Genomic DNA, 288,358 nt, shown 5'->3' with positions numbered 1-288,358 from the left:
TGCTTCTGAGACTTTAGCATGCATAAGAATTTAGCAGGTTGTTAAAACACAGATTCCTACCCAGCCCCAGAGAATATGATTCAGTAGGACTGGTGTGGACCCCAAGGTTCTGCAGCTCTAACAAGCACCCAGTTGCTGATGCTACTGCTGCTGGTCTGGAAACCACTCTTGGAACAGCACCGTTCTATACTAATAGCCTATTCAGTGAAGGCTGAAATCCCACCTTTGGAGATCCCTTTCCTGGGGTAAAGAAATGTGCAAATAAAATATACTAACCCATGTTATCGACTAAAGCAACTAAAGCTGTATTATAAATTTAGGTTTCAACTCAATTAAGCAAACTTACTTTGCTGCCTTGTACTGCATCAGCTGTAGACATCAATCTTAACTTTAAGAAGTATTCAATCTATATATGTATATAAATAACAAGGCAAATTATAACAAGGCTGTGATATGACAAATACCAAAAATAAAGTACAAAAATCCTATGAGGATATCATTTTCAGGGGATATCAAAGTGAAGATAAGTAATCAGAAAATAGTCAAAGAATGCTTATAGAGAAAGCTTGCAAGATACTTTACAATTTGCCATAGAGCTTTCATATAATCTCATTTATCCCATAGAAAAGGCCTATGAGGTAAATATGACTTTATCTATTTTATAGATGAAGAAACAAAGGCTGAGAGCGCTAAAATAATTTGTCCAAGTTACATTAAAAACAAATGAGTAATATTTTAAGTGATTAAGCTAAGATGAAAGTCATCCCTGGATGAAGAAAGAGCTGGAGAAGAGAAAGGAAATTATGAGGGTCTGATAGTAACAAGAATATGAATAGTAAAAAAAAATGACATTATCTGCCCACTTAATAATGCCACGTACAGTACTAACAACTTAATACACATTACCTCATGTAATCCTAAAAAGGAATCCCATAAAATAAGTATTATTACTATCCCCATTTACCAAGGAGGAAAACTGAGGCACAGAGAGTTTAAGTAACATGTCCAAGGTCACACAGCTGATAAGTAGCTCTGCCAAAATTGGCACCCAGCTCTCTTAGTGTTTTAGTAGAGAGCAAGGGGTGTACTGGATGACTAGGAACTTTGATGCTACAGGTGAGGGGCAGATAAGATTAGAAAAGGGACTATCTACCTAAGAAGGGTTGAATTTGATATGGTAAGCAAAGGGGAGTTAATGAAAATTTTGTTTTGTTTTATTTTAAATATGAGAGTGAAAAGATCAGAAATGTGTTTCAGAATGATATCTCTGGAAACAGAGTCTAGGATGGTTTAGAGGGGGACAGAGAAGGCCAAATTAATCAGTTATGACTTCCAGGATTCACCTGAGAGCTGGAGCCAGAAGATTGTGACAAGCCCCAGGTAAGTATTGAATTGCAGGAAGGAGGAGAAAGGGCTCCAGAACTGAGATCTTGTTCAAGAGGACACACTGCAGAGAGGCATCATGACCAACCCTAAGGGTTGGGGACCTCAAGTAGACCTTAGAGAAGCCTAGAATCCTTGGGTTGGTGAGATACTTTACAATTTGCCATAGAGCATGCATATAATCTCATTTTGTCTTTAGAAGAAGCCTGTGAAATAGATATCACCTGCTCTACTTTGTTTTTCATTTTTTGTTTGTTTGGTTTTGTTTTGAGACAGGGTCTCATTCTGTCACTCAGGCTGGAGTGCGGTGGCATGATCACTGCTTACTGCAGCCTCTGCCTCCCAGGCTCAATCGATCCTCTCACCTCAGCCTCCTGAGTAGCTGGGACCACAAGTGCACACCACCACACTCGGCTAATTTTTGTATTTTTTGTAGAGACAGGGTTTCACCATGTTGCCCAGGCTAGTCTCAAACTCCTGGGCTCAAGTGATCTGCCCACCTCAGCCTCCCAAAGTGGTGAGATTAGAGGCGTCAGCCATCACGCCCCCCTGCCCCCCCACTACCCCATTTTGTAGATAAAGAAATGAAGGCTTGGAGGGTGAAAACAATTTGTCAAAGTTACAAAGCAAGGAAAGCTAGAGCCAAAGAATTAAGTTCAGAGTTTACATTACACTTTCCTGAAAGAAAAAATTGGACATGTTTCACACGTTGGCTGACAGCCCTGATGGTGGTTCCCTGTGGCAGCAGGTCATAGGGCCCTGACGGCAGTCAGTAAAAAGAGACTTCCAAGATCAAATAAGATGAGATTAAATTGGGTGGTTGTCACCTACAGAACTACTCAAAGCCTCCAATGTATGTAGGCATTGCAAAGCTATAAAAAAGGAGGCTGTAGTATACGTCATTTGCCAAAAAGAAAATATTGGCATATAAAAGCTTTACATTTTGCAGAATACATATTAACCATGCAGCATAATGTGCAACTACTCTGAACCCTTCCCTGAGGAAGTTATTCTCAGTAAGGTCATCATATGATTGCTTGCTGGATCAAGAAGTGAATCCATTGGATGCCTTCAGCACTTCCATGATTCTATATGTGAGGCCTGACACTGGCGCACATAATAAAGGCTTGTTGCTTTAGAAAAAGAAAAAAAGTATTCCTCACTATCTGAACTTGTTATACAAACTCTTGCTATCTGAACTCAGGAACCAAATAGATTTGGGAAAGCATAGAATACTTGTATATACTTCTCTCAAATGAGATACACATTTCTTAACTTCCTGGGGGGATGGGGAATATAAGGTAAACCTTTATGGAAATATGTTACTAAACACATAATAGGCTATGGTGAGTCAATTGCCTGACTGCACCATTCCTATCCTTCTTTACTCATCTGTTTGTTGGAGGGGACTGGAAACCTGCAAACTACATTTCCCAGACTCCATGGCCTGTTGGCCTCAGTTTAGGTTCTGCCAATGGGAAGGAATGAGGGGACATAGGAAGGTGGAAGGAAGGGAGAAGACATTTTTCTCCTGCTTCTGGTGGCATCTCTGACTCAGCAGATGGCCTTCTATTTTTCCAGCAGCTGTGATGATGGGCAATTGCTGGTGGCTGCCAGCCACTGGGTACTACAGTGACATTAGCAGATCTTGACATGATGGGCAGCTGCAGACTTCAGTGGCCTTTGGTGTTTTCAAGAGTGACAAGATTCCAAAAGCTGCAGCAGTGGATAATTTCAGTGACAAATATGCTCCTGAGCTCTGAAAACATCACCTCTTACCTTTTGTTCCTCCAGGCCTAGTAATGGTTCCTCCAGTCCCTAGGGTAACTTCTTGCAGTGGCTACTCTCTGTGGTACCTAACTTTCCCTTTTTGCTCCTTGCACTTTGCCAATTCTTTTGTAAACAATTTCCTATATCAAATTAGCTCTGAAATACCTAGACTAATTCTGTTTTCCTAACTGAGCACTGACTGATATACTCCCACAACTGAGTTTTCCCATGTTATTGCACTATTTCTCGAACTTTCCTATAGAAGCCCTTCTCAAGGTAGAGAAGGATGAATGTGATTTCTATTTTCCCCGCATCTGGCATCTGATGGTTTAGCCCAAAGCAGTTTCCAAAAGCTGGAAATATATTTTCAATCTTTTGTTTCATCTTAAAAAGTTTATTTTCATATAAAATAGACCTCATAGATGATTTTGCATGAAAGATGCATCAAGTTTATTCCGTGGTTTCGCTTACCCTGGCCTGTCATACACCTGCTGGTGTGAATATCTCAGTTTGAAAAGCAAAAAATCCACGTGCCATCTAAGACCCTCTTAGCAATAAGTCACCAAAGGACTGGCTCTTCTCTTTAGAGAGCAAACTCTGGAAGGCACCTTGGCAAAGTGGAAAATATATGGGCTCTGGAGCCAAACAGTCTGGGTTCCAATTCTAAGAGATATTTATTAGCTGTGTGACTAAAGGCCAATTTTTTTTAGCCTCTCTGAGCCTTGATTTCTTTGTCTATAAATTGAAGCTAGGAATCTCTACCATACCAGGTTGTTGTGAGGATTTGCTATAATATAGGAAAAACGCTTGGGACCTTCTAGACACTTAACAAATGATAAATTGCTACTGCAATTATCTGCTAATGCACATGGCAGCCTTTCCTGGTTGGCACCCAAGCTCCTCCTCTCTGTAGCTCTTGGGAACGAAAATGAAGCTAACAGCCCACTCCCATATTCATCAGCTAAAAGAAGACTTCATAGAAATTGATCATTGTTTCTCACCAGGAAGAGGACAGGACCCCTTGATCCAGTGACTTGCTTCTAGTCAGCCTTAATCTCCCCTAACAGGGAACTGTTTCATGAAGGGGGTCAATAGTGACACCTCTACAACCATTATCGTTTGTGCTGCCTCTCATTGTTTTCTTACATTCCAGAATGCCAAATAATGTCTGGAAACCTAGGCACAGCTTCTGCCCAGTAGCTCATAATATAAATATACTTTTCTATAATTGTAGGATGTGTACATCCGATGCTGAAACCACACTGGCTGTGCCACATTTGACTCCAGGCAAAAATTTAAATAAAATGGGCAGCCTGAGCTTCAAACATTTGGGAGATGGATATGCTTTGGGTTTGTTGAGAATTTTTGTCCTTTGTCTCTTGGTGAAATCTTCACTATTATTAGAAGCTGTAATAGTCATAAACAGCAATAACGCTGTCAAGAAATGCATGACTTCAAGATGCTGTATTTAAAGGACACTTACTTTGAAGTGCTTACATTTATGAGATAGAGAGTATGAGTCCTAACTCTTTGCATGGTCTCCTGTCATTCCTTCTCTCCTATTATGCCCATAGTTATCTCTTCATCACTAAAGGTTCACTGGGCCAGTATCAGTAGACCCTTTTTTAAATTTTAGATAAATGATACTAAACCAGAAGGAATTAGATCTTAGACCTTCAAGTTTTATTCTAAAGGATTGTGAAATAAGTGGTCAATTGGAGGAGGGAAAGGAGGGCTTGGTACACTTAAAAAATAGCAGGTACTTGCTTTGTAGAGCAAGATAATTTTTTATTTTATAAAAATTAATGAATTCTGTTTGCTTTAAAAATGTGATCAGCATACCTACATCAGCATTTCAGTAGTCCAATACTTCCATTTAATTGATTAATAATTTTAGTAAGTTTAGACACTTCAAAAGATGATCCATTTATTCATTCAAGGAATAAATATTTGTTGAGCACCTACTATGTGTCAGGCAGTGTAATAGGCAAAGACTGACATAATTCTTGCCATTGTGGAACTGAGAGTCTATTGGGGTAGGTAGACCTAATGGATTGAATAGTCGCCCCCCAAAAGATATGCACACTCAAAACTTATGAGTATAACTTTATTTGGAAAAGGGTCTTTGCAGATATAATTAAGGTAAATTTCTTGAAATGAGATCATCCTGAATGAGGGTGGGCCCTCAATCCAATAAGTGTCCTTATAGGAGACAGAAGAAAAAGACTAATTGACACAGGGGAAAAGACCACATGAAGACAAAAGCAGAGAATGCAGTGATGCTGCCACAAGCCAAGGAATACAAGGAGCCACCAGAAGCTGGAAGAGGCAAGGAAGGACATTTCCCTAGAGCCGTTGGAGGGAGCATGGCCTTGCTGACATCTTGATTCAGACCTCTGGCCTCCAGGATGGTGAGAGAATAAATTTATGTTGTTCTAAACCAAGTTTGTGATAATTTGTTACGGCAGCCCTAGGAAACTAGTACAGAAGATACGAGTCAAATACAAAATAAACGTAAAATTGCAATTGAGCTGAAAGCTATGATAGAGAGTTAAGTGATGTGACAAGAGCAAACACCACAGAGATCTGACCTACTCAGGAAGATCAGGGAATGATCTGAGGGATGAAGAGAAAAGGGGTGAGTTCTCTGGGCAGAGGGAACTTAGGACGTTGAAAGTCCCTGTGAAAGAAAACTGTATGGCTAGTACCAGGGACTGAATGAAGTATAGAGGTGAGAGAGGCAAGTTTCAAGATGACCTTGAGGTTTCAATATGAGGTTGGGCCAACTCACCTAGACTAGACCCCGTCAACCATTTTAAGGGTTTTGAACTATAATCTAAGATAAACAGAGAAGCAGGAATTCAAATATATTAAGTTCAGGGTATGATATGATGATATGTAATCCATATAGATAATTAAACAGTTGGTTTGAAAAGCTCCATAAAATAAGAATCATTAAAAATTATACATGAAGACCTTTACCATTTTATTCAAAATGTGCATCCATTCACCACTCTTTCCATGCAGATCCCAGACTTTGTGGTTTGTTGTTGTTGTTTGTTGTTTGTTTGTTTTGTTTTTGAGACAGAGTCTCACTCTGTCACCCAGGCTGGAGTGCAGTGGCACAATCTCGGCTTACTGCAACCTCCGCCTCCCAGGTTCAAGCGATTCTCATGCCTCAGCCTCCCGAGTAGCTGGGATTACAGGCACATACCACCTCACCCAGCTAATTTTTTGTATTTCTCCTAGAGACATGGTTTCACCATGTTGCCCAGGCTGGTCTCGAACTCCTGAGCTCAGGCAATCCACCCACTTCAGCCTCCCAAAGTGCTAGTATTACAGGCGTGAGCCATCGCACCTGGCCAACTTTGTGTTTTAAATGTGGGTTAGATGAATGTCTTTCCTTGGCCTGTTTCTCTCTATACGGTGTTTTCTACAATTTTCCATTTCAATTTTTTAAAGAAAGAATTAAATACATTTGCAAGCATTCTGAGTGCAGAATCCTCCTAGAGTTTTATTTTCTGAGATATTTTGCAGTTTTATCACTTATACCTAATTAAACAGCAATTTTTATAGCAACCTGCCTTTACTGAGTCTTCCGAAAGCATTCAATCTAATTTTTTTAGAAAAAAAAACCTCCCTCTCTGAAATATGAATGTGTTCATGTTTCATCAACTTATGTAATGGTTCATTAAATTATGTAATTATTTCAAAAAGTGACAAAAACAGGTTAGGGATTCTTAGTAAACACACAGCTTCACAGGTAGGGACAGAAATATGTGAGCATCCTGAAGAGTCATCTACTAACAATGAGCAGTCAGTATGCAGTGCGCATGGATTGTATATTTTACAGAGGGGATAAATGGAAAGCACTAGTAAATCCAGCAGGATGCCAGTTAAAAGAATAAAGCTGAATCTGAGTTTTAACAAGAAGGGATTTTTAGTAGTAGTAGTAGTAGTATCATTGTTATTACCATTATTATTTTCAGAGACAGAGTCTCACTCTGTCACCCAGGCTAGAATGCAGTGGCACAATCATAGCTCACTGTAATCTCAAACTCGGGCTCCAGCGATTCTCCTGCCTCAGCCTCCCAAGTAGCTGGGACTATAGGCACAGACCACCACATCCAGCTAATTTAGTTTAAATTTTTTGTAGAGTTGGGCTCTCACTATGTTGCCCAGACTGGGTAGAATGGATTTAATGTGGAAAAGAATGGATGATCGTAGACCAATGAGGCTAACCTAGTAGTTTATGTGAGATAAGATGGCTTGGATTACGATAGTTATGAATAATGGTAATGGAAAGATATGCCCAATTTGAGAGATATTTAGGAGGTGTCTTGGTTCATTCAGGCTGCTATGACAACCTACCATAGACTGGGTAGCTCATAAACAACAAACATTTATTTATTACAGTTCTGGAGGCTGAGGAGTCCAAGGCTCTGGAAAATTCGGTGTCTGCTGATGGCACACTTTCTCGTACATGGCGCCTTCTTGCTGCATCCTCACATGGTGAAAGGGGTGAAGGAGGCTCTCTCAGTCCTCTTTTATAGGGACACTAATCCCATTCATGAGGGCTCCACCCTCATGACCTCCTCACCTCTTCAAGGCCCCATCTTTTAATACTATCACATTGGAGATTAGGTTTCAACATAAGAATTTTTGGGGGGACACAAACATTCAGACCATGGCAGGAGTTAAAATTGGCAAGCTGGTGAATTGGATCTGGTGAAAGATACTGAAGGGTCAAAGGTGACCCCAAGTTTCTGGTTTGTGAAACTGGATAGATACTGATATATTTACTGAGTTGGGTTATGCAGGAATTGGAACAAGTTTGAGATAAGTTTGGGATATGTTGAATTTGAGGTACCATTAATCCAAAGGGGTCTAGAACTAAGAGGAGATGTCTGAGCTAAAGTTTAGCATTAAAATATGATTAATCTCACCTAACAATACATTAACAGTCATGACAACTTTCTTTCTTCCTTTTTAATCTTTTTTAGAGATGGAATCTCGCTCTGTCACCCAGGCTGGAGTGCAGTGGTGCACTCATAGCTCACTGCAGCCTTGAACCCCTGGGCTCAGGTGATCTTCCTGCCTCAGCCTCCCAAGTAGCTAGGACTACAAGCCTGGGCCACTATACCCAGCTAATTTTTTTTTTAATTTTTGTTGTAGAGACAGGGTCTTTCTATGTTACCTAAGCTGATGACAACTTTCAATCAGCAATAATTGTGCTTTGATTAAAATCTCATTAGCTGCAATATCACCTCTGCACAAAAATTGTCATGACAATTTTGCATTTACATGTATACCTTATAAGGTTATCCACTGCCAATATTTAACAGCCTAGGTGGAAACACACATGCATATACACCATTCCATAGGTAACAAAATTTCAAAAGAAAACCTGATTTGTTGATGAGAACACATGGACAAATAGAGGGGAAAAACACACACTGGGGCCTATCAGAGGGTGGAGGGTGGAGGGTGGGAAGAGGAAGAGGATCAGGAAAAGCAACTAATGGACACTAGGCTTAATACCTGGGTGATTAAACAGTCTGTACAACAAACCCCCGTGACACATGTTCACCCGTGTAACAAACCTGCACATCCTGCACCTGTACCCCTGAACTTAAAAGTTAAAAAAATTAAAAAACAATAACAGAAATAATTCGCAAATCACACACACACACAAAAAAACCTGATTTGTTGTGATTCTTGTCTTCCTCTCGTTAATTGTAATAGTAACATTTATTGAGTGTTTTCTATATGCCAGGCATTCTAAGTGCTCGCATGTATTTTAATTCTTTCAATCTTTATAAAGATTCTTTAAGATAGATATTGATATTATCATGTCCATTTCACAGATGAAGAGGGTGAGCCACAGACAGAATGAGTAACTGGTCTAGGATTGGCCATCCAATCAGTAGCAGAGATATGAGTCAAGCCAAAGTGGTCTGTGTCCAAATCCAGTGCCCATAACCACTACACCACACTGCCCCACAAAGGGAGGCATTCAACACCCACAAGGATTTCTAGACACAGGGCGTACTCCAAAATTCTGAAGTAGTCCCACTTGACCCAGCTCACCATCTGTAGTCATACAATTCCTCAGCCCCCAGGTTCCCGTGTTTTTAGAAAAATACATTCCCTAAAGTGGCAGCAATGATTGCTTCTTCAAATGTTTTTAAGTCTTTGTGCTGCTGGCTCAGATGGTTTTCTTGCTGGCACAGGAAAGCAATAAAGCCAATAAGGAAACTATGAAAAAGAAAGCTTCTCGAAAGAGATCTGAAATCATTTTTCAAAGTATGTAGAAGGGGGAAATGTTTGCAAAACAATAAGATCTGTCTGCAAAACTTTCCAAAAGCTTTAGCAATACCAGGCACTCGACATCTCCAAGAAATCCTTTAATCTCTGAGATAGTGAAGACGTCATAAGCATCAGTGCATTAATAACAAAGGACTTGTTTTTCTATTGAGCAGTTAAAACATATTTCTTTCCTGGGAAATATTTTCTAGATTTCATCATTCCTGGTCATAAATTATGTATTTTTAAATTGTTGTTACTCAGCTGATAGAGTCAGTTGGACAATTATTTTTACAGAGGCATAACTTGACAGTGATTTAATATCACAAACTTCACTGTACCTGCTCTAAGTTTGTCATTTGAAAATAAAATCATTTGAGAAAAGCGAATTCATCTTGCACAGAAAAACTATGATAAAATTGTACTGTCTTTCACACAGCCCTAGGTAAGGTTCCAAACTCATGTTTCTTTTATCTTATTGGTAAGTCCCCCTCAAATCAAAGTTGTCTTAATGCCTATTCCTTCTTTTTTTCTTTTTCTTTTTATCTATGGTCTCCCTCCACCTACCTTATCCATCTTATCTCCTACTCCTCCTTCTCTCCTATTCTCACTTCCTATCTTCCTAACTCGTAGTCTTTACCCTTCTCAATTCCGAAAAGAATTAAATCATGTACATGTATCATGTTTTCAAATTTTGCCATTGGTATATAGCAGGAGTTGGCAAACCACAGCCTGTTGACCAAATGTAGCCCTCTGCCTGTTGTTATAAAGTTTTGTTGGAACACAGGCAAACGTATTTGTTTTCATACCGTCTATGGCTGGTTTTTGTGGTACAAGAGCAGAGTTGAATAGTTGCAACTGAGACCCTATGGCCTGCAAAGCCTGAAATATTTACTATATGGACCTATACAGAAAAACTTTGCTGACCAAAGTATAGCCCTCAGACTCTAGGAGCCAGATTTCTGGGGTCTTTGGACATATCTCTCTAGGTCAGGGGCCTGGATCACAATTTGGCTACCTTGTGACCCTAGAAAGTCACTTACCATCTCTGTGCTCCAGTTCTCTCATTTGTAAAATCAGAACCCCCAAAAGTCATTTTTGCCCCTATTTCAGAAGGTCACAGTGATCACACATAAAATTACATTCTCAATATATGAATGGGGAAAGGTATTGAAACACTGTAACTTCAGATCCCAGGAAAATGGTTTTCCAGTGGGCATCGTCCTGAAAAGCATAAATGACCTGGGCAGCAAATAGACCTTCCACTTGAGATATTCCAATCTCAATATTTATCTTTAACTGCTCACTCACCTTCATACCCTCTCTTTCCAGATGTGAGAGTTCACTTGTGATAAAGAAGCACAAGGCCAGCTTCACATACTCCCTGCAGAAGGAAATCGGTGGCTGAGTCCACCCAGGGAGCTACTAGGCCCAGCACCAACATGAGACCCCATAGCTAGCTGCCAGAAGTTTGTGCTGGCCATGGCTGCTTGAAGTTTATTCTTTAGCTGCTGTTTTCTCAAGATGTTCCCAGGTTTCCACTTTTGGGCTGAGGCTGCCACCCTGCTTGTTATACTTCAATTTATGAAGCCTGGTGTTGTCATTCAAGCTGTTTAAGGACAACATTGTTTCTCCTCAAACTTACTTGGCAAAATGATCCCCTTGTGAAAACATGGATATGGTACTGAGAGCCTTTGTGGAGATCATGTACATACATGTTTGGGATTCTTTCTCAGCTCTTCAACAGAATATTGGAGAATAAACACCCTCTACAGCTATCACAAAATGGCAGTCATCAATATGGCATCATCTTCAGGTCTATAATAAGGAACAATTTGAGAATAGCCCAAATGGGCTCCCTTCCTATATTCCCTATTTGACTGAAGGCGTGAAAAGACTCAGGTGAAAATGTTAATGTCACTTAGAAGAGTGCAGGCTTTAACCTGTGACCACTCCAAATTCCCATCAGCTAGCAAAGTCCTGACAAATTTGATGTGGAGGAAAGAAATGAGAAAGTCCGGGAGTAAGGAACGTGGGAGAGAAGGGCATACCACATGCCTGCATAAAGGGTGTCACAAGGACACAGCTAACCCAGCAAGGGACTCCTGCGGAAGACTGCTGTCCACATCTAGCAGGAAGGTGCAAGTACCGGGTTCTTCAAGGCCTCCTAGCTCTTGCTGCTCAAGGCATGTGCATCACCTGGGAGCTTGTCAAAGATGTAGAATCTTAGGCCCTATCCCAGACCTTCTGTACTTTAATGAGATCCCCAGGTGATTCACACTTGCATTAGAGTTGAGAAGCGCTGCCCTAGGGCAGGCTCGAGAGTAAAAAAGGACTTGTGCCAGTTTTTAAGTTGTTGTCCAGTTACTAATTTATTCTCTCAGCTCCAAACCTGCTCTTCTATGCTCTGTTCTGTGACGCTGACGCTGGGGCTCCATAAAGCGCATATCTGCTTTGCCAGCTGCACCTTTGTCAGCTCTGCCAGCCAGATACCACCTCCCAGGAGTCCAGCCCCACAGGCCCCTCCTCTGAGCTCAGAGACTTCAGCACCAGCTGAGTGGTGCCCACCCTCACAGCTCTGAGTTTCAGCAGTATGGGGCCCCTCCTCTAAGTTTCTAGATTTTGATATTTCCAGCTTCTTCCTTTGTTCCCTCAGCCTCAGGGGTGCGGTTCCTGCACTTGCTACCTCTGAGGTACCTTCGAGTTCTCTTTTTGCCCTTTCAATTACCTAGTCAACAACAACTTTATACTTCGTTTTCATTAACAATGTCTTTCTATGAAAACCTCACTATTCTAATACCTGGTATGCCTTCTGTCTCCTGATTAGACCCCAAGGTAATCCACCAGAACTAGTCCAGGGACAGGCTGCTCCCATGGGGCGACCAGATGTCTTTCTATTGCACCCTCCTCACCACAGAGAAAGCCTAAAAAGAATAACACACCCCACGGCCCCCAAGGGGCCCCTTTTACCCCAGAGGATGTGCCAGCCGTGCTTAAGGGCCAAAGCTAAACCCAGACAGGAAACGTGGGCAGAGAAGAGGGCCAGAGAAAGAAGCCCCTGGGTTGCTGGCCCACATGCGGCTCAGAGCCCTCAGAAGCCCTGCTACTTTGCACTGCCGAACTTCCCCCAGCTCCTCTGTGCCACTACCTAGTCCCACTATGAGAGAAGGAGACTGGTGTTCAGCAAAAGGAATAGCTCCTTTCTTGGGTTGGAGTGGGGGTGCTGGGGAGCCTCCCCCCACAGCAGCAGATAATGCAAACAAGGAGTTGAAAAGAGAGGCTACACATTTTGCTAAAGCAGAGGTGAGTGGGGAAAAAAAGTGGGGGCTGGAATTTAAGCACATAGAAGCCCCCCACCCCACTCCCAACACAGAGACATACAGGAGTAGAAAGACATAGGGTGGTTCTCTGCAGTGTGTCATCTCACCAGGAAGTAACAGTCCCCTCCAAGGAAATGATGGATTCTGCCTGCTCTCCTCAGCTCTTCAGAAGCAAGAAGTTGTCAGGAATATTCAATTAAAAGGAAAGCCAAAACACCAAAACAAAACAAAAAAGAACCAGAGTGTTTAAGTTGCAAAACCCATTTGCAAAAAAAGGGCCTAACAATAATAAAGAAAAAATAAAGATTGATAGTAAACACCAAATGGAGCAAGAATTATGTAATTTGATGGAAACTAGCATAATGAAGAGAAATGGAATAAAACAAAATACAGATTTTCAAGGAAATCAGAACCAAATTAAGAGTTCTTAATTTCCTTGTGAGTTTTGAAACTACTTAAAAGTATTATTGCTATGAACCATCTCTCTATACATTATTTAGATAAAAGGAGAGAAGAGAGACCACTTCACATGTGTGACCCCTACTATGTGCCAGGGATTTGGGTTACAGTGCTGAATTTTAACATCAGTGAATTTTCCGTCATCTACCAGATAAAACTGCTATTACCGTCCCCACTTTAGGAAGAAAATGAAGCTCAGAGGTCCTGAGGCTTACTGGATATTTGGGTGCATGGACAAATGGAATTGGGCTGCAGACTCCATAAGCTGTCTTCCATACCAGGCAGCCTCCTCCCAACAATTTACTTGTGGGTTATTGAAGTCCTCCACTTTTTTTACAGTCTGCCCTGATTTATTGTTTCCTGCATGTTGATTAAAACATTCAGCTTTGCTGGATTTGATTATTTAAGTAGTCTCTTACATAACCCGACTTTGGTTCTACTATTTAAGTATGGAATTTCTAGCCACCGAGAATCTATAGTTCCTTGTTCATCATAAAGAAATCTTCATTTATGATCTCCTTTGCCGAGTATACCCTCAAGTTTTATCTGTACAATGGAGCTTATTGCCTGATAAAATTATGTGCAACCTCGGGATGGAAACCACAAAGTGTATTGTAACTGAATCATTAGGTAGCACACGCCTCATTTTTGAAAGCCTCTCTGTTCATGATGATGCTGTCTAAAGACACCACCAAGTCGTCGGTTCTTATTTTTTTTTGTCAGTTCTTATAAACAGACTTCACGTTTTGTTATACCAATCGTATGAATGTCAATTGTCCTCTGTAGCCGTGGTTCTCACACTTGAGCGTGCATCAGAATCCCCTGGAGGGCTTGTGAAAACAGATCACTGGACCTCACCCCCAGAGTTTCTGGGTCAGCAGGTCTGGGATGGAGCCCAAACATTTGTATTTCTAATCAGTTCCCCAGTGATGCTGATGCTGCAGGTCTAGAGACCATACTTTGAGAACCATAGCTCTATAGGAAGGCTATAGAAAATGAACTAGCCATCCCCACCTTTCTTCTTTAGTAATGAAACCCTGATTTTAATTCAGAGTGAAAATGCCTCTAGCTAAAAGATTCTATTTCTCAGCCTCTCTTGCAACTTGGTATGGCCACGTGACTAAGTTCCAGCCTGTGAGCTATAAACAAAAGTGTTGTGTGGGAACTCCAGGAAGGCTGCTTGAGGGAAGCTGAGTCACTGGGAAGAGGCCTGTGCTATGTAGCCCCTATGATGCCACCTCCTGGGATTTAGGCCCTCGTACAACCCCCTCCGCTTGAGTGTAGGCTGAATTTCTAATGGGAGAATCCAGCTGCCATGTCCTAAGGCAGCCCTGTGGAGGGGCCTACATAAGTGAGCTTGAAAGGGGACCTTGTAAGGCCTGCCAACAACTGCAGAAGTGAGCTCAGAAGTGGATCCTCCCCAGTTGAGCTAAAGATGACTGCAGCCCCTGCTGACACCTTGATTGCAGCCTGTAAGAGCGTAAGCCACGACCACACAGCTAAGCCACTCCCGATGATGAGCCACAGACGCTGTGAGATAGTGTTTATCATATCCAGCCCTCAAGTGTTGGGGTAATCTATTACACAGCAATACACCACTAATCCAGAACCCCTTGAACCTCCTCAGCTGTTTCATTCTGCTGGCCTTGTACCTGGGTACAGGAGTGAGAGCTGCACAAGCCTCTCTCCACCATAAGGACAGAACCCACAGGATAAGTATGGCAGAGTCAAATGGAGGCATCTGGGTCCTGTGGATGCCTGAAAGCCAACACAGGGCTGCACACTTCCTGACTCTCTTTACATGAGGGACAAATAGACTCCTCTCTTATTGAAGCTTAAAAAACAAACAAAAAAAAATACATGTATGCCTGGCTCTCTTCCTTTCATCAAGTCTCTAAAATAGCAATATAATTTTTAATAGACACTTAGCTCTTGCTATGTGCCAGACTGCGTCTAAATGCTTTACAGATATTAACCCACGAAATTGTCATCACAACCCTATTGTGAGTTCCACTTTGCAGATGAGTAACCTGGAGCTCAGAGAGGTTAAGTGACTTGCTGAAGGTCACCCAGCTAGGAAGTGGCAGAGCCAGGATTATCAACCCAGGCACTCTGGCTGCAAAGTCTGTGCTTTTAGCCATGAAGCCCTGTTGTGTTAACATTTACTAAGCACTTCCTGAGTGCCAAACATCATGCTAATTGCTTCACACTTTTTACAGATGATGAATCTGAAGCTCAGAGAGGGTTAAGTACCTTTCTCAAAACCACAGTCTAGAAGTGGCAAGTTGAAATTCAAATCTACATTTCTTTGCTTCTAGGGCCAGCACTCTTACTACTTGGGAAATGACGCTTCTATTCTGGGCTTCATTTGTCTTCAAGCATTCCCAGTGACTGCGTCATTTAGCCCAGCGCTCCCCAAACTTGGCTGTGCTTACAGATCACCCAGGGTTCTTGGTATATAGAGATTTTGACTCTATTTATCAAGTAGGTATGAGCCTTGGCCTGAGAATCTGCATTTCTCACACACCACCCACTGCCTCTCTTACCAGGTGACTGTAATGCTACTGGTTCAGGGACCACAATTTTCATATCGGGGATCCACTTCCCCCTAAACTTCAAGCCATATGGGAACATCACCTCTCTTGTGGTAGTGGTCCTCCTAAATTCAGGCCAGTCGGCTCATTCCCTCCTATCTCATGTGGACTTCCTGTCTCTTCTGACTGCAGGGGCTGTGTTTCTCCTGGAAGGATGGAGGAGACTGACATTCTCCTTAGCAAGGCTTGAACTTAAGTGGCTATAAAACAAGAGGGAACTGGAGGAGGTGGTCAATCAAGTTCTTCCCAGCTCTAAAAGTTTTTGATTTTGTGCACAATATGATTTTCTGCCACTTCCCACACCTTTGTACTTCTCTGATGAAGCAACAAAGTAACCTGAATTACCACATAATTAAATGCATCTAATTCGACACAGGGGAAATCAGTGTGTCCGACAGAGAAGCGAAGAGACTTGCCAGGTTGTAGAGCTAAGGGGCTGGCTAGCTGTGACCAGATGCTGGTGTTTCTCAGGCTTGACTAAGTCTCTGGGGGTCCAGTTAAAATACAGAGGCTGATCCAGGAGGTCTGGGGCGGCACCAGAAAGTCTGCATTTCTAAGCAGTTCTCAGGTAAAGCCGATGCTGCTGGCCCAGGGACCTCGCTTTGAAGGGCACAGGTCCAGGGTGCTTTTCCCACATTGCTGCTCTCCTCTCCAACTGGGCAACTGCAGCATCAGTAATGTAGCCCCCATGCACAGAAGAGGCAGGAAGAACAAAATGAGACAGGAAGGAATGAGTCGAGTGGCCCGAATCTAGGAGGACCACTACCACAAGAGAGGTGAGGTTCCCGTACGGCCCGAAGTTCAGGGGGAAGTGGTTAGAGTCCCTGCGAGGGCTGAGAACACAACAAAAGCAAGGAAGTACATACGCACAGACGCAACTTCCGGCTCTTGGGCAGAGCTTTTCTGGCATTTCTCTGACACAAGTGCCAGTCCCCCCACCCCCACCCCCAACCTCGCCAAGCTGATCTTGGCCCTGTAGGCACAAATCTGGGTGGCATCGGGAGTACAGGGGCCCAGCCTCAGGGGAAGCCCACAGGAGACAGCCTGACTTTCAGCACTGGTTCCTATGCATCTAGGAAACTTGTGACCTCGATTTAGTCTTGAGCAAATGCCCACTGTGTGCCTAGCACTGTGCTAGGTCCTCTGGGAGATACAAATAAAGTATAAAATATAGTCTCGGGCCCAGGAAGAAATATGGTCTTCCCTACATGCACACGTATGTTTATTGCAGCACCATTTACAATAGCAAAGACTTGGAACCAACCCAAATCCCCATCAATGGTAGACTGGGTAAGGAAAATGTGGCACATATACACCATGGAATACTATGCAGCCATAAAAAGGAATGAGATCATGTCCTTTGCAGGGACATGGATGAAGCTGGAAGCCATCATCCTCAGCAAACTAACACAAGAACAGAAAATCAAATACCACATGTTCTCACTCATAAGTGGGAGTTGAACATTGAGAACACATGAACACAGTGAGGGGAACAATACCCACCAGGGCCTGTTGGGGGTTGGGGGTGAGGGGAGGGAGCTTAGAGAACGGGTCAATAGATGCAGCAAACCACCATGACACATGTATACCTATGTAACAAACCTGCACGTTCTGCACGTGTATCCCTTTTCTTTTTTTAGAAGAAAAAAAAAAAAGAAATATGATCTTCCCCTGATGGCTCATGCCTGTAATCCCAGCACTTTGGGAGGCAGGTAGATCACTTGATGCCAGGAGTTCGAGACCAGCCTGGCCAACATGGCAAAACCCTGTCTCTACTAAAAATACCAAAATTGGCCCAGTGTGGTGGCAGGCACCTGTAATCCCAGCTACTCGGGAGGCTGCGGCAGGAGAATCGCTTGAGCCAGGAGGTGGAGGTTGCAGTGAGCCAAGATCACATCACTGCACTCCAGCCTGGGCAACAGAGTGAGAGTCCGTCTCAAAAGGAAAAAAAAAATACCACACACGCACACAAAAAGTATGGTCTCTACCCTCGAGGAATTTGTCATCTAGGTAGGGGAGCCAATGTGAAGCAAGCTGGGAATTTAAGAGAGCTCCTAACTTGGCAGTAAGGTACTGGATGTGCAGTGGGAAGTCTCAGATAAAGAAATGGATATGGGTCTGAGAAAGTCAGAAAAGGCTTCATGGAAGAGGTGATACCTGAGTCAGGGTCTTAGGTAGATGCAGTCAAGTACTAAAGTGGCCCGAATTCCTCCCTGTTCTCTGTATTTTCACTCTTTGCCATGAAACTTTGCAGTGCCCCATCCCCGGCCACTTTAATTCTGGACTCAGCCATGTAGCTTGCTGTGGACATTAGGATGTTAAAATTCTTCACAAAGCAGGGATCTGAAAAATTGCTTACATAGTTTCACTTGCCTTTTTATGCCTCAGTCACCACCAGGAAAATATGCCCAGGTGTATGCCCGGGCAAGCAGGGCACAGCCAATTCATCCCAGTTGTCCCAGCCAATAGCCAGCCAGACCCCAGACATAGGATCAAGCTCAGCCAAGGTCAGCAGAGCCACCTAACCAACTGCCCCAGGGGTGCAAGCACTGAGTTCTTATTGTTGTATGCCACGGAGGTTCTGTGGCTGTTTTTATGCAGCATTATTATGAAAACACGTAACTGATACAATAGGCAATGAGATTGGAAGAAAAGAACACTCAAACATTTCCTGCAGTGACTCCTCTAGAAAACTGGCTTTGTGTGGTATTAATTGCTACTTAAAACAAAGTTCCCCTGGTTAAATGCACTTGAGAACCACAGTAAATGAAGATAACAGATTTCTTGATGAAGGACTTCCCAGGGCCTTGACTGTGAAATTGTGCACCGTGAAACTCCAGGAGGCAGCATTCAGAATGCAACATGTCCCAAACATTTTTTGAAGTGTTCAGGGATATAGGACCTGTTAGTCTCAGCAAATCATGTGTCATTTCACAACTAGCAGATAAGTTGCCCCAGGACAGGAATATTGTCCTTCTTGTCTAGTGTTGTCTCTGGAGACCTAGGGCAATGCTTGCCACATGAGCACCCGGTAAATATGTGTGCAAGGAAGGCAGAGAGGGAAGGGAGAAGGGAGGTAGCACAGATGTGGTGTTTCTTGCCTCTGCTCTTCCATTTGTACCATTGCTTCTGTGAACCATAAATGTATTGGCTTTGTCTACCTGGTGAGCCCCAATTATCCTTCAAAACTCATCTTACAAGTCATCATTTCCCTGAAAACTTCTCTGACCTCCTCAAGCAAAGTTGGGTAATTCATTCACCATTATAGATACTGTAAGTACTGTTGCTTCTGTCCACATCCCCTGCAGTGCTGGGGGCTGCATTGTCGATTTCATCTTTCCTACCATGCTAAGTGTAAAGACCACCATACAGTAGGTGCTTAATGAGTATGCACTAGAAAGAGGCCAGGAGAGAGGGAGGGAGGAAAAAAGGAAAGAGATGGATGGGGAGGAAAGAGAGAATGAGGGAGGGTTGAAGGAAGAGGGAGAGAGGGAGGTAGAAATTAATAAAGCATACTCAGAGATCATGTTCATAATAGCAAATGGTTGGTAATGATAGGATTGGAGAGGTTTCCTGGGGATGGGGGACGGGTAGTGGAGAGACATGGATATAAGAAAATGAGTTTACCCTATATTCTGTAAGAAGCCACAAATTAAGCAAGGAGGTAGCATTAGATAAGCTTTCCTCTGCAAATTGTTTTCAGTCGACAGGTAAAATGCTACTATACTACGTATTCCAAGGTAACCTGAATACAATTTAAGTTATTTACTTAATAGAGGAGATCATATGTAGCAAAAAGAAAAAAAATTGCACAAGGCCTTCAACTGCCTTAAACTAACATAAAGATCTCTGGAGATGGAGTGGAAATGCTGCACTCAACTGGGGCCGGGTAACCAGAAATGGTCACTCATGAGACTGAACCATGTGTTTACATGGTAAATATTGAATCAAATCTGCCCTATGTTGCTAAACAGAGGGATGAGTCCCAAGAAGCATAATCTACAATCAGTGCAATAAAATGTTTTCTTTTTTTAAAGCCAGTAACAGTACAAATAAGTGTTTAATCAAGATTCATTTATCACTAGCCCTTATGAATGGAACATAAAGAGCTTGTCAAATTTACAAGTTCCATTCTCTGCCCTTCACATTTTCAAATAGATGCTGACAGTTTACTCACGACTGTCATACCTGCCGAAGTTGAAGGAATGATTTGTATTTTTCTGAAAGTGGCCGGGCATCATAGGTATCTTAAATGTTCTACACTAAATAAGAGAAAATCAGAATGTAACAAGTGTGTCTGTTTTATACACTTGTAGTCTAACTAATTCAAAGGTGGCTGAGAGCACTAAGCAAGCTAAATCTTATTTGTATTGACATTTTAATAAGAGGTGAAGATTCAATTCTGCCCAAATCTAAACAAGCCAAAAGAATTACAGAAGTAGGTCAATTATCCAGAAGCTTCCAAAAATATAAGAAACTTAGTGGGGCGAGGGGGAGGGACATGCACCTGCACTCGCGTGCATGCGTTAGGGTGGGTTGGGGAGGCAGGAGAGGTCAGAACAGATTTGAAGAGATTTCAGCATGTGGATATTCCAGAGCATCTGTTGCTGTCAATATATTGGGGTGGGGGTGACATTATTTAGGCACATCCAGGAATGGATGAGGTTAAGTAACAGATGTGTTACTTACCAATATAACCTGTATAGTCCATGTAAACTGTGGCTGAAAATATCTGAGGACACCCACATCCCATCAAAAAAATTTTGAATATAACTAGAACTTTTAAAAAGCTGATTGGATTGTTCTACGTTTATAAAAGAACTTAATGGCAGAAAAAGGATGCTCATATTGGGATCAAAAAAGAAGGCTCAGTCAGAAAGCAAGAATCAGCCAGTATCAGTGCAACCACCCAGGAGTGAAGGCACTGCACAGCCAAAATGGACACCCCACCCTGCTCAACAGGTCTACCCCTGTGGTAGGCTATAAAATGGCCCCCTAAATGATATCCACATTCGAATCCCTGGAACCTGTGAATGTTACCTTACGTGGCAAAATTGACTTTGCAGATGTGATTAAACTAAGGATCTTCAGATGGGGGATTTTCCTGTATTATCCAGGTGGGTCCTAAATTATGCCATCAAATGTATCCTTATAAGAAAGAGGCAGAAGGAGATTTGACATACACAGAGAAAGCAATGTGAAGATGGCAGCAGAGATTGGAGTGATGCAGCCACAACCCAAGGAATGTTGAGTAGCCATTAGAAGCTGGAAGAGACAACAAACAAGTTCTCCCCTAGAGCCTCCAAAGAGAGTGTAGCAACACCTTGATTTGGGCCCAGTGATACTGATTTAGGACTTCTGACCTCCAGACCTGTGAGAGAATACATTTCACTTGTTTTAAGCCACTCAATCTGTGGGAATTTGTTGCAGTGGTTACTGGGGACTAATACAACCCCCCTACCTCAGGATGAGTTCCTCAGGCAGTCAGAGCTTGAGGACACTAACCATTACACTCAACAAATGGCCTCTCATCCCTCCCCCTTGGCCCTTCATGCTCTGCTGTCCCAGCTCTGATTCCTTGCTCTCCTGTTAGCCTTCTGGATTATAATTTGGCTGTTTTTGCGGATTCAAAAGAGAGAGACTACACCAGTTTGTACCAGAAGGCACAAACTTTTTGGTCTGCTCAGCAGTGAGGTTTTCTATTGTGAATTCACTTTAGATTTAAGCATCAGTGTCCATGAGACTGGCTAGAAGAAGCCAACCTCTCAAACTTGGGTAGCCTGTGTCACACTAACAGAATCAATTTTCTGAAGCTGCAGTGTTGAAGTCTCAACATGCAAATTCATAACGATCTCTCCAACTTATGTAGCTTGGATGTTTGTTCCCCTCAAATATCATGTTGTATTGTAATCCCCAGTGTTGGAGGTCAGACCTAGTGGGAGGTTCTTGGATCATGGGGCTAGATTTCTCATGGATTGTTTAGCACCATCCTCTTGGTGCTGTGCTGATGATAGTAAGTGAGTTCTCAAGAGATCTGCTTGTTTAAAAGCGTGTGGCACCTCCCCCAAGCCCCTCCCTCTCTGCTCCTGCTCTAACTATGTGGCATGCCTGCTCCTGCTTCACCTTCTGCCATGAGTTAAAGCTCCCTGAGGCCTACCCAGAAGCCAAGCAGATGCCAGCACCATGCTTGTTCTGCCTGTAGAACCACGAGCCAATTAAACCTCTTTCCTTTACAAATTACCCAGTCTCTGGTATTTCTTTATAGAATTGTGAGGATGGCCTAACACACCAGCCTACTAAAACCCCAGACTGGGCACCCAGCCATCCTTCCTTGATAACATATCCAGCTCCTCCATCAAAATATAACTGTTGCCTGCATTGATTGAACTCATTTCAGGTACTTGTATTGGTGTGTCTTTTCTCCTCAATATATGTAAGAATATTATGATTAACACCATAAGACAGTGAGAAAAAAATAAAAATAAAAAAGAGCATTAAGAAAATAAGCCCTTGGTGTATTTGTCAAGACTCATTCAGTTGCAAGTGAAATAAACCCTGACTCAAATTATCTTATATACACAAACCAAAAGGAAATTTATTTCCCTTCATAACTGAGAGGTTCAAAGAGAAGGCTTCAGCTTCAGGCATGGCTGGATCCAGGGATCCAATAATATAACCAGGAATTTGTCCCTTTCTGTCCATCTCTCAATTCTGTCTTTCTCTTGTTGACTTTTAGTCTCTGTTAAGCCTTCCTCTCTGGGTAGCAGGAATATCCACTAGAAGTTCAACAGTTACCCTTATATCTAGCAATCACAGCAAAAAGGGGTTACCTCTTTAGTATTTGTTCCAGCAAAAATTCTTGGAGAAGCTCTAATTAGGGTTAGAGCTAGGGTTATAACTCCATCTAGGGTTATAGCTCCATCTTTGAGCCAATCACTGTTGCCAGGAAGCTTTGTGTTAAATTGTCTACATAGCCATTAACTTTTAAAATGTTTCAGTATGAGCCGCCTGCAGTGGCCCACTCCTCTAATCCCAGCACTTTGGGAGGCTGAGGCAGGCGGATCACTTGAGGCCAGGAGTTCGAGACCAGCCTGGCCAACATAGTGAAACCTGCCTCTACTAAAAATACAAGAATTAGCCTGGCGTGGTGGTGCACACCTCTAATCCCAGCTACTCAGGAGGCTGAAGCAGGAGAATTGCTTAAACCTGGGGAGGTGGAAGTTGCAGTGAGCTGAGATCATGCCACTGCACTCCAGCCTGAGTGACAGAACAAGACTCTGTCTCAAAAAAGAAAAGTTTTTGTGTGAACAATGTAAAATATGTATGTAAATCAAGTCTGATCTCCATCCTAGGTGGGATTAACATCTAAAATCCTCTAATCAGGAATCAACACCCCAGGGGTGATAATTAGCATGGAAGTACTTTTATCAGGAATCAGCACCTTCCCAATGTCCCAGCAGGAAAAAGGCAGCCCATTCAAATTAGGATAATTCAAAGAGGAGTGTGAATATGGGATACAGAAATCACAAAGGATAGTGAAGTACTCAAAAACTAGTAACAACAGGGCTGTTACTACTTATAGGCCCAAAGGGATGAGGGAAAGGAACAGTTACCAGAACCAGGCAGGAGAAAGTCACGTAGACAGTGCCACCTTGACAAGAACTTTGACCTTCGTGATTGTCAGTGCCAGTGGGGCAGCCCTGCGGGGATGGGGTTGAAGGAATAATTACCCTAACCCTACTCTCCTCCCCTGTCCAATCATCTGCTGGGCTCACCATTAGCCAAACGCAAGTAGAAGCCAGAGGGTAAGGGAGCCAGAGTGTAAGGGAGTCGGTCTAGAGACATGGGCCTCCCAGGTCAGAGAGCAAGGGAAGAAAGGCAAGCAGTTGCATCTAAACAGTCAAACAGAAAACATTCAGTAGCAAATGTGAGGATGTAGCACTTAAAATATATTATCAAAATTTACACCTAGAGTGTTTCCTAATTATTGATAATATAAAGAATGTTAGGAAAATTTTATAAGTGAAGTGAGTAATATTCAAAGTAGTAAATGATTAGGAAAAATGTAGAAGCCCACTCTCCCCCACTTTGCATGAGGACCAGGCAAGCCAGGCATTCTAATGGCACAGGCAGCACTTAAAGGCCAGAGCCCCACTTTCCTGCATCCCTCTACTTCAAGGAGAACCATGTCACCTGGTCCACTTACGGGCTGGCTCGTCCTACCATCAGAATATTGTGGCATCCACAAGAGACTCTCATGCGAGGTGTTCTTTCAAGTATCCAGGTAAGAATGAAACTTCCCAGAACTACAAAACATACTGAATGGTGTGTTTGGGGCCTGCTTGCTAATAAATACTCATGCATTTGGTCTAAGACTTGCTTTCACTGTAGGATGCTATCTGGGAATGGGGTTATGGGGAAAGGACACATGGCTTCCACCTGCTGCCAGCCACCAGAGGCTCCCAGCATCTGCCAAGAGAGGCCAACATTTGTTGAAAGGCCGGATGGAATCATGTGTCCAACACTGTGGCAAGGAGGAGAGATCATCTCCATCTAATCCATCTGGAATGGATTTTCTGTGAACAAAGTAAGTTCTTCCACAAGAAGAAGGTTGGGGAGGGAAGGACAGGATATTAGGTGGACAATAAATAAAGCTGACCCAGTTTACTACACTTTCATTTATGGATTTAACTTCCATGGTTCCGACCATTCCTGAGTCACCTCAAATACCCATGACATTCATACTTTTTAATTTTGCAAAGGCACGGAATTGCACTGCCTATGCCATAAAGCCAGAAAGCAGTGAAAATGTACTTAGCTAATAAATGAGCCTAGTGACCACCTGTCAACCACATCTCAGAATGGCTTTGTTCTTCTCTCCTGCATCTACATGGAAAGCTGGTGACAAAAGGCAAACTTTGTTCCTTAGTGAAAGCGTCCCTCTGATGGCAGCAACTATTAATGTTTGTGCTGGAAGTGAAGAAGCTGCAAGGTCTTTTATAAACAGACTACAAATACGCTATATTAAAATCATCATAAGTCTGAAAGGGCCACTCAAATATTTCAGTTTTACTTGACTGCATATTATGAGTGAGTCTAAATGTCATAATGTATTCAAGAAGGGCCTAGAACATACCTCATGAATGACATGGGCCTACTACATAAACAATATCTGCATAACATTCATGATCCAGGTTTCAGTTATCTATGCTTGCATAGCAAAGTATTCCAAAACTTAGCTTCTTAAAGCTACAAACAGCTTATTTAATCACAGTTCTGCAATCTGGCCTGGACTCAGCTAAGCAGTTCTGCTGGTCTGGCCAGCAATCACTCATGTGCCTGCATTCAGCTGGCAGGTTGGTTGGGGCCTAGGCTCAGCTGGGACACTGGGATGCTTGGGTCTCCCTGTCTCTCACATGGCCTCTTCATATGTTCTCTTCAACAGGACAGTCAAACTTTTTTTTTTTTTTTTGAGACAAAGTTTTGCTCTTGTTGCCCAGGCTGGAGTGCAATGGCCTGGTCTCGGCTCACTGCAACCTCTGCCTCCTAGGTTCGAGCAATTTTCCTGTCTCAGCCTCCCAAGTAGCTGGGATTACAGGTGCCCACCACCACGCCCGGCTAATTTTTGTATTTTTGGTAGAGACAAGGTTTCACCATGTTGGTCAGGCCGTTCTCGAACTCCTGACCTCAGGCAATCCGCCCACCTTGGCCTCCCAAAGTGCTGGGATTACAGGCACGAGCCACCGCGCCCGGCCTGTCAGACTTTTATATGGTGGTTCAGAGCTCCCAAGAGCACAAAAGCAGAAAGTAGCAGGTCTTCTTAAGGCTTAATCTTTGAACACACTCTACTAATTAAAGTGAGTCACAAGGCCAACCCAGGTTCAAGGGACAGCAACTACGCAAGGGCAGGGATATAAGGTGACATAATTCATCAAGGCTATGGATGTAATAGACTACCACAACTTCCCTCATACTCTAGTCCTAAGTGCTTTAGGCTATTCTTTCATTAAATAAATCCAGATGGATCCTCATTTTATAGATGATTAAAGTGAGGCTTACAAAGGTTAAGAAAGTATTCCAAAGTCATCTAGTTAGATTTGAATCCAAAGGCAGTGCTCAATCCGCTAACCACAGGATGTCTTACTAGCTTCAGAATATGCAATTAAATTCAGTTCCTGGGAAGGTTTTCATCAGGTGTTTCCATTTGGTGTTCCCGGGCAAAAGGGCAAAATATAAATGCCCTTTTATCTTTTCTTCTCACCTCTTTATCCTCTACCCCAATATCAGCATACTCTGCTTCCAGACTTCCAGCAACTCAGATTTCAAAGGGAAACTCGTCTGGTTTTTTCTAGGCACAAAATTAATGATACTCGCTTCCACATACAAAATGGCACCCACTTAATAGCTAAGACTGAGCTCAAGCACATCTACTCCTGGGCTTCCCTTGTCCCTGATTCCCCAGCCCTCCATTGCCCAAGGTGAAGGCTCGCAATACTCCTCAAAGGTGCTACTATATGCCACTCCCCACTCTGAGGTCCTTGAATCAGCTTTCAGCCCAGGTGGTAGCATCAAGGAGGTCTTTAGGCTGTAGACCCTGGGCCATTGAGCTGAAGGTGACAAGCCTAGACTGGCAGTCTCAAAGGAGGAGAGGGCACCTCAGGATATAGAGGCAGCAATCCATGTATGGGAGTCCTGAAAGCCACCAGGAAAAGGTTTTTTTATTATTGTTATTAATCGACATCCCCAAAAACTTACCAGAGGTTTAATCTATTCACAAATAGCTTTAAAACATTTTGACATAAAAAACTGACTTTAACAGCTATTCCTAGCAGTCTGGTACCAAGCCAGTACACTGAATGTTCAATTTCAGTTCCTGTTTTCCCTGCCCTGGGCACCAAGATGGTTTGGGAAGATAAAGAACAGAGAGAAAAGAGGGCCCACTTGAGTCACACTTGGGCACACTGTTCCTCACATTTCAGTAGTACCTCTGTACCCAAGGGTACACCTCCTACTATGACGCCACCACTCTCAAGCCCACAGTCTATGACCCAGAGCCTTACAGCCTTATAACCTCCTTGACATATACAACTCAGGCTGAAAGCTATTCGAGAACCTCAAGGTGGAAAGCAGCAGCATAGGAACCCTTTTGAGGAACACTGAGGATCTCCACCTTGGGCCCTAGAGGAGTGAAGAATGAGGGACAATGGAAGCCCACGTGTTGGTATGTTTCAACCCAGCCTAAGCTTTAAGTGGGTACCATTTTGTGTGTGCATGTGAGACAATTTGAAGATGAGAGGAAAATCTCATCTGCATCAGAACAAGAAAAGCACAAAAATTATACACCTCTGTAAATGTAATACTAATTACATCATTTAAGTGATCTGTTTACCTTTTAAGCTAAATCACCTTTCAGCATAATAGCAAATATGTACATATCATTAACATGTGTCCTGTTGATATGGTTTCAAGTTATAGTTGATTATGACAGTCATCCATGAGACTCTATGAGCAATATATGAAAATCAATCTTTTCACCTTATAATTATATCATGAATTTTCAGTCTGTAATTTGCTGCTCATAAAATATACTGTAGTCACAGCTTAAACAATTAAAGAAAATGTTAGCTATTACTCAAATCATAATATTGTTTTTTCTCTATTTAGTCACTTGTTAAAAATTCTATGATTTTCTATTTAAATAATCAATGATCTTTGGCTGTGGCACCATGAAATACCTTTTTTTTTTCTATCAGACACACTTTTAAATACATGGTGATATGGTTTGTCTGTGTCCCCATCCAAATCTCATCTTGAATTGTAGCTCCCATAATCCCCACGTCATGGGAGGGACCCAATGGGAGGTAATTGAATCATGGGAGCAAGTTTTTCTCATGCTGTTCTCATGACAGTGAATAAGTCTCATGAGATCTGATGGTTTTATAAAGGGAAGGTCCCCTGTATATGTGCTCTTGCCTGCTGCCATGTAAGACATGCCTTTGCTGTTCCTTCACCTTCTGCCATGATTGCGAGGCCTCCCCAGCCATATGAAACTATGAGTCCATTAAACTTCTTTTTATTTATAAATTACCCAGTCTCAGGTATTTCTTCATGGCAGTATGAAAATGCACTAATACATACGGTGTTTCTCTTCACTTATGCTTAGGCACATCTAATATCTTGTATTTCCTAGGACCAGGGCCATAGAAGGAAAATGTGGCAGAACATTTCACCTTTACCTTTCATCTATATATAATTTTTTAAATTTACCTGAGCTTTATTACTGGGCATTAGGAAAGCAGTATATGGAAGAAAGTGAAATCCCGGTTATCAAGGTGGTGGAGTACCCAGCTGCATAAGAATGACTTTTTTTCCAATTATTTTGGGCAGGGGCTATACATTACAAGATGCTAAGGGCCAAGGATGATAGGATTACTGGGTGAGATCTCAACAAGAAGGCAAGCATCTCCAAATTGAAACAAAGATTGCATGCACAGGTTTACCCTTCTATTTGCTTCCCATAGGGTACCTGCTACAAAATAACCTAAGCAAATTGGTGATTCACACATTTTAGGATTTTTTGGATGCATAGGGGTAGCCTTCAAGAGTTAGAAATAGGTGAGAACAATAGATCTCCTCTCCAACAACCTCACTAGCAGGTAGTGTACTATAATGAAAGCAAGTATCAGACCAAATTCTGACACTCATACAAATAGTCATGCAAAGAGACATCTAGACAGCCATCCAATCGGTTCTGGAAGTTCAATGTTCTATCTTGGTGACCCTTTAGCTGCTCCTACTATATCTTACATGAAAGGTTCACATGAGATAAATGTGCAATATTAACTGAAACTGTTGAATTTACCAAAACTTCTAGTCAGAATCAGGCAATCAAGTCCTCCAATAAATAGCTAAACAAGGGACCAGTCTGGAATCCTAAGCCTAGAGTGCCATTTTAAAGGTCTGTGGGTTATCAGTCTCACTGAATTCTTATACCCCTATTGTGCAAGGGCAGGACGTCCTAGACAATATTTCTAACAATACACACTTCTTGAATAACACTCATTTCACCAGTGAAAATCATTTCTAACATCCATTAGGCTAATTAATAAGTCCGTAATATTGAGCTGAGGATTGATATTTGAAGGCTTATAGTAGTTGCTTTGGGAATGTTGATTCCTGATTAGACTCTCTCAAGAGCTAATAGTCTCTGGAATGAATATCCTCAATTAGAGGACTTCAAATGTTAACTAACAGCCCCTAGGGCATAGATTAAACTAAATGCACAAATATATATCATGCTATCTTTGCTGAAGCATTTTAAAGTAAATTATACCACAGCAACCACACGCTATGAGATGTGATGTTGTTATGACAATAACAGAAGATGGGTTTTATGATTTTTGTTTGTTTAAATGTATAAGCTTTTGTCAAAATGAATGCCTTTGAGCTAGGCTTAGAACATGACATTTGGTAGAATTATCATATGATCCAGCAATTCCACTTCAGGGTATATCTCAAAAAAAAAAATGAAAGCAGTGTCTCTAAGAGATATTTGCACACCTATGTTCATAGAGGCATTATTTACAGTAGCTAAAATGTGGAAGCAACCCAAGTGTCCATCTGCAGACAAATGGATAAGCAAAATGTGTTATGTACATGCAAAAGAATATTATTCAACCTTTAAAAAGCAGGGAACTCTGACATGCTACAACATGGTTGAACCTTGAGGACCTTAAGCTAAATGAAACAAGTCAGTCACAAAAGGACAATTACTATGTGGTTCCACTTATATGAGGTACCTAGAATAGTCAAAATTATACAGACAGAAAGTAGAAGGGTAGTTGTCAGAGGCTGAGGGGAGGGAGAATAGGAAAGTGTTGTTTAATGAGTATGCAGTTTCACTCTTGCAAGATGAAAAGAGTTTGAAAATGGATGGTGATAATGGTTGCACAACATGAATGTACTTAATATCACTGAACTATACACTTAAAATGGTTAAGATAGTAAATTTTATGTTATGTGTATTTTTACCACAATAAAAAAACTTGAAGAAAAAAACCCATCTACTGCTCTCTTGATGTTTGTGATTCATCATGAGATGAATGCTATCTGGATTTCCGTCACTCTGTCATTACCCTGACACTCCAGGAGGAGTCTGCTGCTAAGGCAGGTGTTATGGTAGCAGTTCAGGTGTCTGCAAACAGCCCATGTGTTAGAAATGAGGACTTGAGTGAGGATGTGATGAGAGATGAGACCAGAAAGTGGAGCAGGGGCCCTTGCAAAGGCAAAGCAACTAGCATGGGACAAGCGAGACATCTAGGGATTAACATTTAAAGTGGCACTCACTCTCAAATGCCAACACTGCATTTGACAATCCTAAGAGTGAGTGTCTCCTTAGGTTTTGTACTCAAGGCAACTTGCTGGCCTCACCCTACTTCTATTCCTGCACTAGGGGCTTCATTTTCAAGGGCCCAATGAGATGGCTCACACCTGTAGTCTTAGCTACTCAGGAGGCTGAGGCAAAAGGATCACTTGATCCCAGGAGTTCAAGGCTGCAATGAGCTATGATCGTGCCACTGCCCTCCAGGCTGAGACACAGAGCTAGACTCTGTCTCAAAAACAAAACAAAAAAAAAGTAAGGAACTTGGATTACATCCGGATGGCAATGAGGAAGTGTGAAGGAGCCTAAGAAAAAGATTTAGGTTTTCAAAAGACTTGCCACTCTGTAGACAATTGATTGGAAGGAGGTAAGACTGGAGACAGGAAGATTAATTCAGACAAGAAATTAAGAAGGCCTGATCTAAAGCAGTCAGCTTGGGGCTGAAAAACAATAGATGCTTAAAGAGCTGTTCAAAAGGCAGGATTGGCAGTGTAGGGGGCTAATTCAGTCTGGTGGTGAGAAAGAAAGGAATGGTCAACATGATTTCTTTTCTCACTTGGGCAATTTGGTAACATAGTGATGCTATCACCAAGAAGGGATGTGGGAAGAATAGATACGAGGGGGAAACACCACATTTCATTTTAAGCATACAGTTTGAGGTGTATGTTTTATATCCAAGAATCTACCCCCAATAGGTAGTTGGATTTAAGAGTCTGGAGCTCAGAAGAAAAGGCTAGGCTAGAGGATAGATGTAGGAACCATCATAGAGGGATAATTTTTGAAGCCAAAAGTGTGACTAAATCTCCAAGAGCACTCACAGAGAAACATGGTCAGAGATAAGATTGTGGGCAGATCAACATCTAAAGCCTTGGTTCTTAACCAGGGGCGATTTAGCCCCCCAGGGGACATTAGACAATGTTTGAAGACATTTCTGATTCTTGCAATCTAGGGAGGAATGCTACTAGTAACTAATGGGTAGAAGCCAGGACTGCTGCTCAACATTCTACAGTGTACAGGATGGCTTCCCACCATAGAGAATTATCCTGCCCAAAGTATCAATAGTGCCAAGGATGACAAACCCTGGTCTGAGGATATCATGAGAGGCCTTGTCACTTGTCTCATTGAATTCTAAATACACTGTTTCTAACATCTATCTCTGATTATTTTTAAAATTGTAGTTACCATTTCAAAGTAAGAAATGAGATTATCTCTTCCTAGAGGAACACTCCTTATCCTTTTGTCTTCAGATTTGTCCAGAGAATGAGCTTTCTACTCCCCTTCCATTTTAATCTCTTGGTCTTCTCCAAAGGAAGAGGAGAGGTGAATATGAGTGGTGCTTGTCTAACCTGACAATATTTACCATTGGGGAGGAACACCTGCCTCCGATACGAGAACATAGCTCCACACTGCCTCTTTGAAAGCCTACATCATGGATTGGATAGGGAGACCAGGGCTTGCCTCTGCTTCCAGCTCCTATGATGTAAGCCCACCCAGCAGGGCTTTCTCATTACGCTCTCCCTCCAACTTGTTGGGACTCAGGAACATGGGCTTCTCTAGCTGTTGCCGACCTTTTCACTCCCTGTCTCCATAGAGAAGGAACACCAAGCAAGGTATCCTCATGGTGGGACACCTGTGTTATCTATTACACTCTATCCAAGCCATGACTAGGAAGGAGGCAGACCTCTGGTCTTCACAGCTGGCTGATTACTGAGCCATCTCTGCAGTCAGGTCCCCATGGGTATATCTGAATGTGTACCTACAAAGTATATACATTTGGGGTAAGAGGTAAGAAGCCTCAGGTAGATGCCACATTAGCCACACAATTCATCAGAAGCCTTACTTTTTTTTTTTTTTTTGAGATGGAGTCTTGCTCTGTCACCTAGGCTGGAGAGCGATGGCACGATCATGGCTCACTGAATCTCCCGCCTCCTGGGTTCAAGCGATTCTCTTGCCTCAGCCTCTCGAGTAGCTGAGACCACAGGTGTGCACCACCACACCCAGCTAATATTTTGTAATTTTAGTAGAGGTGGGGTTTCACCATGTTAGCCAGGATGATCTCGATCTCCTGACCTCATGATCCACCCGTCTCAGCCTCCCAAAGTGCTGGGATTACAGGCGTGACCCAACGCGCCCAGCCAGAAGCCTTACATTTTATCAGATTGTAGAAACTTTGGGGAGGGAGCCAAGATGGCCAATTAGAAGCAGCTGAGAAGTGAGGCACTCACGGAGAGGAACAAACGGGGCAAGTGAATACAGCACCTTCAACTGAAACATCCAGGTACTTGCACTGGGACTGATCAGGGAAACAACTTGACCCACAGAGGACAAAGAATAGCAAGGCGGGGCAACAGCCCACCTGGAAATGACACAGAGCCAAGGGAACCCCCACCCTCAGCCAAGGGAAATGGTGAGTGAATGTGCAACCCTGGGAAACCACACTTCTCCCACGAATCTTTGCAACCCTTGGATCAGGAGATCCCCTTTTGAGCCCACGCCACCAGGGCCTTGGGTTTGACACACAGAGCTGTGTGGAGTCTCAGCAGAGCAGCTGCTCAGGAACGCACAGAGACTCAGGAGCTTTACATACTCCAGCCCCGGGATCCCCAACAAAAGTGACTGCAACTCAGGCAAGGTGGGAGGTTCATACACACCCCTAGGAAGGGGGCTGAATCCAGGGTGCTGAGCAGTGTTGGTCTGCGGTCCCTACTTCCACTGTACCTCACAAGATAAGACTCACTGGCTTGGAATTCCAGCCAGCCACCAGCAACAGGGTGAAGCCTGCCTAAGACAGAATGGAGCCCCTAGGGCAAGAGGTGGGCCACCATCTCGGCTGTTTGGTCAACTCAGCTATTCCAGCCATTGGCTTCAGTGAGTCCAAATGGTCCCCACAAGGAAGGGTCCCCCCAGTGCAACACAACTGCTTTGCCAGAACGTGGCCAGACTGCTTCTTTAAGCAAGACCCTGATTTATTCCTCCTCACTGGGTGGGACTTCCCAGCTGAGGCCTCCAGCCACCCCTGCCCTTACAGACAGAGCTCTGATCTCTCCCTAGGACAGAGTGCCCAGGGGAGGAGTGGACTGCCACCTTAGTTGTTTAGATGCTGTTCCAGCCTCTGGGCTTTGGAGAGTCCAAGCTGACGGGGCAGAGGCAATTCCCCAGCACAGCACCACTGTTTTGCCAAGACATGGCCAGACTGCTTCTTTAAACAGGACCCAATCCATTCCCCCTTGCTGGGCAGGTCCTCCCAGCTGGGGCCTCCGGCAATCTCTGCCTGCATCCTACAGCCAACAGAGTTCCAATTTCTGCCTGGGACGGGGTGCCCAGGGGAGTGATGCAGGTCACCTCCTTTGCTGTTAGGGCTTCTCAGCTGGCCCAGCCTGCAGGCCTTGGAGAGCCCAAACTGATCGGGGGCTGAAGGGATCCCCAACACAGCACAGCTGCTCTACCAAAACACAGCCACACAGCTTCTTTAAGCGGGCTCCTGATCCCATTCCTCCTGACTGGGTGAGACCTCCCAACCGGGGTCTCCAGCCACCTCCTACAGATGCGTTCGGGCTGGCAACTGGTCAGTACCCCCTTGGAATGAAGCTCCCAGAAGAAGAGGCAGGCTGCCATCTTTGATGTTTCATAGCCTTCACTGGTGATACTTTCAGGTACTGGAAAAACCAAGGTGACTAGTCTGGAGAGGACCCAGCAGCCTTAGGGAAGAGAGGCCAGATTGTTGAAAGAAAAACAAACAAAAACCACACAAAACCCCAATCCAAAGGTCAGCAACCTCAAAGATCAAAGGTAGATAAGCCCACAGAGAAGAGAAAGAATCAACACAAAAACACTAAAAACTCAAAAAGCCAGAGTACCCCCTTTCCTCCAAATGACCGCAACACCTCTCCAGCAAGGGTTCAGAACTGGGCTGAGGCTGAAATGGCTGAAATGACAGAAGTACGCTTCAGAATGTGGATAACAATGAACTTCACTGAGCTAAAGTATAATAGCATGTTGTAACCCAATGCAAGGAAGCTAAGAATCATGATAAACAATGCAGGAACTGATGGCCAAAATAGCCAGTATAGAGAGGAACATAATCGACCTGATAGATCTGAAAAACACACTACAAGAACTTCACAATGCAATCACAAGTATTAATAGCAGAATAGACCAAGTGGAGGAAAGAATCTCAGAGCTTGAACACTGTCTTTCTGAAATAAGGTAGGCAAACAAGAAGAGATAAAAAAAATGAAAAGGAATGAACGAAACCTCTGAGAAATATGGGATTATGTAAAATGATTGAATCTATGACTGATTGGGGTATCTGAAAGAGACAGAGAGAATAGAACCAATCTGGAAAACATATTTAAGCATATCATCCAGGAGAACTTCCCAACCTAGCTAGACAGGCCAACATTCAAATTTAGGAAATGCAGAGAACCCCAGTAAGATACTCCACAAGAAGGCCATCCACAAGATACATAATCATCAGATTCTCCAAGGTCAAAATGAAAGTAAAAATGTTAAGGGCAGCCAGAGAGAAAGGCCAGGTCACCTACAAAAGGAAGCCCACAGACTAACTGCAGACCTCTCAGCAGAAACCCTACAAGCCAGAAGAGACTGGTGGCCAATATTCAACATTCTTAAAGAAAAAAAAATCCAACCCAGAATTTCATATTTGGGCAAACTAAGCTTTATAACCGAAGGAGAAATAAGATCCTTTTCAGACAAGCAAATGCTGAGGGAATTCATTACCACCAGACCTGCATTACAAGAGCTCCTGAAGGAAGCACTAACTATGGAAAGGAAAAACCATTACCAGCCACTATAAAAACACACTGAGGTACACAGACCAGTGACATTATGAGGCAAGCATATAAACAAGTCTGCAAAATAACTAGCTAGCATCATGGTGACAGAAACAAATCCATACATAACAATACTAACCTTAAATGTAAATGGGCCAAATGCCCCAATTAAAAGACACAGAGTGGCAAGCTGGGTAAGAACCAACACTCACAGTATGCTGTCTTCAAGAGACCCATCTCACATGCAAAGACACACAAAGGCTCAAAATAAAGGGATGGAGGAAAATTTACCAAGCAGATGGAAAACAGAAAAAAGTAGGGTTGCCATGCTAGTTTCTGACAAAACACACTTTAATCCAACAAAGATCAAAAAAGACAAAGAAGGACATTACATAATGGTAAAGGGTTCAATTCAACAAGAAGAACTGACTACCCTAAATACATATGCACCTAATACTGGAGCACCCAGATTCATAAAGCAAGTTTTTAGAAAACTTCAAAGAGACTTAGACTTAGACCCACACAATAATAGTGGGAGACTTTGACATCCCACTGACAATATTAGACAGATCATTGAGACAGAAAATTAACAAAGATATTCAGGACCTGAATATGCAGAAACTGGACCCCTTCCTTACACCTTATACAAAAATCAACTCAAGATGGATTGAAGACTCAAATGTACAACTCAAAACTATAAAAACCCTAGAAGAAAACCTAGGTAATACCATTCAGGACATAGGCACAGGCAAAGATTTCATGACAAAGACACCAAAAGCAATTGCAACAAAAGCAAAAATTGACAAATGGGATCTAATTAAACTAAAGAGCTTCTGCACAGCCAAAGCAACTATCAACAGAATAAACAGACAACCTACAGAATGGGAGAAAAATTTTGCAAACTATGCATCTGACAAAGGTCTAATATCCAGCACCCATAAGAAACTTAAACAAATTTACAAGAAAAAAACAACCCCATTAAAAAGCGGGCAAAGGACATGAACAGACACTTCTCAATAGAAGACATACATGCGGCCAACAGTCATATGAAAAAAAGCTCAACATCACTGATCATTAGAGAAATGCAAATCAAAACCACAATGAGATACCATCTCCCACCAGTCAGAAAGGCTATTACTAAAAAGTCAAAAAATAACAGATGCTGGTGAGGTTGTGGAGAAAAGAGAACACGTACACTGCTGGTGGCCGTGTAAATGAGTTCAACTATTGTGGAAAGCAGTGTGGCAATTCCTCAAAGGGCTAAAAACAGAACTACCATTTGACCCAGCAATCCCATTACTGAGTATATACCCAAAGGAAAATAAATCATTCTATCGTAAAGACACATGCACACATATGTTCACTGTGGCATTATTCACAATAGCAAAGACATGGAATCAACCTAAATGCCCATCAATAATAGACTGGATAAAGAAAATGTGGTACCTATACACCATGGAATACCATGCAGCCATAAGGACAAGATCATGTCCTTTGCAGGGACATGGATGGAGCTGGAGGCCATTATCCTCAGCAAACCAACGCAGGAACAGAAAACCAAATACCACATGTTCTTACTTATAAGTGGGAGCTAGTGATGAGAACACATGGACACATGGGGGGCAACAACACACACTAGGGCCTGTTGAAGGGTGGTGGGTGGGAGAAGCGAAAGCATCAGGAAGAATATCTAATGGATGCTGGGCTTAATACCTGGGTGCTGGGATGATCTGTGCAGCAAACCACCATGACACAAGTTTACCTATGTAACAAACCTACACATGTACCTCTGAACTTAAAAAAGTTGGGGAAAAAAAAAGAAACTTTGGACTGTACTATCTTAGACTATCTGCCTTATAAAATAGAGTCTGAGGCCAGGTGCAGTGGCTCACGTCTGTAATCCCAGCACTTTGGGAGGCCCAGGTGGGTGGATCACCTAAGATCAGGAGTTCAAGACCAGCCTGACCAACATAGTGAAACGCTATCTCTATAAAAATATAAAATTAGCCAGACGTGGTGGTTCACGCCTGCAATCCCAGCTACTTGGGAGGCTAAGGCAGGAGAATCGCTTGAACCCAGGAGGCAGAGGTTGCAGTGAGCAAAGATTACACCATTGCATTCCTGTCTGGGCAACAAGTGTGAAACTCTGTCTCAAAATAAATAAATAAATAAATAAATATAATAAAATAGAGCCTGAGTCAAGGCTTAAGTGCTAAGACTATCAAGATGTGCAATCCTAGGACAAGGACAGTGAAGGAACAGGGAAGTGAGGCAGAGAAAGATGAAAAGCAAATGTAAAGATGATGCATTCCTGAGCTAACACCGCTTCTCAAAGAGACACAGCCAGTCACTTAGCCATGCAATATACCTCTGGACAGGCGACCTGCAAAAAAAAAGTAAGGAAAGGTAAGGAAAGGAAAGGAAAGGAAGAAGGAAGGAAACAAAACAACACAACCTTGGTGTCTCAGAATAGTCCATGGAAGGGAGGTAGGGAGAGGGAATGTATCTGCTGATTAACCCCTGTCTGCTGTTTCCCATAGGTCAAAGTTCACCCTATGTGGACTTAACTCACCTGCACTTTCCTGTTGCATCACCTGGGTTCTCTGACAGTCACTGGGAAAACCAGATCCCACACTCTGAGGTTGTATTTGAGTTGGGAAATGGTGAGAGGAGCCAGGAGTCTGGGCTCCAGGCTCAAGAAAAAGACCACTTAGGCCTATACAGAGACGATTGCCATGGCAACAAAAATAACAGAAGGTCCAGGAGACAAATGAGGCTGAGAGAATCTGAAGAGGAGGATAAGATGGTCTGATACACAATGCACTTTCATATGTCATTTACTAAAACCCAGAGAGGAGGGGGAACTACGTTTCCATCCTTAAAAGCTTAGCATTTCTGTCATGATTTCTTAGAAAATGCAGGCTGGATTCTACTAGAAGGGACAAAGCATCTGGAGCAGATACTATTAGTTGCCTACTCTAAAATCCATCCTGCCCTTCTCTGTAATAAAACTTCCAACTCTTAGGGCAGCACATGGCCACCCAAAATTAAGGTTTAGTCAATGAGATATAAGCAGAGGTTGTATGGCAGCATCCAAAAAACCTATTTAAAAGATTAGATGGATTATTTCCCTTTCTCCACTTTAAAAAAAAATTCTGGAATGTAGATGCATTGACTGGAACTCTAGCCATCACTTTGGACCATGAGAAATAGGGCTGGTGGAATAATGAGCTAAAAACAACATGAGTCCTCAGTGACTTCGTGAAGCCACCATATCAGCCTTGTGATCTATGTTTTATTTACACAGAGAGAAAAGTAATCTTCCATATTTTATGCTTTTGTTATTTTGATTTCTAACACATCCAGCTGAACCTAGTCATTCTAATAATATCTTTTAGCATCTTGCTTGGGATCAAAATCAAATTTTGCAGTGATTCCACTTTCTTTACATTTTCGAAAATGGCAATGACATTTACATGTTTCCAGATTTCTGGGATATCCCTGCTTTCCATAATTCTTCAAAGATGTTTATTGATTTTTCAGCAATCTCTTTTACAATATTCATGTCAGGCTCGACTTTCAATTAATTCAGATTAATTGTTTATCAACATCCAATCTAATTAACTAGTTCACTTCCCTGATGCAATCTTTTCACTCATCCTACTTTACTCTCGCCTCTTACCATTGTTTTATTCTCCAGGTCAATTATTACATAGACAATAGGGTGAATTAAAGATGGCTAGAAATTATTTGTCACTCTCCCCTCAAAAGGTGGAGTTTATTTCCCCTCCCTTTGATTCAGGGATGGCTCCGTGGCTGCTTACCAACAGAATGCAGCAGAAATAGTACTGAGCCAATTCTTCGCCTACCCTGTAGAAGGACTGGGCAGCTTCCACTTTTGTTTCCTCTCTCTTCAAATAGTCACACTTAAGACACTCCCTTTTGGAAGCCATCTGCCATGTTAGTGAGCCATTGTGATGTCCAGCCCAGTTAAGCCCCTAGATGATTACAGCCCAGTCAATATCACATGAAGCAGAAGAATTACTCAGCTGAGTCCAGTCAACCCTGAAAATCATGAGAAATAATAAATGGTTATTATTTTGAAGCTACTAAATTTGGGGGTAGTTTGTTACACAGAAATAGATAATTTCTCTGCAGTAATAATTTTATAAATGATATAGTAGTTGGCAATTGAAGCAGAACTTTTTTAATGACAAAATTCCCAGAAATGCTAGTTATTTAAGGGAGGAAAAAACTTTATTGAGGATGTGCTATTTCATTATTTCATGCATTCATTCACTCACATTTATTATCTCTGCCAGGTATCTGTTAAGTGCTGAATTACCACAAGGCACATTTCTTGATCTTAAGGGGCTCACAGAGTAGTAGAATTTGAACTAAATGGGAGTAATTCAAATCATTTTACATATTTCTGGACTATTTTTTTGTAAGAGTCATATAGACTGAAAATTCCCCACACTGAATTTGACCAAAGAACACCTATTTCTGTCCATGTATTTCTCTGGAACAATTCTTGAAGGCCATTTCAGATAGAATCCACTGTAGTCAAGCCCTGAAATTCTGTGCTGCTGAGGGTTCAAAAGAGGTTCAAAACTGGCTTCCAAGAAATGCTATTGTCCTTGACCCAGAGCAATAGTGCTAGCTTCTGAGGGTGTGGTCAAAGCAGACGTCTTAACATTTCTGAGGGATTCAGCTTTTTTTCTTCCAATAACGATCAGTTTATATAATAAGGGCACAAGCCTCCCCATCTCCCATCCTACACCTTCCCACCTCAGAATAGGCAGTCTGAAACTGTCTCAGTGAGGAATTTAGGCTGCAGCTGGAGAGACTCAGTAAATCTTCACAGTTCTATAGAAACAGGGAGACAGGAAGGGAAAGAAACATTGCAGAAACTTCCAGGAGAATTATGTGAAGAAGTCCTGCCAGGACAATACAGCTGGGCAACATCTTGCCTTTCTTTTTTTCTATGGAAACTCTGCTCAAAACACACACACACACACACACACACATCATACACACAACAAAAACACACACTCACTAAGCAGAATTTGCCAGTTTTGCTAGCCAGGGTTAGTTTTGCAATCAGTGATAAACCTCAGCAGGACAAGCTTCTTCGCGACTATATTGGAGTAACTCAGGGCAACCAAAACAGATGGCCAAAATACTCTTCAGAATGCAAACACGGTTTCTGTTGCCAGGCCAAGTGGAACCCCCAGGAAGTAAGGTTTCACTTTTGGAGGTTCTTCTCCAAGAATGGAAAATGCGAATTTCACTATTGTTCGACTACACATCTTAGGAAACTTCCGTGTCAGTAGTTCTGGGTTAACTACCAGAAGAGGGATACCAAGATGTAAAGAACCCAGTCCTTGCCTTCTATACGAGAAAAGGTTATTCCCTTTCTGTGCCTCCTTAGCCCTTACATACTAAGTTCTCCTAACACTTCCTCAGAAGCGGTAGAAGGGGTAGACAGAAGCTTTCACCCTACACTCCCCTCCTCCATGAGACATTTCATGAACACAGACAGAAGTCTGACATCCATTCATCTTTCCTCAGGTGACAAAAATGTCAGTGAGCAAAAATGCCCCTCTCCTTCTCTGACTTTCTTGATCCAGCCGGCCTATGGGAGGAGCTCCTAGGCCTTGCAGTCTTTTCCCCATTATGAGCACACCAGGGCGGGACTTCCTTGCCTTGCAAAAGAGACCTTCCATTTTCTACTTTTCCCTTCCTTGACTTGGGCAATTAAAGCCCAAAACAGGAGACAGATTGATGTGGGCCTTAGTTCTGATGGGAGGCCCTCTTTCTTGCTTCTTTTATCACCATGAGAAGAACAGACCATGATTAAGCCAATAATTCAAGAAGGATGAGAGACATGTGAAGAAACCCTCAACTCAACCTACAGTTAGAGCTACCCAGCTGAGTCTAGCTGAAATCAGTAAAGCTGCCCCCAACAACCTGCAGACATGTGGAAACTTAAAGCTTATTATCATTTGCCACTGAGATTTTGTGGTTGGTTGCAACAATAGCTAGTTGATACAGAAACTGGTGATTACAGATAATTAAAAGGCTGAACTCTGGATTCCAATTGCTTGGGTTCAATGGCAAACTCTCCAAACCAAAAGCTGATAAACTCAAACAAGTTACTCTCACTCTGTGTGCTCTGTTTGTATATCAATAAACTGGGATAAGACTGTTTTCTTTCCTCAGAGGATTGTTGTGAAAACTAGATTTCTCAATACACTCAAAGTATGTGAAGCAATACCTGGCACACAGTAAACATTCAATAAATGTTTTCCGGCATTATTTTATCTAACAAAGCTGATGTTGTATTTTTGCACATGAATACAAATTTTTGAATCAACTTCCAAACTTCCAAACTTCTACCATTCTGCAGGGATTTTTATTGCGATTGCATTAAATCTATAGATCAGAGGGAATTGGCATCTTCATATTGAATCTTCCAATCCATAAATGTGCTATATCACTCCATTTATTTAGATCTTTAGTTTTTCTCAGCAATGTTGTCTAATGTTCAGCATTAAAATCTTGCGCATATTTTGTTACATTTGTACCTAAATATTTCACGTTTTTGACAATATTGTAAATGATATTGTTTATTTCAATTTCCAATTTTTTATTGTTAGGACCTAATTAAACTAAAGAGCTTCTGCATGGCAAGGAAAACTATCAACAAAATAAACAGACAACCTACAGAATGGGAGAAAATTTTTGCAAATTATGTATCTGACAAAAGTCTAATATCCAGCATCTATAAGGAACTTAAACAAATTTACAAGAAAAAAGCACACAACCTCATTAAAAAGCAGGCGAAGGACATAAACAGACACTTCTCAAAAGAAGACATACACGCGGCCAACAAACATGAAAAAAAAGCTCAACATCACTGATCATTAGAAAAATGCAAATCAGGCCGGGCGCGGTGGCTCACGCCTGTAATCCCAGCACTTTGGGAGGCCGAGGCGGGCGGATCACGAGGTCAGGAGATCGAGACCACTGTGAAACCCCGTCTCTACTAAAAAAAAAGAAAAATACAAAAAATTAGCCAGGCGCGGTGGCGGGCGCCTGTAGTCCCAGCTACTCCGGAGGCTGAGGCAGGAGAATGGCGTGAACCCGGGAGGCGGAGCTTGCAGTGAGCTGAGATCGCGCCACTGCACTCCAGCCAGGGTGACAGAGCGAGACTCTGTCTCAAAAAAAAAAAAAAAAAAAGAAAAATGCAAATCAAAACCACAATGAAATACCATCTCACACCAGTCAGAAAGACTATTATTAAAAAGTCAAAAGACAACAGATGCTGGTGAGGCTGCAGAGAAAAGGGAACACTTATACACTGCTGGTGGAAGTGTAAATTAGCTCAACCATTCTGGAAAGCAGTGTGGCAATTCCTCAAAGGGCTAAAAACAGAACTACCATTTGACCCAGCAACCCCATTACTGGGTGTATACCCAAAATAATATAAATTGTTCTACATAAAGACACATGCACACATATGTTCACTGTGGCACTATTCACAATAGCAAAGACATGGAATCAACCTAAATGCCCATCAATAATAGAATGGATAAAGAAAATGTGGTACCTATACACCATGGAATACTATACAGTCATTAAAAAAGAATGAGATCATGTCTTCTGCGGGAACATGGATGCAGCTGGAGGCCACCATCCTTAGCAAACTAACACAGGAACAAAAAACTGAATACCACATGTTCTCACTTGTAAGTGGGAGCTAAATTATGAGAACACATGGACACATAGAGGAGAAGAATGCACACTGGGGCCTACTTGAGGAAGGAGGGTAGAGGGTAAGAGGAGGGAGAGGAGCAGAAAAAATAATGAATGGGTACTAGGCTTAGTACCTGGTTGATGAAATATTCTGTGCAACAAACCCCCATGACACAAGTTTACCTATATAACAAACCTGCACATGTAGCCCTGAACTTAAATAAACGTTTTTTTAACAAATATTTTGCCAGGTGCAGTGGCTCATGCTTGTAATCCCAGCACTTTGGGAGGCCGAGGCAGGTGGATCACCCAAGGTTGGGAGTTCAAGACCAGCCTGACCAACATGGAGAAACCCCGTCTCTACTAAAAATACAAAATTAGCTGGGTGTGGTGGTGCATGCCTGTAATCCCAGGTATTCAGGAGGCTGAGGCAGGAGAATCACTTGAACCCAGGAGGCAGAGGTTGCAGTGAGCTGAGATCGTGCCATTGCACTCCAGCCTGGGCAACAAGAGTGAAACTCTGTCTCAAAAAAAAAAAAAAAAAAAAAATATATATATATATATATATATATATATATTCATTGCTAGGATAGTGTATTTTGATATTGTATCATGCAATCTTGCTAAACTCACTTACGAGTTTCAGTAGCTTTTTGGTAGATTCTTTTAAATTTTCTACCTAGACAATCATTTTGTCTGTTCACAGAAACAGTTTTATTTCTTCCTTTCCAATCTGTACGCCTTTATTTCTTTTTTCTTGCCTTCTTTTACTAGCTAGGACCTTCAGTGCAATGTTGAATAGAAATGGCCGACAAAATATATTTGTATCGTTCTTGATCCAAGGGAGGAAGCATAGCCTTTCGCCATTAAATTTAACTGTAGATTTGTCAGAGATGCCCCTTACCAGGTTGAGGAAATTCCCTTCTATTCCTAGTGTTCTGAGAGTTTTTATAAAAAATGAGTGTTGAATTTTGTCAAAAAAATTTGCAACAATCAAAATATTTTTCTTCTTAATCTGTTAATATGGCAAATTATATTGATTGAAACAACCTTGCATTCCTGAAATAAACCCCACTTCTTTGAGGTGTAGTATTTTCATAGGTTGCTGGATTTGATATGCTAACATTTTGTTTATTTGTTTGTTTGTTTTGAGATGGAGCCTCGCTCTGTTGCCCAGGCTGGAGTGCAGTGGCACTATCTTGGCTCACTGCAACCTCGGCCTCCCGGGTCAAGCAATTCTCCTGCCTCAGCCTCCTGAGTAGCTTGGATTACAGGTGCCTGCCACCACACCCAGCTACTTTTTTGTTTGTTTGTTTGTTTGTTTTGAGACGGAGTCTCGTTCTGTCGCCCAAGCTGGAGTGCAGTGGCGCGATCTCGGCTCACTGCAAGCTCAGCCTCCCGGGTTCACGCCATTCTCCTGCCTCAGCCTCCCGAGTAGCTGGGACTACAGGCGCCCGCCACCACACCCGGCTAATTTTTTGTATTTTTAGTAGAGGCAGGGTTTCACCGTGTTAGCCAGGCCGGTCTCAAACTCTTGACCTCAGGTGATCTGCCTGCCTTGGCCTCCCAAAGTCCTGGGATTACAGGTGTCAACCACCATGCCCAGCCTCATATGCTAATATTTTGTTCAGAATTTTTGCAACTGTGTTCATGAGGGATATTAGGCTACAGATTTCTTTTCTTGTTATGTCTTTGTGTGGTTTCAGTAACAGGGTAATGCTGACCTCATAAAGTAAATTGAGAAAATTTTACTCCTATTTGATGGAAGAGTTTGTATAGCAATGGTATTATTGTTTCCTTAAGTGTTTAGTAGAATTCACCAATAAAGTTTTTTTGGGTGGGGGAGAGGGAGGTTTTACACTGTGAAAGCAATTTATTTAATAGCTTTAAGGTGATCCTAATATTCATTTCTTCTTTTTTTTTTTTATAGATCAGAAGAATATATTTACAAACCATATATTCTACAGGAATGTGTAAAAAAAAATTCAAAATGCAATGGTATTTTTCTTCAAAATCCAATTACAAAATTGACGAAAGACCTGTTAAAGTATGCCCCCTGCAGAAAGACAAAATGACTCCCAGGAGTCTAACTGAGGTGCTCAAAGTTAAAATGGAACCAGGCAGCCGTAGCTGGGTGACAGAGCCTTCATGTACTCTGTGTTCTCAGAAAGATGTTATAAAAGTATCACAAGACCTCCTTTCCACAACCAAACCAAACCAGTTCCTGTTGTCAGTGCCAAAATAACTGTAGCCTGAGCACCGTTTCCCTGGACCCCTGACAGCCACTTACAAGAAATTTCTTTTTTTTTTTTTTTTTTTTTTTTTTTTTAGTATTTATTGATCATTCTTGAGTGTTTCTCGGAGAGGGGGATATGGCAGGGTCATAGGATAATAGTGGAGAGAAGGTCAGGAGATAAATACATGAACAAAGGTCTCTGGTTTTCCTAGGCAGAGGACCCTGCGGCCTTCTGCAGTGTTTGTGCCCCTGGGTACTTGAGATTAGGGAGTGGTGATGACTCTTAAAGAGCATGCTGCCTTCAAGCATCTGTTTAACAAAGCACATCTTGCACCGCCCTTAATCCATTTAACCCTGAGTTGACACAGCACATATTTCAGAGAGCACGGGGCTGGGGGAAAGGCCATAGATCAACAGCATCCCAAGGCAGAAGAACTTCTCCTAGTCAGAACAAAATGGAGTCTCCTATGCCCACCTCTTTCTACACAGACACAGCAACAATCTGATCTCTCCTTCCTTTCCCCACACTTCCCCCTCTTCTTTTCAACAAAACCGTCATCCTCCTCATGGCCCGCTCCCGATGGTCGCTGTCTCTTCGGAGCTGTTGGGTACACCTCCCAGACAGGGCGGCCGGGCAGAGGCGCTCCTCACTTTCCAGAGGAGGCCGCCGGGCAGAGGCGCTCCTCACTTCCCAGACGGGGCGGCCGGGCAGAGACGCTCCTCACCTCCCAGACGGGGCGGACGGGCAGAGGCGCTCCTCACTTCCTCCCAGACGGGGTGGCAGCCAGGCAGAGGCGCTCCTCACCTCCCAGACAGGGCGGCCGGGCAGAGGCGCTCTTCACTTCCCAGAGGGGGCGGCCGGGCAGAGGCGTTCCTCACTTCCCAGACCGGGCGGCCGGGCAGAGGCTCTCCTCACTTCCCAGACGGGGCGGCCGGGCAGAGACGCTCCTCACTTCCTCCCAGATGGGGTGGCGGCCAGGCAGAGGCGCTCCTCACCTCCCAGACAGGGCGGCCGGGCAGAGGTGCTCCTCACTTCCCACACTGGGCGGCCGGGCAGAGGCGCTCCTCACCTCCCAGACAGGGTGGCCAGGCAGAGGCGCTCCTCACTTCCCAGACAGGGCGGCCGGGCAGAGGCGCTCCTCACTTCCCAGACGGGGCGGCCGGGCAGAGGCGTTCCTCACTTCCCAGACGGTGTGGCGGCTGGGCAGAGGCGCTCCTCACTTCCCAGATGGGGCAGCCAGGCAGAGGCGCTCCTCACTTCCTCCCAGACGGGGTGGCGGCCAGGCAGAGGCACTCCTCACTTCCCAGACGGGGTGGCCGGGCAGAGGCGCTCCTCACTTCCCAGATGGGGCGGCCGGGCAGAGGTGCTCCTCACTTCCTCCCAGATGGGGTGGCGGCCAGGCAGAGGCGCTCCTCACCTCCCAGACGGGGCGGCCGGGCAGAGGTGCTCCTCATCTCCCAGACGGGGCAGCCGGGCAGAGGTGCTCCTCACTTCCTCCCAGACGGGGTGGCAGCCGGGCAGAGGCACTCCTCACCTCCCAGATGGGGCGGCCTGGCAGAGGCGCTCCTCACTTCCCAGACGGGGCGGCCGGGCAGAGGCGCTCCTCACTTCCCAGATGGGGCGGCCGGGCAGAGGTGCTCCTCACTTCCTCCCAGATGGGGTGGCGGCCAGGCAGAGGCGCTCCTCACCTCCCAGACGGGGCGGCCGGGCAGAGGTGCTCCTCATCTCCCAGACGGGGCAGCCGGGCAGAGGTGCTCCTCACTTCCTCCCAGACGAGGTGGCGGCCGGGCAGAGGCACTCCTCACCTCCCAGACGGGGCGGCTGGGCAGAGGCGCTCCTCACCTCCCAGACAGGGTGGCCAGGCAGAGGCGCTCCTCACTTCCCATATGGGGTGGCGGCCGGGCAGAGGCGCTCCTCCCTTCCCAGACGGGGCGGCCGGGCAGAGGCGCTCCTCACCTCCCAGACGGGGCGGCTGGGCAGAGGTGCTCCTCACTTCCTCCCAGACGGGGTGGCAGCCGGGCAGAGGCACTCACTCCTCACCTCCCAGACGGGGCGGCCGGGCAGAGGCGCTCCTCACTTCCCAGATGGGGCGGCCGGGCAGAGGCGCTCCTCACTTCCTCCCAGACGGGGTGGCGGCCGGGCAGAGGCACTACTCACCTCCCAGACCGGGCGGCCGGGCAGAGGCGCTCCTCACCTCCCAGACGGGGTGGCCGGGCAGAGGCGCTCCTCACATCCCAGACGATGGGCGGCCGGGCAGAGACGTTCCTCACTTCCTATACGGGATGGCGGCCGGGCAGAGGCGCTCCTCACTTCCCAGATGGGGCGGCTGGGCAGAGGGGCTCCTCACATCCCAGACGATGGGCGGCCAGGCAGAGACGCTCCTCACTTCCTAAACGGGGTGGCGGCGGGGCAGAGGCTGTAATCTTAGCACTTTAAGAGGCCAAGGCAGGAGGCTGGTAGGTGGAGGTTGTAGCCAGCCGAGATCACGCCACTGCACTCCAGCCTGAGCACCATTGAGCATTGAGTGAGCGAGACTCTGTCTGCAATCCCAGCACCTCGGGAGGCCGAGGCAGGCAGATCACTCGAGGCCAGGAGCTGGAGAACAGCCCGGTCAACACGGCGAAACCCCGTCTCCACCAAAAACACAAAAACCATTCAGGCGTGGTGGCGCGCACCTGCAATCCCAGGCACCTGGCAGGCTGAGGCAGGAGAGTCACAGGAGCCCGAGGCGGGGAGGTTGCAGCGAGCCGAGATCACGGCAGTACAGTCCAGCTTGGGCAACAGAGGGAGACCGAAAAAAGAAGGAGAGGGAGACCGAAGAAAGGGGAGAGGGAGAGGGAGAGGGAGAGGAGGGAGAGGAGGGAGAGGGAGAGGGAGAGGGAGAGGAGGGAGAGGGAGAGGAGGGAGAGGGAGAGGAGGGAGAGGGAGAGGAGGGAGAGGGAGAGGGAGAGGAGGGAGAGCTATTCATTTCTTCTTGAGTGAGCTTTTGATAATTTGTGCCTTTCAAAATTTTTTATCTAGTTTATAAAATTTATTGGCCTAAGGCTGTCCACAAAACAGTCTTGTGGCACCTATACACCATGGAATACTATGCAGTCATTTTAAAAAGAATGAGATCATGTCTTTTGTGGGAACATGGATGGAGCTGGAGGCCATTACCCTTAGCAACACAGGAAAAGAAAACCAAACACTGCATATTCTCACTTGTAATTGGATTGGTTCCAGGACCCCCACCCCCAATATCAAAATACTCAGATGCTCAAGTCCCCCAGTTGGCCCTGTGGAACTCTTACATATGAAAAGTCTGACTTTGGTGTCCACGAATTCTGCATTCGGTGATTACTATATTTTATACCCACAGTTGGTTGCATCTGTGGATGCAGAATTCATGGATACAGAGGGCCAACTGTATTCTTTTATTATCCCTTTAATGTCTATGTGATCTTTAGTGATGTCCTTTCTTTAATTTCTGATATTAGTAATTTGTATCTTCTCTTTTTTTCTTGATCAGTCTGGCTAGAAGTTTATAAATTTTATTGATCTTTTCAAGCCAACTTTTAGTTCCATTGATTGTCTCTATTTTTTTCTGTTTTCTGTTTCATTGATTTCTGCTATTATTATTATTATTTTGAGACAGGATCTCACTCTGTTGCCCAGGCTAGAGTGCAGTGGTGTGATCATAGCTCACTATAGCCTCGACCTCCTAAGCTCAAGTGATTCTCCCTCCTCAGCCTCTTGAGTAGCATGGTGTGTGCCACCATGCCCAGCTAATTTTTTTTTTTTTTTGTAGAGATGGGGTCTGCCTAGGCTGGTCTCAAACTCCTGGCCTCAAGCAATCCTCCCACTTTGGCCTCCCAAAGTGCTGAAATCACTCTTATTTTTATTATTTCCTTCATTCTCCTTGCTTTGGATTTAATTTGCTCTTCTTTTGCTAGTTTCTTAAGGTAGAAATTTGACCCACCGATTTGACAATCTCTTTAAAATTTCTAATGTAAGCATTCAATGCTATATATTTTCCTCTAGGCACTGTGTTACAAGCATCCCACAATTTTTGATACATTCAATTCCGAGTATTTTCTAATTTCCCTTGCAGTTTCTTCTTTGGCTAATGATGCTATTATTTAATTGCCACATGGATCCTGCATCTATTTCTCAGTTGGTTCACAATGCATATGACCAAGGAGTGTGTACTATTAGTATCCCCAACCCAATTACCCACCAGGATCTTACTGTTAATATGTGAGGTCAGATGCATGAAGGAAGTGCTAAAGACCAGTGGATCCTATAGACCTCGTGTATAACAATCACCTAAGTCATTTTTAAAAATACAGATTGATGAATTCTACCCTCAGAGATTCTAATTCAGTATATTTGAAGTGGGGATATAGAAATCTGCATTTAAAAAAAAACACTAATAATAATTCCCTAGGGGACCATGACGTTCGGCTAGATTTGATAACTCATGTTAAGGTATAGAAAAAGTGTTTTCAGTAGAACCTGGACTAGAGTGAGGCAAGATAAGCACCTGGGGTACAAAATTTAAGGAGACGCTCACTCTCGGGGTCTCAGGTGTACTTGTCCACACCTGAAAGTGAGTGCCACCTTAAATTTTGTGCCTTGGCAGCTCTCTTGCCTCACCCTAGTACCAGCCCTGGTTTTCAGCATGGGGTGGGTGGGGGGAGTGCACATGTATCAGGAATCCCTACTCAGCCTGATTCCCTGTCCCACTTAGCTCTGATGGTTGCTCTACAAACCATCCTAAAGTAACGCTAAGTAACTTGGTTGCCAACCTTGAATGAACCCTTTCTGCGGGTCCTACATTCCTAGCTAATCCCAGCACCACATTCTTATCTTTCGCCTCCTCTGTGACCACATCTCAGCCTTGTGTTATTATCTCCTAACCACTAAATACTGCCTTCTTCCCAGCTCTTTTCCCCAACTTGAGAATGAATTGCTTCCAAGTCTGTTTATATGCCAGTTTTTTAGGATTTGAAGGATTTCTATCTTAATTCTAAGGATAATGGAAAGTCATTAGGAAATCATTGAAGAGTTTTAAACAAGTATCGTAAATTCCACATCTCCAAAACTGAATTCTCCCACTAAACCTGCTCCTCCTTTTCTATTCCCAAAGTAAATAATACCACCATCTACCCAAACCAAAAATTGGAGGATCATTCTACACTCTCCTTTCTTTCAGCTTCAGTTTCCAGCCAGCCACCAAATCCTGTCGCTTCTACCTCCTAAGTATCTCCAGACCTATCCAACCCTGTCTATCCCCACAGCTTCCGCCTTAGTTCAAGCCATCCTCATTTCTTACCTGGAGGCAGTAACCTCCTAACTGGTCTTAGTACTTCCAACATCCATAGTGTGATAATTTATTGGGACAGTTGAGTAAAAAGGATAACCAAAAAGAATTAAAATTATGTAATTTTAGAAATGTTTACTTGATCAATAAATTGGCATTATTATATTGCAACAGGATAAAACTATAAAATAGTTCTATTCAGAAACATTTTTAAGTGAAATTGTTTCTAATAATAAAAGTTATGTATATCTATGCATATTAAGCCAAAAACTCTTAATCTATACTTATTCTGTGACCATTAAACACACACAAGCAGAAATCGTTCTCGGCACATATTGATATATACATATTGACATACTTTAATTGGTTTCTTCACCATATACATCTCTGAATAATATTTCATTCTATGGAAAGACCACATTTGGTTATCCATTCATCAATTGATGGACATAACGGTTGTTTCATATTTTGGTTATTATGAATAATGCTGCTATGAGCATTCATGTACAAGTTTTTACATGAACACATGTTTTCAATTCTCTTGGGTATATACCTAGGCGTGCAACTGATAGGTCAAATGGTAACTATGTTTAACTTTTTGAGGAGTTGCCAAACTACTTTTCATAGGGGCTGCACCATTTTACATTCCCACCACCAGTGTATGAGGGTTCCAATTTCTACACATCCTTGCCAATGCTTACTTTTCAGTTTTCGTTTGCTCATTTATTTTTTATTATAGCCATCCTAGTGGGTATAAAGTGGAATATCTGGAAGATATTCTCAAGTTATTTTTTATTGATATATAAATATATAAGCCCAAACATTTTCTTAGGTAGTGTCTTTTTTACTCCATTTGGAATACCTTTTTTGACAAATATTTTTATGAGACAAAACCGATTAAATAAATTATCCCTATGATCTTTTTACTGCTTTGCCCAACTCAGAGGCTGCTCAATTTCAATTTATTTCGGTACAAACTATAAATTTTTCCAATTAAAAATAGCAGCTTCATCAAAAGCCACTTCAGAGTTAAGATATTCTAACATTCAATTACGGAATTGTGAAACTAAATCTTATAAATCATTTGAACTCTCGTTATTTAATTTATTTGGTTTCCCTCTTGTTTTGAAGGGATAAATCTCAATGTCTTTCTGTTTGAAAGCTTTGTTCTCAATGATTTTACTTTTCTAAAATCTTCAAATGTGAGCTTTCTTTGAATACTTTGATTAAACATTTCCAAATGGCTTTGAGAAAACAATGAAATAAGATTTAGAGGACTCGTAAAACTGTTCAATGCCAATGTAGGACACTTAGATTGATTTGCAAAGTAGTTCTTCAAAGGCAAAACATTTCTAAAATCCACTTGATGATGCACGTACTGTCATGCTAAGTATTTTTAATTCAACATCAGTTTTGTCAAAAAATTTTTGTATTTCAGTTACTCTAACGTTGTACAAATAGAAATATTTGTAAATTTTGACAACTACAGCTTCTATTTTGATTGGTATAATATTGCAGCTTGTTCGTACATAATTATGAATTATGTATGTACCATGACTAATTCCAAGTATAGTTCACTTCCATAGATTTTTAAATTTTAGTAAGAACATTGTTTTGATCATGATGCTGTGCTGCACCAAAATTTGTGTTTTAACCATCATCCCCAAAACAAATCATTTCATCTTCAAATGTTGAACTTTTTGTTTTGTTTTGTTTTTTGGTTTTTTATTTCTTTTTTTTTTTTTTTTTTTTTTTTTTTTTTGAGACAGAGTTTCACTCTTGTTGCCCAGGCTGGAGTACAATGGCACGAACTCAGCTCACTGCAACCTCCGCCTCCTGGGTTCCAGTGATTCTCCTGCCTCAGCCTCCAGAGTAGCTGGGATTATAGACACACGCCACCACACCCAGCTAATTTTGTATTTTTAGTAGAGACACGGTTTCACCATGTTGGCCAGGCTGGTCTTGAACTCCTGACCTCAGATGATCGACCCATCTTGGCCTCCCAGAGTGTTGGGATTACAAGTGTGAGCCACCACGCCTGGCCCAAATGTTGAACTTTTAATATGAATTTACTATAGCATTTACAATAATAACAGATGTTTCACCTTTGATAGAATGAACCTCCAAAAGCTTGTTTTAGATCCATGAGTTGGATGAAAATATCAAATTATAATTAGAATGAACTGATTCTTTTTTCTTCGAAGCATCTGAAGACACTAATAGAAAACTGGTGTCATTTATCTGTGAACTTCATCTTCACATGGAGCTAACACATTGACAGCTATTGCTTGGCTTCTTTTTTTTTTTTTTTTTATCTTTGTATACTTTAAGTTCTGGGATACATGTGCAGAACGTGCAGGTTTGTTACATAGGTATACACGTGCCATGGTGGTTTGCTGCACCCATCAACCCATAATCTACATTAGGTATTTCTCCTAATGCTATCCCTCCCCTTTCCCCCCACCCCCCCGACAGGCCCAAGTATGTGATGTTCCCCTTTCTGTGTCCATGTGTTCTCATTGTTCAACTCCCACTCATGAGTGAGAACATGTGGTGTTTGGTTTTCTTTTCCTGTGTTAGTTTGCTGAGGATGATGGTTTCCAGCTTCATCCATGTCCCTGCAAAGGACATGAACTCATCCTTTTTTACGGCTGCATAGTATTCCATGGTGTATATGTGCCAAATTTTCTTTATCCAGTCTATCATTGATGGGCATTTGGGTTGGTTCCAAGTCTTTGCTATTGTAAACAGTGCTGCAATAAACATACGTGTGCATGTGTCTTTATAATAGAATGATTTATAATCCTTTGGGTATATACCCAGTAATGGGATTGTTGGGTCAAATGGTATTTCTAGTTCTAGATCCTTGAGGAATCACCACACTGTATTCAACAATGGTTGAACTAATTTACACTCCCACCAACAGTGTAAAAACATTCCTATTTCTCTACATCCTCTCCAGCATCTGTTTCCTGACTTTTTAATGATTGCCATTCTAATTGGCGTGAGATGGTAGCTCACTGTGGTTTTGATTTGCATTTCTCTAATGACCAATGATGATGAGCTTTTTCTTGTGCACAAGAAAAACCTGAAATAAAGTTCAGCCAGTAGAGCTAATGAAAATATATGCTGCATGAAGTGATTTGTACATACCCTTAGACAAGGACAAGGAGGACCCCTGCTGGGTCCCGAACTCTAGGGAGCCTTGCATATCACAGACACACATCAAAAAATAAGTACATTTAAAAACTGATGGGCAGTTCTGTCACTGAAGATCCAAAATTCAGTGCTGGTAGACTGTGAACCAACACCCTAAACGTCCACACTCAAGACATACTTTTCAAAGCTCGGGAATCTTTTTTCCACAACTCCTTCCCAGTGTTCTAGAAAGAAAAAGTAACTGCATCCAAATGCTGTTACTGAAATCAGAGACAGAAACAGTTTTAGAGTGCAAGGAGGAGGTGAGCAGTGGAGACGCTTATATAAGAGAAAAAGGAAATTAATTAACTTGTCAAATGTGTTTCCCCACAGATAGAGAGAATGCCATGGATTTACGCATGACCAAGTATCATTTTCCATTACTGCTGAGCACCTTGCTTTTCCTTTTGTTCCTCTTCTCAATTCCAGAGATACTAATGATTTCGTTTCTATTTGTAATATTTTCCAATATTAAACAGTTCATATTATTCTTAAATGTATGTGTCCGCATATACATACATTTATTTAGTTTTATATATTTATGTACAAGTATATGTAAATCTAGCTGTAACATGGATGAGGCATGCTTCAGGTTCTTTAAACTGACAACTAGATAGACATTGAACCTCAGAATTTTGAATGGTTTTATTTTTATAAAATTCCTTAATGTAGTTGGATTTTAATTTCAATTTCAAAGATTGAATAAAAAATTTCACCTTTATTTAATTTTGATTTTAAAATTTCATGATATGCATTATAACTTGCATGTTATCTTTTATTTTAATTGATAATTTTTAATATTTTCTAAGAAAAATATTTTTAAGAACATGAAAAGTCACTTTTTTTATATTTTAAATTAACTTTAATTTACACATTTGGATGAAAATGAATTCAAATTTTATACATGTTGAATGTAATTAGATTTTAGTTTTTAATCCTTTAGATTTTTACTGTCAATAGAATGCAAATTATATGAAAATCTTGAATATAAAAATATTAATGGTTTTGCTGAAATGAAGGAAAGAACACTAAATTTTATGGAATAAATGTATATTAATTTATGAATTACATATTACTTTACTTGTATTACTCATCTAAACTTTGCCAAGCCATCAAGACAACATTCAGATGTGTTCAATATTTGAGTTCAGTCATCTTTCAATTTTTGCCAACTCCATATAAAAACCATAGCTTTACACATTTTTAAAAATTTTTGTCATAATGAAGGTGTTTTTGTTAAGATAGGAGTATACAGCATATTTTATTTAACAGCTTGCTTGCTTGATTTATAACTTGTAAATATTTAAACCTAATGGAATGTAGGCTTTCATTTGTCCTCTTGCCCCAGGCCCACAAATGCCAGGGGCAGCCAGAACACACCATCTGCAGCTGCATGTGGTAAATCACCATCTCCAGGCAGTCTTCTCATGGTGACAACTACTTTTGAAGCAGATAATAATGCTCCTTCAGCAGCTTTGTGCCTTCTGTTTTCCATGTGGTCAGTGACATTTCTATGGCCTCCATGGCAGGTGATAAATGTCCACAAACACTTTGTGCAGATTATACACTCAACATCAATGTTCTTGAGAGGTGAGAATTCAGTACTTCATTTTTCGCTTAACATTGCCTTGAGTTCATTGCTGCCAAAAGGATTTATTGCAAAAACAAAAAAATAAGCATTAGCTAACAATACAATAAATAAGTAAATAGATATAGGTTCGTGTTGTACAATAAATGATAAAACCCCTGTGGGAAAAGCATTGAGATGACTCTTTCTATCCTCCATAGCATAATTGCTCAGCCTTTCTTTCCTGCATAGACTTCACATACATCTAACCTATGTTGTTCCATGTTTCTCACTGACACTGCCAAGAGGTAGCCTATGCAGCTTCACATATGTCTCAGGCTGCAGCATGAGTCACAGCAACTGGCTGGTAGACAAAGAGGCTGGCAGGGACAGTGGCTTCAAATATTTCTCCTATCACCACCAGAGACCAGAAGGACTTTGATCACCCCTGCTGCTAATGTCAGAACCACTTGGTCTTATCAGGGAACAACCTGCATGTTCCCCTTCATTGAAAGGCAGATATTAACCACCTTGCATCTGGAAAGGGCAGGGAGAAGAGAGGCAGGCTCATTGGTTTTATTCCAGATTTAACTGCATGATAAAGACCTCTGCTCAGTGAATATTCATCTCAATACTAGATAAGACCATGACAGAAAATGAAAGTACTAAATGGAGGTTTACCAAATTTGCCCCAACTTGTTTTAATGCTTATTAATAAAAATACTTGATTTAAAAATGAAAAACCTACAACAAATGCTAAACTGGGCAGAATCCCAGGACAACAGGTGTAAATCAAAACTGCCTCAGGCCAACCCAGACCTATAGTCACTCTAAATATTTCCCCTCTGATTCATTCTCCAGAATGCAGCCAGGGTGATTTGTCAAAAGCATAACCCTGATCAGACAGTCTTCTGTTCATAACTCTTCAATTACTCTCCACTACTCTGAGGTTAAAACACAACCCCCTTGATGCAGTAGGCTCTCTGAACCATGCCCACCACCTCATCTTTGACCACTTCTCCCATATCGCTCCACTTGACCTGAACTGAGTCTCACCTAATCTTCCCTCTTCTTAAACTATTCCCCCTCCACCATGACCTGTCTTTGACTGATTGACAAACTGTCCATTCATCAAGATGCATGTTAACCATCCTCTTTTCTGGTAAGATTTCCTGACCCCTCTCTTCCAGCCAGGCTGTCTGTCCCCTCTTTCCCAATAATGCCTTTTATGTATTCCTAACAGGAGGTTTATGTCACAAATCTATTTATTTGTCCCTCCCTCCTTGTCTGCAAGCACTTTGAAGATAGAGACTTGTCATCTCTGTATCCTCAACACCTAACACATTAGACTAGTCTGAACAGAGTTGGGTTGGATTGGGTTGGGTTGGACACAATTTGAAAATAAATACTTGAAGCCCAAATATGGAGAAATGTTGGTGCCTGGCTGATAAAATTATGCTTTGGTAGATGGCTGATGAAGACAATGGGGAGATTTTGAGCAGAAGGCATGTTGACAGTATTATTTTTAAGAAAATCAGTCTGGAGGTGTATAGAGGGTGAACTGAATTTCCGCTCACTGTAACATGCTCCCCACTAATAATGTTCCCAGTAAACACCCTCGCATTCTCTCTCCACCCACTCCATCCAAGCCTATCAAAGTAGCTAGCACATGAGAATATGGAAGTCTTTTCTAAGCCAATATTTTTCATTTTTAATGAGTAAATGTTAATATCCTTACTATATAAACAGAGAACCCTTATAAATAAACATGAAAAACACTAACACCAATTGGACAACAGGAAGAGGCCACAAATAGAAACTTCACAAAAGAAGAAATTGGACCAAGTAACCAAAGAGACTGTAAACTAAATTAATAATGAGATGCCAGTTTTGCCTATCAAATTGTCAGAAATTATAAAACTAATAATAGTCAGCGTTGGCAAGGGTTTAGAAAAAATGGCCTGAAATAAGAATTTCACTCTTATACATTAGACGGAGGCGTGGAAAGTAGCCCAAGATTTCTGGAGAGGAAAAAATTCAGAGATAGGGTCAAAGATATATGAACAAGATATTCAGCACATTTATAAATACTCAGAAATCTGGAAAGCAACTAACTGGCAATGATTTGATTTTACTTAAAATCACATTATAAAAGAATATTGGAGACCTAGGGAACTTCATATTTTTATGATAATGTTTAGTTTTATAAACAGAATATGGACATAGACACACATAAAGTCACACTGAATACATGTTTTGGATGAATGTTAAATGGCTGAGTATTAAAATTGATACATGTCTGAAACTGAATCTCACTATCACAGAATAAACTTCAGGGATACAAGAATAAATCAGAACTTTTATCCAAAATTTAACTATAATTATAATCTTATAATTAAAAGTTTTAGCAGTAGACGTTTTAAAGTCACCATTATAATATAGGAAAAATAATTTGGGATATTCAATAAATGCTCACCTTCAGCTTGAAGCTGATAGAAGAGCAAGATATTTTTGTGTCATTCATTTTTTTCTAGCACAATTTCCTCATATTTTTATGCTCCTTGTATTTTTCATTATGTAGAGATTGAGGGCAACATATCATAAATGCTGTTATATATAAGTTTAGACTTTATCCTTATATTATTATTTATATTTTCATAAACATTTGTTGACTAAAAAAGAATATCATGAAGTCCCTGAAGTTTTGAGCTAACACATTTTCTTAATATCCTATCATCTGTACACTTATTTCTTCATCCATTTTAGAATTCTTTTTTTTTATTTTTTATTATACTTTAAGTTCTAGCGTACATGTGCGGAAACCATCATTCTCAGCAAACTATTTTAGAATTCTTAATAATTATTTTATTTAAAATTAACAGATTTTACAAACTTGTAATAATAAGTATACACCTACACTACACCTGATGAGTAAATTTTAAGTACAAAATGTACTTCAAGTTATATCTAGAATGCTTAACCATATTTGAAAATGAACAAATAATAATAAAAAAATCAGGTAAATGCAAGTGACATGCCATCTTCATATTTCTGATATAGCTGAGTTTTTAAAAATTTAATCTAACAATTTCTGCCTTTCAGTTGAGGTTACTTAGACCATTTATACTCAGTCATATTATTGATATGGTTGTATATAAATCTACCATCTTGCTATTTGTCCTCTATTTGTCTCATCTGTTCTCTGCACCCTTTTTTCTCTCTTTCTGCCTTCTTTGGGATTGAGGTTTTTTGTGATGCTGTTCTATCTTTTTTGTTTGCTTATTAGCTGAAGTTATTTGTTATTCTATTGTTTGCTTTAGGGTTAATAGTACACCTCTTTAACTTATCACAGTCTATCTTCAAGTAATAGACTACTTTACACCTAAGAACTTTTCAGTATACTTCTATTTCCCCACTGCTAGCCTTTGGCACTCAGAATCTTTAAGACTCCACATCTGCCCTCTGGCTGCTTGTCCCTTAATTCCTCCTCCATTTTTCACTCAGCTCCACTTACCCCAGTAATACATCTTTCCTCCTGATATACTTTGACCCTGTAACACTTAATAAAAAAACTACTGGAATAGGCTGAATAATAACCCCTAAAAATATCCACAAATTAGTCCCCAGGACCTGTGAATGTTACCTTATACAGTATAGCAAAAGAAATTTTGCAGATGTCATTAAACAAAGCATCTTGAAATGGAGAGATTATCCTGGACTACCTGAGTGGGCCCTAAAAGCAATCACAAGGGTCCTTATAAAAGGAAGGCAAGAAGGTTAAAGGAGACAGTAGAATCTGTGATAACAGAGGCAAGAGGTTTGAATGAAGGGAAGAAATTAAGAGTGATGTGAGTAAAGGATCATGAGCCAAGGAAAGCGGATGATTTCTGGTGATCTAGAGGTGAGGAAACAAATTCACCCCTGAAGCTTCCGGAAGGAATTCTACCCTGCCAACACCTTGACTTTAGCTCAGTGACACTGATTCTTGATTTCTGACCTCTGAAACTGTAGGACAATAAATTAATGTTGTTTTAAGCTACGAGATTTGTGGTAATTTGTTATAGCAGCAATAAGAAACTAATACACTCATTAAATTGCAATTTTGAAATATGTATGCATTTCATAAAGACTTTTATATATAAATACATTTCTATCAGAGATAAAAAAAAAAAAAAAAAGAGGCTTGGAGTAGTGGCTCAGGCCTGTAATCCCAGCACTTTGGGAAGCTGAGGCAGGTGGATCACTTGAGGTCAGGAGTTTGAGACCAGCCTGGCCAACATTTTGTAGGCCCTGTCTCTACAAAAATTAGCTGGGCATGGTGGTGCACACCTGTAGTCCCAGCTACTCAGGAGGCTGAGGCAGGAGAATCACTTGAACCCGGGAGGCAGAGGTTACAGTGAGCAGAGATTGTACCGCTACACTCCTGCCTGGGCGACAGAGAGAGACTTTTGTCTCAAAAAAAAAAAAAAAAAAGACAAAAAAGAGTCTGAACTGCAAGGACATTGTCCTAATAGACATTGCTTGGTTGCAGTAAACTGGAACCGATTCACATTTGCATGAGTAAAAGGGAAAGGATGACAGTAGGGACATAACAGGCAATAGTGCAGGCAGACATCCAAGGAGGAAGCATAGTCTTATCAGGCCATGAGGAGGCAGCCACCAGCAAGTCAGAAAAAGACTAATTCTGGAGTCTCTCATGGGTCCCAAAGGTCTCTCAGCAAGAATGATTCAGACCCCAGTTTCTTTCAGCTTTCACTTTTGAAAGCCAGCTCTAGGTGAATTTTCAATTCAAGAGTCCTGGGTTCTTCTGTTTCACTTCTCAAAAGAGATGATCAGGAGAGATTAAGCCAGCCCACCTTATGATTGGCTGCCCTGAATCAGGTGTCTATAGCCCAATCGGCTGAGGCCAGGGGTTACACAGTACAAACATGGCTGTCTGTGCCTTCCTTTCAGCAAGGGCAATTGCAAAGGAGAGGAAATTCAGTTGGCACCCCAAAATGGGTGTGACACATATGTGTAAATAAATATAGTATGAAAGGCCAAGACTGTCAGCTCTGTTTCTCTTTGGATAACTCATCAACAGGTGACTAAGTTGCTGAGGCTTGGTAAAAAACTAACATTTGCCCAGCACTTCTTAGAAGTCAAGGAAACTGTGGCAATAATGAGCAACTCTTATCATAATTACTCATATAAGCTGACCTATAAAGCAGCCTTAAGGGAGAGTATCAAAGGGTGTGGAAAAAAGGGAAAGCGAGATATAAACAGAAGAAAAAGGAAAAGGAAAGGAATGACTATGTATTGAACACCTACTGAATGCCAGACAATATGCTGGGGGCTTATATGTTTTCTGTTGTGTTTGTTTGACAAGGAGAAGAGAGGAGAAGGAAAAACTTAGGCTACTATAAGAAAGGTGAACGCTGCTACCTGTTTTCCCATGGTATGGATTTATTTTAAGATAACTCACTATTTTTATATTACCTGTAGAGCAAATCTCAGTTATCAGAAAATCTTAGGCAATGTGTCTTCCAGGTTTAAGCACAAAACTTCTTCTTTTAATTTTAACCAGTTCACATGGATGAATCTCAAGCATTATGCTTAATGAAAGAAGCCAGACAAAGGACTACATATTATGGTTACAGAACAAAAACTGTACAAAAGTCCTAGAAATACACACCTCATAAATTATCCTCAATAAACCTGTTTCTATTTCTTTTCATCAGTTTGGATTGAAATCTTTTGAAATTTTATTACACGCCATCTTGAATTTTCTGTAGCTAAGCATAATCTTACCTTTATTGATCTGGGATTTGAACAGAATTATGAATTCCAATTATTATTCTCTTCTGTAGATAACCTCAGAGTTTATTTGCCCCTACACCAAATGGTCCTAGATGACTGTGCTTTTGGAATCTCTATGACTGCTTTCTAATTTTTCTTTCTCCCTCCTCCTATAAGCGCTCAGCAGTGACCCCCGCTGTGGATATACTCTCCCAAAACAACATTTCTAAACTGCTGCTTCTAATCTGTTGTGAACTGTTGGGGATAGGAGTGAAAGCAGATAACAATGTTGATAAGAACTGTATGTGTGTTGAGTACAAATAAATAAGCTCTGAATAGGAGTCTAGGGCCAGGTGTGGTGGCTCACGCCTGTAATCCCAGCACTTTGGGAGGCCAAGGTGGGCGGATTACTTAAGGTCAGGGGTTCAAGACCAGCCTGGCCAATATGGTGAAACCTCGTATCTACTAAAAATACAAAAATTAACTAGGCATGGTGGCGGGTGCCTATAATCCCAACTATTTGGGAGGCTGAGGCAGGAGAATCCCTTGAGCCCAGGAGGCAGAGGCTAAAGTGAGCCGAGATTGCACCACTGCACTCCAGCCTGGGCGACAAAGCAAAACTCCGTCAAAAAAAAAGGTCTAGAAAGCGTCTATAATACAATGAATCAGCTTTTGTGCAAGGGTTGAGTGTTATCTGGTTTACCTACTAAGAGGTCTGTTTTACTTATTTGTTAGTTCTTGACTAAGTTCCTGAAAGGTCAGTTTGCTGTATCACTGCACTCATTTGAGGAGAAGTGTTATTATACTATTTTATTCATACACACAGTCACACATACATATTTATACACTAAAAAGCAAAACAAAACAACAAAAAAAAAGACACTGCTTAAGCAACAAGCAGAAAGGAAAGCGCCAAAAGAAATTTTCCATTCTGGATAATTCAGAATAGGTAGAGCGTAGACTACTACAGTTTAATAGCAAAAATGGCCCTAAGGGGTAAAAAAGAATATATTTTTATTTCTTCAGTTAGACAGAAAGAATATGGTTCATTGCCTACAGGATAAGGTCTCATTTGAATCAACCAACTGATAATGCCAGGAAAGCATTTTTAAAGAAACACAAACAGTAAGGACTTTTTTTTTTTTTTTTTTTACCTCTTCATCAAACAGGGCATTTGATTAACATTTTTTTCTAAGATAAAAGAGTCAATTACGTGAACATCCTGTTGTCTGTGTATCTGCCAACAATGTAACCATTTAAAATCTTTGTAAAAATAAGGTGATTTCTACACTCACAAATCTAGGAAATTTTGTTAATTCATTCCTAGAGGTCATTGTAATTAGTGCAATATTTAAAATGACAGGAAATAGTAATGAAGCTTTGGAGTTCCGGCATAAAATGGCATCATGACTAGAATGTGGAATTTCAAGTCTTGGCTTCTCTTCTCTGTGCTAAAATCTGCACAGTTCAATTTGTAGATGACATTAGTTACATTCGTCAGACATCCTCATTTTGCATCTCTATCTGCCCTGTAATTGCTATCATTTTCAGAATGGCTTTGTAAGAATGAAGGCATTCATTTCAGATTTATATTCTTCTATTTTTGAACTGCTATTTTGTGTCAGGCACTGTTCAGGCCCTTTTAATCCTCAGAAGGCTAGGTACTAATATTATCTTCATTTTGAAGCTGCAGAAATCAAGGCTCAAAGAGGTTTCAGTAGATTTCCCAAAGACACAAAGCTAGCAAATTGGGAGCTAGTGAATCTGAAGCTAGGGCACCACACTAATGTCCTTGAGCTCATTGACATTACTTTTACTAAATAAAAAGTAGAGGCCTCCATTTCCTTTCAATCATCATAGCAGAGAGTCTCTGTGAAGTCTACATCTTTGTATTTTTAAAAAATCAATTCCACCTCTTTTGCCTTTGCTTATCTGAATTACTATACTGTCGTCTTTTTATTTGTGCCAACAAAGTATTTTTATTAAATGTGAGCCATAATCTGCTATATCCAGGAATTTAGAATTCTCCCTATAATGGGCCAACTTCTTCAGAATCTTCCTTTCATTGTGAAAACGTCAGTTTTACCCTTTCCAAGTATAAAGATGGCCACCACAAGGCTAAGCTTTATAAGACTCACCAAAAGAAAACTGACTTGAGGTCTTCATTTTCTGAAATACTGAACAATCCTCCCTCCCCTCATCAGTAGAAATGATCATCAAATCTTAATATGAAACAAATTTGACTGTCTTAGCAGATTCACATGATTTGAAGAACCGAAGTAATAGGAACACTTCATCAATCCCTTTACTTCCTCTTTTTATGATTGCATGTAGTTTTTAAAAAAAAAAAATTGGCTCTGCCTCTCTTTTCAAGTGACGCTGTAGAAACACAGAGCTTTGAGGAAGTTTTACAGAGAAAGAAACCGTGGCCCAAAATGCTGGCTTCGGTCTCACAAATTGATGTGAGAGCCAGTCCTGAAGTTTGCTCCTGTCATCTTCCTCCTGTTTCATGCGACCTTGGGCTGGCCTCATTCCCACTTGTTTTCTCTTGATATCTGGCTTTCTTCAGTCTCCCTGTCAAACTGCTCAAAGAGAAAGCTGTGTTCACCACTTCCCTAGCAGAAATGTCTTCCAAAGTTCTAATAGGTACCCATTTGCTTCTCTCAATGATACTTAAGCACTGCGCTGCTGGTGTTGACTTTCCAGATCATCAGATAATGAATTGAGTCACCTCTATGTGCCATGTGGCTGGGACATCAGTTGCTGACTAACGAGAAATTCAATGAAAGGCAGGGAAGCAACTCTGGGGCATGGAAGCAGAGAAGTAGATATCAATTCTCTTGGTACAATCCTACTTATATTTATCAGGGCAAGATAACCTACCCCATTGCCAAAATCTTAACAGGAAAAGAGAAATGAGAATTCCTTATAGCTCTCACTAGTCTTGTTTCAACTTATACATCTTTTTAAAATTATAAACTAAAATGAAAGCAGGAATAACAGTAAGGAGAGAAGAGTGATGACCCTAAGATACAAGAGGAAGTTAAAAGCGGAACATCGAGTCCAAATTTCCTGCACTCCCTGATAAAGAGTTGGCTCTCTTCCTCTACACAAGCAGGAAGACTGCTCCAAGTAGTTGGCCACCTGTGAAATATTGCCCCATGCTAGGTTTTCATTGGGAAAAACAAACGCAAGCCAAGTTTCCTCGCGTAAAATGCAAAACACAATACGTACCTCAGAGTGTTGTGAGAATTGTATGATATAACAAATGTGAACATGCCCCAGCATAGGCCTGACACACAGAGCACATTTCTGGAATGTTAAGGCATGCAGTGCATATGGGAGCTTCATCGCTGGAGCCCCCTTCAGTGGAGGGCTCCTCATACCTGCTGCTGAAAATGCTGTCAACAGGCAGCCTCCAGCTGCGGGCTCCTCTGGAGATGCCTCAGCTGCAGAGAGACTCCTGGGCCCTAAGGCACACCCTTCCCAGGGCAGCCTTGACCCTGGAAAGGCAGGAGTGTGAAGGCCTGACCATTTAGGCTTGACACAGGGCAACTTTGATGGGCCGTTTTAGTAGCCCAGCTCTCTCATGGGAGCTGGGCCCTGAGCTGGGCCCGCTTCACAGGCCGACTTCTCTCTCCTCCTTTCCTCTCCTCTCTTCCACAGGTGTTGGCCCCAAGGGCACACTTAATAAACATCCTTCCCACTAAACTCTGTCTCAGAGCCTGCTTCTTGGAGAACCCAACCTGTAGTAGGACAATATGGAAACAAATAAATAGTTGGAATTTAGGGTTTGAAATGGTGTGTAGCTCTGGCTGGTATTACTAAACTTGTCCAAACCTATTACCAAAAGACCTATGCAGCATCAGAAATGCAGAGCAACTTTAAAAAGTTGCTCAGGTTAGTACTACTTGGTAAATGGGACTGGGAAATTTGATGCTGGGAAAATTGATTATTTAGCAAAAAAAAAAAAAACCATAGATAGAGGCCTCACTTTCTATATCTACCAATTAATTTTCAGATACATTTGAGAGTTAGATGCATCTTTTTAAAATATAAGAAAAGAAAAGAAAATAGAGGTGGGTATTTAGCCAATTTTTGGCTTTTATGAGATTTTAAAAGTAATTTTCACACAAGTGTTAAAATTTTAATTTGTTTTTGAAACTTAGAAAGTTATAAAAGTACATAAACTCCTCTAGCCCCATCACCCAGAATTAACAAGTTTATTATTAACAAAATTAAGGTTTTATAATATTTGCTTCTACTTATCTGTTAACATTTTCTCAGTTTGAGTGCTTGGATGCGAGATAGCAGAAAAAGGATTTACTGGTTATTGAGTCAGTAGCAGATAGAAGGAAAGTCTGGAGATGGTTTTGTAAGATGAGCAAGTGCAAAGACAGCTGGACAATAGGAAGCACAGCCGGGTTACAGCACAGGAACAGTTTTAGGTGCCACCATCGCTCCTACCTTCCCTGCACATTAGACACCCCCACTTCTGGCCTCTCAATGTGCTGTTTCAACCACGAGTAACTTTTCAACTCTTCCTGAATTTTAGCAACACTCTCTCAAGATTCAATGTCCATTCAGGTGGCCTGGGTTGCACTCTAGCTGCAAAGGCTGGGGAGAGGGCGTATCTGAGCCCCTTACAGAAGCAAGACACTGTCTCCCAAAAACACAAAATAGAAGAGTGCCAGTTATGAAGCTATTTTATCGCTGCTTCAAGCGCAGGCTCCTGTATATCCCTTTGTGATGTTAGGGCTGAGGCTCTCTTTTTCTGTAAACTGCATTTCTCCTTCATCACTTGCTCCCTATATTGACTCTGCCAATAGGGGACCCTAAAAGTCTGGGGAAGAAAGAAAGGTCAGTGTTCCATCCTATTTACTTCCTATGCCTGTCAGCATTACTTTAGTAATGCTTTTTCACCCCAGCAGTGGTGATTCATGCCTGTAGTAGCAGTAAATTCCTGATTGCAATATTTCCAACACTCGCAGAACCAGCTCATCATGCCCACTCTGAGCTCGAAGACACCAGTACCAGGCAGCCCTCATCCTCCTCAGAGGTCCAAGTTTATGCCCCACGGGGCTCCTCCTCCGAGCCTCTACGTTTTGAAGATTCCAAGCTTTTCCCTTGGTTCTTCCATCCTTAGGGGTGGTAGTCCTTAGTGGCTCCTTTTTGCTTTCAGTTGTCCAATACCTAATTGACAATTCTTTAAATTAAATTCTCTCTGTTAAAATTTCTGGTGTGCTTTCTTTCTCTGGTTGAAAAAAGGGATTCCCCTAAAAGAGGAAGACTGTTTAGAGGCTGAGTACTCCCCACCAAAAATAACCACAAATGTCTGCCACAGGTATTATCCTGTTTATTCACTATATATATTGAGTATTTAAGTCCTATCCATGTTGATATAGACAGAAATGTTTATCATTTTTAGGTACTATATACTATTTCATGGCGTGAACATGATTTGTCTATTGAGGTACATTTATGTTGTTTCTAATTTTTCACTATTAAAACCAATGCTGTAATTAAGACAAAAGAGGAAACCTATGTTTATCTCAAACGACTGCAGAAAAATGCATTTGAAAAAATTCAACACCAACTTATGATAAAATCTCTCAGCAATCTAGGAATAGAAGGGAACTTCCTTAACCTGATAAGGAATATCTATGAAAAACCTGTGGTTTTCATCATACTTAATGGGGAAACACTGAATGCTTCCCCCCAAGGTCTGGACCAAAGCAAGAATATCTACTTGCCACTTGCATTCAACATTGTACTAAGGGTCTTGGCCAGTGAAATAAAGCAAGAAAAATGAATAAAAGAACAGACTGACAAGGAAAAAGAAAACTATATTTATTTGCAGATGACATGGTGACATGTATAGAAAATCCTAAGGAATCTATAGAAAAAGCTATTAGAGCTGATAAATGAGTTTAGTAAGGTCATAGGATACAAGGTCTATATACAAAATTTAATTATATTTCTATATGCTAGCAATGAACAATTGGCAATTTAAATTAAAAAACATTACCATTTACAATAGCATCAAAAATATGGAATTCTTAAGTATAAATTTAACAAACTTGCAATTTAGATGCACACTGAAAACTGTAAAACACTGATGCCTGAAATTAAAGATGAACTAAATAAATGGGAAAATATACCATACTCATGGATTGGAAGACTCAATCTTGTTAAGATGCAGTTCTCTCCACATTGATCTATACATTCAATGCAATCACAATCAAAATCCCAGAAAGCTTTTTTTTAGAAACTGACAAACCAATTCTAAAATTTATATGGAAATACAAAGGAATTATGATGAACAAAATTAGACTTAAAGATGAACAAAATTAGAAGACTTATACTACCTGATTTTAAGACTTACTATAAAGGTACAGTAATCAAGAACAGTACTACGGAACGGTATTGGTGAAGTGATAGACATATAGATCAATGGAACAGAGTAGAGTGTCCAGGAATAGATCTACACATATATGACCAATTGATTTTTCATAAAAGTACCAAGGTAATCACGTGGAGAAATAATTTTTCAGCAACAGTGCTGGAACAAGATATCCACTTGGAAAATGATTAACCTCAGCTCTTACCTCACATCACTCAAAAAACTTAACTCAATATGGATCATAGACCTAAATGCAAAAGGTAAAATTATAAAATTTCTAAAAGAAAACACAGAAGAATATCTTCATGACCTTGATGGCAAAGATTCCTTAGGGCACAAAAGCATGAACCATAAAAGAAAAAAAACTGATAAGTTGAACTCCATCAAAATTTAAAACTTCTACTATTCAAAACAGCCTATGAAGAAAATGAAAAGATAAGCCATAGCTAGTAGAAAATTTCATACATATCAAAAGACTTGTATACAGGTTGTATAGAGAACTCTTAGAATTCAATAAAAATAAGACGAACAATCTAAATTTAAAATGCACCAAAAGAGTTGAACACTTTATAAAAGAATATATGCAAATGGTCAATAAGCACACAAAAAGATGCTTCACATCATTAGTCACTAGGAAGATGCAAATCAAAATCACGTGGAGATACCATTACACATCCATTAGAACAGATTCAAAATTAAAAAGACTATAACAGGTGTTGACAATGATGCAGAACAACTGGAACTCCTGTATGTTACTGGTGAGAATTAAAAATGGTACAACCACTTTGGAGAACAGTTTTGCAGTTTTTAAAAACGTTGAACATACAGTTAGGGCACAACCCAGCAATTTCACTCCTGCGTATTTCTATTTCCCAAGAAAAGTAAATACAGATGTCCATACAAAGACTTGTACATCAATGTTCACAGCAACTTTATTCATAACAGCCAAAATTTGGAAACAACTTAAATGCCCATCAACAGATGAATGAATAAATAAATTGTAATATGTCCATACAGTGGAATGCTACTCATCAATAAAAAAGAATCACTTACTGATACATACAAAGACATGAAGAATTTCAATCACATTATGCTGAGCAAAAGAAACCAGATGCATAATGTATGATTCAATTTCTGTGAAACTCTAAAAAAAGACAAACCTAATCTATAGTGACAGGGCAGACCAGTGGTTCCCTGAGGGTAGGATTGGGGGCTGTGAGAGAGGATGATTGACTGGGATGGGGCAGAAGGGAACTTTTGGGGTGATAGAAACATTCTATGACTTGATTGAAGTGGTAGTTATGTGAGCATACAAATTTGTCAAAACTCATCAAAAGGTCCAGCTAAAATGGGTGAATTTTATTGTTTATAAATTATAGTTCAAAAGATCCCTCAAAAATACTGCAATGAACATTGGTGTACATGTCTCCCCACCTCCCATGCCTGTGAAAAAAATAACCACAGGATATTTAACTACAAGTTCATATGATATGTGCATTTTCTATTTTGTACATGCTATAAATTGTTCTCCAAAGTGGACATTTTGTCTGATTACCCAGCATCTGTGCCTCCCCATATTATTAGTCTGAGCCCTGAGCCCATCATGGAAATTCCATCCTCCTTGCCAGTGCTTATTTCAGGAATGGGTGTCTGACTCATTTCTGGCCATTAAGACATGAAAAGTTGATTAGGGGCCTTTTGGAGAATGTTTCTTAGATCCTAAGGGCGAGACCTATAGCTTCTGAATGTAAATTGCAAATTAGTCTGAATGTTGAACTGCCTAGATGTCACATCTAGAACTTCCGTGGCCCTGTTACCCATCATTATGAATGGAATTATGTCCCCTCAAAATTTCTATATTGAAGCCCTAACCCTCAGTTCTTCAACTTGTGGAGGCCTTGGAGATAGAACCTTTAAAGAGGTGATTAAGTTCAAACGTTGGCTGGATGTGGTGGCTCACGTCTGTAATCCCTGCACTTTGGGAGGCCAAGGTGGGAGGATCCCTTAAGCCCAGGAGTTTGAGACCAGCCTGGGCAAGATAGTGAGACCCTGTCTCTACAAAAAATACTAAAAGTTAGCTGGGTGTGGTGGTGCATGCCCATAGTTCCAGCTACGTGGGAAGCTGAGGTGAGAGAATCGTTTAAGCCCAGGAGTTCAAGGCTGCAGTAAGCTGTGATTGTGCCACTGCATTCCAGCCTGGGCAACAGAGTCTAGGCAATTCAGTCTCTTAAAAAAAAAATGAGGCTTTTAGGGTGGGCTCTAATCCAATATCACTGGTATCTTTATAAGAAGAGAAAGATAGTACGCAAAGAGAGACATCAGGGATGTGCTTGCATAGAGGGGCCGCCATGTGAAGAAGCAGAGTGTGGCCATCCACAAGACAAGGAGAGAGGCCTCAGAGGAAACCAACCCCCATGCCCACGCCTTGATCTCAGACTTCCAGCCTCCAGAGGTGTGAGAAAATAGATTTCTGTTGTTTAAGCCACCAGATCTATGGTACGTCATTATGGCAACCCTAGCAAACTAATACACCAGCTGAGACTGAAACCAACATTAAAGATGGCTAAAGGGAAAGATAAAAAGAACTTGAGTTCTTTTTAGCTATTATCAAGTCACCAAATGAATCAGTCCTGGAACCTGTCCTGCCTCAGGACTAATGTAAGACAATACATTTTCTTATCATGTGAGCTAGTTTGACTGAATCCTCTGTTACCTGCCTCCAAGTAACCAAAACACCACATATACTTCCAAAAGCAATGTATGGAAGTTTCATTTCCCCTTGTCCTTGCAAACACCTGATATGTTTCAACTTCTTTCTTGCCATTCACAAAGATGGAAAACAGTATCTCATTGTTGTTTTAAGTTGTACTTTCCTGATAATGAGGTTAAACATCTTTTCACATGTCTGTCTGCCATTCAGATTCCTCCTCTGTTGAATCGTCTAGCCATATATTTTATTCATTACTATTGCACTATTTGTCTCTTGCTTATTGATTTATAAGAGTTCTTGGCATATTCTTGATCAATGGTCCCCAACGTTTTTGGCACTAGGGACTGGTTTTATGGAAGACAATTTTTCCACAGACCAGGGGTGGAAGGGAGGGGGCAGGGAGGATGGTTTCAGGATGATTCAAGTGCATTACATTTATTGTGCATTTTATTTCTATTATTATTACATTGAAATATATAATGAAATAATTATACAACTCATCATAATGTAGAATCAGTGGGAGCCCTGAACTCCAGGAAAACTTGCAGTTTCTCTGCAACCAGATGGTCCCATGTGAGGGTGATGGGAGACAGTGACAGATCATCAGGCATTAGATTCTCACAAGGAGCACACAACCTAGATCCCTCGCATACGCAGTTCATGATATATATATATATATATATATATAGCGTGAACACTTGTGAACTGAGCATAGATTCACGCTCCTATGAGAATCTAATGCAGCTTATCTGGCAGGAGGCAGAGCTCAGGCAGTAATGTGAGCGATGGGGAACAGCTGTAGATACAGATGAAGCTTTGCTCACCCACCACTCACCTCCTGCTTTGCAGCCCAGTTCCCAACAGGTCATGGACTGATACCAGTCCGTAGCCCAGGGGTTGGGAACCCCTGTTCTAGATACTAATCTTTGTCAGTTATATATATTTTGAATACTTCTCCTGCTCATTATATGGCTTTTAACATGTTTGTGATATCATGTGCCAAACAAATTATTTATATTTTAATACACAAATTTACCATTTTTTCTTTTATGTTTGCACTTTCTATGTCTTATTGAAAGAAAGAAGGGAAGAGGAGTAGAGAGAGAGACAGGAAGAGAGAGAGGGAGGAAAGGAAGGAATAAAGAAAGGAAGGAAGCTAACCCAAGATCACTCATTAATTCATTGAAAAAATGTTTACTGAGTGTCTACTTTGTTATTTGTTCTACTATTACTTACAATAATATATAAGACAGACAAAGCCCCTGCCCTTGTGGAGCTTAAATAAATATATAATTGACTGTCTAGGAGTGAAGAAGCTGTGAAGAAAAGTAAACAAGGGTAAGTGGATAGAGAGGAACTTTACCTAGGGCGGTCAGGGGATGCCACTCTGAGCAGAGACCTAGATGGAGTAAGAGAATAAACCACGCACATATCAGGGACAAGAGCATTACAGGCAGAGGGAAAAGCCAAAGAAGAGGCTCTGAGATGGCAAAGATGTCTGAAGTGTTTGAGGAGCAATCAACAAGAAGGCCACTGGGGCTGCAAGTCAGTGAGCAGGGCCAAGTGGTAGGAAACAAAGTGAGAGAGGTACGCACGGCAAGGGACATCTGTGGGCCACTGTAAAGAGGCAGAAAAGAGACCTTATCTTATGTGCAAGGTAGAAGAGTCACTGTGTTCTGCAGGGCAGAGAAGAGATGAAGGGAGGCATGAAAGAAGGCAGGGAGATTCACTGGAAGGGTACTGCAGTGTCCAGGCAAGACATAATAGCTGCATATGCTAGGTCATCAAGATCTATATATTCTTCTCTTTTAGAACATCGTTTGTTTTGTTATTGCTGCTGCTGCTGCTGTTGTTGTTGTTGTTGTTGTTGTTTTAACCTTTAGAACTTTAGCAGAATTTATTTTGAGATATGATGTCATTTTAACTTTTTTCCATGTGAAGAGCCCATTGTCCCAACACCACTTTTTGAATATAGTCGTTCTTTTCCCATTTGATTTGTGAAACAAGTCATGTTACATATCAATGGCTCTCTTTTAAGGGTACTCTCTATTCTGGTTCATAGAATAGTTTTTCTATTTCTGTGTGAATCCATCTTTTCAAATTGCTGTAATCTTGCACTATGTCTTGATATCGAATAGAAGGGGTCTCACTCCCCTATCCCACCACGTTTTGCTCCTCTTTTTCAAAATTGTTAAAGATTTTTGTGTACTTCATTGTTTCATATTAACTTTAGAGTCAATTTGCTTTTGAGTTTCCCCAAAATCCTATACATGTATTGTGTTTTAACTACACTTAATTTATAACTTACCCTAGGGGGAACTGACATCTAGAAAATATTAAGCCTCCCAAGTGTAAACGGAACCAGCTTTCCATTGATCAGGTTCTTCAATAAAGTTTGAAACTTTTCTCCTTATAATCTTTTCAGGAACTTCATAGTTTATATTGTTATTACAAACATCTTTTTTCCTATTGGATTTCTTATTGGTTACTACTAATGACAAAGAACTATATTTTTAGTATCAAAAAATCCTTATCAATCATAAAACAGGCAAACAAATAGAAAAATAGTGGTCAAAGGACATGAACAAACAATTTTCAGGAGAAACAAAAATAACCAATTAACATATTGAATTTTTTAGCTTAATTAACAATCAAAGAAATGCAAATAGCTCTGAGATAATCATTTTACACCTGCCAAAGTAAAAATGTTTTTTTAAATTCTTTTTATATTTATTTATGTATTTATTTATTTAATTAATTTATTTATTTATTTATTTTTGAGACTGGTGTCTCACTCTGTTGCCCCGTCTGGAATGCAGTGATGTGATCATGGCTCACTGTAGCCTCAACTTCCTGGGCTCAAGAGATCCTCCCACCTCAGCCTCCTGAGTAGCTGGGACTACAGGCACACACCACCATGTCCAGCCTGTTTTTAAATTCTTGTGCTGACTTTGTTTTAAGGATAATAGTAGCAGGCATCTTAATATCCACTTGGCAAGAATGTAATTGGTACAACTTTGAGAAAAAGGAATGTAAGAAAATGTTCTAAGAACTTTAAAAACTGTTTATGCCCACTCCTAGGGATTCCAGCCTGAGGAAAAAAAATGTAAGATTGTCATAAGTGAATGTTCATCTAAGAGTCATTTCTGAGAACAAAAACTTGACAGAATCTAAATGTCTGACACCAGGGGAACACTTAAAGAAACTGTGGTACAGGCCATGTGATGAAATGATGCAGCCATCATGATAACCGTGTGTAAAAATTTTTGAATGGCTAAGAAAATGTGCAGGAAGAAACATCAAATGAAAAGGATCTATAGGTATATATAATTAGATTAGAGAAAATACATCATAATATAATCATATTCATCTCTGACAGTGGACTACCAGTAATTTTCATATTTTCATTATGGTTATATTTCCTAAATTTTTTACAGTAACCATGTATTATCAGGACATGAAAATATTAAATAGATAAGTGATCAAAACTGCTATAAGAAATTAAAAGTGTGAAAGGATCTATCAGTTAACTTTTCAATGTTTGGTTTGTTATATGTAATAACAGATACACACTGCCTGTGGGCAGACTATTATCTGCTTGAAAAGCATGAAATATTGGTTGTAACAATTTAGCTCCTACCAAGAAGGAGCCCACAAGATAGTCTTAAGATCCCTGATTAAAGCAAATGCAGTGGTAAGATGTGAGAGCTAAACAGTGTCAGGAACAGGGCATTTGTCTAGGTATCTTAAAATGCATAGGATTTCTTTAAACCGGCAACTCTTCATAGTTCTAAATTACGTATATTGTTCGCTCATTCACTCAATAAATATTTCCATGCATATTTGGATCTAGACTTTAACGCAATGTTGACATTTTAGGAGAGATGAGCGTGTTGTTATTTTGGCAAAAACAAACACGTTATTTCAAAGGTTTATGCTGTTACTTGGTCTGGTGTCCAAGTCCAGCATACCCGCGAATATAATCACACCCACAACCTTGCTGGGTGCTGTAATCCACTCCTCTCGCTCTCGCAGCCAGGAAAGATTTCAGAGTATCCTCTTACACTTACGTGTAACTGCCTACCGAGATATTTTTATCGTATCCTCAAAACCACTCATCTCCTTTTCATTTGCCTTTTATACTTACAATAACTTCAACTCTTTCCTCTTTCTGAAAACAAGGAAGTTCTCTTGATATTTATGTATTTATTTTGCTAGGAAACAAATTGGAATGGAGCCCATATTTCTATTCAGTGTCAATAGAGCTCATAAAGAGACCAGTTTCCCCCTCAGTTTAGGCCTCTTGGTCAAATTTACTCAGCTTGCCAGTCAGCAATTCATCCCACTCACAAGCCCTGGGCTTCTCCAGAGAATAAATAACCTAGGCCTGGAGCTCTGTGACTAATCATGTTTGCCCAGCCCTCACCATTCCTTCATTAAACGGCTTTTAGAATTCAGCTTCCTCCGTCTACCAGTGAGTAACAAATACAGAGACTCTCCGGCTCAAACTCCACTCTAACATGGCAGCTTCCTCTTCACTCATTCCCAGCAGCATGCATGTGGGTGTACATATTGTTAACATGCTGTGTGTTCCTGCTCAGCATTTGCTCAACTATACAGACACCCTCACCCTCGTATCTGCCCCCATCGGTGCTGTCTGCATTTAGATGTAAGCCCTCAGTCAACAAGTGCACAGCAAACAGCGCTAGGAGGGATTTTTATGCCCACACAACAATGATGAAACTGCGTATATGAGGCACCTAGGACAATCAGGTTCATCAGAGAAGAAAGTAGAAGAGTGGTTGCCAGAACCTGGGGGAAGCAGGGAAGTGGGGAAGTGGGAGTTGGTGTTTAATGGGTACAGAGTTTCTGTTTGGGAAGGTGACAAAGCTCTCTCTGGAGATGGATGCACAGTGGTGGGTGCACATGAGTGGGAATGTATTTAACTGTATTTGAGTGTGCGCTGGACTGAACACTCAAACATGTAAGTGGTAAATTTTATGTTATGCATATTTTATAACAAATTTTTAAAACCCAAATAGATAGAAAGAAAAAATGGCAAGGCAAAAGCAGCCCTCTTTCTCTTGTGTAATCCAAGTCCCTTTTATCTAGATGCTGCCTCTTAACATTCCAGATGGGTGAGCTCTTAGATTTTCAGAGTTCCACACCAGGTCAACTGGTGAAAGGGAGCTTGGAAGAACGGGAGAGAAAGGAGACTCAGATGCAGCAGTGCCCATGAGAGCTTGCAGAGAAACTGCATAAAGAAAGCACCGGGCTTCAAAATCCTTGCAGGCTTTTTTTTTTTTTTTTTTTTTTTTTGCCCCTGGCTTCAGAAGTCCTTTCAAGGCACTTGTTTCTGGACTTTGCCTTGTTTTGGGGTGAGCAGCTTACTCCCCAACTCCAACCAAGTTGATTCTTGTTATTTGCCCAGCAGCTTCACACACTGCCGCCCTGGATAAAAGACAGTTTCTCCCTCTCCCCAACCCTGTCCAGCCCATTGAGACTCCACCCCAGCTGTGCCTGCCCCTAGCCCAAATATCAGGGAAGACAGATGAGACTGGACAAGTAAATGGCAGCAAGCATCCAACTCTGCATTTTTTCTGAGCTTTCTCCCCAATTCCTAAGTAAAATTCCTAAAGTAAAAATGGAATTTTTGCTGGAACAATTTTTAAGTCTAGCAAATCTGCCACATTCCTTAAACGACAGCTGCGGTAAGTGCAGCTACCGGGCTGTTGTGCAACATTCAGCCAATATTGGCACAACCGAGCACATGGATAAAACATGACATGCTTTCTCTGTTTTCCATGTTTTGCCACAAAAATTCTGTTCACAAAAGTCTGTGAGTCTTCAATGTCTGTCATTTCTGTGGGCTCATCTGGAAATTTAGAAAGTGCCCCTTCAGTTAAAATTCCTCCCCTGTCAAGTGATAGCGGTCTCCCACTTGCCTTAGATAACACATTCCTTTCTCACCTGAACAAATGTTTACTTGCATATACTAAAGCAGCTGCAACTACTATTTTTGTTTGGCATTTTCAGGGGATAATATGTAAGGTTGAGGATTTTTTAAAATCCCGCTTTCCGAGATAACAAAGACCTACTAATCTGCAAAGATCAAATTCTTCCACTCAATTAATATTTTACAACCTCCCTACTCTGTGGAAACAATTCTAAACAATTTGTACTGGTAACAATTCTAAACAATTTGCAATCTGTTTGAGTAGGAATTGGTAGAAATTAACAGCAAGGTGTTACTTGAAGTGAACTAAAACAACAAATTTTGAATCTGAAAATATAATTTATGCTTTACAGTTCTGACATATCAAAAAGGGAAGGAAAAATTCAGAAAACTACTCATAATGTCACAAGAGTGTCTCTAATTTAATTGCGCTATCCTCAGCAATAGGAAAACCAAAAATTTTCATTTCTAGGAAATGGATTTTTAAAATATTCAGAGTACCTCCTGCCTTCTTAGAAAAAAAAATTCATTATTCTTTTAGTTAAAGGATTCCAACAAATTGAAAAGAAAACTAGTAAAGAGAGTTGAAAAGCTTTGTCAGATTAAAAACAAAATATCTACTATGCCAAGCCAAAATATTTTTCCAAAGCCAGGTTCTAAGACGTGAATTACATCTTTCAAGACCCCAAAGGATCATTCCAGATTGGATTTCATAAAAATAAGTACAATTTTGACCAAGAAAGTTTATTCAACAATAATATTGCCAAACCCTAACAAATGACCACTCACTATAACAAAATTTTAACACAGTATTAATATTAATGCTTTCAGTGAGCTATGATCACACCACTGCACTTCAGCGTAGGTGACAGAGTGAGACCCTGTCTCAAAATAACAATAATAGTACTGCTTAAACAGGCCTTGCAAAGTCCATATACAGTAGGTGATAAATATAAAACAATACAGAAGGAGCTTGCTTAAATACAATAATGTATTCCTGCAAAGATGAAGGTAATTTAGATTTTTGTACCATTAAATCATATTTTTAAGACCAAGAAATTCTCCATCTAAAAGAACACTGTGGTAAGCTTATTAAATAAAGCATTTTAAAAATAAAATTATCACCTAACTTATGTGCTTTTTTTCACACATCATTTCAGACATCAAGCTTTCCTAAATGGGAGATTCCCAAATAATACAACCTTTAGACTTTAACATGGCCCCCTATGAAAGAGTTCATGTCCCCCTTGAACACCTGACTAGTAATGATGTAAAACATCCACCCTGTGGAGAATCACACTTATATAGGCAACTTTATGTGGTCCAGTAGTTTTCAAAAGTAGGATTGAAACAAAAGATTGACAATAACCTAAATGGCCACGAATGGGGGAACCGGTTACAAAATCTATGGTGTTTCTCTACACTGGAATCCTGTGCAGCTGTAAAAAAAAAAAAAAATACATGAGGGTGCTCTCTATGTATATACGTGCAAAGTCCTCCAAAATATAATGTAAGGGGAGGGGGAATCAAGGTGCAGAACACGGGATATAAAAATCTATCATTTGTGTAAAGGGGATGGGGAAACAATATAAATCTGTATCTATTTGTCTATGCATTTTTGAAATCCCTGGAATGATATATTAGCAATTAACAACTGCAGTGGCTTATGCAGGGAGGTAAATGGGGAGATGATAGAGGAATGGGTTAGGAGAGAGATTTTTCACCACATCTTATTTTCTACTTTTTGATTTTTGAACCATGTAAATGTATTACTATTTGAAAAATAATAATAATTTTATAAAAACTCCAGGTCAGATCAAGCCATCATGAGTCATGTATTTTCTACATACTTATTCCATCCTTGGGAGCCTATGTTTAGCTTCCCCGATGTTAGAGCCATCCGCTTTGCCTAGAAGCAGAGCCTGAGACTGGGATTTGGATGCTTGTAACTGACTGAAGGAATGCACTCAGGAGAAACCTGTTCTGGAGTTATGGAGTGGAGGAAGCAGAATAGAGCAGGGAAAGCGTCAAGCAAGGATACGGTGTCAGGTAAAGTCCAGCCTTGGGTGGAACCACACAGGGGCTTAGGATCACCACAAACTCTCTCCTCAAGACTAAAAGGCCAGCTTTACGTAACCCAATGTCAGACTCTAGGCCCCAGAGTAGGGGGAAGTGGGCTTTAACCTCTCAGATTCTGTAGCTCCTGTTCAGCTAGGGGGAAGTCTCCTGAGACAGGGGGCAGCTATGAACGGTTAGCAACCGTGAAGGTTAAGTTTATGTGTCAACTTGATGGGGCCAGGGATGCCCAGATATCTGGTTAAGCATTATTTCTGGGTGTGTCTGTGGGGGTGTTTCCAGAAGAAATTAGTATTTGACTGGTAAAGTGAGTAAAGCAGATGGCCCTCCCCAATGTGGGTGGCCATCACCCAATCCACTGAGGGCCTGAATAGAACAAAAGAGTGGAGGAAGGTTAATTTCACTCTTTGCCTGTTGGCTTGCACTGAAGCATCAATCTTCTCCTGCCCTCAGCACTCCCAGTTCTTAGGCCGTTAGACTCAGACTGAAGTCTACACCATTGGCTCTCTGGCTGTCAAGGCTTCAAACCACACTGACTTTCCTGGGTCTCTACAAAAGGCAGATCATGGGACCTCTCAGCCTCCATAATTGTATGAGCCAATTCCTTATAATAAATTTCTATTTCTCTAAAGAACCTTGACTAATACAGCTGTATTAGTTCATTTTCATGCTGCTGATAAAGACATACTCAAGACTGGGTAATTTATAAGGAAAAAGAAGCTATCCATGTGGAACTGTAAGTCCAATAAACCTCTTTCTGTGGTAAAAAAAAAAAAAAGAAGTTTGATGGACTCACAGTTCCACGTGGCTAGGGAGGCTTCACAATCATGGTGGAAGGCCAAAGGCACATCTTACATGGCAGCAGACTAGAGAGAATGAGAGCCAAGGGAAAGGGGTTTCCCCTTATAAAACCATCAGATCTCGTGAGGCGTATTCACTACCACGAGAACAGTATGGGGGAAACTGCCCCCATGATTCAATTATCTCCCACAAGTTTCCTCCCATAACACGTGGAAATTATGGGAGCTACAATTCAAGATAAGATTTGGGTAGGGATGCAGCCAAATCATATTAACAGCCAACCAGTATTCACAGCAGCCGGGGGATGGATGCATAGCCTGGGGTATTTGGGTAGGGTACCAGCAGCATCCACTGTGCCAGGGGTCCTCAACCTTCGGTGCATATCATAATCACGTGGAGAGCTTCTTAAGACAAGGGCACCTGCCCCAGAGTTTCTGATTCAGTAAGTGGAAGAGGGGAGGGGAAGAGAAATGGAGGGGCTTGATAATTTGCATCTCTAGCAAGTTCCCAGATGATACTATGCTGCTGGTCCTGGGATCAACCATACTTTGAGAACCACTGTCCTACATCATCTTTTCCTCTTGCTTCTCCTTTACCTCTGTAGCCAATCTTAGTACCTTCTTAATTTCCTTCAAATTCCTTTCTCAATGTACTGCTTCCTCTCTGTTCCTGTTGCTGACACTCCAGTGCATTTCCTTATTCTGTCAGACCTAGATTAGAGGCAATTATTACATAGACAAAGAAAAAGCAAGACTTTTTATGAATTACCCTTATTGGCTGACTATACCAATTAAAACCATAGGGTAATTGTCCAACTCATTTTAATTGTTTGTAAGACCACATGGAGGGCTTGACATGTGTTCAAACAGTGAAGGAACTGCTGAAGTTCCTAGCCAACAATCCACGTACTACCTTTATTCTTTTCTAGAATAAGTTATACAGATCACCTAGTTCAATAGTTCTCATGGCATAGTAGCACTGTGGTACAGAGAAGCTGCTCTCAGAACTGGGTGAGGATGGGTCACTGATCTCCTACAAGCCTTCTACTTTATAGATGAGGAAACTGAGGCCCCATTCACAGGCACATGCCCTAGAGTAATGCATACATAACTCCTTGTCCTGGGAGCACCCCAGCTTGGTATCCAGAATGAGGACCTCAGGTTTGGGCTTTTCACAGCCCAATAACTTCCACAGCAGTCAGTTCACCAACGTCATCTCCACCTCCTGCTTTCCAGGCTCCTTGTCCCCAAGAAACAATGAAACTAACATTTATTGAGCCCCTAGTTTGTTCAAGAAATTGTACCAGGGCTGTCACATATACTACCTCTTTTTCTCCCTTACACATCTCACCAAGAACAATTTTGGGAGTAGGGTGAGGCAGGAGACATGCCTCATCCAAATACAGACCAGGGCCACTACCTTGAGAATGGGAACAACCACCTTCTGGATGCCCTAATCCTGGTATCCCTGACAAAGCCAAATCATCATAAATGACATTGTGCATGCAATTATGGCAGTACTACACACCTTGAGAAATTACAGTATTGTGTAACAATCGTCAATAAGAAATGACCATTTGGTTCCAACAATTACCAACTCCTTTATAAAATAGAGAGTGGTAGCAGCCACCCAGAAACGCCATCTATAACCTCAATTTTATCTCCTAGACTCTGTCCTTGGGGTCATGTGGGAATGGAGGCTTCGTTCTACATAGGGTGGCATGTCTCCAATGGGAAGATTTCTTTTTTTTTTTTTTTTTTTTGAAACAGAATCTCACTCTGTCGCCCAGGCTGGAGTGCAGTGGCGCGATCTTGGCTCACTGCAAGCCCCGCCTCCCAGGTTCACGCCATTCTCCTGCCTCAGCCTCCCGAGTAGCTGGGACTACAGGTGCCCGCCACCACGCCTGGCTAATTTTTTCTATTTTTTAGTAGAGACAGGGTTTCACCATGTTAGCGAGGATGGTCTCGATCTCCTGACCTCGTGATCCACCCGCCTTGGCCCCTCAAAGTGCTGGGATTACAGACGTGAGCCACCGTGCCTGGCTACCAATAGGAAGATTTCTTGCTCCTTTGATAGGGTGGCTTCCTTCAGGCAGTTCCCGTGTCTAGAACTCTGTCACCCAATATGGTAGCCACTGGCCACATGTGTCTATTTCAGTTTACATTTAAATTAGTTAAATAATAACTTTAAAAATTTTATTCTTTAATCTCATTTTCCACATTTCAAGTGCTTAATAGCCACATGTGGCCAGTGGCTACAGTATTGGACAGAGCAAATATAAACACCTCCACCATTGCAGAAAGCTCTGCAATGGACAGGACTGGCCTAGTTTTCCCTATACTTGACTTACTCAAAATCTTATTTCTCAGAGTCACCTAGAAAGAAAAAAACTCATTTCCTCCTTAATTATACAGAATCTGGCTTTGTCTTTATCATCCCTTAGTTCCTCCATGACTTTTAACTGCCTGAATTCATTTTAAAAATAAGTTCATCTCTGTCCACAGTTCTCAAAGTGGAGTTCAGGGATCCATGAGTCTCCCCAAAACCCTTTCAGGGGGTCCGCAAGGTCAAAACTATTTTCATAGTTATATAACACACAAAACAATAGCTCTCGATTATTTTTAAGAGTATAAAAGTGAGCCTGAGATGAAAAACTGTCAGCACTGCCAAGCTATGTTATTAGTGTTAATGATACCATTGGCCATTTTTGGTTTTATTCTTATTTTTGACATATATCCATCACTAGATAAGAAAGACTAGTCCCAGCCCAGAGTTCCATTGTTCTCAGCTTGTCTGCAGCAGCATTAAGGAAGCAGTCATCTCAAATCCCTTGTAGAACGAAACTGGCATCAATAGGAGAATAAGAGCTCTGTTGTCCCACTTGTAAACAAGCAAAAATGAGCATCTTTTCAGGAAACAGAACAGCAGGCAATGAGAGTGAACAGCAGAAATGTCCCTCTACCAGCTCTCCCCAGACCTGCCCCTGCCCTCTGTACCTTAGAGAACTGAAAAAAGTCCAAAGCCAAGGGAGGGAAAGAAGCCAAGCCCAAGGGGTGTGATGCCAAGACAAGACTAGGGTGAGCAAGGGTCACATTTGAATCAGTGGCTGCTAATAAGATTGGTATCAAAACAAACTATTTAAAAATCAATTAAGTGAGAAAATATGCACTTGTATATTTTAGAGGTCAATTGTTTTTTGTTTTTTTTTTAAAGTAGGTCTAAAGAAGTATCTGTTTCAAGTTGTTTAAGCTTAGTGAGATGTACTTTTTTGCTAAAGAGTTCGAGTGGTACAGAAATCAGGAACAGAGAAGAGGTAAGGCCTCCTTTTTTAAAAAAAAAAGTTGGTATCTGAAAGGATAATAAAATTGAAGAGCATACCAAAGTTATGAATATCAATAAAGTGAAATCTAGAACCTGGAACCTAAGCAGCTGATCTGAGGGAAATTATCAAAAGGTTGGAAAAAATTGTATTCTTTTCTGTCCATTTTTCTCTTTGGAATGAGAATTTTAAAAGGGACAAAAGGAAGCTGGAAAGGGGGAGATAGTCTCTGAAGGCTTAGCTATGCTTCTTCTTCCCTCCTTCCTCACTTCACTCCCTCTCATACCCTCAAATAAAAACAGCAGCAGCATTAGTAGTGATACCTGTCACGTATCAAAGCCTTGCTGTGTGCAAAGTACTGTTCTAAACACTTTAGATGTTGCGACTCATTTAATCACCACAAACCTATGATGTGGGTGCTCTTATGAATCTTCATTTTATAGACAAGGCAAGTGAGGCCCACAAAGGTAAAGAAATTGTCTAAGGTCTTTGCACTTCTAAGCCTAAGGGATGGGGAAAGCATAGGTTTAAGTGGGGTGTATGATACTTGCAGTTTACTATAAGAAAAAAACGTACCATTTGAGCCTACATTTTTTTCTTTTGAAGTTACTGTTCAGTGTATTTAAAAATAATTACTGGAAAATTATTTCATGTTTACACTGTTTAATATTTTAGTATTTTAACAACTTCCAGATGTTGATGGGGTGGTTAACGGTGCACACACTTGTCAAAACTCATCAAACTACACTAGAGATCTGTGCTTTGTATTGTATATAAATTATGCCTTCAAAAATTTTAATACTGTAAAATTATTTTATGTTTATATTATTTAATATTTTCTATTTAGGCCTTAATAGGAAAGAGCTAAATAAAAGGGAAAGAGAATGGTATTTGTATTTCTTTCTCTTTACTGCCCACATTTAAGAAGAGCCTAACTGTTGATACTCAGCTGCCTTTCCTGTAAAATGGGGATAAAATACCAACTTGTTAAGGTTGCAGAAGAATTGGATGATAAAAGTACAAACAGTGCCTAACACTGCCTGGGACATACTAGGTAATTAACAAGAAGCAGCTGTGACAGCGGTTCTCCCACCCCCACCTCATTCCCACTCCCTGTGTCTATCGTTCTCTTTCCTCGGTATTGGTTTCATTCCAAGACAGACAAGCTCTTCTCTTGTGGTGACAAGATGGCTGTGAGCAGGTTCAAGTTTACACCCCTATCTCCTCAGAAACTTCAGCAGAAAAACAACTAAGCGTTACAGCCAAAGTGTCAAGAACTGTGAAGGATCTGGGATTTTACATTTGTCCATGTTTCGTGAATGCTACATGAAGATATGAGACTCCTAGGTCAGAAATGAAGGACAGTTTCTTACAACAATAGCAGTAGCTAGAGTATCTGCTAACCAGTGTTGTGCTGGTTCCCCAAGATCCAATTCCCACAGGGCAATATACAGCGAGCCAGGTGACACCTCTACACGCAACAGATTGCATTACAGGAGAGGAGCCTTAAGTTCAATGAACCTGACACTTTAATAATGGGCAGAAAGCATGCCTGCTCCTTGATCTAGAGAGAGAAATTATCTTCATTACACTGGACAGTAAGCATACCTGTCTTTTTGGCCTGGAGGGAGATAATATCACAATCTTTCAAGGTTGTTGATACACGAACCTCCTCGAAAAGATAATCTTCAACAAAGAGCATTTGATGCCTCAGTTGTAAGGCTTGCAGTAATGCTAGAGACCAATGGAGAATTGACTCCTAATGCAGAGTTCCAGAAATGAGTTTCATTGGTTTACCTTGGGTTACGTGCTCATCCCTGAATCAATCATTGTGGTCAAGGGAAAGGATTGCATTGACTGGCCAGGCCAGAGCCGTATCCCAGAACTGGGGAGAGGAATTGGCTCCAAAGCAAAAATAATACAATAGCACCATACCTTCCACTCTCGAACTTGACAAGGGATGGCAAACATCATGCTATGGCTACACATTTGTGAAAATACCTTTCAATTCATATAGAAAGTTTCTATTTTGGCACTGGAACCACAAAATTATAGCACATCGGTGATATGTAGCAACTGTAACTAAGTACAATGCAGTAGTAATACCAAAAGAAAGTAAAATTAAAACCAAAGAATATGAGATGACATTTTGAGGACAGCACTCAATAATTAAGAATTCCTCTAGACAGTCTAAGGTTTGACTGTAAGATAGTTTGATGAAAGTTACATTGATTAACTGCTAACTTTGTTTTAACTCTTCAAGTCATTCTTTTGTAACTTCATAGTTTAGGTGAGTTTGCTCTTTGAAGGTCCCGATGAAATAATGAGAGTCAGTGTGTTGCTCATCTCAGTACCACGGTCTATTTTTTTAATGCTGTTTTTGAATTTGCCAAGGTAACCATCAAACAAAGTCTGGATGACCAAATGTCTGGCAAGGATGTTATGAATGGGATAGGAGGTTATGAGAGATGTGTTTTCCAAACTGAATGGAACCTTTGATTATCTCATATGTCAACAGGTTTTTGTAAAAAATAAATAAATAAACAAAAGACAAGTTTTGTGGTCAATTTAAGAAGCATGCTACAAAAGTAAACAGGTTTCTTTACTGCGGGACTTCTAGGTGCCTTTAAAGTATTAACATATGTTAGGAATCTCCACACAAGAGGCATAGAATGCAGCATTCCTTATACTTCTTTGACCTCAGAACCACCCTTTTTTTCACAGAATACCTAAAAATAATTCAATAAAACACAGGACAAAGTGAATATTAATGATTCTTACCAAATCTAAGATTTCACAATTCTATTACTTTATCTTCCATTTAAAACCTAATAGAAATATGACCAATGATTTTTACATTTTGATATAATTAAGTGACAATGTGTACAGGAGTACATTTTCCCCAGTAGATTACACAATTCTTCAACAAATTACTGAAACTTTAGTTCAGCTCCAAGTTCTTTTACCGTAACAAAGCATTTAGGTTTCATATGTCTAACTAAGTGTCAAAATTAAACATGATTATTACAGACCAACAGACAAAATAAAGTCAAAACTATCTGAACACTGGCATTTTCTTCAGGCTAAAATATACTTTTTACTGCGTGTGCAGCCATAAAACTAGCATTTATGCCAGGCTAGGATTAGTATTATCATACTGCAGATGCACTGAGGTGCTTTTAGCAATTTTGAAAAGCAGCTTCGTATTCCCAACTGTAATAGAGTGCCTGAGAAATCACACCCACCTTTCTAAGACCAGCATAATTATGGGAGTAAAAACAACTAAATAGCTTTGACACAGCCCTTTGGTTGTCTCAAAATACAAAGACATTAAGTTAATGCAGTCTGCTGCTCTCAAGAAATGTGGATTCTGCCCTTCCATTCTAGTTTGAAACAAAAATTGGTAGCATAAAATTGAGAAGTAAATGAGCCAAGAAACATGTCCATATTTTTTGTAATAGCCTTGCCCCTGCAGAATAAATCCCACACTGAAAATGTAGTTAGCCATAGAAAATGAGCAAATCACAGACTCTCAGAGGCAAAAAGGACCTTAGAGATCATCTGGTAGTATGCAGACCAAGTTGTGCAATTTATTTTTTTGAAAGCAAGAAGTTTGGTCATGGGAAAAAGATGCCTCAAGTTAGATAATGTCTTACTACACTTACTATTTCACGTTCCTTGCCAGTCTGATATTACTCCAACAATTGCACACACTCTTCCCAGACTAAAGTTGGGAGCTGAACAAAATATAAAAGCAGGGACAATGGAGAATCCATCTTGGTGATGGTGGCAACAGCATTGACAGCAATGGGAGCCACATCAGGATTCCAGGGCAGAGGGGATAGCATCCATTGTCCACCTCCACTGGTGTGGTGACACAAGCTGTGGCCTCCAGTGTTCACTGAAAGCAGGAGTGTCACATTGAGATGTGATTTTTAGCAAAGTTTTGGCCATATCAGCTAATATCTGAGCTAGGTTCCAGCCATCCTGGCAACACTATGAGCCACCCAAAATCTTTTTGTGAAATCTTTTCCCACTTAAGTCATCCAGAGTTCAGTTTATTCTTCCAGAGAAGGAGAGTGTGTGGGATGGTCTCCTCTGGGTGGTCTCATTGAAGTGTACTGAACTCGTGTATCCCTGGCAGATACCCTTTTTTTTAACAGTAGGAAGAGACATTATTGGTTGCAACAGGAAGTAGAAGAAGAGGGAATAGGAAAGTTCCCTCTCCTGGGGCAGCATCTGCAGACTCGGTTGTCACCCTCCAAAAGCCAGATACTCTTATTTGACACCAGCCTTTTGATCAGATTTCAGCAACACTTCTGCTTTTCTGAGTTGCTTCAGAAATATCACCAAATTCTAGGAGCACCATGCTATACTTTCATATACTGGCCACAGGAGAGAAGGCTAGAAAGGTCTGTGGGGCCACGCCTAAGAGGACTTTGAATGTCAGGCATGAGTTTTGCAAGTTTTTGAACAGAAGGATAGTATGACTACAGCAGCACTTTCATCAGCTAATGATATATAGAATTAACTGAAAGGAGATGGGTCCCCTCAACCCACCTCTGATTTTCACTGCAGCTGTGTGGACAGTTACCATGCAGACTACAAGCATCCTAGTGTCCTACCTCATGATCTTCCATGTCTCTCAACTTTTCTTTTTTTGCCTCAGGACTTTTGCTAAAGCTTTTTCAAGGTTGTTTTCTCACACAGAGCAGTCCAGAAGCACACTTGGGGTGGGGGATGAAGTTATTGTCCCAGAGAAAACTCTCAACAAATGGATAATGAGAGTATATAAATGCTCCTGTGTCCCCCAAAAATGGGGAGACATTTCTAAAATGTATTCTACACATCGAGCCCCAGTTGACCACCGGGACAACTAGCTCAATAAAGTACATTTGATTGCTTATTCCTGCTTCCCTATTTCACTCACACAACTCCCTCATCCCTACTTCCTGGGATCATCTCTCAAATAAGCTACCAAGCCCTTGTTTCAGGGCCTGCTTTCAAGGGAACCCAAACTAAGACCATAGTGGACATTTGCTCTGTCCAGCATCTTTTGAACAACTCTCTTATATTTGAGGAATTCCCACGTTAGGTTCCCACATCCCAGAGGTGGAAACCCACATACTTTCCCAGCCTCCCTCACAGCTTGGGCACAAGTGTTTTTCCTAAGCTCAGCCAATCAGATGCACTCACCTGCAACTTTGATTCAGAAGACAGTTGGGTAAGAAAGTAGGCATTACATAGAATCATTGTTCAGGTGAGTGTGGCAGATGTGACAAAAAGGCATTGAGCAGTGCTGGCCATAGCATTCCATGCAGTTCAGCCATGATATGAGGCTATATGGTGATAGTACACAGCAAGACCTCTACTGGAGCATACAAGTGGTATAACTAAGGTGTTGTTCCTGACTGTATAGCCTCCAAGTCAGATTCTCTGACCCTCCCAGTGTTTCCTGAAACACTAAATTATTTGGTTGTTGTTGTTGTTTGAGTCTTGCTCTGTCACCCAGGCTGGAGTGCAGTGGCACAATCTCGGCTCACTGCAACCTCCGCCTCCTGGGTTCAAGCAGATTCTCCTGCTTCTGCCTCCTGAGTAACTGAGACTACAGGCGTGTGCCACCACGACCAGCTAATTTTTGTATTTTTAGTAGAGATGGGATTTCGCCACATTGGCTAGATTGGTCTCGAACTCCTGACCTCAGGTGATCTGCCCACCTCGGCCTCCCAAAGTGCTGGGATTATAGGCATGAGCCACCACACCCAGCCCGAATGCTTTGTAATAAATTATTATGAGCCTAAACTAGCTAGAGTGGTAGGATAGAGCCTGACTAGTGACTCACCAAATCTCTTCTTCCTGGCAGAAAGCAGCATTACATTTCCCAGCCTCCCTTGCAGTTGGCTGTTGCCACATATTTGATTTTGGGCAATGAACATGAGTGGAAATGATGCACTACTTCCAGGTCCAGCCCATCAAAGCCTCTCAGGCATTATCCTACAGCCTCTTTCACCTTTTCCAGCTGAATGCAAAGAATGCTGAGGCACAAAGCCATAAGAGAGAAGGAACCTGGGTCCTAAACGACCACTTGGAAGGCCACCTATGAATCAAGAACACTCATTTTGAGCTTTGCTATGGTCTGGATGTGTCCCCAAAAATTCATGTATTGGAAACTTAATCCCCAACACAACACTGTTAGGAGGCAGGGCCTTTTGGGAGGTGTTTAAATCATGAGGGCTCTGTCTTCCTCATGAATAGATTAATGCCATTATAAAAAGGGATATCGGGAGTGGGTTCACTCTCTTCTGCTCTTCTGCCATGTGAGGACACAACATTAATCCCCTTTTGTCCTTCTGCTTTCTGCCATGTGAAGACACAGCAAGGAGGTCCTCGTCAGATGCTGGCACCTTGATCTTGGACATCTGAGCCTCCAGATCTGTGAGAAAATAATTTGTGTTGTTTATCAACTACCCAGTCTCAGGTATTCTGCTATAGCAGCACAAATGAACTAAGACAGGCTTCATGGGAGTGATATAAGGGTTTCTATTGTGTTAAAGCCATGCAGATGTTGGGATTTATCTGTTACAGCAGCTAACATTACCCTAACTGGTACAAGTGGGTTCTACTGTTCACAACAGAACTAAAACAAAGACTATGGCAAATTCAGGACACTAAAGATAGTTCAGTAAGCTGGCAAATAGAGAGCAAAGGGGACTGTAGCAATACATCAGACTAGAGACAAAGGCAGAGGACAGATGAAGGAACAAGGCCTCGCGGAGTTTGTTTTAGTAACTGCAAAGTCCAAAATTGTCAAACCTCTAGAGAGTGCAGTCAGAGAGGCACACAATATTCTCATTGTATCCACAGTCATTGTTTTCTCCTAAACTACTGATTATATTTTCTAGCCAAATAAATTAATAAGTGGGTTCTGAAGAAGTTGATGCATCTTCAGAGAGAACCCCCAGAAATAAAAAGGAGCAGGTAACTAAGATCTTTGGAGGAAGGATAAGTTATTTAATGTGAAGAAGGGGAAAAAAACTCCAAGAAAGCTACTCTGGTGACGGGAGGCAAAGACTAAGCTAGCAGAAATGAAGGGGTGTCATAGAGGTCCTTCCACATATTTATAGAAGGGCCATAAGGAGAGGCTCTAAGTGGGTTTGCTAAACCCAAGCATTCCTATAGCTACCCACCTGTGAAAGTAGAGGAGGAAGGGGCTTAAAATAAGCTAGATTTGGTTGACAGGCACTTGGGAAATCTGTATGAATCAACACAGATTTGTTTCTCTGTTCTCTGGGAGTATAGGCAGTGCTAAAGAACAGACAAAGCTGGTTTTCAGCCAAATAAAATCATGTTGTTTGGAAGCCCATATCTCTCATAAACTCAGCATAGATGCCTGGAATGCCGGCTTTTGATTACAATGAGTTCGTGCATCATCATTTGGCAAACTCCAGCACCTTCTTCTTGTCTCTTTGAAAGTACGCCAAATGTCAATGATTACTCAACAATCAGCAATTTAATGGGGGAAATTAGTAAGTAATGGAAAAAATAATAACGGACAAATAGAAAGTGAGGTATGAAAGACTTGCATAAGGTGAGAGAAAAATATGCTAAAGTGGGGAAAATTCTGTTTAAAGAGATTATTTGCAAAATACTAGCTATGTCCTTCTTGTTCCCAGAATTAGGGGCTTCCCAGAAGGACCCAGTATGATATTTTTATCTTACTTAACTCTAATAAAACTGTGTTATTGCATTACCTCTGTTATCGCGGGCGAAATCCTCCCTTATTAGTTCATTCACTGGTTTTCTCAATAGTACTACGGTGCACTACATTTGAAAAATTTCAGTGTATGGGCTGAACCAGCAAGTCAAGCCTTTATATTTTACAAAACCCTCACAAAAGGCCTTCCATTAAATAGTGTTTGCTGAAAATTATACCATTATCAAGATCCCACAAGGCAAAGAACATTAGACATCCTGGCGAAAATGGCTGCCATCCTCAAGATGCGGAGACAAGTCTATTATTTTCCCTTTGTGACAGTTCACACTCACACCAGGAGCAATTACACTCAGCAAGAGCCATTTCAAGGATTATTTTATGTGGAAGCATGACTGATTAGCCCTACCTTCATCTCTCCTCTGGCAACAAAAAGTCTGGCCTATGCTTCATGGAAAAGTGCATATCTAGCTAACAGCTTGTTTAACAAATATAATCGGGGTAATTAATTTGGAGAATTTAAGTGAAAAAAAATTAGTGTTTGGATTACATTCACTCCTTTTAAAGTTCAAGTCCTCATTTTTTAAAATCCAAAAATCCTCATTTTTCACTTCAGCCCAGCACCTTTCTTCCAGGTGACTACTGTCACCTGTCAAATGGTGTTGTACGCAAAGAGATTTGCTGGTCTCAGTGCTGGTGCTAGAGATCAGTACTTTGCTGCCAGAAGCAGCTCCTAGATCTTGTCTACTAACTAAACTCTCTATCTTAGTCAGATGTGCAATGTTCAAACTCAGTTGGTCACCTAACATTGGTATTTGCCTTCACATGAGTAATCTGAAGCTGGACACAGAAAAATTATTTTAGAGTTAAACTTCTTCCTAATTTTTTCCTCATCATCTCATTCTTTTTGACAATTCTATGGTGTTACACAAGAGCCAAGAACTTCCTATAAATTATTTCATCGGTTCTTCTCTACAATCTGTAAGCAGGTAAAGCAGATGTTATTTCCACTTTACTCGTGAGGAACCTGAGATATAGAGGGGCCCAGTAATTTGGCCAGGGGCATGCAAATAGAAGGTGACAGAGAAGGGATTCAGGCCCAGAACTCCTGTCACCTAACCCACTGCTCTGACAATTATTCCCCTGCTTGCTTGGCCACAATCTTCTGTAAGGAACCATCCTTGTGGTTCCTGATTATTTTCCTGAACTCTCTTGTCTCTGCTGTCTTTGAGATTGATATTCTCTTGGTTCTACTTGTCTCATTTCTGACCATCATGTATAAGTATACAGCAGAGGCTATCAGAGTCTTGCCTATACCCCCTTGGAATATGCCAGTCCAAATACATCTTGATTCAATAATTTTCAACTACAAGGACCTGTGACTGTCTGCCTGGGGCTTTCTCTGACTACTGGAGCCCTCTCAGCTTGTGTGTAGGTAACTAACACCTCCTCCCCTTAACACAGCCAGAAACGGCCCTCAACCAGTTGCTGATGGAAGTTGGTAGATAAATTCCCCAACTCCCTTACCTCTTTGGTAGGCTATGAAGCATATTCTACGTTGTCTCCTACTGTTCTCCAGGAGCCCCAATTGCTCACAGCAGTTTAATACTCAATAATCCCCACTAAATTGGTGTATTAGTCTGTTTTCCTGCTGCTGATAAAGACATATCTGAGACTGGGAAGAAAAAGAGGTTTAATTTGACTTACAGTTCCACATGACTGGGAAGGCCTCAGAATCATAGCAGGAGGTGAAAAGCATTTCTTACGTGATGGCAGCAAGAGAAAATAAGGAAGAAGTAAAAGCAGAAACCCCTGATAAACCCATCAGATCTTGTGAGACTTATTCACTATCACAAGAATAGCATGGGAAAGATCAGTCCCCATGATTCAATTACTTCCCACTGGGTCCCTCCCACAACACATGGGAATTCTGGGAGATACAACTTAAATTGAGATTTGGGTGGGGACACAGCCAAACCATACCATTCCGCCCTGGCCCCTCCCAAATCTCATATCTTCACATTTCAAAACCAACCATGCCTTCCCAACAGTCCCAAAAGTCTTAACTCATTTCAGCATTAACCCAAAAGTCCACAGTCCAAAGCCTCACCCAAGACAAGGCAAGTCCTTTCTGCCAATGAGCCTGTAAAATCAAAAGCAAGCTAGGTATTTCCTAGATGCAATGGAGGTACAGGTATTGGGTACATACAGCCATTCCAAATGAGAGAAATTGGCCAAAACAAAGAGGTTACAGGACCCATGCAGGTCCAAAATCCAACAGGGCAGTCAAATTTTAAAACTCCAAAATGATCTCCTTTGACTCCATATCTCACATCCAGGTCACACTGATGCAAGATATGGGTTCCCATGGTCTTGGGCACCTCCACTCCTGTGGCTTTGCAGGGTACAGCCTCCCTCCCAGCTGCTTGCACGGACTGGTGTTGAGTGTCTGCGGCTTTTCCAGGTGCACGGTGCAAACTGTCAGTAGATCTACCATTCTGGGGTCTGGAAGATGGTGGCCCTCTTCTCACAGCTCCACTAGGCAGTGCCCCAGTAGGGACTCTGTGTGGGGGCTCCAACCCGACATTTATCTTCCACACTGCCCTAGCAGAGGTTCTCCATGAGGGCCCCACCCCTGCAGCAAACTTTTGCCTGGGCATCCAGGCATTTCCATACATCTTCTGAAATATAGGTGGAAGGTCATGAACCTCAATTCTTGACTTCTGTGCACCCGCAGACTCAACACCATATGGAAGCTGCCAAGACTTGGGGTTTCCATCCTCTGAAGCCACAGCCCGAGCTGTATGTCGGCCCCTTTTCAGCCACGGCTGGAACAGCTGGGACCAGGGCACCAAGTCCCTAGGCTGCACAAGCAGAGGGACCCTGGGCCCAGCTCACAAAACCACCTTTTTCTCCTGGGCTTCCAGGCCTGTGTTGGGAGGAGCTGACACGGCCTGGAGACATTTCCCCTATGGTCTTGGGGATTAAGATCTCTGACATGGCCTGGAGACATTTTCCTCATGGTCTTGGGGATTAACATTAGGCTCCTTGCTTCTTATGCAAATTTCTGCAGCTGGCTTGAATTTCTCCCCAGAAAATGGGTTTTTCTTTTTTATTGCATAGTCATGCTACAAATTTTCCAAACTTTTATGCTCCGCTTTCCTTATAAAACTGAATGCCTTTAACAGTACCTAAGTCATCTCTTGAATGCTTTGCTCCTTAAAACTTTCTTCCGCCAGATACCCTAAATCATCTTTCTCAAATTCAAAGTTCCACAAATCTCTAGGGCAGGGGCAAAATGCCACCAGTCTCTTTGCTAAAATATAGAAAGAGTCATCTTTACTCCAATTCCCAACAAGTTCTTCATCTCCATCTGAGACCACCTCAGCCTGGACCTTATTGTCCATGTCGCTATCAGCATTTTGGTCAAAGCCACTCAACAAGTCTCTACAAAGTTCCAAACTTTCCTACATTTTCCTGTCTTTTTCTGAGTCCTCCAAACTGTTCCAACCACTGCCTGTTACCCAGTTCCTAAGTCACTTCCACATTTTCGGGTATCTTTTCAGCAACACCCCTCTCTACTGGTACCAATTTATTGTGTTAGTCTGTTTTCATGCTGCTGATAAAGACATACCTGAGACTGGGAAGAAAAAGAGATTTAATCGGACTTAAAGTTCCACTTGACTAGGGAGGCCTCAGAATCATAGCGAGAGGTGAAAGGCACTTCTTACATGGTGGCAGCAAGAGAAAATGAGGAAGAAGCAAAAGCAGAAACCCATGATAAGCCCATCAGATCTCATGAGACTTACTATCACAAGAATAGCACAGGAAAGACTGGCCCCCATGATTCAATTACTTCCCACTGGGTCCCTCCCACAACATTTGGGAATTCTGGGAGATAAAATTCAAATTGAGATTTGGGTGGGGACACAGCCAAACCATATCAATTGGCTTCCTTTCCTTCCCTGTCTCACTTCCTTACCAATGCTTCCTGGTCACCTCCTGCATAAACTGTTTACACTCAAATTCCCGTCTCTGGGTCTGCTTCTGAGGAAAACCAAATAAAGACAACACACATGTGTTATGCCCTTATCCCAACTTGACTTCTTATGAAGAAACAGTTCTACTCAAAAGCATTCCCTTGGCCTCAAACAACTGCTTCCACCTTGGCTGCTAACTTCCAGATTGATCCTAAATCCAGCCATTCCCATGCCTTCCTAATATCCTGCATACAGGTGCTCTAAGCACATCTCTTTACCCTGCACTCTCAGCCAATAGTGCCTCACACTTCCATCCCCAGTACCATAGCACCATAAATTACTTGGAATTTGACTATATAGATGAATGTTGTGGGCAAATTTTTAAAATTAATTTCTTGTCTATCATTCACATCAATTATGAATGAACTTCTACATTTGGATCAGAACACAAGATTTTCTCAGAGAAAAATAACCTAATACATATTCAGTAACTTTCTAGGTCATTTTGTAGATTGTAAACTTTTTGAGCTCATTTTGCAAAATTTAATAACTTAGACTGCCAATTGTGTAGAAACAACCACATTCCAGAGAAGCATCCTCCTTCCTGTTACATTGTTTACATGTGGGTATGACTGTTTTTGTTAGAACAATGGATTTTAAGAATGCCCCTAAAGGGTAGTGGGGGGTGGGGGGGGAAGTGGGGATGGTTAATGGGTACAAAAAAAATAGAAAGAATGAATAAGACCTAGCATTTGATAACATCACAGGGTGACTAAAGTCAATAATAATTTAACTGTACACTTTTAAATAACTAAAAGAGTATAATTGGATTGTTTGTAATACAAGGGATGAATGCTTGAGGGGATGGATAACCCATTTTTCATGATGCGATTATTGCTTATTGCATGCCTGTATCAAAGTATCTCATGTACCTCATAAATATATACACCTACTATGTGCCCACAAAAATTAAAAATTAAAAAAAGAATGCCCTAAAACAAACCTCTTGTTTGTTCAAGTACTAGACTATCAATTACTGTCTGGGTGTCTTTTTAGGAAGATAGTTCTCTCCTCTCTTCCTTTCCTAAAGCCAATTTAGAGGGAAACACAGGAGCTCCAACTGCACAAACCTCCCTGCTCCGAAACATACTAGAGTTCATGTGCCTTTTTCTATCCCCCAAGTCTAGGCCCAACCCACTGGGAGTAGAGTAGGGGAATCAGCCTCTGGTGGAAAAGACATACTACCAACAAGTTCCCTCTAGCCTGCCCAGAATGCTCTAGCATTTCTAGTTGTAAGAAAACAGAAATACACTCAAATTAGCTCAAGGAAAAAGAGACACAAGGTTATGTCTCAGAACTCAATGGCAATAAGCACAGCCAGGCCTCAGAGAGGCCTAAAACAGGAAATTGAGAGGTCTGAAGGCTGCTCTCTCCAGGGCTGCTCTCTGAGGTCACATGGGCTCTTGCTTTGCTTTTTTCTGTGCTAATGCTGCTCCCATTCCCTCTCTAGGGGCTGGCTGTCTCTGCCTTATGGAGCATGTGATAAGAATGGTCACTCCAGATACAGCTTACATGACCTCCCAGCTTCAAGGCCCAACACTGACCAGCTAAAGTCTCTGTGTCTGAGTTCAGATCCCCAAGAGACACTTGGATTGACCTGTTCCTGGTTCTGTGGCCAAGGAGGTGGTCACATAGTACCAACATGAAGGTTAGAACCACCCATCAGCAGGGATTGATGTTGGAGAGAATGGATGGTTCTCAGAGACAGGGCTATAGCATGGACTTCTTGCTAGCTACCATGTTGAAGTATCATTTCCAACTATTCAGAGTTAGCCCTCTGATATTGATTTGATGGCCAATAGAGAGGAAACCTTACTCCATCCATCCATTTTCCTACCACTTCCAGGATAGTAGAATGAAATGAGCATTGTCCCAGGAGTCAGAAAAACCTGGGTTCTTAAAGTAGTTCTAACCATTATCTTGAACAAGTTTCTGCCCTTGTAAAATGGAAATAGCAAGAGGGCCTTGCAACAAGGCCTGCTTCAGAATTTTTAATTTCTTAGATTTTAGAAAGGTAATATTGCATAAATGCCATGTTCTTCACATACTCCCAATGGGGTCTGGGCAGCACCCAATAATCAAACACCCCAATGTTTCTGTCACAAACATGAGTATTCACACTATGTGAGCCAAAAATAAACCTAACAACAGCCCGGGGTAGGTTTTGTCACCAAATGACCTTGGACACACATTTCATGAAAAATATCTTGTTCTTTGGAATATTTTTAGTTTTTGAATTATGGATAAGGCATCATGGGCCTGCAGCTGGATTTACCTGCATATATCACAGGGTTGCTATGAGGAAAAATAAATATACATTCAGTAATATTGGTTGCCATGTGATTTGTGCCGTGTATTATGCTGAGCTCTAGTGGATCGGAAATTAATAAAACACAGCCCCTGTTGCAGAAGATCTCAGTCTGGAGAACACAGTAGGGAAGATGAGTGAATACAGTTGGTATAACAAATACTATAACAGAGGTCAGCAGGGGTGTCATAATTAGCAAACAAAGGAGGAGCCCAGAAGAAGGGCACCTCACTGGGTGTTAACCAGTGTAGACACCATCCCTTCAGAAAATTTAATTATCTGCCCATATCCCCTCAGATTTCAACCTTCTTGGCCATTTCTTACTGCAAGCACCTCATTCATTATCTGAGCCTGCACATGCACCAGAAAAGCCAGGGAGCTAATATCCCTGGCCACAGCCTGCAACCAAGACAAGTAGGAGTTGGTGGATTTATAACCCAGCTTCCTCATCCCATGGGAGGGATAATTCTGAGGCCAGGTATATGTAATCTCCCACTGGTCCCCAGGAGGATTGAACCCCAGTTGTCCACAGTAACAGCCTGCTTATTAAACACACCCTGTATTGTCTCATTTCCCCCCTCCCCAGCCAGTACTTCTTGGGATCCCCTCCTAAATAAGCCACTCACTCTCAAATCTCTGTCTCAGCATGTTGTAGTTATCTATTGCCGAGTAAAAAATCACCCCAAATCTAGTGGCTCAAAACAATAGCCATTCAAAATATTATAGGAGAGGCAGAAGTGAGTGGAGGTATATATGAAATAAGAATGGCCATGAATTAGTAAGTGTTAAGCTGGATGAGGGGTACATGGAGGTTCATTCTACTTTACTTTTGCGTATGTTTGAAATTCTTCAGAATTAAAAATATTTTCAATCAAAACAGTAATTTATTGCTCATGATTCTAGGGGTCAGGAATTTGGGTAGGTCTCAGCAAGGATGGTATCTTGGTGAGTTCAGACTGCTATAAAAAATTACCACAGACTGGATGGCTTAAACAACAAACATTTATTTCTTGCAGTTCTGGAAGTTGAAAGTCTGAGGTCAGGGTGCTGGCAGGGCCGGGTTCCTGGTGAGGGCCTTCTTTCTGGTTTACAGACAGCCATATTCTTGCTGTGTCCTCACATGGTGGAAAGAGAGCTAACTAGCTCTCTGACCCCTTCTTATAAGGGCACTAATCTCATTCATGAGGGCTCCACCCTCATAACCTAATTCCCTCCAAAAGTCCCCACCTCCAAATCAGGACTTTAGCATATGAATTTTAGGAGGACACAGATATTTAATCCAGAACAGATAATTGTCACTGCTCCAAGTGCTGTCATCTGGGTTGTCCTAACTGGGGCTGGAGGATTCAAGAGAGACTCACTCATGGTCTGAGGCCTTGGCTCTAAGCTGTTGACTGGACAACCTCTGTGCTCTTCCACATCCTCTTTTCTCTACATGGCGTCTCCCTCCAGCAAGACAGCCTGGATTTTTTACATGGCATTTGGATTGTGAGAGCAATAGCAGAGCCTACAAGAACTCTTAATGATTAGGTTTGGGAGGGCCAGAATGTCATTTGCACCACATTCCACTGGTCAAAGAAGTCCCAAGGCCAGCCAGTCCAGAGTCAAAGATTGGGGAAATAGACTTCACCTCTTGGTGGGAAGAGTGCTAAAGTCATATTACAAAGGGGCACGGTCACAGGGAGATGTGATTTGTCAGAGGCCACTATTAATGTTCTACCCACAGAGAGATTGCTTCTGAGAAAATCCAGTCTAAGAGAGCCGGCAACTGGTTTCACGAGAAAGTAATCCTTGAGTGAATTCCTAAGGATGGATGGGAACCATAAAGTAGATAGATGAGGGTGTATTCTAGCCAGAGACAGCAGCATGAACAGAGGCAGGGATGCATTTGTGAGTGTGAGACTAGCAGAGGTTTCTCTATGTCTGGATATATCTAAGAAGAGAGGGCAGATGATGACAAAGAAGAGGGGAGCAGAGATTACATCTTGAAGGGCCAGTCATGCCCTGTGAAGTTTAAATTTTATCCTGAAGTCAGTGGTCAGCTCTACAAGATTTCAAGCAGGAAAGTTCCAAAATAAGATTCATATTAAGAACAATTACACTGAAGGCTCTGTGGCAGGTAGACTGGAGTGAAATCTTGTATGAAATCAAATAATGGGTATGAAAGCACAAGATGATTCACAAGTAACATATTTTGAGTTCTGGGGTAAACTCCCCTCGAAGTCTTTGTTTATACAATGTAATGCCCTCCCCTATTCCTCCTCCAACCCAGGCTGGGACCCCTGATGGCAGGAGGCAGCAGTAGATTTATTCCACCATTTACTCAGTACCTGCTATGTTCCAGGCACTAGGATTGTGTTGGGGATAAATAATATCAGTCCCTTCCCTGGCAGAACTTGCTATTCAGCTTCCAGAACTCCCTGCCCGTGGAACCACACACATGTCCTACCATAGGCCTAATTACAAGAGTTTGTAACTAGGCATTCCTACGCTCTGATTACACTGTACTCACTGATGGAAACTCTGGTGTGAGACCAAGAGGAATTGGAAGATGGGGCCAGTACAAGATGGGGAGACAATATTCTTGACTCTGACAAGTGAGAAGAAATGAAGTAAAGAAAAAGAGAGGAAATAGTGTGGCCGAATGTAGGCATATTGCACACCCACAAGCACTCAACATACCTGTGATACTATTATCTCAGGTATACAGCACACATCAGAGAAGTAGCAGAGCTGAGATTTGAACCCAGAATAGTCCACCTCGAAAGGGCATGCTGGTAACCATTACAGCTAATGAGAGATTCAAGCAGACCACTGGACTTGGATGGGGAAGAATGAGATGTGAATGTATGAAGGAAGAATGGCTGACTGGAAAATATGAGACAGGAGGGGTCTTGGAGCAATCACCTCCAGGGAGGAAGCATGAGGTGATGTATTGCCACAGACTACCTTTTACATGAAATTGACAACATATTAAAGTAGAATTACTCAACTGTCATCCTGCAAAATGCCAAAATTCCTAAGACAACACACAACACTGGTGCCTATTAGTTCTTACTAAAATCATGATTATTCCTTTAATTTTAGTGTACCTTCTAGAATATTAATCCTATATTCCCTAATGAATTGTTGAAAAGTAGACTATACAAATAATTTTGCATGGTTTTATATTAACAACAGCAGAGGTTTTCATCATTACAAACAAAATTTTTACAGCACTGATGTTTCTCTTTTTCTTCTATAATGAAACATAATGCCACTGAATCTAAATGGGATATATTTAAAAATTCACTGGCAGTTTTACCAACAGTATGAATAATAACTAAATGATGCATTGCCTTGAATGAAGCAAGAGCATTTGCTAACTTTAATAATATAAAAAATAAGTTTTTCTATGAATGATACTAATTCTCTAAATATAATGTTTTTGCATTGTAATATTCTGCATAATAGCTGTTTTATAGCTAACATTAATTCTCTAAATATGACTCAACACACAATAGCTTAGCATTTCAATATTCTTGGTAACGGTTGGTTTATGTCAGAGAGAATAAAGGTTATTATTTGATGTAATCGCTACATTATCTTTTTACATACTATTTTTGATTAAATGTTCCCTTCCAGCATCAGAACTGACCTTTTACAGAAAGGTCTGGTATAGAGACACCAGAACAGAAATTGGTCTTATAAGGCAAAAGGGATATTAAATAACAGAGCTTGTCAGAGATGTACTATTGCATCCAGGTCTAGCATTTTGCTGCTTTTGTATGTTGCTAACTTCCTACAGTTATAGTTAATATTCAAATGTGAACTCATCAAGGCCATTGATAGTAAACATAAGTCAGTGAGATGGATGAAAACCAAGACATAGTCAATAAGCATCTTGACACACGACTCATAAATTTAAAAAGTAAAACTGAACAAGAGAGCTTCAAACTTCATCTTTGGCTATACACTGTGAATCCCCCTCCTACCCTCACTATAAAATGCTTTTGCTTTAAAAAAAAAAATCTCAAAATGGAGAATGAATTTGTGCTTCGTGTTGTCTCTGTGCACTTTTCTCCTCCATCAATCTTTGCAAACCTTCATCTCCGGTGTGTTTCCTCCAGCTTTAGAATGTTTACAGGGCCCATTCCATTTTTCTTGCTCTTGGGAGGCAGAGAGGTAGACTGGCTCATTTTAGAAGGGATAAGAAGATTGTCGTATAAAATGAAGAAAATGATAGTATTACAACTTTTCTAAAGAAAAAAAATCTGAAAAACCACACTTAGAATTCATATTGCAAAGATTTTTAGCTAAAAAGAAAGAATGACAAAGAAACTTTGTCCAGAGCAAAGGACTGTCTTGATAAAAGATTAACGAAAGATTCTTTCTTTTTTAACTTTCCCAAGATGGAAGCTGATTAAGATGGTATTGGGGAGAAGGGAGCTGTAGATTTTTTAGTAAATATAGACTGAGAATAGTTGATGCCATCATTTGTGTGGGTTTTCCTTACCACTGACTCATCATGTAAGTAGTGAATTTCGGCCATGCTTATCTTTCCATTTTTATCATGAGAATTAAGCCCTATACTGGCCATCTAGGTAATAGTGATGTTTTGATTCTTCAAATGAGCTCAGTCATCTTTGAACCCTCAAATGACTAAAGTCAGAAGGTCAATCAAATCTTGGTTTGAATTGCAAATAAAGTATCCTTTCCCCCAAACCCATTCATGTCCACCTTATATTTTACAGTGCTTTCTATAGCCTCGTAACTAACAACTGATGTTCCTAAAGAAGAGACATGTTGGGATCAATTTACAGGTTACTAAGCATTTTTGAGCTACTGATAGGTTCAGCGCTCTGAAGGGTGATGTAGAATCTCACTACTTGGAGTGGGTCCGTGGACCAAAGTTATCAACATCCCCTAGGAGCTTGTTAGAAATGCAGATTTTTCAGGCCCCTTCCCAGACCTACTGGATTAGAATCTGCATTTTAACAAGATCCCCGGGGTATTCCAATGCACTTTAAAGTCTGAGAAGCACCAATACAAAGGACTGAGGAAAAACTGTGCCCACACAGGCACCAATGTGATGACACCTTTCTGGAGGAAACTCGGGGACTCAGAGAAAGACCCCAAAATATGCCCATTTGCAGGCAAACACCTCACATCCCTTAAATAGGGGTCATAGCATTTCATTCACTCCACAATCAGAGTAAGTTTTAAGAAAAGAGGCTCCTGGAAGAGGAAGGACACTGAAAGTTCACACATCAACCTGCTTGCTCTGACTCCACAGCTTGGGTTTTTCCCACCACCTCAGCTTGGCTTCCCGCTGAAGGCAAGAACGACCTATGCTGGGCAAATGGGAAAAAAAACTGTGGTGCCTCAGCCAGAAGTGGCTGCATCATCTACCTACCCACCCACACCCCAACCACTATTGAATCAAAAACCCCAAAAAGGCAAGCTACTATAGAAGAAACATAATACTACTTCCTGGAGCCTGGGTTTCTATAGCCAGATCTTGAATGTATGCTCCAACATATACACATGTCCTCTGCAGGACTGGGTTCAAATCCCACCTCCATTATTTAGAATGCTTCATTTTCGGAAAGTTAAACAAAAAAGAATATTTTAACAAGACAGTTATCTGCTCTGGACAAAGATTCTTCGTCACTCTTTCTTTTCAGCTAAAAATCTTTGCAATATGAGGTCTAAGTATGGTTCTTCAGATTTTTTTCTCTTCAGAACCTCTTGTCTAAGGCTGTGTGGCCTTAGACAAATAACTTAATTGCTCACTTTCCACGTCTACAGACCCAGCCATAATCACGGTTCCTACATCATGAAGTACATAATTGTGAGGTACTTGGCTGCAAATGGGCATATTTCAGGATCTTTCCTACCTCATGGAGTACATAATTGTGAGGGTGAAGTAGCTTAATACATGGAAAGCATTTCTGGCAATGTCTGGAAGATAGTAAGAGCTCAATAAGTAACTGCAACTATTACTGTCATCATTGCCATTGCTATTATCATTATTATTACTATTACTACCGCAGCTCTTCTGGATTACCATTAAATCAGCACTCTCTGGGTAGGGTTGTTCAGCCAGCTCCAGACACACAAAATCCCCCGCTGTTTTTCATCCTATTTGTAATTCTCCATCTTAGCAGGAAATGAATTTTTGTAAAAACACTGTGACAAAACTATCTAAAATCTAGTTGTGGAGTCTCGATGCCAGAGCACGCCCCTAGTCTGCCAGGGCACTAACTCTATTCACGTGGAAATGGGACTCACCCAGCATGACCTAGTGGCTCCAAGCCATTTGCTAGCCAACCCCTCTTCCCTTTCTAAGTACCCATAAACCACTCAATTTAATAATTCATTTTAGAATTTTGAGTGAATTCCATTTCCAGTTTGAGGTTAGAGTTTTTGGGAAATTGGGACACTTTCCCTTTCCAATCTTTGAGCTCTTCTCTTCCCCACAGTCCCTCAGAATTACCAGCAGTGGCTCAGCAATTTCAACTGCATTTGTCTAAATTCCCTCAGATTATCATTTTTTCTGTGTCAGAAGATGAAAATCCATTTATAGCAGCTTGCGGCTCTCTTATGATCACCTCACTTGTCTCTGGCTTCAATTCCTCTTAGCCAAGCGTGTTCTGACCTTTCTGCATTTTCTCTCCTGCCCACTGATGTGACACCATCAGACCCAAGCAGTCAGGCTAATCCCATCCATATTTGGCGGGAGCAGAGGATAAATTGAAAAACCTACTCCAGAAAGAGTTAGCCTTTTTGGTCAAAGCACAATTTGTTTGGGGTTAAAGTAGTTGTGATAATAGTTTTACAGGTTTGTATTTGTTCTTTTATGGGAAAGAGTGTTGAGTGGGACTTTAGGCCTAACGCTGAGGACAGAGAAGGAGTGAGTAGCTCCACATTCTAAAGACAGGCACAAACTATTAGGACCAGACAGTTCACAGAATGGGCCCCCTTCCTGTCAGTCATCACACCTTGCAGAGGAGAGGAGGGGAGGCACGATTTCCTCCAATCTCTATAAGTTGAATAGTGGGGAAGGAGTTGCTGGAGTCATGGGGTAATCAATCCTCATATGGGAGCACAGTGTGATAAGTGAGGCACTTCATCCCCTCCCCATGGAAAAGGAATGAGGGTGCCTTCTCTTCCACATCCTTAGGCAAGGTCAAGTGGTGCCCACAAAAAGTGTGGACCGCAAAACTACAGTGAGATATCACTTCACATGGTCTGGCTTTAATCAAAAAGACAGACAATAGCAAGCGTTGGTGAGGATGTGGAAAAACTGGAACCCTCATATGCCGCTGGTGGGAATGGAAAAATGGGGCAGCTGCTTTGGAAAAGAGTCTGGCAGTTTATCAAAAGGTTAAACAAAGAGTTAATACATGACCCAGAAATTCCATTCCTAGGTATATACTCAAGATAATTGAAAACATATGTCCACACAAAAACTTGTTCACAAATGTTAACAGCAGCACTATTCATAATAGTCAAAAGTGGAAACAACTCAAATCATCCACCACCTGAGGAATGGATGAACAATATGTGGTCCATCCATATAATGGAGTATTATTCAGCCGCAGAAAGGAATGAAGTCCTGATACATGCTACAACATGGATGAGCCTTGAAAGCATTATGCTAAATGACAGAAGCCAGGCACGAATGACCACATCGTACATGATTCCATTTATATGAAATGTTTAGAATAGGCAAATCCATTAATATAGGAAGTAGATTAGTGGTTTCCTAAGGCTGGGTAGAGGGGAAGGTGGGGGATAATGGCTGAGTGGTACAGGGTTTCTTTTTAGGGTGATGAAATTGTTCTAAAATTGATCGTGGTGATGTTGCAAAACAATCCATGAATGTATTCAAAGGCATTGAGTTGTACACTTTAAATGGGTGAACTGTATGGTATGTTAATTATATCTCAATTGCTGTTGCAAAAGAAGAGAAAGAGAAGGGGGGAAAGGAGGTGAAAAAAAGCAGCAGCATGGACTGGCCCCCCTTCTCCAGCTGGATGCTTGTTGAGGGGCAGAACCTGCAGGCTCACCCTAGTGCAAACATCGGAGCATGACGAGGGAGTGATGGGCAGTGTGGAGGCTTATGCGAACATAGAAACTAGTGCCTACTTCCAGCCTGGAAATATAGAACAAGGTAGGACAAGGTGGATGCTGGAACAGCCCACCCTGAAATGACAGTGAAGAGGGGTGGCAGTGGACATACCTGTGTGCCGAAGTTTGGCAAGTCAAAAATGAGTACATTTCCTACAGGCCAAGGAGACGTTGAGGAAGAAGGTATCTATGCTTAAGCATCTGTGCTGGCATTCCGCTCAAAAGGGCTACCCACTAGACAAAGGGCTCCCCACAGCAGCAAGAGGCTTGGAGCATACCCCAATGGTAGTAGCTGAGGGAGAGGGAGGAAAAGAGGCTGAGCCCAATCTCCCCCATCAGGCACCTAGAGGTGCACTTAGAGGCCTGCAGGTCCCTCTAAGATAGTACATCTCAATCTTTCTTATGCTTATGGATCACCTGGGGATCTTATTAAGATGCAGGTCTGATTCAGTGGGTCTGGGAGGGGGCTCTGCATTTCTAACAAGATCCCAAATGATTTGGGTTCTGCTGGTCCAAACCAATTTGGAACAACAGAGCTCTAAATCAGTAGTTCTAAAACTCTGGTCTCAGAATCCTTTCACACTCTTAAAAATTATTAAGGATCCTAAAGACTTTTTGTTTATGTGGGTTATAGCTACTAATATTTACTGTATTTGAAAGCAAAACTGATAATTTGTATATTTGTTAATTGATTCATTTAAAAATAACAATAAAGCTCATTACATCTTAACATAAATAACATATTTTTAGGAAAAATAACTGTATTTTCCAGAACAAACCGATGAGTGAGTGGCATTGTTTTACATTTTTGCAAATCTCTGATTTAACAGAAGACAACTGGATTATCATATCTGCTTCTATATTCAATCTTTTGCAACATATTGGCTTTGCAGAAAAATATGAATATCAAACCTCACACAAATATGTAGTTGGAAAAGGAGCATTTTAATAGCCTTTTCAGGTAATTATAAATATTATTTGATACTACACCAAAAACCTAATAACAGATAGTTTCTTAAAGGTTAATTGCGATGTGGAACCTTAAACCATAACAGTAAGCTTTTCATACTGTGTTACATTAAAATCCATTGGTCTGTCTTGCACTTTGAATGGATCTTTTACATGGTTTTGTAACATCATGCATTGGTAATTTGAAAATATTGGTTCACTGAGTTATGCAGATGTCCCAAATGTTGGTACATTTCATTAGACAATGTCAAAAAGTTGTATTTGTTAATATCACCACTGATCTCACCAGTCATCTCACCAGAAACGTTTTTAATTACTGGGAAGCTTTCAAGCTCACAGTGGTGAAGACAGGTCTTCTGAAATTTTAATTTTTTCTTGAAAGCTCAAATTTTATCGTCGACAACAAATACTGTCAGTTGTTTTCCTTGAAGAGACAGGCCTCAGTTAAATCACTCGCAAGAAAATGACTGCAAATGCACAAGTCCAAATAACCAATTTACCAGTCAGGCATTTCTTCCAGTGAAAATGATGTTCCATGAAAATAAGTGGCCGGTTCAGCTCACAACTCAATCATACACATAATCTTTCTCAAGACAACCATTATACTTCAGTATGAGACATAAGTGCTGTATGCATTACTTCTTTAAGCATTTTCTTACACAGAATAGTAAAAAGGCATGTACTCAAACATCAAAATTCAATACAATTAGTAATTTTTACTCTTTAATCAAGGACATTCTTAATTGCAACTGGAGTCTGTTTTGGTTTGGTTTAGTTTGTCACCAGGAGTACACAACAATGAAGAATACCACGATTACTGGTACAGTTTGGTGCTGCTGCCTTGATTCATGCTAAGGCACTGGCGGTCTTATCCATCACTGCTTTTGCACCATCATTGTCAATGCCAACACAGTTAAAAAGACAAATGACATCTTAGTATCAACATGAAAATAGTTGTGATCTAACAGACCAAAGAAAAGGTCTCTGAGAACCACAGCCCTAAGGAATTCACCGTGTGCCCCCCAAGAAAGCCAGCATTTGGAAGCCTGCCACCAGAGGGCACAAAGATCTGGCAGTGTGCACCAAAGAAGACACACCAAGCAACAGAGAGAATGACAGTAGCCCATTAAGTAAAGAGACTTTTGTCCCTTTTCTTCTCTCACCTGGCCACAGCCAACATGCTTGGTGAGCTAGGCCTTGGAAGTGGGGTTGGGGATATTTTAGAGCTAAACGAGGCCACTCCAACCCAGCTCAATTTGGGCTCAGGCAAGGAGAGGAAATGAGATTGAGATCAAAGTTGAGATTGAGATTTTAAAATGGGACTGGACTTCTAATATAAAAAATGACCACAAAGTTATAGAATTTGCCCAAGATGTTATTAAGGAAATGGGAAGGGCAATAAGATAGAGCACAGTTTAAATAAAATACTTTCATGTTTCTATCCCCACTGAGTTGAGACTCTTCACTAAAAAATTATTTCTAGTCACCCTTCCATTTACAATACATAGATATCTGAGTTAATTGAAAAGCTCACTATGTGACATGCCATATTCCTTTTCTTCCTTGTCAACACCATATCATTCATCTATGCAACAAAGTTTGATTGAATGCCTACTGTGCCAGGCACTCTTCAAAGGGCTTGTGAAACACCAGTGAAAAAACAGAGATCCATTGGTGGAGCTTACATTTGTAACTGTTACTCTCTAAAGCTTTTTGTTTGTTTGTTTTCAATTAACCACGCAGCCTCAGCTGCAAAACATGCTGGGGTGTTGGAGCAACATAGCAGGGTTCAGTGGGGCTTAACTAAATATTATGAGTGGCCCATAAGGCTGGTCCCAAGGAACATGACCAGCAATCTATATGGCAATGTTCTGGGGCCTGTCCAGCTGGCCCCAACAGTCAAGGTTATCTGGTAATCTAGTGGGCAAGATCAGTAAGAATGGCAGCATCTTGATTTCAGTGGGATCTAAGAGGCATCCAATCCCAGGCAATAGCTGGGGGTACAAGGAACAGAGTCCAACTCCTTCCAGTAAGGAGGCCTGGTGAAGGCTTAGCAGGGGTAGGATCTTAGTCAAATGAGTTGGTGCTCATTTGGGAACTTTAGTAGCAGAAACAAAAATCAACACATAGGCTAGAATAGACACTCCAGATTGGATTCAGGACAAAAGGTCATTTGGATATGTGACTGCTGCCTGCTGGGGTGTGCGGCTGTGCTCCAGGGCCAGTTTAAGACCATTAGAGGCAGCTCTGGACCCTGAAAAGACATGTAATATAGAATACAAACAACACTGAACCAGAAAATAAGTATAAGGAAGTCCAAAGTAGCTCTCCTTTTTCCCATAATGTCTTCTTCAAAGTTGTGTCTCAATATCCCACTCCTTTAACTGTATGTGTGTGTATGTTTGTGTGAGTGTGTGTGCATGCACACATGCATGTATATACTCTATAGTGTCTGTGTGTACCATGATCTCATGCTTAGTCTGTTGTTTTAGGAGTCATCTATACTGGTCTGTCCCCAGCCCAGCAAAGAACGTCAAGGACATACAGAGTGAACCACTGGCATCCATGCAATTAATCCCAAATGGGTCTTCAATCTCATTAGCCCCTCTCCTCACACTCTCAGCCTGTTCCTTTACCCCTTTGACTTTATTTTAGCTCAGCACTTCCAGTTTATGACCCAACGACCCTACTGCTCCAACACTTTGCAGTCCTGTTTCATTCCTGCACTTGTCTTTCTCCACCACGGTGCTCCCTTGGAACAGCTCTTTCAGGGATGGTTCATTTCAATTCATCTCTAAATCCTCTTTGTACACTCTGACTTTCTGGGAAGACTTAACTGAGCACGATCCAGCTTTCCACCCCACCTCAGCTTGGACCCTGGAGGAAATAGTCATAAGACTTGAGGGAAATGCCAAGGCTCTAGAAAATAGACCAATAAAAAGAGTGCTAATAACCTTACATTTAACTATCATAAAAGTCTCAGAGCAGAGCTTCCCAAAATGTTCTATGTCATGCCATGTGCATTGAATTACTGTGGGCTGCTTGCAAAAAAAAAAAATGCAGATTATTACTCGACCCCAGACCTACTCTTTTAGTTTGGGTTCTCTGAGAAGAAGACAAGGATTCTATTGCAGAAAGTTGATTTGGGATGTGGTCCCAGAAAACATTGGTAGGGGAGTGGGGAAATGAGACAGGGAAAAGAAGGCAGCCAATTAAAGGTGCACTCTCAAGCCAGCTACTACTGTGAGCAACTGGAGCTTAATTCCACTGGGAACTTTGGAAACAATATAGTACACGCATCTCAAAATTATGAAGAGGAGGGGGAGTTGAGGCGATTGGACACCAAGTCCTTCAATAATTGGTCAAAGCTGCACTTCAGTCGCATTAATTCCCTGACACTTCTGGCCTGCAAAATCACAGCCCTCTGGAAAAAGATGCAGGTGCTGGGAGTTGGGGATCAGGCTGGGGTACACTGAAACAGTAACGGCTGCAGAAATATGGGGGGGCGGGCAACATCATCTGCTATACCAACCAAATCACCATGCCTGAACATGGGGCTGGAATCTGCATTTTGGACAAATTCTTCACACTACACCTGGATAACATAGGGTGTTAAGGATATGTAGTACTAGTGGGATTGGATTCCTAATTTCCTAAGGCTTCTGTGAATAAGAAGGCACCTTCACTCTATCACCCCTCCCCGACCAAAAAAAAAAATCCCTAATTTTAGTAAACCCTCTTTTTCTCATGATGAAAGCATAAAACTTGAGTCTACCACTCACCATTATGATCCCTGGGCTGAATTTTCATTTTGTACCTGGGGAGCTATTTTAGACAAACTCTGTGAACTTAAATAGGGAAAGTGATTCATTGGCATGTAAGGTTCGTTTCATGTTGATGTCGGGATGGAGAAATCAGATGGTGCTAAATGTTCTCTCAGGTCAATACTTGATGACTTCATAGCTTTCACCAGCATTCTTAATGGTTCGACATTTAGCACTCAAGTCCGGGAGCTTTTTGCCAGCTCTTTGTGAAGGGGGAGGAAGAGGGAGATGCTATTGAAAGGGTTTTTCAAAAGGTTAGTTAATGCACTAGGGCATGGATTTCATTACATGATCGCATAACACTGAGTAGCAGAACATATAGTGGGCAATCTAAAAATAATTACTGCTCAGACGTCGATTAACCAAGGGTTGGCCATGAGCTGGGCTTTGGAAATGTGAGGCGAGGGGCTGAGAGTGCAGGTTCCTAGGACCCCAAGCTTCAATAAGGCTGAAATTTGGGAGGAAATAAAATCAAATTCCTGCCATTGCCATCCTCACTCCTTCTCCCTTTCTGTTCTCCGTAACCGGCACCTACCCCATACCCACAGGAGCTGCAAAGGGCTAATAAAAGGCTGCCATCATCCTTTGCTACAGTCAGGAGCCATCTTGCGTATGTTCAGTGTCAATGTAGATTCTCATGAATGCTTGCTTATCTGTGCTGAGTGTCATGCCCTTTCTACAATACTGCCCTGCTTGAAAAGCACAACGATTGATAACAGACACCAAGGGAAGGAAGAGAAACTAGCCCAGGGTATGAAGCTGAAGCTTCTCCTAAGAGAACCAGTAAGAAATGCTCGGGAGAGGAAGGGAAGAAGAGTACGTGGAACTGAATCAGGCATCCTGAGCTTCTGCCCTCTGCCAAAGTTCTCACCATATGCTATCTTGTCCTGATCTCTTTTCTTGCTTGTGTCTCCTCTCTTCTGCTACACCCACTGAGAGTTCCTTGAAGGCAGGTGCCAGGTGCTGTTCATTCTTGAATCCTCTCTGCCTGATATACAGTGAATTCATACTGCATTTTGGTTGAGTAAATAAATAACAATTTTTTAAAACAGACCTGTAGTGCCAGAAAGTAGTGAAGTGCCCAACACACCCAACACACACACACACACACACACACATGCACACACACACACGCACATGCACACATTAATGGGGATATGTCAGAGTGAAACATGAGCCAACTAAAAGAGCTTTCAATGGCCAAAGCTGGAACAGTTTGAACAAAAAAAAAAATAAGGTAATATTAGATTATAATCCAAAGTATAAAATATTCATGAGTCCATACTGATATAAGCAAATGATTGAACAAATTAATACATGGGGGAGAAGAAACAAATCTCCCATGCAGAAGAATTTCAAATAAATTTTGTAGATACTCCACCCTAAACGAAGTAGAGCAAAATTCCCCGTTCCTTAAACATGGGCTCCACATAATGACTTCCCAGCAAAGTGTACAGAATGGAAAGGAGGAATAAAAGAGTAACTTTACAGTGGAAGAAAACGGACAAACAGTATTTCATAAAAATGATGAAGGAAAACATCAAGTCATAAATCATCTTGATGGTATGTACCCTTGATATGATGTGATGAAAATGACACTTTACCTCTGTGGCCTTCCTTCCAAAAACTCACAAACCCCAGCCCAATCATGAGAAAAACACCAGACAAATTTAAACAGAACGGCCGCCTACCAAATACCTGACCGGTGTTCCTCAAACCTGACAAGGTCATCAGAACCAAGAAAAATCTGAAAAACGGTCACAGCTAAGACGAGCCTAAGGAGATGTGACAACTAAATGTAACGTGGCATCCTGGATGGGATCCAGAAACAGAAAAAGGACTTTAGAGAAACTAAGAAAATCTGAATGAGCTACATGGGCTTTAGTTAATAATATGTATCACAACTGGTTTATTAATTGTGAAAAATATAATACTAATTTTCCACTAATAAAAAATATTAGTATTAATAATAGGGGAACCTATGTGCGGGATGGGGGCATGAAGTATATGGGAACTATCTGTACTATCAGCTCAATTTTTCTGTAAATATGAAACTGTTCTAAAAGATAAAGTCTATTTAAAAAGAGAGAGAGAAGGGAAGGTGGGAGGAAGGAAGGGGGAGAAAGAAGGACATGTGTGCGGGTCATGTGCTGTAGGTTATGGCCAGACATGCTTTGGAAAACCTGTAAGTCAATATAAACAGAAAACTCCTAGGACCCACCAGGCAAACACAGATAAGAGGCAATTGCCCTGTGGTGCCGCAGCAAGAATTCCAAGGATCAAATGCGAGCTTTGGGCCTGAGTGAGGAGGTGTGTTGAGTACCAGACCACTGCCTTATTTGGCTGTACGAGTTGTTTCTGGATGGTGACATGCTGGAGTTTAAAAGGCAATGGGAGGTGGCTGTGGTGGCTCACACCTGTAATCATAATTACTTGGGAGGCTGAGGTGGGAGCAATGCTTGAAGCCAGGAGTTCAAGACCAGCCTGGGCAAATTAGGAGACCCTATCTTTACAAGACTTTTAAAAGTTAGCCAGGTATGGTGACACACACCTGTAGTCTCAGCTACTCAGGAGGCTAAAATGGGAGGATCACTTGAGTCCAGAAGTTTGAGGTTATAGTGAGCTATAATTGTGCCACTTCACTCCAGCCTGAACAACAGAGTGAGAACCTATCTCAAAAAAAAAAAAAGAAAGAAAAAGAAAAAAGGGGGCAAGAAAAGGCAATGGGCCCATGGACTCTGGGCTCCTCTAGCCTAGGGGACATCTCACTCTTTTCAGGCTGCCAAGATCATCAAGAAAAGCCAGACAAGTGGTGAGGAGTAGCCTCTACATCCCCGTGTTCTTTTCTATACATGTGCATGTCTTGTTCGCTGCTTTGGGAGAAAACAGAAGTAAAAGCAACCTAAACTTGAGCTCAAGTCGTCAATCTGGCTCATCTTTGCCCTCAAGCCAGAATCTAGCCTAATCTCTCTGTAATCACGGACTAGTTTGGCACTGGGGCTGCCTCACCCAGTGAATTCTGCTGTCTTCTTCCATTCTGAAAATCTGGAACTGACATCTACCTAGGGCCTACTGGGTGCCAGCAGGTTTTATGTGTTATGTGGGGGTTATCTTTCCCCACCTGGAGATGAGAATTTGAAGTTCTATGAGAAGTTGAGATCACACCATTAAGATAGAGCTGTCTTTACACTTCCCCATTGTGAGGACAGCAGAGTAGACAAGTAGTGATCACAGGAGACCCCAAGCCCCTGGTGATCTCACAGGTTCTCCAATCCACAGCTCTACTTCCTCCTGCTCACCTATTCTTACCCCTGGCCCACAATGAACTAATCTGTCAGAAGGTAAATCCCAGGTCTGTTCAAGCCTCATACAGTGATCAGCATAACTATGGCCTAGAGTCACAGACCATTGGTTTTATTTCAGTTCTGCCACTGACTTGTTACAACATTCTTTAGCGTTCATGCTGACAGACACTCCAGAGTGGTAACAGAATAGAAAATACTGACAAACTGGGCACACCTGTTTGTTTACTCATATTGATAATAACTAGTATTCACATCGTACTTTGCAGTTTGCAGTGTTCACACAAACCTTGTCTCACTGATTTTCAAAAGAACTCTCTGAGATAATCAGAGAGTTGCTATCATCTCTGTTTTACAGAGGAAGAAGCCATGGCTTGGAGAAATGAAGCAACTGGTAATAAATTAGTATGGCAAGAAAGACAGTAATGGGGCAGGGAACATAGCAGACAGCTCCTCTTGACACCTTTAGGAAGCAGATGAATAAAACTCTAGCTTAATGGTGTCTCCCAGGGTGCCCTTCCTGCTCCCCTGATAATTTCCATTGATTGAACTTACTTTTTTTAAATCTCAGACTCTCACAAGTCTATAAATTGGGGTCATTGTTAAAAATAAAGAAACAGATTCAGAGTTACTTGCCCAATATCATACGGCTCAAAAGATCTCAGCAAAGAAGAAGCCAGCTCTAATAAGACAACAGAGCTCATGTTCTTCCCTCTGTCACAGTCTTTTCCTAAAGTTACAATCTCCCTGGGTGACATTGCTCACACTTAACATGTTAACCGTTAAATCTGTCTCCAACCATTAAATCTGTCTTTCCTGAGTCCCAGATCTATTTGTACAACCGCCTAGTGGAAATCTCCTCTTAAGGGTCCCATACACATCTCAAGGCCAACATATCCTAGCCTGAATTCATTATACATCCCCCAAGCCAGCTCCTCCTTGAGGTCTTCCAATTGCTGACATCTACCTAGGGCCTACCTAGTTAGTAGCACCATAATCTAGTCCATTGGGCAAATCAGAAACATGGAAGTCCTGTGACATTTTCTCTTCACCCCCACAGCCAATCAGTGAGCCTTCTCAAGCCTTTCTCCTAAACATGTCTCCAATCGTTCTTCTGCTTCCGCTCCCAGTTTCTCTCAATCCTTTATCATTGGCAATAGAGTCCCCATTGATTTCCTTGCCATGAGTCTCAGCCCCATCCCTCCCTCCCAGGCTCAAATTCCTCTCTGCCTGACCAAGTGACCCTCTTAGATTTGGCCCCTGCCTAGCTACTTACTGTGCCAGCCTCATTACCCTCACTTTACCTCTGGCACATTGTGTTCCAGCAAACCCAAAGTATATGCAGTCCACCAACAGCCATGTACCTTCTGCCTAGAATGCCCTGTCCCCATTTCAGGGCTCTGTTCAACAACTACTGTCACTGCCTTTATTCCATCCCCCAGGGAAAGTTCCTTGCTGTCTCCTTTGCAACAACATTGTACCTTGAACTTGCCCCTTATCACCTTGAACCACAAATCTTGGCCTACATGCCTGCTCCTTCTGCCTACCATACTGGGAGATCCTTGAGAACAAAGACCAGGTCCTACCTATCTTTATAGGTGCAGCACCTAGCCCAGTGGTCAACACTTAGTAGGCACTCCATAAATGTTCATGAAATGTATGCTGGAATTGATCACCACTGAATTTTAGAATATGAAGGAAACTTAAAGTGAATTGAGTCCACTCCAAAGCCTAATTTTACAGATAATGATACCAAGGCTCAGGGATGATGTGACTTGCTGAGCTACATAATGCCTTGGCAGCAATGGTAATAAATAGATTCAAATCTCCAGAATGGATTCACTCCTTTATTAGTTCTTTTTCCATGATTCCTCATTGCCTCTCAAACTCAAAGCAGAAAAGCCATTGAGCCTCTCAGCGTCTCTGTTTTCACTCATAGACAACGGAAATTACTAATGCCTTCCCTTTCTACAGCATAGGGATTTTATTTAACTATGGTTGAATGCTGTCTGTAAAAATGCTTTGACTTCAGAGAGAGATACACCACAGCCGTGGCTCGGCAGCCCACCACTTTGATTTCAACTTCTCAGTTGACTCTCTCACTTCCTCTATTGACTTTTCCTCTCATGCAGCCTGCAACCCAGCAGAAGCTGGAAGAGAAAGAGATTTGTGATTTCCTCTTACCCCAACTCTACTTAACGAAGAAGAAAGGTACTGTAAATAAAATGAAACAAAGGTTCGTGTACAACTGCATACAAAATATTGCTATTGATTACAAGTTCAGGATGAGAATAAAAGGAGGTTCATGTTTGGAGTCTTGCACTGGGAATGATTATGACACTACTCAGAGACTCCACATCCATCCATATGTACATATATAAATAAAATAGGCTGCCAAACCTAGGAGATTTTTTAAATTCTGACATTCTTTTAAAAAGCAGGAAGATGACAGTTAACTTGGAAAAATAATATCATAAAAGACAAAGAAAGGCTGTCGAAATGTTCCAGAATAAAGGAGGCTAAAGAGACATGACAACCAAATATAACACCTGACCCTACCGGATCCTATATTGGAGGGAAAAGATGCCATAAAGGACATTATTGGGTCAATTGACAAAATTGGAATGAGAACAAAAGATTAAATAAATGTGTTGTATCAATATTAATCAAATGGAAGTTGATAACTCTATTGTGATTAGGTAACAGATTATTCTTAGGAAATACTCACTGAAGTATTAAAGACCCATAATGTATGTAACTTACTCTCAAATGCATCAGAAAAGCATTGTGTGCGTGTGTGTGTGTGTGTGTGTGTGTGTGTGTGTGTGTGTGTAGAGAAGATATACAGGCAGATCTAAAGTAAATGAGGTAAAATGTGTACAGTAAGTGAATCTAAGTAAAACATATGTAGATGATATTTGTACCATTTTTATTCTTGCAACTTTTCTGTAAGTTTAAAATTATTTCTGAATGAAAGTTTTTTTTTTTTAAATCATGTCTGGGCCAAGTGTGGTGGCTTATACCCACTGAAAGTAATCCCAATGCTTTGAGAGGCTGAGGCAGGAGTATCACTTGAGTCCAGGAGTTTGAGACCATCCTGGGCAACACAGAGAGACATCACTACTAAAAATGTTTTTAATTAGCCAGGTGTAACAGTGAGAACCTGAATTCCCAGCTGCTTGGGAGACTGAGGTGGGAGGATTGCTTGAGCCCGGGAGATCGAGGTTGCAGTGAGCTATGATCACACCACAGAACCCCAGACTGGGTGACAGAGTGAGACCCTGTCTCAGAAAAAAAAAAAAGAAAAAAAAAGGATGTCTGCCCAAGACTTTGCATTTGTGATATTTAACAAGTTCAATTGTTATATCCATATTCATCCATCTATCTTCAGTAATCATGTCTCTAGCACTATGCTAAAATGCTGTAGAGATTGAAGGGAGAAATAGGCATAATTTTTTCTTTAAGTAGTTCATTTCTACTTTAGAAGAGAGGACACAAACACATAAATAGACACAAATCATGATAAGCAGCAAATGCTGAAGACCAAATGAGTAGTAGCAGCAAAGGGAAGACGAAATGGAATTTCAGGGCTTTAGGGAGGAGGTAGAAGTTGAGTGAGGCCTTTGAGGAGGGACTGGGTTTGGAAAGGAGCAGAAGAGCAGAAAGAGCACTCCACGTGGAGAGCACAGTGAGACTCAAGGTGGCAAGGTAGGAAAGCACACCGTGTTGCAAGCAGTATGATTTAAGAGGTTTCACTGGCAGCGGGGTGGAGAGGCTCAGGGTAGGAATGTTAGTTGGGGCCAACTGCGGACACATGGAAATACCAGGTTAAGGAGTCTGGAGTTGATTGCAGAGGCCAGAGGTCAGCAACAGCTTAGAAGTGCTGACCCCTCTTTCTTCTGCTTCTAGACAACACAGTTCAAGCTGGGAGTGGGCTGTGTCAATGATGGTGGAAGGACACCAAGAAGGATCCAATATTTGGAAACATCTCCTTCATAGATCCTACCAATCAGGAATCCATTTGAAAACACAACTATCTTTCAGAAGCAAATCTGGTAGTTATTGTTTACAATTAAGTGCACTTTAATCAGTTAAACACATGACTGTGTCAGTCACACTGAGGGAATGGAAACATTTAAAGGAGGATAAAGAGCAGTAATTTTGGAGAATTGGGTGAAGGAAGGCTGACAGGGCAGGTGTATTCATGAGGGTAATTAATGGTAGCTGCTGTAACAGAAAAAAAAGTCTCAGCAATTTAACATAGTAAAGGTTTATTTCTCATTCATTAATGTCAAAATCTGGTACAGGTGGGGCAGCTCTCCTTAGTAGGTCTCTTCCAATTAGTGACTCAGAAATCAGCTTCTATCTTGTGAGGCTGCCATCTTAAACCCATGGCCTCTGAAATCACCATAGGAAAGAAAGATTGAGAGGGATTATCACACCAGGAGTTTTGTGGCCAGGCCTGAAGGTGACATCGATCACTCTGCCCACGACTTCAGTCACATAGGCTCAACCGACTGCAACATGTACTACCACTGGAATATGTAGTTGTTCCGTGTGCCCAGGAAGAAGAAATAAGATGGTAAGTATCATAGTTTTGGGTTCCCCTAAAAGCCAGCTCTGAGACAGGGATATGGGTACTAATAGCTTAGGTGAGAGGTGACCTCAGGAAATGCAAAGAGGAGAATAGGGAAGTAAGACAAAAAAAAGAAGGAAGCCAATACAGTGTGTTCATGAGCCTACTCTGGGTGCCACAGGCTCAATCCTGCTGGAGACTTCTGGGATAAAACTTCTGTATAAAACAAGCCCCAAGTTGTTTCACCTGAGACGTGAAAAAGCTGATTGATTTCTCCACCAACTCCTGTCCTTCACTGGTTGTGGGCTAATCCCTGGGAAATTAACTCTGGCATTTCTGGCAGCAGGTCAAGCATGCTCCAGTGGCCAGGGAAAGTCCTCGGGCAGAGACATCACATGTGCTTCCTTGTGAAGCAAGCAGTATATACTGAATAGTGAGTGCTGAATGCATGTAAAAGGGACACTAAGAGCATCTGCTACAGTGAGCACCCACCGGTAGCAGATAATCCTGATCAAAGTGTTCCTTGGGGGGCAGAGAACAACAGCCTGAGGTCATGGCTCTGGGGTGAGTCCTGGAAATGCATTTTCAACAAGCTTGCCAACATGGGCTCAAGCAGTCCATTTATAGATGAGCACTTGGAAATACTTCCCATTCTCAAACTTTTGTCATTTCTCTTCTCTCAAAACCACTTTAGTGGACCTGTTCTCTGTAAGGTCACTACTGCCCTCCACTTCAAATTCCATTGTCTCCTCAAGTCCTCAACTTAGTCATTTGACGAATGTTATTATTTCCTTCCTGAAACACTCTTCTTCCTTCTGGGATCCTCTGCTCTCCTAGTACTTCTCCTACCTTCCTGGGTGCTCTCTCTGCTCCTAATAACCAAGCAGCTCACTTTTCCTTGGAGGCCTGCCATTGCTCCTGGTCACTACACCTAGACTTTGAGAAGAAAGCAGAAATGGTAAGTGGATGTATTGGTAACAGCTGCCTGAAGTCATGCATTGAGAAGGATTCTGAGGCTGTGTGGTAATTTAGCTCTGTCTGCCATGGGTGTTGGCATAGGATGGGCAAAGTTCAGACATCAGCTCTGCTATAGATGTTTCTCAGGTTTTCATCTTCTGTGATTTCCCTGGACAATCTCATCCACTCCTGAGGCACTAGCTATCATTTCTATATAGACACCACCTAAATATATATTTCTATTCATGACCTCTCTCAGGAGTTCCAAACCCATATTTCTAACTTTTCAGGGAACATATTAACCTCGATTTTTATTTTCTAATTACGTTCTCTCTCATCTGCATTCTCCATGTCACATGATGGATTTACCATGTTTCAAAACACCCCAGCTTAAAACCTTGGCAATACCTTCACTCCCTTAATATTTTCTCATCACCTTTCCCTATAGTTTAACATAATGCTCAACGAATTGTATTGGAATTACTTGTTTACTCTCTGTCTGCCCTAAAACACTGTGGATTTTCTAAATTAAAGAACCAAATCTAATCCATCTTGCATCTTCAGCTGCCAGAACTGTTCAGGCACAAAGTAGACACTGAGCAAGTGCCTAAGGATATATTTACGTGTATATGATGTATATGTGTGTGTAATTACATATATATAATTACATGTGTAAATTATGTGTATGTGTGTTTTGTTTCTTCTCTTTAGCTCTTCCACCCCTTCCACCCTATACAGCTAATCAGTCACCAAGCTCCGTCTATTCAATTGCTTCAGAAAGACAACCACATACGCCAGCTTCTTTTCCATCCTTATTGCTTGTCACAGGTTGTGTGCCCTGGAAAACAGACTCTGAGATAGAGATTTAAATACAGGAATTTTATTAGGAATGCTGTCAGGAACAGCATCTGTGGGACAGTAAGGGCAGCAGGAGTAGGCAGAGGGAGGAGTTGGGCTACAACACAGTCATAATAAAAGTATCAGTTGACCCTAAGTGGAGCTCTGGAGCCAGGATGGAACTTTGGTGATTTTCCAAATTGGGAACAGTGCCTGGGCCTTTGTAACACTCCCTTGCACCATTGACGAATTATTAGATGTGGGCTGCTCCAGAGAAAGTCTGTGATTTGGGGCTAGTAAAGTCTCTTCAGCTGAGAGCAAGTCCCAGAAAGAAATTCCACTGAAAGCCATCAGTCACCAACATTTCCTGCCACTGGGGTAATGAATGTCTCATTCCTGAAGTGGGGATCTTAGAAGCACAACACAGCATCCACTACACTTCTGGCATCCTAGTTTAGGCCCATGTAACCTCCCCTACTGCAGGCATTGCTGAACAGTCTGACTGCCTCCAACCTCTTTTTTACCAATCCATCCTTGGCCCTGACACCCAGACTAATTTTTCACAAATGAATCTGATATATTCCTGATATCAGAGTCAACACAGCTTATTAAGCAGTATGTGAAAATTCAACTTACATGTGGGAAGGGGGAGAGAAACGTGTGTGTGTGTTTATAAATATACACATAGGAAAGTATTTCTGGAAAAACCCATGGGACACAAAGTAGATTCGTGGTTGCCAGGGGAGGGTATGAGGTTTCTTTTTGAGGTGATGTAAATATTCTGGAATTAATGGTGATGGTTCCATAACCCTGTGAATATACTAAAACCCACTGAATTGTATATTCTGAAATGGTTAATTTGATGGCATTTGAGTCATATCTCAATTTTTTTTAAAAAAAAAAAGGATCTCAGAGTTGACATATGAAAGTGATAGTGGTGAATATGAGGTTTTTATCCTTTGTGTACCCTGGCTTTTCAGACTTTCAGAACGTATTTTTTAATATTAATTTAGGAAGGATAAAAATTCACCCTTCAAAATCGCTTTTCTGCTTTAAAACCTCATTCATATGCATGGAGTGAAGGCCACACTACTTGCAAAGTTGTCCAGGCCTTTTCTGAGCAGGCCCCGACCTGCTTTGACAGACACTCATCTTTCACTCTCCTGTGAGTCTCCTCCCCTGACTTCAGCTACTTCAGATTTCTTCATTTCCTGAACATGCCCTGGGCTTCCTTGCCTCTGAGGCTTTCTTCCCTGCCACTCACAGCCACCACTTTCTTTGTCTCCACTCTGATCCAGCCCTACCTGCAGAAATATTTCCTGGTTCAGAACAACTCTCACTTCCCCAAAGCTGCAGTTGAAACGTCTCTCTCTCTCTAGCTCTGCTAACAGTTTGTTTAGCATCTGCTTTGACAGCATTTATTACATGCTGCCATTTTATATAATCAGCCGTGTATTTCTTGTTAGGCTGATTCACGTTTGATTCCTCTACACTATACAGTACATGGAGTAGATATTCAATAAAACTTAATTTTTAGTTTAAATTCTTTGGGAAAAAAAGCAAATCTATATTTATACATTTGCTCAGTCAACGAGTTCTTAGTGGTGGCATACTCTGTGTCAGGCAATAGTCCCCAAGTCTGAAAATGTTCTCATTCTCATGGAACCTATTTTTTAATTTTTATTTTTATTCATGTATGACATACATACACTATGCACAAATCTTAAGTATATACCTCAATGACTTATTAAATATGTATATACCCATGTAATATATACACCCCATGCTCCCTCCCAGTCAATATCCTCCTGTTCAGAGGTAACCGCTATTTCAAATCCTACCACTACAGTTTTCCCTGTTCTTGAATGCCATATAAGTGGAATCATATAATATGTTCTCTTTTGTTCCAGGCTTCTTTTGTTCTTCATCATTTCTGTGGTATTCATCCATGTGGTTGTGTATAGCAGTAGCTCATTCTTTTCATTGCTGTATAGTATTCCATTGAGGATATTCTATTGAATATTTCACAATTTATTTGTCTATTTTCCTATTGATGAACATTTGGTTTGGTCCCAGTTATGAATAAAGTTGCAGTAAACATTCTTGAATATGGCTTTTGATGGACATAAATATACATTCCTCCTAAATATATACTTAGGAATGAAATTGCTGGATCATAGGTGGCTTTGGTAGATACTGCCCAACAACCTTCCCAGAGGTTTTGTGCTAATTTACGCTCTTACCAACAACATATGAAAACAAGCAAACAAATAAGTAAAACATCTGATAGTGAAAAAAGCAATGTGGAAAATTAAGATCAGATGATGAAGCTACTTTAGATTTGGTGACCAGGCAAGGCTTCTTTAACAAGGTGAACTTTAAGCCTGAATGACAAGAAGATGGCAGCCATGCACATGTTAGAAGAGGAGCATTTCAGGCAGAGGGTAAAACCACAAAGGCCCTAGCACAGGAAGTAACTGAGCTTGTTTAAGGAACAGAGAGGAATCTAGGGGCCTTGGAGTAAGTGGGGAAGGGAAGACAGCAGATAAAGGGTGTGTTATTAAGCCAGCTGCCACAGTAGGTGACTGGAGCTTAATTCAGTGGGGGAAATTATGAGGAAGGGATAAAATACATGCTTCAGAATTACCCAAGAAAAGGGAATGCTTATATGCTGTTGGTGGGAATGTAAATTAGCACAACCTGGAAAACAGTAGGAACAACTGTGGAAAACAGTAGGGAGATTTCTTTTTCTTTCTTTCTTTCTTTCTTTTTTTTTTTTTTTTTTTTTTTGAGACGGAGTTTTGCTCTTGTTTCCCAGGCTGGAGTGCAATGGCGTGATCTCAGCTCACTGCAACCTCCACCTCCCAAGTTCAAGTGATTCTCCTGCCTCAGCGTCCCGAGTAGCTGGGATTACAGGCACCCGCCACCACGCCCGGGTAATTTTTTCTATTTATAGTAGAGATGGGGTTTCACCATGTTGGCCAGGCTGGTCTCAAACTCCTGACCTCAGGTGATCCACATGCCTCAGCCTCCTAAAAGCACTGGGATTGCAGGCGTGAGCTACGGCACCCGGCCAGAGATTTCTTAAAGAGCTAAAAGTAGATCTTCCATTTGATCCAGCAATTCCACTACTGGGTATTTACTCAAAGTAAAACAAGTCATTGCATCAGAAAGACACCTGCACATGTATGTTTATTGCAGCACAATTCACAATTGCAAAGATATGGAACCAGCCTAAGTGCCCATCAACAAATGCATGGATTTTTAAAATGTGGTATACATATACCATGGAACACTACTCAGCCACAGAAAAAGAATGAAATAATGTCTTTTGCAGCAACTTGGATGGAGCTGGAGGCCATTATTAGAAGTGAAGTAACTCAGGAATGGAAAACCAAATACCGCATGTTCTCACTTAGAAGTCGAAGCTAAGCTATGGGTATACAAAGGGATGCAGAGTGGTATAATGGACGTGGGAAACTCAGAAGAGGGGAGGGTGGGAGGAGTGTGAGGGATTAAAAAAACTACATATTGGGTACAATGTACACTACTTGGGTGATGGGTGCACTAAAATCTCAGACTTTACCTCTAAAGAAAGGAAAATAAAAGAATAAAAAATATATTTAAAAAGAAATTATCTTTTTTAAAAATAGAATTATCCTACCCAAGAGCCGAGAGACCAGGGGTCATTGGTTGAGGATTGCTGCTGGCAGGTTGGGGTTGGAGATGTTAATTTCCCAGCACATCTGTATCTAATATAGGCATTTTCTTCCATGACTGAGATTCAGTATCTTTCTCTTTATCTGGGCCTTTAACTTCATCTTGTTTTCACTGGTCTTTCCTTGACCCTTGGCCCCACACCCAGCTCCTTGAATTCACTATTCTCTACCACTATAAATGTCATCAGCCATTTGGCCCACTTTCATTCCCATGGTCAGCCTCTCTTAATCAGGTCCACCATTTACTTTTGCTTTTCCTGGACTCCCATTCACTAGGTATTCTACCTAGCAGAGTCTTGCTAATAATAGACTCAGTACATGCATACAGCATAACTATTGGCAGGGGATCCATAACCATGCTGATTTGCAAAGACTTCAAATTACTGTTAAATCGCAGTTTGATTCTTGCTACTTCCTGCAATCCTTCCAAACCTTAGGTACTTCCTAGATGTTTTCCTGACAACTAAAGCCTCACTTTCTGTATCAGTTATCAGTGGCCACATAATTCTGTGTAATAAAACACCCCAAGACTCAGTGTCTTTAAACAATAACCATTTATTGTGTTCACAAGTCTGTGGGTTGGCAATTTAGGCTGGGCTGAGATGGACAGTACTTCTGATTTCAACTGGACTCACTCATAGATCTTACAGTCATCTGCAGCTCAGCTAATCTAGGATAACCTCAGCTGCAATGACTAGAATGACTCAACTCTGCTCCTCATGTCCCATCTTCCAACAGGATAACCTGGGTATGTTCTCGTTGCAAACACAGAAGAAGTAAGTGAAAACACTCAAGGCCTTTTGAGACCTAGACCTGGAACTGGCCCACCATCACTTCCACCACATTCTATTGCCCAAAACAAGTTACAGGGCCAGCCCAGATTCAAGGGAAAGGAAAATAGACTCTGTCTCTTCAGTGGATGAAATTCCAAGGTCACCTGGTAAAGGAAGAGGTGAAGAAGTAAGGTCATTAATGTAATCTTTCATACTGTAACACTTTCTTTTTGACTTAGAAGGTTGAGTGTATTTTGTATGTCAATCACACCTCAGTAAAACGGTTTTTAAAACAAGAAGTTTGAATGTTTATTTCCTTCCCTTTTCAGCTCAAAGTTTCTATACTTTAAAACATCCAAATAGATACAATATAAGCAGCGCTGGCTTTTTGGTTTGAATTATTAGATATTGTTTCAGTTCTCCATTTCTATAGAGGCAGACATCAAAGAAAGAAGTATGGAAAGTGTGATTTCACTCATAAATATCCCAGTAGAACTTAAAGACAAGATTTTAAGTAACCAACTAAAGACCCATCTTGAACAGAAGTTAGACAACATCACCCATAATCTTACAGTTTATTTATTTTATTTTATATTGAAGATAAGGATGTTCTCCCTACATCTGATGTCTTCACTGGAAGGCTGTGCAAAAAGGTGCTTAAATTGTATGTCATTCACAAAAGGGAACAAAAGAGCTGCCACTATTACTGCCGTTGCCGTGGCCATATCATATTAAATCAGGATAGAGGAGGTTATTGAAATGGCTCTTCAAATAAGGTATCTTCTCATAAGACGTCTCTGCCAGTGAAATCAGTTGGAATATTGGGTACAGAGCGTCCAGTGGAGAGAACGTACAAAATATTCAAGCCGACGAAGATCCTGTGAATCAAATGGCCTTGCTGTGCTCCACTCAACACTATTTCTGTCTTGCATGAGGTGTGTGTCCTGAATTTGATTTACTATCTTTAATGTCATTCATCCACAGTCTATAGTATATACTATGTGGATGCAGCAAGGCGCTCCAATTAGGACCTGGAAATCAACTACAGTCCAACTGAAGCATAACGATTTGAAACATATAAAATGGTGGAGAGGAAGACAGATGTGAAGGCAACGAGTTCCTAATGTCCTGCTTAGAAAGAAAGGGCAATGCAGAATGGTGATTAAGAAGCCAAATATCCGTGACAGTCTCAGGTTTGAGTCCAGGCTCTGCCACTGCTCACTATGTGACTTCAGGTAGGTTTCTTACTATCTTTAAGCCTCAGTTTCTTTATCTGAAAATGAGACTACTGTTGAAACAACCTCAAAGGTTTCATGGAGGAGAAATATCAGTATGTAAAGCATTTTGCAAGGTGCGTGGCACAAAGTTAGCACTTAATTAATGAGAACTATAATTTTTGTTTTGGAGACAGGGTCTCGCTTTATTGCCCAGGCTGGAGTGCAGTGACCCAATCTTGGCTCCCTGCAACCTCCACCTCCTGGGTTCAAGTGATCCTCCCACCTCAGCCTCTCGAGTATTGGGACTACAGGTGTGAGCCACCACACCCAGCTAATTTTTGTATTTTTTGTAGAGACAGGGTCTCACTATGGTGCCCAGGCTGGTCTCAAACTCCTGAGCTCAAGCGATCTACCTGCCTTGGCCTCCCAAAGCGCTGGGATTACAAGCATGAGCCATCACGCCTGGCCTGAGAACTATAAATTTTTAAATTGGAAGGGACCTAGGAGATCATTGTATAAAAGCTTATCATTCAGAAGATGAAAAACAACCACAGAGAAGGCTAAAGGAGTCCCACCTCAGTTACACAGCTTTGTGGCACAATTGGGGCTGAAAACCTAAGACTTTCTGATTCTTCTGCCTCTCTGTGTTATCCCTCCACCAACAAGCCCCTCTTGCCTACCCTCTTCCACACAGTGAAACTTCAATAAATTGCTAGGAGTTTTCCCCTTTCCCCTGGAAAGCCACATCTCAGGGACAGGAAACTCTGAAAGGTATGGAATTTTCTAATGAGGCATTTGCCGCGTGCTCACTTTAATCCACTGCAAGTGTCTCTGGGAAATAAAATATTGGCAGGTCTGTCCAACAGCTGCTCAGCCTAGAGACCACAGCTTATTTTGGTCCATTTATGTTAACTCATCTGTCTCAAGCTCTTTGTTAGTGACTCACCGCATACTGCTACCAAAAATATACACCAAAAATCCAAGAATCATTCATATGAAGGGCAAACGTCTTGCTTAAAATACCACATTTCTGCCGTCGTGTTTTTGTGAAGTTTTTCCTTCCTCCCGCCTCCACATCACATTTTCTTCTCTCCTTTCTTCCTTCTCCATCTTTGATCGCCTTCAGTGGCATGGAAGCTGCATGGGGTGATCAAGAGAATTCTAGAATGGACATCAGAAGGCCTGATTCTGGTCCTGAGCTGGCATGCTTTAACTGCAAAAACCTAGCAAGTCACAACTGGTATGTGACTCGGTTTTTTCTTATCCATAATACAGGAGGGTTGTATTAGCTCTACAGTTCCCACCAGTACAACCGCCAAGAACTTCTTCATTGCTTTCCCTTGAAGGATTCCAAGCTTGGAAAGATTTTCATCTGCCACATAATCTACCTTTTAAAATAAAAATTAATATTCCCCATTTTCTATAAATTTTGAGTAAACAACCTAATTAATATACATTAGAATCAATAAATAACAATAAGCAGGAAATAAAAATGTTTAAAGTATTAAATTGACTTTTTTATTAAAATGGCTGCTATTTCAAATACTATGCCCACATGTGTCGTAGAAAAATACATCATCTTTCTTAGAATTGTTGAAATATTGAAAATGGTTCATATACTATGTCATATATCTAAAAATAGGTGGGCACAGTGGCTCATGCCTGTAATCCCAGCACTTTGGGAGGCTGAGGCAGGAGAACCACTTGAGGGCAGGAGTTCAAGACCAGCCTGGGCAACACAGGAGACCCTGATCGCTACAAAAAAAATTAAAAATAATAAAAAATTAGCCAGGTACATTGGTGCAAACCTGTAGTCCTAGCTACTTGAGAGGCTGAGGCAGCAGGATCACTTGAGCCCAGTAGGTTGAGGCTGCAGTGAGCTATAATTGTACCACTGCACTCCAGCCTGGGCAACAGAGAAAGACCCCCATCTCAAATAAAAATAAAAATAAAAATAGACATGGTAAGGATACACAGCAACTTCAGGATGATTGTAACTTCCAGGGAGGAGGAAAAGGATGAAGATGGGGGAGACGGCCTTTGAGTATATCTGTAATATTTCACTTATTAAGACCTGACACAAATACAGGAAATCATTAACAAGTTAAATCTGAGTGATAGATACATGGTTATCAGTTATTAATATTATCCTTTCTTTTTACTATTAAAATATTTCAAAATTAAATATTTTAAATTTAGAGAAGCTTATCAACTGAAACTCTTATACATTGCTGGTAGGAGTGTAAAATGCTATAACAACTTTGGAAAACTTTAGCAGTTACTTAAAAACTTCTTAAACCTACCCCTACCATACAACATGGCAATTCCCTTCATAGATATATGCCCAAAATAAATGAATACACATATTCATAAAAAGATATGTACAAGAATGTTTATGCCAGCCTTATTTATAAGCCAAAAATAGAAAAGAGCCCAAATGCCTATCAATAGGTGAAAAAATAAACAAATTGTGATATATTCATACACTGAAATACTACTTAGCTATAAAAAGGAGAGAACACCTTTTATCCAATAACATGGATAAATCTTGAAAAACATGCTGAGCAAAAAGTCACATACAAAAGAAAAAATATATACTGTGTGATTCTATTTACATGAAGTTCTAAACCAGGTCAAACAAATCCATAGTAATAGAAATCAGAGCAGTGTTTGCCTATTGTGTGGGGAGATTACCTAGAAAGAGGCACAGGGAAATTTCTGGAGCGAGGGACGTGTCTTAAGGAAATAAGTATCTTTTTAAATTTTTTCTGTATTTTTTAGTTTCTGTGGGTACATAGTAGGTGTATATATTTATGGGGTACATGAGATATTTTGGTACAGGCATGCAATGCATAATAATCACTTCATGAAAATTGAGTATCCATCCCCTCAAGCATTTATCCTTTGTGTTACAAACAATCCAATTATACTCTTTTAGTTCTTTTTAAATGTACGATTAAATTATTATTGGCTAGAGTCCCCCTGTTGTCTTGATTGGGGTAGTGGTTACATGAGTGTTTGCATTTGCAAAAAAATAAAAATACCTCTTCAAATTGTATATTTGAGATCTGTGCATTTCACCCTAGATAAATTTTACCTCAATTTTTAAAAATACCTAAAGCTCATAAACTCACATACTGTTTTCAAGGACTCCCAGGAGAGCTGGGGACCTCAAGACAGGAATCAGTCCTGGAATGAGGATCCCTGCCATGATTTTCATGTCTGAACAGTGTGAGATTTTACTTTCTATATTGCTCTTTACTCTCATTACAAATGAAGTCTTTCTTTGAGGAGGTCTTTCAAAGCAATGTGTTGTCGTGGAAAGAATATGGGCTTTAGAAATAGCCAGAGCCCTGGGTTTGAGCCTGTGCTCCCTGGCTCATTGGCTATGTGACTCTGGGCACGGAAGTGACCTCCTTAAGTTTATTTTCTTAACCTTATGCAGGAGCGCACAAAGTCTACTTCCCGGGGTTATTTGGGAGATTAAATTAGATCACACAAGCAAAAGTGTATTTCACACAGCCAGGCTCAGCACAGATGCTCCATACATTCTGGTTTCCTTTTCTTCCTTCCTTTACTTTTTATAGACCCTCTACAGAACGAAAGCTTCATATCTCCTCCATCATCACAGTTCAAATCCTGAGGATATAGGAATAGCTTCCTTGTTCCTCCTCAAAGGTAGCAAGCAAAAATGCCACACTCAAAGGTAGCAAGCAGCAAAAGGGGCTACTCCCCTGAGCCCCATGATTTAATGGGTTCTGCTCTGACACCCCCCATAGCCACATTCTTCCCCATAGGGCAAGAGTCAGTAGGGTCAAAAGGCTATGCCCATCCAGAGCCTGTGCCCCACCTAGACCACAATCCAGGTACCAGGACCCCAGAATACACTGCCCAGGGGACCAAGAGCTGGCTTCCACAGCCACCTTGGTCCCCTTCCCTGGTCCATCTTCCCAACAGCAGACCGTGTCACAAATGAGCACATCTCTAGTCCCAAGGAACCATCAAAGGGCAGTTGTTTGGGGCTGTGTAAACAGAGCTTGGACACGTAGGCAGGGTGTCCATCCACATTGTGCAAGACCCCTCGTGGTGTCTGGAGGATTCTGGGGTGGGAAGAGAAAGGGAGCTTGACCTCTGGCTGGGCTCAGGAGCCAGGGGCTGGCTCACCCTGTACCATCAGGTTCTGGTGCAGAACTCTGAGGAGGCCAAGGACTCTAAATCTGGACCTGGCCTTCCAGGCCAATACTGATATGTCAAGAAGATGATAGAATACATTTTATAATATTTTATAACTTTTCACAATTAGACATAGAGTACGTGGGTTTCCGTGTGTACTCTTGCTCTGGGCTTGCCAAATGGTAGGGATAGACCTGCCCAGCATATTCCCCTCTCAGGACCTTTGCACTTGCGGTTCTTTTGCCCTCTCTTCAGATCTCTACTTAGCCTCCTCCCTCATTTCCTTCATGTTCCCCTTCCTCTATCCCCCTTTCACTTGTCTGACCATCATATTTGCTCCCCAGCCCTCATACCTCTATGCCCTTCCTATAATTTCTTTTTCATATTACCACTTGATATTTTATTTGTCAAGTGCCTGACTCCTCCATTAGAGTATAAATGTCAAACCAACTGAAAATTTTCTGCCTTGTTCACTACCGTATTTCCCTCACTCAACATAGTATCTGGCACATAGGAGGGGCTAAGCAAGGTAATTATTGCATTAATGCATGAATAACTTAATGAATGGATTTCTATTCCCATGCCTTATTCTCTGTTCTTGTCCCAATGTTTCACAACATAAAAGCCAAAAAAAAAAAAAACTTTTTAAATAGGCCAACTCACTTGCATTTCAGATTTTATTTCAAATTTAATAAACCTGCTGAACACAACCCCCAGTCTTCCAACTCTCTTGCTCTATTTTTACCACTACCGTCTGTTCTTATTACAGAGAACTCCGGCCCCTTGACATCCCCTACTTTGTCTTCATCTATCAACCTTCATCTGCCTCCGTCTCCTGCCCTTTCTGCCTAGAACTCACAGCCCATCACTTCGACCATTCTTCTGCTGATACTCTCAAGTACTTTGCCCTTTCGCCTGGCAAAACCCTAACTCTGGATCAAATCCAGGAACGTTTCCATTTCTACACTTGAGCTACATCACAGGATAATAAATTAACAGGGGTAGCAAAATGATCTAAAAATATAATCATTTCTTTCCTGGCCAAAACTCTTGCCTACCAACTATTGCACATTCTTTACATGGCTAAAATTAAATATGCAAGTCTTCCGTGGCATTTAATTAGCAATCTGGCAGAAAGAAAATGCTGCTCTACTTTCATTCACAAATTTTAGTTTAATTACATTCCGTACCCTTTTCCAAGCCAAGATGGTTGGGTTCAAATTTCTGGTTAAGAAAATCTAAGGTAAATGTTACATCACTTTTGAAAAGCCTGAAACTCACACAATCAACACATGTTCTCTCTCTCTCTCTCGCTCTCTCTCTCTTTCTCTCTGACTTCTTCCAGCTAGAATATTCCTATAGAAAATGTCAGATCTCGGCCGGGCGCGGTAGCTCACGCCTGTAATCCCAGCACTTTGGGAGGCCGAGGCAGGTGGATCACGATGTCAGGAGATCGAGACCAGCCTGGCTAACACGGTGAAACCCCGTCTCTACTGAAAATACAAAAAATTAGCCGGGCGTGGTGGCACGTGCCTGTAATCCCAGCTACTCGGGAGGCTGAGACAGGAGAATGGCGTGAACCCCGGAGGCGGAGGTTGCAGTGATCACGCCACTGCACTCCAGCCTAGGCAACAGAGCGAGACTCCGTCTCAAAAAATAAAAAAATAAAAGAAAGAAAGAAAGAAAATTCCAGATCTCTTTTCAAAAGAGAGTTGAGAATAACAAGCAAAATACAAATTTCATTTACATAGGAGGAATAAGTTCAAGAGATCTATTGTATAACATGGTGACTATGGTTAATAACAACATATTGTAGTCTTGAAAAATGTTACGAATTTACACTTTAAGTATTCTCACCACAAAAACGATAATTATGTGAGATAATGCATATGTTGATTAGCTCAATTTAACCATTCCACAAATACATAGATTTCAAAATGTCATGTTGTACACGACAAATATATACAATTTTATTTGTCGATTTAAAAAGTAAAATAAACATTTAAAAAGAATACAATATCATGTATTAAATACAATATACAGGTTGAATATGTTTAAGAATACAATATTGTATGATTGCTATTATGTTTAAAAACATAAATGTGTATGGGCAAAGAGTAAACCCAACAAATAGAAATGATAGTAGTGATATTAGGAATTTGAAGGCTTTTCTCTGAACACTCTTAGATGTTATAATATTGTTTTTACAATTGAGAGTGAGGACAGGGTAGGGAAGAGGGAGAGAAAGTCAAATTTGCTGCAGAGAGGGTGTGATAACCTTTTGAATTTCAAATTACCATTGATTCCATTGACACCTAAAAGCAGCATTTCTCTGACCTTTAATAAATGTCCTAAATAAGTCAAAGTGGTCATGGTAGAGCCATTATAATCCTGTAGTTTTAATGTCACACATACTCCACCTATTACAAATGTCTTACTAGTATGTGCGTTTGTTTTTAATCTCAAAAATACAGAAAATTTAAGCCATTTCGCATGAATTCCAGGGTCTGGATCAAGTTGCAAGAGAAAAACACTATAAACTTTAATGAAAATACAACAATATTTTAAAGATTATAAGTAATAAATGTCTTACTAAAATTACCTCATAATATAGACGTATTGCTTTTCCAAGGATAAACATGAAAGCATAAGAGCCCAGAGGCTCAATTCTTGCAGACGAGAAAACAAACTCCTTAAAACTGGTATTAAATCTCTGAACTTAGAGAAAATATGAGGAGGGGCCTTACCATCCCCTTCAGGTCCATGCCCACAAAGAACCCAGAGTTTCAGTAAACAAATGAGGTACATAATCCATTTGTGATAGTACTCAATTCATGTGGTTACTTCCTAATCAAGACAAAAATAAACCCTAGGCATAAATGCATCTTGCTAGTGGCTTCTCCATAAATAACACTGCAAATCAATAATTATGCTCATTTCCTTAGAAATGCCTTAATTATTACTCCACATTCTTGCATAGAAATATGAGTAGAAAATAAACAAAACTAAATAGAGAACATTCCAGCATCTCCATAGATTGACTTTGGATGTATTTTTCTCAGCAAATCTACTACTGTTCTTTTTTTTATTTTATTTTATTTTATTTTTCAAACACATATGCTTGTTTATCTTAAGGAATCCTTTGGGGGTAGGAGGACTAAATTGATACAGTTAAATGTCACAGTACTTTCTAATAAGGAATGATGATAAGTTATAAACACTTTAGTTGAATTATCAATAGTAACATGTCTCTACTAACACTCAATTTTCTCCAAGAACAAGCTGTTTATTATTTCATTTATGTATGTGTTCCTTTATTTGGTGCCAAAATTTGTTAACAGAAATAGTGAAAGAGGATTGAAATAAAAATTAAATGCATTGATCATGGAACAACTTTTGCAGAGGCAGCAGCAAGTGAATGTGCCACCTATTAAGCATGAGACTGTAATCATTTCTTAGGTGGCCCACTTACACTTTATGTAAAAGAGCATTATTAAGTAAAAAAGCACAAACAGAGTGAAGGGTGATGTAATAATTCACGCTTTCCATATTGTGCTGTTTGAGCTCCGGTTGAGCTCCAGTCAAGGGACAGCTATACTACTAATGTGTTTTATTAAGCAACAATAAAGAGTCCTGGGAGATTCTCTTGTAATTCTCACTTTTAAATAAGAGCCAAAGAAAAAGAATCATTTCTAACAACATGGGAATCCACTAGGACTTTTTTATATACATAACTTCCAAATAAAATGTAAATCATACTCAAGGGAGGGAAACTAGTCCTGGGGAATAATGATGGTGATTCCTCAACTATCTGTGGTGTGCTCCCAGGGGCACAGGTATTCAGTGCAAGCCAATAGGTTGCTTTTGGGTTCTTGATACTTTTAGGTTTCTGTGTTGGGAGGGGAGTCATAAAAAGAGAATAGGCTAAAGTGCTTTTTCAGAGTTTACCCGGATTATTGAAAAGAGTGTGTGGAACCTTACAGATGAGAGACAAGTTAGCGAAGAAGAAAGACTGAGTAACGGGCCATGCCATATTCTATCATAGAGTGCCTTCCCCCATACAGCATGGACTATCATGGAATATTGGCTTTCTGGGATTCTAGATATTATTCTGCATTCCAAGCTTTATGTATCTAAAATAAAGATACTCATATCTTGGCAAATTATAAGTTTCTTCCACCTCTTCCTGTTTTGAGGGACCCTCTCCTACTTTTTATTGTTGATGTCAATTAATCAAGCAGATGTAAATCAATCTTACTCTAAAAATAAGAGATACTATGGATAGCAAGTACACTCACCAAAATATCTCTATAGGTATCAATATTTTTTCTCCAATCATGAGAATGAGAGAGAATGAATGACAGCATGAGAGAGAAGGAATTTTTTCCACTCCTTTTACATTTTTACCAGTTTTGTTCTTCTGAGATTTCTCTGTGAAACTACAAGAAGATGTATATTATTCAGTGGTTTTCAGCTTTAATACAATATACTGAAACCAGATTATCCTCTGCTTTTAATTGCCTCTTCCTAAAATACTCCATTGTCATTACCCAATGATAGTGTTCTTTAAGGATTTTATACTTTCAACTTGGTGTTTATTGAACAGGGATATTTATTGTCTGTGGTGGCCTGCTGAATTGCATGGTGAAGGTACCCTAAAGGGAAAATTAGAAGTTGTTTGAAATGATCATCTTAATTTGACTCTTGTTCAGAATATTCTGAACTGTTTTCTTAGCTTTAAGGTTTTCATTAAGTCATTTTTAAGATTTCTGATTGGGTGAAATAATAACATCACATAATGCATAACTGAATGGAAACCTAACCTCTTCTTATACGGAGGATGAAACAAGCCCAGGGAGAAAAAATAATTTACCAAAGTCACAGAACTAAGGAGTAACAGGGATCCAGAATCCAAGTGTTCTTTTTTTTTTCTTTTTTAATGTTTTTTTAATAATTTCATTCTTCCATTCTTATGTATATACCTACAGAACCCTGGTGTTCTAACTCCTGGACAAATGATCTTTGGCCTACACGTATAGTACATACATCTGAACATACCAACTTTAGGCAAAATTGTTATATTAGGTTTGTATCCTGAATCTCATCCCCTATGCCCTGAGCTCTTCCTTCCTCCTCAAGAAAACTTCAGCTTTTCTTTCCCTGTTGTCATTCCCAACCCCTAGCAGAGTTTACTTGTCCTAAACTCAGGACCTTTTCTTCTGTGTTTCAGGTAGCATCTAATTACTTAAGTAATTAAGTCATATAATACTGAGTGTCATGTGGCTTCATGCTAAGCTTTTCAAATATAGATTGCCATTAGTATAAGACCAACTTCAGTGGGTTAAGTTAAGCCATGGATAAAATATTATGGTCCATCTTCATCAGCCATCAAACTTTCTGAAGAAATTGGTTGTGGAAGAGAGTGATGAACATCTTTGCCCCACTCCAGATCCACTCTCTACCCCTCTCTACCTGATTCTGTGCTCCTGGAGGCTGACCTGTATGCAATGCATCAACGGGCTCCCTTGTCTTCTGGCTCCCAGTTGGGTTTGAAGAATGAGGGGCACCAATGGGAGATCAGAGGGTGCAAGAAGTATTGATTCTTCCAGCTCTGTCTCCACAGGGTCTCTACAGGTTGGCTGCATCTCCCATCGTGGAAGTCCACAGCCACTTTCAGACAGCCTTCTACAGATAGCTGAGTCACAATCGCCAATCTCTCCTTTTGCTCCTCCAGGCCTAGAGGTGGTAATAGCTCCTCAACATTACTTATCCCAGGGTACTGCACTAGCCCTTCCTGGTTTCCCTAACCCCTGCGGATACTTTTGTAAATAGTCCCTCTATTAAACCCTCCTCGGTCACCCAGTTCAAATGGGCCATCTGTTTCCAGGCAAGACCCTAACCAATATAGAGTCAAATAGGACATTAAATAATTTGACTAAGTAATTTAAATATTTTTATATTTTATTATAAAAATATATTTATATTTTAATATAAAATATATTATAAAATATGTTATATTTTATAATATCACAAACATATAATATTTTTATATTATTTAAAACACAAACATGGATATATAAAAGAGCAGAATGCAAAATATGAATTTATTGTTCTCTGATAAAGGGCATCTCCGTGGAAAATTTCAGGGCGCATTGGCAAATGTCATTCCCTGTCCTTAGGGAAAATGTATGGTAAACAGAGCTCAATCAGAACTTTCTGCACTACCACTTTTTCTGGTTCTTTGGCTTGTAGTAAAAGAAGAAAAAGGAAAGAAGAAAAAATGAAAAGAATTTCATGGCAGGAATTCACCTTATAAAAATGTTTTCAAATTATGCCTTGAGATCAGAACACTTAATTTCCTATTTTTAAAAAGTGAATCTTTACATTTAAAGCTTTTTTCTTTTTACATTTCTACCCACAAATATGATTTTACAAAAATGCATAAATGTGATCATATTATACACATTTGGATTTTCGGTGCAGTCTTTTTTCCTTCTTTTTCCTGTTCAGCTTGGCTTCCCTCTCCCCTTCTGAAGCTTGCCCCACCTTCTGCATATATCTCCCTTCCAAATAATCCATGACAGCAATTTAGTCTATCCATACATATATTCTCGAAGCTCGTATAATTTTATTCATAACACACACATATGCTTGTATGCTCATACACAAATAAGGGGTTATTTTGGTCATTGCATTAGAAAGATAAGATTATATTATACGTGTTTTCTGCATCTTGCTTTTCTCACTCAAAAATACCATTTGGAAATTTTCAAGTACACTAGTATACCCCTCATTCATTTTTTAGCTGACTGAACAATACTCCATCGGATGGATATACCATAATTTATTCAACCATTTCCTATTGATGGGCATTGACTTTGGTAACCATCTTCTACCACTATAAGTTGTGTGTGTGTGTGTGCGTGTATGTGTGTGTGTTCACAATTGTTGTTTTTAATTTCTAAGAGTTGGATACCCTGAAAAGGGATGACTCTGTCCGGTGGTATGTGTATTTTTAGTTTTAATAGATGTTGCCAGATTGTCTTGCAAAAAGCTGTAGCAGATCAAATTTACTGTAGCAGATCAAATTTCCTCTAGCAATAAATGAGAGTGCCCTTTTCCCTGCATTCAACCAACAATAATTGTTACAGATCCTTTCAAATTTTGTACCTGTTTCATGGGCAAAATATTATTGTTACTTTAATTTGTGTTTCCCTTTGCTAAGAGTATCTTTTCTTGTGTTGTTGACCATCTGGATTTGCTCTTTGGCCCATTTTTCTATTTGCAGAGAAATTATATGTATAAAATAGAAATGTTGAAAGCTTAGGACATGTAACTGCAATGATTTTTATATTTATCTTCAAATTGCCTATTCTACAAAGGATATTGTTGAAACCTATAAAGAGTAAGCTGATCTAGATTTTTAATGTTTTTCAATTGTTTAGTAAAACATGTGTCCCTTCAAAAAATTAAGTTAATAAATTACTTTCAAAAGTGAGTATTGAAATAACTGCCTCTTTAAATCCTTTACCCATTTTTATATTGAGTTAAAAAGTTCCTTTTATTTAAAATATTATTGTGTTTGTCTGCTATTGCCAATGTTTTTCCAAATATATTGTTTGTCCATTAACTTTGTGGGCATTTTTACATTTCTATAAAGTCAAATATACCTCAGCCCAGTTCTGGTTAAGAAGGTCCAACTCACTCCAGCTTCTATATGTAGTTTCCTAGACTTTCTGATGGGATGTTCTGTTTTTTATTTATTTAATCCAACTTAAATTTATTTATTTTTGACTACAATGTATAAGGTACAATTTTATTTTCTTCCAGATGCACAGGACATTTGTGCATGCCCTAGGTATTTAATATTAAGTCCATATTTTGCCCACATTTCTCCCTTCTGTTTTATAATTCTTCCATTCTCTCCCACAGTTCCCCATCTCTCCCACAATTCTCTATTTTCTCCCCCATTTCTGTTTCTCCTACAATTCCATCTTTCTCACAATTCCCTATTCTCTGCCACAATTCTCCATTCTCTCCCACAATTCCCTATTTCTTCTATAATTCTCCATTTTGTCCCACAATTATTTGTCTCCCACAATTCTCCACTCTCTTTCAATTCCCAGTCATTCACACAAATTCTTGTCACTCATGCAATCCCTTGTCTGTCCCACAGTTCTCCCACAATTCACTATCTCTCCCACAGTTATCCAATTTCCCCCACAATTGTCCATCCTCTGCCACGATTCTGTTTTCTTCCACAATTCCTTGTCTCTCCTACTATTCTCTGATTTCTTTCTTGACTCCTTGTCTCATACAGTTCTGTCTCTCTCACAATTTCCTGTTGTGGCCAAATTCTCCATTCCCTCCTACAATTCGCTGTCTCTATTACAATTCTGTTTCTATCATAATTTCCTGTGTCTCACACAATTCTCTCTCTCTCTCTCATTAACTGTGTCTCACACAATTCCCAGTCTTATACAATTCCATATCTTTCACCCAGTTCTCATTATCTCACACAATTCTCTATGCTCTTCCACAATTTTTTGTTTTCTCCTACAATTTCTTGTCTCTCCCACATTTCTATGTTGTCTCCCTCAATTCCCTATTTCCCCCAGAATTCCCTCCCTCTTCTGCTTTCTTAAAATTCCCTGTCTTTCACATAATTCCTTGTTGCTCCTCCAATTCTCTGCTCTCTCCAACAATTCTCCATTCTTTCCCACAACGCCCTGTCCTTCCCACGATTACTTGTCATGTATTAAATTCTTGTATGTATTGAAATCTTTTTCTGGACTCTCTATATTGTGCCATTGAACTATTTGTCTATTCTTATTAATTACCATATTGACTGGGTCTTATAATATGTTCACTTATTTGGCAAAACATATTGCCCTTTATATTCTGATATTTTCTAAAACGTTGACTTTTCTCAGACATTCTTCTACTCAAGAAAAAAGAATATTTTATTCAGTTTTTTTAAAAGACATACAAAAAATCACCTATTAGGGTTCTAGCTTGAATTAATTGAATTTGTATATTAATTTGAAGAGAATCAAGGTTTTTGGTTTTTTTAGAGACAGAGTCTCACTCTGTCATCCAGGCTGGAGTGCAAAGGTGTGATCATAGCTCACTGCAGCCTCAACCTCCTGGACTCAAGCGATCCTCCTGCTTCAGCCTCCTGAGTACCTGAGACTACAGGTGTGCACCACCACACCTAGCTAACTTTTTTAGTTTTCTACAGATAGGGTCTCACTATGTTGCCCAAGCTGGTCTTAAACTCCTGGCCTCAAGCCATCCTCCTGCCTTGGCCTCCCAAAGTGCTGAGATTACAGGCATAAGCCACTGTGCCCAGCTGAGAATCAAGTTTTTTATGTTGTCTCTTTCTCTAATATTTGAAGTGTCTTTCCATTTGGTCAGGTCTTGTTTTATGACCTTCAATTCAAATTTATAGTCCTTTCATGGCAACTCTGAATCTTTCTTGATATCTTTCTGTTATGTATCTCATGGGATTTTTTTTTTAATATTAAAGCTATCACCATGGCTGGTGTTAGTGGGCAATGGGAACAGTAGTAGAAGGTGGAATCAGAGAAATATCCTTGAACAAGATTACATAATACCTTACAGGCTTCATCAGTTATCTATTACTGCATAACAAACTACCTCACATTTAGCAACTTAAAGCAACAATAAACATTTATTATCTCACAGTAGCTGCAGATCAGAAACTTTTTAGTAGTTTAGTTAGGAGTTTCTGGCCCTTGGTCTCTCTTGAGGTTAACGTCAAAATGTCAGCCACAGCTGCCGTCATCTGAAGGTTTGACTGGGACTGGAGGATCCAATTCTAAGATGGCTTACTTGTAAGAACTCTGCTGCAGTTATTTGTGATTTTACACATCCAAAGCCAATTCCTACTTAATACCTGAAGTAAAACCCTGAAATGTGTGCATAACCACATTTCTTTGACTATATTTCCTTGGCTTCTATGCTAATTTTGAAAGACATGTTTTGAATAAGAATTAATCTAAATGTCAAATCCTGGCTACAAATGTCATGACCCATATATATTTCTAAAGCCTATAAGTAATCTCTTTTGGAAACATAATAGAATTTATGAGATCAAGAGGACAGTAAGAAAGGGAGCATGAATATTTTAAAGCAGGAAATATGGGGAGCTTACAGATTTCAAGATAATTTATTTGACAAAATACTGTATGTAGCTCCTATTCTATTGCAAACATAGTATCTCTCAGCACAGAGGCTCTATTACAGCCACCTATTTATAAAAGGGGAGGACCCATATAAATGAAATGGGAGCAGACTGGGCTGGAGAAAATTACTCCATCCTCCAGTAGCCAAGTGTCTTCTTTCAGAGTTAGGTTACAAGCTTATTCTCAGGCTGTGAGCCTACACTTTGCATAAGTTATTGTTCCATCTTTTTGGTTATTTTATTAAATTTATTCTTATTATGGGAAGTAGAGTTGCTCTCAGTAGCCAACTTTCTGTGGACCTTCTCCTGATCAAACTTGCTGAACCTGAGAAGTAATAAAGAACTACAGGCCCAGGAGGTAAAGGCAGAAGCCAAGAACTGGGTGAATCAGGCAAAAGTCAGAAAGAAGGCAATGTCTCTGATGGAAACTAATAAAATTCAAGAAGATATACAGGACCCATCCAGCAGAACAGCTGCCAAGAAAAAATTCTCAGTGCAATGAAAAGGATATTTATAACTTTCCCACCGACTACAATTTTGTTTTTGAGAAGAGTAGTTCATTAGCATCTAGCAAAACCTGGATACCATATTGCTTATCATCATCTGATTTCCTCTCTCTGTAATTCCATCCTCAGCAGCATAACCTTCTGATAAATAAGATGGCTTCTAGGTATACCAGCAAGGTAGTACCTTGGAGGAAAGACTCTGTGGTTCAAGTCACTAGAAAAGTCTACACCCTTCTGTAAATTAATAAAAGTTTCATTCTGGTTCACAAACTGGACACCTATAAATTTTATTTTATGGTTTGCTGGGACCTGATTGCTTTCCAGAGCAGGAGGAAATAAACTGATGTGCTATTGTTTCTTTTCTTTCTCATTTTATATTCAAAATGAAAATCAATACACTAATGTTAAAAGCACTTAAAACTTTTTAAAACAATCTTAGTAAATACAGATGGAGAAGTCTGAAATAGGGGAAAGTCTGAATTGTAGGACCCTGCTAATGAAACAGAGTTTGTTACATACACGTATACAATAATCTAACCTGCTAACAGACTTTTTGTAAATGGGAGACATGTAGAACTTACTTCATTTAATAGGAGATTCATGTCTAATTAACAAAATCCATTTGATCATGAGTAGTTACACTAATGCACAGGGGACTTCTTAGCTCCTAGTGAATCCCCTGATATTGCAAGGACAGTTTCATGTACACTTGTGTTTATTAGGAGTACTCTTTCTGTTGCAAGTGAGAAATACTCAAACTTGTTAGAGCAGAAAAAGGAAAGTTAGGATAAAGATTTCTCATAAAATCTAAAATCAGATATGTGATTTGCTGAGCCTTAGAAACTACTAGAATAAGAGATACATCCAGATTCTCTTATGAAGTGGATTCTCTCATACTTCTTTATACTCCTTGGCTTTATTCTTCTTCCTTGCAAACTGACTTCCTCCATGTGATGGGAAACATGGCAAATGATGGGGTTCAGGACGCACTATCCCAAAACATGGGAACTTAGCATTTGAGAAAACCACAGAAGCAGGAAGTTTACTCTCTGACCTTACCCTCACCCCTATCCCCTAAATCAGGTCATAAAACCTAGGAAGGATTCTCTAACCTTCCCCTGAAGCAAGTCGTAAGATCCTCATTCAAGAGGTGCCCTCCTTGTATCTATAAGGAGCATTGTCGGGCTGGGTGCGGTGGCTCATGCCTGTAATCCCAGCACTTTGAGAGGCCAAGGTGGGGGCGGGCCACTTGAGGTCAGGAGTTTGAGACCAGCCGGGCCAACATGGTGAAACCCCATCTCCACTAAAAACACAAAAATTAGCCTGGCATGGTGGTGGGCGCCTGTAATCCCAGCTACTCTGGGAGGCTGAGGCAGGAGAGTTGCTTGAGCCCGGGGGGCAGAGGTTGCAGTGAGCCAAGATTGGGCCACTGCACTCCAGCCTGGGTGACAGAGTGAAACTCCATCTCAAAAACATAAAAAAAAAAAGAACATTGTCTTAGTCTGTTTTGTGTTGCTATAACAGAATGCCACATACTGGGTAATGTATAAAGGAAAAAATTTATTTCTCACAGTTCTGGTGGCTGCGACATCCAAGAGCATGGTGCCAGCATCTGACAAGGGTCTTCTTACTGTGTCATCCCATGGCAGAAGGTGGAAGGGCAAGAGAGCACAAGAGAAAGAAAGCAAAAAAGGGCCAAACTTGTTTTTATGACAAACTCACTCTCAAAATAACAAACCCGCTCTCATGATAGCAACGTTAATCCATTCATAGTGGCAGAGCCCTCAGACCTAATCACCTCTTAAAGGCCCCACCTCCCAACATGATTGCATTGGGGATTATGTTTCCAACACAGGAACTTTGGGGGACACATTCAAACCATAGCCAATATCATTATTTCTGAAGATAAAGAATCTGAACAAACAGGTATTGCTAAATTCCCCTCCAGTTTATTACCGTTAGATCATACTTTTTAATCCAATCATACTTTTCTAAGACTATCCACTTCACCATCAAACCTAACAGAAAAAGTATACAATTTTACCTGTTTCTTTGTGTTTTAATTTCCTTATGAAGGCTCCTATGTCACATAAAGCTTATATTTTACAAATTTATATGCTTTTTTTCTTGTTTGTCTGTCTTTTGTTACAGAGGCCTCAGCCATGAACCTGGCGATGTGTGAAGAAAAGATATTTTTCATCCCCTACACTAACAAGTGCTTCTGAGCATTATGTCTTACTTTTTCAAGCATCTTGAAGAGAGACTGGCTGTCTTTCTCCTTTCCAGTTCTAAAGTCTTAGGTTCAGACTCTGATTGGCTTGCCTTGGGTCAGGTAGTCATCTGCTAACCAATCAAATGCAGACATGGATGGGTTCATGTTGTACCAGGATTGGGGCTCATAGACAATCAAGTGGATGGAAAGGCAGTTCCCAGAAGGGAGGTACTAAGCAAATAATCCCAATATGTGTCTGCCATTGTATGTAGGTTTTGTGGGGAGGTAAACCCATAAATTCCATCAAATTCTCATAGGGTCCTGACCTCAAAATGTTTATGAACTGCTGTCCGAGTGCAGCTTATGTTCTTAAACATTCTGCCACCCCAGATCAGATAAATATATATTCCCCTCAATATTTCTATACTAAATTATTGCTTAAATTTTCTTAAGGTTTGCACAAGGTTAATACAAATAAAATTGCCACAAATTCCAAATTATTAGAATCCAAACTAACAACTTTATCATCCCAGACATACAGATTCCATAGTCAACCTCTTGACAATGTTTAATTGTTTTTTCTTGCTATACATTACTATTCAGTTTCTGTGATGGTAGGCACCAATCATGTCTTCGATTGGAAAAGGATCATCATTATGTGTGTGATCTTTGGTTAATGTCTAGCAATCATAGTTCCAAGATTTATACTAGTAAGAAATGGAGCATAAGCAATTTCAGAATGAGAACCAGAACTCACTAGAGAAGTCCCTGCCTCTGTCCTTGAATGCTATTAATGTATTTGATAGTTAAGGATTTCTCTCAATACCTTCTCCTGAGCTTCTTTGTAAGGTAATAACTTCTGGAAACTGAATCAACTCTCATGACCTCTTTATTCAGCCTTTATTATGCAAGCCACAAAATAGTATGAGTTATTAATAAATTTGGCATACAGACTTAATAAAATAAGGAGCTATTTTTTGCATCAACCTAAACTTATGCCTAAAGAACATTCAAATTAGAGTAGATTATATTGTATATAGCTATACCAATTAGTTAAGCATTATTTTATAATCCAGCTGTATTAGCCCAATTTGATGCCCTCATAAACAGAGACAAAATTATGGTATTTTCAAGCACGCAGCTAAGGGATTAACAGATATGGCAGGAGCACCTCTTTTTCCATCAAATACTCAAGTCAACTCACTAAAAGTTTATTTACGTGTGACTGGTGATACCTGTAATGTAACTTAAGTCGACGGAAAAAATAGGAATCAGGTTACAAACTGCTTTGATAGATGTATATCATTAAATAGGCAACGTGGAATAAGAAAGAAAGATCTGAAGTGAACTGGATTTTAGACCCGGATTTATTCCCATTCTACTTTTGTGATCTTGGTATATGATTTAATGTCCCTGGTCATCAGCAGTCAAATGAGAGCAGTGAACTACATAAGCTCTGATTGAGCGATCTTCCAGCTGTAACACCCTAAAATCTTATTTCTATCAGTAGGATTAGATTTGGTAGCAAATAACAAAGACCTAAAATAACTGTGGCTTAAATGAGATAAAGATTTATTCCTCTCACACATAAAAATTGAAAAGTACTCAATTCGGACCCAGTATAGCAACCCTGCTTCACAATTCCTCAAGAACCCAAGCTCTTTACAACCCTGTGGTGTGGCCCTCATCCTCATTGTCTAAAATGGTGGCTAAAGCTTACCATCACATCCATGCTTTAAACAGCCAGATGGAGAAAAAGAAAATAAGATGAGAAGCAAAGGGCACGCTGGAGTGCAGTGGTGTGCTCTCGGCTCACTGCAAGCTCTGCCTCCCGGGTTCATGCCATTCTCCTGCCTCAGCCTCCCGAGTACTTGGGACTACAGGCGCCCACCACCACACCCGGCTAATTATTTGTATTTTTAGTAGAGATGGGGTTTCACCATGTTAGCCAGGATGGTCTCAATGTCCTGACCTTGTGATCCACCTGCCTCGGCCTCCCAAAGTGCTGGGATTACAGGCGTGAGCCACGGTGCCCGGCCACACCACCTGTCTTTTAAGGGACACACCTGGAAACTGCCAAGCATCATTTCTGCCACTATCCCACTGGCCACACTGAGTTGCCAAGGAAATTGGGAGGTGTAGTGTTCATTTTGGGTGGCCATGTTCCCAACTAAAGGTGGGGAGAATGGTTACTAGGAGCACCTTGAAGTGTCAGACACATACATGATCTAAAAGAATTGATGCTTCTAATAGGGTGCCAGGAAATCTCATTCAGTATTTATCAGTGGAGTTATTCACATCCATAAGGAATTAAGACCCTTTCTATTTCAATTCACTTCAACAAATATTTGATTGTTTCCCTTTGCCAGTCAGTGGACCAGGCTCTGGGGATACAAAAAATAAATAGGACATGTTTACTCCCATTTCTCATGGGACTTACATTAGAATGGGTAAGATCATAAATAAGTAATTATAAGTGTGATGATTATTACAAAAGAGAAAGAACATGGTGCTTTTATAGCTGTATCAATTTATCTATCAATTCTTCTATATTCTATAGATGTGGAAAGAACATGATATCCATTACCCATCTTTTGTCACAAGGATCAAAAAGGAATTTTCTAGGACTTTAACTAGTTCCTTGCTCCCCTATTTCCTTTCCTCCTCTTTCTATCAATGCTAGGAAGTGGTGTGAGTTCACCAATTTTCCACAGAACTCTGATAAATTACTGGTCAGTTTTTACCCTGAGAGTCCAGCATGTTAAAATCTGTGTTCATCTGAACATCTAAGAAGTAGTGGGAGAAAAGCACCAGAGAAATTTATGAATGGGTTTCCTTGAGTTTATATTCATGGGAGGAAGAATCCTTGAGAGAGATTGAATGAAGAACTTTATAACTGAGTGGACACACTTGGGGAAATTGTATTAAGAATCCTTCTTTGTTAATTACTGTTCAATAAGGATTTGCTGTTTCTGTTTTTGCTTTCTTTTAATATAATTTTCTTGAAACTTTTCAAATACATATTTGCCATTAATCATTCACTGTGAAGCAAGTTGTCTTCCATCTACAGTATTCATGTAGAGTTTCATACATGTATACATATAGTGCATGAGCATTATACAGAGAATTGCTCGATACCTATAATGTATTCAGAGATTTTAAAAGGAGCCCTTCAGAAATAAAACAGGTTTAACAGAATTGTATGTAGAGGAATGTGTTAAACACTTATGTATGGGAGTATAATTTTTTTAATAACAAAGGAAATTCATTACAATGTTCTTCACTTGCCTTCAAACAGGCAATTGACTTTCCTTTAAGACAATTATTTCTTTCCCATTAAGTTGCCAAAAGTCAAAGAGCTCTAGAAAGCATTTAACTACCATATTTGGTTAAATAGTGTCCCCCAAAATTCATGTCTACCCAGACCCTCAGAATGTGACCTTATTTGGTATAAGCAAAAGAATGCTGCAGATTGCCAGCAACCACCAGAAGCTAGGAGAGGGGTATGGAAGGAATTCTCCCTTAGAACTTCCAGAAGAAACCACTCTGCTGACACCTGATTTTGGACTTCTAGTTAACAGAACCATAAGAGAATACATTTCCATTGTTTTAAGCCACTCAGTTTGTGGTACTTTGTTATGCCAACCCTAGGAAACTGATACAACCATCATGCAAGTAGAAAGGATTATCAGGAATTGCTGAGTCTATATATCTGAAGGATGAAATAGTCTCCAAGACAGGGTAGTCAATAGGAAGTAAATTCTGATGTCACCATTTTCTAGAGCTTCTGAGGGGACCATTCACAAAGCCAAATACAATAACTGATTCTGTGCAATGATGATATACTTAGTGCCTGAGATTGTGCTAGACACTGTGAGAGGTTGCCAACCCATGCAGGAAGTTGCCACCTGGTAGAGCTGGGTCATGGCCCTGTAGCTTTATGTTTTCCCCACTCACCCCACAAACACTCCATTTTCCTTCTCTTACCAGCTGATCTATGTTCAGCATAGGTGCTCTTATTGGCATCTCCTCCTGTGGTTAACACTATTGATTGTCCACCAGCAAGGAGTTGCCTGTCCCTACCTTCTTCCTTGCTCAGAGAATACAACTTCATTAATTCATTCATCAACAAATATTTCTTGATGTACCTGCCATGTAGCTGGCACTGTTGTATGCTCTGGAGTCACAGTGGTGAACAAAACATACCACCTTGTTCCAGTAGAACTTATAATCTAGCCAGAAAAACATTCTTTCTATCTCTCTCTCTCATTTACTTGAGCTCTCTCTCTCTCTCTCATTAAGAGCTATCAAAAATTAAAACAGGGAAGAAGGATAGAGAACAATGGAGGTGAAGGCTGCTATTTTAGATAGAGTGGTCTCTGTTCTTATGTTGCCTGAAGGAAATGAGGGATTAAGTCATGCAGATACCTGGAGGAAGAGCTGTCTAAACACTGAGAATAGTATATGCAAAGCCTTCATGTATGTGTGCCCTGTTAAGAGAACAACAAGGCTGAAAGTGTGGCTGAAGCAGAGACAGCAAGGGAGAGAGTGGTATGAGATAAAGCTACATAGAAGGAGGACTATATTGGGCCTTGAAGGAGCTCTAGGCATTGAAGGCTGCAACTGACAGATATCTGCTTTCCCAGCCTCCCTTGCAGCTAGTGTATGGGCATGTAACACATCCTGGCCACTGGGACATGAGGGGAGATATGCAGGTTGTCGCGTTTATAAAAGGTATTTTCTTCTGAATAAAGAGAAAGAGAGAGAGAGACCTATGAGGAGAACCTACTGTTCCTTAGGCTACTATATTGTCTACATATGACAGCTAGAACTGTTGGGCATATCTGGCAACCATGATGGGACAAGCCAGAGGACCAAACAAATTATCTGAGAATTCTAGGACCAAAAATATGGAAAGAGCCTGGGCTCCAACTGCATTTTCAAGCCACTGAATTAACTAACCTCACAATCACTCAACGACTAGTCCTCTTGTTATATAAGGAAATGAATACCCTTATTCCTTAAGTTACTTTAAGTATTCAGTTCTTTGCAGTCAAAAACATTTCAAATGAGAAACCTTCCTTGGTGTAAATACAAAGTACAACACTTCAACTTCATTTTACATTTTCTTTTGTGCACCACTCTAAAAGCTTAACCACCGAGATAAAAAGATGAATAGAATAAAAATTTTGTGTGAAAAGGGGAAAATCTCTTCTACAAAATAACTTGAAGGAGAAAAGATTATTCATCTTTAGTCAAATACGTTTGTACAGATAACAATGACATCAATGGTCTTGAATTATTTAATACCTTGTTCCGCACTGTCACTTATGAGCAATGTCTTTTGCAGTTCAAGATTAGAAGCATCTTAACTTTGCATTTAATTTACCTTGGTCACATAGTCTTCGATCATATATTTTTCCATATTGGCTATGCTTCAGTTTCTCTTTTCAGTTTATTGAAATCTTCTGGGTTGAACCTGTGCAAAATACAACAGAATACATGCAAAATACAAAAACAGGGAAAATGGGAATAAGTAAACAATCACCCCAAATAAAAAATTCACAATCTAAACATTGATCTTGTTACACAGAGTTAACACAGCAAGTAAAAAGAACTATAAATAACCAGCAAACTATGGCAATAAAACTTGTGAATAGTTCTATTGGATTAAAAAAAATATTAAAAAGTATGTCTTGGCCGGGCACGGCGGCTCACACCTGTAATGCCAGCACTTTGGGAGGCCGAGGTGGGCAGATCAAGAGGTCAAGAGATCGAGACCATCCTGTCCAACATGGTGAAACCCCGTCTCTACTAAAAAATACAAAAATTAGCTGGGCCTGGTGGTGGGTGCCTGTAATCCCAGCTACTCGGGAGGCTGAGGCAGGAGAATCGCTTGAACCTGGGAGGCGGAGGTTGCAGTGAGCCGACATCGGGCCATTGCACTCCAGCCTGGCGACAGAGCAAGACTCTGTCTCAAAAAAAAAAAGTATGTCTCTCTGAGGTGAAGCTCTTATGACATTAATGGGTTTGGTGAATGAGTTTAGATGCTGAGTAGAAGCTTGGAATAGTACTAGAATAAAAGCATAGTTCGGCAGCAAGGGCTGGAAAACTAGAAAGAATAAGTAAAATGAAGCCAAGGAGGAAGACGAGATCATAAAAAGCAGTCTACTTAAGGTTCAATTCTGATATTTGTGTAATTAAAGTGAAAACTTTTCCATTTCAGGGACTGGAATTATGTTTAAATGGATTTTGATAAAACTCACTATTCAAACTTTTTGAGTAAAACCCTATAATTGCTACCTATCCATTACATTGAACATACCCACGGAATTCTGCTGGCCAAATTAGTCATGACTCATTGGCATGTTTTTATAACATTTAGATATATTAGTTGTATGAACATTTCAGGGAGCGTTGTTCAAATATGCCTCAGTCAGAAAACTTCAGTAGTCTCTACTATTTCTAATGAAGCACTAAAACATTAAGAACCATTAATGATATGAAACCATTAATGATATTTAAAAAACTTCATAACGTAGACTTGATTGAGTAAATTATGTTTCATTAATTCCAAAGCAATTTAGCAATAACCTAAAAATTATGTTTCATTAATTCCAAAGAAATTTAGCAATAACCTAAGACCGTTGTTGGCACTGTTTTTAATATTAATAATACTCCCTTTCAATAGAAATGAATATTGACTTTGTTATTCATTCATTTACTCAACATTCATCAGCATTGCTCTGTGCAAAGCCCTGTAGTATGCCACATGGGGAATGCTCAGATGAATCAGGCAGGGACTCTGCCCATTCTGATGTCATAGTTAATGACTTAAGGAAGATAAAACACATACAAAAAACACCATAACATTATATAAGAGGTAGTAAATGCTAAAAGAGACACGGACATAAAATTTAAGGAGCATAGAGTACATTGCCATCAGAGAGGTATAAGAAAGGCTTTATGGAGAAAGTGTATTGATGTTGAATTCATTCCTTGTTTCAAGAAAAATTTACTGGAAATGCCCCTACTTTCACAGAAAGTGCAACCTGATAGGGAAGACAGACAATGGGCAGATAAAGATTTAGGAGTAGAGTGTTACAGGGAAATGTAAAGAGCTTGGTAAAATCAAGAAACAGAAATAGGGCCAATGTGGGCAGAGTATAATGAGAAAAAGGGAGAGTGATCAGAGATGAGGTCGAAGGGTTCAGATCATGTAAGACCATGTAAGCCATAGAAAGGAATTTGGATTTTAGTCTAAATGCTTTGGAAAACCACTGACAGGTTGAGCAGGAGGATAACATGATCTGGTTTTCATTAAAGATCACTGTAGATTCTGGGTGAAGAATGCATTATAGGGAGGTAAGAGCGGGAGCAGGAACATCTCTCAGGAGGCTACTGAAAGAGTCCCAGTGAAAGATCATGGTGACTTAAATTCTAATGGTAGCCAAGGGGCTAGAGAAAAGTGGATCTATTGTGAAGTCAGAGCCAAAAGGACTCCCTGACAGACTGTATGTGGAGTGCAAGGGAAGTACAAGAATGTAGATGACTCTCAGACTTTTGGCTTGTGAATGGTGGTGGCATTTACTGGAATCGAGAAGGCCTACAGAGAGAGTGAATTTGAGGGGAGAGATAAACAAGAATTCTAATTTGACCATGTTAAGTTGAGATGCCTGTTGGACATCCAAGTAGGGATATCAAGTTGACAATTACATATACAAAATTGGAACTCAGTGGAGGAATAAGGGCTGAAGATATATTGTGAGTCATTGGCAAATAGACAGTATTTAAAGCCATGGACCTGGACAAGATCAATAGGGATAAAGTGTTAATAGAGTAGGACAGGGACCCGGGACCCAGCCCTGGGGCACTTGAAAGATGGATACTATTTTAACAGCCAGAGATGGAAAGGACATTGAACAGGAAGGAAAAGCTCAAAGACAAGAAAGTACTTAGCATAAGTGGGGAAGCATGGGTAATCCATTTAGGGAGAGCTCATAACAGATACCAAGGCCTAGATTTGGTCCACAGACTTCAGTGGAGAATCATGGAAGGTTTTAAACTTAACAAAGTGGTTCTGCTTCTGATAATATATGAGTAGTTCCTATATGTGATCACCCTTCTCTAGATAACAACTACAAACATTGGACAATAATATTTTTTAAACCCTACCTAAAGGCACAGAGAAAAAACAAAAGCAGGCAGATACTAGATGGGGTCAATACTTGAAGAAAAGCACCAGATCTTTGTGAGTTTCCCATATTGATTTTACGGCTTTTTGCCCGAAGAGCACGTCCCAGTTTTCACTGAGCCTGGTAGCTAAAACCAGCAGTCTTATTGGCTTGAAGAACCAGAGGACAGAGTTTGGAAAGGGGGTGGAAATTTCTGAAAGGAGAGAGCTTGAAAGTGGGTACTTAAGTTTAAACTTTGTCTAAATCTCTGGCTGATCCTGGAAGTACACATGTATAGGGTAGACTCCAAGAAGCCTAGCTAAGGCTAAAAAAAAATGGACTAAGATTTCAGCTGCTGCCTACCACAAGGGAGACAGAGTTTGGAATTTGAGCTCAACCAAGTTCGCTGCCTGCAAAAACGAACAAAAAGACCTTTGAAGGTACAGAACAGAATCCCGAATCCCTAAAATGTGTCATTTACGATATCCAGGATATAATTCAAAATTGTTAGACATATGAAGAAATAGAAAAACAAGACCCATGCTCAGAAGAAAATGTAATCAATGGAGAGGATCAATGGGGATGACCCAGATGTTAGAATTAGCAGACAAAAGGAAAATATGCCTGTAGTGAATAAAGTTGAGGAGTAAATTTATTATTCTGTATCTCAGAAGAATCTTTAACTGGTAAATAAGATTAATTTGGGCGGGCACGCCTGTTAATCCCAGCACTTTGGGAGGCCGAGGCAGGTGGATCACGAGGTCAGGAGATCGAGACCATCCTGACTAACACGGTGAAACCCCGTCTCTACTAAAAATACAAAAAAAAATAAATTAGCCAGGCATAGTGGCGGGCGCCTATAGTCCCAGCTACTCCGGAAGCTGAGGCAGGAGAATGGCGTGAACCCGGGAGGCAGGGCTTGCAGTGAGCCGAGATGGCGCCACTGCACTCCAGCCTGGGCAACAGAGCCAGACTCTGTCTCAAAAAAAAAAAAAAAAAATTTGAGGATGCAGAGGCCAGAGGTGGGAAAAAGGTAGGGAAGCTATTGATAGGCCAGTAGTTCTATAGACACAAAGAGAGTAAAGTTGACAAAAAGATACTTTAAAAGATGTCATTTAATTATGGAAAGAAGAAAGAGGAATCAGATGACACTGAGGTTTCAAGTGTGGTTGAAACAATGGTAGTACCACCAGCAGAAGCAGAAACATCAATGGAGAACATAAGGCTTGGATATAGGATGACAAATTCCATTTTGGAAATATTGAGTTTGAAATGTTAACATGATATCCAGTTGTAGTATTCAACATGGAGTTGCAAATTCAAGATGGAGCTGTAACAAAGGCAGGGTCAAGGCTGGGGAGAATAATTTCGAGTCTTTCAAGTGATCATTGAAGTATGAAATTATATTAGATTTCCAAAGAAGAATGTACATAATTAAAAGAGAAATAATATGTATTAGTTACCTATTGCCACGTAGCAAATCACAAATGCTTAAGGCAACAACCATTGATTGGTTTATAATTCCACAGGCTGGCAATTTGGGCTGGGTTCAGCTGGACATTTGTACTTGTCTCTTGTGGGTTCACTCATGCATTTGCAGTCAGCTGTCAGGTCAGCTTTGCTGATCTGGGTCAGGCACCCTCCCATCTTTCAAGCCTTATCTAAGATGGCTCATCTCTGCTCTATGTGCCCTCTCATCCTTTAATAGTCTAACCTGGGTTTGTTCACACAAATTCCAAGAGAGAAAACCGAAGTGTGCAAGGCTTCTTGAGGCTCAGACTTGGACCCAGTACCACATTGCTTCCATTACATTCTGTTGGCCAAAGCTAGTCATCAGGCTGTCCTAGATTCAAATAGTAGGAAAATAAACTTTATAGTTTGATGGGAGACTGCAAAGTCACATTGCAAAGGAGCATGGATACAGGAAGGGGAATACTTTGTGGTCATTTTGCAATCTACCACATAGCCAAGGATAGAACTTCAGATTTGCACACCCATATTCATAGTAGAATTATTTACAATATCCAAGAGGTGGAAGCAACCCAGGTGTCCGTTGACCATGAATGGATAAACAAAATGTGGCATAAACATTCTGTTTATTATAAAGGATATTACAAAGGATACGGATGAACAGCCAGAGGAACAGGTGTATAGAGTGAAGTCCAGAAGGGTCCTAAGCAAAGGTGCTTCTGTCTTCATGGAGCTGGGATGCACCACTTTCCTAACATATGTATGTGTTCGCCAGCCTGGAAGCTCTCCAAACCCCATAGTTTAGGGATTTTTTATGGAGGCTTCATCACCTGGGCATGATCAATTATTAACTCAATCTCCAGTCTCTCTCTTTTCCCGGGAGGATGTGGAGTTGGGGGACTTGAAAGTTCCAAGTTTCTAATCATGCTCAGTCTTTCTAGTGTGTAGCCCTCATCCAGAAGCCCACCAAGAGTCACCTCATTAGAACAAAAGGCACTCCTATCACTCAGGAAATTATAATAGCTTTAAATGCTCTGTGTCAGGAACTGGGGAAAGAGACTTAATGCATATTTCTTATTATGTCACAACATGCAATTTAATATTTTTCAGCCTTAAAAAGGGTGCGGGCACGGTGGCTCATGCCTGTAAGCCCAGCACTTTGGGAGGTTGAGGCAGAAGGATTGCTTGAGCCCAGGAGTTTGAGACCAGCCCAGGCAACATAATGAAACCCCCCCACCTCTACTAAACATAAAAAATAAGCTAAGAGTGGTGGCATGCGCCTGTAGTCCCAGCTACTCAAGAGGTTGAGGTGGGAGGATGGCTTGAGCCCAGGAGTTTGAGGCTGCAGTGAGCTATGACTGTACCGCTGCACTCCAGTCTCCAGTCCAGGCAACAGAGCAAGACTTTGTCACAAAAAAACAAAAAGAAGGAAATCCTGTCACATGCTACAACATGAATGAAGTTTGAGGACATAAGTGAAATAAGCCAGTCGCAAAAAGACAAATACTGTATGATTTCACTTATATATCTCGAATAGTCAAACTCACAGAGACGGAAAGTAGTATGGTGGTTGCCAGGGGCTGAGGATAGAGGAAAAAATGGGAGTTGCTGTTTAGTGGGTGCAGAGTTTCAGTTTTGTAAGATGAAAACGTTCTGGAGATTGGTTGCACAATAATATGAATGTACTGAGCACTACTGAACTATACATTTCAAAATTGGTAAGATGGCAAATTTTATGTTATGTATTTGTTACCACAATTAAAAATAAAATGTAAAAATAGAACTTTAGACATGATCCATATTTAGGGGTGAACAAGAAAAAGGGAACAAAAGGAAACAAATGTTGCCCATTCTGGAACTAATGGAAACCAATCTACCAAGTGGAGTTTGAAAATGGTTCTCTTCTCTTTGTTCTTCTCTACCACTTTCAGATAAGGGGCTCCAGAATTTAGCCTTTCCTCACTGGAGGGAAGAGGAGAGCCGTCTGCTCATCTGGCCCTCATCTCTCCAGGATTCTAGAGTTCACATGATTTATCCTATTTTCCAGACTGATAATATCCTTGTGGAAATTCCAGCCCTGGACCTACCTTCTTTTCTTATTTTTGCCAGTCCCATCTCCTGATCCTGGACCTCAGTTCTAGCCTTGGCTTCATATCAGAATGACTATCCACTATTAATAATATGGTCGGCCTCCAAGCCTTCACAGAACCACAGCCCGGTCTTGCTCCCAGAGAGCAGACATCTCTAGAAGAGTGATACATGCCTAGAGTGGTTCTAAAGTTCTGCCACACTCAGGGATTTGTTTACCGTGGGCTGTTCTTTTGCTGCCAGGGAAAGGACAGCCCTCCTGCCATCCCAGATGCCCACATTTGCCTGGTTCAGCCTTGCTCCCTGCTTGCTCATTCATTATATCCAGGATGTTTTGTGATCAAACCTGAAAAACTCACCTGAAGCTACCACAGATGTTAAAGTTGGGGAAATGGGCAGATTCCAAGAGCCGAATGGGATACCAATTTGCAGCGACATTTAAAAACAACCAAAATTCTGTCCATAATCATATTTTCATGATGGTCTCAAAAATGTAGTTACAATTGGTTTATTCAAATCAAGATCCAAACAAGGTCCACACATTACCTCTGGTTGCCTCTCTCAATGCAAAGAATTACCCCTCCCCTTTTTCGTTCATTCCATTGACTTGTTGCAGAAAGTAAGTTAACCAAACCTAGAGAATATATCACATTCTGTATTTGTCTATTTGCTTCCTTGTGTGTCATTTAATTTATTTCTCTAGTCCTTTTGTCTCCCCGCAAAAATGAAAGCTCTAGAGCAGTACCTTCCAATAGAACTCGTTGCTGTGGTGGGAATGTTCTATAATGTGCGCCATCTGATACCATAGCCACAGGTGAAGATTGACACGTGAAATGTGGTTAGTGTGAATAAGGAATTGAATTTTTAAAATTTATTTTATCTTAATTAATTTGAATTTAAATAGCCACATGTCACAGCTACCATATTGGACAGTGAAGCTATAGAGGCTTAACTGAATTCACCTTCAGGTTTTTGAAAACAGTACTTCATAGGTAGTACTAAGTATTTCTTATTGCATGACATAAGAGGCTTATAGTGACTGGTTGTTCACCTTTACTAATGCTGAGATTAATCAGTGGGTTCAGGTGGTGATAGCCTGATCCTTCCCATTTCAAGTTCCCCAACCACCTTTCATCTAACGGCTTTATTCATTTATGATTGTTGCCTGAATCAATTATTCCATTATGGTTTTCAAAGTGGTGCTTTTCTTTTTTTATTATTATACTTTAAGTTCTGAGATACATGTGCAGAACATGCAGGTTTGTTACATAGGTATACATGTGCCATAGAGGTTTGCTGCACCCATCAACCCATAATCTACATTAGGTATTTCTCCTAATGCTATCCCTCCCCTTGGCCCCCACCCCCCTACAGGCCCCAGTGTGTGATGCTCCCCTCCCTGTGCCAATATGTTCTCATTGTTCAACTCCCACTTATGAGTGAGAACATGTGGTGTTTAGTTTTCTGTTCCTGTGTTAGTTTGCAGAGAATGATGGTTTCCAGCTTCATCCATGTCCCTGCAAAGGACATTAACTAATCCTTTTTGTGGCTGCATAGTATTCCATGGTTTATATGTGCCATATTTTCTTTATCCAGTCTATCATTGATGGGCATCTGGGTTGGTTCTAATTCACACTCCCACCAATAGTGTAAAAGCATTCCTATTTCTCCACATCCTCTCCAGTATGTGTTGTTTCCTGACTTTTTAAATGATCGCCATTCTAACTGGTGTGAGATGGTATCTCATTGTGGTTTTGATTTGCATTTCTCTAATGACCAGTGATGATAAGCTTTTTTTCATGTTTGTTGGTCGCATAGATGTCTTCTTTTGAAAAGTGTCTGTTCATATCCTTTGCCCACTTTTTGATGGGGTTGTTTGTTTTTTTCTTGTAAATTTGTTTAAGTTCCTTGTAGATTCTGGATATTAGCCCTTTCTCAGATGGATAGATTGCAAAAATTTTCTCCCATTCTGTAGATTGCCTGTTCACTCTGATGATAGTTTCTTTTGCTGTGCAGAAGTTCTTTAGTTTAATTAGATCCCATTGTTCAATTTTGGCTTTTGTTGCCATTGCTTTTGGTGTTTTAGCCATGAAGTCTTTGTCCATGCCTATGTTCTGAATGGAATTGCCTAGGTTTTCTTCTAGGATTTTTTATGGATTTAGGTCTTACATTTAAATCTTTAAAACATCTTGAGTTAATTTTTGTATAAGGTGTAAGTAAGGGGTCCAGTTTCAGTTTTCTGCATATGGCTAGCCAGTTTTCCCAACACCATTTATTAAATAGGGAATCCTTTCCCCATTGCTTGTTTGTGTCAGGTTTGTCAAAGATGAGATGGTTGTAGATGTGTGGTGTTATTTCTGAGGCCTCTATTCTGTTCCATTGGTCTATATATCTGTTTTGGTACCAGTACCATGCTGTTTTGGTTACTGTAGCCCTGTAGTATAGTCTGAAGTCAAGTAGTGTGATGCCTCCATGTTTGTTCTTTTTGCTTAGGATTGTCTTGGTTATATGGACTCTTTTTTGGTTCCATATGAAATTTAAAGTAGTTTTTTCTAGTTCTGTGAAGAAAGTCAATGGTAGCTTGATGGGAATAGCATTGAATCTATAAATTACTTTGGGCAGTATGGCTATTTTCATGATATTGATTCTTCCTATCCATGAGCATGGAATGTTTTTTAATTTGTTTGTGTCTTCTCTTATTTCCTTGAGCAGTGGTTTGTAGTTCTCCTTGAAGAGGTCCTTCACATCCATTGTAAGTTGTATTCCTAGGTATTTGATTCTCTTTGTAGCAATTGTGAATGGGAGTTTGCTCATGATTTGGCTCTCTGTTTGTCTATTATTTGTGTATAGGAATGCCTGTGATTTTTGCACATTGATTTTGTATCCTGAGACTGCTGAAGTTGCTTATCAGCTTAAGGAGTTATGGGGCTGAGACAGTGGGGTTTTCTAAATATACAATCATGTCATCTGCAAACAGAGATAATTTGACTTCCTCTCTTTCTATTTGAATATGCTTTATTTCTGTCTCTTGTCTCATTGCCCTGGCCAGAACTTCCAATACTATGTTGAATAGGAGTGGTGAGAGAGGGCATCCCTGTCTCGTGCCAGTTTTCAAAGGGAATGCTTACAGCTTTTGCCCATTCAGTATGATATTTGCTGTGGGTTTGTCATAAATAGCTCTCATTATTTTGAGATATGTTCAATCAATACCTAGTTTATTGAGTATTTTTAGTATGAAGCAGTGTTGAATTTTGTTGAAGGCCTTTTCTGCATCTATTGAGATAATCATGTGTTTTCTGTCATTGGTTCTGTTTACGTGATGGATTATGTTTATTGATTTGCATATGTTGAACCAGCCTTGCATCCCAGGGATAAAGCTGACTTGATCGTGGTGGATAAGCTTTTTAATGTGCTGCTGGATTTGGTTTGCAAGTATATTATTGAGGATTTTCACATCAATGTTCATCAGGGATATTGCCCTGAAATTTTCTTTTTTTGTTGTGTCTCTGCCAAGTTTTGGTATCAGGATGATGCTGGCCTCATAAAAGGGAGGAGTCCCTCTTTTTCTGTTGTTTGGAATAGTTTCAGAAGGAATGGTACCAGCTCCTCTTTGTACCTCTGGTAGCATTCGGCTGTGAATCCATCTGGTCCTGGACTTTTTTTGGTTGGTAGGGTATTAATTACTGCCTCAATTTCAGAACTTGTTATTGGTCTATTCAGGGATTTGACTTATTCCTGGTTTAGTCTTGGGAGGGTGTATGTGTCCAGGAATTTATCCATTTCTTCTAGATTTTCTAGTTTATTTGCATAGAGGTGTTTATAGTATTCTCTGATGGTAGTTTGTATTTCTGTGGGATCAGTGATAATCTCCCATTTATCATTTTTTATTGTGTCTATTTGAATCTTCTCTTGTTTCTTCTTTATTAATCTGGCTAGTGGTCTATCAATTTTGTTAATCTTTTCAAAAAACCAGCTCTTGGATTCATGGATTTTTTTTAAGGGTTTTTCATGTCTCTATCTCCTTCAGTTCTGCTCTGATCTTAGTTATTTCTTGTCTTCTGCTAGCTTTTGAATTTGTTTGCTCTTGCTTCTCTAGTTCTTTTAACTGTGATGTAAGGGTGTCAATTTTAGATCTTTCCTGCTTTCTCCTGTGGGCATTCAGTGTTACAAATTTCCCTCTAAATACTGCTTTAGCTGTGTCCCAGAGATTCTGGTACGTTGTGTCTTTGTTCTCATTGGTTTCAAAGAACTTATTTATTTCTGCCTTAATTTTGTTATGTACCCAGTAGTCATTCAGGAGCAGGTTGTTCAGTTTCCATGTAGTTGTGCAGTTTTGAGTGAGTTTCTTAATCCTGAGTTCTAATTTGATTGCACTGTGGTCTGAGAGGCTGTTTGTCATGACTTCCGTTATTTTGCATTTGCTGAGGACTGTTTTACTTCCAATTATGTGGTCGATTTTAGAATAAGTGCTATGTGGTGCTGAGAAGAATGTCTACTCTGTTGATTTGGGGTGGAGAGTTCTGCAGATGTCTATTAGGTCTGCTTGGTTCAGAGCTGAGTTCAAGTCCTGAATATCCTTGTTAATTTTCTGTCTCATTGATCTGTCTAATATTGAGAGTGGGGTGATAAAATCTTGCACTATTATTGTGTGGGAGTCTAAGTCTCTTTGTACGTCTCTAAGAACTTGCTTTATGAATCTGAGTTCTCCTATATTGAGTGCATATATATTTAAGATAGTTAGCTCTTCTTGTTACATTGATCCCTTTACCATTATGTAATGCCCTTCTTTGTCTTTTTTGATCTTTGTTGGTTTGAAATCTATTTTATCAGAGACTAGGATTGCAACCCCTTCTTTTTTTTTTTTTTTTTTTTTGCTTTCCATTTGCTTGGTAAATCTTCCTCCATCCCTTTATTTTGAGCCTATGTGTGTCTTTGCACGTGAGATGGGTCTCCTGAATGCAGCATACCAGTGGGTCTTGACTCTATCTAATTTGCCAGTCTGTGCCTTTTAATTGGGGCATTCGGCCCATTTACATTTATGGTTAATATTGTTATGTGTGAATTTGATCCTGTCATTATGATGCTAGCTGGTTATTTTGCCCATTAGTTGATGCAGTTTCTTCATAGTGTCAATGGTCTCAAAGTGGTGCTTTTCTAAGTCTAGCATTCCTTCTATATTTATAAGCCAGAATTCTTCTGTAAAGACCATTCTTTCATCAACTAATGCTATACGGTTCACCTGAAATACAGTTTGTATAAGAAAAAGAATGATAAATTCTTAATTTTTTTATATTGCCATTAATGGCTGGCAAAAAAGAAACAAAGAAAGGTAGGCATCTTGCATCTAGGCAAAGGTGCCAGGATTTTATCCTGCGCTATGGAAAGCCGTTGTGGGTTTTAAGCACATAGGATGAACAAGATAACATTTTCATTTTAGGATGCACCCTTTATCCCTTGTGTAGAGAATGGGTGAAAGTCAGGAAGGCTCTGAAGGGAGCTGTCATAATTCAGGCCAAAGATGGGGAGGGCCCAAACTGGGGTGGGGGTAGTGGAGCGAGAGAGAGTTTGACAGAATCCAGATTAGAAAGGAGAATCCAAAAATCTAGTGAAATAATGTGGGAGGTGCGAGAAGAAGGGGAGATGGAGGAGGGTAGGATGACATAATGAACCCTATATTTCTGATATGGTCAATTAAATAAACGGTGATGCCACAAAACTCCTTGAGAAATACAGGAAGAGAAGTACAGAGGAGTTAGCTCCTAAATGAAAAGCCAAGTCTACCCAAACGTGGACTTCCCAGACAGAAGGAAAGATTTAAGAAGCTACAGTATAATATTTTTCACTTCAGTCTAATAAAAAATGGTGAGTACATATTAGGGGAAAATTACTCATATATAGAGTTGTCTGGATTCTGGAGATCTATAAAGAAGAATCAGGGATTATTTTGTTAGCATTAAATGTTTAACCTGAAAAAATTAAATTCTAGGCTCTATTCCTAATCCATTTGTAAACACATTCCAAATTCCTCTCTGTTGTTATTTTTTTCCCTATTGCTTACAGAGATATGCCTACTATTTTAGGAAATCCTTAATAGTGGATGTAGTGTTTTCAGAAGTGAAAAATGCTTTGCAAGTGTATAAGCAAAAATCTTCCCAGTCGTTGTATTAGTTTCCAAGGGCTGCCATAACAAAGTACCACAAACTGGGTGGCTGAAAACAACAGAAATTTATTGTCTCAGAGTTCCAGAGGCTAGAAGTCTAAAATCAAGATGTTGTCAGGGCCATGTTCTCTCAGAGACTCTGTGTAGAATCCTTCCTTGCCTCTTCCTAGCTCCTTGCCACTTCCTAGCTTCTGGTGGTTTGTCAGCAATCTGTGGCATTCATTGGCTTGTGGATGCATCATTCCAATCTTCTGTCATTACCTGGCATTCTCCCTGTGTCTCTGTCTTCACGTAGCTATCTTCTTATAAGGAGACCAGTCCTAATGGATTGGGGCCCACCCTACTCAAGTATGACCTCATTTTAACTAATTACATCTGCAACACTCCTATTTCCAAATAAGGTCACATTCTGAAGTACTGGGGATTAGACCTTCAACATATCTTTTTTGGGGGAATCATAATTCAACCCATAACAGTGGTCTAAAGACCCATGGTAAACTATGAAAACAAAAATTTTCATTTGAAAATTATCTATTTTAACACCCAGGTTTTTATTCATATATAAAAAGCTTTATATTGCTCTTTGGAGAAGCTGAAACTTATTTTCTTTTTTTTTCAAAATGAAATTTCATAGAATCTTACAGTGTCCACCAAGGCAAAATAAAATAAAGACTAAGAGAGCAATACGGCATATGAATATATTTAATAAACATAGTCTTTTAAATACTTATTTAATTGTATTTTGTGGTACATTTTCCTGAAATCTTTGGGAGAACTCATTATAGTAAGAAATACTCATTCTTTATCAGAATGAAACACTAACCTTTGCTAACAGTACCTATTGTTTAAATAAAATGAGATAATATATGTAAATCATTTAATAGTTTGCAAGTACTCAACAGCTATTAGCTACTTTTTTGTTTTTTTGTTTTTTGTTTTGTTTTTTGTATTTGAGACAGAGTCTCATTCTGTTGCCCACGCTGGAGTGCAGTGGCACAATCTCAGCTCACTGCAACACTCACCTCCTGGGCTCAACTGATTCTCCTGCCTCAGCCTCCCGAGTAGCTGGGACTACAGGCACATGCCACCACACCCGGCTAATTTTTGTATTTTTAGTAGAGACAGGGTTTCTCCATGTTGGCCAGGCTGGTCTCAAACCCCTGACCTCAGGTGATCCTCCCGCCTCGGCCTCCCTAAGTGCTAGGATTACAGGAGTGAGCCACTGCACCCAGCCCTGTTAGCTGCTATTAATATATATTTAGTACTCTTAGCATTGCAATGATGATTAAATTACATGTGAAACACTTACATCAATGCCTGACCCATAGTAAGTACTCAGTAAGTGTCTAGCTATTATTTTCATCATCACCATCATTATAAAAAGTGTTCAAAACTTTTGGTAAAGTGTCCAAAACTGCCAATACTACTTCCAATTGGCTTATTCTTGCTTAAACATGAACTCACTATTTGCATACAGTCTTATTAGTCTTAACATTTTTAATAAAGCCATTTAATCTATAGAATTCATCTCTTATTTTCTAGGCAGTTTTAAGTTATTTCAATTCAGGTTTCTTATTTAAAAAAGGGATTCCTTAATGTTTAACCCCTTCCCAGGTTTTTATTCATATTTTATTAGTTACCAAGAACGTGACTTGAAAATAAGCTACTGAAATATAATTGATCTGTTGCTTAATGAAAATGTACTTTACTTACAAATATGGCATTATTAATCCATGAGCAGTTTTTCCAGCAATGGACCTGGTTTGATAGTGCCTCACTCACACAATTTTTGTGATTAAAGCTGCAGAGTTTCCAAACATAGAGATTTGGGATTCAGCTGGTGGTCAAAGAATAGAGTTCCATTTAATTCCATAGTGTTCTGCAAAGACACTTCCAGCTGAGGTCTGGCTATGGGCTGGTCTTAAATACAAGTCACTAAAAAGAATTTTTTTTAAAAAGTATCTTTTCCAGCTGCAGACTCAAATTTGCATTCAAAAGCACAAATATAAAGTTTTAAAAAACATAACCACAATAACAGCCATGTTTTAAAGCAAGAGTTCAATAAAGTTTGAAATTTTTTTTTTTCATGGTGATGAATAGGAACTGGTGGTCCTTGGGTTTTTGCTTCAAAATGGTTTGTGGACTGAAAAAAAAAAATGTGAGAACCACTGTTCTAACCAACCAAAGTAAATTGATAGTTACAAAATGGGAATGTTTATTCTCTGAAGGAATACTTTATACTGAGATTTTTGCTTAATGTCAAAGCAGCCGTTTTCAGTATCAGTTTGAAACAAAATTTTAATGTATTATCTCCCTCTTATGAATTAGTGTTTATAAACAAGAAAATTTAGAGGGTCTTTTGAGTTCTAGCAAAATGAAAACTAAAGTAAAACAGTAGCTTATTAAAGCTTCCAGAATGGCTTCTCAGTTCCTTGTCAAGTATCAAAGCCCCATAATTCTTTCCCTTCAAATGACTCTTGGAAGAAAATGACACCTCTAAGGATTAAACATTTTGGAAACCAATAAAAGAAGAAGACATTAAAGCATGTCTGACACAGGCCTCTCCTTCACAGTTCCCTGTTCCTCTCATTCTCCCTACATAAGTATGAGTCAGGTAATGTTCACTTTGAATCATACATTTGTTAGTTTATTTTGAGCATTACATAAACTAGATTTTGATCATAGCCTATGAGGCAATTGACCTGTAATCATTTGCATTTCAACATATGTAGCTCAAAAAACAGAAGAGTATGTTGCTCTACATTCTTTTATTTGCATTTCACAGGTTACTTACAGTATCATTTTTTGTGATACAAGAGTGCCCTAAAGAAATAGATCACACTACAATAAAATGCTCACACAGCAAACGGAACGAGGTAACTTTCAAGAGTGAGATATTTGAATTACATTATGTATGCAGGAGTACTCCCTTTCTGAAGCCGATAACAATACCTCCATTTATTGAATGTTTCCTATGTGACAGGCACCATGCTTAATGCTTTACAGATGCTACCCGCATTTAATCTTCCCACCAATCATACAAGGCAAGTATTATTATTCCTATTTTCAGATGAGAAAAACAAAGTTTATTCTGCAAATATTTGTTGAACAGCAACTACATGCCGGTCTAAACAAAGTTGAAGCTAAGATAAAGAATCCTGAAGTTTGGACACAGGCCTGTCTCTGCTCTTATCATGACCCCATCCTGCCTAACTGGAAAGAATGTTAAACATTTCATGTATTTGTATTATAGATTGTCTTCACCTTTATAGATTTTACTGTCTTTCATCATATGCAACTCTAAAATCTTTGAACTTTGTATCTGGAAGGGAACCTAGAACCTTACATTTTCCAAAATTTGAATTTTCTCAAATAAAATGTTCAAATTGATGTAGAAATGCCTGTTCTTTAAGATCTGTGTCAATCAGGAAAATAGCCTTAATAATTTTTATTTGAGACATTTCAAGGAAAGAACAAAATTCACACACATGAAACATATGTAACCATGTATTTTGTTAAACTATTGTCTTATATGAGATAAGATTTGAGCCTAAATCTTATCTTTCTCTCTGAAAGAAAGTTAAATAGTCTCTGGCTATTACCTTTCCTTTTTTTGTGAAAAAATAAATAGGCTTTGGATAAATATGGATTGAAATAAATATGCTTTGGATAATATAATTTGGATAATCTGGATGAAAGGAAAAAACTTTTTCCTAGAGGTGATGATGATTACACTTTTGGGATTTTCTACAGTAGTGACAAATCTATATGTACAGAGCTGTGAACTTTGGATGTATATGAGGTAGAGATTGCGCCATGAGCCATAGTTAGTCATCTTGCAACTTTTCCAGACTGATGTAACTCCATTTTTTGAACAAATGTTATTTTGTTAAATAAATGCCCATTTAAACTTGTATACAAAGGTTATAATTATAGCAGGAAATTGTTGGGGGCAGAGGAGGTTAAATCTAGTTGTCCCGTCATACATTAGGAATGATTTCTTGGAAACCTCCTTCAGATTTTCTACTGAGGTTTGCTGTTTCCCTCTACTGTAGTTTCAAGTAATAACTTTCCAATATTTTGGTTCTGACTGGGAGATTTGTTGGGGAGGGTGGGGATCAGTAGGTAACTGAATCAGCCCTTTCTGCTGATTCTGCACTAAGGAAGCCAAAAAGACATTGGAATCTGAAGATATCACTTAACATTATATGACTTGTAGGAATACATAAAAGGCTCGAAAGCCACATATGTAAGTATACATTTATAGTAGCCACATTAAAAAGTTTTTAAAAGGTGAAATTAATTTTAATGAAATATTTTATTTAATCCAATATATCAAAAATATCATTTCAACATGTTGTGAATATAAAAAATTATTAATGAGATACTTTATATTCTTCTTTTTTTTTACTAAGTCTGAAATCTGGTATGAACTTTACATTTACAGCACATCTCGCCTTTGACCAGCCAACCTCATTTGAAGTGCTCAGTAGCCGTGTGTGGCTACTAACCACCATATTAACCCATGCAGGTCTGGCGATCTGAGGCAGCTATTCTTTGAACAGCTACACTTAGAGTTCTCCTTTGTTAAACAGGGGAAAAGTAATCCTGCTTAGGGCAATATCAGCTTCTATGTTCAAATAACTCTTTTTGCTGCCACCTGCAAGAAAAATCCTCCAGCCTCATTTGATTTTTCCAAATTCTCCTAACCAAAGAGAGTGGTTGCACTGCTCTTGGATTTAATAGAAGAAATAAAAGAGAAAAAGTGTATTGTTAACAACAAAAAATCATTTTCTTTGCTTTTGGGGCAAAAGGAAGAATAATGTTCTAAATAAATTCAATCAATTCATAAATACTTATCAAATTGATCCTCTGTGCAAGACATCTGTGGTAGTGGTACTTTAACTGTTTTTTTTGTTTGTTTGTTTGTTTGTTTTTGAGACAGAGTTTTGATCTTGTCGCCCAGGCTGGAGTGCAATGGCACGATCTCGGCTCACCGCAACCTCCGCCTCCTGGGTTCAAGCTATTCTCCTGCCTCAGTCTTCCGAGCAGCTGGCATTACGGGTGTGCACGCCCGGCTAATTTTGTATTTTTAGTAGAGACCGAGTTTCCCCATGTCGGCCAGGCTATTCTGGAACTCCTGAGCTCAGGTAATCCGCCCACCTGGGCCTCCCAAAGTGCTGGGATTACAGGGGTGAGCCACCGCACCCGGCCACTTTAACCCATTATTAACAGTTCATGTAATGCTTAATTCACTGAAACGTGACCACCGCTCACATTACTTTTACAGATCAGGTAACTCTGTTTTAAAAGTTATTCCTCTGGTTCTCAACGTTAACAGAGATGAATAAAAGTTGATACTGAAAATGGCATACAATTTGCTTTATTTTAAAATATTCATTCTTTGCGTGGGGGTAATTAGCACTGAACAGTGTTAGCCACATAATGGTCTCTCTTCAACTGTGTATGTTTTTACTAATGCAAGAATGTTAACTGAAATAATTGATCAAAGGGTAGGGGGAGCTAATTTACTTTAAGCCAACCGAATCAACGAACTTCTTTTCGCTATAAGGAGTGGTCATGTGACTCTGCAATGTAAATGAATAAATTAAGCATTTTGTACATAAATGCAAAATAGTGCACAACTCCTTATCCTCCAAACTTCTGCAAGCACGTTTTATCGTCGGGAATTACATAGAGAAGGTGCTGCCAAATTAGCTGAGTTTGGGCCAAGGTTGGATTTGCAACACCTGAATATAGCATGTGGAGGGAAGTGACAAAGGCAAGAGCCAAGTGGCCCCATTCGCCTTCTTCCCCAGACCACGTTGAGTCTGCCCAGATGTTGTCCAACCTGAGCGGTCCCCCTGAGTCCAAAGCTTCGGGAGAAGGCGCGCAACGAGGACTTCCTGCCGCCTTCTCAGGCTCCCTAAACAGTTGGAGCCTCCCTAAATGGCCACGAGGTTCCCCGGCCTCGAGCCTGTGCCAAGGGGCGCGCTGGCGAAGGCAGCAGAAAGAGCCCAACACCTGCCTCTCGCAGGCCCAGCGAGAAACCTCGCACCGCCCGCGCAGACCTGGCCGGATGGGTGTGGGACTCTAATCTCATCCTCACACCTGCTTAGGGAGGCAGGCGAGGGTTCTCCAGGTGTCTGGGTCCCGGGAGGATGAAAGGAAGCTGTTAATAAGCGTGCGCTGGGAGCGCAGCAGGGGACGCGCCGTGGTCGCTGGGCGTGGGAAGACCGGGATGCCTGCGCCGCGGCCTGAGGGACTGAAGGGACAGGCCGGCTCGGAGATTTCCCTTTGCTTTTTCTCTTCCCCTCGCTGGGCGACTAGCCAGGGGCTGCAGTAGCTTTCCACTCAGCCCTGCGACTTTTACACATTTCTGCCCGGGCGCACTTAGCGCGCAGCGGCTCCTGGCGCAGTGAACACAGGGTCGAGTCCTCTTGGGACGCACCCGGACGCCCAGGCTTTCCTCCCCGAGCTCTCGCCGTCCTGTGGGGCTCCGTCGCCGTCGGGGCATCGGGTTTCCTTAATCCAGGGCTTCCCCATCTTGGGCAGGAGGAGGAGTCAGAACCCCTCCCCTCCCTCTGTCCCCCTCCTCCTCCTCCTCCTCCTCCTCCTCCTCCGCCCACGGCCAGCCTGATTTTTAAATCTAATCTCTTATTTAAAGTCAACAGAGGAGCAGGAACCCCGCGCTCCTGCCTACAAGATATTTTTAAATAATTCTCCAACCTCTGCCGAGAGGGACAGCCTTAAGGAACCTCCCTGTTTTCCCCTCTTGAAGATTTAGGTAGCAGACGTGGGGCGGGGGGCAGCGGTTCGAGGGTCGCAGCTGAAGGCAGAGAGCTCTGCGCACTTGGGGAGGAGAATTTGGGCTGGGGGCGGCGCGGGGGACGGCGCGGGGGAAGCGACTAATACAAGACGAATTAATCCCAAATAGCCACAATTTAACAAAAGAGCGTCAACTTGAAGAGACTTGAATCAAACCGGGAGCCGAGCCCCCAGGAGGCTCCTAGGCACGAAGTCTCCCTTGCTTCCGTCGGGGGAGATGGGGGGCAGGTGATTTCCCAGCATGTGACCCTGAAGAGGGAGGGTCTTGGGCCATTACGGGATGCGCCCAGAAACTAGGCGCGCCCGCACGCACGCACCCCCGGAGGAGACAGGCCGAAAAGACACGCCGCACCTCTCCCCGGGTCCTTGGCTCGGGACTGCGCCCCCGGTACTTTGCCCACCTCCCTCCCCAGCTGGGCGGGGACCACTGTTCTCCCTCATTCCCAAAGAGCCTCCGACCTGCTTGGACCCTTGGCGGTGAAAGGCTCCCAGCCTTCGCCCCTCCTGCCTTTCCCATTTCTTTCCCCCGCCTCCCGCCGACGCCCCCAGATCTCTTGGGCTCGCCCTTCCTGAAAGTAGGCGAGGCCCAGAAGCTGAGGTTGGGGCGCAGAAGGAGGGGGGTGGGAAGAGGGAGGAGCGGAGCGCAGCGGCCGGGGGCGTGTCTTCCACTAGCCCAACCCCTGGGTGCGCGCGGCGGTGGTGGCGGCGGCCGAGCCTCGCTTTGAGAGACAGGTATCGCTTAGGCGCCATGTTGTGAGCGGAAGTGGGGGAGCGCGCGGCGGTCGCTGTTCTGCTGGGAGCGGGCGCGGGAACCGGCGGGGGGGGCGGAGCCGTATTCCCGGCGGCGGAAGGAGGAGAGGAAGAAAGGGGCGAGACCCGGTGCCCAGCGGAGGCGCGAGGCTCTCGCTCAGCGCGCGGGCGTCTCTGGCCAGGCGCGCGGCTTTCGGGCGGTCGGCGTCGGCGTCGAGCCCTCTCTGGGGCCGCCGCCGCTGCTGCTGCTGCTGCTGCTGCTGCTGCCGCCGCCGCCGCCGCCGCCGCTGCCGCTGCCGTGGGGCTCGGGCGGCGACGGAGCGGGGCCGGCCGTGGGGCGGGCGGGGAGGGAGGAGGCGGTGAAGGCGGCGGGCCGGGGGGGAAGATGCCGCTGGCGCAGCTGGCGGACCCGTGGCAGAAGATGGCTGTGGAGAGCCCGTCGGACAGCGCTGAGGTGAGTGCAGCAGGGCGGCCGGGGCCGGCGCATCTCCTCTCCGCGCCCCCGCCGGCTCGCTTCGCTCCCCGGAGCTGGCCACTCGGCCCTTCTGATCCCGCTCGCGTCTTCCTCCCGGGCTCAGGGTTTTGGTTTGGGTTGTTGGGGTGGATCTGTTTGCCGGTCTGTCTATTCCTTCCACCCGCACCCTCACCTCCTTCCCTCGCTCGGGGGGCTGCCAGTGTGGTGGCGCGTGGGGTTTGGAGTGGGCGCTGGGGCTTTGCAAGAAGCCAATTTTAATCAACTTTGCGTGGGGGAAGCGGGAGGCGGAGCGGGGGCCGGCGGGGAGTTGGGAAGTTTGGCCCAGCCGGGTCGGGGGCTTTCCCGGACCTTGGCGACTTTGGGAGATGAGGGAGGGGTAGGGATCGGGTTCACCGGGGAGCAGGGACTCTCGAGTCCGGCCGAGGGAGGGGCTGCTGCGGGGAGACCGGCGCGCGGGGCACGGGCGGCGGCGACCTGTGGGGGTTTCGGGTAGGGGGTGCAGGGTTTTGCCTCTCCGCCGTCTGCCGCAGCGGTTTCTGCTGCTGCAAAGAAGAAAGTGGAAGCCTAAGGTCCCCTACCCCCTCCGTTTCTGAGGTCGCAGAGCTAGACCCCCGTCCCTGTGAGTTTAACTTGAGTTTCCTGTCCATGGAGGTGAGAGGGTGATATTCAAGGAGATCAGCGGCCGCCGTAAAGGGCTTTCTGGTTTTCCTCGCCCGGGATCTGGTGACCGTCCCTGAGACACCCACCCTAGTGCCCAAACAATATACCCAAACAGGGCAAAACAGAATTTCCCCGGGCGCATCACTACACCGAGCTTTCCTGAACCGCCCCTGTCCCAGAACAACTCGGGGTCTGCGAAAATAATCCAGACAAGACCCATTCCAAGGTATCACCGCTCCTCTCCGGAGTGGAAAATCAATTCCTGATGGTGGCGCGTCTGTGATTCTTCCTCCTTGACTTTTTGCTGCCTTCTCTCCCCGCAGCGGACTTTGGGGGATTACAGGATGATAGGCTGCGTGTGTGTAATAGTTACTGAGTGAGTGACCCCATTTCTGGAAAGCATGACTGAAACGCGGGGGTGGAACGGGGCAGGCTCTGATGAGTGGTGTGCTTGGCGGCAGCCGCTGCCCTGCCGGCCTCCGCAGTGTGAGAGGTAGATAGGGTTACTGGTTACGTCAGTAAAACCGAGGCTCAGTTTAATCTGAGATGCGGGACACTTGCATTCTCCGGTATAATAGAGAGGGCGGGGGATCAGTTCAAATCGCTTTTCACTTTTTTCCCCCAGTCACATCCACTGCTGTATAAAAATTTTGCTTGTTCTCCTTAACGCACGCAGAGTTGTAATAGTGCTTATGATTGGTGCTTAGTATTTTGCGACTTGGATCATACTTGTAAAACCTGAACTAAATGCTGCTCTTCAATGGAAAAGACATTGATACATGTTGAAAGAAAAGGAAAGAAAGAAAGGAAATCATGTTTTTAAGACTGGCAGAATCACAAGAACTTTATTTAAAATTGTTAACCAGACTAATACTATAAATATTTTATAAAAAAGCCAAATTTATGATGTTTAATAATCCTTTCGATGGGTAGTGTGAAAAACAGTATGCAAGAGCTCTTGTCATGTTTTTCCCCAGAAAATTTTTTGCATTAAATAATATAGCTAAAAGGTTAATAAAATGTTCTCAAAGTACTGAACTTATGGAAAGAAATTAAATTTGCTTTGAGCCTGACTTTTACATACAAACATTAATAATTGCAACTCAAGATCAGTCCACATTTCTGCTTGGCATGTATCAATGTGATAGGAAAACAATATCATTTAAAACTCCACCTTATCCTTTTTCTATCTAGAATGCATTTGGATAAGGAAGCACAAAACATATTTATTTAGCACCAACTATATGCCAGGTACTGTGCTACATTACTATTTCATTTTATCCTTCCTGTGACCCAGCAGGGTAGGATTATGGTCCCCATTGTTATAGATTAGGAAACCAAATCTCAGAATTTAAAAGGTACAAAGATTATAAATAGTAAATGGCAGAGCCATAATTCAAAGCCAGGTGGATACAATACATGTGCTTCGTTTTATATCAGGGTAGCTGTTCCAAATCTTTTGTGGAAAAATTCGGGATATAAATAAGCCAGTAGTTAGAGGTCATCTGTTTTCCAGAAACAGAGTATTATAAGAGCTCTCATTTGGTAAAGCCTTGTTACTTCAGTTACTATCATGTTTTCCAGAACTTGACAGATAGGATTCCACAATTTGCTATTTTCAAAGAATTTTCTTGCTATTCTGGCATAAGGTATGTCAAACAGAGCCAGTGTTGCCAAGATTTATTAAAACTAAATTCTAACAAATTGTCTTTAGATATTTACTGAACAAGCTGAATTGCTTGTTCAGCTATTTCAAGTAAATTACTTCTGATACAATTTGGAAATATTGAAGACAGTGAGGGAAAGGTTGAAAAGTTCCACTCAGAGGTCTAATATTTTCACTATTATACCGTTTCCTCCCCAGTAGGTTCCTATCAGATAATTGTATTTTACCAGAGTAACATCGTTTTTTTAGAGTCATTTACTTGAGTAAATACATCAAAATATTTCTCTCCAGGTTAAAAGATTTCAGGATCGGTCTGTGTAGGAGTTTACATTTATGGTCTCATCCCTAGTACACTGTGAATTCTTGAAAGCAGACGTTTCCCCCCACTCTCTGAATCCTCAGCATTCAACACAATGCCTGGCACTTACATATTGTGGACTTAATAAATATCTGCTGAATGAATCATGAAAGTCAGGAATAGGATGATTATGAATCTTATCTCTGTTTTTTATCATTTTAATCTCATTAAAATATGAACAATTTAAAAAGACCTCAGTGCCTCAGAAACACAGGCAGTTTCTTCAGTTCCTTTACACTGGCCTTCCTGCTTTAAGACCTCACACGAATCTCATGGTGTTCAAAACAAAAAAACCCTTGTGGTTAAACTCAAACGTGGGTCAGAACATGATAGGCTAGAACTAGGCCAAATGTTTAAAGAAGCAAATTTAGGATAATAAAGGAAGTACTATGTAAGCAAAGTAAGGGTTGGTACAAGATAAAAAACAAACTAGCTTCCTAACTGGTCTAGGTGAATTCTTTAGTGAGTTACTTAAAGATGCTAATATGCTTTTGAATATTTGACTGTTTAGAGGATGGATAGGTAGGAATTATGGCTCTTCTGTTCTGCAAATTCTTTGCCAGTGCTGTCAGAGATAGCATTTACTGGATCATAAGCCTGACCTAGAGTGATACTTTTTTCTCCGTTGCAATAGAGTAGGTATAAATGATAGTAAATCTAAATATGAAGTTTTCAAAATAATAAAATTATGGAGATTATTTTTGTTTTATAGAAATGTGTTATATAAAATAGCCACAATATAATGTGTTGTATACAATGTGTATTATACAATGTGTTGTATGAAAATAGCTACCTCGACTTCCTTTAAATAACAGGTACCCATGATGCACTGAAAAATATTTTAAAAATCAACTATATAAGTATTTTGTTATAGAAAATGAGGCCTTTGTGTGGGAGAGCATGTTTAGTGAATGTGCAGCCATTTTTAACCTCAAAAGATTATGTAGTATTCTATAGTATAGTACATAGATTTTATAGTATTTCTACTATATCAATATTATATAGATTTCTTATTTTATCTATAGGGAAAATGCTCTATTAAAGTATAATCATTGATTTTGAAAAAAATGTTTTATTGTTTCTTTTCCTTTTCCTGTTTTATTTTTACCACCTTTCAGGTTTTTTTCTTTCCCCTAAGTGAAGATCTGAGGAGAGGACAGGTATTGTTACATGTCAACTGTCAAGTAACTGTGACACATTACTGAACACTTCATTGTTTTCAGTGATTATGATAGAGGATGTCAGTTTTGTAAAATCTAGAAAACTTTGCTTTATTTTGGCAGCTTGATCCTGTAGTAATGGGGTAGATTCAAAATGTGAAACTTGCTGGTTGCATTTAGATTTTATTAATAAAACTTTTATCTAATTACAGGAGCAAATATAGGCAGACTTTGTCTTCTCTTTAGTATACATTTCTGGAAACCACAATAAGTATATCTTATTTTTAATAAGACAGGTGGCAGAATTGGACTGTGTACTCCTGACCAAGGACTTGACATTTGCTAAATTATAGAATGACCAAAAATACAGATCACTTATCTAGAAGTCTGAGTTGCAGAACAATTGTCCTAAAGTTTTTTAAAATTTTTATTACTAAGAAATTCATACCATTGTGATAATTAACAAGATTTGCTCTACAGTTCAATGCTCAGGGACATGTGATCTGCCAGGCTGTGAATGATGGGTAAGGTCACAGTTGCCTGGTTGACCCAGTGCAGAATGGGTGCTTTAGACCCAACGGTTCAGATTATAATGAATGACACACTGACACGTTGGTGGTCTCACTGGTAATGCCTGCGTGTGATAGTGCTCAGTTGTTTATGTTTGGTGGATAACACATTTTAAAGCATTGGAATGCAGCTGTGCAAGTACATATACATCCCGTTCCCCAATTCACATAAATAGAAAAAAACAAGTATCTAAGTTGTAATACCTAGCATTCAATGTCTTCCTTCCACCCCACTCCCATCAGTGTGTTCTTTTGGAATTAATACAGTGACCTGTATCATTAACCTGGAGATATCAGATCTCAGATATTCTAGTTTATCAGTTTAACACCAAAAAGCATTAAAACAAAGAAAAACTACCCTATTTAATCATTCAGTAAAAACTACCATATTTAATCATTAAGTTTTGTCATGATTTAGCAAAACAAACACAAATGTGTGTGTGTGTGTGTATGTTTTATAAAACAGGTTCAAGATAAAATGTATCCATATAGCACATTATGATTATTTTAATACATTTGGCCTATTTAATTTTTGACAGTTTATCAAGTTGTACAATTTAAAAGCCAATATTTAGTAATCCCTAATGTACAGAAACGTAGGAGGAAGTTGTCTCTTTGGTTAAACAAACCGTTGAAAGATAAACTTTGGCACACCAAAATTTTTACTTTTCAATTGATAAATAATATTTACATTTTTATGGGGTCATGTGATATTTTGTTCCATGCATAGAATGTGTAATGATCACATCAGGGTATTTGGGGTATCCATTAATCATTTCTGTGTGTTGGGAACATTTCAAATCCTCTGTTCTAACTATTCTGAAATATATAAAACATTGTTATTAACTGTAGTCACCCTACTTTACTCTGCTATCCATTGTTAGAACTTATTCCTTCTATCCAATTGTATGTACTGTGCCCATTAACCAACCTTTCTTCACCCCCACCCCCTCTGTAACCCCCACACTCGTCCTATCCTCTAGTAACTCTCATTCTGAGTAGAAACTCCCTACCTATGAGCCCCACGTGTGAGTAAGAACATACAGTATTTGTCTTTTTGTCATGTGACCTGTTTTAAGCAAATACATTAGTTACTAGTAATTAAGTATTTTGGTTTTTGCTTATTCTTAAAACTTAGAAGGGACTTTGTGGGGTTATTTGGATTAATAGCAAAATGTTAAAGAACATGAGCTCTGGAGCCATAAAGACCTGTGTTTGAGTCCTGGCTCTGCCACTTAATAACTTTGTAACCTTATGCAAGTTATATTTAATATCTCTATACTTCAACATCCTAATTTGTAAAATAGGGATGAAAATAATGTCTACCTCATAGAGTTTTGGTGAGAATTAAATGAAATGATAATATATGTAAAGTACTTGATTCAGTACATGGTTTAAGTTTTTAATAAACAACAGTTACAATGAATCATCCCTCTTAAAGAACTGTCTCAGTTCCTTGTTTTTCCTCTGGGGTAATTTTTTAGAATCCAGCAAAGCAATTAAAAGTGATTTATTTGATTGATCAGTTTAGATAGTCATGTAATATCTGAACGTAATTGAAAGGGCAAGGGGAACAAAAATCTCTTGAATCTTACCCTTTTTGCATTGATCCCTTCCTCAATATTGTCTTTAAAGGGAAAAAACAACATTGTGAAGAATATATGTGGAAGAAGGAAGAAAGGAAAGTTTGTTCACATTTTTAACGTTGCTCAAATTGGAAGATGTCTCACAATCCATGGGATGGCATAGTTTAATTAGCAGCATGTTTTTTCTTAACAATATATAAACAGTGTATCTTACACTTGATTGTATCTTTTAATCAATAAAATATAGTATATTCTGTATGTCTACCTCTTGAAGGTAATGTGTCCCTGAAGAAATGGTTAAAGTCAGTTTATAGCATCAATAGGTAGAATTTTAACTTTCTTTCTAAAACATACCAACACAAAATGTGCACACCTTTTTATATTTTAGGATGAATCCATTCTGTTAATTTTTAGGGAAGGAAATTAATATGTCACACCTCCTTCCCCATTACTGTAAATACATTTGTTTTAGTTATTTGGAAATGCCATAGGGTAACTGGGTTTTCCTGTCTAGAAATGTAATCCTTTAGATTTTGTCTGTAATGTAGTGTTGGTTCTTACAGAACTCTAAATAGTATATATAGTATTTTTCAAGCTGAAAAGTCTTGGAGATACGATGTTAAAAGGTGTATCCGTTCCTCAAGAATCACCCCCGTCCAAAAAACAAGGTAGTGTGGCATAATCAAGTAAGTTGGGGAAATGTGGCATTAAATAAGATTTAACCTTTCTTTACTGTATAATTTAGAACTTTTAAGATGTTGTATACAATGAATCTGCAAAACGGATATGGCCCACAGCATTTGAGACTTGATGTCAGAACCCCTTTTTTGTGAACCATCTATTGAAGTCTCAGTGGACACAAAGTGCTTTGCAGAACACAGTTTTGGAAAGTCTGATAACTACAGTAACGCGATCCGGTATTGCCTGGAAATGAGCTGTTATGTTTAATTGACTATATTGAAGTGTTTTCTTTAACTGTCAAGAGTTTTGTTTCATTTTGAATTGAAATCTTTCTAAGTTAAATTGTATAAAAATGTTCCATCTTAATGGTGAATATAAATTTAATAATAATTTAAATAAAAGTTAAAAATAATTTACACTTTTGATTCGATGTTCTGAAAATTAATGGTCATATTCTACTTAATATCAAGCTAATCGCCCCTACTAAATGGCCTGTACATTGACTGTTTCTGTAACTTATGTCTATTATTTGTAGTTTAAAAATTCTCTCATATGCCACTTTATGCCACTGTTAATCTGCTTTTCTCTCCCATTTTCCTGTTTAAATTAATTGCTTCTTGTTTTCTCTTACTAGAGAATAGATAGCTAGGATTAGTAATATAAAAAAGTTACAGTTTCCAAATAATGTAAAATAGCATCCTCACTCTTTTTCTGGTCTCTGCTGATCATGTACAAATACCTCTGGGGTCAGGGGTGTTTGCTGGGCATATTACCAAATAATGAATAGTGATTTTATGTTTTACATACCATAACAGAATGGCTCAATTGCTGGCATTACCTGCCCTGCATATTTACCTTCCTCTCTTGAAGATGTCAGCTAGAAAGTAGAACATAAATGAACTAAAAAACAGGCAGCTTTAAATTGAAAGCTAGCCTACTGCCCTGCCTGGAGTCAGGTCTCCACATTGTGAGTCCTTTTCTGTTGTTCTCATAACATAGTGCTAGTTTCCTAAATATTTGTCACTCTACATGTAGGTGTAAATCTAAAAGCACTTTTACATTTCTTGTCATAATGGAATTACAACCATAGCATAAGTTAAATCGAATTTTCCCATCTTAACTAATATATCCATGGTCTCTTATATAACTTAAAAACTAGTTTTGTTTTGTCCACCATATAAATTGATTTTTATAATCTTACATATGGTGATAATCTCATCTTCAAATCTGACCTGGTCATTTAGATTTCTGTGAGCTTGTCTCTAATTCTTTGGGCCACAAAGCTTGTCTTAGGAAACTTGGATCAGTCATTTGATATGTGTTAGAAGCAGATGTCAAATGATAGCCTGAAGCAAAAGATCATTTTGACATTAACAGATTGAAATGCATCTCAAGTGCAGTGGTTTGGGATAAATCTTCACTCCAGAAATCTTGTAAAACCTGTAGCAAAAATCTCAGCTACCTAGAATGTTACTCCATTTCTTCACATTTAGGAACAGAGGCATCTATCTGAAAATAATATAAAATAATAAAGATTGACTTAAAATCACAAAAAAATTCTAGATCAGCACTGTTTAGTACAGTAGCTGCTACCCATATGTGGCTGTTCAGCACTTGAAATGTGGCTAGTGTGGAAGTGAATTTTTAAATTTTATCTAATAGTCACCAGTGGCTATTGGCTACCATGTTGAACAGTACAATTCCAGATTACAGGATTAGTACAAATTGAATGCATTTTTTACACCAGTGTTTTTTTCATTTCTACCTTGTATGATTTGTATCTTGAAATTAATAGGCTAAACCTTTTCTAAAAACAAATATTTAACATGCTTTTTCAAATTATGTTTAATCAGGTTAGTTTTGTCCTTTTCTACCCTGAAGATTCTGATAAACCCTCTAGGGTGGTACATACCCCACAAATCACCATTCTACTCTTCCTACAACTTTGATAGTTTTACTGTGACATCTCATTCAAGTGATAACACTAAAGCATTGGGGGAAATTTAAATATCAAAAAATGTTGCAATTACAAGTTTCCTCTTGTGCACCGAGCTTACAGACCGAGACATAAACAGTAAGACTAATGTCTCTGGGTAGAAAAATATACAATTATCTTCTATATTATTGGATGAATAAATTACTGTATGGTAATTTGTTTAAATATTGTGTTGCATTCACTGTACTGTGCTAGTTAAAACTGAAAAAGTGGATTGGTGCATCTTGAAATATGAAAGCATTTAAATTTTTTTAGCATAGAATTTTAGAGAACAATTTAGCCCTACCCTATTTATGTAAGAAAATTGAGACCTGTTCAGGCAGACCTGCTCCAGGTGGTATGTTAACAAAGTCAGAGTTGGGGTGTGCAGCACATTCATTTCACTAAAATTCATTTTGTCATCCACATCATATCAATATAACTTTTTAATTTTATCAAAACTATCTTAAATACAAATTCTGAAAGAGCCACAATGCACAAAAGTTCAAATATTACTTTTTCGCTACCCTCTGCTAATTTTAACTCATTTGCTGTGTCAGAGTACTCAAATCCAAAATAATATACAGTCTTGCATTAGCCTTAATTTGTAAGTCTGGAAAATACAGTCCTTAGTTTACAAAAACAACTTCAGAATGTTCCTACCTACAAACGAAGGGTGAGGGGTACGTTGAGATCACTGCTCTTTCTTTCCCAAGTTAAGATGTAAGGAAGCTCACGTCTGTTGAATGCCCCTCTTGACAAGTCACTTTGTGTATATCAACTTGAATGAAGTATACAGAGTTATCCTCAACTTACAGATGAGGAAACTGAAGCCTAGAAGGGTTAAATAACGTGGTCATGGTTGCACAGCTAGTAACTGAAGGAGCCAGAATTCAAACTCAAGTCTCACAGATTGCAAATTCTAATGACTTTTCACTACACAGCCCTGTTTGAGTTGAGAACATCCCGGTGAGTGACTCAGTCTAAATGAAATCTGCTACAGGAGAAAAAGGTTCCAAGTAGTTTACATGAGTAGCTATTGTGGAGATGTAGAGAATAACCTAGAGAGATAGGTGACTTCTCACATATATAAATATATGTATGTATGTAGCATGAAGCCCTCTTCTCACCAGGGAGGCCTGTAGAGATGATGTGATCCTGGCATGAACTGGGAATGCTGTTCACAATAGAGACAGTGCTTAAGTAGTCAATAGGTAAAGTTTAAAAAGTTAGTAAAACTGAGTGAAGTTGATGTTAGTTTCCAAATACAGTGGGTTAAATAGGCTTTTGTGAGTTGGCCTGAAAAACAGCTTTTATGACATTGTATGGGAAGATTATTTGAGATTTCTAACCAGCTGTCTTACAAATAAAACAAAATGTCTAACGTTTGAAACAAAAATTACAGTACTTGGAAAAAGGGGGGCCTGCCTAGACATTACTTAACAGCTCTCTTTACAGAAGCCTCTAGGTGTATGCCTGAGTAAATGTGCTCTGTTCTTTGATTGCAGCTTATTAAATCGTTACCTCTCTATCTTTGCATCCTCTTTTCAGAAAAATCTACTTGATGTTCCCTCAAAGTGCCAGAAAACAGAATTTGGCTCAACCCAAAAATGTTAACAATTATCTTGCTATCGTATAAGAAAAGGAAATTTAAAAGGAAAGTTATGCAATCTTTTTTTTTTCTTAGACTGTCAGGTCAAGTAGCCCTAATTAATTCCTTTTTTTTTTTTTTTTTTTTTTTTGAGACGGTGTCTCACTCTGTCACCCAGAGCTTTTTGCTCTAATGCTGATATGGAAGTTCCTTGTATATGTATTTCTTCTCTGTCACCCAGGCTGGAGTGCAGTGGCGCAGTCTTGGCTCACTGCAACCTCTGCCTCCTGGGTTCAAGTTATTCTCCTGCCTCAGCCTCCCGAGTAGCTGAAACTACAGGTGCCCACTACCACGCCTGGCTAATTTTTGTATTTTTGGTAGAAATGGGGTTTCTCCATGTTGGCCAGGCTGGTCTTGAACTCCTGACCTCAGGTGATCCATCTGCCTTTGCCTCCCAAAGTGATGAGATTACAGGCGTGAGCCACCGCATCCGGCCTAATTACTTTTTTTTTTTTTTTTTTTTTTTTTGAGACGAAATTTTGCTCTATTGCCCAGGCTAGTGTGCAGTGGTGCAGTCTCAGCTTACTGCAGCCTCTGCCTCCCGGGTTCAAGTGATTCCCCTGCCTCTGCCTCCCAAGTAGCTGGGATTACAGGTGCCCACCACCACGCCCAGCTAATTTTTTGTATTTTTAGTAGAGACAGGGTTTTGCCATGTTGGCCAGGTTGGTCTCGAACTTCTGGCCTCAGGTGATCCGCCCACCTCGGCCTCCCAAAATGCTGGGATTACAGGCATGAGCCACCGTACCCAGCCTAATTCCTTTTTTAATTGAGATATTTACATACCATAAAATTCACCCTTGTATGTAATTCGTGGCTTTTACTATATTCCCAAGGTTGTGCAGCCATCACCACTATCTATTTCCTAGAACATTTTCATCACCTCAAAAAGAAATTTCATACATGTTGGCAGTCACTCCCCATTTCCTCCATTCCCCCAGTCCCTGGCAATCACTAATCTATTTTCTGTCTCTAGATTCACCTATTCTGGACATTTCATATTAATGGAATCCTACAATATGTGGGCTTTGTGTCTGTTTTCAAGGTTCTTACATGTTTCAAGGTTCATACATGTTGTAGCATGTAGCAAGACTTCATTCTTTTATGTGGCTGAATAATCTATTATATGGATATACCACAGTTTGTTTATCCATTTATCAGTTGATGGACGTTGGAAATTGTTTCTACCGTTTGGCTATTATGAATAATGCTGCTGTGAACATTCGTATTAAGTTTTTATGTGAACATATGTTTCCAGTTTTCTTGGATATATACCTAGGAGTAGAATTGCTGAGTCATATGGTAAATCTATGTTTAGCTTCTTGAGGTACTGCCAAACTTTTCCAGCTGGCCTGTACCATTTTACATTCCCATCAGCAGTGTATGAGAGTTCCAGCTTTTCCATATCCTTGCCGTCACTTATTATTGTCTTTTTTACTATAACCATCCTACTGGGTGTGAAGTGGTATCTCATTGTGGTTTTGATTTGCATTTCTCTAATGACTAATGATGTTAAGGATCTTTTCATGTGCTTCTTGTCCATTCGTATACATAATTCACGTGCTTATTTTGTTACTGTTTTAGGGACTTAAGTTGGCTTTTGTTCTAATGCTGATAGGGAAGTTCCTTGTATATGTATTTCTTCTCAGAAAACTTAAGTTTCAATATGTGCTTTTAGGATATTTTCTTTCTTTTTAGATTTGATAAATACAAGTCTTTTCCTAAAATAGTGGTTTTCCAAGTGGGTTAATAGAGCTCTAGGTTCTATGAAAGTGCCTTAGGATACCTCTCACCTAGGGCACCCTTTCTCTCAGCCAGAGTGGAATTCCTAGAGGAACACAACAAAGAGTTAAATATTGGTTATAGAACTTAAAAAAGAAAGTTACAGAAAGAAAACAAAGATTGGGGCAGTGATATTTTTCCTTAGAGTCTCCTCGGCCTAAACTAGTCCATAGTTTCTTATTTAAAGCAAAAGTGCAAGAGTTAATTGAAGATTAATTATTAATCTTAATAATAGACAATACGCCTAGAATCTCTGAAATTAAATATAAGTCAACAGGTAAATGAATTCAGGAATCCATCTCAAGTGAAGTAACATATACAGGTATGTTATTTGAAGAAGTAAAAATGCAAATAAAACAAAACCTTATTTGCCTCTTTTCCTTCAAGTTCCTGCTGGCTGTTGGTATAATTCAAGAGTAATAGCTATCAAAATGGATGTTCATATTAAGTAATCCTTAGAGAAATGTCATAGGCAAATTAAAAATAAGTTTTGCCTTGGATTAATAAAAAGAGCTCATAAATGAGTTTTAAAGCTATCTCCTGCCCACCACCTCCCCTCCCCCGCCAGCTCTTCTGAGTATGTATAGTATACTACTAGGTGAAAATGAATTAAATGGAATTATTTTCTTTTGGAACATTAAAGTCTAGAAGTACTGAAGTGGGCAGGAAGTTTAATAGCATGAAACAAGGTAAATTAGTAAAGAATAATATAAGCAGATGTAATTGGATCTTTAGGAGGAAATTATGACCTATAATGTTACAGCAGTTTTCTGTAGTACATTTTCAGCCATAATGTGGAAAATTAGAAAATAAATGTTGTTTTCAACATAAAAATTAATCACTTGGAGGATACATCTGGTTCTGCCAAGATAGAGGACCCCTATTCCTCCTTGATCTCCCTTACAGCTAGAACACCTTAGACATAACACAACAAACGAGCACAGGAACACTGTAAAGGTGAAAAAGAAGGCAAACAGCCTGCAGACCTTGGGACTCAAGAAAACCCAAGGAATTCACTATTTGTGTTCTTCCTGTCACCTCCCATATATCCTAGACAGGGTGCTATGAAAGCCTCCAAACTAGAACTGCCAACAGTCACAGACAAGAAGAGCTCTGAGAAAAAGCCTGTTTCCTTTAGACAAACAACTAGGGGAAAGGTAGCCAAATAAGTCTAAACCTTTTTGACAATACTCACCCTACCCTGGCCAAATACCATCAGAAAAACCCCACCCCACCCCACCCCAAAGAAGCAAATAATAGTGCTCTCACTCCCCAACCCAGTGGTGTGGGCTGGGGAGATCAGAGACCTAAGCACCCATTTCTTTGCCCAGCAAAAGCAGACAGCACTTTGGTTCCCCCTGCTGGGTGGTTTTGGCAGACCAGGCAGGAAGCGTTTTCCTTCATTCCACTTCAAGCCGAAGGAAGTTATGCTCTTGCCAGGGTGGTGTCTAGCAGCCGTGGGGTCTAGCAGCAGATTGAGCCTCCACCCCAACCCAGAAGCAGTGACACTTAACAAGGTGACATGAGCCAGGGCTAATCCATACTCTACCCTCACCTTACATCAACAAGGCAGAACAAGATGGTTGGAGGTAGGATTCTCAACACATCTTACCTCCACTAATGTCAGTGGGGCCCAGTGGAGAACTGAGCCTTCACTCCCATCTGGCAAGTGATGGGTGGCAGGGCTAGTTGGCATTCTGCTTCCTTCTCTACCCTCCCCTGTTGTTAGCTGGGTCCTTTGGGAAGCTGAGCTTTTGGCTTTATAGTGCAGCAACAAAGAAATATGAGTCAGCCTTCTGCTTTCCTCTTCCCTGTCATCAGTGGGGCCCAGCAGGAAGGTGAGCTTACACCCCTACTCAGAGGCAATGAGGTGATACAGGTTGGTGCCCTACTTTCATTGGGACTGAGAGTGGAGCTGAACTTCCATCCCACCCATCTGCAACAAAAGTGTGAGTCATTGCTCCACTTTTGCCTGGGTGATGTTGGTGCAGCCCAGAGGGAAGTTGAACATACACACTCCACCTCAACAGGAGGACTGCCTACTTCGGGAAAAAAAAAAAAAAGATTAAGTAGGAAAGAGTCCTATAATCTCCAAATATCCATTAGACAGTAAAAAATCACTTATACCAAAAACCAGAAAATCGCAACATGAATGAGAAAAGACAGTCAACAGACATCATCACTGTGATAATTCAGATGTTGTAATTATCAGACCAGAATTTTAAAGCAGCCATCACAAAAGTGCCTCAGTGAGCAATCACAAACACACTTGAAAGAAATGAAAAATTAGTCTCAGAAAAGAAATGGAAGCTATAAGGAAGAACCAAATAGAAATTTTAGAACTGAAAAATACAGTAACAGATAAACTTACTACATGGGCTAGGTAGAAGAATGGAGATGACAGGAAAGAATAACATTGGAGATAAAGCAATAGAAATGAACAATAGAGAAAAAATAAACTGGAAAATGAACGGAGCCTCAAGAGCCTGGTGAACATTAACAAAAGATTTAACATTTATGCCATCAGAGTCCCAGAAAGGGAAAAAAACTGGACCTAAAGAAATAATGGCTGAAATTTCCCCAAATTTTGCAAAAGACATAATCTTACAGATTCAGGAAGCTGACTGAATCCCAAATAAGATAAACCCAAAGTAATCCACTCCTAGACAAAATCAAAATCAAACTTTTGGAAATGAGTGGTTATTGTCTAATAGATACAGAGTTTCAATTTTGCAAGATAGTTCTGAAGATTAATTGCATAATGTGAATATACTTAATACTACTAAACCACACACTTAAAATAGTTGAGATAGTGAATTTTATGTTATGTTTTATGACAATTGAAAAAGTAAAATAGCAAACTTTTGAAAATTAAAGAATCTTTAAAGCAGTTAGAAATGAACTGTTACCTATAGAGAACAATTCAGGCGACAGCAGATTTTCCATCAGAATCTATGGACGTCTGCCAGACACAGTGGCTTATGCCTATAATCCCAGCACTTTGGGAGACTTATGCCTGTAATCCCAGCACTTTGGGGGGCTTACGCCTATAATCCCAGCACTTTGGGAGGCCAAGGCAGGAGGATTGCTTGAGCCCAGGAGTTCGAGATCGGCTTGGGCAACATGGCAAGACCCCATTTCTACAAATAATAACAATAATAAAAATAAATAGCCAGGCATGGTGGCACATGCCTGTAATTCCAGTTACTGGGGAGGCTGAAGCTGGAGGATCACTTGAGCCCAGACAGTCAAGGCCCCAGTGAGCCATCTTCGCACCACTGCACTCCAGCCTGGGCGACACAGTGAGACCTCATCTCAAAACATCTATGGATGCCAGAAGGATATGGCACACCATTTTTCAAGTGCTGAAAGAAGGTACTGTCAACCCAGATTTCTATACCAAGTGAAAATATCCTTCAGGAATGAAGGTAAAATCAGAGTGGTCTTGGATGCAGGAAAACTAAGAGAATTTGTGAGTAGCAGACCCTGAAAGAGAATGATAAAAGAAGGAAACTTGTACTGTCAGGAATAAAGAAATAACATAAATTCTACATAGTCTCTTCCAGAAAATAGAGAACACTTTACAACTCATTTTTTGAGGCCAGTATTATCCTGATAGCAAAACCTAAAGATAGTATAGAAAACTACAGGTCAATATCCCTGAAGCACATAGACACAGAATCCTCAACAAAAACTAGCAAAACAAATCCAACAACATATAAGAATTGTATGCCATGACCAAGTGGGTTTTAATTCCACATCAGACACAGTATTCAAAAATCATTCAAGGTAGCCTACCATATTAAAAGGTTAAAGAAGACAAGTCACATGATATTAATGGAGAAAACAAATTTTTTCTTGATCATAAAATGGCTTATAGGAAAGAGAAAAATTTAGCTAAGTTAAACATTCATTCATAATAAAAACTCAGCCACCTAATAGAGGGGGACTTGCTCAACTTGATAATGAACCTATAGCTAACATAAAACTTAATGGTGTAGTCCCAGCGCCTTGGGAGGCTGAGGTGGGAGGATCACTTGAGGCCAGGAGTTCAAGTCCAGCCTGGGCAATACAGCAAGGCCCTGTGTCTAGAAAAACAATTTTTTAAAAAATTAGCAAGGAATAGTGGCACGCACTTATAGTCCTAGGTACTTGGGAGACTGAGGCAGGAGGAGCCCTTGAGCCCAGGAGTTCAAGGCTGCAGTTAGCTATGATCACACCACTGCACTCCAGCCTGGGCGACACAGCAAGACCCTGTCTCTAAAAATAAAATGGGAGGAATCATTCCAAATGATTTTAAGACTTACTATATCCAGTACTCAAAATACTGTAGTATTGGCAAGGGGATACACACATAGATCAGTGGAATAAGAAGGAGAACAAGAAATAGACCCATGTAAGTACAGCCAACTGATTTTTGTCAAAGTTACAAAAGCAGTTTGATAGAGGAAGGATAAATAGCCTTTTCAACAATGGTGCATGGAGCTATTGCACATCTATAGGTAAAACAATAAGTCTCAACCCAAATCTCATACTGTGTAAAAGTTAATTTAAAATGGATCGTGAATTTGAATGTAAAACTAGAAAACTTTTAGAATTTAGACATAGGAGAAGATCTTCAGGACTGTGGGCTAAATGAAGCATTTAAACCTGAGACCAAAAGCAAATTCTATAAAAGAAGAAAACAATAAATTGAACTCCTGAAAATTCAAAACCTTTTATCTATGAAAAAGACTCTGTGAAGGGTATGAACCTGTAAGTGAGACCGGACTTGTATCTACAATATTCAAAGAACTCTCAAAACTCAGCAATAACAAAGACAAGCAATCCAGGCAAAAAATAGACAAAAGAAGTGAACAGACACTTCACCAAAGATGAACAGCAGATAAGCATATGAAAAGATGTTCAGCATGGTTAACTATCAGGGAAGTGAAAAAACATGATGAGATATCACTACATACCTATTAGAACAGCCAAAATAAAAAATAGTGACAATAATAAATGGCGAGGATGCAAACAAACTAGATCACTCATATATTGCTGGTGAGGGCATAAAATGATACAGCCCCTCAGGAAAATAGTTTGGCCATTTATTAATAAACATATACTTGCTATATGATCCAGCAGTTGTACTCCTGGACATTCACCACAGAGAAATGAAAACTTACATCCACGTAAAAGTCTGTGCACAGGTGTTCATAGCAGCTTTATTTGTACTATCCAAAAATTAGAAACCAAATGTCCTTGAATGGGTAAATGGTCAAATAATCTAGCACATCCACATCATGGAATAATACTACTCGCTAACTAAAAAGGAATGAATTGTCAATACACACAACAGCTTGGATGAATCTCAAGGGATTTATGCTGAGTGAAAAAAAAGGTTACATGCTATATGATTTATATGACATTCTTAAAATGACAGAATTATCGCAATGGAGAAAAGATTACTGATTGTCAGGAATTAGGAAAAGGGGAGGGAAGTGGGGTCATAAAGGGGCCACATGAGGGATCCTGGTGGCAATAAACTGTTCGGTATCTTTACTGTAGTGGTGGATATAGAGACCCACACATGTGATCAAATGGCCTAGAAAACACAGCTACATACCTGTAAAGCCAGTGAAATCTAAGTAGGATCTGTGATTGTACCAGTTGCAATATCCTGGCTTTGACAGGAAGTGATATAAGATGTTACCACTGGGGTGAAGTAGGTTAAAAGTGTATGGGACCTCTCTATATTATTTTTGCAACTTCCTGTGACTTTATGATCATTTGATCATTTCTAAATAAAATGTAAGAAAAAAAGTTTATACAAAAAATTAGCTGGGCATGGTGGAGGGCGCCTGTAGTCCCAGCTACTTGGGAGGAGGCTGAGGCAGGAGAATGGCGTGAACCCGGGAGGTGGAGCTTGCAGTGAGCAGAGATCACGCCACTGCACTCCAGCCTGGGCGACAGAGCGAGACTCTGTCTCAAAAAATAAAAAAAAAAAATTTAAAAAGCATTAAGGTGTCTATTCTCAATTAAAAACTTATTCCCAGTAATTTTACTAATAGGAATAAAAGGTTATGTCCTTAACACTTAAAAAAATTGTCTTAAACCGATAACCAGCATCATGCTTCATAGGGACATATTGTAGGCATTCTCATTAAAACTATGCCTGCTATTTTCACTTCTGTTTTACCTTCTAGAAGAGCTTGCTAATGCAATTAAATAAGAAAATCAAAGAGTATTCAAAAAGATAAAAGATTATTCATATATGATATAATTATCCACTTAGATAACCTAAGGAAATCCACTAAAAAGGTTTATTAAAACAAATGATAGTCTACTAAGGTGATATTACACAAAATGTATTCAGAAATCAAACAGCTTTCCTGTTTATGAGCCATAAAGAGAAACTATAATGGAAAAAAGATCTCATTCATAATAGCAACAAAAATGTTGAATGCCTAGAAATAAACATAACAAGCAAAGGACAAGACTTAAATGAAGAAAATTACTGAATTGCATTAAAGAACAATTAGAAAAAATGAGAAAAAAAAGCGATGATTCTTTAATGTAATTTAAATTACTTTCAATAGGATTTGAAGGTTTTTTCGTTTTTTATTTTTTTTAAGATTTGAGGGTAACTTTTCCTTTGTTTTGAATAAATATTCTCAGATTTTTCTTTTTTTTTTTTTTTCTTTTGAGACGGAGTCTCGCTCTGTCGCCCAGGCTGGAGTGCAGTGGCGCAAGCTCGGCTCGCTGCAAGCTCCACCTCCCGGGTTCATGCCATTCTCCTGCCTCAGCCTCCCAAGTAGCTGGGACTACAGGCACCCACTGCCACGCCTGGCTAATTTTTTTGTGTTTTTAGTAGAGACGGGGTTTCACCGTGTTAGCCAGGATGGTCTCGATCTCCTGACCTCGTGATCCACCCGCCTCGGCCTCCCAAAGTGCTGGGATTACAGGCGTGAGCCACCGCGCCCGGACTCAGATTTTTCGTTTTTAAAAATTTCCTTAGGTTTCTCTAAGTTATAGCTTATGTGAGCAGTTAAAACTTAACAATGTTTAGTAAAGTGTTCTCTTTTTTTTTTTTTTGAGATAGAGGCGCGATCTCAGCTCACTGCAACCTCTGCCTCCCGGGCTCAAGTGATTTTCCTGCCTAATCCTTTGAGTACCTGGGACTACTCGAGTACATGTGCCACCACGCCCAGCTAATTTTTGTATTTTTTGGTAGAGACAGAGTTTCACCGTGTTAGCCAGGCTGGTCTTGAACTCCTGGCCTCAAGCGATCCACCTGTCCAAAGTGCTGGGATTTCAGGCATGAGCCACTGCTCCCAGCCTAGTAAAGCATTCCTATTAATACTCTTTATTTATGCTTAATAAATATGCATGTAGAATTAATCATGGAACTCTAATTAGAAACTACATTTGTGGTTATCTTTTCAGAAATTAGTTTTGACGGCTTTGCTACTAGGTTATGTTTAAACCTAGGGTGAGTTTTAAATATATATATACATATTTTAATTAGAGTGGATCATTTGGATTGTTTCTTCCTAAGTCAATTCACCTAAAAACATGCCTAAAACACTTTGTATTGAGATGCAGTTGATATTACACAAACAAGAATTCTGTTAAACAGGTTCTGATTTATTGTGTATTTGAGCAAGTACCATTGTATCGTTTTCCTTGTAACTTATTAACGCTATCTTTTTGTACATAAAGGTGTTTGTAAGAATATATATGTTTAAGTGTTAATTAATAGTTATGTTATCAATAATGTTTATTAGTTCAGTAGACATTTAGCATCGTTTGTCTTACAGATGGGGAAACAGAGGTTTAAATGATTTTTGCCACAGTCACAGCAAATAAAAGCTTGGACTTTGAAGCCCAGCATAATGGTGTATCTATTTTGGAAGGAGGGCTTCATTAAACCTCTGGAAACCAGAATAAATCATTTAACTTGTTTGTAGGACTCCTGAATTAGCCAACCCAAGTAATATCTTAAAGGGTTATCCAGAACTCAGATTTTTAGCCCTAGAAGTGGAAGTGGACCCATTAGGGCAAAGGGCTCTTCAAAATCCCCTCAAATAATAGTAATTGTCGTTTCCCCTGACAAGATGAGCAGGAGGAAAGAGAAGCTGACACCTCCTAAACACCCAGTGTGGTTGGGCATACTGAACTGTACCACAACCTCCAGCATAATTAGGATCCAAATTTTATGGATTAGAAAACTGAGATTCGTATTAAGTCACTTACCCAAAGTCACACCTATAATAAAGAACAAAGCCAGGCTTTGAAACTTGATGTATCAGGCTCCAGAGCTCATGATCTTTACATTGGGATTTCCCTTTTTTTTTTTTTTTTCTCCTTTTCCGAGATGGAGTCGTGCCATTGCCCATGCTGGAGTGCAATGACGCGATCTCGGCTCACTGCAGCCTCCGCCTCCCAGATTAAAGTGATTGTTCTGCCTCAGCCTCCTGAGTAGCTGGGATTACAAGCGTGCACCAGCACGCCTGGCTAATTTTTGTGTTTTTAGTAGAGACGGGGTTTCACCATGTTGACCAGGCTGGTCTCGAACTCCTGACCTCATGATCCACCTGCCTCGGCCTCCCAAGGTGCTGGGATTACAGGTGTGAGCCACCGCGCCTGGCCTCCCAGTCTTGTGTAATCACAGGCATCCTCTAAGACGCCTGTTTAAAAAATAATATACTTAACAATGGGGCTTCTGGGAATTCTGATTCAGTGTTGGGCTGAGATAGGTCCAGGTAATATATCTTTAACAGGAACCATAGGTAATTTTGATCATCAGGCAGATTGGAAAATATTACCAATTCCATTGTGTACTAAGAGGGTTTGAAGGTATTGGAGAAGCAGGAATAGGATTAGGAGTAGATCTCAATTTTTTTAATTGATGCTTTACTAATTTTCTCTAGTAAAATAATAGATCAGATTGTGGAAATTATAAAATTGCTTTAAGTTCCCTTAATCTGCACAAAAACCAATATTGTGTTTTTTTCTTTTAGTTGACAACATTCGTACAGTGAGTTCTTTGGCATTATCTACGTTTACATTGGGGAACAAAAGCACCATTGACAGGTATAGATAAAACTATTCTGAATGCAGAAGTGGGAGAAAAAGTTATGCTTAGAAGTAACGTTAAAAACAGCTTTAAACATAGAATCAGTAACTTCCTTGGGTACGAAAACCCCCCAAAATTTTAAATAACTTTAATCCTTAAAGTTTTATAGAAGATCGTAAAACTTTCAAGCTGGGAGAGCTCCTGGATAGTCACATATTTATGGATGAAGCAACCACAACTTAAAGAGGCTTGGGGGCTTGCCCACAGTTAGTGGCAGACTTTCAAATCCATGCTGGCCAAGATTCCATAGAACTCTTATGGATTACAGATAAATACCAGAAAAAAGCAACTTTTCCAAGGATACACCAGTTTTTAGAAATAAATGTAGTGGCAAGTCATGTTTTCCTTATATTCCCTATTTTGTTTACCTAATTTTTATGTTTTCTTTCATTTTTCATTGTCCTAATAAAAATGATATATTTAAAGCAATCCCTTTTAGGAGATTATGTAATTTGAAGTATTTTATCTGCTCAATGATAGAAAAATGAACCATAACCTTCCTAGAATAGTATATTTAACAAATAAATACTTTCAGAACATGTTGTGCTGAAGAACTCTAGCTTTCTCTACTTTTATTACAAAACTATTTTATGAATGGAGAAAAATGAGCATAGCTAGATGCTTGTACGTGAATTCTAACAGCAGTATAACAGCATTTATATGTAAGTAGTAGGAGCTTTGTATTTGAACTTGAATTTAATTATCTTATCTGCAAATTTAATAGCTCTATGATCTTGGACAAGTTATTAAAATCTCAACCTAACTTTTTTTCTTCTCTACTATATGTAATAACTTACCTCATGGATGATTTTTAATTATTAATTGGGATTCAGTGAGAGAATATGTGTAACACAGGTAGCACTGTAGTTTGAACAAAATAGGCAATGAATAAATGATAGCTGTTACTTATTTCCTTGACCCAGTAGTTATTTAGAAGAATATTAATTTCCGAGTGAGTGCTTTATTTCCTTATTTAATATTTTATTGTAATCAGAAAATGTGACCTGTGTAATTCCTGCCGTTAAGAATTTTAAACTGGCCTGTAATCCTAGCACTTTTCGGAGGCTGAGGTGGGAGGATTGCGTGAGGCCAGGAGTTTGAAGCTGCAGTGAGCCAAGATTGCACCACTGCACTCCATCCTAGGTGACATGGTCAGTTTTTATAACTTTTCATAGAAACTTAAAAGTTGAAAACAACCCATATTCTTTTTACCTTATAAAATTCAGTATCTACCTGTTCTAATATAAATTATTTCAAATGCTTTGTCCTTATTTATTATGCTAGTTGATATTAGTGCACTAAAATTTTCCCATCCATCTTCTTTCCGTTTAGTTTATGTTATATTCTCCAAAGCATCTGTTTTTGTGTTTTGTGGTTGGTTTAGTTATGGTTAAATGTTCAATACTATTATGCATTTACTGTTTTTAATGACTTTTTTGCTTAAAAAGTGAGACATGCCAATTGTAGAAAATACATAGAAGGAAATAAACCTCTGCACTCTTACTATGGAATATTATTAAAAGATTTTTATGTGATTAAGAGTAGGGGTTTTAGGGCCAGGTGTGGTGGCTCATGCTTGTAATCCCAACACTTTGGGAGGCCGAGATGGGTGGATCACTTGAGGTCAGGAGTTCGAGACCAGCCTGACCAACATGGTGAAACCCAGTCTCTACTAAAAGAAAAAAAAAATACAAAAATTAGCTGGATGTGGTGGCACGCACCAGTAGTCCCAGTTACTCAGGAGACTGAGACAGGAGAATCCCTTGAACCCGGGAGGCAGAGGTTGCAGTGAGCCGAGATTGTGCCACTGCACTCCAACCTGGGTGACAGATCCAGATTCCATCTCAAAACAAAAAACAAAAGAGTAGGGGTTTTAGAATTAGATTTGGGTTTGAATTTCAGCTCTACTTATTAGCCTTAGGCAGTATATTAGACTTTCTCATGTATTCAACAAATATTTATTGAACACCTACTGTGTGTGCCAGGCATTTTGCTAGGGGACTGGGGATCCAGTGCTTAGAAAGATTGACATACCTATCTTGGCTTAATTTCCTCATTTGTAAACTGGTGATAATACCTCACAGAGTTGTTAAGAAGCATCAAAGATAACAGTCCTTAGCATTTGCCTGGTGTGTGGTAAGAGCTCAGTAAGTGATAGCAATCATTTTTACTGTGTGTATTCAATATTGATTATATCTTTAATCCAAATAAAATGACTTTTTTACTCAGCTTAAGGTTTTTGCCTTACATTTTATTTTTGGTATTAATGTTATAAACGCTTGTTTTATTTTTTTTTTTATACTTATCTGTTTGGTTTGGGTTTCTCTTTAAAGTAGTAAATAGTTGTTGGTTTACTTTTTAAAAAATATAACCTGATTATTAAAGTTATGATTATCAAACATTTCAAACACATACCAGACTGGAGAGACTAGTGTAATGAACCAACATATTCCCATAACCCAGCCTCAAGGATTATCAAACTCATGGCCAATCTTGTTCCATTTCTGTTTCCTCTTCTCATTCCACCAGCCACCCTCCGATAAACATTTGCATTTATACTTCTTAAAAGATAGACTTTTAAAATTCATAAGGACCTTACTATCATCACTCATAAAACATCAGTAATTCTTTAATAACATCTAATATCCAGTAAGCCACTTCCTTGTGTAATTAAACACTTTAAACTTTACACTTCTTACATTATTACTTTTGGAATGGTTTCCGTCATGTTATTTTACATTTTTTATTCTTGTGAGGTTTTTTTTCTTCTTCCATATAAATTGTTTTGTTTGAGGAGCTTATGAAATATAGAAGAATGAATTATGGAGCTAAAAAGATCTGGGTTTGAATCCTGCTTCTGCCATTCAGTAATTAACTTTGCTGAGCCTTGGTTTCCTCAACTATAAAATAGAAATAATTATACCTGACTCATGTTCTTAGAGTTGAATGTGATGCCTGCATAAAGTATTATTAACAGTCTCTGCCAGTTATTATCTTTAGTGATTCGAACTGTAATATCTATTCTTGGTTACTGTATGGTTTTTCAAAACATTCCAAAATTTGTATTTACTGGATAACTACTAAAACTAATGGTTTTAAAATATCCTTCTAGGAAAGAGAATTTAGAATCTTGGCTTCTCCCACTACCTCTTTTATTTTGAGTTCACATTAATTTAACCTGACGTTACAAATCCTACTTTGAACTTTCTGAAGTGTTTTTTCTTTTATATTGTTTATATACTTATCAATTATTCTTCACTATTGAACCCTTTTCTTTTAGTGGGATTAACTATTTTACTCAGTTATTTCTAGATATTAGGTTGGTGTCAGTATACTTCACCAATTCTTTCCTACCTCAATATTCTTTATCTCTTATTCTCTTTTGATGGTCTAGGATGTACCTTTGAACAATTTATTTTTTAAAAAAAAACTACCAAGATGGTGAAAATTTGACTTTGCAGATCTAAGAATAATTTCCTGTGACCTTTGAACATGAAAAACTAGGATGAGGTATAAAATTCTTAGATCATAACTTTTCCTTTTCAATTCTCTGTAAGTGATTACTTCATTGTCTTCTGGCATTTTATTGTTGCAGAGGAGAAATCTGAGGTCAGTCTGATTTCAGTTCCTTTGAAATAACCTATTTTTTTCTGCTTGTATGCTTGTAGGATTATATCTTTATCCTTGAAATTTAAAAACATTTGCCAGGACATGTCTTGGTGTTGATGATCTCTGTTGAACCTTCTCAGTCTCCAGTCTCAGGTATTTTTTTTTCAGAACTGGAAAGTTTTCTTATACTTTTGATTGATTAAACTGCCTGTTTTTTTTTTCTTTAGGAACATCTGTTATTCATAGATTATTTCTATGTCTGTCTTCCATAGTTTCTTTAAATCTTTTCTTTCTTTTTTTTTTTTTTCTCATTTACTCAAGTTTGTCCTCTGTGGCATGGATTTCGTTTTCTGTAGTGTCAATTCTAATACTTGCTATTCACAATGCAGATTTAATTTTGGCTACTATGTTTTCATTTATTTATTCTTATCTCAACATACTCTTGTTTCATAAGCAGAATCCCCCTTAGACGGTAACACTTCAAAAAACATGAGGTGGATCCCGGCCTGAAACTTGGCCACAACCACAGGACCAGGAAAAAAAAAGTTTCTGAAAGTGTCCTCTTAAACATAAAAATGTAAATATAACCAGAGGTCATTCCTACCCTCATCTAGAAAATAGAACAGTGTTGGGTACTAACAGACCTTAAGTAGCTAGAGGAATAGTAAAGCAGGCATAAGGGCACCTTAACTAGAAATAAACTGATTTTTCTAATTACATGTATTGTTTTTCTCTTTATAAAATTAATACATAATAACTGCATATAACTTTGAAAATACATTACAAAGAAGAAAATCCTATGACCCAGGTAACGACTGATAAGATTTTATATATGTTTTGCCAGTTACATGCACACATGTTGGGAGGAGGGGATGCAAAATTGGGTCATACTATATATTTGTATCCTTTTTAATTTAATATATTGCAAGCATATTTTTTGCATCATTAAATTTTCTTTGAGGCCCTGATTTTAACCATTGCATAGTATTCCTACATATGAATAGATGTATTATGATTTATTTAACCAGTCCCTTGTTGGTCATTTAGATTGTTTTCTATTTTTCAGTATAATGAGTATGATGAATATCACTGTACATAAGTCTTTATGCACATCTCTGATATTTCCTTAGGATAAATGAGGAGCTGATTCTTAATCCTGTCACATTGGTAAGGATTATATACATTCCTTATTAAGAATATAAAGTGCTTGTTTCTTATTGTTTCAATGTGATTGCATAGAAGATTCTTTGGATTCTGAACAATTTGATGGTATCTTAACCAAAGTTTGAGAGAGGTTTCTAATGCCTCATGCTCAGCACCTTCATGATGGAATTCCTATTGTGTAAGCTTTTGGACAGGAAAACCACTGCTGATATCAGGGAGTTTGGAAGGTAGATATACTTGTGAAAACCTGAGGGTGGTATTAAAAAAAAAAAAAGTATGGTCCTTGCTCATTCCTACAACCTGGGTCTCCATATTAATATACTAGGGCTCTATCTAGATCTTTTCTTTTCCTCTTCCCTTCCTGTTATTTCAGACTGTTACTCTCTCTGAAGATTCTTCTCTTAATGTCTGTACGTCCATTTCATTTCTAGGTAGGAGAATGTCAGTAGATGATATACCCTGCTGAGTTCAAGGTAGCATTTTATCAGTCACAGATCATCTTTTGGTCCTAGCATACTTATACATGATGATCTCCTACTGAAATCAAAGTATTTTTTAACTAATTATATATTTTCAGAGGTATCAAACAGCAGCCTGGAAAAGTACATTGTTGTATCATGCCATTACAACAAAGCAATCTGCTTAATAAAGTTGCTTAAAATGAAAGTTTTTAAATTAATAAAATATTTTTAACCTCAGAATTTTCCATAAAATATTTAGGAATACTCTAGAGTTCCTGAAACCTTGATTCAGAAATACTGATTGGAATTGTTCTTTCTCTTTAAGCCTGGAAGATGATCTTAGGTGATAATTTTTTACAACATTGAAAACAATTCCTGCTGAAAGTCAAGGGAACAGTCTCCTTTATCTGATTTGTTCTGATGAGACCCATATTGTAGGTTATCTAATGTGTGACTTTATACACATTTCAGGCTAACAAAGTAAAGCATGATTAGCATTTCCTAACCTTTTCCAGTATTTCACATCACATTTGCATATATACAATCTGCCAGGCTCTGAAATTTTTTGGCTGGAAGGCATTATGGTGGGATGAGAGAGGATAAATACATTTGCCTCACTTTTAAACTATTTTTTGTCCATACTCATTCTCTAGCTACATTGTATAAAAATATAGCACATACATAAATGATCTCTTCCACCCTGCTTAGTGGAAAATTGACTGTAGTGAATGATGGAACAGGTGTTTCAACACTCTCCTATACTTCTTCATTGCATTACATCTTTAGAAGTTACCTGTAGAAATGTAATGTTACACAGTCAATTGAGGCAAAAGAGAGGAAAAGTAACATTTACTGAACATAGACTGTCTCTTGGTGGATCTTTTTAATTACAACATCCCTGTGAGAGAGATACTATGTGCATCTTGTGAGTGAAGAAACTGAGGCTCAAAATGTTAAATAACTTACCCAAGTTCGGGTAACTACGCCAGTAAGTGACAGAATTGGGGTTTAAACGTGGTACTGACCAGCTTTAGAACACATTTTTTCCCACTTGTTTTTTAAAATTAGAGAAATATATTTTCTTGTTTAACAAGTACTATTCCTTAAACTTAGGAAACAATAGAAAGTAAAATACTGAGTAAGACCCATAATCCATGTAACCTAATCTCTAATAAAACCAACGATCATTTTCCAAATGGGAAACTTAACTGCAGAAGTAACTCTGCTCGTTTCTAATAGATAACATTTGAATCCTTGTTTTGATGAAGTGATAGAAAAGTTTCATTTAAATAAAGATGCTTTTTTTGGTAGAAAAAGCTTTGTAAAGCTTCACTGGTATGTAGGATAACATTGGCTCGCTGCTTTAAAAATTAAATTGTTCAACATTTTAAATTTTTGCCAAACTCAGGAGGTAGCTATTTTTACAAAAAGTAGAGCATAAAATACCCTTCAGATTATGTTTCACTCAATTTTTTTCTTAGGTTGCTTTGTTAGTATATACTATACTATTAGCTGGGTGAGTATTTGAGAAAAGAAAGTTTATTGTAAAATTTGAGATGACGTGAAGCTGAAAATAGTGAAGAGGCTGATTGACAGATTGGGAATCTAATGTATAGAGACTGTAGCAATGGATGAGAGCTGGAAAAAGATGAATCAAAAATTTTAAATAAAGTTTTATTCATGGAACTAAGAGTAACAACAGGTATGGATAGAGGATGCAGGTTGTGGTTGCAGTGCAAGAAGACAAGGATTTAATCAGAAAACTTGATATGTCAGCATTGTGTTGAGGGCATTCCAAAAATAATGCATATGTGAACGGCATTAGCATAAGTTTATTTTCTAGGACAAGGGAGATAATATGACCTTTACTCTGCATTGGTCGTTTGAGGGTTGAAATGTTAATTACATGCAATTCCATATACCACCCTTTAAGATGATTTGGAGTGTGTTCAGAGAAGAAGATGGTGATGAGTCTTACCTGTCTTAAAGAAATGTTTGAAGGAACTTAAGTTATCTAGAAAAGACAAGACTCAGGGTGGATTAGAGTCATAGATGTAGATTTACTTCCTGTGACTTTGCAGATAGAGTACAGGCAAGTTAGTCATCATTTATTAGTAATCCTCTTAAAGAGAATTCACAGCTGAGGAAAGTTGCTATATAATGAAAAATTTCATGTAGCAGGCAGTACTTTTTCAGAGATATTATAGTGCCTAGTGAGGTAGTACATTCTTGTCCTGGTAGTATTTAAGCGTAAGTAAGAACGGAGTAGAAAGAATTGAAACGTATTATGTGTAGTAGGAACAGAAGACTTTTGAGATGCCTTATCAATTCAAAGATTTTTTAAATTCCAAGATCAAAAGGACTTTACAGAGTATTTTATCCTCATGAAGCTACCTCACCTTAGTAATAATGTGCATTGGTACAGCTCTTTAACATTTATAAAGTTCTTTCTTCTGAATTACCTCGTTTTTGAGCCTGGTAATAATCCTTTGGGTAGCTAGGACAAGTATCCTTATTTTGAACAGGTAAAGTAATAGGCTAAGAGAAAGTCTGAATTGCCTCAAATCATAAAGCTTATAAGCAGCAGCCTAGGGCTCTATCCTTGGTCTGCGAATTCCAAGTTTAGTGCTGTTTCTCCTGTAGCAGTTTTCTTTAAAAGTAAGTTATAAGTTGTGACACTTGCTTTGCATACATTAAAAATTGCAAGGAACAGATGGTTCTTAAATTTTATTCCTATGAAAAACGTACGTGTAGCTCAAGTTAGACTGAGGGTTCTAAACGCCAAACAATGGAGAGTCATGGGGGCAAGTCTGTGTTACAGAAAGATAACTGTTTACAATTAATGAAAAAATCTGGTTTGGGCTGCTAGATGAATGATCGTGCCATTCATTAAGATGACAAATATAGGAGAGGGAGCAGATTGGTGGGCCAGAGGTGAGGTAATTGAATTTTGGACGTAAGAAAACTAACTGACATTGATTGTTTACTAAGTGCCACATACTATGGTTAGGGTTTTATATCATTTAACTCATTTAGTCTTTACTACAACCCTCTAAAGATGAGACTTTTCAATCTTCATTTTCCATATGAAGAAACTGAAAAGCTTAGATTGTTGAAAGAACCTGTCCAAGACTTCATAATTAATAGGGTAAGAATAGGAATTTGAATCTCTATGTCTGACAACAGAGCCACAGTTGTTAGGAGCTAGTTCTATGGGAGATTTGGATAAGAACAACCAGTAGTCAATCAGTTGAATAAATGGTTGTCACTTTGAGGAAAAAGAAATATTCCGGAGATAACATGAGTATCTTTATACCAAAGAAATGGGCAGTGTTATAGCCTTTGAACATACCTTAGGAAAATAAAGATTTTATACTTGCCTCCCTACCTTTTCCTGAATTTTGGCACTGTTTCTGTGCTTCATAGTATTATATAGGCATTCCCTAATCTAGGAACATCTTCTATGAGTGGTGAAAATGAAAGGTGCCCTTTGTATAAGGTCAGCAGACCTTCTAAGATAGGGGCTATGTTTTATTAACTTTTATCTCCAGCTCAGTGCCTAGAACATAGGTTGAATGAAATGAAATGAATGAATGGATGGATGGTAAATAGGGATGAGAAGAACAAAGAGGGGAGTTCATATTTAGAGCAGCTGCCTCATGTGAGGTATGAGGTGATAGGTGGGCTGCCTTTTATTTCCCAGGTGATAATGCTCCAAAGATGGTTAGCTTAGATCCTTGTATACTTGTTGAATTAATAGTTAGGACTACTCCTTTTTCCAGTAAGGGAGTGAGAGAAGAAACTATGTGTTCCTGACTTCCATTTTTGTGGTTTTTAAAAATTACACAAATAATACATATTCATTATAGACATTGTAGACACATTAGAATATTCAAATAAGCAAAAATAAACAATTTAAATTGTCTAAAATTCTGCCACCCAGAGATAACCACTGTTAACATTTTGGTGTATATCCTTCCAGAGATTTTCCCATAAAAATATATACATTGAAATATGTATATATTTATTTAGAATGGGATCATTACAATCCATATTGTTTTGTAAACTGCTTTTTCACTTCTTACATGTGACTGTCTTTCCATGTCAATGAATTTACATCTTTATCATTTTAATGACTGCATAGTATTCCATTATAAGGATGTACCATAATATATTTAACTAGTTCTCTATTGTTAGGAATTTAGGTTTCCAATTTGAAGTTCTTTTTGGAATAAAAGTTATGGTGAGCATTCTTGTATGTACATCTTTGTACACTTGTCTACTTTTTTTAAAAAAGTAGAATCGATGAGACATTTCAAAATTTTATGTGTGGTATTTTGTTTTTTTTTAAAATACAGACTCAGATTGCCTTCCTGAAAGTTTGTGCTGATTCACACTTTCTCCAGCAGTATGTCCAGAGTGCTCTCTCCCCTGTACCCTCGTTAATACTGAATGGTTTTTTGTTTTTGTTTTTGTTTTTGTTTTGTAAATCATTACCAATTTGAAAGGCAAAAGGTGTCTTTGGGTTAAATGCATTTCTTTGATGAGTACTAAGGCTGAACTCTTTTTTCCCTTATTGCTCATTTCTGTTGAGGTTCATCGTTTTTTCTTACAGGTTTGTAAAACAAAGCTCTTTATGTATTGAGGATACAAACCCTTTGTTATATGTTGCCTTTTTTTTGTAATCAGTTTGTCTTTTATCTTGTTTTGTGTCTGGCAGAAGTTTTAAACTTTTATAGATTCAAATGTCATTTTTTTCTTTATGATTTCAACCCTCTTTACCCCATGAGTATTGTTCACCTATATTCTAATACTTGTATAATTTTATTTTTTCACATCTAAATGTTTAATCCATCTGGAATTTATTTTGATGTAGAGATTGGGCTTAATTTTCTCTGAAATAATTAATCAGTTCGTTTGATTAATTATGAATGGAGTTGGAATTTAGAGTGTGTTTTGCCATACACTGTTGTAAATGATGTTTGGTGAGGCTTAAATGAGACCATTTGTAATGCATTTAACTATTAAACTCAAGGGCTCACGTGGAAAGGTAATAATCATTTATTATATGATTTCCATGAAAAAATGTCTTTATAGTTTCAAATAATTAACTTTTGAAGCACATCCTGTTGCAAATTTAGCAACTGCATACTCATATGGTGGTTCTACTTCATTAGAGCCCTTTAGGGGTGAAAATCTTCCACAATTTTTTTTTTTTTTGTCTGCCTTCATTTAACTTTAACTGATGTGAGGTCTGTTTTGGTAACTTTCTGCTTGCTGTGCTTTTCACAGAATGGACAGCAAATTATGGATGAACCTATGGGAGAGGAGGAGATTAACCCACAAACCGTAAGTAAAATATTTTGTCACAAAGGGTATAGATAAATGAAATACTGTAAAATTATTATTATTTTTCAACTGAGCAGAGTAATCATTTTACAGTATTAGAAACTTGTCGATCCTTTCACATTAACTTCACCAGACTACATTATTGAGTATGCCAGGGACCTTTCTAAAAACTGTTTGATAAGAGTGATTTTAAGAGAATGATAAAACAAATTGCTTTATATTGTTGAAAGTTTTTCATTAGTGCCTAAAGCTTATGTTTTTTTGTTTCTTGGGGATTTTTTTGAGATGGAGTTTTGTTCTTGTCGCCCAGGCTGGAGTGCAATGGCGCAATCTCAGCTCACTGCAACCTCAGCCCCCTGGGTTCACAGGATTCTCCTGCCTCAGCCTCCTGAGTAGTTGGGATTACAGGCGCTCACCACCACACCTGGCTAATTTTTGAATTTTTGTAATTTTAGTAGAGGTGGGGTTTCACCAAGTTGGCCAGGCTGGTCTCAAACTCCTGACCTCAGGTGATCTGCCCACCTCAGCCTCCCAAAGTGCTGTGATTACAGGCCTGAGCCACTGCGCCTGGCCTTAAGCTTATGTTTTTAAATAACCAAATTGAACGTAAATTTGTTAAAGACAGACATATAAAGGTCATACTTTACAGATACGTTTAACATAGAAAGTGGATATTCACCATTTCCTCATCTGGTTTTTTTGTTGTTGTTCACTCCTGAATCCCCAGTAACTAAACCAATGTGCCTGGCACATAATGGACACTCATTAAATATCACATAAATGAATTAGTAAATTGTTCCCTACCACCACTCACAGAATAACCATTGTCAGCAGCTAAGTTATAGTCGTCTTGATATTTTGTACATAAGATAATTATTATTTACGTTTACAAAATACATATTCTGCAACTTGTTCTTTTTACTTAACATGTCTTGAACATCTTTGTATGACAATACATATAGAACTACCTCTTTGTTTTGTTTTTTTGTTTTGGGGGTTATTTGAGACAAGGTCTCTCTCCCTGTCAGCCAGGCTAGAGTGCAGTGGTAGAGTCATGACTCACTGTAACCTCAAACTCCTGGGCTCAAGCAACCCTCCCACCTCAGCCTTCTTAGTAGCTAGGACTACAGGCACATGCCACGACACCCAGCTAATTTTTTTTTAATGTTTGTGTTTTTTGTACAGATGGAGTCTTGCTATGTTGCCCAGGCTGGTCTTGAACTGGCCTCAGGCAATCCTCCTGCCTCAGCCTCCCAAAGCATTGGGATTACAGGTGTTAGCCGCCATGCCCAGCCAGATCTACCTCTTTTTAAAGTGGTTACACAGTTACAGTATTCTATTTTATGAATATCCTATATTTAATGTAATTTTCCCCTATTTTTGTGAATTTGTGTTTCAGTAGGATATGGTCTTAGAAAAGGATGTACTGAAACCAAGGGTATAAACATTTAAATCAATAGACATTTATCAAATTTTCCATCAAAATTTCAGTATATGAGAATACCTGTTTGAGTATTGCCTACTCAACACTAGGTATTATCAGAAAATATTTTTAATTTGAGTGACTCTAGATAAATAATACTTTCCCTTTTTTTCTTTTTCTTTTTTTCTTTTTTGAGACAGAGTCTCGCTCTGCTGCTCAGGCTGGAGTGCAGTGGTGTGATCTCAGCTCACTGCAACTTCCGACTCCCAGGTTCAAGCCATTCTCCTGCCTCAGCCTCCTGAGTAGCTGGGATTACAGGCAACCGTCACCACGCCTGACTGATTTTTGCAATTTTAGTAGAGATGGGGTTGCACAATGTTGGCCAAGCTGGCCTCGAACTCCTGACCTCAAGTGATCCACCCATCTTGGCCTCCCAAAGTGCTGGGATTACAGGCTGAGCCACCATGCCTGGCTGACTTTCCCATTTTAATTTGCATCTCATTTCATTACTAGTGAGGTTGAGTATCCATCATTATTGGCGTTTGTTATTTTATGTTTTGCTCAGTTTTCTTTGGGGTTACTTCTTGTCTCCTTATTGGTCTGTACAATCTCTGTATATATTCTGGATATTAACTCCATGTCTATTATATATCTTGTAATATGTTTTTTTAAACATTGATTATGTGCCTTTCATTGTAGTATGTACGGAAGTTTTTTTTTTGTTTTTTGTTTTGTTTGTTTGTTTGTTTGTTTGTTTTTTGAGACGGAGTCTTGCTCTGTCATCCAGGCTGGAGTGCAGTGGCACTACCTCGGCTCACTGCAGCCTCTGCCTCCCGGGTTCAAGCGATTCTCCTGCCTCAGCCTCCTGAGTAGCTGGGATTACAGGCACGCGCCACCACGCCTGGCTAATTTTTGTATTTGTGGTAGAGACGGGGTTTCACCATATTGGTCAGGCTGGTCTCAAACTCCTGATCTTGTGATCTGCTCGCCTCGGCCTCCCAAAGTGCTGGGATTACAGGCGTGAGCCACTGTGCCTGGCCAGAAGTTGTCATTTTTAAATGGTCACATCTGGCTTCTGGGTTTCATGCTTTGGTTAGAAAATCCTTCCCTACACTAAGGTTATAAAAATAATCCTTTTACATTTTGATCTTTTATAGTTTTTTGGTGTTTTTTGTTTTGTTTTACATTTAGATCTGTGATCCACTTGGAATTTAGTACCTGGTCTGAGGTAGAAATCTCACTTTTCTTTCCAAATAGATAGCCTGTTACCCTAACCTCTATTTATTGAATAAATAAAATCTGTTATTTCCCTACTCGTTTGAGATACCTCTTTTATCATGTATAAAATTGCCTTATACCCCTTGTATCAGTTTCCTGCTTTGCCATAACAAATTACCACAAACTGGGTGGTTTAAAACAACAGGTGGCTCTCGGGGAGGTTCCTTCGTTGCGTATTCCAGCTTCTGGTGTTTGCCAGCAATCCTTGGCATTCCATGGCTTGTAGATACATCATTCCACTCTCTGCCTCGGGCATCAGATGATCTCTCTGTTTGTGTCTGTGTCCAAATTTCCCTCTTCTCATGAGACCACTAGTCATTGGATTGGGACCATCCCACTCCAATATGACTTCATCTTAATTACATCTGCAAAGACACTGGTTTCAAATAAGGTCACATTCACCATTACTGGGGATTACTTGAACATACCTTTTTGGAGGGCACAATTCAACCCACAATCCCCCTGAATATTTTGACTTTACATACTTTTTCAATTACTGTCATTTTATTATATGTTTTTTTTTAATGTGGTAAAGCAAGCCTTCCCACCTTTTTACTTTTGTAAAAAGTCTTATATGTAGTCTTATAAATGTAGTCCTATACATTTAATCTTCCAGATAAACTTTACAATCAGTTCATCAAGTACTTCTGAAAAATTTATTGGGATTTTTATGAGAATTGCCTTAAATTTACAGATTAACATGAAAAGTTATTTTAACAATATTGAGTCTTCACATTCAGGGACATTCATTTTTTCTGATTTTCTTTTACATTCTTTATCAAAATTTTATGGTTTCTTGGCTGGGCGTGGTGGCTTATGCCTGTAATCCCAGCACTTTGGGAGGCTGAGGCAAGAGGTTCGCTTAAACCCAGGAGTTCGAGACCACCCTGGGCAGCATAGTAAGTCCCTGTCTCTACTACAGATTTAAAAATAAGCCAAGCGTGGTGGCATATGCTGTGGTCTCAGCTACTTGGGAGGCTGAGGCAGAGAATCACTTGAACCCAGAAGTTTGAGGCTGCAGTGAGCTATGATCATGCCACTGCACTCCAGCCTGGGCGACAGAATGAGACCCTGTCTGAAAAAAAAAAAAAAAAAAAAGTTATAGTTTTTTACATACAGTTCTTGTGCATTTGTTAAGTTATGGGTATTTTATAGTTTTACAGTCTTTGTTATGTCGTAAGTGGGATTTTTTTTTTCTGCTATGTTTTCCATCTGGTTATTGCATATGTATATTTAAAATGTTAGGTGTTTCTATCTGTTTTTTAGCATCTTAGGAGTGTTAACTTTTCAGAAATCAAACAAATTGTCATGAACATTATGTCAGTTGTGGAAGAATAAGATCATTTTAACCTTCTGCTTAAAACACCTCCATAGTTTTATGGTTCCTTTAAATAAAAACCCAACCTCCATAACATGACCTACCAGGCCCTGCGTAATAAGGCTTTGCATACTTCTCTCCACATCCTCTCTAGCCGCACACCTCTACCCTCTACTGAAAGTCCAGTCACTCAAATGTATCAGCTTCTCTTTTGCTTATGGGCTTTCAAAGGCAATGTTCCTTCTCCCAGAATTCTTTTCCCTTACCGCCATCCCCACTACTTAATTCGTGGTCATCTTTCAGATCTGTTTAGGTGTCATTTCAACTGAGATGTCTTCCCTTTACAACTACCACTTCCACTTTCACCTTGAGTTAAGTGTTTTTCCTTTTTGCTGCCACAGGAGCCTGTGCATACCTTAAAAGGCAACACCATACCAGCTTCCATTGCTTATTTACTTGGTCTATATTCCCTACTAAACTGTGAGTTGAATGAGGCAGTGACCAAGTCTGACTTATTCCTTGTTTTATGTCTGTGCCCAGTACCCAGTTGGTGTTCAATAAGTATTTGTTAATTAAATGAATGAATGGATTAAGTTTTAGCTAGCGTAGGGACCCAGGCATGGGGCCTAGTGCCCTGAGCTGCCTTCAGATTCCTGCCCTCTCCAAAACCATTTGAGGCAGTTTACTTCATTAGTCTGTAGTATATATATTTACATGTAAGCTAATGTAAAAACAATCAGAAGGAAAACCTCCAAGTTTTTTATTCTCTGTAGTCTAAAAGCATTTTCCATTGTGATGTTAAATGGTTTGTACTTTCTCCTACTCATGGCTTTAGTAGCGTTTACATCTGCAAGAACCTGCATTCTAGAGACAGGTCAGAAAGATGCAGGACTAAGATACTACCAGCAATGCAGATGAGACTGTTGAGCAGATCATTCCAGATGATACAAATTAGGCTTAGATGTCAGATAAAAGCCTGGTATTTAATATTTATTTAATGATATTAAATACAAAAGATTGTCAAAATATTTATTAACCTTATAATTTAAAATTGTATTTGCCTTTTATATATAATTAAAAGTTTTCCTTTTGTCAACTACTAATAATTTACATAGGGAATGTTGAGATGTTGTATTATCTATTTGATGTGTTACAAATTACTCCAAACTTAGTGGCTTAGAACTACACACATTTATTATCTCCCAGTTTCTGTGGACCAGCAATTTGGGCAGAGCTTAGCCGCATCTTTTGGTTCAGAGGCTCTCTCAGACTTGAAATTAAGGTGTGGACCAGGGGTAGAGTTTCATCTGAAACTTGACTAGGGAAGGATCTGCTTCTAAGCTCACATGGATGCTGGCCCAGATTCCTGGTCCACCAAAACTGTGAGATAATAAATTTATGTATGGAGGTCGTCAGCTGGTAGGCTTTCTTGCAGGTTCATTGGCCCCTTTTCCATGGGCCAGAATGCAGAATGTAATGATAAGCCACTTTTGACTAGGCCAAGACAGTAGAGAAGGTGGATAATAAGAGAAGAAATCTGGGTCCCTTAATGACCTAATGGTCTAGTGACACCTCTTCACCCAAAAGTATGCTCTTAACCTATGGACTACTCTGTGGGGGGGGGGGGAAGAAAAAGGCACTTACTTTGTTTGAGTTGTCGCATTTGGGGATCTTTTTCTTATAGTAGCTTAGTCCATATTCTAACTACATCTAGTCATTCGTTAACAAAGTAGTTAATGAATGTCTATTAGGTGCCAAGTACTCTGCTACATTCGTTGTTACAGAAGCATATAAGGGAAACTTGCAGCTTTAAAAATGGCAAAATAAAGTTGTTTTTGTCCTCTTCTTCTCTGCGAAATTACCACCCAAAACAACAAGGAGAATAAGAGATCAGAACTTTGGTCTTTGAAATCAGAAGATATCTGTAACTTGAACCACAAGACATAAATATGAAAAGCAGATAGAAGAGTGGTAACAAGATGAAATTAATAGAACATAAGTGATTTTAGAGGAATATCCTAATGGTGAGCAAGTCTTATTCAAGGCCCCCAGAGCCTCAGAAGAGCTCAAAAATGGGGTCGCCAGGTACTGTGGAACATGGACATATGGCATGGGGCTGAAAACAGAGATTGGTTGAATATTGATATAAAGAGTTTTTAGTTCCTCTCTCCTCTGGAGACAGAAGGTATTTCACAGAGAAAACCAGAGAAGCTGTATACTTGGGCACCTTGGACACAGGAAGAAGTAGGGTAAGGCACTGGGCTGGAAACAGGGAGGTCAAGTGAAAACCTATTGCTAAATGGTGACCTGGTCCCATTCCAACCACTAGGGACCATATCCTCCAGGAAGGAGGATGGGCGTTGTGACTGAAGAAATGTCAGATACTGTCCTTTGGGAGACCTTTAGTGTAAAGGCTGCCTAGTTGGCCAGTTAACCTATAAGAAAGCCTCCCAGTTGACAAGCCACATAACTTCCAGGCCACTTCTTAATGCCTCACTCTCAAATATTTATGGAAAGCCAAATATCACCAGTTATTTGAGGCAGTCTTCCAGTATAAAAGAATGAGATCTTGGAAGAACAAACAATGCAGGGAAAAAGCAAGTTTAATTAGTGTCCTCTGAGTGTTGAGACAAAATTGATTCCCTAAGAAAAAGTAACTTGCCATAAAAAAGAAATCATAAAAGAAGAAACTCTTAGAAGTTAAAAATATAATAGGAATGTTTTGTATTTTAGTAGAACATTTACAAACTAAAATTGAGGAAAGCTCTCAAAAAGTAGAACAATAAGAGGTAGAAAGTAGGAGACAGAAAGAAGAGCAATCTAACATCTAACTAATAGGAATTCCAGAAAGAGACAATAGAGGAAATGAAGGGGAAGAAAGCAGGAAAGAAATACCATAAGAAACATTTTTTTTTACATTGTAATATCTCTGAAATCAGAATGGTTGTTATAATCCATAGTATGATATATATTAATTGACAGCATCTTTTCTTTCATAATGGTATAATGATAATCATGCTTTTAGATTAAGTGGAATACTAAAATACCAAATTAAAAAAAAAAAGCAATTTTCCAAAATGAGGACCATGAGTCTCCAGATTACAACATCCCTCTGAAAGCCTATTAATGAGAGAAATTTTAAAAAACCCTACTCTCAAGAAGGCTCATCTCTGAAATATCAAAACACTAGTGATAAAGGGAAGACCCTAAAAGCTTTTAGAGATTTTTTTAATCCTATATAAAAGATTGGATAGAAGAATATTAGACTTTTCAGCATTAGAAGTTAGAAAACAAGGAGCAACGCCTTTAAAATGCTCAGTGAAAATGATTTTCAGCCAAGATATTTTCAGATACGGACCTATTTTAGGAAGTTGCTGGAAAATGGGCTCTGCCAACACTAGAGGGTTATTAACTAAGTAAGAGAGACATGGGATTCGGCAACAAAAGATCCAGTACTACAAGCATGATGAAAGTTTTTTCCCATTATGATTAAAGGAAGCTTCAGAAGACTAGTTCATTCAGTAAGCTTAGAGAGTACTCAGTCCAGATTGAAGTAGACAGATAATTTCAAGAATGCTGCCTCCAGGAACAGGATTGGGGGAAGAGGTGGGGGAATAGAAGTGATGAATCTAAATAGGCTTGAGTATTGAAAATTCACTTGAGAGGCTGTTGCAGAGTAGGAAGAATTTGAAATAGATACAAAGAAAATACAAGCAAATTAAAAAACAAAGCAACTGTAAACTTAAGGAAAAACAAAAATTGTACACAAGAGATGTAACTAAAGTATATTCTTTACCTCGGCAGTGAGCAGTGTTTACATAGTCATAATAATTGTAAAGACTAAATATTGATTTAACTAAAATCTGTGATATGAGTGCCAAGTCATCTGTAATAGGATGTCTAAAGGTAATATCTGAAATTGATGAATCAAGAGAAAGTATTATAAGGTTATTATTTATCATATAAAGGCAAATACCAGAGGGAACAATGAAAAGAACTGAAAGGGTACCAAGAGCATAGAGTACTGCTGCTTTCTCATTACAAGCCTTGAAATGCTTTTTGACCCTTTATAAAGCCTTTGATAAAAATTTAAGTGAAATTTAAAAAGTAGTTGTAACTGGTGTGATCAGGCAAAAATTCACAGAAGGCATGAAATTTAACCTGATTCTTAAAAAATGGTACAGGATTTTTGAGAAGTAAATGTCAACATTTGGGTAAATGCACTTTTATGGGAAAATGGTGTAAACAAAAGTCAAAGGGAGGAAAAGTGAGATGTGTTGGAGATAGCTAAATCAGTTTGACTAAAAGGATAGTCATAAAGGAGAGCCTGATTTCTCCTGAACATTAAATACTGTCACTCAGACCTTCTTAGTGTATGGAGTTAATCCTGTGATGTCTCTTGAACATATCCCCTAGGTTTCTATTTGTGATAGAGCCGTTCTGTTCTGGCTGGATTTTTCTGTTCTTCACATACTTAATCTCTTCTTTTGCCCTTTGTTCTTTGCCCTGCTATCTGCCTGTCTCCCATATCTTAGATCTACTTCTTATTTATTTATTTATTTGTTTATTTATTTATTTTGGAAACAGGGTCTCACTCTGTCACCCAGGCTGGAGTGCAGTGGCTCACTGCAACCTCTGCCTCCCAGGTTCAAGCAGTTCTCCTGCCTCAGCCTCCCGAGTAGCTGGGATCACAGGCACATGCCACCACACTCAGCTGATTTTTGTATTTTAGAGATGGGGTTTTACTGTGTTGGTCAGGCTGGTCTCAAACTCCTGACCTCAAGTGATCCACCTGCCTCAGCCTCCCAAAGTGCTGGGATTACAAGCATGAGCCACCATACTCGGCCCCACTTCTTTTCCATCTTCTGGCATTTTAATGCTGTTATCCTTACTTCTGGCTTTCTAAAGGTTCAACCTTTTCCTGTCTTTACTTAACTGAAGTAAAAACTTTTACTTCACACAAAGCTGCCTTAAAACTTGCATTTGAGCATCCAAAATGATCCTTAACAGCCATGTTAACAGCACACCATTGCACACCTATTACAGCCATCATGGTTCAAACACAAACTGTGGAAAGAGAAGCCCTAGCAGAGTAGACAATAGGCAGTGAATTACTCACTCAACACAGGAAAATAACAGTAGAGTGCTCATTGGCAGGGAAAATTTGTACCATGGTATATTAATAACACTTATTGACTGATTGTGTATTGTCTGCCGTTCTAACTCTCATTGGTTGAGAGTGTATTTGAGCACTCAGAGTTTGGGGGAAAATACCCTAATAGATTTAAGTATATACCACTTAGGAAAATATTTCTGAGATAAATAGCAGTATAATTAGTACTGCATGGTGGAATTAAATAGAGTGTATACACCAGGAAAATTTCCAAGCACAAGCAAAGGTTTCCCTTTGCTACATTTTTGGCTGTCTTTCAGGGCTATTTTTTCACTTCCTAGTGTCCTGTTCCTCCACCCCTAAGAGCTTAAAAAAAAAAAAAAAAACCTCCCCTTTTTATCATGGCTTGCCTCCCTCGTATGGTGCCTCTGACCCAAAATTGCTTCTCTTCTGTTCTAGTATATTCATCACAATACCCATTCCTTCAGTTTCAGTGATCTCATCCATATTTTGAAAGAAAGCAAAGTGACTTAATTATGTTCAAGTATGAATGGTTGGTTGGTTGAGTCAACCTGAAATACTGGCATATGGAAAGTTGTAACCCCTTTACCTAAATGAGTATTTTAATTTAACTATTTTAGACAAGCATGACTAAGTAGAAAGAACTTCAGGCTAAGCAAGAAAAAAAATGTGTGGACAGGGAGAGAAGTGATACCACCTAGGGTATATTGTGACTTACTGCAAAATTCAGACCTGGGGCTATGGTGCTGCTGCCTCTCACCCTCTCTTCATGCCCACGGGAGATTCTGTGAGTGAAACATAGCATGCTTTCCATTTAGACAGGACTTTGAAAGTACTCTAGGAAATCCTGCTCAGTGCTCTAGGAAGTCACTACCATTTGTTTCAAGTTGATCATCTTCATGAAACCTGTTTCCCATTTCTGGTTTAAAACCTTAGGCTTTTACCACTTCATAACACTGTCTATTGATGGATGTGTGCTTAAAAAAATTAACTGTCCTGCACTTAGATGGAAATCCTTATAAATTAAATCTTTTAGTGTCTGATCCACACACAAAAAAGTATACAGTGGAATCAATTAAGAACATGTTAATTTTAAGTTTTTGTCATATGGATCGATTTTTTTTTCAACAGGGTTCAGTCATCATGGGGTCATGAGGATGGTTAATAATTGGGTTTAATCATGGTTGGGGTTTTGCCAGACAGGTGTTATGTATGGTGTAGAAAAGTTTTCAGGAACTCTGTCACGGTCCCCATACTCAGCCCTCTTCCTTTGGGGTCTGATGAAAAGGTTCAGCACCTCCTGTTTTTTTACCTAAGTCAGTCACCAACCATTCATGTGCACTCTCCTTCCCCAAACCAAATTACCTGGTTATGCGTCCACCAACATCATGACCATTTCCACATCCAAACTATAAGAACTTGGGCAGCAGATTATTTAAGTTCTCTTTAAGCCTTAGTCTGTTCATCCAGTGTGGATAATAGTTCCTACCTCATTGGTGAGAATCAGCTGAGATAATTTCATGTAAAGCACAATGCCTAGAATATAGTAGTGTCTTAAATGTTATTGTTATACTTGAAAGAAAACTTTATTAATAAATAAGAGAACTCAAAGCAACTAAGGACTCAGTGAAGGAAACTAGAAAAAAAGGAACTACAGAGTAAACCTATAAAAAGCAAGAGGAAGGAATTAAATTAATTTCAAAAATCAGCGAATTAGAAAACAAGGGAAAACACACAAAAGCAAATCCAGAACATTAGGAAAGCAAAACAGGATATAAGCACAGATAGGAAGGAGATTAAAACATCATAACAACCCAAATATTTACAGATAAAATGATATAATGTCTGAGATTTGCTTCAAAATAATTAACTACAGGAGTTGGGGAAGTGAGCATATGAAACAAGATTGGCTGTGAGGTGAAGATTATTAAACTTAGGTGATGAGCACATGAAGGTTATACTGTCTACTTTTGCATATGGTTGAAATTTTCCTAGGTTTAATTTCAAAAACTTAATAGAATACTAAGTGTAACAGTATACCAATATGAAAGTTGGTGAAATGTATGCTTTTTTAGGAAAGTCTAAATTTGGGAAGGGAGAGAGAAACAGTATACCAGTAGCCTTGGGAGAAGTTGAAATCTTAAAAAATTAGTACTACCACACTTTCCATCCACCATTATAATGCCAAGTTCAGTGATTTCTTAAGAGAAAAATCTTCTAAACTTTCAAGAAATAGATCACTCTGTGGTCTTTAAGTTGTCCCAAAACATAGGAAAAAATCTGCCTTGCCTTCTAGTTTGTTTTATAGAATTAGCATAGCCCCGAAAATGAGTTAGCACAGAAAAGGAAACCATGTGCCAGTTTAATTTATGAATATAAGTGCAAAAATCCTAAATAAAATATTTACAAAGTAAGTATAGAATTATACTAAAACAATGGATTTTTCCCGGAAATACAAGCATAGGTCAATATTAAGAAATTTATTTGTCTAAGTTATCAGTAGATCAAAGGAGGAAAAATTAAGTGACAATAGATAAAAATACATTACACAAAACTTAGCACTCATTCCTCTTTTAGTAAAGAGGAAATAGACTTTAATATTATATATCTAAAACCAAATATTCACATTATGTCTGAATGAATTAGTGAGTATATCTCCAAGTCAGGATCAAGGTAGCATTTACTACTGCTTACTTTAAGCTCTGTAGACGATGGGAAGTTTGGAGTTTGTTCTGTGATGGGAAGCCATTGAAGAATTTGAGGTAGGGGCATAAATTAGTCTGATTTCTATTTTAAGATTATTCTGGCTGCTGTTATTACACTAATGATACCACATTGGACACTATATCTCATACCCTAAACCATAATGATATATGTCTAATCAATAACCAATGTTATTTCTTTAAATAAATAAAAATGTCTGACAAAAAAAGATTATTCTGGCTGCTGTGAAGATAAAGGATTGCACAGGGAAAATTTAGAAGCAGAGAAACCAGTTTTATGGCAATAGATGATAGTTTGTACTGGGAATGGCAGAGGAAATAGAAATAGACAGATTTGAGGTTTATTTTTGAGATAAAATTAGTAGAATTTATTGAGGGGTTAAATATGAAAGGAAGGAAATTAGATAAGAAAGGAAAGACCAAAAAGGACTCATAGGTTTTTGAGATAGGTAATAATGTCATTGCCTAAAATGAGCAAGATTAGTTTCCCATTACACTTGAAATAAAATCCAAACCCAAATTTCTTGGGTCTAAGGCCTCACTTAATATGGCCCTAAGCTACCTCTTCATTTCCTTCCTCTTTCCTTGATGTTCATTGCATTTTAGCCACTGTGGCCTTTCCTTTGTGTCTTGAATTCATTAAGCTAATTCCTATCTCTGTGCTTTGGCATTTGCTGTTCATTCTGTTTGAGGACTCTACCCCATGAGTCAGCAAACTTTGTGTATAACGGGCCAGATAGTAAATAAATATCTTAGACTTTGTAGGCCATATGATCTGTCTTGCAATACTCAAATCAGCGGTAGCCATTGTAGGGCAAACACAGTTGAAGATAATATTTAAACAGAGATGGACATGGGCAGATTTGGCCCTTAGGCTGGCCAGGCCTGGCTGTAGTTTGCCCCTGCCCAAGGTCTTGATGTGGTTCCCTCATTATTCAGGTTCTTCCTGGAGGACAACGTGCCAAATAAGTTAGGATCAAAAACCTTAATGCTGCATACTCTTGAATGTACAGTTCTACTTCTAGAAGTTATTTCTAAATGTGAATGTGTACAAAGGATGGGACAGACCATGGTGTAGAGCAAAGACCCAACAATAGATTTGTATAATAGAATTTTCAACAGTTATTAATAATGCATTGAAGAATAGAGAACAGGGGTCAGCAAACTACACTCATGGGCCTGTCACCTGTTTCTGTAAAAGATGTTTTATTGGAACACAGCCTTACCCATTCATTTTCTCACTGCACTGGCAGAGTTGACAGAAACCGTATGTCCTGCAAAGCTGAAAATATTTACTATCTGTCCCTTTACAAAAAAAGTGATACTGTGTGTAGTATGGTCCATATATGTGCATAGAAAAGACTGGAAAGAAAATCACCAAAATAGTGATTTTTTTTAATTTTTTCTCTTTTTGTTTATTATCTAAGTTTTCTGTAATGGGCATCCATTATTTTTATAATAGTTACTTTTTAAATAATAAGGTAAATGATTAAATCAATAAAATGTTTAAAACAAAACTTTAGTAAGATAAATTTTAAGAAATTTTAAAGTTAGAGATGGAAAAAAAGAACAGTATCTAGTTTCATGTGCACAACCACACAAGTAGCATCCATTTCAGATTTCAGCATATGATATTTATTAAGGCAGCCATTTATTTGAGGTCTTATGTGTGATATTTGGTATTAATCTGAAGATTAATCTGGGCAATGGGATGTGCTTAAACAGTAGTAAATACCATAAGAGATGTACCAAAGGACTTCAAGAGCTCACATTCTGGTTAGGAGATAGATAACACCTGAATACAGCAATTGCTCATTGATGAGTTGTAATGTGATTATAAGGAATTCCAATCACATGAGCTAGTCTTTTAACTTTGTTTATGGTGCCTTTTGATGTAAAGACCTTTTAAAATTTTATAATCAAATCTGTATTAATACTTTTCCCTTATGGTGTCTGCATTCTCCAAACAGGTAGCCATATATCCTAACATCTCCCTCTGATGTACAGTGCCACATTCTTTTCTGTCACTCTATTTGTGTTTTACAGCAGTACCACACTGTTTTAATTAAGGTATCATTTCAACTTGGAGACTTATTTCAGATTTTAATGTCTGAAATATTGCTTCATTTTAGTGCTAATGATTAAAAACCATAACACACGCAAAATGTGAATTATTAACCTGAGCACTAGTAGTAATTAAAGCCAATTTTCACTAATCCTTTAAGTTTAAAAAAGGGTATTTGGTTGCCCGTGCTTAAAAATATTACTTGAATAAAGTAAATGACTGCTACTTACAGAGATATCCTACCTCAAGAGTTGTGCCGTAAACATGATGCTTTTTCCTGACATAGTCTCAAGAGCCACCTCATGTTCAGACTGCCATTCTGTGTTAGGTGGTTGTCCTAGCCTTGCTGCCCTTTTGAAGCTCCGTTGTAAGGAGTCTTAAGTAATTCCTTTTGGGAGATGGGAGAGTTCCTAAGTGCCTTCCTTGCTGAAAAACTGAAGCATGCGTTTTTAAACAAGAGGAGTGCACAGTTTTCCAGGCGGAATTCGAAGTTCTATCTTAGATATTTATTTGGGTCCCTGTTGCTGCTGATGTATTTGATTATATAAGATAATTTTTTAAATTGAGCAAGGTTTTTTTTTAGTTACTCTTCAACTTCCATTAGGTCACTTATAGAACATTTTCATAAAAATTTGATAGAGGAGGATTTTCATTTCATGTAGAATCTGTAGCACATAATGGTCTCTCTAATGTTTGCTCAATAAATGGGTACTAAACTGAACTCCCATTATAGATAGCTCTATCACCAAATATGGGCCTACCTTGACCACAGTTTCTTCATCCAGAAAGTGAGCCGATTATTCTTGGTATTTTCTAGAGTGTCTTTAGATTTTGAAAATTCCATGCTTTCATTAAATTCTTACAGGCTGTGTAGATTAACACTTGAGGTTTTTGTTGGTTCTACATAGATTAAATGTTCATTAAGTAGAGCATTATCCCACAACTCTTGAAGCTGTTGTCCTTTGGTTGTTTTAAATGCCACTATTACAGTGATTATGTTCTGAATATTGGCATACTTGTCATTTTCCAAAGCAAAAATACCTTAGAAAAACTTCTATAATGTATTAGAGGATGAAATGAAATGGAGTAAGGGATTATATGGTAGCTTGACCCCTCCTTCTTTTCCAAGATGGCTTCTTAAGTGTCCCATTTTGCTAATAACCCAAGGATTGGACTTCTTTTTTTTTTTTTAACTTAGATTTTATCAACTAGGAATGTGAGTTTTTAACTATGGGCCTTCAAGTCTTTAACCTGGTTGATAATTAATGCTTATGACTAACATAAATTCAAAAGTAATTTACTTTCATTTAAGACCGGTAGCATTTGTCCTTACATCACAATTTTAAAAGTTTCTTGCCTGTGGTCTTCATTTCCTACCTATAGTTATGAAACTCTTCCTCATTGACAGGGAACACCCATGACATGCCTGTGTTATAACCTTAAAATTATCTTGAGACCACGGCTTGAGTGTGTGTATAAACACACTGCAAAGGGTCAAATTCCACTTGTGCATCAGTTTAGCAACTTTTAGTAGTGGCAACTAGTTTCCGTTGTTTTAAAGGGTCATATAGTTAAGAAATTCTGGCATTTCTCAGGATTCTAAAATAATAACGTTTGTTTCACTGGTTGTGAAAATTGTCCGGATTGCTGGGAACTAGGAGAAAAGAACATTTCAACAGGATTTGGCTATCAGCAAATCTGTTTTGGTTTCCTGTTCTGGCCTCCCTACCTATCCAGCTACATTAGTGCCCCTGCCGGCAGGTTTCTTCTTTTACCACAGGAAAATTGTCCGGCCTCTTTTTCTAGCATTTTCAGGACCCGCCTGACAGGAAATTTTCTAATTGCCGGAACAGCTGGTAGGAGAAAACTTTGCAGGGGCTTGGCCTTCCCTTTCTAACTTAAGTTTTACCGTCAGAAATTCTTGTATCACCGTCATGGTTTCGTAGCCATGTTTAAATTTTTGTCTTTTCGTGTTCGCTCTATACAGGTAAGCTCTGTTCAGCTTCTTTTATAGAATAAAATGTTTTAGTTGGAGCTAACTATAATTATAGTAATTAGTTATTTTGTTTTATATGTTCTTTAAAGCAGCTTTTCAAAATTCAAAACCAGTTTTGATAGAACTTTTAAAGGATAATATCTCTGTTTACTAAAAGCCGGTTATGTGTATTATACATTTCAACTCTGTATATTTTGTCAACTGACTTTTGCATTGTTGTTGGTTTTTTTTTGTTTTTTTTTTTGTTTTGTTTTTTTTTTTTTTTTTAGTGCTAGAGTAATTTTTATCTTGCTCTAGTGTTTGTAATTTTGTATAGTAAAACAAATGACTGTAACTCTCAAAATTAAACCAGGCATAAACGGAATTGCAGAATTGCTAATATTTAGGAGATTACTATAATGAAAACAACTTTAGTGGGTAGGAGAGTATGTTATTTTAAGCAGTCAATAACTTAAAATCACATTTTGGTGGAAATTGGTTCCTGTAAAAACTTGGAAGTTTTTAAGCAACTCCATATTTAAGTAACTTTAAGCAAGTAATTTTATCTGACTTAGAGTAGGAACAATTTTCAAAGAATTATTCTGTTAAAATGGGCTTAGTGGATGTTAATTTGCAATATATTTAATCTACAATCCTGCCAAAATCAACTTGATATTTTGCCATGAGAATTGTGCTATCCAACAGCTCTTTAAAGAGAATTAAATTTGCTGATCGGGATTCCAGATTGGGAGAAAACTCTGCTCTTTGTGGCGGTGATTAGAAATGTTAATCTGGAGAACCAGCTTGCTGTTTTCTCAAACATAGATAAAAGGAGCTGACATATAAGAGCTTAAAGCTCTCTTAAAGAATTTGGTTAAATGAAAAATGTTGAGCTTATTTATCATTCCATTAGCAAATGAAGTAAATTGAATTCAGTCAGATTGTAATCTAGAATATATTAATACGTAGTTTCACACCATGGCTTAAATAACCAGCTTAATTTTGTGTCACAGCAAAATAATTTTTATGTATCTTGATCATCTACAAAGAGGTTAACATATCTTTTTAAAATAAAACTACATGTTATAGAACTATAGGTATCTATATAAAGGGTGATAGTTCAATTTCGAATGACATTTAAGGGGCAAATAAAGTATGCATTTTTCATTTGTAAGGTCTTTTTTATGGTACAACAAAAAATGGTTACACATCCATAGTTAGAAAATACTTATTGACTTTTACCAAGGAACATTTAAATATTTTACTTCAAGCTTCAATAATATTTTCTGGCATTCAAAACAATTTAGAAAATACAAATGCCTCAAGAACACACTTCCTGACTCAAGGGAGGGGAGGAAAAAGGAAATTATGTATACAAGGCAGGGCATAATGCCAAATGTTGAATCATTCTTTGAAATCAGTTAATATCTCTCAGTTTGTTTTCTTAGTTAGCATGTTACAATATTGGGTTTTCGGTAATTCAAATAGCATTAATTTCAGTTTCTTTTCTTTAGTCCTTTTTACATTTTAAGATCAAAATGATATTTTTCTCTCACAACTTGAAAAGGAAACAGATTATTTTTTTCCCCACTAAAGAGTGGACCTTAAAGACCATTGAGGTGTAAACCTAAGGACCTTTTGTTGGTCCTGGGAAACAAACTGGGTGGCTTTTTCTGTGACTGAGGGACACCAAAAGATCCACTTGCCCATAAATTTTCTCCTCATTTTTCCATGATGTCCAAAATGACACTCTTTACAGAATTTCTAAAAGTATATATTTCACCTGAACTGACTTTGTTTTATCCATCAGGGGTCATATCTCAACAGATATTTATCTAATAATAAATCTTTGAGATCCAGGTAAATTGTCTTAGTATCTCTAACACCTAGTACAATACCTGGCCCATAATTTGAATGGCCTTCCAACAAAAAGGAATGGTCCTAACAGAGTATGTCATAGATCAGAAACATTTTCACTGGGACCAGGCATTCAGGAAAAAGCAAAAGCAGGAGAGCCACCTGAGTTTTAGTTCTCTCTCTGACCTCATTCTTCTCTACCTCTCTTTCATACTCTCTGATTTAAACTCTAGTGTCCAGGTGTGCTCCTGCTCTGGCCTTTGTACTGGCTTGTCCCTCTCCCAGGAATGCTTTTCCCCCAGGTGCTTGACTTTCTCACCTCCCTCAGGTCTTTCTCAAATAGCATCTTCTTAATAAAGCCTGCCCTGATTTCTTTATTGAAAATTACAATCCTCCCTTTCCATATCTGCTATTCTCATCTCTTTACTCAACTCAATATCTTTTCTTCATATTATTTATCATGTTCTAACCTTTATTTACCTATTATTATTATTTGGTCTGTTGTCAAAACAGCAAAGTTTTTGGTTCATTTGACTTATTGTATATCCCAGCGCCTAGAAGAGTACCTAGCATGTATCAGGTACTCAAAAATAAATGTTTAAATGGATGGATGAATGAATTAGTGAATTCCCGTACATAGCTTAAGGGTATTGAACACCTAGGCTGAGGGAGGTGGCAAATGTCTGAAAGAGGTGGCAATGTAGGAAGAATGAAACAGGGCGTGATGTAGATCTGCTGCCATCCTCAAAATTTTGCCTACAGTCAGACTTTTGCTTATCAAATCAACAGTCTTTGTAAAAATAGTAGCATGGAATTTATTATTACTGTTTTTAAATGCACAAAGTAAGTTTTTTGTGGTAATGAATGGACAAATATCCATTTATCATTTAAAAAACAGTTGTGCCAGAGAATGTAAAAATATGTGAGCCTCACAGAATAATTAGAATGTATATAATTTATGTCTATGTTCCAGTTTATTAACATAATTTTTTTCCATAAAACTATTAATATAGCTCTTTGCCATGTACTTATGGGCAAAAATACAGTTTTACAAAATGTCAAGTCAAACTATAATTTTATGTTTTCATGTGACAGATTTATTTCAGTAACAGGTGATTTAGTGACATAAGATATGTTTGTCACGTGCACATGTCAGTCTGTTCTTGGCTTATCACTGCCCTTGGAAATCTGATATTCCTTTCTGCGTCCATCTCATTAGATTCCAAGTACGAGCTAGAAAAGTACATTGTTGCTTTCCTACCTGTTGTCCAAGATTGCCCAAGCATTAGTATTATGTCCTGGTTGAACCTTAGATTCATTTCTAAAATAGCCATGGTCCCATGACCTGGTGACATTAAGTACAATCTGGGCATTGAGATCTCAACCCAGGATATTTTGCCTATTATACTACTGTAACTTTGCATATATATAAAGTAGATAGAAAATAGTTTGCTGGTGTAATTAGTAAAAATTTAAGTCTTATGAAATTTAAACTTAGAACAGAAAAGCGTGTTCAGGATAAAACAGTGGCAGGTTTTTGAAACTTGAGCCAATGTCAAACTTGCCACAGGAATTGATCTTTTCTCTCTACCCTCAAGAGTATTTTCCGTACTCTCTGAGCCCTGATTTAGAAAAATATTTTATAAATCCCTGTTTGTATCCCTAAAGAGGTTTGAAATGATTGCATCTGTTTTGGGGGGAAGAGAGTAGGGAGTGGAGGAAGATGCTTTTTAAAACACACACACATACACACACACACACACACACACACACACACACACACTAAGAAAAGGAACATTTAAAAATTTACTAAGATTTGCCAGGATAAAAAATTTAGTATGAAAGTGGGAAGATAAAGTCAAGAAAGTCTCTTAGAAAGTAGAGACGGTGCTGGACATGATGGCTCATTCCTGTAATCCCAGCACTTTGGGAGGCCAAGGCAGGCGGATTGCTTGAGCTCAGGAGTTTCAGACCAGCCCGGGCAACATGTTGAGACCCTGTCTCTACAAACAAATCAAAAAATTAGCTAGGTGTTGTGGCACATGCCTGTAGTTCCAGCTACTGGGGAGGCTGAGGTGGGAGGATCACTGGAGCCCAGGAGGTTGAGGCTGCAGTGAGCTGAGATCGCACCATTGCACTCCAGTGTGGGTGACAGAGTGAGACCCTGTCTCAAAAAAAAAAAAAAAAGTGGAAACAGAAAATAGGAGAAAAAAATGACATAAAGGATTCCATTTCAGACGTACAATATTCAACTAGTAGAAGAGTCGCAAAAAGAGAAGCCCTGAAAAATGGGTGGAAGGAAGTTATCAAAGATATGTTAGAATTCCCCACAAAGTTAAAGATTTCAGGTCTTTAGATTATAAAGGTTCACCAAGCATCTAGCATTCTGAAGGAAAGAAGACCCTATTTATCTCACTATCGGGGAATTTCAGAAACACAAGGACAGAGAAAATCTTTAAAGCTTCCAGAAAGAAAAACCAGACCTACCAAAAAGTGTCACTAGACTAGCATCACCCATCTCATCAGCAGAACTGGATGCTAGAAGGCAATGGATCTATGGTGTCAAAGTTCTGAGGCAAGATTATTTTTCTTCTGGAATTTGGTACTAAGCCAAACTATACAAATGGGAAGACAAAATAACAACATTTACAGATGTGTGAGGTTCAGAAAGTTTTCTTCCACACCACCTTTCTTTGGAAGTTACAAGGGGGTAATCTAAGAAAGAGACATAGGAAACTGAAAACAGTGAATTCAACAAGAAAATCACTGAAGAGCTCTCCTAAGATGATAGCTGTGCAGCAGGCCTACAGAACCACCAATCCTGGTAGGAGGAGGGTAAGAGAGGTCTCCAGGATAGAAAGGAGCTCTCAGAAGAAAGGAAAATATTGCTGAGGGCTAAGAAAACATTAAGAATGAATTGTGGTCAAATTACTTTTCCCTTTCCCCAAGAATGGTGGAAGGCTGTTAAAAATAGAAAAAAATAGAAAAGTGCATGATAAATTCATGATCCAAATGGGAATCAAAGTAAAATTTATCATGAATTTAAACATTTAATGAAGTTTTTTTTTTTTAAGTCCCCTCAGATTGGCCTGGGAGTCGTTGTTATGGGCCCATATAAAAGGAAATTTAATATATTACCTAGCCTTCATTTGAACCATATATTGTCATGATAATGTGGATGCTGTTGTCTATAGGCTTTCAACTTTAGAATCAGGCTACAGAAAGAGCATGAAGGATTTGGTTGTGGTTGCAGGAGGAAATGTTAATTTTCTTTTTTTTTTCTTTATTTTATTTTATTTTATTATTATTATTATACTTTAAGTTTTAGGGTACATGTGCACAAAGTGCAGGTTTGTTACATATGTATACATGTGCCATGTTGGTGTGCTGCACCCATTAACTCAGGAAATGTTAATTTTCTTAAAATTAATAGCCTTAATATTAATAAAATTACATACAGCTAGCAGCAAACAGGAAGAAGTTTAAGAGGAAGAATATATGGGCACTATTAGCCTCTTTTTCAAAGGGAAGAGTTAGGATTCTGTCCAAAGCAGAGAAAAGATAAGAAGTGTATGTAAAGGTAATATAATTACCAAACAATAGAGAGGAAGATGATGAAGTGAAGGGGCGTAATATAAGTAAGTCCCTCACCTTTCTTAAGTCAGTAGACATTGTCTTAAGGTTAATAAATTAAGAAGTTATCAAAGTAGATGCAGAACTAATTTTTTTCAAGTCTAGGCATGAGGGTGAGAAGAGACTTGCTTTTCGCCATAAGCTATTCTGCCACTGTTTATTACCAATGTGCATGTATTACTTTGATTTTAAAAACGAAAAGTTTAGGGAATAAGAACCTGGGTTGACAAAAGGCTATGTGTAAGAGAATGTTTGGGAGATAATATCACAAAAGTAGGTTGAAGCCATATTGTAGAGGACCTCGAATGCCAAGGTGAAGCAGTGCATTTAATTTGAGAAAACTTGCAGGAGTTTTTGAACAGCCTGGTCACATGACTGGAGTTGTATAATTTCAGAAAATGAATTTGTCAAAAAGATGAATTGGAGTGGATGCAGGCAGAAAGGGATATTATGAGTAACCAATCTAGTTTCAGTTTTCTAGCTGAAAGGTAATGAAGGCTTATACCTTGATGATACCACTGGAAATAGAAAAAGAAAGAATGAAAAGTGTTCTCAACACTCTGCTTGATACACAGTAAGTGTTTCGGTATGTGGTTGTTATACTGAAGGAACCAAAGGGAGACACTACTTTTTTTTTCTTTTGAGACAGGGTCTTGCTGTGTTGCCCAGGCTGGAGTACAGTGGCATGATCATGGCTCACTGTAGCCTCGACCTCCTGGGCTCAAGCGATCCTCACATCTCAGTTTCCTGAGTAGCTGGGACTACAGGCTCGCACCAACCACCACACCTGGCTAATTTTGTAAATTTTTTTGGTAGAGACAAAGTCTCACTATATTGCCCAGGCTAGACTCTACTTTTTGTTGTTGTTTTTTTGAGATGGTGTCTCCCTCTCATCACCCAGGAGTCTGGAGTGCAGTGGCGCGATCTTGGCTTACTGCAACCTCTGCCTCCTGGGTTCAAGTGATTCTCCTGCCTCAACCTCCCAAGTAGCTGGGATTACCGGTGCCCACCACCACGCCCAGCTAATTTTTGTATTTTTACTAGAGACAGCATTTCACCCTGTTGGCCAGGCTGGTCTCGAACTCCTGACCTCAAGTGATCCACCCACCTCAGCCTCCCAAAGTGCTGGGATTACGGGCATGAGCCACCGTGTCCAGCCAGACTCTGCATTTTTTAGTAACTTATTTGACATGAGATGAAAGGAAGAGTAGTCATCAAAGATGAGAGTAGTAATTGTTGTTTATTTTGAAATTCATGGCCTGATTGTAGCTCACACTATTTAAGGGTAAGGGTTGATCCTGTATGCCTGCTAAAAAATGGAATGTGTTTATAATTCAGTGATGATTCTTCCCTGCTTGTGTTGCATCTTTATTTGTGACCAACAGTTTTTGTAGGATTTGCTGTGAAATATAAGGTGAAAAAAATACTGTAACCTGATAAATCACATCCCACTTACCTAAAAAAGAAAAATGTAAAAAATATATAACATTACAAAATAGAGTTCTTCATGACCTCATGATTTAAAGGCATAAATGGCTGCTAGATTCCAATTAGGCTCTTGAACAGATAGTTTTTTTGTTTTGTTGTTGTTTTGTTTTGTTTTGTTTTGTTTTTGTTTTTGTTTTTTAATACGAGGCTAACTGACACATGCTGGAATCCAGCCCATTAACTTGGTTAGTCTTCAGAGTGTAATGTGACAGCACTTTGGGGTATAGAAAAAGAAAAGAAGAAAACTTCTTTACGTGTATATAATTTTAAGGATACAAATATTGTGTATGTAGGTTTTGTTTTGTTTTGTTTTGTTTGTTGTTTTGTTTTTTTTTTGTTTTGTTTTTTTTCCTGCTAAGGATGTGCTACCAAAAAGTTCAAAGAACACTGCTCTAATCAACTGAGCTAACAGACCGGTTACAAAGACCAGGGTCATAAGCCTATAGGTTTCCTGTCATTGATCTCAGTGTGGTGTAATGGTAAGGGCCTTGTTTTCAAAGTCAGGAGACCTAAAATTGAGCCCTAAGTCTACCACTTACTGGCTTGTGATCTTAAGCCTTCAATTAATCTCTTTAAATTTCAGACTGTAGAATATTCAAACCAGTTTGTTTTTAGAGGATGTGTCAAATTTCTAGTGGTAAATGGGAGAGTACATAGAAAACTCTGAAATGTTTATGCTTGTTCTAAGGTTTACTCGTTTATGTTGTATCAGTCTTCTCTAACATTAAATATGTGGTCAGAGATTTGTTGTGAAGCATGAATATAAAACATGAAAAAACACCTAACACAGGGTTGATATGTAGTAGGTGCTCAATAATAGTATTTGCTGGATTTCTGTCTAAATCTTAATCCCACATATACTTTGTTCTTTGAAAGGTTTTTTTTAAAAAAAAAAAGAATTCGGTAATTTGCTTCCTGCCTTCCCTGTTGTACTAATGGCTACTAACAGCTATCACTCTGAAGCCCTTGGTCTCATTTGGAGAAAAGGGTGTCTGAAACCCTTGTACTTTGGTCTTATTTAGAGGAAAGAGGTAGCGTTTTAAGAGTCAGCTAATGCTTGGTTCTGTGCTAATACCTACTGCACAGGATCGTTGTAAGAATTAAAGAAGATAATGCACGGGAAATTGTGAAATAAAGAGCTAAACTGATGTTAGGAAATGATTTGATTATTGTTTCCGAAGTCCCAGGAGAGTCCAATATGATTGAACTGCCTAAGTAGTAGGATAACCTATAAATTACAGCCTCTGTCTTCAAAATAAAGTAGTGGGCCTGGATTCCTTTTTCTCCTCTTCTGGGAGCTTTTTTCCTTTTACTACTCATTTTCAAAAGCTACCACGTTAGGATATTCTGGTATGTCCTTTTGAGAAATCTTTGTAATTCCTTATATTGCCAGCATTCTAAGGACTTCTCAGAAAATGTTAATTGAATGCAAATGTTTGTATGGGATATGATAATAACAAAAACAATGGATTATTTATGTTTACATAACACATTGAGATTCTACTAACAGTACATATGCACCTATAAAAAAATAACATTATAGTCAACAAAATAGAAATGCTAGTCTTTATTTGTTCTGTGTCAGGCTTATGTTTCTAATTTTGTCAGGTTTTGTTTTGTTGTAATTTTTGACTATAACATACAGTATGTGTCTTGATTGAATAAGATAACTTAATCTGCTGATCTCACATAAGTAATTGAAATCCTGTGTGTATTTCATACATTTTCTCTTTGTTCTGACACTTTTCCTCAAATATATTAAAATGTTCACTGTCTTTTAAAATCCTTCTCTTAACCCAGATACTTCTCACTGTTCCATCATGCTGAATAGTCATTTTTTTCATATCTGATTATCCATCCAAATGTTAAATCTTTTCTCCTTTTGTGTTTTAGAGTTACTCTTTTCTCCCCTCTCAGATCCCAGATTATTCTAGAAACAGAAAGTAACTTAGACATTTCAAAGGGATAAAACTTCAGTGTACTTAAACAGCCACATTGAGGTTAGAAATCTCCATGTTTACCCTGTAGTATTTTTCAACCCCTCTCCTCAATAAACACTTTTTTTAAATAGCATTAGTTCTGCGTAGCATAACCACACACCAGAGCACAGCGGATTATTCCAATCCGTTATTTTCAGACTTCTTTACACCCTCTGCCCGCACCCAATAAAACTATTCTAATTATCTCCAGTAGAGAGAATGAAGACTTGGAAATACTTAGTACTAAATGTCATGTAGAGGTTAAATTGGCCTATGTAGTAGGCTGGTATAATAACTGCCTCTGACATTTAACCTGAAAGTATATGTGTGTGGCATATTCACTTGATGGGTTGGTAAAAGGTGGTTTTTGTACGTTAATTTGGGATTTCTAATATGCTTAGAAATTAGATTGATTTCTAATTAATTTCTAGTAAGATTAAATTAATATTGTTTGATTTTTAGCGGGAGAAAATAGCTCTGGCTAACCCTGTTTGCTCCTCTTATGTTTATCTCAACAGGAAGAAGTCAGTATCAAAGAAATTGCAATCACACATCATGTAAAGGAAGGACATGAAAAGGCAGATCCTTCCCAGTTTGAACTTTTAAAAGTATTAGGGCAGGGATCATTTGGAAAGGTAAGTCATGAGTGTGTGCTTTTTTAAAAGTTGTCTTTTCAGTTCATATATATTTCATACACGTGAGGAAGCAAATATTTTATGAAATGCTACCAGTCTTCCTACCAGCAGTGTTTTCTGTTTTTTCACATTTCTCGCTATCAGTAAGTGTGGGAAAGTGAATAAAGTTGTTCAAAAGTACATTGGAGACTTTAGTAAATTGGTAGTATTTGCTTCCTACTTTATCTTCAAGACCACATGACCCCTCTCCAGTTGTGATTCTTGAATGGTTAAAAATCACAAGATATTCCCTTGATACACTGGCCTCTTTTTGAGTCCTTGGGTAGGGTTGGAAGGTGATCTTGCAATACAGTATAACAGCGCATCTCAGCCTCCCTTCCAGCATACTCTAATACCAGCATAAAGTGAGTGACGCTCCCAAAGAAGTAGGGTTGGGGGCTACCGCTACAATTTTGAAGTTTTCTTGACTCCTGGCTTGTCTTTAAAATGAATGCAAAGTTTGCATTTTATCCAGTAACATTGTGTTTGTTTTTAATATCAAAAAATGTTTCCCAAAGCCACCAAGTAAAATTCCTCCAGAAGGCAGGGTCTGTCTCTGTCACCCAGGCTGGAGTACAGTGGCGTTATCTCGGCTCACTACAACCTCTGCCTCTCAGGTTCAAGCAGTTCTTCAGCCTCAGCCTCCTGAGTAGCTGGGACCAAGGCACACACCACCACGCCCAGCTAATTTTTGTGTGTTTTTGTAGAGATGGGGTTTCGCCATGTTTCTCAGGCTGGTCTCAAACTCTTGAGCTCAAAGTGATCCACTTGCCTCGGCCTCCCAAAATGCTGGGATTACAGGCGTGAGCAACCACTCCCGGCCGAAGATGCAACATCTTTATCAGTGTTTTTCATGTAGTGCTTGTCTCCCACCACATACATACACACTGCACACCTCAGGGGCACTTCTGTACTCCATTTTGAGAAGTACAGCATCATAATTACTACTACTTGATCTGTTTAGACCAGGGGTCCCCAACCCCCAGGCGAGCATTGACGTTTGAGCACCACCTCCTGTCAGATCAGTGGCAGCATTCAATTCTCATAGAAGCACGAACCCTGATGTGTACTGCACATGGGAGGGATCTAGGTTGTGCACTCCTTATGAGAATCTAATGCCTGATGATCTGAGGTGGAACAGTTTCATCCCAAAATCATCTCCCCTCCTACCACGCCAGTCTGTGAATAAACTATCTTCCATGAAACCAGCCCCTGGTGCTAAAAAAGGTTGGGGATCACTGGTCTAGATTGTTTCTTGGCAAGAGGAAAATTTGGAGATTGTATTCAACTTTCACAATGCAATGATTCCTTACCACTTCTCTTTAAGGAAATATTTGAATATATCATGCTTTGCAAGTTTCAGAACAGCACCAGTTTAGCTCTCTTGTGTATTTTAGTGGGGGTATTTAGCAATTCTTGGCTAACATAGGTAATTTGTTACAGTTGTTAACCTCTTTCGAACCCAAAAGGATGCTTTTAATCCAAATATAGAGTAAGTAGCCAGCAGAGCATAATGGTTGTAAGTTTGGGCTCTAGGTCAGCCAGACTTCGATTCAATTTTTTTTCTTCTATTTATTCACTGTGTGTGCTTGAGCAAGTTACTTAACCTCTTGGATCCCCATTTCCTTCCTCTAGCCAGTCATTAAATATTGAAGTTCTTCAAGGTTCGATTCTAGGCTGCCTTCTTCTCTGTTACTAATACTCTACTAATTGATTTTCTCTGTGCCCGCTATCTACTAATTGATTTTCTCTGTGCCCGCTATCTTAATTGTAACTCACATACAGCTGACATAACAGATTTATATCTCCAATCTAGATTGCTCCTCCAAGCTCTGAATTCTTATGCACAGCTGCTTACTCTTTTTCTATGTCTTAAAAGCACTTTAAAGTCAACATGTCTGAGACCAAACTCATGATCTTTCCCTAAGCCTCAAAATGTTCTATTTCATTTTTCTCTCATTAAGCAATTTGGAAACTTGGGAAGCATTCTTGATGTATATTTCTAGTCCCCACCTCCCCTATCCCACTCTGACCTGGCCAATCTTATCTGTCACCAAGTACTGTAGATTCAGTAAAGATTTCTCAAAGCCTGCCTGCCACCCCTCGAGAATATGCTACCACCTTTCTTCCTGGTCTATTGAAGGAGTCTTCTAACTGGGTCTTTCCAAATGTATTCTTGCCTTGATCCATTATTTACATGATAGCCAGCATGAACTAATCTTTTACTGTACCCCCCCATAACCTTTCAGTGGCCTCTCTTTGCTTTTACAATAAAGATGAATTCTTAAGATGGCTGAGGAGCCCCTCAGTCTGGTCTCTAGCTACCTCTCCAGCATCAGTTTACATACTTTTCATGCTCTGTGTTCTGGTCACATTGGCTGCCTTTGTTGGTCCTTAAGCTCCATCCTGCTAGAAAGCCTTTCCATATTTTATTCCTTCTGCCTGAAACACTCTGCTCTACCCCTGCCTCTTCCTCAGCTGGTTAGCTCCTCTTGCACCTGTGATCTCAAGGAAGCTTTCCCTGCATCCTTCCTAGGTTATGTTCCCTGGTTATACCCTCTTAGAACATTACATACCTCATCTTCATGGCACTTGCCACAATTGCAGTTTTTCATTTGTTTAATTAGTTGTTTAGTGGCTGTCTCCCCAACTAGACTAAATGTTCCATGAGTGAAGGGTCATGCCTTGTATCAAGTCTCAGCGTTGAACCAGTAGCACAGTGCCTGGCATATAATTCTGGAAAGAATTAATGAGTGTGTAATAGTTCTGACCCCATAGGAGAGTAGTGAGAATTAAATGATAAAAGGCCAAGCACATAATATCTGGTATTAAATTAAATTATCACACCACTCAAACCCAAATAGATGGGTAATTTTTATACATTAGATTTTCAGGGAACACAATATTTAAGTTCTTGGAATTAGCATGCTTCTCCCTTTACGTCTTTAAAAGTAATTTAAATATCATACTATAAATACCAAACATTCAAAATAGGTTGTCTCCTTTCTTACTCATTCTGAAAGGCCACAGTAAGCCAAGGAAACAGGGATGACCTGTCAGAGACTAGAATAGCTTCATGGGGGAGTGAGTAAAGGTCAGAAATGCTCTGGTGGAGGAAGAGATGGCAGCTGGGACCGCTGCTGCTCCTGCTGGGCTTGCCTGGTTACTGGCCAAAGGGAACAGATAAACAGCACCCTGAGCAGAAGCAGAATACTGGGTGACTGACACAGACTCTGTCCCAGTACCTCCACTGTGACACTGGGCAAATTACTTAACCCCCTAAGCCCTAGTTTGGACAGCTATAAAATAGGCATTGCCTAGTAGGTCTGCCTCCCAAAATTGACACGATGATTTATTACAAATGGTTGTGAAAGTACTTTGCAAACTAAGAAGTGCTGTAGTGTTAAGAAGATGCATTCAAAGAACAGTTGAAAGTTTGGAATTCACCAGGAGAATTTTTCTTACAGAATGGTTAGGGAATCTTAAGGAAGATTAAATATCAAATAAATCCTAATTATCTCTACCTAATCAGATTTTATTTCCATCAAAAATATTAATAATCTCTGATTACCTTTAATACTTAAACATCATTCCAGAGCTTAGATCAACCCTGATTAAGGATGCTTTTCTCTCCCTAGGTTGGCTCCCCACTAACTGGCTGAAAGGAGCTAAAGCGTGGGGCATGGTGAAAGGGGGTGGTGGTTATTGGAGAGCAACACACCCTGTATCAGGGTTTCTCCGCAAATTGTGGTGCTCTTCACTTGATTTGGGGTCTTTCCCATTGACTTGGCACAATTTCTCAAAGTGAGAAACTCTGCCTTGTCCTAGAATCAGTTGAATGAATCATTTTTTAATTTTGTGCTAATAGCCTGATGTGCTAATTCAGATGAATGAAAGCTGATCCTAAACTTAATTCTTGATTGTGATTGCTTCTCTTCTTCCCACCTGTGGAAGCATAAGAACACTGCTACAAAATAATGGATAGGGAAGAGGAGTTGAAATTCAAATCTATTTGGCATATCTATTTAAAGGTTCAATGGAAATGATCATGAACCTAATGGTCAAAATGAGTAGAAGAGATGTATTGGTAGTCTTGTATTAGCCATGTTATAGAATGACCATGAGTTATTTAGAACAGGCTGTATTCATTTTGCGCAAATATTTGGAAAGTCAGGATGCCCAATAACATACCTGAGAATTGTATTCTTCATGTTTAGGTGTATGTGATAATTTGACCATAAAAAGGTGGGGAGGTGGGTTCTAACTTAAGTCACATTAAATATTTGTGCACAGTTTTCTTCAATGTAAGTTTTGTTTGTTTGTTTGCTTGTTTTTGTTTTTGCTTTTCGTTTTGTTGTTGTTGTTGTTTTGAGACGGAGTCTGGCTTTTGTTGCCCAGGCTGGAGTGCAATGGTGCAATCTCGGTTTACTGCAGCCTCCACCTCCTGGGTTCAAGTGATTCTCCTGCCTCAGCCTCCCAAGTAGCTGGGATTACAGGTGCCAGCTACCACATCTGGCTAATTTTATATTTTTAGTAGACAGGGGGTTTCACCATGTTGGTCAGGCTGGTCTCGAACTCCTGACCTCAGGTGATCCACCCGCCTTGGCCTCCCAAAGTGCTGGGATTATAGGGGTGTGCCACCGCTCCCAGCCCAATGTAAGTGTTTTAAATTGTTCCGCTGAGCAGTGAGATTTATATGCAGCTTTTGTATACAGAAAAGACCCTCCATCAGTGAATACTTGTATCAACAGGAAATTGTGGTCAAGAGGAGCCCCCGTATAACAATTTTGATGGGCTCAGTAGAATTTCTGTTTTGTTAAAAGCAGGGCATCATACTACCTGTGTTATACTTTAAACATTTGGGGATTTTTTCCATCTAATTCATACATATGTAGTTTAAAGATTTTTTTTTTCTGTCTTAATGTGTTACATGCTCTTTGGGAACTGGCAAACAACAAAATGAAAAAAATGTATTCACTTATATTGACACCCCAAGTTATAACCAATGTTTATAACTAGTATTTATAATTGATACATTTTAGGGGAAATATCTACAGTATATCTGAATCTATATTATAATAATAAACTGTATTATAGCAGGGTCTTATTTTAACAAACGTATAGTTTATACTACTTTGTAATATTTATTTTCTCTTATTTAAATGCAGGTTTTCTTAGTTAAAAAAATCTCAGGCTCTGATGCTAGGCAGCTTTATGCCATGAAGGTGTTGAAGAAGGCCACACTGAAAGGTAAGTGTTGCTGCTATTTGTAATGTTCATGTAGTCTAAACAAACTGAAAGGTCTCAGTAGAGCTCATGGGACTCCTTGGCATGTTATTTACATTCTGAATAGGTTCCTGTTACCAGCTTTAAATTTAGGCTGACTTTTAGTGAATTTTTCCTGCTAGGCTAGGAATCATATAACTAGTGAGAACCAGAGTTGCCACGTTATAAAAGAAGTATTTTAAATTCATATTGGGTTTTATACAAGTAAACATTTAGAAGATTAAAACTGGGTTTGATTCATCTTCAAATTTATATATTTATTTTAATGTTTTTAAAAACGTACTGATTTACTGGATGCAAAATAGCTTTTATTCTAAAGGACTTTATGACTTCTGGTCTCCAAGTAAGTTTTTATTCTGAGCCTGTGATTTGAAAACCCTAATGCAGGATTTGGCTCTCATAGGTAAAAAGTAGTTAAGAAGAGGCCGGGCACGGTGGCTCACACCTGTAATCCCAGCACTTTGGGAGGCCAAGGCAGGCGGATCACCTGAGGTTAGAAGTTCGAGATCAGCCTGACCAACATGGAGAAACCCCATCTCTACTAAAAATACAAAAAATTAGCTGGGCATGGTGGCACATGCCTGTAATTCCAGCTACTCAGAGGCTGAGGCAAGAGAATCGCTTGAACCCGGGAGGCGGAGGTTGTGGTGAGCCGAGATTGTGCCATTGCACTCCAGCCTGGGCAACAAGAGTGAAACTCCATCTCAAAAAAAAAAAAAAAAAAGTAGTTAAGAAGAAATACAGATTTAAAAATACTTAACTCTTCCTTTAATTTAGTGGTATCACTTATTTTAACCTCATAACCTCTAGATGTTTTGTGTATTGATTACTAAAAGTCCATTTTTTCCTCTTCAATTTACATGTAATTTATAAAGCTTTGAAAATATTCTCTAATATTTGCAATGATCATTTATTATTTCTGTTATTCCCAATTAGTTACCCACCATGGACATCCCAAGAAATTTCACTTCTCTCTGTAAACACTGTCGTTTGCTTCCATTCTGTTACTCCCTTCCTGAACATATTTTCTTTCCTATTCAGTCCTACCCCATGGCATTACCACTTACTTGATTCCTGCTAGGACCAGGGAATTAAATTACATCCTCAATCCCCTGCCTTTCTGTCACTGCATTTGTGACTTTATACTCATGAATCCCATGTTACAAAGCTGCATAGATGAGACTCAGAGAGTTCATTCACAAAAGCAACAAAAGTAGTTTGATTTTATGTATTTAACAGGATTTGTATTGTGCATAGTGTATGTAAAGGAAACTACAAAACTCTGAGAAACCTAAAAGTTACCAGGAAAGGAAATAAATGCCCAATCCCTATTAGAGAAGGCCAACTGTTAAGAATCTCACTACTCCTCTAGCCATTCAGTTACCTCAATATCATTAAGATTCCAGCTGCATTTTCCTTAAAACTTAACAAAATAATTCAGAATTTTATTTCTGAATCCAGAATATTTTGGAAAAGAAGACTAATAAGGGAACAAGCTCTCTCAGATCCTAATGCTTCAAGTAGCACTAACTTAGTGTGTTATTGGGGGGAGTAATACAGGCATAGAATCAGTGGAACAAAATAGTACAAAATATGTATATCAAATTTTAGTGTATTTGTTACAAAAATATTGAGTACCTGCCATGCTGTATGACAAAACAGGCATACAGAACAATGGGAAATTAAGTAATGATTTCATAAATGTTGTTTGAAATACCCCTGAGCTCAGCCGGGCACAGTGGCTCACACCTGTAATCCCAGCACTTTGGGAGGCCGAGGCAGGCAGATCACCTGAGGTCAGGAGTTCGAGACCAGCCTGGCCAACATGGCAAAACCCCGTCTCTACTAAAAATACAAAAAAAATTAGCCGGGCATGGTGGTGGGTGTCTGTAATCCTAGCTACTCATGAGGCTGAGGCAGGAAAATCACTTAAACACGGGGGGCGGAGGTTGCAGTGAGCCAGGATCACACCACTGTACTCCAGCCTAGGCGACAAGAGCAAAACTCCGTCTCAAAAAAAAAAAAAAAGAAAAAAGAAATACACCTGAGCAACCTGGAAAATAACACCATAACAAACTCCACCCTAACTGAATTTTACAACTTAACACATCTAGGAAACTTGTGAGGAAATATTGAGCAAATTACAAACAAATTAGTAATACAAAAATTGTTAACATTTCATATAATGAAAACTGGTATAAATAGGAAGACAGGAAAATATATTAATATAAGGAGTTGGCTAAGGGGCTTCTACTGGCCAAATCTGGGGCAACTTAAACATTGCAATAATAAATGTTAGTCATAGATTACAACCCAGTTGAATAAAATAAGAAGCCATAGGTTAATTATAAATTAATTAATGGGGGGAAAAGGGAAAACTCTTTCTTGCAATGTAATTCCAACTAATAAACGTAAAAAGAATGAAGGAGTTAGGAATTGATAAGAAATACCATTGTATCCTCCATCTGGAGGATTTTGAATAAAGTTTACACGAGGAGATAAATAATCTTTGGGGAAATGTTCAGTTTTGGTGAAAGTCAAAGATGCATATTAAAATAATAAAGCGTGCTGGGCACAGTGGCTCACACTTGTAATCCTAGCACTTTGGGAGGCTGAGGCGGGAGGATGGCTTAAGGCCAGGAGTTCAAGACTAGTTAGAGCAATATAGCAAGACCCTGTCTCTACAAAAAATAAAAATAAAATCAGATGGTTGTAGTGGTGCAAGCCTGTGATTCTAGCTACTCTGGAGGCTGAGGCAAGAGGATCTCTTGAGCCCAGGAGTTTGAGGTTGCAGTGAGCTGTGATCACACCACTGTACTCCAGCCTGGGTGACAGAGTGAGATGAATGCATGTTATTTCATATGATGGCAGCATAAATTGGAAAGCCATTATTGCTGCTACATTAACCTGCGGAAATAGCTTCAAAAAAAGGATTCATAGGCTTGAAAATTCTTGTTGCAACATTATTTACAATAGCAAGAAGTTAGAAATCACATACACACTGGAAAACTAGAGGAATTGTGACCAGGCATAGTGGCTCATTCCTATAATTTCAGCACTTTGGGAGGCTGAGGTGGGAGGATTGCCTGAGCCCAGGAGTTCAAGACCAGCCTGGGCAGCATAGTGAGACCTCATCTCTACAAAAAATAGAATAATTAGCCAGGCATGGTGGCATGTGCCTGTAGTCCCAGCTGACTGGGGGGGCTAAAGCAGGAGGATCGCTTGAGTCTTCAAGGTTGCAGTGAGCTTTGATTGCACCACTGTACTCCACCCTGGGTAGAGGGAGATCCTGTCCCTAAAAAAAAAATTTTTTTAATAAGGAAAAATAGAGGAATGTTATAAAATTATGGTTTACCACTTAATAGGATATTATTAAAATAAAGTATCTTAAATATAATTACAAAAATGAAGGTAGTGAAAATTAGAACAAATTGAGCTACAAGTATGTAAAATTGCATAGATATTAGCTATAAAAGAGATCATAGAAAAATGAAAATATTTGACTTATTGGAATTTTAAACTGTTGAATAATTGTGAATGTGTTCTTAAATTTTTATGTTTATCAAAAGAATATCTGTAGAGTCTTATCATATAACATAGCTATGCTTTGCCCACCCTCCTGCCTATCCTAATTCTTGAACCCCAGAGACAATGACTTTCATCTCTTTAGCTGCTGCCATTTACATTTATATTCGACACTTTTATATTGCAATTCTTTGTTTTCATTTGGAGACATAATCTATTGCCTTTCTAACATGGAAGACTAAGATTCAGTTCTCTCATGCTGCCACCCACTCACAGTTTCCCTTTTCACATCTTCCCAATAATGTTTTCATTGTTACAGCTTTATAAGAATTGTTCCTAGCTGAACGAAATAGTATTCTAGAGTCACATTTCCTTCACTTCTTTTCTGTATTCAGTCTCTTTTCATAAGTTCTGTACCTACCTTTTTCTCAGTTTACTTTTTAGTTTTGATGGAACTCATCTTCTCATAGCTACCTCAGAATAAGTAAATGGATACTAAATTTTTTGTGACCCTCCATGTCTGGAAATGGCTTTATTCTACTGCCTCTCACTTAGTTTATAATTTGGCTGAGTATAAAATTCTAGGTCAGAAAGAATTTTCCACCAGATATTTGAAGGTATTACTTCCATTGTCTTCTAGTTTCCTGTGTTACAGTGATGAAGTTAATTGCTGGTCTCACTCCCAGTCCTTTGTGTGTAAGCCGCTTTTCCTCTTTGGAAGTCTTTAAAATCTACTCTTTATTCCTGGTGTTCTGAAATTTATATAGTGGTATTCTTGAGTGTGGGTTTCTAAAACTATATCATATCATACATGAGATGTGGTCTCTTTCAACCTAAAAACTCCTTTCTTCAGCCTTGGGAAAGTTTTTGTCATTTATTCTACATTTGTAAGTGCTACTCTTTGGAATATGTTAGTTAAACCTCCTGAATTGTTCCTTAATTTTCTTTATTTTTCCGTCTTTTATTTTCCATTTTTTCTATTTTCTGTGAAATTTCTTCAACCATCTTCCAACTCTTCTATTGACCTTTTTGTTTCTGCCATCGCTTTTCATTTCCTAGATTTTCTTGTTCTCTGATTATTTCATCAAAACATTTTTCAATTATGGAAAGTGTCAAACATTTAAGAAAGAGACAGAAGAATATAGTGAACCCCCTATACCCTTCTCCCTGCTTCAACATTTATCAACTCATGGCCAACCTTTTTTCATCAGTGTTCTCCTCCTTCGCCTCTTGATATTTTGAATGAAATCCCAGACACCATAGAATTTCTTTCATAAATATTTTAGTGTATATCTCTAAAAGATAGACTCCTGGCTGGGTACGGTGGCTCACGCCTGTAATCCCAGCACTTTGGGAGGCCAAGGCGGGTGGATCATGAGGTCAGGAGTTTGAGACCAGCCTGGCCAGCATGGTGAAACCCCGTCTCTACTAAAAATACAAAAATTAGCTGGGCGTGGTGGCAGGCACCTGTAATCCCAGCTACTCGGGAGGCTGAGACAGGAGAATCGTTTGAACCCGGGAGGCGGAGGTTGCAGTGAGTCAAGATTGCACCAATGCACTCCAGCCTGGGCGACAGGGCAAGACTCCATCTCAAAAAAAGATAGACTCCTAAAAGAGATAATTCAACTGTATTATCATATCTTAAAAATGAGCATAAAGATATCCAGTCTTTGTTCAAATTGCTAGTTGTCCCTACTATTAAAATTTATGTTTCTTTTTGCAGTCTGTTTAAATTAGGATTCATACATATAAGGTCTCAACTTTGCAATTGGTTGATAATGTTTTTAAGTCTTTTCATCTATGAACTCTTTCTCCATTTCTTATCTTTTCCTTGTAGTTTATTTGTTGAGGATACTTGTTTCTTCCTCCACCCCACCACCCTTTTTAAACAAGAACAAGAAGCTTTAAAAAGGGTGAGGTGCCATGTTATCTTTGCTCCCTCAGTGGACATAAATTACAAGATTGAGTTGTGTTGTGTTGTGTTTAAGTTATCTTCTGTTCCTCACATTGTCTCTGTTTCCCTTTATTCCATTTTTCTGTTTATTTTGATGTTTTTCATGTTTAGAGCCTTTCTCCAAATGCCTGGGGATCTTTTGCCATCTTTTCTTTAAGAGTCAGGTGCTAGAAAGCTGATTGGAAAGATTTCAATGACAAGAATTTGCTTATTTTTCATTGGCTTGCTTTCCTTAGGCTTAGGTTTTTAGCTTTCTCTGCTCTGCTTTGTTAGTTACCACTTGCCCATCTTCTACTATTGCTTCCTGTCTTTGTGAGTTTATGCAGTTTTTCCATTATTGTCATTTCCATGGGGTTTTGGAAGAATGTAGAGAGTAAAATATCCATGTTTAACCAGAAGTCTCTTCCCATTTTAAAGTTCCTATTAATACGATAAATGGGGTCAAATAGAAGTCAATAACATTAGATAAAGTTAATGGGGACTTCTGTCCTATTAAAGTGGTCTGTTTGTCTAAAAGGTTCTGTAAACTGCTTAAAAAGGTTTCTTAATGCATAGTCCTAGGAACATAAACAACATTTCTTCTTCTTCATTCTCAGGTTCAGTCAAGAAGGGCTTAAATCTAATAACTACTCTAGAAGAAAAAATATTTCAGAGGAATCTAGTTGCTTTGCCAGCATGAGTCAGTATTAACCAATTCTATGTTGGGATTAGAAGTTGGCCTATACAAAACATGTCTTCTTCTGAATTAGTATATACTAATCAAAATTCCTCATGGTAGGATGATTTAGAATTGTCACTAGGTCTTTACATAAGCAAAAGAAACGAGATTAGAATTATGACACAGGCCTACCTCAGAAAAAAATGAAGGAATTCTTTAGAGAAGGACTCTCACTGCTCATTTTCAGTTAAACAAGGTCTCATCAATGTTACATATAAGGAAATGTTGAAGAGAAAACTATCTCACAAGAAAATCATCTTGGTTCTAATCCTTCATTTTATAGAGGAGGAAACAGGAAATCCGTGAGCAATGAAATGATTTGACCAAGGTAGTTACGAGTTCATCTAGTTATTAGTATAGCCACTAAACTGTAGTTCTTGACTCCCAAATAATTGTTCTTTTCATTGTGGTAAAATAAGAGAAGAGGGATATACAGTGCATTTATTGGTGGATATTTTTGCTGCTTACTGAGCAGAGGAGGTATTTTTAAGTGATGAGCCTTGTATACTTATTGAAAGAGGTAGGACTTTGGAATCCACCTTTAAGGTGATAGGAACTAATCCAAAATTGTATGGTAATAATGAGAAAAGGACAGATTTAGGCTAGACTAGAACAGAAATATCAGCAGGTATTGGTGATGAACTTCACTCACATAAAAAGTACAAAGGGCATATCAGGCTGGGCGTGGTGGCCCATGCCTATAATCCCAGCACTTGCTTGGGGAGGCCAAGGCGGGTGGATCACCTGAGGTCAGGAGTTTGAGACCAGCCTGGCCAACATGGTGAAACCCCGTCTCTACTACAAATACAAAAATTAGCCAGGTATGGTAGCACAAGCCTGTAATCCCAGCTGCTCGGGAGGCTGAGGCAGAAGAATCACTTGAACCCTGGAGGGGGAGGTTGCAGTGAGCCGAGGTCGCACCACTGCACTCCAGCCAGGGTGACAGCGATACCCTATCTCAAAAAAAAGGGGGCATATCAGATATAACAAGGAAAATACCAGAGTTGTAGCGATCGGGCAAGGTAATGAAATCAGAGATTGCTATTGAATTTGATATACTAACTGGACAGGTCAGTTAGAAGAGCTGCGTAGACATCAAGAGCAATTGATTCCTATTTCTGATTTGCCCATTTTCAGTCAGTGGTATGAAAATCTCCCAGTTGGGGATAGAAAACTGGTAGAATGGAAAAAATAGGGCATTTTTTAGCTGCTTTGTTTATTTTCCCCAGAGGTCTTATTTCTATATTTTAAATATCTGCAGTCACCCTAAACTGAAAATAAAACCAACTCAACTTTCTCTCTCCTCCAAAGATTATCCTATTCTTTCCATTTTCGTGTTTCATATAACCATTCAGAGTACTTAGAATGTATTATAATCATTTATTTACCTGTCCGTCCTTCCCACTGGATCATGAGCTTCTTGAAGATTATGTTATTTGTATGTATATCCCTAGTGCATTGCACATACACTTTGCTCAGGAAATATTTGGTTGCTGAAAAAGAGCTTTGCTCACAGGGTCAAATATAAATTCATCTTGGCATTCCAACTTCTCAAGAATCTGGATCCTCCCCATTTCACCTTGGCGCAGTAGTAAATCTCATTTGGTTCCTTCCTGTTCGTCATTTATGCCTTCACGTCTTTTGCTTGCACTGGGTACTCCATGCTTGGACTCTTGTTTTCTAGGGCCCATCCTTCCTACCCATCTAAATTCCACTCCAAAAGTCTTAAAGCTTGCGCCCTGACCCTACATCTTTCTTCTAGCCTTCCTATGCAAGTAAGACTGATCTTGCCCTTCTCTGAATCCTGCAGTACTCATTGCTGGTAGTAAATTGTTTTATCCCTTAATCATATTCATGGTGCTACTTTGGATATAATAACAATAGCTACCATTTAATTGAATATCTCATACATACCAGGCTCTAGGTACATACCTTATCTCAAATGGTCATATGCTCCTCAAAGCTACAGTAGTGTTATCCCCATTGTGTAGCTGAGAGGTAACTGAGTCTCAAAGAATTTAAATAAGTATCTTGCTCATGATTGTACAGATCTTGTGATGCTTAAGTTTTTGTCAAAAAAAAGATCTGAATTCATATCTTCCTGTCTAAACTCCAAAAAACATTTGCTCTTTCAGCTGTACCACAGTATGTTCTCTCTCTCCCTCTTGCTTCCTTTCTTCTTCCCTCAAAATAGACCTCTTTGGATATAACTGTCCTTTACCCCGTGTCTGCCTCATTTTAGGTATGCTTAATGAATGTTTGTTGAGTTTAATTGATAGGACTGATGGAATTTTGAAACCTATTAGTTTTTTGTGTTTTACTGTTTCATTAGGATGCCTTGTTTTTTAAAAGTTGCATGCTTTTTTGCCATTTTCCACAGCTGTGATTAAAATACTTGTGCATTCGATGTTAAAGCCAATACCTAATATTTTCTCTATATTTTTTCCAACTTAAAAGCATGGATTTTATAAATATACACAACTTCCTTTGGTTATTTAATGTAGTAAAAGACATCATTATTGATTTCGTAAATTCAAGAATGATAAAACATTCACATTTTAGTACACACAAGCAAAATTGTATGGGCACCAAAAAGAATTTGTTTTGAAGATTATCTTTGAAAGATATTACAATGTAGCATACATACAATCTTTTATAGTTCGAGACCGAGTTCGGACAAAAATGGAACGTGATATCTTGGTAGAGGTTAATCATCCTTTTATTGTCAAGTTGCATTATGGTAAGTATGAACCGTCTCCCACATCATCCCTTGACCTCATCCCTCAAAATCCCTGAGGACATTCAGATAAACTAATATAAATAAATATATATTTGTATGTGGTTAGCAGATCTATATAGTAAAAAATCATGAAAATTAAACCATTATTTCTTAGACAAACTTTAGAAGCTTTTATTGTTTAGCTTATGTTTTTTTAAAATATTATAAAGTTAGTTTCTGAGTGGTAGCCATAGGAACAGGTAATGATAATTATTGCTTTTTTATTATAATAATAATGAACAATAATATGCTAGCCTTTTATAGCCTATATGTGTTAGCCAACCCTAAAAGCCAAAGAGATCCCTAATGTCAACATCCTAAAACCATTGTCACTGCTGTTCTTTTCCCCAAAGCCATATGCTTTTTCTCAGTGGGTAAAGGTGTGGTGATTCTTACCATGTGTAATTAAACCTAACCAACGCACATTTTTTTCTGTAGCTAGTGGCATGGTTTTTGTATGTTATTTCGTAGTTAAGTAAGTCTTTTTTTGTTAGGAGTTTTTCTTATGTATCATGGGTTTAGAACTATTGTATTCCTGAGTGACTTGCCTGTTGAAACTCTAGTGATTCCATAATAAGAAACACTGTATTTAACATTTCCACATGGAAACTAAGATAAAATCAGTGGTTTTCTTCTAAGTAAAAGTAAGTTTGGACATTTGATATAATTAATTTTTTAAAATATTCATTTATGAATGACCTAATGTAAACCTAAAATAATTATGGTGGACTAAATGAAAATTTTCATTTCTTCATTCAGCTTTTCAAACTGAAGGGAAGTTGTATCTTATTTTGGATTTTCTCAGGGGAGGAGATTTGTTTACACGCTTATCCAAAGAGGTATATAATTAATCTCTATTTTTAATCTATTTACATGCATCCTGTTTGAACTAAAGCTTTGTTATATTTCAGTATTATGCTTACTGTATTTTCTCTAGTGGCACAAGATTCTTGAAGAATCAGACCCAAAAAGAGTTCTTTTCCTACCTTTTGAATTTATTCTGAAAGCAGGACTTTAAATTGACAAACAGTCTTTGTCTTAACCCTGCTTCTTTTATAGTTTTTTCCAGAAGCAACAATGTATCAACAAGATATCCTTAAACAATTAGTACTAGAAATTAAGCATGCATTTTAAAGATCACTTTTCATTTCTAAAATGTTACTGTCATGGGACAACAGTGGCACACCCTGAATATACTTAACAACAAAATGTAAAATTATTTCTCCCATAGTGCATAGTTATTATTTAGTAAGTGATTGGTTGACTGATTACATAATTTTGCAAATTCCTTTCATGAGTAAATTGTAAACAAAGCTATGTATAATTATCATATTTATAAAATTTTTAGGATATTTAAACTCTAGAGTGGAACTTTAAAAATTACAGACACAAAAAGAAATTTAGAAAAATTATTGTTTTATTTTAGGTGATGTTCACAGAAGAAGATGTCAAATTCTACTTGGCTGAACTTGCACTTGCTTTAGACCATCTACATAGCCTGGGAATAATTTATAGAGACTTAAAACCAGAAAAGTAAGGAATCATGCTACTAAGTTGAATACAATGTAATATGATTGTTTAGGAGATTATAAAAAATAAGTGGCTTCATGAAACTCCCATAGTATTGCACTAGCATGCCTGTGCTTCATATCTCTGCTAACACTGTAGTTTCATACTTTAAAAATCTCAGTTAATCAAAAAATACTGTTTTTGTGTGCATTCTATGATTTTTTTTTTTTTAAAGATGGAGTTTTGCTCTTGTTGCCCAGGCTGGAGTGCAGTGGTGCAATCTCAGCTCACTGCAATCTCCACCTCCCAGATTCAAGCAATTCTCCTGCCTTAGCCTCCCGAGTAGCTGGGATTATGGGCGCCTGCCAACACACCCAGCTAATTTTTGTATTTTTAGTAGAAACAGGGTTTCACCATGTTGGCCAGGCTGGTCTCGAACTCCTGACCTCAGGTGATCCACCTGCCGCAGCCTCCCAAAGTATTGGGATTACAGGCATGAGCCACCACAGCCATCCCATTCTTTGATTTTTTAATGAGGTTGAAATCTGCATTCATTGGCAATTTGTATTTTTGTGTGAATTTTCTGCTCATGGCCTTTGTTCATTTTTCTTTTAGAATGTTATTTTTGGTCTGGCATGGTGGCTCACACCTGTAACCCGAGCACTTTGGGAGGCTGAATTGCATGAGCCCAGCAGTTGTAGACCAGTGTGGGCAACATGGCTAAACCCCATCTCTACAAAAAATTAGCTGGGCATGGTGGCACACGACTGTAGTCCCTACTACTCAGGAGGCTGAGGCAGGAGGATTGCTTGAGCTGGGGCATCGAGGCTGCAGTGTGCCAAGATCGCTCCATTGCATCTCCAGCCTGGGCAACAGAGTGAGACCCTGTCTCAAAAAAAAAAAAAAAAAAGAGAAAATTTACATTTTTTCCAGTCTTTCAATTTTAACTTTATGCTGTTTAATTTATGCACGTTTTTTTCTTCAGGCAGATCTACCAATCTTCTTTTGTGATTTATTCTGACTCTCATTCTTAGGCTTTCCCCAGTTCTATGATCAGATATTTTCCTTCTAATTTTATAGTTTCTTTTTTTTTCTTTTAGCTCCATTGTTTAGAAATTTTTTGGCAGGAGGGATGGTATAAAGCTAACCCTTTCTTTCCCCCAAATACCATTTATTGAAAATTTTCTTCTCCATGTAATTTCAAATTTTAAGTGTGAGTTGAGCAAATTTCCCACAGGTTTGATAGTAACAATCATCAAGAATCGGATATTATTTAAATTGTACACACTTCTGTTTTAATTTGTTGATGTTTATCTACCACTGAGTAAGAAAGTTTTTTTTTTTTCCTTTTATAAGCATATAAGCACGAGCCTTGCTCTACCAGGAATATTTTTAAACAGCTTTATTGAGTTGTAATTCATATATTATACAAGTTATTGCCTGGGTGCAGTAGATCACCTGTAATCCCAGCACTTCGGGAGGCCAAGGCAGGCAGATCACTTGAGGTCAGGAGTTTGAGACCAGCCCGGCCAACATGGTGAAACCCTATTCTATTAAAAATACAAAAATTGGCCAGGCGTGGAGGCGCACACCTGTAATCCCAGCTACTTGGGAGACTGAGGCAGGAGAATCGCTTGAATCCGGGAGGTGGAGGTTGCAGTGAGCCGAGATCGCGCCATTGCACTCCAGCCTGGGTGACAAGAGCGAAACTCAGTCTCAAAAAAAAAAAAAAAGTGTATAATTCATTGATTTTTAGTATATTCACAGAGTTGTACAACCATCATATTAAGAATTTTGAATATTACTCATGGATATGAACAGACATTTCTCAAAAGAAGACATTTATGTGGCAAACAAACATGAAAAAAAGCTCATCATCCCTGGTCATTAGAGAAATGCAAATCAAAATCACAGTGAGATACCATCTCACACCAGTTAGAATGGCGATCATTAAAAAGTCAGGAAACAACAGATGCTGGAGAGGATGTGGAGAAATAGTACCACTTTTACACTGTTGGTGGGAGTGTTAATTAGTGCAACCATTGTGGAAGACAGTGTGGCGATTCCTCAAGGATCTAGAACCAGAAATACCATTTGACCCAGCAATCCCATTACTGGGTATATACCCAAACGATTATAAATCATTCTACTATAAAGACACATGCACATGTGTGTTTATTGCAGCGCTATTCACAATAGCAAAGACTTGGAACCAACCCAAATGCCCATCAATGATAGACTGGATAAAGAAAATATGGCACATATACACCATGGAATACTATGCAGCCATAAAAAAAGGCTGAGTTCATGTCCTTTGCAGGGACATGGATGAAGCTAGAAACCATCATTCTCAGCGAACTAACACAGGAACAGAAAATCAAACACTGCATGTTCTCACTCATAAGTGGGAGTTGAACCATGAGAACACATGGACACAGGGAGGGGAACATCACACACTGGGGCCTGTCAGGAGCTAGAGGGCTAGGAGAGGGATAGCATTAGGAGAAATGCCTAATGTAAATGACAGGTTAATGGGTGCGGCAAACCACCATGGCATGTGTATACCTATGTAACAAACCTGCACGTTCTGCACATGTATCCTAGAACCTAAAGCATAATAATAAAAAAAAAAAGTTAGTACAAAATTTAAATTCTATATTAACAGAGGAAGAGAGGAAATGCTCATCTGGAACTCTTCTAAGTGATCATTTAGAAATTGTTATACTTTTATATTTTACGTATGTTTTTTATTGTTTTTGGATAAGTTTCATATGGTTTTGTTTTTATTCCCCAAATAACTGCTGAGTTTTCCTGATTATGTTCCCAACTTATAACTATTGTGACACAAAATATAATTATTGGTGAGAATGAATATTCAAGCATATAGTCCTTAGAAAGATTACTATAAACATAAGATTAAACATTCATAAAAATGTGTGTTTTATACTATTTAATTGAATATATTTACCATAGACCATTGTATTGGCATTGGTCATAAAGTTACATTAAAGTATGAGCCCTGTCTCAAGGCTTTAATAAGATCAAATGTAGATAAGATTGCTTATATTAAGATCTTAAACATACATGTCTAGATGATGTTATTAATTTGAAATAACACTTAGTTGGTAAATTATACAAGTAAATACCATCATACAGAACTTGGGAGAAATTTAAATTTTTAGGCCAAATATTTTATGAACTTTTAAGGGTTTTTCAGATTCTTTTAAACTAGAACTCTGTTGTAATAAATCTGACTAAAAATAATTAGTAACCATTGAAAAGGAATGTTGTTTATTGAGAGTGATACAGTTGACTTTTTCTTTCAAAGATACAGTATAAGCATGGTTATCTTAGAAGCATGCATTTGCTACAGAAGGCATAACTAATGCCCTTTCAGCCATATTATCCTTTTTTCTTTCAGAATTACTGAGAATGACTTGAAGTTTTGTTTTTAGAACTGTTTTTCGTGTATTCATTAGAAGGGAGGATGATTACTACAGTACCTAATAATGCCCTTTATACTCTCTAAATGTGTTGATCTCTTCATAATCAAGCATAATCAATATTAGTATTTTTCATAACAAGTGCTTGTGATAAAAGAAACTTGAAAAATATGTCCCTACTTAATTACCTTCAGTGGTAAACTTTGTTGTAATTATGTTTGCATTTATGAAATAGAAAGATTGGAATATTTTTGTTATAGTAAAATTTTATAACAAAATTTGACTTGCACATTTTTAGTTAAAATAAAAGTAAGGAAATGCCTATATTGTGGGATAGCTTTAAATATAAGTGAAACAGTTTATTGCTTGACCCCATACCTATCCAGAAATATTAGGTTGGTGCAAAAGCAATTGCGGTTTTTGCCATTACTTTTAATTACTTCTGCACCAACTTAACACAATTATTGGCTTACAGCTTAGTACTCTCTCCTTTCTGTAGCTCCCTGATTAATAGCATTACTCTCCACTCAAGTATCTGCTCAAGCCAGAAACCTGAGTGTCATTCTCCAGTTGTTCTTTATCATGACCCAGTGAGCTCACTAAATGCCCTTTATTTTCTCTGTAAATTTCTCTACCCTCCATGAATGTACACCATTTATGGTCTCCCTTTTCCTTGACAAGAAGCCCAAACTATTTGGAATGCCCTGTAGGCCTTTGCAAACAGGCCTTATTCATTCAACATTTCTTATTTGTACTGTACACTGCCAAACACTGAGCTATAAAGATGAATAAGGTCAAACCTTCTAGGAGCTCACAGTTTATTGGGGAAGAGAGAAAACCCTGGAGAATATGTATAGTGAAGGGAGGGGTCAATGAAAAACAAGGAGTATGGGGAAGGAGAAGAGGATTGTGTAGGTCATGTCAGGAAAAAACAATAAGGAAACAATGATTGAGTCAGATACCTTTAAAATGACCAAGAGAGCTGGGCACGCAGTGGCTCACACCTTAGGGAGTAATCCCAGCACTTAGGGAGGCAGAAGCAAGAGGATAGCTTGAGCCCAGCAGTTCAAGACCTGCCTGGGCAACAGAGTGAGACCCTATTCTCCACAAAAAGGAAAAAAAGGCAAAATAAAATAACCAAGAGAATGACATGTCTGATGTTTTTGAATTAAATGTGTGGACCCTCTGTCTATTAATGCAGGCACTAGGGGGTTTAGTCAAACTACGTCTGCAGAAAGGCATTAGAAAGAGCAGCTGGGAAGAGTACAGGTGATTTGATTCTTTTCCTAATAATTTTCAAGTGTCCCTGGCATATTAATACAAGTTTATGGCATTGCCTTTGGGATTTGTTATAAATGTGTGTCCAAAAAATAATTTGTTCCTCCTTTGCCTTTGCCATCTTATTCACAGTCTAAGCAATGTTTTAGAATAAATGTGGTGATCTGATGCTTAAGGATGTAATTTCAGTCTTAGCTTCTATAAATCTCTATTTAGTGTTCTTAAAAGATTTTCTTTGTTTTTTTCAGTATACTTCTTGATGAAGAAGGTCACATCAAGTTAACAGGTAAAAAAAAAAAAAATCCTCGTTTTATTAAAATATTTTCTCCTACAATATATACTTTCCTTTAAGGTTGATTGTGGTACAAATATTGAGTAATACACTGTATTAAAATTAAAAACTTGTATTAGGGCCAGGCGTAGTAGCTCACCCCTGTAATCTCAGCATTCTGGGAGGCCGATGCAGGTGGATCACTTGAGGTCGGGAATTCAAGACTAGCCTGGCTGACATGGTGAAACCCTGTTTCTACTAAAAATACAAAAAAAAATGAGCTGGGCATGGTGGTGCATGCCTGTAATCCCAGTTACTTGGGAAGCTGAGGCAGGAGAATCACTTGAACCCGGGAGGCAGAGGTTACAGTGAGCCAAGATGGCATCACTGTACTCCAGCCTGGGTGACAGAGCGAGACTCCGTCTCAAAAAACAAAAACAAAAACAAAAAAAACTTGTATTAGAAATTTTACATTATTAATGTCAGAACTCAAAGTTTAAAATTTACATGTGCAAATTTATGTAGGATATTTATGATATTTGTTTTGGCAGATTTCGGCCTAAGTAAAGAGTCTATTGACCATGAAAAGAAGGCATATTCTTTTTGTGGAACTGTGGAGTATATGGCTCCAGAAGTAGTTAATCGTCGAGGTCATACTCAGAGTGCTGACTGGTGGTCTTTTGGTGTGTTAATGGTAAGGTTTGAATTTGGGGTTTTTTGGGTGGGGAGGAGGTTGTTAAGTGAGGATCAGCAGTGAATGTTAAAAAAAACTGGTGTTTTTATTTTCTTTATTTTATGCCATATGTAATAAATAACCAAGAAACATTATTGCATGCAGTATAGGACTATGAAATCTGTTAGCTGCGTCTATCTCATCCTAATTTGAAAAGGCAAAAAAAATATTACCGTAGATTTCCTGCTAATAGTAACAATCTAAAGCATTAATGGTGTTTGGTCTTTTGGAGAAACTGGTCCAGAAATCTGTTAGTAAGTGACCCTTAAAATAAGTTCGTTTGGCCGAGTGCAGTGGCTCACACCTGTAATCCTAGCACTTTGGGAGGCTGAGGCGGGTAGATCACCTGACGTCTGGAGTTCAAGACTGGCATGGCCAACATGGCAAAACCCCATCTCCACTAAAAATACAAAAATTAGCCGAGCAGGATGGCACACACCTCAGGAGGCTGAGGCTGGAGAATCGCTAGAACCTGGGAGGCAGAGGTTGCAGTGAGCCAAGATCACGCCACTGCACTCCAGCCTGGGCAACAGAGCGAGACTCTGTCTCAAAAAATATATAGTAAGTTCTGCTGGGCGCGGTGGCTCACGCCTGTAATCCCAGCATGTTGGGAGGCCGAGGCAGGTGGATCACTTAAAGTCAGGAGTTTGAAACCAGCCTGGCCAACATGGTGAAACCCCGTTTCTACTAAAAATACAAAAATTAGGCTGGGCGTGGTGGCTCATGCCTATAAGACCAGCCTGGACAACATGTTGAAACCCTGTCTCTACTACAACTACAAAAAATTAGCCAGGCATGGTGGCACACACCTGTAATCCCAGCTACTTGGGAGGCTAAGGCAGGAGAATCACTTGAACCCAGGAGACGGGGATTGCAGTGAGCGAAGATCGTGCCACTGCACTCCAGCCTGGGTGACAGAGTAAGACTCCGTCTCAAAAAAAATAAATAAGTTCATATGAAATTGGCATATCTATCAAATTGTTCACATATCTACACTTTAAAATTGTCATTTGAAATGTGATTGATGAAGCTGAGCATGGTGGCCCATGCCTCTAATCCCAGCACTTTGAGAGGCTGAAGTGGGAGAATTGCTTGAGCCCAGGAGATGGAAGCTTCAGTGAGCCGAGATTGCGCCACTGCGCTCCAGCCTGGGCAACAGGGCCAGGCCCTGTCTCAAAAAAAAAAAGAAAAGAAAAATGTGATTGATTTCTACAAAAAAAAAAAAAAAAAAAAAACTGTATGGCTCAGTTGTTTTAGGAATTATCAAGAACTTCAGTAACGAATATGGTAGAAATAGAAAACACTTGTTATGTAGCAATTTTAGAATATTTGGTTATAATTAAAATGATGCTTTTTTTTTTTTTACCTTCTGGCCTTGAGATTTTATATTTATTGACTAATACTTCTGATTATTTTGCCTTTCTGTAGTTTGAAATGCTTACTGGTACACTACCTTTCCAAGGAAAAGATCGAAAAGAAACAATGACTATGATTCTTAAGTAAGTACTCCCTTAATATAGATGTTTTGATGAGATTTTAAAATAAATACTTCAGGCTGGGCACTGTGGCTCATGCCTGTAATCCCAGCACTTTGGGAGGGCGAGGCAGATGGATCACTTGAGATGAGGAGTTTGAGACCAGCCTGGCCAACATGGTGAAACCCCATCTCTACTAAAAATACAAAACTTAGCCGGGCGTGGTGGTGCACACCTATAGTCTCAGCTACTCAGGAGGCTGAGGCGAGAGAATCAGTTGAACCCAGGAGGTGGAGGTTGCAGTGAGCTGATATCACACCACTGCACTCCATCCTGGGCAACAGAGCGAGACTGTATCTCAAAAAAGTAAAATAAAATCAATGTTTCACACTAAAAAATGAGATTTTAGTGTTGGCTGTAGTATAAGAAATAACTAAGAAACTCATCAATATTACATGGTTTGAATGTGAACAGACTGCGTAGATTTAGAGTACTCATATTATCTTCATGTTAATAGTGAAATACTGAAAGCTTTACTTTTGGGATTTGTAATATGGCAAGGATGCCCATTATTTCACTTCTGTCCACATTGTCCTGGAAGTCCTAGCCAATATGGTAAGTCAAGCAAAAAAGTAAAGTATAAGGTTTAAAAAGAAGAAATAAAATTATCATTATTTAGATAACATGACTGTATCCATAGAAGATCCAGTCATCAGCCTGCACAGCATAGCAAAACCCCGTCTCTACAAAAAAATGCAAAAACTAGCCAGGCATGGTGGTAAGCACCTGTAGTCCCAGCTACTTTGTGGGGTGGCGGATGGGGGCTAAGACAGGAGAATCATTTGAGCCCAGGAGCTTGAGGCTACAGTGAGCTGAGATGGTTCTACTGCATCCCAGCCTGGGTGAAAGAGCAAAACCCTGTCTCAAAAAAGAAAAGAAAAGAAAATCCAGTGATCATATAAATTCTTGGAATTAATAAGAGTTTAGCAAAGTTACTGGATACAAGGTCAATAAACAAAAATCTATTCTATGTCTCTATACTAGCAATAGAAAATGGAATTTTTATCCGGGCACAGTGACTCACGCCTGTAATCCCAGCACTTTGGCAGGCCGAGGCGGACAGATAACCTGAGGTCCGGAGTTCGAGACTAGCCTGGCCAACATGGCGAAACCCTGTCTCTGCTAAAAACAGAAGAAATTAGCCGGGCATGGTGGCAGGTGCCTGTAATCCCAACTACTCGGGAGGCTGAGGCAGGAGAATCACTTGAACCCGGGAGGCAGAGGTTGCAGTGAGCCAAGATCGTGCCACTGTACTCCAGCCTGGGCAATAAGAGTGAAATTCCATCTCAAAAAAAAAGTGGAATTTTCAAAGAGGATAGTGTTTACAACAATGTAAAAATTCTCAGATACCTAATGATAAATCTAGCAGAAGTTGTGTAAGACCTCTGTGCAAAAAAAACTGTAAAATTTTATTTAAAGAAATTTTAAAAGACCAAAATAACTTGAAAGGATATGCCATGTTCATTTTATGACAGACCCAGTGTGGTAAAGATAACAGTTCTATAGATCAGTGTTATCCACTAGAAATATAATGTGAACCAGCCAGGCATGGTGGCTCAAGCCTATAATCCCAGCACTTTGGGAGGCCAAAGTGGACAGATTGCTTGAGCCCAGGAGTTTGAGACCAGCTTGGGCAACATGGCAAAACCCCATCTCTACAAAAATAAAAAATAAAAAAATTAGCCAGATGTGGTGGCACGTGCCAGTAGTCCCAGCCACTTGGGAGGCTGAGGTGAGAGGATCACTTGAGCCTGGGAGGTCAAGACTGCAGTGAGCCCTGATCACACCACTACACTCCAACCTGAGCAACAGAGTGAAGAGCGAGACCCTGTCTCAAAAAAAAGAAAAGAAAAGAAATATAATGCGAACCACATACGTAATTTTAAGTTTTCTAGTACCTACGTTTAAAAAAGTAAAAAGAGGCAGGGCGTGGTGGCTCACGCCTGTAATCCCAGCACTTTGGGAGGCCAAGGCGGGTGGATCACCTGAGGTCAGGAGTTCGAGACCAGCCTGGCCAACATGGCAAAACCCTGTCTCTGCTAAAAATACAAAAATTAGCTGGGCATGGTGGCACACACCTGTAATCCCAGCTACTTGGGAAGCTGAGGCAGGAGAATCACTTGAACCCGGGAGGCGAAGGTTGCAGTGAGCTAAGATCATGCCACTGCACTCCAGCCTGGGTGATGAATGAAACTCATCTCAAAAAAAAAAAAAAAAAAAAAAAAGTAAAGGAAAGTTAATTGTAATATTTTATTTAACCCAGTGTACCCAAGATGTTATTTCAGCATGTAACCAATGTTAAAAAATGATTGAGGTATTTGTTGTAAACTAATTTTTTTCATACTCATTTGAAATTCAGTGTGTATTTTACACTTACAATGTGGATTGGCACATTTCAGGTGCTCAGTAGCCATATGTAGCTAGTGGCTACTATAATGGATGACAAAACTATAGTTTCAATGCAAATAAAATTAAAATCCTAGTAACTTTTTAATGTGAATCTTGATAAACTGATTCTAATATGATAATACAAAGGACCAAGAGTAGCTAAAATACTCTTGAAGACTAAGATAGGAAGACTTGCTTTACCAGGTATTAAGTCTTATTATAACAGTAACTAAGATAATACGGCATTGAAACAAGTGTGGAAAGTAGATCTATGCAATAGAATAAAGAGCCCAGAAACAGATCTATATATGTGGACACTTAATTTGCAACCATTGGGAATTTCAGAGCAGCAGGGAAAGAATAGCCTTTTCTTGATAAATCATGCTGGTGGAAAAGTTAGATATTCGTATAAAAAATAGGCAGGGAGTGGTGGCTCACACCTGTAATCCAAACACTTTGGGAGGCTGAGGTGGGAGGATCACTTGAGGCCATGAGTTCAAGAATATAAAAATTATCCAGGTGTGGCAGTGCACACCTGTAGTCCTAGCTACTTGGGAGGCTGAGGTGGGAGAATCGCTTGAGCCCAGGAGGTCAAGGATGCAGTGAGCCATGATCATGCCACTGCACTCCAGCCTGGGTAATAGAGCAAGACCGTGTCTCAAAAAAAATTTGCTTTAAAAGAATTAAAAATTTTTTTAAAAATTCCTACCTTCCACCATACATAAAAATCATTACCAATCTATCTAGAACCCCAATCAATAAGAAAAAGCCAACCCAATAAAAACATGGGCAAGAGACTTAGGGATCTGACAGAAGAGGATATTCAATGGCCAAAAAACTTATGAAAAGATACTCAACCTCGTTAATCAGAAAATACAAATTAAAATCACAAAGAAATATCACTGCATACTCACCAGAATGGCTAAAATTAAAAAGATTGACAGGAGCATTCTGAACCATTTTTGGCCCAGACTGCTGCCCTATACAAAAATTTTAAAAAATAAAAATAAATAAAAATAAAAAGACTGACAGTACAAAATGGTGGGATGTGAAGCAGTGGCAACTTTTATACATAGCTGGAAGGAATATCAATACTCATATAACCACTTTGGAAAGCAGTTTTTGTCCTTATCTTCTAAAGACAAATATATGTATACCCTCATCCAGTACTCCCCACTCCTAGACATGCACCCATGTTAAAAGAGTCTAGTTACACATCAAAAAACAAGTGCAAAGCCGTTCATAGCAGCATTATTTGTAATAGCCAAAAAGTGGAAACCTGATTATTAACAGAAGAATCAATTAATAAATGATGGTGTAGTCATACAGTCGAATACAGTAGAAGTTGTTGTATTTACTATATGTGTTTTAGGCTCTGTGGGACACACACAGTCTCTGTCACATATTCTTTGTATTTTTTTTCCAACCCTGTAAAAATATAAAACAATTCTTGAGAGCCATTCAAAAACAGGCTGAAGCCTTGGCCCATGGGTGTAGTATGCCATACAACAAAGAAAATGAACAAACCACAGTTACATGCAACAACTTAGCTAAATCTCACAAGAATGTGGAGCTAAGGAAGTACAGACACAAAAGAAAAAGTACTATATGATTCTATTTGTAAAGTTTACAAAGCAGGCAAAACTAAAGCATAGTTTTTAGGGTTCATATTTAGATGGTTAAAAGCCTGAGGCAAAATAAAGGAAGTGGTTACACTGTATGAGGGGTTCTGGCAATGTTATGTCTTGGCCAGATGACTATTCAGTTTGTGGTAAATAATTGAGCTGTGTACATTGGGTGTTTTTGTTCGGGGTTTTTTGGGGCATTTTATATTATTCTACACAATATAAAAGATCTAAAAAGATGTGCTACATAAATGAATGTTCACTGAACTTTCATCACTGAACCTTTATCACTTCATCTACTATGATCCCTCCCTTTCAGCGAACAAACACTCTCGTGTTGAAGAAACTAAATCCTTCTTTGACTTGGCCTTCCTTTCAAGTTACTGTACCATCTTCCTGCATCCTTTCAACACAAAGCTTCTTTAAAAAGTAGTCTATGCTTTCTGTTACTACTTTTTTGGCTTATTTTATTCCACAGCCTATTTGTCATTCATCCCCACCACTCTACTGAAACTGCTCTCACTGTGGCTATCAGTGGTCTTCTGGTTGCTAAAACCAGTGGCAGGTTGTCAAAAGGATGACTCTGTACCATTCATTCACATAATTCATTTAACAGATGTTTCAGTTCTTGCTACTCATACTTGAGATGTAGTATTAACAATACTGAAAAGGTCTTTGGTGGTCTTCAGAGCTTATATTTTAGTGGGGGAGACAAGGAATTAATATCTAAACAATTTCAGATAGTAATAGGAGATATAAGGATAATAAATCAGAATTCTGTACTCATAATAGTGACTCCTTACTGTGTGAGGGAAGGAGCAGAAAGCAGGAGCCATATTAGATGGGACACTCAAGAAAGGCATCTCTGAGTATTTGACACTGGTGGCCGCTCCCTCCCTCCATAGTTTTTCCTACTTTGATCTACTTCTTCCACCTCTCTAACCATTCCCCTTTTGGTCTCTTTTACATGATTTCTTCTCTTCCTGTTTTTCCTTTTTTAATTATAAAAATTTTCAAATATGAATTATCAAAAATAGAATAATTGAGTGAACACATATACCTGTTACCCAGATTCGACATTTATCGAGATTTGGCCATTTCGCTTTATCTATTCTTTTTTTCTTTTCTTTACTGAAGTATTATAAGCATTCCAGACATATCTACTTAATTCAGTTTGCCTTGCTAAAAATATGGATGTTTTCTTACACATCCACATAAAACTAGCAATAATGCTTAGGTATCATCAGTCCTTAACTAAGTTTTTTCAGATTTTCTTCAAAACTGTGTCTTTACAGTTGGATCCAAATCAAGTCTGCACATTCCATTTGGTTGTACTTCTTAAACTTCTGTTACTCTATCCCTGTTTTTCCCCTGCTGTTTATTCATAGAAACCTAGTCAGTTGTTTTATAGAACTCTGCTTTCTGGATTTATCTTGTCAAAGAATGAGACCCCCTCTCAATATCTGAAACAAAAAGCATAAAGCTTATTTTATTCTTTGCTATGGTAAGGCTAGAGTCTCCCCAAACATAGTAGACCACTAATCTTATATAGGGTTTTGAAGAAGGGTGGAGCTCAAGAACTGGCAGATTTTCATGTCTATAAGTGGGTTGACATTATCTGTAATAATGTGATTATTTGGGTGGGACTGTTGTTGATCATTGGGCACTCAGGTGTGTTTATTCGAGTGAGTCCATTCCTGTTTGGCTAATTTTCAGAGACAAAGAGCAGTTACTCATCTTTGCAGGTGTTCACCAGGCAAGTTGTCATTGATCAATTCAATGGATTTTAAACCAACTGAAAGGATTTAAAACCAGTTCTGGTGGTTCTCTTGTTACCATGGTTACATAACAATTAGTCTTTTCCTAGGAGTATGGAAATTTTTTTTATTCCCTTAGTGTTATTAACTTGATCCTCTATTCTGTTTTTGGTTAAACTGTTTTAGCAATATTATTTCACAGCTAATACTGTGTGGTCCCTGTTACATCAGGAGGCTTACAATACCTGGTTGCCCCCACTTTAAGTGATGGGCTCCAGTGGTTGCAGCTGATTCCTCCGTTGTAAAGTTCCCTGTCATGCTTTTAACTAATGGTTCTATCCATTAATAATCATTACTTGAAACAGTTATTTTATAAGGAATTCAAAAGTGATGAATTGCTTTTTTAAAAAAAAAAAAAAAAAAAAAAGTTTTTTAGAGATGAGATCTTGCTCTGTTGCCCAGATCTGAATGCAGTGGCATGATCACAGCTCACTGCAACATCAAACTCTTGGGCTCAAACGATCCTCCTGCCTCAGCCTCTCGAGTAGCTAGGACTACAGGTGCACCACCATGCCCAGCCAAGTTCTTTAATCTTTTGTACAGATGGTATCTTTCTATGTTGCCAGGCTGGTCTCAAACTCCTGGGCTCAAGTGATCCTCCCACCTCCGCCTCCCAAAGTGTTGGGATCACAGGCATGAGCCACTATGCACCAGCCATGATTTTCTATTATTATTATTATTCCTTCCTCATTTATTAGCTGGTATTTTCTCAACTAACTTTCCCTCATCAACTATGATGATTTAATTACTTGAAATAAGGCTCATCCAAGAAAAAGAGAATAAATACTTAATTCTTTTCTTAATTGTTTCTAATGTCAGAGCCCTAGTTACTTCCTAGTGGGGGTAGTATCCAGTGAGTTGAGTTTTTGTGTTTTGACTTTGCTTTTTCTTATTTTACTATAATAAACTCATGGGATTTAATAATCAGTGTGATTCAGCCAATTGCATTCATTATTTTTAATGCCCTAATTGTTCTTTTTCTGACTACCTATTAAATGGTCTTATCCCCCAGGATCCATCTATGATATGCTTTTCTTCCCCCTCTGCACTCTTTCCTAAGTGACTTCAGTCTTTCCTATAACTACCCTCCACATTTTAATCACTCTCAAATCACTCTTTCTTACATGAATTTACCAGGCATTAGACCTGTGTTTCTATTTACTCACCTGCCTGGCCCTCCCAAAACATAACATGCATGACTTCACATCTTTGAACTAAATGTATCTTTATTTGCTGTTCTTTTCTTATACTCCCAGTTATCAGCATTTTCATGCACCCTCTTTTCCAAGCCAGAAACCTGGAAATCATTTTTTATTCCTTCTCTCTTTTGCATAATTAGGTATTCTCCAAATTCGATCTCAGAATTATTTCACTGTTCCAGCCTTTCCTCTGAATTAAACAGCTTAAAGTATTCAGAAAACAGTGACCTCTTACCCACACTATCTGACCACATTCCTAAGTTGATTGCCTACCACTTATGACCTCTTCCCACTCCAAATTGTTCTCTACTACCCTTGGAGTTACCTTCTTGAAAATAAGTCTAGTCATGTTAGTCCAGTTTCAGGACCTCTGCTGCATCCCTGTTATCTAATACAATAGTGTTTCCCCAGATTTGTCCAAGAGAGTATTAATTCTACAAGATGTTAATAGGTATTCTTTGAAAAAGAGGTGCTGGAAATAAATACTTAGAAAATACTGATTTCGCCCATAATCCTAGCACTTTGAGAGGCTGAAGTGGGAGGATCACTTGAGGCTAGGAGTTCAAAACCAGCGTAGCCAACATGGCAAAACTCCATCTCTACAAAAAAAAAAAAAAAAAAGCCAGGTGTGGTGGTAGCACACACCTGTAATCCCAACTACTTGGGAGGCTGAGACACAAGAATCCCTTGAACCCAGAAGGCGGAGATTGCAGTGAGCCGAGATTGTGCCACTGCACTCCAGCCTGGATACTCTGTCTTTTAAAAAAAAAAAAAAAAAACTGATTTGTTTGCTCTAGATTTCTCAGCCTTTTTATATGCAGTGTATTTTAATTCTGTGTGTCTAATAGGGGGATATAATAGATAGCATTCTACAAGCTCATTGGGTCATGAATCTTTTTATTGTTGCTAACTATCTAGAGGGATTAATGTTATTCAGTAAAATTTGGGGAAACACTAGCCAAATGAATAAATTGTTAGCCTTTAGATTGCATTCAAGACCTTTCATAATCTCCCATGTTAAATTAAATATCCCCTACTGTTCCCTTGTCACTCTTTGCATATGTTCTTCTGCATTTGTCTCTTAATGTACTAGCATTATCTGTATCCATCTTCACCATGGACCATGAGTTTCATGGGCTCTCTTTATCTCTGTATCCTCAGCGCTAAACAGTGTCTGGCATGTAATAGCTCAATAACAACCCACTGAATAATAAATGGATCTGTTTCTGAAATAGGAATTTTCCCCAGCTCTATTATTATTGTCATACTTACAGGATCATTGGTTTCTTTAATTTGTAGGTTTGGAAAAAGAATTAAAATCAGAGCTGAAACAGACCTTCAAGTTCATCTAGGCCAGCAGTTTTTAGACTGTGTATCTTCAATATTTCACAATCCTCTTTCCCACAGTTCCCCTTCCCTTCAGGGGCTGTTAAAGGGAATAGAAAGGAAAAAGTGGCATATGAAACACATGTTCTCTTAGCAGCTTTAAATGTTAGGTTTCTTAAATTCCCTTTGAGGAGGAGTTCCGAGGCTATACTTTGGGAGCTATTGGTCTAGAGTCCAATCCCTTTGCTTATGAAGAAATGATAACAGGCCCAGAATAATTGGCTTTCCCACTGTCACAAAGTTCTTAGTAACAGAGCCAGAGCTAGGATTCAAATGATCTTACTTTCACAGTGCTCTTTGCAAAATTTTGAAAAATGAAAAAGCTCATTAGATTATGAACTAAAATTCAGTTATGTGTTCACATGAAAACCTGTACATAAATGTTCACTGTAGCTTTATTCATATTACCCCAAACTGGGCACAACCCAAATGTCCTTCAACAGATAATGGATAAACTGTGACGTATTCGTACAGAAGCCATACATGTAATAAAATGGCATAGAACTAAACACACACACAAATAAGTGCAAATAAAACCAGTGCCGTGTGAATGAGATCATTGGATTGTCTCCATGTCAGTATCCTGGATGTGATATTGTACTGTAGTTTTGTAAGATGTTACCATTGGGGGAAACTGGGTAAAGGGCACAGGGGATCTCTCTGTATTATTTCTTACAACTGAGTGTGAATCTACAAGTATCTCAAAAAGTTTAAGAATTTTTAAAAATAAAAATACAGATGCCTCCAAAAAATAAAATATTATGTGGATTTATTATTTAGAGCCAAACTTGGAATGCCACAGTTTTTGAGTCCTGAAGCCCAGAGTCTTTTACGAATGCTTTTCAAGCGAAATCCTGCAAACAGATTAGGTAAAAATTTTAACTAATTTGTTTATGTTGTATGTTTGTTGGTGTTTGTTTTTAGCGGGGAGTAGATATTTGTTTTGTGGTGGAATTATTAACTATTTAGACAAGGCTAGGCCTGGTGGCTCACGCCTGTAATCCCAGCACTTGGGAGACCAAGGCGGGAGAATTACTTGAGTCCAGGAGTTCAAGACCAGCCTGGGTAAAATGGCAAAACCTCATCTTTACAAAAAATACAAAAGTTAGCCAGGCGTGGTGGTGCGCGCCTGTAGTCCCAGCTACTCAGGAAGTTGAGGTAGGAGGCTCACTTGAGCCTGAGAGGTTGAGGCTGCAGTGAACTGAGATCACACCACTGCGCTCCAGCCTGGGTGACAGAGCAAGCCCTTGTCTCAAAATTAATTAATTAATTAGACAAGTATTGAAAACAAAGGCTGAGCAATATGTATATTTCTCCTTGAAATAAAATTACCAATGAATCCATTTTTGATAGGTGCAGGACCAGATGGAGTTGAAGAAATTAAAAGACATTCATTTTTCTCAACAATAGACTGGAATGTAAGTATAGAATGAAAACTTGCTTGAAATATTTCATTATAGTTAAAATATGTCTAAGTCTCTTTTTTTTTTTCCCTCCAGAAACTGTATAGAAGAGAAATTCATCCACCATTTAAACCTGCAACGGGCAGGCCTGAAGATACATTCTATTTTGATCCTGAGTTTACTGCAAAAACTCCCAAAGGTAAGGAGAAAATGTGAAAACCCAAATATATGACAACAAATATGTTTTTTTCTTGTTCCATCAGAAAATCTTTTCCAGACTCTGGGCGCGGTGGCTCACACTTGTAATCCCAGCACTTTGGGAGGCTGAGGCGAGCAGATCGCTTGAGGCCAGGAGTTCGAGACCAGCCTGGCCAACATAGTGAAACCCTGTCTCTACTAAAAATACCAAAATTAGCCAGGTTTGGTGGCATGTGCCTGTAATCCCAGCTACTTGGGTGGCTGAGGCACGAGAATTGCTTGAACCTGGGAGATGGAGGTTGCAGTGCATCAGAATTGCACCACTGCACTCCAGCCTGGGTGACAGAGCGACACTCTGTCTCAAAAAGAAAAAAAGAAAATCTTTTCCTAGACAACTCTCTATGCTATCTTCAAATCTCCTAAATTTGCTGTAGATCAACCTTGTATCTCCCCCATTCCACCCCAACTAGGTTATTATTGAGGGCTGCAGTTTCTAATATGGTAGCCAGTAGCCACATGTGGCTAATTAAATTTAAATTAATTAAAATTTAAAATGTAGTTTCTCAGTCACACTAGGCACGTTTCAAATGTTGAAAAGCTGTGTGTAGCTAGTGGCTATCATATTAGACTGTAAAGATAAAGAAAATTTCCATCATTTCAGGAAATTCCATGGGACAGCATTAATTTTGAATACCATTAACCCTATAATTCATCGATGTATTATATTCTTCAAATGAATTAGCTATTTTCTAGGCTCCGAGGGACTAGGATGTTGGTGTTGTAATGGCAATACACAATCAGAACAGATCTGATACAGTGCCTCACAGGTATCCCGGAAAGCAAGAGGTATATACTGTGTACCTGAGAAATAGAATTCCAGAATAAGTGAAAAAGGTCATAGTGTCAACAGTTTTTCCCTTAATTTCCTTTCAAATGAATCTTCTTTGTCACTTCTTACTCTTTTCAGATTCACCTGGCATTCCACCTAGTGCTAATGCACATCAGCTTTTTCGGGGGTTTAGTTTTGTTGCTATTACCTCAGATGATGAAAGCCAAGCTATGCAGACAGTTGGTGTACATTCAATTGTTCAGGTGAGTGGATGTCTAAATAATTTTAGATTTGGAATGTTGTAAGATATAGTTCATTCTGTGAATAGATTTTTTTCTACTGACTTCAAGTGAGCAATTTAAAATACATTTTAGACTGGGCATAGTGGCTCACACCCATAATCCCAGCACTTTGGGAGGCAAAGGCAGGTGGATCACTTGAGATCAGAAGTTCAAGACCAGCCTGGCCAACATGGTGAAACCCCTATCTCTACTAAAAATACAAAAATGAGTTGGGCATAATGGCACATGCCTGTAATTCCAGGTACTCAGGAGGCTGAGGCACAAGAATCACTTGATTCTGAGGCAGAGGTTGCAGTGAGTGGAGATCACACCACTGCACTCCAGCCTGGGTGACAGAGTTGAAACTCTGTCTCAAAAAATAAAATAAAATACATTTTATATCATTAACTTTACTCTTAGAAATTTTTTTCGTATGTCATCGAAAAGGTTGCAAGAACCAAAATCCTAGATACCTATGTGACTTGAAAGTAGAGTTTTAGGCCAGGCGCAGTGGCTTACGCTTGTAATCCCAGCACTTTGGGAGGCCGAGGCGGGCAGATCACAAGGTCAGGAGTTCGAGACCAGCCTGTCCAACACAGTGAAACCCCGTCTCTACTAAAAATACAAAAATTAGCTGGGCGTGGTGGTGCATGCCTGTAATCCCAGCTACTTAGGAGGCCGAGGCAGGAGAATCACTTGAACTCGGGAGGCAGAGGTTGCAGTGAGCCGAGATCCGCCACTGTACTCCAGCCTGGGCAACAGAGCTAGACTCTGTCTCGGAAAAAAAAAAAAAAAGAAAGTAGAATTTTAAAAGAGTTGAGATAAACATGACGATGTTGTCTATGTCCTCTCCTGTGCCTCAAAATGTTTTTCATGCCGAATTTGTTTCACCCTCTGCCTCCTTCAGGTCAGCTATGATGAATTGAGGTCTTCTGGGTCTTTGATGCCTTAGAACAGGAGTCGGCAGACTTTCTCTGTGAAGGGTCAGATAATACTTGAGGTTTTGTGGGCTATATGGGCTCTGTCACAACTACTCAACTCTGCTATGTAGCACAAAACAACCACAGACAATACATAAACGAGTGGGCATGGCTGTGTGCCAATAAAACTTTATTTACACACACAGGCAGTGAATCAGATTTGGCTCACTGGCCATAGTTTGTCAACCTTTGCCTTAGAAAGATACAAGAAATAAAAATGAACTCAAATCTTAAGTCATCTTTCTAATCAAAGGGAACTAGATATATCTTTTGAAGCACTGGATTGTTTTTAGGATATCATTTGTACTTGGATTTTCTTGACGATTAAGTTGCTTTTGCTCTAAAATTTTTTCATGAGTCAGTTATCCTGTTTTCCATTTTGTAGAAAAACAAAACGCTGGTTTTTAAGCAGAGGTCATGTTGAAATAGTCTGTGCCATTTACTATGCAAGCACATGAATGTATGGCAAGTTTTTAAATTATAAATTCTGTACTTAACATAGAAACCACAAACTTGTATATCCTACAAAATTCAAGTTTTAACATATACAAAGCTTATAGGCATGGATGTCTCATATCAGTAGCCAAGGGCAGCACAACTTTCCTCAGCCTGTTTATGGAATCAGTAAGTTGCTGTTCATCATCTACTGTGTGTTATTAGTCCCTAACCCATGACCAGCTTCTTTAGCATAAGTTGTGTAAGACTATGACTTCAGTGTGAAGAAAGGAGGGAGTGGCTACTGAAAGTCCAAAATGGCGATAACAGGTATTGCTTGCAAATACATTATTTTTATTTAATCTTCACCATTACCCTCTGAGAAAATACAGGCTCAAAGTTACACAGCCTGTAAGTGGTGTACCTGAGACAAGAATTCAGATATTCTAATTCTGAATCCTCCTAAATCCTTTCCTTCTATACCATAGGTTTCAAACTTCTCATTTGCAAAGGTACTTGAAAACCTATAGCCAACTGGGGACTGGAATAAGGCAGAATTACAGACAAAGATATGGGCCCCATATCAAGTAGCTCTGCTTTTTCTGTTGTGCAAATTCAATTTTTATTTATAACATAAGCTTTTTTAAGTCATATTTCTTGCTGTACATTTCATTGTAAACACTTCCAAAATCACTTGTTTGTAGAATAATAAGTACTATAAAGATGTATTTTTATTCTTACTCATTTATATGTAGGGCATCGACAATGCATGCTGAGTAACATACTTCCCTATTATAAAATGCACTAAAGGCATTATGGGACTCTTCACCAATTTATAATTTTTTGTAGCAGTTACACAGGAACAGTATTCAGTTTACTGATGGATATGAAGTAAAAGAAGATATTGGAGTTGGCTCCTACTCTGTTTGCAAGAGATGTATACATAAAGCTACAAACATGGAGTTTGCAGTGAAGGTAAATTTTTTTTATTTAAAATGCAATTCATACAGTTCTTGTTCATGCATGTCAGTACGAGTTAAAAATTACACTCCTCTTGTTGTTAAAAGTGCCTTTTGTTATAAAAAAGTTAAATATCTGGCTAGTGGTCTTCAGAGATCTTAATCTAGAACCCTGTGAGCTAAAGGTAAGGTGGTTATATATCTAGTTTGCCCAGAGCAGTACCAGTTTACACCTCAAGTGATTTTTTTTTTTTTTTTTTACCTCAAGTGATTTTTAAAGTACCTTTTTACTCTGAGAAGTCCCCATTTTATGCTCAGGGTGTCAGCAAATTCCTCAAAATTGTGTGCAAAATTTTGTATGTTTACATCTTCTCTGGCAAAAAGTTCATACCTTTCTTTGCATCTAAAAGGATCTGGGAACCAATAAATGAATAAAAACCACTATCATAAAAGTCATTATCATTGGCTGTTTTAATTTCATCAAGTATCCTAAGACAGAATTTTCTAAGCCAAAAACCAAGGAACCTAGCTCTGCGATAAAGTTTGAATTTCAAACCTTTAGTTGTAAGTGAACAAACACTATGTTCACGTCTCTTTTCACTTCTTGGAATAGTAACCTCTGCTCTCCAATCTCAAGCAATTCAAACAATGTCTAGAGCTTTCAACTTGTTTGAACCTTAGGACTGGTTTTATAAATATGCATAGCTCACGTTTAGAGAGATAGTGACATTAGTTGTTATCACTCTTCTAAACTTAGATGTAACTGCTTTAAAGTCGTCAGTGTCTATAGGGCTCTCTGTCAGATAGAAGGATGAACCATAAAAATACATTTAATTTGCTTCATTGGAAGTACAATAAAGCTAATTTTAAAGAAGGAAATTTTTAAAAGAAATACATTTAATTTTCTATTTTCCTATTCATTGCTCTTATTGAAATCTAAGATACATAGAAATTTTCAAATTGCTTACATGAAAGGAGAAAAGACTAATAATGTATTTGGTAGGCAGTTTAAGGATGTGTCTTGCCTCCATAAATACATCATAAAAAGCAGAAATGTCCTGAGGCCTCTTTGAATTACAGAAACCTTGAGGACTATGCCTAAAACCTTGAAAATATCTCCAAGCTATTTGTGGATTTTTGTAACTTAAATGATTCATAAAACCAATCCCAACACAACTGGATTCTACTGAAATTACCACATATTTGAGGTCCACAAGCACAAGTATAGATCTAATGCAAACTGGGCTCAGATTAGCAGATCCATGCCAAAAACAACCCCTCCCAGTGTGTTCTGGTTTTCAAAAGACTAGTCCCAGATCATCTCTTAAATTAGCATGTCTATTCCATATACCTCTCCTCTTAATCACCCATTTGCCTAATTCCACACTATCATTTGCAGTTGATTACAGTGGGCACCTGTATGTTTATCTTCCCTGTTCTCCAAATACAGAACTGTTTTACAAGTACAGTCTACCCTTGAATAACACAGGACTTAGGAGTGCTGATCCAAGCAGTTGAAAATCCACGTATAACTTGACTCCCCAGAACTTAACTACTCATAGCCTACTGTTGACCAGAAGCCTTACTGATAGCATATATAGTCGATTATTTTGTATGTTATATGTATTATATACTGTATTCTTTCAATAAAGTAAGCTAGAGAAAAGAAAGTGTTATTAAGAAAATCATGCCAGGTATAGTGTCTCACGTTTGTAATCCTAGCACTTTGGGAGGCCGAGGTGGGAGGATTGCTTGAGGCCAGGAGTTTGAGACAAGCCTGGGCAACATAGCAAGACCCTATCTCTACAGAAAAATTGTTTAAAAATTAGCCAGGCATGGCTACATGTGCCTGTAGTCCCAGCTAGTCAGGAGGCTGAGACGGAAGGATTGCTTGAGCTCAGGAGGTTCAGGCTGCAGTGAGCTATGTGCCACTGTACTCTAGCCTTGGCAACATAGCCAGACCTCATCTCTACAAATAATTTTTAAAATTATCTGAGTGTAGTGGTGTGTGCCTGTGGTCCCAGCTATTCAGGAGGTAGAGGTGGGAGGATCACTTGGGCCCAGGAGCTCGAGGTTGCAGTGAGCCGTGATGATTGCGCCACTACACTCCACCCTGGGCAACAGAACAAGACCCTGTCTCAAAAAACGAAAAAAAACATGTAAGGAAGAGAAAATATATTTACTATTCATTAAATGGAAGTGGATCATAATAAAGGTCTTTTTCCTCATCAGTTTCACCTTAAGTAGGCTGAGGAGGGAGGAAGAAGAGGAGTTGGTCTTGGTGTCTCAGGGGTGGCAGAAGCAGAAGAAAATCCACGTGTAATTGGTCCCTCGTAGTTCAAACCTGTGTTGTTCAAGGGTCAACTATAAATCCATTTCGTATAGAAGACTGGACCCATGCTGAGAGTTGTAACCTCTTTCCTAGGTTGCTGGAGTGTCTGGGTATTTAGTACATACTTAATTACTAAGCTGTTTAAAATTGAACATACAAAGGCCACCTAATTTGTTTCAGACTACCCTTTGAATGAATAGAAAGCAAAATTTGTCTTTTTTATATTAGTTTAGCAGATTAAAACATTAAGAGAAATATTTTTAAGGAGCAGCCAAAATAAAAGGGTTAGAAAGTTACATTACTATTTTAAAGGGCTTTATTATAATAATTAAACCAAATTCTAACCAAATAAAATTCTAGGTATGGTTTTCTATGTAGCTTTCTGCCTAACTTCAAAAACAAGATTGTTCTACTTAACAGATAATTAGCTTTTATAAGTAGCTTACAGCTAACAGGATATTCAATTGAAGCATTTTATTAAAGGAAGTAAACTTAATTCAATAAGCAGATGCTAGTGGTGGTGTTATAGATATATCTAGCTCTTAATTATCTGTATTGATGGGGGGTTAGAAGTTGACTGAGTTCCCAAATGTTTAAGGCCTCAAGGATAGAAGAAAAGATATGTTAACTGTGTTCTTGGTACCTTTTCTCGAGGCTTTTTGAGTTTTTGGTTAAGTCCTAAACTTACTACAAACTTACATTGGAGAGGCATGGTGGGAATGCGACTCATAATTTAGAATTTACAGCCTTGCCATCTATATCAAGACTGGCTTTCTGATTAAACAATCTGGCCAGGTAGTTGAATAAAACTGATTGATAAATGGCTTATTTATACACTCTTTACATGAGGTAATACCCAAGGTCTGTAGCTATAAACAATTAATGTTTATAACTATGTAGTTCATGAGGTTTTGTGATAAATATTTGCCTTTTAGATTATTGATAAAAGCAAGAGAGACCCAACAGAAGAAATTGAAATTCTTCTTCGTTATGGACAGCATCCAAACATTATCACTCTAAAGGATGTAAGTAGATTCTTTAATATGGATCATTTGAGTCAGTTGTCTAACTCACATTGAAAGTAGTGTATTTTCAAAAATCATGTGGTAGACAAAGAACTCATCATAGGCTGGGCACAGTGGCCCATGCCTATTATACCAGCAGTTTGGGAGGCCAAGGCAGGAGGATCACTTGAGGCCAGGAGTTCAAGACCAGCCAGGTCAACACAGTGAGACCTCCATCTCTACAAAAAAAAATTTTTTTTAATTAGCCGGGCCGAGCACAGTGGCTCACACCTGTAATCCCAGTACTTTGGGAGGCTGAGGCAGGAGGATTGCTTCAGTCCAGGAGTTCAAGACCAGCCTGGGCAACATAGGGAGACCCTGTCTCTAAAGAATATTTAAAAATTAGCCTGACATGGTGGCTCATGCCTATAGTCACAGCTACTCTGGAGGCTGAGGTGGGAGGATTGCTTCAGCCCGGCAGGTCAAGACCACAGTGAGCAGTTATCGCACCACTGCACTCCAGCCTGCGCAGCAGAGCAAGACCCTGTCTCAAAAACAAAAACAAAACAAACAAAAAAAAACCAACATGGTAAGTTTAAAAAGTAGATTTGAAAACAGTTTATATGTGTATATGGCATAATTTCATTTATCAATAAAGATATGTTTGTACAGTTATTTTTTTCTACTTTTGCTTTAAGAAGAAAAGTACTTACGATATTATTGCTTTTAATATCTGCAGTTACTTGAACACTTACCTAAATGTTCAGTGTTAATATTACTATTAGTTCATATTCAATATTGACTAGTCTCAGTCTCCAGACTACCCCAAAGTATCTTCCACATTACTAGAAAAGAGATCTAACACTCATAACTACCCATTTAACTTCCCTGCCTACAGTCTAAAGTCCCCAGCCCCTTAAGACCCTGCCTTCCTCTGTAGTTTTCAGACTTCTCACACACCCTTTGTCATACACCTTATGCTCTGTGTTCTAGTATGTAAATTTCTTGCACATGCCTCATTTTCCATGCTGCTCTGTCTGAATTTATAGTTCCCTCAGTTGCTAACACCATCTATTTTCTTTACCTGGCTAACTACCACACATATAAGATTTTGCTAAGGCGCTACTTCTTCCAGGAAGCCTGCCTTGCCCACTGCCACCCCCAGGACAAGTAAAGTATCTTTCCCTGAACTGTCGTGATAACCCTGTTGCCTACGTCTCTCTTGACTTTTATTATAACAAAGTGTTGGCAAACAGTGTGAACTCCCCAGGTAGTGTTAAGTCTTCTCTTGCTAATGATGTTCACATAGGCCCAAAGGCCTTATCTGGAGGTTGTCAAAACTCAAATTTCCTCAGATTATCACTGCTCATGGAGACACAGCAAAACCTCGTCTCTACAAAAAATGCAAAAATTAGCCAGGTGTGTTGGCATGCACCTGTAGTCCCAGCTACTTGGGAGGCTGAAGTGGGAGGATCGCTGGAGCCCAGGAAGTGGATATTGCAGTGAGCCAAGATTGTGCCAGTGCACTCCTGGGTGACAGAGCGAGTGTCTGTCTCAAAATAAATAAATAAATAAAATTTTTCTTGAATATGAAGTGAGTTTAATTTTTCTTTTATATTTTAAACTTTGTTTTGGGCACATATAAAAAGTTTCAAATAATATTTACATTTTGATGTTGAAATTTATAGGTATATGATGATGGAAAATATGTATATGTAGTAACAGAACTTATGAAAGGAGGTGAATTGCTGGATAAAATTCTTAGACAAAAATTTTTCTCTGAACGAGAGGCCAGTGCTGTCCTGTTCACTATAACCAAAACCGTTGAATATCTTCACGCACAAGGGGTAAGTCTTTTTAACACTCTATATATACATACACACACTTTTTTCCTTTATGTTTGAGCTAGAATTAGATAGAAGTTACTTTATGCATGAAATGGAAAATAACTGCTATTAGCTGAATTATCCTACTGATCTTCCTCTATATAAACTTTTATTATTGAGATTGAAGTGTACCTTTGATATCCTACCTTGTTTATGTTAAACTCTCGTGCTTCCAAGAAAACGTAAGTGATCTCTTCTGACCTGGAAAACGTAGCATTGTTTCTGCTAGGTCACTCAGTACTCATGGAAACCAGGCCCACTTCAGGTTAGAAGCAGAACCAAGGAATCCTGCTTTGTATTCATATATAAAAGGAAATCCTTAAAACAATGAAGCCAAGGAGTCACATGCTTCTGGCTGGTGGATATGCTCTTCATTCTTCTTGTATGCAGATTTTTAGTAAACAGCAAAAGAAAATTGTATTTCTAGGCCGGGCACAGTGGCTTATGCCTGTAATCCCAGCACTCTGGGAGGCTGAGGCAGGCAGATCACTTGAGGTCAGGAGTTTGAGAAAATCGTATTTTTAAAACAAGGCGGCCGGGTGCAGTGGCTCACGCCTGTAATCCTAGCACTTTGGGAGGCCAAGGTGGGTGGATCACCTGAGGTCAGGAGTTTGAGACCAGCCTGGCCAACATGGCGAAACCCTGTCTCTGTTAAAAGTACAAAAATTAGCCGGGCGTCATGGCGCATGCCTGTAATCCCAGCTACTCAGAAGGCTGAGGCAGGAGAATTGCTTGAACCCGGGAGGCGGAGGTTGCAGTGAGTTGAAATTGCACCACTGCACTCCAGCCTGGGCAACAGAGTGAGACTCCATCTCAGAAAAAAAAAAAAGAAGAGAAGTCTGGGAGGAAAGGAGAAAATGAGGGGAGGGAGGGAGGAAAGGAGAACAGCAGAGGAGTGAAGAGGAATGGAAAGCAAGGGGAAAATAAACAATTTTTTAAAAATTTTTTAGTTGACAAATTATATATATTCATGGTATACAACGTGATGTTTTGATACATGCAAATATAAAAGATTACTTCTTGAGTTCAGTTTCAATACACTCTTCTTGTTTTGTCTTTGCCCCTGAAAGCCAAGTAGAATGTGTTAATTCTAGAGCTTCCTGACTTCTAACTTATCAAGATTTGCCTAGTATTGTAACTTGAAATTAATAGAACTCAGTAGTCACTGAGGAACTTATGACCTTGCAGTCATCAAAGTCTTCTGTGTTCTTTTCCCAATGCCTCATCAGTAATTCATTATTAAAATAGTCTGGAGAAGTGATGTCCTGGATGTGAGGAACTAAATCTAATTTGATTGATTGGAACACAGACTCAGAATTTGGTGACAGAAGGCACACTTAAGTCTAAAAAGGAATGTCAGAGAAGCTTATGATAAAAAAGTACAGTAGTCCCCCACTAATCTGCAAGTTTGCTTTCTGTGGTTTCAGTTATCCACAGTCAACGATTGTCAGAAATATTACAGTATTTTGAGAGACCACATTCACATAACTTTTATTACAGTATATTGTTACAAGTGTTCTAATTTATTATTAGTCATTGTTAATCTTTTACTGTGCCTGATTTTTAAATTAAACTATATCATAGGTATATATATCTAGGAAAAAATATAGAGAGACTTTGGTATTATCCTCAATTTCAGGAATCCACTGGGGGTCTTGAAACATATACCCCACGGATAAGGGGGGACTACTGTACTCAGGTAGATCATTAAAAGAGGAAAATAATACAGAACTCTAAAGAAGAGGTTTCTTCTTGCATGTGTAACACCTTGTATATCAAATAGGCAACACCAAAAATAAAGTCCAGATTTGTTTTGATTTTTTTCCTTTTTACTCCTCAATGCCCTGTCTATTCCATTTAGTCTATCAGAATATATTTGTTGTGTATGTACCTTGTACATGCTGTTCCTTCTAGTTAGAGTGACTCTCCCTTACTGTTCTTATGGCTCATTCATTCTGTTCTTCAGCTATTGGATCAGATGTTACCTCATCTAGAGACCCTCCCTGACTGCCCTATTTAAAGTGACCTCCCTAGTTATGCCCCATCTCTCAACCTATTCTCTGCTTCCCCCAGAACTGTGTAAGCTCCTAGCATGGAAAGGCCAGGATCTCATGGGTCTTGTTCACCACGGTATCTACAGCAGCTTATATAATACCCTGGTACATGATAGACACTCAATATTAAATGAGTGATCAACCTGGAGGTAGATATATTATTGCTGTTTGCAATTTTCCTTAAGCCAATTACTCAATTGGACAAAGAGGAGGGAGGTAAGTACTATTCTGTCTTCCTCCTCCTCCTTGCCCCAGGTCTATGTTAGAGAGTTATGCTTTACATTATCAGTATTTTATAATGTTAGGCTAATTTAAAGGTCAGCACTCATCATCTTGTTAAGTGCATTGCTTGACAGTTTGTGAATAAAGAACTTTCAGTAATGGAAATACATTGTTAACATAACTCTTTAATTTGTATTTCAATTAGGTGGTTCATAGAGACTTGAAACCTAGCAACATTCTTTATGTGGATGAATCTGGTAATCCGGAATCTATTCGAATTTGTGATTTTGGCTTTGCAAAACAGCTGAGAGCGGAAAATGGTCTTCTCATGACTCCTTGTTACACTGCAAATTTTGTTGCACCAGAGGTAATTGTGAGAGAGTTTGCTTGCAGTATTAGTATGTTTTAAAACTCATTCACTATGTTTAATACAGAATTATTAATAATAATTTAATTGAAGACTTACTGAAGAAATAATTAAGATAAAATGCCAGCCTTTCATTTCCCTGTTTAATGTTTCAATGACATCTGATTGCCTACAGAAGAATCTAAATTTCTTAAGATATTATAAAAGCCCTTGAGGCAGGGCATGGTGGCTCATGCCTGTAATCCCAGCACTTTGGGAGGCCAAGGCAGGAGGACTGTTTGACGCCAGGAGTTTGAGACCAGCCTGGGCAACATAGTGAGACCCCATCTCTACAAAAAATATTAAAATTAGCTGGGCATGGTGGCGGGCCTGTAGTCTCAGCTACTCAGGAGGCTGAGGTAGGAGGATCACTTGACCCCAAGAGTTTGAGGTTGCAGTGACCCAAAATCACACCACTGCACTCCAGCCTGGGTCACAAAGCAAGAACCCCTCTCAAAAAAAAAAAAAACCTTCAGTCTCTCTGGTATTCCCTACCTGCTCCGGTATTCCCTACCTGAAGTTCTAGACACAATGAACTTCTGGCCTATCACTAAGCCTGCTCTGCTCTCTTACTTATAGGTCCAATATAAGCAGGCCACCCTCTAGCCTTCCTTCTCTCCCCATGTCAGGAGTAAATTGCTTCCTCATCTTCATACCTATAACATTTAAGACATAATTTGGGGGTTTTGGTTGTTTGTTTAGGGACAGGGTCTCCCTCTGTTGCCTAGGCCAGAATACAGTGGTGCAATCATAGCTCACTGCAGCCTTGAACTCCTCACCCCAAGCAATCCTCCTGCCTCAGCCTTCCAGGTAGCTAGGACTACAGGAGAACACCACCGTGCCTGGCTGATTTTTTATTTTTATTTTTTAAAGATGAGATCTTGGCCAGATGCCATGGTTCACGCCTGTAATCCCAGCACTTTGGGAGGCCAAGGCGGGCAGATTGCTTGAACTCAGGGGTTTGAGATTAGCCTGGGCAACATGGCAAAACCCCGTCTCTACTAAAAATACAAAAATAAGCCAAGCGTGATGGCACATGCCTGTAATCCCAGCTGCTCAGGAGCCTGAGGCAGGAGAATTGCTTGAACCCGGGAGGCAGAGGCTGCAGTGAGCCAAGATCGCGCCACTGCACTCCAGCCTGGGCGACAGAGTGAGACCCTGTCTCAATAATAATAATAATAATAATAATAATAATAATAAAGAGGTCTTGCTGTGTTGCCCAGGTTGGTCTCAAACTCCTGGCTTCAAGTGATCCTCCCACCTTGGCCTCCCAAAGTGCTGGACTGCAGGTGTGAGCCACCATACCCTACCCAGACTTGATTTTATTATAATATTTATCAGGTTGAGTTGTTAACTATTTATATGTTTATTTCCCATCAGATTTTTTTTTTTTTTTTTGAGGAAATCAGGGGTTTTTTGTATTTCTCATAGTTCATACCTGATAAAAGTTGGTGATTTTTGTGCTAGGTTATGTGTGTTCTTTGTGTGCGTGTGTGTGTGTGTGTTCTTAAAAGCATTGTTTTTTGTAAATATTTCTGTAGCCCTAAACAAAATATAAATTCATTAAAATAAGAAAGTTATCTTCAGTGTGTTTTATATTCCTGTGTACCTACAACATTCAATAAATATTAATTTGAATACCAAAATTAAATTTATATATGAATTATTAGTAGTAGAATGTTCTAGAATCGGATTAACATATTGCCTTATTTGGTAACCATGTTCTGTTGAAATTTTCCTTATAGGTGTTGATTTGGAATATATAATTCAACTCATAGCCTTACAAATATAAATACAAAATGGTGGTATAGTAATACTAATTTTGCACTTTTTCTAGGTTTTAAAACGACAAGGCTATGATGCTGCTTGTGATATATGGAGTCTTGGTGTCCTACTCTATACAATGCTTACCGGGTGAGTGTATACCATATGTTCTAAGCATCTAAGCATTTGTTCATCAATGTTTTGCTTAAGTTATCTAGGTTTTTGTTTTGTTTGGGGTTTTTTGTTTGTTTGTTTGTTTGCTTTTCCTTTAGAGACAGGGTCTCACTCTGTTGCCCAGGCTGGAGTACAGTGACACAGCCATAGTTCACTGTAGCCCCAAACTCCTGGGCTCAAGCAATCCTCTCACCTCAGCCTCCCGAATAGGAGTAGCTAGGACTACAGGAGTGCACCACCACACCTGCCTAATTTCTTTATTTTTTTGTAGAAGCAGGGTCTTGCTGTGCTGCCCAGGCTGGTTTCAAACTCCTGGGCTCAAGTGATCCTCCTGTCTTGGCCTCCTAAAGTGCTGGGATTACAGGCATGAGCCACTGTACCTGGCCTATATAGGTTTTTTTCTTTTTAATTCAGATGTTGTCATATCTTTCCATGTTTTCTCATGTTATCTAATATATACAATTCTGTAACAATTCCACATTTATGGCTATATCATTACTGATTTTTTATAATGTGCTATTTATTAATGTCTCGAGGTCCTAAATTGATTTTTTCCATACTTTTTTGGACTCTTGTCATGTCAGAAACATAGACTGTTTTTTGTTTTTTTTTTTTTGAGACGGAGTCTTGCTCTATCATCCAGGCTGGAGTGCAGTAGCACGATCTCGGCTCACTGCAACCTCCGCCTCCCAGGTTCAAGCAATTCTCCTGCCTCAGCCTCCCGAGTAGCTGGGACTACAGGCACGCACTATCACGCCTGGCTAATTTTTGTATTTTTAGTTGAGACAATGTTTCATCATGTTGGCCAGGCTGGTCTCAAACTCCTGACCTTGTGATCCGCCCACCTCGGCCTCCCAAAGTGCTGGCATTACAGGCATGAGCCACCGTGCCTGGCCTACACTATTTCTTAATGTTTTATTCTATAATGTGTCAGGTCTTAAAATATTTATATTATTATATATTAAATATAATTAATATTTTATAACCTATACTTTACCTGGTGCCTTATGGAGCTTCATTTTGTTGATTTTTTTCACTTTGGTAGATTTTAATAAAATATTACATTAACTGAATTAGAGTACTTTTGAGATTACCAACCAAATAATAAATTGTATTCATTAATATTTTAATTTTATTATAAATTAGTTACACTCCATTTGCAAATGGTCCTGATGATACACCAGAGGAAATATTGGCACGAATAGGTAGCGGAAAATTCTCACTCAGTGGTGGTTACTGGAATTCTGTTTCAGACACAGCAAAGGTAAGTATCACTTCCTATTATAAGATTTTGAGAAAATAACTTTTTATGATCCATAGTGAGAAGAAATACTACCAGTTAGAAACCTTTGTTTATAAATTAGTATGTTAAAGTGATGTTAACAAATAATTTTGAACTCGAAAATGGACCCATTATTTTGTTTCTTTCCCAGCTGACATTGGTTCGGCCTTATTATTTATACTTTTAAAACTGTTTCTCACTGAAGAACATGATAAATAATAACCGTGGTAGTCTTCATGATTTGTCCGTCTATTGTGTGCCTCACACGTCACTTTACCTAAATTATGTCATGTAATCCTCATAACACCCTGTGAAATAGGTGGCAGTATCCCCATTTCACAGAAGGAAACCAGAGCCCAGAATGTTAGTTTGAACTTGTCCATGTTACATACCGGCTAAACATGGGTGCTTCAAACTAAATATGATTCCACAGCCCTCATTCCCTAGAATAATTATACCATGTTCTATTTTTAATTCAGATTATGAAGAAAGAGGTTTCGGTTTTTTCACAATAAACAGATGTATAGTTTCATAGCATCTGCATGAAATCATTTGAAGAGCCCGTCTCTCTGGAAGATCTGCCATCCCCTGAATAGCACTGACTTGCTTTCCAACTCTGTTCTATTTTCACTTTTTTCATAGAGAATTCTTTTTAAAAAATGAAGTTTTTTACTTCAAAATAAGAAAAACAGAGTAGATAAAGAGGATACATATTGGTAAAAGTGCATATTCTTTTTTCTTGGGGTGAAAGCTTGAGTTGAGGTGATCGTATAAGTAAATAGAACACATCAAAAGTGTATATAGATTCTATTGGCATAGGGCCTGAAGCCTCAGTTGACCAATTTAATGTCTGTATAGATAATATTTGGTTTTATAACTGCATTTAAAATGAAATGTTGGCCGGGCGCAGTGGCTCACACCTGTAATCCTGACGCTTTGGGAGGCCAAGGTGGGCGGATCACTTGAGGTCAGGAGTTCAGAACCAGCCTGGCCAACATGGTGAAACCCCATCTCTACTGAAAATACAAAAAAATTAGCCAGCTGTGGTAGCAGGTGCCTGTAATCCCAGCTACTCGGGAGGCTGAGGCAGGAAAATTGCTTGAACTAGGGAGGCGGAGGTTGCAGTGACCCAAGAGTGCACCCCTGCACTCCAGCCTGGGTGACAGAGCAAGACTGTGTCTCAAAAAAATAAACAAAAATAAATAAATAAAATGAAATGTTAGCCTTTACCTTTTTCTAACAATGTCTTAAACCAGATAATTCATTTCTCTGGGTACTTGTTTCCTTTGTAGTTCCCTTATTGAGTGCCTACAATGTGCTTAATAAATGAAGGCCTTGGAGATAAAAGATGTGACAAAGATAGAATTACCAATCCCAGGTTGCTCACAGTCTAGTTGGGAGACAGCCAAAAATATACGGTACAGTGTCACATGTGCTGTAACAGTGGTACAGTTTCTGTGCTAAAGAAGTTCACAGACGATGCTTAGTCAGAAGGATTTTAAGGAAAGCTTTCCAGAAGCAGTGAAGGAGTTTGCCAGGCAGATTTCAGGAGCAGAAAGATGTAGTCCTAAGCTGAGGGATCAGCACATGCAGATAGGTGGTGATGATAGCATGAGAATGCAGAATGCCTCCAGGCTGGTCATTCCATGTGACTAGTGCAGGGTTGCATGAGAGAGGATAGCTGATGAACCCAGATTGTGAAAGGCTTTGTGGCTCGTGCTGAGGATTGTGGGCTTAACTCTGGGTATTGTGGAGCTGTTAAAACACATATTAAGGAGTGCAGTGATCAGATTTTCCTTTTTAAAGTGCATTCTGTGGAGCAGTAATTCTTAGCTATGGAGTCCACCACAAACTTTGTCATGGTAGGTTGTAAGGTATATTAAGTATATGTTACCAATAATAAAATATCAGGGCTTACACATTAATTGATTTTTTAATAAGTTGAAGCAAGTTGAGGTTATCACTGTGATTTGCTTCATTCACTTACATCCTGGTATGCTTTTTTGGTGAGAGAGGAAGGGCAGGTGAGAATGGAGACACAGAGCATAAAAAATTACATCCAACTCACAGCCTATCTTATAGATTCCATGTTATTACTAGTAAGTGTTGCTAATATGTACAGTTAAGACTTGTGATTACAAGCATGATATAATTCCATGATTAGCCACAAGATAGAAGGGAGGGCTCTATCAATCTGGGTGTATCCCCTCAAGAGCAAGTTGCATATGTGAATGTTGTCAGTCATGTGGGTCATATGTGGCTTTGAGAGCAAGAAGACTAGAGCTGGCATTTACTGAGCATTTATGTGCCAAGGACTATGCTAACACTTTTACCTATGTTGTTTCATTCAGTCCTCACTGACCTAATATTAGGGACAGTACTTGTAAGGTTTTGCAATATTTCAGGTCATGAATGATGAGGACCTATATTAGAGCAGTTGTGATGGAATTTGAGCCAAATGGAAGAGAAATTCAGGAGGCAAAATAGACTTGATGGTTTATTATACATAAGAAATGAGAGAAAAGCAGTTATAATGTATGTAGTCCCCATTTCTACCTTGGGCAGATGGATGAGGGGTGGTATCCTTCACTGATTTGTAGAATACAAAAGAAGTAGTTTTGAGAGGAGTGGTGGTTGCAGATTTGGACATTATGAATTAAGAGATGTATGTCCATCAGGCAACTGTCTATATGGTTATAGGTCTTAAAAGAGAAGTCTGGGGTGACACTTAAAAGTTAAGAGTTGTCATCATCCATAGTAGCTAAGGCCATGAATATGAATGAGATTATCTGAGCAGAGTGGTAAGAGAGCCAAGGAAGGAATTCTGGAGAGCGCCACTTAAAGAGAAAGCTTAGGAGGAGTAGCCATTAAAGGGGCTGTAGTAAGAGAAGTAGTTTGAAGGGAGTTCGCCAAAAGTTCATTAACGTATAGATTTGATTAAAATTATAATTGAGTTTTGTTGTATCCCTGGACAGTTTTGCAGCCTTTTATGCAATTTTAAGCACTTTTGCCTACTTTCAGAATTGCAAAAGGGAGGTTCCTAATTTTTTTTATTTTTATTTCCAGCTCTGTTCAATTGCATATCCCTGTTCTTAGCTGTTAATAACTAAAAGTAAGAAACCATAAATGTCTCATAGCAGAGGAGTGCCTGGGACAACGTCACGCCAGTTCCCAAGATCTAGTTAACCACCAGATTCTGTCAGTTCTTTATCCTAAATACCTCCATTTCTCTCTCTCTCTCTCTTTTTTTTTTTTTTTTTTTTTTTTTGACAGAGTCTTACTGTGTTGCCCAGGCTAGAGTTGCAGTGGTGCAATCACAGGTCGCTGCAACCTCCAACTTCTGGACTCTAGCTATCCTCCCACCTCAGCCTCCTGAACAGCCGGGACTACAGGCATGCACCACCACTCCCCGCTAACTTTTAAATTTTTTGTAGAGATGGAGTCCCACTACGTTGCCCAGGCTGGTCTCGAACTCCTGGGCTCAAGTGATCCTCCCACTTTGGCCTCCCAAAGTGCTGGGATTACAGGCATGAGCCACCACGCCCAGCCCAATTTTCTCCATTACATACACCTCCCTGAAGCTATCATCTTTCACCAGTCCATTTTCCTCCACACTCAGTGAATGTGATCTTTCTACTTAACCACATCACTCCCTAACTTTAAACACTTTATTACCATCAAATAAGTCCACATTTGCAAATATGGCTTACAGGGACTTTCCTGGTCTGGTCCCTTCTCATCTCTCCCACTTTATCCACTGCCACATTCTCCTTCACAGTAAATTTATGCTGTAGCCGCATTGTACTGCTGCCAATTCCTTAACTGTGACGTCTTCTCTCCCACCTGAGAGCGTTCCTCCAAACTCACTCTCCATTCTCTCTACTCTACCTGAGGCAGTGTTTCCCCCTTCCTTTCTCTAATCTAGCTCCTGCTTATCCTACAGGTCTTATCTTCCTCTTAAAAACTCCCTTTTAAGCCACCTCGCACAGTACAGTCAGGTATCTCTATGTCCCTCTAGCTGCGCCTGGTGTTTGTTCATCCTGTCAAAGAACTTACTTGCTTTGTGATTATTGATTCTTTATCTCTCCTTCACTGAACTGAAAACTTCATGAAGTCAGAGTTCATTTTTTTTTTTTTTTGAGACAGGGTCTTGCTCTGTTGCCCAGACTGGAGTACAGTGGTTCAATCACGGCTCACTGCAGCCTTGACCTCCTGGGCTCAAATGATCCTCCGCCTCAGCCTCCCAAATAGCTGGGACCTCAGGCATATGCCACCACACTCAGCTTTAAAAAAAAAAAAAAAAATTGTAGAGACAGGACCTCACTATGTTGCCTAGACTTCATTTCTGTGTTGTTCACTGTTAACTACCCAGTGCCTAGCAGAATGCCTGGCTTTTAATGGATACTTAACAAATGTATTTTGAATGAAAAATTTTAAAAATGGTGGCTTTTATAAATGACAGTGGTGTTATTTTGAAGAGTGTAAAACCATGTAGTGATTATATGCATCTACATTGCATGCATAGGAATGGCATTTAGATAGATATGCAGTGCTAACAGTGACTGTCTCTGGAAGAGTGGGATTATGGAACTGTTCCTCATGTGCTTTCACTTTCCAGTATTTTCTGATTATTCTGTAATGCCCATGAGTTGCTTTTGAAGTAGGAAAAAAAATACTATAAACTTTTCAGGGGGCATTTAGAGCCCTCCAATTAAATTCCTGTGATTGGACATTCATGTTGTTTTTCAGTATTACCAGCAACACAAAAAAAAATCTTAAGTAACTGAACATTACTTAAAAATAAACTGGCGGAGCACAGTGGTTCACATCTGTAATCCTAGCACCTTGAGAGGCTGAAGCGGGAGTAACACTTGGATCCAGGAGTTGGAGACCAGCCTGGGCAACATGATGAAACCCCATCTCTACTAAAAACATAAAAGTTAGCCAGGCATGGTGGCGCACACCTGTAGTCCCAGCTCCTTGGGAGGCTGAGGTGGGAGGATCACTTGAGCCCAGGAGACAGAGGTTGCAGTGAGCCAAGATCATGCCACTGCACTCCAGCCTGGGTGACAGAATGAGACCCTGTTTCAATAAATAAATAAACCTACAAAAATGTAGGGAACCCAGAAAATCTGAAGGAAAAAAGAGCCAGAGTACTTAAAGATATATAAAATGTGCTAAATTGACCCCTCGTGATGCACCAAATTACTGTTATTTAGCAGGGAAAAAACGGAGACTGATTTTTTTTCCCCCAAATTACCATGTTGACCAAAGGGCTGCTACCAGAAAAAGCAGTATCATAGAAGCTAAGGAAGAATGTTCATTAGTATCAAGAGCCATAGAAAAAGAAGCAAAACAAAAGGTTTAAGCTTGTTTTATTATTCCCATTACAGGACCTGGTGTCAAAGATGCTTCATGTAGACCCTCATCAGAGACTGACTGCTGCTCTTGTGCTCAGACATCCTTGGATCGTCCACTGGGACCAACTGCCGCAATACCAACTAAATAGACAGGATGCACCACATCTAGTAAAGGTGAGCAGCCCCATACAGTCACTGTTTTCCACATGTCCTCCAGGGGAGACTTCAAGAAGCCCTGTCCATGCCCCCAGCACCTTTCTCTTTCATCCTGCATCCAATTCTGTTGTGGGATTCTCTTAACGGTGGGTGACTTAGAAAAGCTCAAGGCATATCAATATATTAGTAATAAAACTAGTTTAAGAGCGACTTTTGAATTCCTCTCAGTCTACATAAGTAGGTATTCACTATCAATAAGGACAGATTAAGCTTATGGATTTCCCAACTTAAAGAGCATGCCTTCCTGTCTCTTTAGTGCCTTTATGCATTAAAGGAATGCAAAGGGAAAAAATGTTGAATAGTCCTGAGAAAAGTGAGGACTGCCTGTTATGAGCCTATCTGTGTTGTCTCTCATACAAAATTTTAACCTCCGTGTTGGCCTCTACAGTTTTGGTTAAGTCAGTGGATTTGACCGGTGTGGTTATTTTCATTATGAACCAAATAAAATCTATATACATTTGTATATGAAAAAACTGTTCATTTTGTATTTGTGTATGTGTGACTATCCATTGTCATTTCTGTTATTACCTTTATTTCCTTTGTTCAGGGTGCCATGGCAGCTACATATTCTGCTTTGAACCGTAATCAGTCACCAGTTTTGGAACCAGTAGGCCGCTCTACTCTTGCTCAGCGGAGAGGTATTAAAAAAATCACCTCAACAGCCCTGTGAAGTGACCTCAGTGAGATATTTGGTACCATGGTGTAAGCTGATAGCACAAGTTCTGGCGACAGGTAGCACATATCTGAGAGACACCTGCAAGCACACACTGTCCCAGCTGGTACCCATAATGCTGCTGTTCCTGCTGCTGCTCCTGCTTTCGTCTCTTCTCGCTTTAAATGATTGTTAGCAAGTTAGATTTTCCTGGAGCTTCGGAAGAAATGAAAATGGAAACATGATGAAGATATAGTCACTGAATCAATGAGAAAAATAATGAACATATGAATACCACCTAAAAATACACTGAATAAAGTACACCATATAGCATTATTTTTATAGGAAATATTTCATGTCCCTTAAATATTCTTTGTTAGTTATAGGGATGGACAGTTTATGTTAAGCACTTAGCTTAAACAATCCGTTTATATTAGCACTGTATCCCTTGTGCCATCCAACATTTTGTATGTTTTTGTAAACAGTTCATATACAGTACATTTCTGTACTGCTTTCTTTAATGTATACATGCCTTGTTTAACTTGGAATCTATTATTATTAATCAATTGACTATTAAATCTGGTTAAATAGTTCACCTGGATTAACAGTATTGTTGGACAGCCCTAAAAATGGCCAGATTGTGGAACAGCTCTTGAATGTAATACTTCCAAAATGTACATATCTTTCCCCATGTCTGTTTCACTGGTTCGTTCATTTGTTTGTTTCTTAAAGTCAGGTGCTCTGTCAGACTAACCTAGAGAGCTGTTATGGTAGAGAAAGTTATCATATGTGTGTGGCATGAAATCAAGAATACACCTATGAAGTTAGTCCATATACTTTGCAACTCCTTAGAGTTCTTTTTTCCTTAATTAAGGAAGTAGTCCTTGCACTTCTAATCTTACATAGCATCCATACTTAGAATTTGGCATATCATCTGGGATTTTGCCAATATACGTCAAAGCCCTTTAAGAGTCATGGTAAGGAGATTGGTGAAGGAAAATTTAGCAACAGGTAATTGAAGTCCTATTGGATATTTCATGTTTAAATAGATATTCTATATTAAACACTAATTTAAATGTAATAAAGGCCAAAGGCCTCTGTATGAAATTGGATTTAAACTTTCTTATTTTAGGGAATAAAACATTATTGATCAAACAGTATCTGTTCTAACCTAAAATTATAGGTAGGGCAGGCTAAGTGAACAGCATTGAATATTTTCTGAATCCCTCATGATAATTTATAGCCACATACTGCTTCCTTTGACTTCAGGAATGATCAGTTTTCATAATGGCCACTGGGCCTGCTTAGATTGCAGTATTCATTATCTGCATCTAATTTGGTAGTTTCCACAATCGTATTTGATGAAAGAAACTTCAGTCCCCATTATTACCTGTGTCTTTGCCAAGCTGCCTAGCATACATCAGTATGTAATGTAAAAGACATATGAGCAAGAAAAAAGTGATTTAACTTACCTCATCAAGAATGTACCCATACGGGCTGGGCGCAGTGGCTCACGCCTGTAATCCCAGCATTTTGGGAGGCCGAGGCAGGTGGATCACCTGAGGTCAGGAGTTTGAGACCAGCCTGGCCAACATGGTGAAACCTTGTCTCTACTAAAAAATACAAAAATTAGCTGGGCATGGTGGCACGCACCTGTAATCCTAGCTACTCAGGAGGCTGAGGCAGGAGAATCGCTTGAACCTAGGAGGTGGTGGTTGCAGTGAGCCAAGATCACGCCATTGCACTCCAGCCTGGGCGACAGAGTGAGACTCTGTCTCAAGAAGGAAAAAAAAAAAAAAGAATGTACTCATACAGATTTTTGCTAGTCATCATGTAATAAGCCATTTATATCAGAAACCTTTTTTCCTGCCACAGAAGCTTGAAATTTTCCCCTAAGAGTACAAAGCCAAGAGAGTGTGGTTTGTCTAAATGTCCTGAAATCCACTTGCCATTCCTTAACTTCTCCTCTATGCAATTAAAGAGAAAGGGGAAATCTATAACATTTCTTTTGCCCAAGTGACACAAAAATGATTACTGCATAGAAATCAAATGTAAGTTTAGCTTCTAAATGAAATAATGTATAGGAAGGATATCAGAATGTCTAGATAGAGAAAGTATTTTCAAATTCTTGAATATATGGATGCTAACTATTAAAAGCTGCTTTCCATTGCCTGGAAAGAGAGCTTTTTTCCCTCCTCTATTCAGTGTTTCAAACTATGATCATCTCAAATTATTGTCACTTTTAAAATGTTAATGTCATTCTGAGCAGAAAAATATATATTTTCAGATTTTTTACACTGATGCTACTCCATAATTGCTTAGGAGTATTGTCCATCATAGTCTTTTAGAACTAGAAGTAAACACATAAATCCTTATAAATTACCCAATCCAACTTTCTCATATTGCATGTAGAGAACCTGAGACACATATCAAAGTCTAGAATCCTTAACTCCTCCCCATTTTGTTTTTTTTCCCCTCATAACACCATGCTGCCTTTCCCCCATATGATCACCAACCAGTAGCTGAGTTCAAAAACTACATATTTCTTGGGCAGTCCTCTACTGGTATGTGATGCCAACTTTTATTTCTTTCGAAGATAGTTACCTTCTTTGCTTAGCCCAGCAGCCAATTTTATTGGAGAAAAGCAAGTTATATGTTCACAAAATGGAAGGCTTTCTACTTAAATGTATTTAATCTGTGGTCCTGTTATTCTCTTCCATTGCTTTTGACATACAGTGGAAAAACTTGGCCAACAATGTGCTCTAAATATAGTGCTTGTGTTGGGTTAACTTTTCCATTAATTTCTCAGCGTCAATTCTTCAGGCCCCTACAGTTGTGGTATTGAGGCCCCTAAAGGCTTCTGCCTTTCACCAATTAGTGCTGCCAGTTACTGAGGCTTCTCCCAGAAGGTATCAGTCCAGTCTTAAAGATATTTCATTGTGAAAGAAGAAACTAAACTATCAGGCCTCTTTTACAAAATGAGAGATTGAATTTAAGCTTGTCAAGCACATACTGGAAAGTATGAATTACACTACCATGTGTTTTGTATCTTCCCTTTCAAGTGATGATGTTAAATGAAGGTAAGTTTTTCATCCTTTTTTAATTTTTGTTTTTTATAAATCATTTCAGCTTTTTCTGGTTTATAGAGGTGTCTTATTTCTAATGCAACAGACCCCCAACTTTAACAGATTTGATATGGATGCATTTATTCACAAGCAACCCCAAAAGTCCAAAAATGTAATAATTTTGACAAGGCCCAAAGTTGAGATGCTGTGAAGCTTGTATGTGTGAAAAGTCAGTTATGATTGTCTGGAGAGAAGCTGTGGTGTGTATGCTGTAGAGTTTCCACATTTCACATGCAGTGTACTCCAAAAAGTGGGTTTGGGTCAACCATTTCCCATCTCTTTTTAAGAAGTGACTGCTGTTGGGGCCAGGGGACATCATGGGAGGTGGGGCTGTCCAGTTAGCTGTGCCCTGCACCTTCAGCCCAGGAAAGATTTGAACAGAGCAAAGGCTTCAAGAGAGGGCAGAATGTATTCGGCAGAAAAGGGACTCAGGTAAGCCCAGCCTGGGATGACAGCAGAAAAGCATTCAAGATTTGCAGGTCTTGCTATGGATGCGCTTAATCACCATGGAGGCCAGCAATGCCCATCTCAACATGGCTTTGATATTCTCTACTTCCTGGCCTTTAAAAATGACCTATAATTTTTCAGTTTGCTTTACTATATTTTATAAAGAAAATTCTATCTTATGGTTGATTGAGCATTGAGACTTATGAAGGCCTTAGGATAGATAGCTCAGGAATGTAAAGGTTCAGAAAAGGTCTGTTTTCTCAGATTAACAAATATGATGGACTCCATGGCTGACCTTAGTGCTTAAACCAGGAGGTTTCAATCTAGTCCTATAGTTGTGTCCCTCTGAAAGGCCCAATGCCATGTAACTAACTTTAAACTGGATATATACTTTGAGCCTTACTTAATTCACAGATAAGTTGACTTAACTCAGTATTTTTATTTCAATTAATGAAAATAGTCCTCTTTTCAACCCCAGGTTGCTTAACATTTTGCTGGTCTCCCCAAGTGACCATTGGTGGAGACCAATTAATGAAGGAATGAAATTCACTTTCTTGGGACTGTGGTATTCAACAGAGCCACACTTAACCACTTTTTCCAATGAAGAATCTCCAGAATGATAATGCCCAAATATGGATGGCCAAGAAGAATTTGTATCTACAGTGTGCTTTATGTGTTTTTGACACTGCTGTATTCTGTGTGATCAAGTGATTTGCAACTGGTTCCAGTGTGACTGAGTGTTCTCAAAGAATTCTAGTAACTAAGTCAACTTAATTTTCTTAAGCCTGGTATTACTATCAGCCTCACATTTACCACTTTGATTCTAGTTTTTTAACTGTTCGTAACAGGGCATACCGAGGGTTGGGATGAGAGCCTACTTCCTACCTCTTAAGGCACTTTCCTCATTATTTTGCCATATAATCTTGAACTGCATGATAAGCTGTTTAAATGTCCATGACTTCTCCCAGAGCAACTAGCAAAGTATATGACATTTTGAATAGAGATTAGTGGAAAGGAAAATGTAGAGATTTAAGTTCAGAGGTACCAACCTCAATAAAACCTCTTTAGAGCACATACCATGAGTAGAGTATATGTAAACGTATATGAGAAGAGAGTCGCTATAATAGTCCTCTCTAAGTAGATTAGTTCGTTGTCTAATGGAAGTGAACATCTTTACTCCTATTATCACCATAGTACTGAATGAACTGTATAATGAGTTTTTCAAACAAGTATTTAAAATAGAACTTTCACATACAAAGCAAGGGCATAAAGATTTTGGTTTGTGTTTCTGTAAGTGTAGTTTACCATCTAAAACTTTGTTTTTTAATTTTAAAAAAAGCTTCAAGGTATTGCCATTCCTTAGCATCCTTATTGATTATGGGTGATGAGTTTTAAACTCTTAAAATCATATACATGTATTAGTTTATCTTAACTGTTGCCCTAAGCAAAAGGGAAGGTATACACCTAAGGGATGTACTTATTTTGCATTTTTGGTCATGGGTGGGAATGGGGTGGGTGCCTACTTAAATAGTTTTTAAAAAAGAAAAAAATCACAAATATTTTTCTACTATTATATATGATCTTCCTTTATACTAGTTTCTCTCTAGTAAGGCATGCCAGAAGCTCAAGATACCATATCATGAATTCTTACGTATTGTACCTTTTGTTGGTGGTTAAATCGCATCAGATGCTTGGCATTGCTGCCATAATTATAAAATGCTTGTAAAGGATCAAGTATCACTAAATACTTTAAATTGTTTTACTTAAGAGTCTAATCTGGGAAGTTTTCAAATCATACTATTAATGTGTAATCTAAGCTCTTCAGATGTATCCATGAATAATCCTGGAACAATATTGCTTGTATTCCTGTCATAGAACAGGTTTTGTAATCTTTAAAAGAAATGAAAATTTATATAATAAAGTTTCAAATCAATGCATGTTTGTCCCTTTTATCAGATTATTTTGATCATGTAATCCTTTATAATGTGAAATTCTATCCAAAGTATATTTTTGAAACTAGATTGATAAAACAGGAATATTTGAGTTAAGAAGTGCAAAATAATTTTTCCATGCATAATATTGTTTCATTCAAAGGGTTTGTCAAGTCAAACACATAAATCATAGATCTTACCCAATACCAAACTTTTAATGAATCAAAGGATATGGGATGATCACCAGACACAGATGAAATATTCATTTTTTAGGGAAGTCCAAAATGTTAGAGAGTCCAGCTCCAAAAATGGCCCTTTTCTCTCTCGGTGCACTTTGGATTCAAAAAGGACAAGTTTCTTTCTGAGCGTTGTATGTGGAGACCTTGTTCAAACAAAGGGAGTCATTTGATTTTGCAACATCTCCTTTTTATACTTCATTATGCAGTTTAAATGAGCCCTCATTCTCCAGCCAGTCATGCCTCATGAATCCACAAATCCTAAGTTTTACAATAAACCATCTATAAAGACCAAGTATATCTTGCTAAAAGCATTTTAGAGATAAGGACTTTACATTTTCTCTCTGGTAATAAATATCAGCACATTTTGGAGGAAATTTGATTGAGTTCATTGATTCCTAGTAGAGAGGGAATGGGTTATATAGGCCTGAAGTTAGCCTTTTCTTGCCCAGTTGACATTTCTTAGTAGTTCCATATTATGAAATACCACACATTGAGTGACTTAATCAGAATTTATTTCTCACAGTTCTGGAGGCTGGAAGTCCAAGACCAGGGTGCTTGTAGGGTTGGGTTCTTCAGAGACCTCTCTCTTTGGCTTACAGTTGGCCGTCCTCTTGCTGCCTCTTCACATGGTTGGTCCTCTGTGCTTGTGCAGCCTTGCTGTTCCTTTTTTTATAAGGACGCCAGTCACGTTGCATTAGAGCCCCACTCTAACAGCCCCATTTTAATTCAATCACCTCTTTAAAGACTTTATCTTCAAATACTGTTACATTCTCAGGTACTGGGGGTTGGGACTTCAACATATAAGGATTTGGGGAAGGTAACAATTCAGCCCATAACAGCTGGTTTAGGGGCTATCCACTTGGATTTAGTTACTCGAGATAAGATGGCGACCTTCAAGGTCTACTTGGCATTATGCTGAGGCAAGGTAGGAATGTTAACTGTATTTGCTTTCTACCATTTTTGTAACAAATTACTACAATTTAGTGGCTTAAAACAACACAGATTTGTTATCTTACAGTTTTGGAGATCAGAAGTCCAATACAGGTCTCACTGAGCTAAAATCAAGGTGTCAGCAGGGCTGCTACGTTCCTTTCCGGAGGCCCTAGGGAAGAATTGTTTCCTTGCCTCTTCCAGTTTCTAAAGGCTGCCTCCATTCCTTGACTTACGGCCCATTCCTTCATCTTCAAAACCAGCAACGGTGGGTCAAGTCCTCTCCACATGCATCTTTTTGCCCCTCCTCTTCTGCCTCTTCCACTTTTAAGGACTCATGTGATTAGATTTCACCTACGCAGGTAATCTAGGATAATCTCTCCATCTCAAGGTCAACAGATTAGCAACATTAATTGCATCTGCAACTTTTGTTCCCTGTTGCCATGTGAGATAACATATTCACAGATTCCAGGGATTTGGACATGGACACCTTTGAAGTTCATTAGTCTGCCTATCATGATTATAGAAACACCTGGCTTCTCAGACAGACTGACACAGAGTAGCAGTATTGGCCATGGTCAGGCTTCTGCAGCTTTATATTAATGTACCCTGAATTCATAAAATTGACACACTAAAAAAAGCTAGGTAAAGGAAGTGCAGGATGCTGTAGGAATATGTAGCAGGGTTGCCTAGGGATTAGAGCAGACCTTCTAAGGAAACAATGATTAATCTGAGACCTAAAAGGGCAAGGGAGAAGGGTAGAATAGAATGTATAGAAATTCGGAATTAGAGGCACTCAAAATCAAAAGTTCTGTATGACTAGAACTTAAAAAGTAAGAGAAGAAGAAATATGTGAGGCTCAAGAGATAAGCAGGAGCCAGATCATCAAAGGCATAATAAATCATATTAAGGAATTTGAATTTTATCCCTTTGGGGTTTTCCCCCACAGTCCCCAGTCTTTATTTCCTTTTTTATCCAGACTGAACCTCATGGCCCCATAGCTGATAATCTGAACTTCTCTCTCAGAAGCACCCGCAACTTCCTTATATCTTTCCCTTATTCTGCACCCACTGAGCAAAAAAAAAAAAAAAACTCCAATCCTGGATCATTTTGGTTAATGATTGTATGCAGTCAGCTATTGTATGGAAGAAATGTAACCACCCAATGGATTCACCTTGCTCTGTGTAGACAGCCAATTTATCAAGACAGGAGAATTGCAATAGAGAAAGAGTAATTCATGCAGAGCCAGCTGTATAGGAGACTGGAGTTTTATTATTACTCAAATCAGTCTCCCTGAGCATTCAGGAATCAGAGTTTTTTAAAGGATAATTTGGTGGGGGGGGGGGGGGGCCATGAGCCAAGAGTGCTGATTGGCCAGGTCAGAGGTGAAGTCATAGGGGACTGAAGCTGTCCTCTTGCAATGAGTCAGTTCCTAGGCTCATATTAGCCAGTTTATTGATCTGGGTGGTGCCAACTGATCCATCAAGTGCAGGGTCTGCAAAATATATCAAGCAGTGATCTTAGGCATTATGATAGCGATGTTATCCCCAGGAGCAATTTGGGGAGAGTCAGAATCTTGTAGCCTCCAGCTGCATGACTCCTAAACCATAATTTCTAATCTTTTGGCTAATTTGTTAGTCCTACAAAGGCAGTCTAGTCCCCAGGCAAGAAGGGGATTCATTTTGGGAAAGGGCTGTTATCATTTTTGTTTTAAACTGTAAACTAAATTTCTCCTAAAGTTAGTCCAGCCTACACCCAGGAATGAACAAGGACAGCTTGGAAGTTACAAACAAGATGGAGTTGGCCAGGCACGGTGGCTCACGCCTGTAATCCCAGCACTTTGGGAAGCCGAGGCGGGCGGATCACGAGGTCAGGAGATCATAGACCATCCTGGCTAACATGGTGAAACCTCGTCTCTACTAAAAACACAAAAAATTAGCCGGGCGTGGTGGCGGGCACCCGTAGTCCCAGCTACTCAGGAGGCTGAGGCAGGAAAATGGCGTGAACCCGGGAGGCGGAGCTTGCAGTGAGCCGAGATCTCACCACTGCACTCCAGCCTGGGCGACAGAGCGAGACTCCGTCTCAAAAAAAAAAAAAAAAAGAAAAGAAACAAGATGGAGTTGGAGTTGGTTAGGTCAGATCTCATTGTCTCAGTTACAATTTTGCAATGGCAGTTTCGAAAACCATGTAATTATGCAAACTGACACCACTGCAAATTTATATTTTCTAATCTCAGCTAAACCCTCAGTACCATTTGTCATTTGATCCATCTCCTATTTCTTTAACAGTTTTATTGAGATATAGTTTACATGCCATACAGTTCACCATTTAAAGTGTACAATCTAGGCCAGGCACGGTGGCTCATGCCTGTAATCCCAGCACTTTGGGAGGCTGAGGCAGGTGAATCACCCGAGGTCAGGGGTTCAAGAGCAGCCTGGCCAACATGGCGAAACCCCATCTCTACTAAAAATACAAAAATTAGCCGGGCATGGTGTCAAGAGCCTATAATCCCACCTACTCATGAGGCTGAGGCAGGAAAATCGCTTGAATCTGGGAGGCGGAGGTTGCAGTGAGCTGAGATCACACCATTGCACTCTAGCCTAGGAGACGAGTGAAACTCTGTCTCAAAAAAAAGTGTACAATTTACTGTTTTGTTTTGTTTTTATTTTTTTTGAGATAGTGTCTCACTCTTGCCCAGCGTGGAATGCAGTGGCATGATCTCAGCTCATGGGTTCCAGCGATTCTCCCGCCTCAGCCTCCCAAGTAGCTGGGACTACAGGTGCACACCACCACGCCTGGCTAATTTTTATATTTTTTAGTAGAGACGGGGTTTCACCATATTGGCCAGGCTGGTCTCAAACTCCTGACCTTGTGATCCGCCTGCCTCGGCCTCCCAAAGTGCTGGGATTACAGGCGTGAGCCACTGCACCCAGCAATTTAATGTCTTTTAGTATGGTACT

General features: G+C 39.5%; 1 protein-coding gene, 1 long non-coding RNA gene and 1 pseudogene across 8 annotated transcripts; 2 read left to right on the top strand and 1 right to left on the bottom strand.

The window, feature by feature from the left end:
• Window positions 1-8,354: 8,354 nt before the first annotated feature.
• Window positions 8,355-8,434, bottom strand: LOC129053111 (U4 spliceosomal RNA; annotated as a pseudogene).
• Window positions 8,435-166,954: 158,520 nt separating this feature from the next.
• On the top strand, window positions 166,955-279,417 carry RPS6KA3 (ribosomal protein S6 kinase A3). 7 transcript variants are annotated; one of them, XM_054544398.2, is made up of 24 exons: window positions 167,392-167,486; window positions 192,382-192,475; window positions 193,389-193,489; window positions 199,240-199,296; window positions 224,688-224,804; window positions 230,012-230,093; window positions 238,986-239,066; window positions 239,865-239,944; window positions 240,532-240,638; window positions 245,584-245,621; window positions 246,158-246,300; window positions 247,768-247,838; window positions 257,070-257,158; window positions 257,643-257,707; window positions 257,789-257,891; window positions 258,858-258,982; window positions 261,265-261,390; window positions 264,642-264,731; window positions 266,399-266,557; window positions 269,078-269,239; window positions 271,116-271,192; window positions 272,363-272,480; window positions 277,892-278,032; window positions 278,622-279,417. In XM_054544398.2, the coding sequence occupies exons 4-24, from the start codon at window positions 199,255-199,257 to the stop codon at window positions 278,742-278,744; spliced, it is 2,139 nt and encodes a 712-aa protein (XP_054400373.1). In that variant the 5' UTR covers window positions 167,392-167,486; window positions 192,382-192,475; window positions 193,389-193,489; window positions 199,240-199,254; the 3' UTR covers window positions 278,745-279,417. The 7 variants fall into 7 exon arrangements, with proteins under 7 accessions (XP_063577468.1, XP_024096171.1, XP_002831491.1 ...); XM_024240404.3 differs by lacking the exon at window positions 192,382-192,475 and having other exon boundaries at window positions 167,348-167,486; window positions 193,453-193,489; XM_063721397.1 differs by lacking the exon at window positions 167,392-167,486 and having other exon boundaries at window positions 193,453-193,489.
• Window positions 167,493-180,835, top strand: LOC134760926 (uncharacterized). Its single transcript, XR_010139052.1, has 2 exons — window positions 167,493-171,351; window positions 173,556-180,835. It is a non-coding gene; the product is annotated as an uncharacterized LOC134760926 (long non-coding RNA).
• Window positions 279,418-288,358: the final 8,941 nt, after the last annotated feature.

Source organism: Pongo abelii, chromosome X (genome assembly GCF_028885655.2).
Source record: "Pongo abelii isolate AG06213 chromosome X, NHGRI_mPonAbe1-v2.0_pri, whole genome shotgun sequence".
Classification (NCBI taxonomy): Eukaryota; Metazoa; Chordata; class Mammalia; order Primates; family Hominidae; genus Pongo; species Pongo abelii.
This window is presented reverse-complemented; position numbering and strand designations above follow the sequence as displayed.

Excerpts from the sequence above, each read along its gene's own strand:
- RPS6KA3 (XM_002831445.6), top strand. The coding sequence starts at position 167,418 with ATGCCGCTGGCGCAGCTGGCGGACCCGTGGCAGAAGATGGCTGTGGAG. Across the intron at positions 257,892-258,857 it reads TACTGCAAAAACTCCCAAAG|ATTCACCTGGCATTCCACCT; the intron begins GTAAGGAGAAAA and ends TACTCTTTTCAG. Across the intron at positions 266,558-269,077 it reads AATATCTTCACGCACAAGGG|GTGGTTCATAGAGACTTGAA; the intron begins GTAAGTCTTTTT and ends TATTTCAATTAG.